Source organism: Mustela erminea, chromosome 15, assembly GCF_009829155.1.
Source record: "Mustela erminea isolate mMusErm1 chromosome 15, mMusErm1.Pri, whole genome shotgun sequence".
In the NCBI taxonomy this organism is placed as follows: Eukaryota; Metazoa; Chordata; class Mammalia; order Carnivora; family Mustelidae; genus Mustela; species Mustela erminea.
This window is the reverse complement of record NC_045628.1, coordinates 73,731,292-74,005,394: the sequence shown is the minus strand read 5'-3', so window position 1 is coordinate 74,005,394 and position 274,103 is coordinate 73,731,292. Positions and strand designations below refer to the sequence as shown.

The 274,103-nt window shown below is 40.5% G+C and overlaps 2 protein-coding genes across 4 annotated transcripts; one reads left to right on the top strand and one right to left on the bottom strand.

Moving 5' to 3' along the window:
* Positions 1 to 12,863: 12,863 nt before the first annotated feature.
* Positions 12,864 to 37,798, bottom strand: HSPH1 (heat shock protein family H (Hsp110) member 1). 2 transcript variants are annotated; one of them, XM_032314645.1, is made up of 18 exons: positions 37,335 to 37,798; positions 34,750 to 34,807; positions 32,731 to 32,871; positions 31,901 to 32,023; positions 29,436 to 29,535; positions 28,086 to 28,219; positions 27,406 to 27,650; positions 26,424 to 26,652; positions 24,866 to 24,972; positions 24,482 to 24,615; positions 22,379 to 22,587; positions 20,555 to 20,686; positions 17,954 to 18,091; positions 16,951 to 17,076; positions 15,627 to 15,734; positions 15,406 to 15,525; positions 14,856 to 15,017; positions 12,864 to 13,769 (listed from the first exon to the last, which is right to left on the bottom strand). In XM_032314645.1, exons 1-18 carry the CDS (start codon positions 37,439 to 37,441, stop codon positions 13,563 to 13,565), a joined length of 2,580 nt encoding a protein of 859 aa, XP_032170536.1. In that variant the 5' UTR covers positions 37,442 to 37,798; the 3' UTR covers positions 12,864 to 13,562. The 2 variants fall into 2 exon arrangements, with proteins under 2 accessions (XP_032170536.1, XP_032170535.1); XM_032314644.1 differs by lacking the exon at positions 20,555 to 20,686 and having other exon boundaries at positions 37,335 to 37,554.
* Positions 37,799 to 72,996: 35,198 nt separating this feature from the next.
* B3GLCT (beta 3-glucosyltransferase) lies at positions 72,997 to 189,270 on the top strand. Of its 2 annotated transcripts, XR_004279111.1 has the most exons (16): positions 73,107 to 73,341; positions 87,545 to 87,594; positions 97,172 to 97,211; positions 102,603 to 102,712; positions 117,528 to 117,604; positions 118,074 to 118,185; positions 125,522 to 125,658; positions 132,542 to 132,605; positions 138,434 to 138,553; positions 140,232 to 140,301; positions 147,086 to 147,199; positions 155,407 to 155,506; positions 166,458 to 166,577; positions 174,758 to 174,902; positions 187,184 to 187,472; positions 188,697 to 189,270. XR_004279111.1 is itself a non-coding variant. In XM_032314592.1 (15 exons), exons 1-15 carry the CDS (start codon positions 73,269 to 73,271, stop codon positions 187,349 to 187,351), a joined length of 1,500 nt encoding a protein of 499 aa, XP_032170483.1. In that variant the 5' UTR covers positions 72,997 to 73,268; the 3' UTR covers positions 187,352 to 189,270. The 2 variants fall into 2 exon arrangements, 1 of the variants encoding a protein (XP_032170483.1); XM_032314592.1 differs by having other exon boundaries at positions 72,997 to 73,341; positions 187,184 to 189,270.
* The last annotated feature ends 84,833 nt before the right edge of the window (positions 189,271 to 274,103 follow it).

The following is a 274,103-nucleotide window of genomic DNA, read 5'->3' as shown; positions in this document are numbered from 1 at the left end:
GAAAATGGTGACCGAGAACTTAACAACCCCGTCAGGACTGACCTTCTATCTTTGTCCCTGTGGTACTCTCCTCTTTTTCTCTGCAGACCAGCTCTGTCCCCCTTGCAGGAAACATGGCCACAGCAGTCTCTGGGTTTAATTAGTAGCTCTAATTCCACAGAGAGACTGACTTCAAGTTCTCTTGCATTCCAAGCCTCAAATCCCTAGCAAAGAGATTTGCTGCCATATCTTGGGTCAGCACTTACCTTGGCTCAAACCAAGTGAAGGCTGGGGACTGGTTCCTTTAAAAATGGCTGGTCCCTTAGATCCATGGTGATGCAAAGGCCCTGCTTCCCCTGGAGAAGAGAAGGGGGCTGGGTACACAAACATCCTATGCATGCCTCCGAAGGCTAGACAATGGATTCCCACTGCCTCAGACTGTCAAACTATGCCTCTCCGCCTGCTTTTTCCTTCCCCTTCCCTCCCTTCCTCCTTCCTTGCCTTCTTCCTGACATGGGTTTAAATCCTGGGTTTTCTCCAGGCCCCAGAGGCACAGAGAGGACCAGCTCGCTGCTATGTTACCAGCTTGCTGCTGGGCCAGAGCATATTATTACTTTATCCCGTAAGCCTTAATATCCTCAACTGCTGAAAAGGGAAGGGGGAACAATTTGCTCCCCACACAGGCTTTGCCCTTCTGTTTCTGAATCTTTGGGCCTCCTAAGTAACCAACCTACCTTGGCCAGACCACTGTTCCCACCCTGCTTTATGTAAACCTTTCTCCTTATTTTAATGAAGTACTCATTTTTAATCCTTTATTTTTGGACCATAACATTTAGAGTTTAATCCTCGGGGTTCTAGCCTGCCTACTTGGTACTATTTTAAATTGAGAGCTCTGCATTAATGCTGTTTTGCTGAGGGCAGTGTTCCTTCCATTAACTAATCCCTTGAGGAAATAATGCCATTATATGAAGTCAGCGACATTCAAAACAAATCCCATCTTATAAATCATGCCAAGCAGGGTTCCAGATACCTCCAGGTGCAACTTCCAATTGGTCTGGCCTTGTTGGAAGAAGATGGGGCAAAGCAGTGAAGAACATCAGACCTTTGTCTGACCCAGGTCTTCCCTCTGCCCCTTCCCACTCTTACCTCTGTAGCCAGAAGCCTGCTTTCTCAACTCCCTGCTGCCCACCACAGCAGGAGCAGAGCCAACCCCAGCATTACCCCCAGGGCCTTGCAGGAATGAGTTTGGGAAATGCTGGATTAAAGACAGTTGAGCGAGTTTGTTTACCTCTGACCCCATCTCAAGCTAATCACCTCCCAAAGGCATCGCCTCCTACCACCACTGCATGGCAATTAGAGCTTCAACATATGGATTTGGGGGTGTTACCAACACTCAGTCTATAACAGAGAGTAATTTGTTCAGGATCATAAGCAAGAAGGTGACAAGAGCCACGTCTGGGATGAAGTCTCCGGATTCCTCCATCTGTCCCGTTTCCCTTGTACATAAAGGACAGTGTGAGGCATCATGGACTCTAGGGCGTATGTGCTATGCTGGGCAGCTGGTGGGAAAGATGAGACTGGATAGAATTTGAGAGGCTTATGATGCCCGGCATCTGAACAGTGGCCCTGGGGAGTCCAAATCTGCCCCGCCAAATAACCCCTTCTTCTGGTGAGATCCCAGACAGAGACGCACAACAAGGAACAACGGAAGATGAAAGCAAGTGCCATTTTATTTCTAACTGAGATGCCCAGTAGTCCCTTGGATGGACTGCTCCGGGAAGCTGAGCTGGGGCTAGGACAGGCTCAGAGCTTGACCAGCTCTTTCCTTCTCCTATCCAAGTCTTACCACTGGACTTTGGTGAGCTGAGGACTCTGGTGTGAGTGACCCACCATGAGTGGTGAGCCCAGTCAGGCTCCCTATCTCTCACCAGTGGCATTAGACAGTGATGGCACTGTCTTCTCTCCTCTGTTGCGGACAACCTAACCTATACCACTTGGCTAAGCCTTGGAGCACAGTTTGTTTGCCTTTCAAGGTTGCTCTGTGGAAGGTAGGGGCCCAACAAAGAGGAACCACAGTTTATTCTCCACTCCACAAGCTTGAGGGAGGCTAGCTACAGCTCCTAGACGCTTGGTCAGCTGCCTCAGAGATTCGACACCGAGGCAGGATCACTCTTCTAGACCCTGAAAGCCGCTCTGTACTACCTGAATCCTCACTGCTCCCAGGCCCCTCTCTGAGGCCAGCCTCTACCCTCCATCCCTCCGACCACCCCATGTCCTATCTGATCAGGTTAAACCTGGCTCTGTCCTCCCGTCACCCTCCGTTCTAAGGTCCCAAAGAGAATATGCTATAGTTTAGAGGCTGGTCTGCAATAATTTGGCCAGTTGGATATATCATGCCCAACACCCCCATCCCAAGACACACTTTCCAGCCTCCCCTTTCACTTCTGCCTCCTGTTGTGGTGACTCTCATGAAGAAAGATGTCATTTGTGTGCTTCTTTATGACCATCAGAGCTATTACTAAAGGCTTACAAATTTTAATTATTCACTTAATATTCCTACACAACGACAAAGCAAGCACATTTTATGTGGGAGATTTCTCTCTGGTGAAACACAGACAGGAAAACATGGTGAGGAAGACATAGGCACTATTTCTTCTTGTCCACTGTGGGACCCGGTAGTGGGCTGAGGGATGGCTGCCCAGACCCAGCAAGTTCCTATCCCCAAAAACCTATGAATGTGACCTTACTGGGAAGTTCGGCAGTTTTGCAGCTCTGATTAACCTCGGTATCAGGAGAGGAGGAGATAACCCTGGATTATTTGGATGGGTCCTAAATGCCATCCCAAGTGTCCTTGTGAGAGAGGCAAAGGAGAGAACAGAAGAAAGGGGGACAAGGTGGGGGGGAGGTGACATGGAAAGAAGCATGAGGCCACACACCAATGGACACTTGGAGCCACCAGAAACTGGGAGAGGAAAGGAAGAATCCTCCTCACAGAGCCCTTAGAGAGAGGGAGAACCTGCCACCAACTGGATTTCAGACCTCTGGCCTCCAGACCCATGAAAGAGGATCGAGACATGGAGAGCCGTGAGCGCTACGGTGCCACCAGAGGAGATGAGGCCCAAAAGGTCTCCATACTTAGCCCCCCGAAGGTTCCCTGGTGATTTCTGAGAGCAGAGCAGTCGGAGTGAATGGGTCTAAGGAAACAGGGGACACGGTGTTTGCAGAGCACTCCCCCACATGTAGACTTAGGAGAGTGAGGAGTAAACCGGAACCCTAAGTTACTTCCAGGACCTGTATGTCCTTTGTCCCACTGAGCAAACAGGCCCTGGAAATCAGAAGCACTTGTTTCAGCCACCGGCATCAAACCCAGAAAGAACCCCCGGTCATCCTGGTCCTCCCTTCTGTCCATCTTGAGGCACCCGGTTCTCACCCCATTGCCTCCACCTATTTCCCCCCAGGACCCTCCCAAATCTCAGCTGCAGCCGAGAACTGACTTCGCATGCTATCCAGAGTTTTAGCCAAGAGTGGGCTTCAAACTCCACCCCTCACAGACACTGTAAAGTCCCACGACTCAAAGATTTCTTTGGAGTACCAGGACTGGACACAGAAATCCACATGTGGCCAGTCCTGCTTTAGCTTTGTCTCATGGGGGCAGGGGGCTGCCATCGTCCCTGGAAACAAATCTGCAGAGAGGTCTCACAGACCATTGGGACCAACTCTGGGCTGAAGTCTTCACAGACCATGTCCTTGACAGGGGGCATCATTTCTTACATTAGCTAATAAATCCTCATCTCCTTGTGTGGGAGAGGTCAGGATGTCCTAACCAGTTTGGGCGACCAGTGGGAGCAATCTGAGGCTAGTCTCTGGTAGCTGCCTGGGGAAGTCAGGGCTTGTCGAAGAAGGTCCTTAAGACCATGATCAGCCTCCCGTTGGAGAAGGGGAGGGCATGGGGATGTTGGAGCAGCACTGTGGCTTCCCCTGTGGCTTCCCAGGGGCCTGCGCACCCCCTACACTCTTTCACAGGACACAGTAGCCCTGCTCACCCCACCCTCCGACCACCCACCCTTCCCTCTGGCTCCATGCATGGTCCACTTGTTCATCTACACACAAAGCCTGAGGCATGGCCTCTGTGAGGACTGGCGGTTTGTTTCTGCTCAGCCCTCCCTCCTGAGTCCCGCAGCTGGGAGCCACCCCCTACCCCTCACTGGCTCTCGGCCCTGGTCTGGTCCTTGGCAAGTATTTCAAACTCACCATGCACAACGGTGAAGTCAGCCCTCCTCACCTCCTCCTCCATCCTGGTCTCCTCCTGTGGGCTCCATTTTGAGGAATGACACCGAAGTCAGAGACCTGGCAGTCAGCCTGTCCCTGTCCCTGCTGTTCACTGGGAGCCCGCAGCACAGCAGGTTGGAAAGGGGTGGAAGTGACAGATGAGAGCGCTGAGGTCTCAGGGGAGGCGAGCCTTCTTGGGCAAACCATCAGGGCTGAGTTCAGAGACAGGGATCCGTGAGCTGCTTAGGTTATTTGTGGTGACTCCCAGTGACAGGAAAGAAGGAAGAACTGCCTGCTTCCCTCTCAGCATGCCCATCCTTCCTGTGCACAACTTTGGGACAGTTGGGGACAAGTGGACGTCCTCAATGCCACCACACACTGAAGAATCACTTCCTGGCCACTTTCCTCCATGCCCCACAAGGGTGCTGTAGAGATGCGCTGAGCTGCTGGGGAGAGCCCAGGCAGCCCCCGGGGGGTTGGCAGACCCCGCGACTGGGTGTGTCAAGCATCCCTCATTCTTCCCAGAGCAGCTCCTGTCCTGAGAAGTGCTCCTCCTGCCACGCAGGGCTTGAATGCAAGTGGTCATGTTCTTACAGAGCTCAGCTGTGGGCAGTTTGGTCCCCAGGAGGGCGCCCATCCCAAGTCCCCCATCCCCCCAACTCCAGGATACAGGGAGGTGTGTATCAGCCCTGGCTGCTGGGGGACTTCCACTCTGCCCAGGGAGCAAGCATGTGTGCAGGAGACGGAGCAGACAAGAGCAAGGCCAGAAGAGAAGGGCGTCCGTACTCATGCCAGTCTCGCATTCTGGAAGATGAGTCACGCCAGGTTGCCCACACGCTGGTTATTCAGTGCTCTTTAATCACATGCCATCATTCTTCCTATAAATTCCCTCTTTGAACCAGCACACTTGAAGTTGGGTGTCTCACACTTGACAGCTGAAAAGCCTGATCAGTACCGCAAAGGCAGTGCCCCCTCCTGAGGGTGCAGCGCTCATGACCTCAACACATCAGCTGTGTGGGGGACATGTAGGGACCCGCAGTGCCCCTACCCGCAGGACACAAACCTCTGTCCCACTGAAACACAACATTTGTAAAGTGGAGCTCTGCTAGTCTAGATTTGATTTTTGTGGATGTTAAGCAGTAGGGCTGTTTGCTCTTGGATGTGTCTTACCTACTAACGGAAGAGTGTTTTGTCCCTAACCGTGAGCTCACCCCCAAAGCTTTTAAAAAGATGCAGTTGATCTAAGTGAATACAAGTACTGTCTAATTATTTCTAATTCTTCTAATTCCTCAATAAACCTCTCCTTTGGCCAAACACTTATGAACAGTATTGCTGCAAAATGTCCAACATTCTCGAACAAAACTTAATTTACATCATTTAAAGAGTTGGGTGGATTATGGGAACCAAAGGAAGTGTATAATCCTTGATCATATCCCAGATTCCAAAAAACAGCTGTAAAGGACATCGAAGGCACAAGTGGACCTGATAATGCTGATGTGCCAGTGAGAGGTACCCTGGGTGTGGCAATGGACTTGTGGTTTGGGAGGAGGAGGTCCCTGTTCTGGGAAGGTATGTGGAGAAGAGACAGGTGAGAGTTGCCATAATTGGCCAAGTGTTTGCTGCAATATTCTGTTAACGTTTCTTTCTTTCTTTCTTTTTTTAATTTATTTATTTGACAGACAGAGATCATATGCAGGCAGAGAGGCAGGCAGAGAGAAGAAGGGAAGCAGGCTTTCTACTGAGCAGAGAGCCTGATACAGGGCTCGATCCCAGGACCCTGAGATCAGGACCCGAGCTGAAGGCAGAGGCTTTGTTAATGTTTCTAAGTAAAAAGGTAGGGGCACTTAAAAAAAAAAAAAAAAAGAAAAGAAAAAAGAATGCTACTCTGGTATTTGTTGTTGTTTAAGAGAAAAGAACATTATTATTTTTAAAGATTTTATTTATTTATTTGACAGACAGAGATCACAAGTAGGCAGAGAGGCAGACAGAGAGAGAGAGGAGGAAGCAGGCTCCCTGCTGAGCAGAGAGCCCGATGCGGGGCTCAATCCCAGGACCCCGGGATCATGATCTGAGCAGAAGGCAGAGTCTTAACCCACTGAGCCACCCAGGCACCCCTGGGAAAAGGATATTATTAAGGCAACTCTTTCAGAGGTTTTTCTTTCGTTTTGTTTTGTTTTTAAGTAGGTCACATTCCTGGCAAGGACCCCAGTGTGAGCCCTGAACTCATGACCGTGAGATCCAGATTTGAAGTGAGATCAAGAGTCAGACATTTAACCGACTGAGCCACCCAGGCACCCTCCTCTTTTAGATTTTTTTTTTTTTTTTAATGCTAGTAAACAGGACAATTTACAAATCCCGACAATCATCACTTCTTTGCAGCTGGAAAAGTACTGTCCTCTGCTTATGAACTATAAAGTCATGGTTCCCAAGAGCCATTTTTGGGCACCATCTGGCTTTTAGAACATTCCCAAATCTGGAAGTGGTTAGCAAAGAGGTAGTCCTGGGCATCCAGCACTAATAAATAGGTTGAATTTCCACGAATCACACAGCAGCTGGTTTGTTCCCTGAGCAGGAAGACAGGCATGCTTTGACTGCCTATGTCTATTTAAAGAGCCACGTTTTTTACAAAAGACATGAAAGAGAGGAAATTTTAAAATATTGATGTGTTTGTGTGTGTGCAGTGATAGCAGCTGAGGAGTAAACAGTATATGCTGATATTGGAGAAGAAAACTAGCGAAAAGAGGAAACGACTTCCTCCTCTCCGTGTGGCAAGCCTTCCGGGTGCTCGGTGCTGGCTCTGTCCCCCAATTGCCAAGCCCTTCCTGCATATAAATTCCTTCAATCCTCACAATCACTTTGTGGAAGGAAAAGCTGAGCTTACAGAGGAAATTGGTTAGGGCAGGTCAATGCCAAAGCCATGCTGATTGTAAAAATCGGAGCCAGAATGGAACCTCCAGTATGTTTGACTTAAAAGCTATGCAAGCACTTAATTTATTATCCAGTACAATTCCCAGCTGAGCCGCAGCCAGGACTGGGTACATAGGGGATTGTTTCCTGATTCCCTCTGCTTGGTTTATTTGATTTTTAGTAATAAAAGACAAAAGCATGTAAAAGGAGCACATTTGTAGGAAATCTCTGGGCTGGATGGAGTAGGAGTAGGAGTAGAACAGGCAGACGATGCTGGGATGATGGGTGGTGGTGATGCAAGGAAGGGCCCCCCAAGAGGCACTGGTGCCAATAACCATGACCATTCATTCAGTTGGCTGCACAGGGGTTCATTCTCAGTATGACTGAAGCCTTAATGATGAAAACAGAAGCCATGAAAATGACATACACAGACCTATGGAAAGGCGCAGCCACCATCTCACATCCATCCCCAAATTCCTCTCCTGCGAAGTGAGAACTGAACATCCGTAGCCCATGAGAAAAGCTGCATGCAGAAAAAGGGAGATGGATGAGCGTCTTTGTCAGTTTGCAGAACAGAGTATCAATGCTCAGAAAATGAAACTTAGAAACTCTTAGGGCGGAAAGATGCCACATATCCAGTCAACAGTAGCTCAGTGGCTCTTGAGCCTGCACCTTAGCCTCATCTGGAAAGGCTTAAAAATCCTGATGCCCAGGTGCCATCCCAGACCAATTAAATCAGAACTTCTGAGGGCGAGTGGTTTTTCGTTCGTTTGTTTGTTTTTTAAGCCTCTGAGACAATGTAAGTTGGGCCAGTGTTGCAAATCACAGTTTCCAGGCTGGAGTTTAATGGAAGGGCAAACTTGGCTTTTGTTTTTTGTTTTGTTATGTTTTTTAATGAATAATTGCAATAGCCTAACAAAAGCATGAAAAACAACTGCAGTTGTCTAAAAGAACCAATACTCATCTTGACTTTTTTTAATACGTTGATATTTTGCTTAATCCCTGGCCCCCTCTCCATTTCTCTCTCTCTCTCTCTCTCTCTTTTTTTTTTTAAGATTTTTATTTATTTATTTGAGAGAGAGATTGAGAGAAGGAGTGGGAGGAGGGGCAGAGTCCTGGAATCGAGCCCTACATCGGGCTCCCTGCTCAGCAGAGAGTCGGCTTCTCCCTCCCCCTCTGCCTGCTGCTCTGCCTACTTGTGCTCTCTCTGTCAAATAAATAAATAGAAATCTTTAAAAAAAAAAAAAAAAAGAAAGAAAGAAAGAAAGGATAGAAAATACTGGATTAAGAGGCTGTGTTTGGTAAAGAAAAGCTTTGGTGTTTCATATAAGCATGAGTTTACAAAGTGATGTACAGCCTGGTGAAAAAAAGCAGCAAATTGTAATATGGTTGAATTCAACAGACAGTTTCAAAAAACAGGATTCTGAGTCCTCTCATGAAGCATTTGCAATGATGATAAAAGTGTATTTTGACAGTGCTGGCCAACTTTTACACCTGAGTAAATGCTCAGGTTATTCACTCTACTGCCATAGAACACAGGCTTTAGAGTCAGTCAGATCTAAGCTCTGATTAACATTGCAACCTGGTCAGATTGTCTTCCCGCTCCATTTCTTCACCTGTAAACTGGGCGATACACACCCCCTCGGAGGACGGTGAAGCCAGAGTAGGAGCACCTCGCAGAGTTCTGGGACACTCCGAGGCAACTAGGTGTCAATTTCCGACCTTCCCTTTATGTATGATTTTGAAGTTGTCACTTTTACTAGAGTGGATCTCAAGGGGCAGGGGTCAGTTTTGGTTGTCACAAAGGGGCATCTAGTGGCATCTAGTGGTTGAGGGATGCTGTTGAACATTACACAAGACACAGGTCAGACCCCCATGACACAGTATTATCCTGCCCCAAGTATCAGTGAGGCTGAGGTTCAGAAAACGTACCACTGAGGATGCACAACTTCAGAGACTCTGCCGAGGGTATGTGATGTCACTTTGGATGAGGAAATGGGAGATTCAGGAAAGTTGGGTGATCTGTCTAAAAACCATAGTGTACTTGGGGAGGGGGCTGAGGGAGGCACGGATTGGACACTTGGACGGGAAACCAAATCCTTTTTTACCCCAAAAGGTGCTCTTTCCACTATATCATAGTGCCACCTGTCCTTAAGTAGAATAAGAATTGTTAAGGGACCCACACCATGTGACAAATCTGAGAAAATAAAACCACTAGAGACTGGAACAGCTAATTATTCTAAAGCTTTCAAATATGTCACACATGTTCATATTATTTACAAAACACATGCAAATACAGACTCAAAAATAACTAATTTTGACATGTTGTCTTTTAGGAAGTAGCCAAGGCTAGACCCCTGAGAGAAAACCATTGCACATTTGCCAGAGCTAGCCACAATGGCAAAAGGGACATGTCCCCATCACCCTAGCCCCTACAAGAGCTTCCCCAAATCCAAGATCCTCAGTTCTTTGGGGAAGTGAATCTCTCTCTCCAAATATCACTGAATCAGGACTCAATCTCTCCAGCGAAGTATGACGTGGTTGTTTTGTGCTGATTACATATAGATAGTGAGTTATTTCCGCACAGCAAATACTACAGGCAAGACAACAGTCTGGGTAGAAGTTGACAAGTGATAATGTCAGAAATATGGAACACTCCTGATAAAGGTGAGTCATTGGCAACAGCTAAAGTTGATTTTTTGGTCTTTTTAAAAGTAACTCTTGATAGCCATTTCTAAAAGAGCTATATTGCGCTTTTTGATGAGAAATCAAGGACAACAAAAATCGAGTACATATTAGGGATTTTACCTATGGAAGTTAATCATTGCTCAGACTTAACCAATGTTCATGAAGAACTGGACTCCAGAAGTCCATTATTGATTGCTAAAGTTAGTAGATATTTTTATTTTTTCAAGTTTTTATTTAAATTTCAGTTGGTTAACATACAGTGTAATATTGGTTTCAGGTGAATTTAGTGATTCATCACTTACATACAACACCCAGTGCTCATCAGAATAAGTGCCCTCCCTAATGCCCATCCTCCACCTAGTCAGTCCCCTACCCACCTCCCCTCCAGCAACCCTCAGTTTGTTTCCTACAGTTAACTATCTCCTGGTTTGTGTCTGTTTTTCTTGTGTTCATCTGTTTTGTTTCTTAAATTCCACCTACAAGTGAAATCATATGGTATTTGTCTTTCTCTGACATATTTCATTTAGGACAATACCCTCTAGCTCCATACACATTGTTGGTAACAGCAAGATTTCATTTTTTTGATGGTTGAGTAATATCCATTATATATACCACATCTTCCTTACCCACTCATCAATGGACACTCGGGGTCTTTCCATAGATAGTTTGGCTATTGTTGCTGCTGCTGCTGTTAGTATCGAGTGCATGTATCTCTTCCAATCAGTACTTTTGTATTCTTTGGGCAAATAGCTAGGAGTGTGATTGCTGGTTTGCGGGGTAGTTCTTCTTTTACCTTTGAGGAAACTCCATACTATTTTCCAAAGTGGCTACACTAGTTTGCATTCCCACCAACAGTGCAAAAGGATTCCCCTTTCTCCACATTTTTACAACAGTGCAAGAGGGTTCCTCTTTCTCCACATCTTTATCAACACCTGTTGTTTTTTGTATTGCTATTTTTAGTTATTCTGACAGGTGTGAGTTTTGATTTATATTTCCCTCAAGATGAGTGATGTTGAGCATCTTTTCATGTGTCTATTGGCCATCTGTAAGTCTTCTTTGGGAAAATATCTGTTCATGTCTTCTGCCCATTTTTTAACCGATTGTTTCTGGAGTGTTCAGTCTTTTAAGTTATTTACATATTTTGTATACAAACCCCTCATTAGATGTCATTTGCAAATACCATCTTCCATTCCCCAGGGTGCCTGTTAGTTTTTTTTCCTTCACTGTGCAGCTTTTTATCTTGATGAAGTCCCAAGAGTTTATTTCTGCTTTTGTTTTTCTTGCCTCAGAAGACCCATCTTGTAAAGTTGCTACAGCCAGTGTCAGAGGTTACTGGTTATATTCTCCTGGTTAAAATAATGGTCATGAAAATTAAATATAAAAATCAATACTTTGTTAAACAGAGAAGCCAAACTAGTCCCTGTCCTGAGGATTCTAGGTGATTACTAGATATATCTATCAACTGTGTGCACCTATGATTAGATATATCATGAAGTAGTCAGTGTTGATAATGTTTTATGCTTTTCCCCACACCCAAAAATGCAACCTCAAGGCCTGCAAACTATAGCCAGTTGAGCCATTTTAAAAAACACTTCATCTTTGCAGAAAAGTGATACTACAGAAAATTTCCAATCTTTATTATAAAACAGACTTAGAGCAGACTGTTAGTTCCTCTATCATGATCATTGGGTACTATTTTGGGGTAGAAGAATAAAAGTTTTCCCATTCCTATTTTTAAAAACCATTAATTTTTTAAGAGATTCCCTTTTGTACACAGAACACTAACGTATCTTTACTTCTCAATGGGGGGCCATATCCTAGATGAGTATATATTCACATGCATTAAGAGAACATAAGAAGAGCCACAAGAGATGAACTCTGAACAGTTTAAAAAAATGAAAAGTAGGGCGCCTGGGTGGCTCAGTCAGTTAAGTGATTGCCTTCGGCTCCAGTCATGATCCCAGGGTCCTGGGATCGAGCCCCACATCGGGCTCTCTGCTCAGCAGGGAGCCTGCTTCCTTCCTCTCTGCCTGCCTCTCTGGTACTTGTGCTCTGTCAAATAAATAAATAAAATCTTAAAAAAAAAAGAAGTAAATATTTGAATGTTGGCAAATGGTTAAGATCCTTAATAACAACATTTTATTTAAAAAAAGCAACAAACACCACAAATATGAGTATTTAGGAAAGAGGAACAGGCAAACACAATGCTAACCACACACACACACAGACGAAGTTATTTAGTGCTTAATTGCTATTTGTAGTGTAGACTTTAAAACTTCAGTGACTGGGATGCCCAGGTTTTGAGGACTAGCCTCTGAAATACCTGGTACACAGTCTACAAACAGTAGCTATTATAATAGACATGCAACAGATAAACATGGATTGCGCTGCTTGGTGAGGGAAAGCTGGCCCTCGTTGAAGGACCATGAAACTGTGGCCCCTTAGATGGTAGTATGGTTATTTGCTATCTATTGTTACCCTGCAGGTCTTGCCCAGCATACCCCCAACACTTCTTGTCCTTAGGAAATAAGTAGATAGACAGGATTCACTGCAACATTAGATAGCAAAGCCCAGAGAAACCTCTTTCCACCAACACTGGGGCTGGTTAAAATTTTTTTTTTTTTTTTTTTTGCATGGCTTTATGTTGGAACTCAGGAGAGCAGTGCAGTTAAAACACCTGACTCTGTATTTCTTCCCTTGGTTACACAGTTTTAAAAAACAAGACTACACAACAGTATAACATGCATACCTATCCCAACAAAGCTCCATCATTAGGACAAGGCTTGAAGGATATGCAACAAGTTAATGCTTTTTTCTACAGTGTTGGAGTTACATTCAACTTAAAAAAAAAAAAAAGAAACATTATGTTTAATGTAATAAATATGCCATTTTTCTATCAGGAAAAAGCATATGTAAGGAGCAGCAAAAAAGGAAAACTGGATTTTCATAGAAAGTAACTTCATTTTTGCAACAATTTATATACCTTCCCCCTCAAGCTGCCTTTTTTAATGACAAAACCGTTTAGAAATGACACCATAAGATGAACTTTATTTTAAAGCTCATAAAAGGCTTCACAATATCAGTTACAAACAATCAACATTTCTTCCAATTTACACCTTCACATGACAATGTACTGTATAACAAGAGATATAGTTGAAAGTTTTTGTTCTGCATGCTGCTAACACATTTCACTAGCTTTTGCTTTACTCGTTGATTTTTATTATCAAAGCAAAAAGTCATATTCTATTGGACAGAATTAATATTAGAAAGCCCTTATGAAATCAGACTTAGTCTTGTTTATAAACATCCATACCCACACACATGCTGAAATGGAGAGCAAAATGCAAGAAAACTACCTTGGCAGGAACAATGCTTCAAGATTTTTAATCACAGCCCTCTTGAACAAGCAGTACAGTTTGTTTTATTTTCTCCAAAAGACAAAAGTCAATTTCATCCTCAGTGATGCAAATGGTAATACTGCACAGAAGCTTAGTATGAATTCACAATTCCACAGGAATCTGAAAGTTACCAAGGCAATTTTCCCTTTTAGGATCATAAAGACTACAGACTTAAGCTTTTTTTCTCTTTCCATATAATACACAAAATTTCTAAACATCCTTAAAAAAGAAAATATAAATAGTCTCAGTATGTTATGTAGAATCACATACTATGGCAAAAATATTTTATTCATTGAAGGACTAAGCCAATGTTAACAGTATCTAGTCCAAGTCCATATTAATGGAACTCTTCTCATTAGGGTAACATTCCCCATTCTGATGTGGAGGCTCAGCACCAAAATTTTCTTTGCCTTCTAAATCTTCTTCCTTTTTATCAGTATTTGGGCCATTTGGAGTTCTTTCCAGCTTAGGTGATTCAATTTTTGGCTTGGGTTGTGTTACGACGGGTTCACAAGTGTTATTCAACTCCTAAGCAAGGAAAACAAAATTGGTAATCAGGTTAACTCTGGTCCATCCAGTCATTTTCAATTATTTTCCTAAGACACCACCTGAGCTATTTATTTTTCTATCTCAAGGAATTCAATTTCCTCATGACACTTGCCCAAAACTATAGCTGAAGTCTGGTGAAAACAACAGTGAATAATGTTCTATGATGAGTCAGGAACCTGGAAAAGTCCTCACATACCTCATTTAATCCTCACAATAATATTAAAAGGTAGAAATTATGATCCCCACCTATGAAAGATGGTTCAGAGAGGATGGCTAACTTAACCTCAAGATTAGGAAACCTAGTAAGCAAAGAACTGGGATTCAAGATTATAGCCCCCTGACTTCAAAGGCTCACAATTCTTGGGGGTCCTGGCTGACTCGGTTGGGCTTCCAGTTCTTGACTTCTTTGCCACAGGTCATGATCTCAGGGTCCTGGGACTGAGACCCTCATCAGACTCCGCACCTTGGAGTCTGCTTGGGATGTTCTCTCCCTCAGTCCTTCTGCCCCTCCCCCTGCTCACATGCTTTCTCTCCAAAATAAATAAAATCTTAAAAAAAAAAAAAAAAATGCTCACGATTCTTTAACTTTGTGTTTCAACATTCTTCCAGAGGGAAAGCATCCCTTGGTTTTCTTCTCAACTTTCTTCAAAGCCTCACACACTCAGCAAGGCCTTCCTTGATAAAATACCTGGGTTCTTTTCCAGTGCCCAGTATCTCCTAACCCTTTGACTACTTAATTTTTGCCCTCAGCACCTGACCTCATCTGATACACTTCCTCTCCTCGTTTGCTGTCAAGTCTTCCTCGAACCAGCAGGTTAACTGCCATAATGGCAGTGACTCAACAAATGTATTTGTTGAACTGAATGAATAATGAAAAAATGGAAATTTAAGAGAAACACATACGATCTTCTATATTTTGTAGTATCAATAATGAACTAATAAATCCGGTCTCAATCAGGATGAGGTTAAAGAATGGTCAAAGAAAGAGTTATATTTAAGGTTCACAGGATTGCAGCTTGAGTCCCTAAGGAAACACAGCACCAAACATTAGACAATACTACTTACCTTTATTTTTGCTTTAATTTCTTGAGCACGTACAACTGGATCCTGATCAAGACTCTTTTTAGCCTGAGCATTCATGATATTGTTCATCCACTCCATCACTTCATTAACAGACTTCTCAACCTTTTTCATCTCAGATTCATCAATATGATTATATTTCTCATCCTGAATGGAAAAAGAGGCATGGTCATTCGGTAGACTTAAGTATTTAAAAGTGGGGCACCTGGGTGGCTCAGCTCATGATCCCAGGATCCTGGGGAAAAGCCCCACATCAGGCTCCCTGCTCAGTGGGGAGCCTGCCTCTCCCTCTCCCTCTGCCCTACCCTGGGGCTCATGCTCTCGCTCAAATAAATAAATAAGATCTTTTTTTAAAGAAAGTATTTAATAGTAACCTCTAACCTGACCCCATTTCCCATGAAGTTCAAATCTATCTCTATACCAAATACAAATACCAAAAACAAATTTCTCATGTGTTCACAGTGAAGGTTCCTCAACTTAGTATCAGTTTGCAAAAATCTAGGGTAACTTCCTTGCAACGCACAAAAAGACTTACGTTATTTCTGAAGTCTGCAGCTACCTTGGCATAGTGTTGCAGCCTCTGTCCCAGTTCTTCAAACATTTTTGGTCGTTCCTCAGCTTCTTGAAACCGAACTTTAACTGGAGTGCCAATTTTCTAAAACAAGATGTAATTAAATTAACACTTGTCTAACTGCATTTTGAAAGTTTGTAGTCTAAAACACAGGCACCACATCCTAGGGGGAGAGAAGGACCTACCATTAATTCTTCCAACTTGTCAACATATGCTTGTTTAGCTTGGTCCTCTCCTTCTTCATAGAGCCAGTTTTCAGTATCCGTGAGCAATCTCAAAAAATTCTGGTGATCCTGTATATGGAACATTAAGAATCCATACCAGTGGCAACTTTACTTTAAATTCACAACAAGATGAGTCATCCTCAGAAGTGCTAAACACTAAGTCACCAATCTTATTTCTAAGAAAGGCACTCTGATTAGCTGGACTCTCTTTACTGAAAAGTATCAAGGAACAATCTACTCGTAAAATCTACTAGTAGATTTTACATGAGAGATTAACAATAATTTCTTGGCTTCTCTTTTACACGGAGACATTGTTAAGTCCGGTAAACCGCTTACAGACTTAACAATACCGTATCCCAGAGTCTACTTTTGGACAATCTATACACTGAAATGGGGTTATGGAAGAGCAATTATCTTTCTGCTCTCCAAAGCAATTAGGTTTTGATGAATTAACTTTCTATTCACTCCCACAATTATCAAAGGGAAATAGGCAAGTTGACAATTCAATCACTGAACCTGAAAAGAAAATCATTCCTAACCAATTCCCATAATGTATTTCTACTCTAGTCTTGGGAGGTCTACACACCTTAGGTCATCTCTCCTTCAGAATTCCAACCACAAGAAATCCAGGAAATGTCAGGGCAGAGCCAAAAACTAATGCTTATTACAAGGTAGCCCAAGGAACTTAGAACTAAAATAGACCTCTAAGTCGAAATTCTTTTAACTTCAGAATTAATCCCGAAACCATCCCAGATTTGTATCTAGCCAATTGTTTTCTAAGCCTCATTTTCACAGTTGTGCTTCTGAGATTTACTCAGAGCCACACTGACTTTGGAAGCTTAGAAAAGGGCTAAAGGGAATAATTTGCCTGATAAATTTTGGAATGACTGGATAAACAAGTCTTCCGGGATAAAACACTGACCATAAGTAACCAAAGGAACGAGAGTCATAATAACAACAACAACAAAAAAACAAGAACAAAAATATAAGAATGGAAGTCTTTAAAACCAAGCATTTTCTCCTATTTACCTGCCTAGCCCCTAACCCTTTAATGTCATGGACTCTAAATAAATGTTTGATAGGTTCTTTCTTTTAGAAAACTAAAAAGTCATTGGACGAATTTGAATAAAACTACATATTACTACTGAGCCTCTTTCAGGACTATTTAAACAATTTCAAGTTTTCTGTTTTCAAAAAGCTCATTACATAATCTAGTAGAGATTTAAATGTCAAATTTTACATGAAGCACTTTTATTATCTGAATGAAACAGAGCTCTACACATACCTGTTCACATATAAATTTTTCATATGGTCCACACAGCTTGTCCCTGAACTCATACACATACTCCTCCACAGCATTTTTAGCATCATTTCTTTCCTTCTCCAGTTTATCCTGCATGATCATCTTGCCCTGCCAGAAAACAGGGAAAATTAATTCCGGCCTTAGTCTTCTGCTGTCTGTAACTAAACGTTAACTAGACTCTGCTTTTTAAAATCAACAATTATACAAAAAAAAAGTGTTTACAGTTCTAATTGATACCTCATAAGTTTATAACAGATCTTACGAAGTTCTTCATTTACTAAAATATACACAGTAGGTTGTGACTTTTTTTTTTTAATTACATGATAAATAACATAGCTTTTGCATCTCAGACTTAATACAAAGAAGAAAAAAATTCAATTCACTACAATTTTCTTTCCTTTTAGGTAGTTATATAGTTGTCTCCTATTGGGAGTAATATTGGCCAATATATAATGGTCACAGGATGCTGCAACTGTATTTGAAATCAAGGATTGTAAATTTATTTATCCACTTATTAATGAAATATTAATGAGGTGTAATTATTAAATTTCAAAACACAATGCTGCCATCTCAATAAAACAAAACTATACCTCAATTATTTCACATATTCTAGACTACAAAGAAGCACAGTGTATTTTAACAGAAAATTTAGTATGAAAAAAAAATATTTAGTGTGGCTTGAGGTACCAACTGTATTGCGCCCTGTCCTAGAACACAGTGGCATCCAATTTCTGTCAAGACCTTGAGCAATCAAGCAGAATGATCTAGAGTATAGATCTTTTCCATAAGGAGGCAAAAATATAAACACCCTTCTTAAAAAAAATTAAACTGAGAACCATTAGTTTTGGATTCCTCCTATTCTTAAAACTGTATACAACGTGGGGTATGGGAAAGAAGCACGGCTATTCCTCTATTAGGAGTATGGGTAACTGGGCCAACCAACTAAATAATTCCAGAATGGAAAATAATTACCTGAAGTACTTACCTCTGTCTCAATATACATGTTAAGAAGGTCTTTCCCTAATTGCCAGACCAAGTTGGCTTCAATAGGCAGCTCAACATTCACCACCTTTATTTTGGGCTTTTTGGCTTCTGGAGGCTGGTCAACTTTCTTTTCATTTGCCTTAGGAAGGGGTTAAAAAAAAAAAAAAAGGAAAAATTCCTAAATCTTCAGAACAACAAAAAAATCTCCCTATCATACTTTCTAAAAATAAACTCCCTAATATCCTGAACTGGAGGAGTGCACATCATCTAATTCCCACCCACCCATTTTAAACCAGGCTGCAGCTACAACTTAAACATGTCATACTTTCTCTCAAGAATTCACCAGGATATTTTTCTCTTTGCATATTGAACTTAATCTTTCCTGCTAAAACTTTTCTTCATACGTCTTTAATTTTTAAGCCTGTATGCAATGCCTAGGACTCCAAAAAAAAGTCTAAACTATTATTAAATTACCACATCTTTAAATACTGTCTAGAATCTAACTAACTAAAACAGACTGTGACCAAAGGTAAACACATTAGGATCACTTCTATTCCTCCTTTATACTTGAGTCCCTCCATCCCAACCAGGTATTATACCTGGTTCAATTGCAATTAGCACTATACCGATGAGTGCCTTTTAAAGTTTCCTAATGAATTTGGGGATTCTAGACACATACATATGTAAATGTATGTATACATATATAAATTATCTTTATTCCTACTATCTGCCTTGGAGTCATACTCCTTTTCTTAAGCAAACATAAGGTAAAAAAAGAGACAAAAGAACCTTAAAATAGAAAATGAAATGATGCAGCAAATGCTAACAGTTTGCTGCAGGTCTTTCAAAATATGTAAATACAGGGCTAAAGAAGTAAGTATCTCCCATGGCCTTTAATTTTCTAAGACTTTTCTATGCATTCCCCTTTCTACACGTTCCTACTAGCTGAGATAACAAAGAACACAACTTAGGAAACTCAGCTGTGGAACAGATTAGAAAATAACAAACGGAATAAACACACACCCTGAATGGCTGGGATAGTCAGATAGGAAGGCCTAGCCTATCAGTACAATAAGCACCGCCACAGGATAATTCTGAGAAGTTAAAAACTTCAGAACTCTAGGCACTTCACAGAGGAAACTGGAGGACTTGAAAAAGGTTCAGTGCCTTGCCTAAAATGACGAAGACAGAGATGGGACTAGAACTCATGTTTCCCAGACTGCTGGTTCAGTACTCCTAAAAGTCACAGGTCTCAGAAGTGTAGCCAGCTGTCTCACCAGCAAGGATCTAGTCAATCAGCCTGCAGTCCCAATCTCTAGCACACATGAGAACCCCCCCAATATACTGTGCATGCTCCAGGGCACACACCACAAGGAAAATGAACTAGAGGACAACCATCCCTCATACAACACAGGAGTACAACAGATATTTGGGAAACAAATGGATGACAGTACACACATAGCAGTTAAAGTCCGTGTAAGACTCTGACGGTACAACATTAAACCAACTACTGACTGAACCGATAGATCACAAAATGGCACTCAACAAGGAATGGATGAAGAACCCTCCAAAGGGGTGTGTGAGAATGTTCCAAAGGGCTTGACGCTGGCGTTCCCACCTACAACTATGAACATGAAATGGTACTCCATGTCATGTTCCAGACAGGCACTGAGACTACCAGCACAAGTCAGTTACTACTCAACACTAAGTGAGGGGAGGGACGGGACATTAAGGAGCTGTTGTGGCAAAGAAAGCAATGCTGCTCCACCATCATCATCACGGAACTCTTTACAAGGAGAAAAAAAAGCAGCTTTTAGAGTCAGGAACTAAAGCTCATATTAGGATTCCCACAGGACCAATCAGGGCAGGAGATTAAAAACGAAATGTTTACCAAGTATAAAAGAATTCTGTGATTCATCTTAAGGTAAGAGAAAACCAAACCACTAATGAAAGGTTAATAATTTACATGCAACGTGTACAAAGAGTGAAGTTCTGCAAAGCACAGAATGATCTGGAGGAACAATGTTGTCAACTTCCCAGTATCTACACGATTATGAATTTTAAAAGGTTTGATTAGAAGCTGTCATTTTTCAAGGGACAAGCACAAATATTTAATTTAGCTTCTAATACATACTGTGGAAGCATGGCAAAGAAAAATGACTTTGAAGTACAATCTGGTTATTAGCACACTATCATAATTAATTTAGTTTTGACAGGTGATTTGAGAGGAGAAAAAAGTTACTAGACTCCTATAGCCCGTGTATTTATCATTCAGACTAATTCAAGTGAAAACTCCTCACATTAGCAGATACCTCTGACATTAGAGAAAATAAGACATGTCATGCATTCGTCTCTTGTTGCTTGGAGTGGCAGTTAATCAAGAGAAGCTATCGTGTCTAAAACAAGATATTCAATTCCCTTAGGTGGGCTTGAGTACCTCTAACTCATTTTAATTGATAAACACATAAAAAACTAAAAAACCAAAACCCTATACAGAATAAAGTAAGTTGGTGCTGGCTCTTGAAACTGCAAATTTAATGATATCATTAATGATCACATGTTGCAACATTGTCTAAAGGAATGAACTAGAAGAGTCACTCACTTTGTCAGCATCTGGGATTTTGTTTTCTTCAGAGGTAAGTTCAGGTGAAGGGGGAGACTGTGAGGTTTGTTGACCATCAGTTTGTACCTGGGGCTGTGTTCCAGCTTCACTGTTGTCTTGCTGGATATTTTTCTGAAATGAAAGCCCAGGCACAAAGGATGTAGAAAGCAGGTGTACTTATATAAATTTAAAAGGTTACAGGGCACCAAAGACAGTACACTCAATTTCTGAAATCTTAATAGGTGGGTGAGAAAAGATACTGGATAAAAGCAAAATAAATACAAAATACTTGAAAACTCCTTACAACTCTTAAACCTGTAAGAAATTCTTTGAATGAGAGCAGTTAATATTGTTAAATAACCAAGCAGTAGGCATTTTGATTGATGTGATGACAACCAAGAACTCTCCTTTAGGAAACTTTGATCTAGCTTTGTAGGGTTATAACTCGCAAAAGCACAAGAAATAGATTTACTCCAGGCCTCTCTCCCAGAAACAAGATTCCAAAACTGAAATTCACCAGCAGCCATCAGCAACATATTGCCATTTCAATGAACTGAACATTTGCATAAAAAAGCCAACGATCAGTCATTCAGGGATTCCTCATTTCAGCTTACAGATACCCAAGGCTCCTCCTGTCCCCACCTTCTTTTTGTGATTTAGCTATTTCCACTTCAGAAGATCTCAGGATAAAGATATATGCTATGTGTTAGTAGACCTCAATCCCCAATAAATCAGTGCTTGCTCTAGTCCTTTCCCATCTTTGGGAGAAGCCTGAAACATTCTCATTTAACTACTTTCCATCCACCCTGAAGGCTCTCAAATTTTTCTTTCAGAGCTTCAAGAGTCTAAGGCAGACACTGAAATATTCAGAAACAAGGCACTCGTGATGTAAATATCCAAAAAGTACAAAGAGATTGATACAACAGGCATTAGAATAATGGTGTCCATAGCCAAATGGAAAAGTATACAGCACTGATCATTTAACGCATCATTCTGCAATTTTTAAAAGTGAGAACAAACCTTAGGCTCAGATACTAATGTTCCTTAAATGTTCCAGGAATAATAGGGATACGAGCTGTCTGACCACAGGATACCACACTTTCTCACATCTTAACTAAAACACTGTTCACTTGCCTCTCCATTTAAGCTATTTCTGATCATTATCCAGAAGTGAACTCTAACAGCTAATCCATTTTGAAGTTTCTTAAAATTTTTCTGTACTCCTACTAATCGGAAGAACGTGAACAGTAACAACTTTCTATCTTCCATGCAGATAGTTCTCTTCCTTCCCTCCCACAATTTAACAGATGACGCAAATAAAAGCAAACAAGTCCTGAAATACCAAAGCCAATTTTGCAGTATTTTTTTAAAAATCAGCTTTAATATTTGGTATATATTCCAAATTTTTTTTGTCTTTTTCTTTTTTTCTTAATCATCAGTCAAAACTGCCTTCTCATATGTGGTCAATGCCTTTAACAAACAAAATTAACATTTTAATTAAATTTGTTACATTTTGTTAATTAAATTTAACAAAACAAAATTATTACTTTGTAATAATTACACTCTTATTTTGTAATGTGCCAGTTCAAATTAGCTATACAGAATTTAACGATAATTCACCAAATTCTGGGCCATATATATCATCACCTAGCAATGCTGTCATCATTCCCCAAAATTCTAGTATATATGCTGCCGAAGCGAGCACGTCATTCCCCAAAATTCTAAATAAAATTAAGAAAAATGTGTTTGAACCCTTCCCTACTCTTTTCCTATAGAGTTAACTCAACTATATATCCCAACTCAAAGGCTTATCCACAAACTTACATCAGTGTCTGAGTTTTCTGCTGGTCTCTGATTAGGACATTCCATGTCTGCTTCAACAGAAGACCCTTCATTCTCCTCAGTTGGGATCTTCTCCACCATGGATGCTGTAGAGATGGTGAAAATGCCATGCGTATTGACTCGCACTTTGACTTTCACTCTCGATTTTTCTCCGTCTTTCTGGGCAGAAACATTCTGAACTATGAAACGGCCTAGAACAAAAAGAAATGGACAATTGTTGAAGTGAATCTAAATGTCTGTAAAGACGACAAAGCTTCAAAGTACTGCTATTCCCAAATCTTCCCATTTTCTCTACCAACTGAAATAAAACCTATCCTACTAACATAAAATAAACTTAGGTGTATGGTACTACTCCAATACTTGGAATTAGTGTTAATATCCTATAAAACCTTCAAAGGCATGGCACGTCTGTGATTGTTTTTATTTAATACAGATTCTGTAAGACAGATGACAAGAAGTCCCTGCCTCCTCCAATCCTATTTCAATAAACATAAGCGCAAACTAAACATGAAAATCTGTTAGCAAGTGTAAGGCAGAGATCTCAAGTGATACTAAGCATTTTAATCCTACAGAGTCTTCAGGGAAAACTGTTTTCCTGAGGGAATAATCAAAACATTTTTCTATGTGTTAAGTAGGAGAGAGTCTGATAAAACCTGATGTCAAAGCCTGAAATTATAATGCAAAATACAGTAGTTGTAGTGCATTTCTGAGTAGGAGGTAAGAGTATGGACTCTGACCCAGTCTCTGGGCTTGAATCCTGGCCGTGTAACCCACTGCAAGTTATTTAACCTACCTATGCTTCTATGGATTGAGGTGATAAGTGTTTACAGTGAGCACATAAAACCACAGAACCAAGTGGCATATGTTAGCTATCATATCCACTAATAGCCTTATTATTCCAGAGGCCACTAAACCAAAATTAAGTATTTTGAACCTAGTATGCGCAAAGCACTATATGGGATTTGACACCTTTATATTTAAGGTGCTGTTTACACAAACACAAGAAGTTACAGATTTAATTACCAGGTCAGTGAAAGATATTAGAATAGACATTCAATAATTACCAAATCACTGGGGCTCAGGAAATAATTACTGTAAGACTCATTTAAAGAAACAGCATTCACTATGGGGTATCCGAGATGAGTTAGAGGAGAAAGAGATGTAAGATTGTTCTTTAAGCATGTGCAAGCTTTTTAATTTTGGCAATAACACTGATTTAACGTCGTACTAAAAAGGCTTGGATTTTATCCTTTGCATGACGGGGAACTAATGCATAGAATCCAACCTATTAAATTTTTAGTCTCTATTTAACAATTTCTCAAGCTAATTTCCTAGCAATAAATTTGTAAAAACGGTTTAAGAACAAACCAAAAAACAAAAAACAAAAAAACAAAAAAGCCACACACACACACAACAACAAAAAATCTCTTCTGTGTTGAACATTTTTGGTGTTAAGTGCTAAGAAAGAAAACACACTGGTCAGGTTAGACCTCTACAAACAACTTTGTTATGAAAAGGTGTGGGGTAACAGTGAGTCCTGAACAGATCTTGCAATACTGGAAAATTTTTACCCTCAGCCTGGGAAAGACACATGGCCACTCAGGAAGGGATCCATAGCTCTCCCATAAATTTCCAGTTACTAAGAGTCAAAACAGATGGACAGCACCAAACCTCTCAAGGAAAAATGTACCAAAAAAGATGTACTTTTAAAAGAGATTACAATAGAAAGGTCCATTTGAGAAGTTGCTGCAATGGTGTCTGAGCCAGTTTTAAACTGGAAGTAACATTCCATCTAGAAGAAAGGTTAGTATTAAAAACAGGTGGCGATCCTTTAAGCAGAGACTGTATCAGGAGAAAAAAGACTGACATGTTTCAAGACACAAACACACATGGATGTGACAGCAGCGCTAAGCAAGTCATTTCATCTCTACAAGCCAATTCATTCATCAATAAAAGGAAGAGATTTCTTCATCACCATTATTCTAAATTGACAATGACTTTACATGGAATTATGTTCCACCCAACGTCACCGAGAAGAAAATTTTTTTACATTGGTACACTACGTCTTTCAAATTAATCGCTTACCTATTTTTGCTTCTGGATATGGAACTCCTTGAGGATCAGAATAGAAAGCTTCTAGCTCAAAAGGTCCCCTTCTCAAGAAAGTGAGAACTTTGGAGAAAGGAGCAGCATGGTTTCGACTAAATACTTCGTGGACCCTAGAGGAAAGGAAAAGGCATTCAGTATTCCAAGCGCTTAAGATTATAATGCTACACAAAATAGAATAAATGATCTGAAATCACCAATTCTACCTCACCATTTATTAACACCAAAATGAGAGAACTATTTTGATAGGTTTGGTTGTTCAAAGACTCCAATTGGACTCATCAGACCCTCAACTGTAAAAGTCATTTGTTAATTTTTTCTCCTTTATGTTAAAATAGTTATCTGAATAAACTTGCTACATACCCTTCAGTATCTTCTGAATCATGGTTCCACACCAGAGATATTGCAAAAGGAACAGCATCTGTGATGGAAAATTCTCTAACTTTAAATGCCGGGGAAAGAATTGCACACTTTAAAAGAAAAAGAAAGGATTATCATAATATCATGAATAATTGCACTCATCTTTTAATATAAAGCTCAATTCAAATTGGATGGTAAGTTTAAATTCAAATTCAAAATTGCTTACAGTGTATGTCATCGTAAGTACAAAGAACAGAACATCTAAATACTATGCCAGTCACTAAATATAGACCAGTAATACAATGGATCTCAGGATGACAACTGTTGACCAATAACAAGTTTCATAGGAGCTTAGGGAAAAAACCACTGGCCTTGCCAGGAATGCCCTGATAGCAATCTCAATTACAAGCTGTACCACTCTGGAGTCTGTGTGTGTTTCCACAAACAACTCTGTCCCTATCACCTTTCAAATGTCTAAAAAACTTTTGAAAAAGATAAAACCCAAAATGTTCGTATTTTCAGGTAATTTTATGAAGGAAACAATGGTAAATTCAAAGTTGAGGTGGAAAACACCCAAGTGACAGGTGGATTTAGAGAAGTCACATAAAACTGAACAAATACACAAGTAAAGTGAAAGTCAATCTCTGATTAGCACAGGATCCTTCAAAAGAAAGGCCAAAATAAGCTCTACTTCTAAAGAAATGATAAACTTCCAATGTTTTGGTGAATTAGAGCCTTAGTTAAGGAAGTACACTCCATTATCAAGGAAAAAACAGAAACAAAAACCCCAGATGCATCACGTGGATACAACGGACTACCAGCAGTAATGAGTACATATCCTTCCTTTTTAAAGGAAGGTATAGTCCGTCTAAAAACCTTTGTGTACAGAACCTCTTGCTATTTTGTATTAAAAGTAACTGTGCTAGCTAGATTAAAATTTAAGCATGGTTACCTTGAAACTTTGGTTAAAACTACTTGGTGACTATAATATTATCCTAAAAATAAATACTAATTTCCTTATCAGCAACTTCTAGTTTTGGTGCTTTCACTTTGCCAAATGAACTTAAGCTTCTGAGTGGCCTTCTTACTTGATATGTAAGTTACAATCAATCAGCTTGAAGGAGGAGGAAGAGCTATTTCCTAAGACCACTTGTTAACTAACACTCTCAGCAAATTCCCCCCACCCCGATCACTTCCTCCTTACACCACACTGCTGTTCCAAATGCCCTCTCTGTGCCTGGGAAGTACTGCTACCACCACATAGCTAATTCATGCTTGATTCTTTTGTTTCCTGGGTCCCCTCAGAGTCATGCCTGTTCCTGACCCACAGTTTAAGAAACAACAGCTGCAAATTTCCTTCCATCAAAAATTTCCTAGATGTTCCAGATCTGAAGATCCCTGTTTCCCCAGAGCCTTATGGCTGTTGTTTGTAAGTGCACTCCCTCAGGATAGCTAATTAGACACAGGGCTCTGCCTATTATACGACCTCATCACAGTGAAACAAAGCAGAAATGGTTAGAGGCATGAACACCAAGAGAAAAAAGGGCTGAGACAGCAGTACCTGTAGTGCACACCCTCTAGCCACGGCTTCATCTGCATTGAGTGTTGTGCTAATGTCTTTTCCAAAGAATCGAGCAATTTTTTCTTTCACAGCTGGAATTCGGGTAGTGCCTCCAACTATCTCCACAGCACTCACATCTTCAACTCGGAGCTGAGTCTGTTCCATCAGTGAGTAAAGGGGAACTTCTATCTTTTGCAGGAGGTCGGCACAGAGTTCTTCAAATTGTGCCCTTAGTAAAGAAGAGGAATGCTACTAATCTTTGGAAACATTATCTTAAAGCCAATATCCTGACCAATTTTTTAAAACAATATTAACCCAATGAATTTCTTTTTCCTTTGACAACCTCAATTCCACATGGGTCAAGTTAAACTGTACTATAATTTGTAACTTTTAACATACACATAAATATACAATACAGGAACAGAAAAGAGATGGGGGAGAAAATTAGTTATACTGGTATTCTTGGAAAAAAATCACTTTTATATTAAGACTGCCATTTTATTCCTTAAAACTTTTTTGGTGTGTAACCATTATTCACTAACTGGCCTAGAAATACTAAGAAATGATAAATACCAAAGACTCCACCATAAGGGCACCTAGCAAAGTACCTGTTTAAAAAAAAAAAAAAATCTTTGCATGGGGTGCCTGAGTGGCTCAGTTGGTTAAGCATCCAAATCTTGACCTTGGCTCAGGTCATGATCCCAGGATCGTGGACTGAGCCCTACGTTGGGATCCCCACAGGGTGTGGAACCTACCTTAGATTCTCTCTCTCCCTTTGCTGCTACCCCCACTTTAAAATAAATAAAAAAATCACCTCTCTGCCGAAGTGACCCTAGTTTCTAATGATGTGAATAGTCCTAGCGAGTAGCACACCGTCTTGAAAATGGAGGCCAAGACTCTCAACACCATAGCTAGACAGACATCTGAGCCACAGTTTCAGCAGGAAGTTTCTTCTATTAAATCAAGAGAATTCAAGACGCACCTGTTCATCTTTCCCGAAACATCTTTGTCATTCATAAAGCACTCGATATTCAGTGGTAGGTCTGTGCTGTTAGAACTCATTAACTTTTTCAATTTTTCACACTCTTGATACAGACGAAGGAGTGCTCGTATTTTGGATTTTGCATCCAACTTGTACTTAGTTTTAAATTCTGCACAAAAATGTTCCACTAACTTTTCATCGAAGTCTTTTCCTCCTAAGAAAGGATCGAAGGCTGTTCCCAGTACCTAATTTAGTTAAAACAACATATAATCTGGTTATTTTCAATCGTATTTTTAACTAGAATCTTAAATACTGCTACTCAAACAACTGAAGACTACAGATCAAGACTGCTACTTAAATTACAACATGAAATCCAAGTCAAGAGAAATGTTACTACCAAAGCCAAATGAAATGCTAAATCTCTGATTTACTTTTAATGATTACATAGGATAATCTTTAAAAAGCTGCTCTTTCTTAAGCCAGAATACTTAGAAGTATGCGAAGATAATTACATCATCTTTATAGAGAACAACTTTAGGAATAATTCTTTGTTAATATCGTTACCCCAAACTCTTCATTACCAAGAAGCAAAGTTAAGAAGCTCAGTTGATTGAAGTAAAATGATAAATACAACACATTTAAATATGCTTTGGTCACTGAGTTCTAATTTATGACTTCACCTTCAATTTTCCCTTGTTAAAGGCACAGGCAGACACTTGAAAAGCTGAGTGTCCCATATCAACAAAAACTACTATCCGAGGTTTCTCATCCAGGCCTGGAAGATCCTGCTTATAGATCCCGTAATTCAAAGCAACTACCAAAAAAATAAAATTAAATTAAATTAAAAAAAAAAATCAATCAATTCCTTGGTTCACATTTTCTTACCAATTTCATCATTACCAAAATAATTACACATGCAGGAAACCTGACTATACCTCAAACACTTAAAGGTGAACACATTTCTTTTATACCTGACTTCAAACTAATTTTCATGGCATCAGTAACTTGCTCCCTTTCTGATTTCAGAACAATGCTCTCTCTATTCACTTTGCAATGTATGAAGAGATACCACAGAGAAAATATACAAGGTGCAAATACAATGAAATGTAACCACAAACAATAGCAGTCTCGTCACATAATACTTACATTTGAACCGCAACCTTTGAGACTGCTTATCCAAAAAAATTAAGAATTTAATACACAACTACAGCAACTGCAGTTCCTACCAATTTCTTTTTAGATTCAACGCAAAAAGCTGATCTACCTTAAAGAGACTGTTAGCTTTTTCTGAACTTCTAAACCACTGTATTTCTAAATACATATAACCTTAAGAACACAACTTTATTGATACTTTTAGGAATTTTAAAACACATATTATATGTGAAAGACATACATGTATTAGATATAAAACACGTGTATATTAGATATACACTGGAAAAAAGTCTTACTTGCTTTGTCTGAATACACTACATTGTAATTGACCTTTTGTTCACCTGTAATCTTAAAAAACTAGTAAAGGCTCTAGGAAGAAGTCATTGCTTTGCTTACCACTATATCTGTAAATACAATGCCTTGCAAATGATACAGTTTAAATCAATATTTGCTAGAAGATAAATGATCAATGACTAACTGCATATATTCAGGAAATGTAGAAGGGAAAACTTTTTTTTTTTTAACTTAATCAATACTTATAGTCAAGGCAGTTGTAAAGCCCCAAATCTTTAGGTTTTGGGAAAACTTAAATATAAAAACCACATAAGGAAATAAAAAACTAAATTCAACACCCATAATTCAAAAGATTAAAATATATACATAGAATTTAATGAAAACAGAACCATAAATCTGACAAAGTGTCAATTTCTCATTAGATAGTAGCATCTGAAAAGTTGGAATTCTTTAATTTCAAATCTAACCCTTATTTTTTTACTAGGCTACGTTTCTACAAGTACATGAATTATATACCTGATACGTCTTAACTCGAGTTTTGATAGTATATTCACTACTACACAAAAATAGTTCTTTTCCCTTACCAGCTGTCATGTCATTCATAAGTCTCAGGCAGTTTAGGCCAACTATTTGTGCAGCATCTAATACAGATCGCCTTTCAGCATCTGTGAAGAAAGAGGGAACCTACCAACAAGAAAGGAAAGAATTTTAACTTGTCTAGAACACACACATCCAAATTCCTCACAACCACTTATGATTAAATAAAACAGTACAGCTAAATAGGTGCCTAGCAAAGTTACAGAACATAAAACAGAACTTCCAGACTTCATTTCCAGCAAGTTCCTTAACTTTCAGAAGAATAATTACTTTTTTAAAAAATGTCCCAAAATTGTATTATCAAAGTAATTTTTATTATAACCAAATTTTAACCCAAAATAAAAATCAGGAGTATTCACTAAGACATACTGACAATTACATTTTTTTTTTAAGATTTTTTATTTATTAATTTGACAGAGAGAAATCACAAGTAGATGGAGAGGCAGCCAGAGAGAGAGAGATAGGGAAGCAGGCTCTCTGCTGAGCAGAGAGCCTGATGCGGGACTCGATCCCAGGACCCTAAGATCATGACCTGAGCCGAAGGCAGCGGCTTAACCCACTGAGCCACCCAGGCGCCCCCTGACAATTACTTATATGTAATAAAAAGCTTCAGATGTAGGAAATACCATTTCGGAACCAGTCTTAAATTTCTGACAGCTGGAAATCACAGCATTAAGTCAACATCTAATGTTAAATATAACTGAACTACAGGTAAATACTGAGGGAACTTAAAGATAATATGGAACTAATACTAGCATATGCAACTGCTCTATAGTTTTGCTATTCAGTGCATTTAAGCATTAATAGATGATGGGGTACCTTCTAATTCTATAGAACTGTTAAGATTACAAAAACATTTTTAGGCAAAGCCTGTTGATATTCTTAAAAGAAGGAAGAGCAAAAAACAGCTCAAGGGATGGGATGAAGTTTCTTATGGTGCTGACTTGTGCTTCCAGCTAGGTTAATTCTTTTGATCGCTTTCTAGGACAACACTCTAACTAGGACACTCTTCAGGAGGTGTGTCTAACAATACAGTCATAGAATCACTTAACTAACAAAGTACCGAAGGGAAAACTTATTACAGTGGCTTTCATTTTTCCCCCAAAGTATTTGTAGCTGCTTCAGAAAGAGAGGCAAGAGCAAAAGTGGGTCTCTGCTCACCTTTCAAATCGGCACACTGCTTTCATCAGTTTTCCATATTGCTTATTTAAAAAAAAAAAAAAGGAAGAACCACTAACTTGTAACTTAATTCTTTAATTTTCCCAGAGATTAGATACTATTTTTCCAAGTGACAACCAGACAGTCTTTTTTTTTTTTTTTAAAGATTTTATTCATTTATTTGACAGAGAGAGATCACAAGTAGGCAGAGAGGCAGGCAGAGAGAGAGAGGCTCCCTGCTGAGCAGAGAGCCCGATGCGGGACTCGATCCCAGGACCCTGAGATCATGACCTGAGCCGAAGGCAGCGGCTTAACCCACTGAACCACCCAGGCGCCCAACAACCAGACAGTCTTATAGAACACCTTCTGTCTTTTCTGTCTTGCAAGGACAGTAGGAGAAATTTTAGGCCTCTGACTCTACTCTTCCATTTCCCAGGATATATTGCCATAAAAGCTTCTGAACCGTCTGGGCAGGCCAGGCTGCCCATGTTGTAATGCAAAGACCATGCAAGATGCAGGGAACTCCATCACAGACTGTCTTGGTCCAGGGCATAACCACAGAAGATCAAAAAGTGACCCTAGACATTTGGGAGAGAATTTCCAGCTGCCTTTTTGGTGTCCAAATAAAAGATGACTTTTGTCCATTTCAAATACACCTTGATAACCTACCAACTGCCCACTGAAGGTAGTGGGCTTGTCAGTGTTAAAAAATCTTCTAAGTTTTGTGATACCTAGGTGTCTCAGTCAGTTAAGTGTCTGCCTTCAGCTCAGCTCATGATCCCAGGATCCTGGGATGAAGCCCCATGTTGGGCTCCCTGCTCAGCAGTGAGTTTGCTTCTCCCTCTGCCTCTCTCCCCACTTGTGCCATCTCTGTCCCTCAGGTAAATAAATAAAATCTTTAAAATTCTTAAGTTTTATCACTACTAGGAGGTGACATTATAAAACTTCTAATGAACTGGTTGTCAGCTGATGGCAGAATTCTGAAAATGTCCCATTAAGTATACAAATAGAAAATCTGTTCACTGACTGTATTAGAACATTCCCCATTCAGCCAACCAGTCTCTTCCAAGGAGCCCTAGAGGAGACTCTGATTTGCACCTCCAATCAAGAACCTCTGTAACTTCGGCTAGAAATATCACTCAAACATACTCTGAAATGCTCCTGAGCGCTATGCTAATACAGTCCAGTAGGATTTTGATCTCTAGTAATAGAACAGTTTTCACACATTTAATACTTAAGAGTAGCAAAAAAGGCAATTAAAATAAAACACACTGCCTTGCTGAATTGTACTTACTGAAATCACACAATCTGTTACTGGTTTCTTGAGATTGTTTTCAGCAGTTTCCTTTAACTTAGTCAACAGCATAGCTGTTATCTGCTCCACACTAAAGAGATGTTCTTCATCCATGTACATAACCTACATTGAGGAAGAAAAGTGTTTTAAACATTGTAGTACTTAAAACTACATGCTAATACTAACTTCCAAATATTATTACACATTCTCTTCCAGAAAACCTTTATTGTTACAACTGTTAGAAAACAAGAAAACGAAGGAAAAAAAAAAAAAGAAAAAGAATTAAAGAAAAGAAAAGAAGAACTTTTCTCTAGAGGTGAAGGGAAGGAAAAAAGCTAGGACAGATTTTTTTTCCCTCTACCCAAAGTACTAGTCAAAACATTACAGAAAGTAGTAAATTTCCACTCTAACTGAAGAGATCAGTGTAGCCATTATTATTTTAATGGTGACCCTAAGATAAAAATGCTTCTGCTAATTTAAAAACAGATTTCTGGTTTTGTTATACTACTGCTCTCCAAACAACTACAACTGGGCTGTCAAGGAATAGACTTCTGTATGATAAAACAACACAATTGAGATTTTTTCTAACCAACACTAAGGAAACCTAAATTTTAACAATTATAAAGAACTTATGAGACATAAATTAAGTTATAGCAATATAATTTGAATAATTTTCAGGCATTAAGACATACCTACAGTTTACAAGAACTTGACAAAAATAACTCATCTAATTAAGAATTTTAAATATTTACTAAGAATTAAGTGGGTTTTTTTTTTTTTTTTTTTCCTATTTCCAACTAAGGACTCTAAGGTTGACCAGTCCATATTACCTTTATTCCAACTCCACCATTTTTCATTGAAACCAAATCATAACTTAAGTTTTCCTTCTCCTTCTGAATGAAGGGGTCACTGAATGCTCGGCCATGAAACCTTTTGAAGTTAGACACTGTATTGTTTGCATGAGTGATTTGCTGCAAAAGAAATTATAAATTTAATTTTTTTTCTAATTTGAACACCTATCAGCTATTACAATTTTACAGAAAGTCAAATGTACAACCCAAACCATTAAGAACATAAATAACCTTCTCTGCAACCCCCGGAAAATGCCAGAAGGTAGGCAGTGAGAGGGAACAGGAGGCAATACTGTCACCAGACTTTAATTTTAAAAAGATTTCAAAATCTGCAAGATAAAATAAAAGATGGTGAAACTATCACTAAAGCCCTGAACAAACCAAGAACTGCACCCCTTTATTTCATTTCTTTTTCCCCACTAAACTTGTAAGTTTTATACCCAATGAATAAATAAGATCTAGAAGCACTGCAAGTCAAATTACTTAAAAAAAAAAAAAGTGAAAAGTTGTTACAGCTAAGTGGTCAGGACAAACATTTTGTGTTACAAAATACATGGATTGGGACAATAATGGAACATTAATTATCTATACCAAAAAGAAAGAGGCAAGGATAATTCAAGAAATTTCTAAGTGACTTAATGCTTTCAACTGTGTATTTTTGATGATTAGGCTCTGGATTGAAAAGTCCCACACTTCAGTGTAATATACTCACAGAAGTCAGCAGTGGGAACTTTATTTAAAATACATAAATAATTCAAAGACTAAAAACTGAGGCTTCTGAAGTAACGAAAATCCCAAAACAGTTTACTGTTTTTCTCTGCTCCACTTCTTTTAAAGGGAGGAATACAAGTTGACAGCACTAGTTTTTCAAACAATACAGAACTGAAGTATGTTTACATACTAAAATACGTTTATATACTAAAATATGACTTAAAGTATATCCAGTAACTTATAGACTAGATCTGAGCCTCAACTGATTCTCCTCATATAACTACAAAAGACTGCCATAGTTTTAGGTCTGAAATTATCAATATTCTAAATGGCCATATTCAGGAAGATAGTTACTTCACTAACGTGTTTCTTTCGAGTATATTATTTTAAACATACATAGCTATTTTTCTCTCCCTTGTTTTCTTTTGTATCTTGTATCTCTTCCAACTAGCTTTACTGTAGCATTTCAGGGATTAGAATTTTGTTTCTCTTTCAGCAATGTTATTTTCTGTATTTAAATGAACTTTTCCAGTTTCTCTTTAAAAGCCTCTCAGAAGAGATTTGATATTTCATGTTCTTTTGCTTTAATTTTTCCTCCCCAACCCTACGGGCTCACCAGTTTTAACGTGAGGCCTACATGGGAGGGGCATACATAAATTTTCTATCACATTAATAACAGGCAAAATTAATTTCAGTAACTTATTTTAAAGCCTAATAGATCCAAAATACTATCATTTCAACATGTACTCAATATAAAATATTGAAGAGATACTTTATTTCCTTTCAAGACTTCAAAATCTCATGTGTATTTCATACTTACTCCACATTTGTACATTTCAAGCATATCTAATGGTTACCCTTCAGACAGCACAGGTCTATATAGAACATGCTCCCAGTCTTCATTATTAAATAACCTGAAAGTGCTTCTAAATACAGAACTTCTAGAAGGAATCTTTAACTCTTAAATATACAAGAAATTTCACATGAAAGAAAGAACTTCAAGTGTCTTATTTGTAATTTTTAAAAATTAGATAAATTACAAGGTGACAAAATTACTAAAAATTAAGGTTGGCAGATTAGACTGTTAAAGTGGTTCTTAGGAGAAGAGGCAAGCAACAGAAGGAAAAATCCCCATGTAAAGGTTCATAAAATATGAATACCTGCATTACATTTCTAAAACTCAAAAATATGTAGGCTTAGATATTTCATATTCTTTTATGCCCTTGAGATTTTACCTTGAAAGACTCTCCCTTTAAAAAAATGACCAGAATTCTCTAAAGAACATACCTGATTTTTGGCTGCAACTCCAATTGTTCTGTTTTTTGATCCAAATGATATGACTGATCTAGAAGATATACAAACCACATGTCTCAAAACTGTTAAAAGGCATAGGGGCAGACATCTTTAACTGACAAGAAAATATAAAATTTCTTACCCACAGCGGGTGGTGGGGTGGTTTGAGGACAGCATAACTATAGCACAAGTTTCGGTCAGATACTCAGTGGAAGTCTGCTTAATTGCTACTCTGAGAATCCAATCTAGGTAGCCATCTTACCCAAAAAGTCTGCTCATGGTTCAGGGGGCATTTTCCAATAGCTCAAATACCAATATAACTGTCCAGGTCCCCAATTATTAGGAAGTGCACATGAACTCTGAAAATACTTTGAATAAAAGGTAACATTAACTTGACCTTAGATACATGATTAACAAAATATATGGTGTTAATTTCACTTCTCGGTTAGCAACTCTGTACAAATCTAAGTTATCACTGTCATACCCACTGCTGTTCTGATACACCATCGGCCTCTTTAGGATCCAAAGGTTTATATATACCCAAACAAGAGGGCCTGGAGGTTTCTGGAGTTTCTGGAGTTTAAAAGCTCAAGAGAGGGTCTTATAGGGAAGACTATACTTGATGAAACCAAGTAAGAATGACACAGAGTAACTACCACAAAAGGAAGTAATAATTAGTTACATTAAGTCAGCCTTGAAGAGATGAAAAACGACTTCTGTGCGACAACCTTCTCGGCAGTAGAAATGGAATGGTAACACAGAGAGAAACTCAAAGTCTTGTCAGGAGGAGGTAAGCAAATTAGGTTTTCAATCAGAGTGCAAGTAGGAGTAATAGATGAACAAAATGGGAATATGCTGAGGGCATTAAACACCAGGCTAAATCAACTTTAAATTGGCTATTAAGGAGACCCCTAAACCTAAATTATCTGAGCAAGTACTAAACAGCATTCTAAAAGCCAGAGAAGTGTTCAAGCAAAGGCCAGAATCTTCCAAAAAAACAGTTCATCATTCTAGACTCAGAGTAACTATTCACTTGCAGAACGACTGAACTCATTTTCCACACTGAAATTAATACTGCCAACCCAGATGAATCAAACATCTATTCCATCAAAAGATTAAAGGGCATTCCAATGCTGCCCTCTGCTTACCCTTTATAAGGACATATCTGTTGTTTCTAGTTTCACAATGGTCACTACAACCACATACACATTTTGTTCCTACTCTCATTTGAACAGCTTTTCTTCCTTTTATTGGATCAAAGAGAACAAAGATGTAAACTGTACCTAAGCATGAAAGCCCAACACTCTGTCTTTCCTACTATACTCCAATTACAGAGCCTTTTTTACACAGCTGAAGAACAGACTGTAAATCTGCAAATATGTGAAATCATGGAGTAAGTATTTCCAAGGCTATTCACTGTCAAATATTTGCCTATTTTCTGATTTTCCATTCACTTTCAAAAATAGCCATCTGTACTCAAATTGTGACATATACAGTCATTCTACAGTCATTCGTTGTACATTCTACAGTCAGTCATTGGGCCTTAATGTCTCATTCTATGCTTTTTATCTTGGTTTTAAGGCACCTAAAAAATATCTACATTAATTTCCCCGAGAAGTAAGCAATTGTTTTCATTAACATGCATGCAGGCATGTTTCATGTATTATCTTCAGAAAATAAGCCCCTCGAAAAAGTTGCTTTAATAAAACGTTACCTTTGCCCACCTCGTGCCGCTATAGAATATGGTATTTAATTCAGTGACAACATTTATCCCCGAGTTCTAGCACAAAACCGTGCAATTCTCATTTTATCTCCTTTATTTAAACGGGGCAAAATTAATAAACTAAAACACGATTTAGGATTCCCCTCGAATGGCTCTCATAAAACGAGCAAAAGGACGTTTACATCCTCACAAATGATCCCAGGCACTAAGGCTGACAGCGTTAGCAACCACAAGTGCGCAAGAAGAGGTATCTGTGAAAGGAGTGATTCTCTGGTCGCTAACAACAGTCCACCCGCTCACTGGACAAGCAGCAGCGCACAGGCTCTGGAAGCTTCCAGTTCATTTCGAGATTCACGATGCGTTAGAAAAATGCTCAGAAGGCCCGCATCTGCGGTGCGCAAAGATCTGCTCGGAGGGAGGGGGACAAGCTGGGGGCGGCAGAGGCAGCTCAGAGAAGCCGCATGGGGAAACGGGGGCGGCCGCGGAAAGGGCGAACAGAGGCTTGCCAAGAAAACGAATAAAGTCGCGGGCCTGGCCGTAGGAAGCCCGACCCCGAAGCGATGACCCTGGGCCACTCCACTCTAGGACTTGACTTTGGCCCCGTGAATCGCCAACACCCCCACCCTCCCCGCTCCTGGCAAGCCCCCACCCCTACTCTTGGGCAAGCGCCCTGCCCGACGCGGCCGCCGGTACCCAGACCCTACGGAGGAGCGCAGCACTCCGCACGCCGCCCTCCGATCGGCCCGGCGCTCGGAAGCCGGCCCGCAAGCCCCGGGTCCCCACGCTCCCCAACCCCCGCCGGCTTTCCCTCCCCACTCCAGAACCCTTCCTAGCGCCCCCGCAGGCTCCCACTTACGGGGTGCACCGGTCGCTGAACTCGTTGGCGATGGTCTCGATGCCCCCGGCCCGGGCCACGGCAATGTAGCAGCTCTGCGAGCCCACATCCAGCCCCACCACCGACATGGCCGGCTCGCGGTCCGCCTCCGCCCGGGCTCTGGGTCTGGGTCTGGGTCTGCGTCCGCGTCCTCCGGCCGCCCGCCCGCCCGCTCCTTCCGCAGCCGCTTCCTGCCCCGGCCGCGCCCGGCTCCCGCGGAGTCCGACCGCTCCTCTGTGACTCGGACGGACACACGGACAGTCGGCCTGGCTGGCGCCTCCGGCTTCCCGGAGACAGTGGCAGCTCTCAGAGAACCAAGCACGGAGGAAGGCGGCCAACGGTCTCCGCAGGTCGCTCCGCAAGCTCGGGATGGCGGCCTCGATCCGCACCCACAGCTCACCGGCGCGGCGCTGAACTACCGGCCCAGAAGGGGAGGTCCCAGTTCCTCAGCCTTATGTATCGTACTGATCAGAACTTTCCAGAATCTGCGGCATTTACTCACCGGCGCCTCCACCGGCCCCTCCACGTGCCACTTCCGCTTCCTTCTTCTCGAGCCTTCTCGAAAGATTCTACCCAATGGGTGACTGGTCCCTTTGGGGACGGCCACGGTTGCCATAGTGGCAGAAAAGCCGCTCCGGCGCGATTGGCTCAAGCCCGCCAGGCTGACCCACCTACGTCCCCGCCCGCCCTAGCCAGGGACTCTTCGCTGTCCCAATAAAACAGACAATGAAGAACGGAAAAATGGAAAATCGTAATCCACAATTTACTAGTGGGTGATGGCGTCCGACCCTGGGGAGGCTGATCGGGCGGAGACAACCCCCACTTCTGCGGAGACCCTAGACCCCCTAGACCCTGAGGAGGCCGACCCGCGGTTCACAGAGCATGTCGGGAATCGTAGTCCAGCTTGGGAGATGGAGTGCGCCTTGCGTGCTGGGATGTGTAGTCCCGGCCGCAGTGCGTGTCGGGACCGGCTTTGTCTGGGGAGACTCGCGGGAGAGGCTGGGTGCTTCTAGTGCTTTTGCGCGCGTTCTCTAGCCGCGGCGTTTTGTTTGCTGTTTGTTTTGCGTTCGCTTCTGTTGTATAGGTTACGCCACAACTGGAGAATTATGAATTACAAGAGGGAACTTCCGCTTAAGGCGCTAATAGGCGCAGTGTGTGTGTTAAATATTCATGTATTCGTCAGCCCGCAGGGTAGTCTTCGGTGGAACAAAACGTGGAAGGTTTTTTGGTGGTGTTACTGATTTTTTTAAGGGAAGCATTTTTAGATGTGGCGTAATATGGAAGCTGTCTGTAATATCCCTTGGTGCTTATTTTTGATGTCTGTCTTCAGCGGCCCTTGTTCTACTCTGTCACTCCTAGCCATAAATTATTAAGTTTTGCTTCTCGGGTTGATCAGAAAAAAACTTGTTTCTTTTCCGGAACAGGGATGTTGCAATCAACTTATTTTCGGTAAAGAGACAACTATGAAAAAAGTTCGCACGCTGCTGCTATTGTCTAGTCTTTTAGACACTTAACGTGTCTTTCAAGTTTTCCTGATAGCTCTCTGCTCACTCACCCTAAGGCACAGAGAAATACGAGCACAGTCCAAAGGTGTGTAACTGGATAAGTTAAGAGTGTGACCCAAAGAAGAGTATGACAACTCTTAGAAGGTTGTATGAGAGACAAGTCTAGGAGGCCAGCTTTTGTTACACGTGAAGTAAATTATATGTGTTTTATGATGGCTGCCTGGCGCTTAGACAAGCTAATAAACCTTAAAATGCTTCATTAGCTAACTAAAGGTGATTGGATCCTTACCTTTGAAAATATTGGTAGCTTTGAGGATTTTTGTTTTGCCTTACAAAAACTTCCCTTGCCTCCACATTGTTTGCATAACAAAATTTTATATATTACCATCCATGGAATCGTAGCATTTTTGAACAGAAATAGAACTTTGAGATTTTTTTGGTCTTCTCACATTTTTGTATATGAGGAAACTTCTGCAGAAAGGAAAAAGGAACAGTTCTTGGTCTTTAAAACTAGACAGATTTGAGTCAGTTTCAAATCCTGGGCAAATACAAAGATAATTTATAGCAGGGCTTCTAAGATTTCATGGACTTTAATTCTGTCTTTAGACTTACTATTTTGCCAGCTGTGAGGCCTTGAGATAATTACTAAGCTTTCTTGAGCTCCTCCTCATAGGTTGTATATAATGACTGAAACTGTATATAAGCCACCAAACATACGTCACAATTATGTGATAGCTGTGTAATCTTCCAATTCTTACTTGGGCCTTGGTTTCCTCATATGCAAAAATGGAGATCATACTACCACTTGGAAGTTTGGAAGGATCACATATAAATAAAACATCTACATGGTAGCAGGCACTCAGATTGTAGTGACAATAATATTCAAGAAAACTCAGTATCAGAATTTATATCTCCGCTCACACTGCTGTGAATGCTGAGTTCTACATTTTTGTAACCCCCTTTTATTTAACCTTATCTAACATTTTATATAACCTTAACTAATTATTGGGACAGGTGAGTAAGGGCCATATGAACTACCACATTTATTACCTAATTAGATAATGCTGCATTTGTTATCTAATTAGAATCCTTATTTTTATTACTTTATCATATTTTATTTGTTACATTTTTAATACACATAATTTCTGACACTATGTGTCATAGTGTCAGAAATTTTAGGATGAAACTAAGAATAGACAAACGTAATCCCATCACATCATTGGTATGTAATTACGGAGCCGAAGGTAAACAAAAAATTAAGGTAACTTCATCTTAAATCTGCTAGCTGCTATCATTGCAGTTACTGGGGGTTTTTCCTCCATATTTGTCTTGGAGAACGAGAGAGTCCTCAAAATCAGAAGCAGAAACCGCTCCCAAAGTAGAATAAAACAAAAACGCAAAGATAAAAGAAAAGCCCAAACCAAAATGCCATTAAAAGAGAGAATGTGCAGTCAATTTAAAAAAAGTTGTGATGGGCTTCCTTATGAGGAAGGAAGAGATGGTCAAAACCGTGGATATGGGGGCGCCTGGGTGGCTCAGTGGGTTAAAGCCACTGCCTTCGGCTCAGGTCATGATCCCAGCGTCCTGGGATCGAGCCCCGCATCAGGCTGTCCGCTCCGCGGAGAGCCTGCTTCCTCCTCTCTCTCTCTCTGCCTACTTCTGATCTCTGTCTGTCAAATAAATAAATAAAATCTTTAAAAAAAAAAAAAAAAACCGTGGATATGTAGGTAGAGTAATGAACTTGGAAGTGCTCAGGATCTTCAGCTTTTGGTGTGAATCAGTATTATTGTGGCAGCCTCCGTTTTCAGCATGGTGTCAGGTGCTACAGAAGTAGATAAAACTTATTCTAAATCAAGATGAGTTTTGTATAGCTTCTCCAGTGTACCCATGCATCCAAACGCTCAAATATCTGACTGAAATCTCATCCATTCGAGTTTCTTTCAATATTTGCTTTCTAAAGGATTTTTCCCATATATTAACTTGAAAATTATTCTTTGAAAGCTTATTAGTAAAAAAAATAAAAATAAAAAAAGCTAATTAGTTTTGATAAAACCTATTTTGTCTTCATTTTAAGTGACATTAGAAAGAATGATTACCTGAAAGTAGGAATGCATGGAAAAATTCTTAAGGAAATACTGTTTTTTTTCCCAACCTAAATAGGATCACCTTATTTTATAACAAATGTAGTTCGCAAAAGCTCAAATTAGAAGATAACGTAACTATCTGCCCCTCCAAGCTTACTATGGACCACTTTCCCCTTGGCACACCATGGCCTCCTTTCCCCATCTCAAAGCTTTTGTGCCCCTTCCTGCCCCAATCGCCATACTCTTCCCTGGGCCCCTCACTAGGCCAGCTCCTTCTCATCCTCCAAGGCACAATTTGAATCTCATCTTCTACAGAGAAAGTTTCCGAAAGTCACCCAGTAAGTACCTCAATCTTACCACCATTTGTTTAATTGTTAAGGAAAAGCTGATGCCAGACCCTGTGTCAAGGGTAGGCACTGGTTGGCTTAAGCTAGTCGGCACATTCCATTCCCCTTGGCCACAGTCATTGGTTCAGGGGTGGGCACGTGACCTGCACAGTCCAATCAGGTGATTCTCAGTGCTATTGCTTAGAGCACTGGGATATGACTGTCTTTTTACCTGTGTGCCCCATTGCCTTCCTTGAAGTTCCATTGTGTGAGGTTATGAAACCTCATGATTAGAGCCAACCTTACTGCCATCCAAAAAAGAAAGCTGGATATAGAGACTTGGATAGAAATCGGAACCTAGGCATTAACCCAATTCTGAGACTCATCCTACCTCCGGATTTAAGTGAAACCACATTTTTCCCAAGTCACCTTGAATTGGGAGTTTCTTTTATTCAAAGCTAAAAACATCCTCACTTCCTCAGCAAGGTAGGTCTTCCTTGACTATATTATCAAAAGCATCTTCTAGTTATTCCCTATTGTTATCCATTTTTTTCCTTTACCACATGTACCAAACTCTGAAATTATGTTGTTTATCTATTTAGTTATTTGTTTATTCACCTATTTCCTCTCTAAATTGTATGGCTCAGGAAGGCAGTGATCTTGTTTTTCTTCTTCACAGTGCCATAATACATGCTCAATAAATTTTTGGTGAATGATTTGGATGATAGAAATATATCACAAACTTACTGGGGAAAAGGGACATTTGTCAGCTTTCCTCTAATACAGGGTTTCTCAGGCTTGGCACTGTTGACATATTAGGCCAGATCATTCTTTGTTGTGTTTGGGCTGTCCTAGAGTGTTTATTTAGCAGCACCCCAAGCTTTTACTAGTAGCAGGAAAAAAAGCAAAAGTGTCCTTGACTGAGAACCACTGCGCTATCTGTAAGATTTTATTTAAGCTTAACTGGCACAAATAGAGCATAGACATTTTTGAGAGAATATAGAGTGATGTTTGATTCTGAAACCAGAGGCTAAGAGATGGAAGAGCCATAACTTCACTAGGAATAAGACAGCCAGCTCCAACCCGTGTTCCATGTAGTAGGTGTGGAGGGATGGTGTGCCTCCCAGTTAGCTACAGACACGCTTGTGTTGTGAACACTTGCCCTGCCCATTCCAAGGAGTTGATTTTGACTGTGATTGAGAAGTACTTTTGTGACTATAAATTAATTCGGATGAATATATGTAACTCACCACTCTTCTTTGCCTTATTTTTCCCACCTACAAACTAATAGAATTCCTGCTCTGTTCCTGAAAATTACTAAGCAATTCTTATATCTATGGTTACCTTAACCATTCTGTGATAGTAGAAATAAGAGATTTCATATTTGGATTATAGTGATCATTTTTGCTCTACATAATATTCTGATTTTTCATCCTGAAAACTAAATTTGTAGGCCAGGAATAGGTTCTTCTTTTCTCTCTCTCTCTCTCTCTCTTTGTTTCTTCAGCACGTTTGAGAAAAAAGGAAAGGAAGAAGAATTAGTATCCTGTGTCTTCCCTTTTCCTGAGCTATAATGGGGTAAATCCAAAGTCCTCATACACAAAGATGAGTCAATTCACTACACAATATTTGGATTTGCCCTGTTGAAAGCAAGCACCTCCATTTCAGTGGGAAACTACCACCAAAGTGTTAATGTTTTTTGTTTTTTGTTTTTTTTTAAAGAAATCAGGTAGATTCTGAGACTAGCATGTGTCTGAATTCCAGGGATGTCAGTGTTTTTAATGGACGCTACTGCTAGATGACAGCTTAGGTTGATGGAACCCATGTATGTATATTCAGTTTCCCAAGTGAATTAATAACCCAGTAAGGAGGGTGGGAGTGCTGGGATAAATAACATATTCAGGATTTGTTTTCATGGGGCAAGTGGAACTGTTATTTCATCTGTGCAGCGTGAAATGAAATCCCTCTCTCTAGATCCTTCAGGAGAGTTGGCTCAGATCTCAGAAAAAAATGGATATAATCACAAAAGGTCAGTTGTCTAACGGTGGATAGCTAGAATAATTGGATAAGAGAAGGACATGAGAACTAACAGTCATGTAAATTAAAGTTGCTTTAATGCCCCAACAAAAAAGGAGAAATAGCAAAAAGGAAGCAGAAATTCTTGCCAATTCTGAGTAATGAGGTGCTCCACAATAATAGCACATACCTTCCAACTGCTTTCTACACCAACAAACATAAGGCTTAAGATATGTTATGAGTAAAGCATTGAAAAGGCTGTATCCTTCCAACCTCCCCAAGAGGGAAAAAAACAAAATTACTGTTAGGAACCTGATATTGCTAACAACCCTGAAACCAGATATTTGAATTGTGCTAGACTAAGCTTGTTTCCTGAGGAAGTTTGTGTGTTATTTTTCATTTAAAAAAGTACACTCCACAAATATGTTATTGTACTTTATTCTGTATTTGCAAAGTTTCCCTTCTGAGAAGCTGTTTTTAACTTTTTGACAACGTAAATTTCTTCTCCTTTGTCTCCACTGGAAGGAACAGGGTCACCCCAAAACAAAGGGTCCGGAATGTCTATAGTTCCTAACCCCTGCCTTTTTATACCTGCCTCCCGCCTCCTCATTTTCTACTGGTTGTGTCTTATGTGGCCCAAAATGCAAATCCCTGACCTGCCTCTGCTAAGGTTCTACACATATGTATGTTTTGCTCTTATCTGTTTTCTCTTTGACCTTCCAAGGCCTGAGAGGCCTACCTGCAAAAAACAGCCTGGGTCCTGTTTTATATCGAGTGCAAAGCAGTGAAAAAAGGGCCTCTTTCTCCTAGACCAAACCACTACAGAACTTTTTTTCCTCTCGTCCTGCACTGGCCTTGCTTGATCTCCAGTGTTAAGATCATTGGATCTCCTCCTATGGAAGAGGAAGTACCAACTATGCTTATTACCCTTGGGGGACAGAGATGAAAGAAGAGGGCATTTTTGCTCCTTTGGAGTACAGGAAGCCCCACCCTTATGACTGTGACCTATGACCTGCCCTTGAGGATCACATTTGTCCTTGAACAGAACGCTTCCCTGGGACAGAATTTATACATAAGAGAATGTGGGGATACTTGGGGCAGGATGGTAGGAGGAAGACTGTAATATTGAGGAGCACTCGAATCCTTTCAAGAGGGAGTCCAAGGACCTTGTTGACTTTTTTCAATAGCAGTGGATGTCTAGGAAATTAACCGCAATAAAATAAAACCAATATGGCCCAAACTTGGTGCTTTAAATATGTCCTATAGTTTACATAATTAAAATGCCTATTAGCCCTCAGCCTGATCTGCTTTTTTTCTAATAAGTCAACTTTGCACCTTGCTTAGTACAGAGTGGCAGTTGTTATTCCCTACAGGGGATGAGCACCTTCAGCAGGCAAGACCTTCGCTTTGTACTGAAGACATGCTGGTGATCACCCCACGTCTTGAGCAAACTGAAGGGGATGCAACTCTTAGAACCCAGCATGGTAAGGTTCACGGCGTGGACAGCAAGGTTGTGAATTTGCCTTTACAGTGAGAGTCAATCCACCAGCCTCCAAGTCTGGAATCGGATGGATCTAGGTGTAAATCCTTGCATCTGTAACATCCCTTGGGCAAACTACACCTGAGCTCTCTGAAATCTTACGTGTGAAATGTGGATAAGAAATCCTCCTGCATCCTGGTATTGTGGGACCAGGTAATTCAATCATGCATAAGCAAAGGGCCTGCCACAGAAAGGGAACAAGATAGACAATGGTTAAGACTATTACTGCTTTGATCACTTAATCACCCACCACACCTCCAATTAGCTTTGTTCCCTGCCTAATCCTCTCCCAGTAAGATAACCTGAAACTCTTTCCTTATCCTCGCCTTTCATAGTGCACTACTCATACTGCTTAACTGCTTAGGCAACCAACCATCCAGATTTCAAAACATTAGATGAATCTGTGTTAATACCCTTGCAGATAATTCAAAATCAGAGAATCGGATTGTAGCTGGGAGGTTAAAGTGCATCCTCTCTGTTTTGAGAGATTCTTAAAAATATTCTGAATACCACAGATCTTAACTTTGTCCTTGTCCTGGAAAGATTAATTTTTTTTTTGAAAGATTTTTTAATTTGACAGATCACGAGTGATCAGAGAGGCAGGCAGAGAGAGAGAGAGGGAAGCAGGCTCCCTGCTGAACAGAGAGCCCGATGTAGGGCTCCATCCCAGGAACCTAGGATCAGGACCTGAGCCGAAGGCAGAGGCTTTAACCCACTGAGCCACTCAGGCACCCCTAACCTTATTTTCTTTACCTTTACTTCTGTTATATTGTTCTTAAATCCCTTTACTGTTATTTTATCATGCATTATGCTTCTGTTTAATGGATTGCTACAGAGATATTGTACATTTTCTAAAGGACTAATCTAATACCATGCACATAATGGACTAGACAGCCACCTGTGTTTGTTCGGCTCTGTAAGTTTCCCCCAGTCTAGGCATTCACCTATTCATCCAACAAATATTTGTGGGATTCTTTCCATGGGAAGTCATATGTAAAAGTGTTACAGTTGATTCAAAGATTATGATCAACAGAAAAAAATTTGCCTACCTGCTGGGGTGAGGGATATGGTGAGGAGGAGGTAGAAGGCTACAGGGAGGTGTAGGTGAGGTCTGGGCCTGGGGGCCAGAGAGAGCTATATTCAAATCTTAGCTCTCTCACTATAACTGGGTGGCTTTGGGAGTAGCTTAAGTGCTCTGAGCCTCAGCTTTCCTCTTCAGAATGTGGATCTACCATAATTCACTCAACATGCAGGACCAAGCAGTGCTAGGTATGCCTCCAGGTCATTTACTTACGCTGTCTTGTGAAATTCTTACCATAGTGCTATAGTCCTCAACAAATGTTATTTTATCTTCTCCTGTCCTCCTAATTCATATATTCATTTAATAAACTTTGGGCCACGCCCTGTGCCAGGAAGCACCTTTTTGCCGCTTCCAGCCAGCGATGGGAAAAGAATTAGGCACAAACAAGTCAGCTGCAAGAGACTGGGAGCAGGGGACAATAGTGGAAAAGGACTGCTGCCACGAGCAACTCCACAGTCTCACTTTTATTAGATAGAAACAACAGCCAACAGAAGGACCAATGAAGGTCAAACGTTAGTCTCATCTTGCAGACAAGCAAGGAAAAAAATAAAGTTTATAGTTAAACAAGCACATTCAAAGGACTCATCTAACTAATAACGGGCACTTTTGGGAAATGAAAGGAACAATAACGGAAAAGGGAAGCAGGCGGTTTTCGTTTCACCCTGAGCTGACGGGGCCGTTCCTGGGTGCTTGGCTTCCCTGAAGCAGGCGGCGTTCCTCCCTGGGCGGGCCTGGCGTTCCCCGCTGCCCAGCTTCTGTGAAGGGGCGGCCTTCCGCCCTGAACGAGCCGGGCATCCTCAGCTGCCCAGCTTCACGGTTGTACATCGTCCTTTTCCCCAAAGACCTGTTGCCAGTATATGTATTTCTTAAGGCCATATCTAAATGTGCTTGGCAACTAGTAAAATCCTCCAGGGGTTACAGTTTAAGTAACAAATTGTTCTGAGGGGCAGCAGCATCTCCCCCCCACCTTTGTTTGTGAAGAAGTAGAAAAGTTGATTTTGCAGCTTCTTGATTTTTCAGTCGTTGGAGGGATTTTTGCGTGCTTCTGAGGACTAAGCATAACAAGATTATAGCAATAAGAAGAATCATTCCACCTATTAACACCGAGACCAGTTGCATGATCCAAATAGAAGGGTTTAAATCAGACAGAATTATCATTTATTCTTTGAGTAAAACTCACTCCTGGAATGGATTGTAATGATGAGTGAGTAGAATCGTATCTTGAAGTTGTTTAATATCTATCGTTAGATTATCACCATAATGGTTAGTAATATGTCGGCAAATTTTGCTCCAAGATACTTCTGCTTCATTATAGGCATGGGGAGTAACACAGAAAAGAAGAAACATTCCAATCACATAAAATATGAAGTCTAAGCTTTATATTCTGAAGATCATCTCCTATGTATATCATGGCTGTTTCTAAATCAGAGACACGTTCATCTAATTTTTGATCTATGAACGTTTGTTGATTCCAGGCCTTGCTAGCATTCTCGTGCCACTTCTGTACAAATTGTGTAGTTTGTACAGTTTGATGCAAGGCCATTCCTGCGGTGGTTGCTGTAGCAGTAATGGCTATAATTCCTAGAATAGCTGTTATAAGCAACCCAACAAATCTTTTTGTTCTATGGACCCAGTTCTTCAAAACTGTTAAAAGTATATGTACATCTGGAGAACTTTCCCAAACACGGTGGTGCTTCACCAGTAGCCAAATGCCTATTCTTCTTCTAGCTATGAGAATGATAGAATTGTCTTTATAAACATCTTATCTACACAGGTGAACATCTTACAGTTTAGACAGTCTATTTTTCTATTACTGTGAATAAAAGTCATTTTTCCAATAACAAAAACATAAGGATCTCTAACACAAGCTTTTACCCATTCTTCATCCATAAGGGAAAAAAAATGCATAGTTATTAGACTGATGAATGTAAGAGCCATTCCAAACTCTTACGTGACTTAAAGCAGTAGTGACCTTCCATAAATTCTTTTGTCTTTTATGATAATCAACAAAAGGAGACGGCATAGGAAATCCGTGCCCAAGCCACACCAGAGGTGCATCTCCTAAAGCTAAGGTTTGCGGTAAAATGGGATCATCAAAAACTTGCCATTTTAACTTTCGATGAGCGGAGCAGGGTTCCCCAATGCAATTGGTGACTGCCATCCCCTTAGGGGATCAGTCCCATACAATTCCATAGAAATCATTAATAACAATACTGGGGTGAGAAGCTCGACAATCCTTCCATAAAGGGTGAATTCCCTCATCAGACCACATTTGTGTTGGTTTGCATTTGGGAATAGGGGGTGCTGCGTTATAGCTAGGACCCCGATATTTGTAGGCTTGGAATCCTTTAATGGAGAGTAAATGTAACTGAGCTTTAGTCAAATAATTGTTAGTAGGAAGGTCCACCAACCATCTCTGATTACCAGGGACAAGGCAACTGGAATGATTGCCGATACATATTGACCTATTTTGATATCCAAAAGTAAGATTAATATTTGTGCCCTGCTTGCCCACAGTTGAAACTCTGTCCTTTAAATTTTCCTGTGGTCAGAGCAGCCATTGCTTGAGCTAACAAATCAGCTTTATAGGTCTCTCTTCCTACTCCTTGACATAGCTTAAGATAATCTGTCAATGTTCCCTTGCCTTTAAAGGGTGCTAGCAACTTCTTACAATCAATTAGCATTCTAATAAGCCAACAGTTGCATAATAGTATCCACAGCCTCAAAATTATTTATCTGTCTTCTGACGGCCTCTTCTAATCTTGCAATAAAATCAGTATAGGGCTCCCTTGGACCCTGTACCACCTTTTGAAAAGAAGAGCACTTATCTCCCTGAGATTCTATTTTCTTCATGCTCTCAAACAGGAATGCCGGAGCTGCTCAACAGCTTGATCATTAATGCCTGGTCTTGAACCTGGGCCCACGGTCCAAGACCCATGAGCTGTTCCATGAAAATAGGAATATTATGAGCTCTATTATGGGCAGCAGCTATTTTGGCATGATCTTGCCACCATGTTTTGAATCACAAGAACTCACTTGGAGATAGAACTGTTCTCGCTAGCAATGATCAATCCGTCGGAATAAGTCGATTGCCTTCTGCGATGCCTTGAATAATTCCCGTTGTAAATGGAGAATTAGCTCCATAGTTTTGTACTGCCTGTTTTAGTTCCTTCAATAATTTGAAGGGAAATTGCTCATGCTTGGCCTCATAGACACCATTAGGGTTGTTAAGATCATGTCCACGAGTGACATGTTCTATAATAATAACCGGGAAATTAAAATGCAAGGCATCTAGGTCTCCTGCTTGCTGTGCTTCTAGGAGGCCTTTCTGAACAGCCGATAGCATGTACTTTTCATCTTTTTCATTAAATGGTGTCTTCTTATAGAACGGCAGAGCCAATGGCGACTGTGGCATGGCCACCTTTTGTTCTGTTGCTGGAGGAGGAGGAGGAGGAGTTTCCTCCTTTCTATATTCCTTTCTGGTGGCTTTAGTAGTTTCTTTCTCCCCCTGGATGGCATGTTCAGGTTCTTCTTTTTTAGTTTCTCCTGAACATTCATTATCGCTCTCCAAATCAGGAGTTTGTAAAGGCTCTAAAACGGAGCAAATAAGGGTCCAAGTAGGCCATATAGTAACTGGAATTGGCTTTCCTTTAGTATACAAAAAGTTTTCATTTGTGACCTACTTTTTCCCTAGTTTGTAAATCTAAAGTCCCTAATATAGGGAACCAGGAGCAATGTTCTTTAATTACCTTTAAAAGCTCCGTAAGTTGGCCCTCGCTGACTTTTGCTCCTCCCGCCTTCAGGAGCCTTCTCAATAAACAAACGTAAGGGCGATTGATAATCATTTGTGCTCTCTAGATTACCCATACCCTGCGATAATGGCCCACAACTCACCAGTGGGGAAAAGGCACAGCCGTGCAAAACTCACGTTGGGGCTTCTCCTGTTTTATTTCTGATCAGATCGGGTCTGGTCAGGTCCCTATTCGGGTGCCACTTGCCGCTTCCAGCTGGCGATGGGAAAAGAATTAGGCACAAACAAGTCAGCTGCAAGAGACTGGGAGCAGGGGACAACAGTCAAAAAAGACTCCTGTCACAAGCAACTCCACAGTCTCACTTTTATTAGATAGGAACAACAGCCAACAGAAGGACCAATGAAGGTCAAACGTTAGTCTCATCTTGCAGACAAGCAAGGAGGAAGATAAAGTTTATAGTTAAACAAGCACATTCAAAGGACTCATCTAACTAATAACGGGCGCTTCTGGGAAATGAAAGGAGTGACAAAAGAAAAGGGAAGCAGGCGGGTTTTCGTTTCACCCTGAGCTGACGGGGCCGTTCCCGGGTGCTCGGCTTCCCTGAAGCAGGCGGCATTCCGCCCTGGGTGGGCCTGGCGTTCCCGGCTGCCCAGCTTCTGTGAAGGGGCCCCCTTCTGCCCTGAGCGAGCCGGGCATCCCCAGCTGCCCAGCTTCACAGTTGTATATCGTCCTTCTCCCCAAAGACCTGTTGCCAGTATATGTTATTTCTTTTTTTTAAAATTAATTTATTTATTTACTTATTTTAAATTTATTTTTTATTTATTTTCAGCAAAACAATATTCATTAGTTTTTCACCACACCCAGTGCTCCATGCAATCCGTGCCCTCTATAATACCCACCACCTGGTACCCCGACCTCCCACCCCAGTATATGTTATTTCTTAAGGCCATATCTAAATGTGCTTGGCAACTAGTAAAATCCTCCCGGGGTTACAGTTGAAGTAACATATTGTTCTGAGGGGCAGCAGCACCTTTTAATGAAAAAAAGAGATAAAAGACCACATCTCAAGCTTCACAATCTAGTTGAGGACACAATTCATTAGCAGTTAATTATCCAATGTAACCGCTGTAATGACAGTACTGTGCATTACTGGAAATAGAAGTGGGACACCCAGTCCAACTTGGGTCAAGGGTGCAGAATGAGGGGTTAAGGTAGATACACCTGAGCTGAGGTGAGGAGGGCGGGGGAAGGGTACTACATTTCTCTGGGGGAGTATGCAGATACACAGGAGGTGAATGATGGCCTGTAAGGACAGCAGGTTAATGTTTCTGACTTCAGAAACATTAGTGTCAAGTAAGGAATGCGCAACAGTTATGTAAAAAACGTAAGCACAACAGAGTAGCATGTACTTAAAGACCTGTTTCCAGATGGTCTCAGAGTACTAAAAGGTTAGTAAGGGTTCCAAGAACCTTGTTGACATTGCGATAGCAATGGTCCTCCAGAAAACTGATCATGGTAAAATAAAACCAATATGACCAAAACTTTGTGTTTTTAAACATGTCTTTACAAATCACATGATGAAAATGACTGTCAGCTTGAACATTTTTCTTCAATTCTGCACCCTCCTTGTTCAGAGAAATTTGCACGAGGCCAACTCACATGAGTAGGGCTTTTATTTATTTATTTATTTATTTATTTTTAAAGATTTTATTTATTTATTTGACAGGGAGAAAGAGATCACAAGTAGGCAGAGAGGCAGGCAGAGAGAGAAGGGGAAGCAGGTTCCCCTTTGAGCAGAGAGCCCGATGTGGGTCTGAACCCACTGAACCACCCAGGCACCCCTGGGTAGGGCTTTTAAAAGCATGCTAGAATCTCGGCTGGTTCACATAGTTGGTTGGGGAAACCTGTAATAATACCAAAACAGTGCTTTGTGTCCTGACTGCTACTGGAGGTGGGTGACCTTCTGCTCCCCTGACTTGGGCCATTCACTATGCAACTGCCCCAAACCCAGTAGCCAACCCAAATAGGACCAGTGAAAGGATCAGACTGGCTCACTGCAGACACAACCCCACCACAGTGGTGGGGGTGGTGGATGGGGTTGGCTCATGAAAAAGAGACCTCTGTCAAAGCACCTGTGGGCTAAGAGTAAACCCAAATATGTCTGAGCCTAGAGGCACCAAAGTGTGAATAAATTGCAGAAATGAAAATGCTTATGTAGAGAGTAGGAATCCTAGAAAGGTGAATTTATTCTCTTTGCCACCCAGGGGAGCCAGAGACTCATGAAAATCTTATGCGAAGCTGCCAAAGTTAAGAGCCAGGGCCTCAAAAAGCAGTAGAAAAGCAGTATTTTAATTGGAGCTTTTGCAGTTACAGGCAACAAAACAACCAATGAGCCAAACAACAAAATAAAACTAGAAATGGGAAATTGTTGATTCACCCAACTTGAAAGTTTTGGGGTACATCTGATTTAGGCTCACCCATATCCAGGGGCTCCACTGAGCTTATCAGGACCTGTTCTGTCTTTATCACTCTCAGCTAAGCTCTGCTCTGAGCTCCTTTCCCTTCTGTCATGAGGATGAAGTCAGGCCCTGAAGCTCCATGTGGATAGGGTACTAAATGGGCTCAGAAGAGGAGAGCATGCCGTGTCACATGTGCTTTCCAGAAAGCTCCCATGGCCCCTCAGAGATGGGTACCTTCTATTTCATCCTCATTTTACAAATGAAGAGTACAGCCCTGCTGGATCAAGTGATTTCCCGTAGGACAGCTGGTAAGTGGTGGAACCAGGTGTTACTTACAGAAGTCCTTGCTTGATGGAAAGGGGCGGGAAAGTGCAGGGGAAGGTGGGGGAGGGCACTGGCTGGCAGGGTTGGATGGTAGAAGCAGAGGGTGTGGTTGCAGGCAAGGAGAGGAAACAGAGCAAAGTGCTTCTAGGTAATTCCTTCCCTTTGCTTCAAGCACAGCCTAAACCACAAAATCCCTCCCAGGTGAGCTTCAGAGAATAGAACAATATGCATCCCATTAAAGTCACAGGTTACTATATCTGGTGCTGGGCAATGTGTGGGGATGGAATGGGGTGAGGCTTCCGGAGTGTAGGCGGGGATTATACTCCCATATCTTAACCCTCCCCTGGGAAAGGGGCATAGAGCGTCTGGAGCAGCTCTCAGATGGTGAGGCTGAGTTCCAAGGGGCTCTTCTACCATCTGGGGCCTTTGACCTCCAAGTACTCCGTTTCCTTGCTAATTGAGACCAAGCTGCTAAATCTTGTCAGAAAGGCTCCCTTGAGTCCGGTAGGTGTGAGAAGGGTCCAGAGAAGTGAATGTCCAAGCCGGTCAGCGAGGGCAGGGGAGGAGGCTGACTGGAAGAACCGGGTGGTGATTAACGGCGTTTGGAGAAACCGTCAACTACGAACTGAGGTCTCTAGCAAGCAAGGGTTTGTGGCTAGAAAAACTGGCATTCCAGTTTCTCCTTGAACTAACGGCAATGTTCAGGAGCATACTAGGTAATCGGAAATGAGGTAACGCCCAGAGCACATATGAGCTGGAGACAGATGAAAGCTGAAGCTGGAGGAAGCCAGGCCTTGCCCTTGAAAATTTAATCAATCTGTGACTTGACTCTAGTTATTGTAGGATCATAGCCCAAGTCCTAAGTAATTGGTTTTATACTATTGGATTTCTTAGCTTTCTTTTCATTTTACCTAAGAATTTTAAAGCACTGTATTCTGTTTTAGTTGTGTTTAAGGAAAAGGAAAGAAAAAAAAGAAAAAGGACACACGGGTGACAGAGATTTTTGTGAGCTATGTTAGAGTTGATAATATTTGGATGGCATCTGGCATTCCCAGGTCCTGTCCTGTCCTTGAGTTTCTACGGAGAACAAAGTCAGGCAAAGGGGACCCCAATACTGAAAGACCTTTACTGCAAACCCCAGTGTACAAATCTCTTGGAAGTGAAGGAGATCCTTTTACTTAGGCTACGGGCAAACCTGAGGGTCGTCCCAGGCTTTTCCCCTCTGGATCCACATACATTTACTGCTGTGATATTCATTCATTCATTCAACATTCAATAAGTGTCTACAACATGCCAGGGCACTGTTCTAGGCATTTGGTCTTCAGCAGTAAACAACATACAAACAGCCTTGCCCTCGTGGAGCTTACTTTCTAACAGAAAAAAAAAAAAGAAAAGAAAAAAGGAAAACAGATGGCTAGGGTAAATACTAAGGAAAAGTAAAACAGAATAAGGAGGGAACAGGTGACTCGGGATTGTGCATGCGTGTGCGTAAGATACAGACACTTGTACTTGAAATAGGGTGGTAACAAAAGAGTAGAGAACTGAAGGAAGTGATGGAGTGGCAACCCAACATCTGGGGAAAGGGATTCTGAGCCGAGGGAAAAACAGTTGCAAAGGCCCTGGGGTAAGAGCATGGCTGGCATGTTTACCAAGGAAGCCAGTGTGCCCTGAATGGAGTGACAGAGGCAAATGTAATAAGAAAGGGGATCAGGGAGATAGCTGGGCTCACCTATGATCACCTAAGACCTTACACACGACAGTAGGATCTGTTACTTGCCTCTGAGTGAAATGAAAAGCTTTTAGAGAGTTTTGAATAGAGGGGAAACATGAAATTCATGATTCCCAAAGGATGACTCTAGGTGTTGCATGAAGTGTAGAGCAGCGTTGTCTGATAGACTATAATGTAGGCCACAAAAATGAGTCATACATAATTTTAAAAAATTTTCAAGCAGCAAATAGAAACAGCTTTTTTGCTTTAGAAAGCAAAAAGAGATGAAAATAATTTTAGCATATTTAACTTAATCTAATGTCCAAATTATTAATAATATAACATCAATATAAAATTATTATTAAGATTATATATATATCTTTTTAAAAATATTAAATCTTTGAAATCTGGTATATATTTCACTCTGAATTCAGCAGAGTCACATTTCAAAAGGTTTAATAGCCCTAGGTGGCTTGGGGTTACCATAATGTATAACATGGGTCTAAACTGTAGACGACAAGGGCAAAAACAAGGTCACCAGTTGGGACATTCTTGCAACAGTACAGGTAGGAGAGAATGGTGAGGAAAGATGACGGTAAGGATGAAAATGCACCAAGGATGAGCAATCCTGAGAAACAATTGCTTCTTCTTAAGGCATAGGCTAGAACTTGCAGAATCTTGCACCCCTACCCCTTCTAGGGAAAGGAAGAATCATACCAAGTCCATGATGTGATAGAAGAGAAGAATCCAGCTGTCTACTCTGGCTTAGCTTTGTAATCCCTTCCTCATCACACTCTTATCACCCTTCAAAGCTCCACCCTCTCTTGATTCCCAAATTATTATGTAGACTTTGAACATCCTCTTTAGCACTCTTCTGTACGGTATGGCCTGGGGTGGGGATCAAGGGAAGGCCCTATTTTCCCCTTGAGGCCAGAATTTCCTCATTTGTGTTCTTGGCTTATTAATCCCAATGTATTCAATGGTTGAGTTCACTTAACCATATTTCTATTGTTCTCCAGAGAGGTTAGGGGAACATTCTGGGTACCCTTTCCAGCATCACATTATGACTTTCATGGGTCTTAGCCACCTTTGTCTTCATGAACCTCTTCCCTCATGATAAAATAAAAATCATTTTACTAAAACATTGGTAAAAAGAAGGATATTAATATTATATGTAAAGACATTTTCTTCAGCATTAAAGATCTTTTTCTTCTGATTTTTAAAGAACTTTCTGAAAGAAGTGGGGGCCCCAGACACTATGCCTGCTGTGCCTGATGGAGAACTGTACCCTGGCCCCTTCTCAGGATTATCCTATCTTCCCTGCACATCCCCCAAAGTCTGTAAAGTGAGAATTTGAGCCCCCTCAGGCCTTTATGAGGTGGCTGCAGCCATCTCTAAACTGGATCAAGATGAGCTGTTGTTATACCCAGGGTCATACTCTACTACCATAGGCTGAGAAGTCACCCACAGTTTCTTTCCATGGCTAGCTAAGTTTGTCTGGCAGGTTTATACGATGAGCTCAGATAGGAACCCAGCCCAGATCATAACAGGGCTAGTATATAAAATAACTCAAAATTGGCATCAACACATGAAATTTTAACCCTTTTATTTTTTTCCCAAAGAAAAGTTAAAGTTGAGGAGACATACAAGAGATGTACTTTTTGTTTCATTGTCCCCTATGCGTCATCTGGCAGAGGAGTCACAGGTGGTCGGTAGGTTCTGGATTCTTCTTCCATTGCTCAGCCTCGGCCACCTTCAGCACCTTCCATGATAATCATTGGGTGGTTCAGCTGAGGTTTTGTTCTCCTCCTTCTAAGCACATTGTGGGATAGTGCTTTCCCTTTAAATTTGGGCATGGCCATGTGATCTACTTTGGTCAACAGAATGGGAGTACAAGTGTCAGGTGTTGTCTCTTGGTGAAAGTCTTTAAGACAGAATGTGCAAATTCTTATCCTCTCTTTCCCTGCCATGGATCTACCACATTGCAGTTGAAAGGGTGGAGGCCCCTGTCTCTGAGTGAGGACATCAGAGATCAGAGCTTCTTGAGAAGGACATGTATTATGAGTAAAAATAAGCCTTTTTTCTTTCTTTGAAAGAGTATCCCTGGGGCTAGAATACATCCATAGTTGTATTTCTCCATTTCCAGACCGCGTTTGAGTCTTTTCTAAAGTTCTCTGGGGTCAACATAAAACATAAGAATGTAACAGCATGTGTTAGATTGTAATATAGTTTGATCATATTCAATGACCTGTTTATGGCGACCTCTCCTACAAAGGGTAACACATCCTGTCCCTCACATGTGTCTGTGCAAATTCCTTTGCCCAGTGAAATGTGAACAAAAGTGATATGTAGTTTGCTGCATTTTCCCCCTCCTGCTAAAGCACCTGCTAATGTGCCAGGAAGAAACTGCCTGTCACCTTGAGTCCTACAGTCAAAATGACATAGAGTAGAGGTACAGCTGACCCTTGATAGAATAATGTGTGAGAGAAATAAATCTGTATCATGTAAGCCTCAGAGAGTTTGGGGGTCATTTCTTACTGCAGCATAACATGACCTAACCCATGACATTTAGAAAACACCAACAAATTTGGGAACTGAATATTACTATTTTTGGAGAAGAAGAATTTTCAGATCTTCTCATCCTATTAGGCCTCCTTCCCCAGAGTGGATGGGGAAATAACCCTTATTTATCCTTATACTCAACTCTACTTTATTAGTACTTCTCCAGAAAGAGGACTTGCTGATCTGGTGGAGCTTTCTTTCGTTCTTTTTTTTTTTTTTTTTAAATGGAAGTATTTAGAGGGGGAGGGGTTATCGGAAGGATTTTGGAAAATGAAGCTATGGAACTTTAGGTGGAGTCAATGTGTTCTTACTGTGCTACCTTCCCACCAGGCAGGTGTACGCTGGTTTTCCTTATAAAACTCACTTTAATATTAACACATTTATATGTTGCATACATAGCTCGGCCACTGACACATAATTTAAACAAGTAGGATGAACATTGGAGAGGACCACAGCATAATAGTATTTTTTAAAGATTCTATTTTTAAACAAGTATTTCACAGTCAGATAATTCTCATAAGAAAAAGCACTGAGCCTTGAATGCCCAAAATGAATAGAATGTTCAGAAGTGGGAATTGTGACTATTTAAAGTAGATTCCTATTGTTTTTTTTTCTTTGATTCAAGTCTTGCATGAATATAACTGGGCCTTTGGCCTGTTTGAGATGACTTTCACATATGCAAATTAATGACCCAGTCCTAGGGGGGATGGTAATGTCCAAATACTTGATTTCGAAAACAAAGCCAGATTCTGGAATTTTTTAATAGCTCCGATCCAGGATTGGATTGTCATTTATTTGTGCTCATTGTGTCTCTCTGTGTCAAGTGAATAAATAAAATCTTTAAAAAAATAAAGCATAAATCCAGAACTGACAGAAAGAAAACCTAACCGAGCACAAGATCAGGGTAGTTTGAATGAAGGAAAGCGATTCACTTGAATTTAAACTGCAGTGGTTCCAATAACTCAGTCAATACACCAATTTCTTCAGTCTGTCATCGCTGAGAAACTATGGGAACTTGAAATTTATAAAAAATGATTTCTTATGATGTTACTAGGGTAATTGAACAGATATATATAAGCATCTAGTTTATGTGCAGATACAAAGGCAAATTCAATAGGGTATTGAAACAGAATTATAATAGGATTCAATAGATGCTATGAACGTGATATAATTATGTACAAAGGAAAAGAAGAATTATGTACAAAGGATGTGACTGGGCTGGGGTGGGGGGCTAAGGACAAGGAAAAATACTAGAATTCATTTTGTATTTTTTATCTCCTATTTTAAATTTTTCCGGTTTTGTGTGCTTTTAGATATATATAATTGGTAGAGTGACACCCATGTAATTCATAAGTAGATATAGGTAGATGTGTTGCATAACCAATTGTTCAGAGAGCAGTACGAAAGGAGAACAGAAACAGGCATCACTTGATCTGAAGTATGGAACTCGGGACGACTTCTCCATATAAGCAATATTCTATCTGAGTCATACAGGAAGCCTGTGAGTTTGCCAGGCAGAAAAGTGGGGGAACCATCTTAGTCAGAAGGAAAATATAGCAGTGTTTTCTCCTATGTGTGAAAGAACATGTCACTTTTGTGAATGGGATGTGCTCTGAGAGAGTCCTGCATCCATGGTGGGACATGTGAGGGAAGGGAGAGGTAGAGCCCATGGTGGAAAGGCTGAGATTAGAGTGTGAAGAACTGAGGATGCCAAGTTCATGAACTTGGAGGGAAAGGAGGGGAGGAAAGAAAAGGATAATGAGACCTTTCTACTGCCCCATTGGACCAATCTGTAGGATTCTCTTCTTGGCTATGATCCTAGGATCCTATTTCTCCTTGACTGTGAAGCTAGGAGTGGGTCTCTCTCTGTTGGAGGAAGAAGCAATGAGACTCAGACACTCTCTAGCCTCACCTAACACATAAAATGTAGCTCTAACCAAAAGAAAGTCTCAGACTTTTAACTATTAAGACTGTGATGAGTCCTCCAGAACTCTATAACCTATTTGATATTATCGGTTAGCACAATTTCCATCTCAGACATGTGGCTGGATGAGGATTATCTTTGGACTCACTACTTCTTCCACTGTTAATAATATTTTATTCCTATTGCTAGATACCTGTCTGAAAGTCATAAATAACGAAATCATGAAATTGAAAGCAATAATGCACAGTACTTGACATTGTTGGCAACTTCTTGTATTCACCACAGGTCCTAGTTGCAAGCAATAGAAGTCACTCTGGCTGACTTAAGAAGAAAAGGGACACAAAGGTATTGGCTAGCTCAAATAATCTAGGAGTTTGGGGATGGACATGAGGTGAATGCTTGGAGCCAGGCTCGGAGGCCAGGAAGCCAAGAATGAGTTCCCTGAGTCGTGCTGGAAATTGATCCATTGATTCTGCTGCTGGCCCTGGATGTTGCTGCTTCTACTATTGGAGGCACCCACACTGGAGGAGCCTGTTGCTGCTGCCACCGTGCACTGCAGAGTATACCTGGAAGCACTCCTAGCTTCTCATTCTGAGCTTGGGGCACGAGTGTCTGGTTGGCAGAGTCTAGTTTTTGCCCCTGCTTCCTAGCTGCAGTGCAGGGTGGGAAAGTGATCAGGCTCTGCCTGTAGTAAGATGCGGAATTTCACGAATGTAGCAAAGGGACTCAGATGCTGGGAAGTCAAAAGGAAAGCTAAATGTCCACTTTCCAACTCTTTTGGAAGTGCCTCAGCTTATCTTCATGGCACTGCCAAGTCTGGCTCCTGTCCTGCATGTCAGATTGCTTTGTCACTAGCTTCTCTTCCTGCCGTGACCCTTCAATGAGGACAGCCCCTGTGGTATTATATAAATCAGCCCTTATGGTTTTCCTTGCTTCCTGGCACAGAGCTCCTAAACCCTTGGAATTTCCTAAATGATAAGGGTGACAGGAGTTTCTTTTGTCGAAGTGTTTCTTAGGGATCCCCTAGATAGCTTCAGGATGCAGACTCGTTGCCAGAAAGATCAAGCCTTGATTAGAAGTTGGAACTTTCAATCTCAAACAACACTGCTGCACCCCCACATCCACCTCCTGGGAGAAAAGAGATTGGGGCTAGAGGCTAGAGATTGAGTATATCACCAAAGGCCAGTTATTTAATCCATCATGGTTATGGAATGAGACCTCCATAAAAACCCCTAAATGATGGTATTTGGAGAGCTTCCCAGTCAGTGAATACATCTGTGTGCTGGAGGGTGGTTCTCCCCAGCTCCATGAGGACAGACGCTCCTGTGTTTGGGATCCTTCTGGACTCACCTCTGTACCTCTTCACCTGGTTTTTCATTTGTACCCTTTCTAATAAACTGGTCAACCTAAGCGAAGCATCTTTCTGGGTTGTGTGAGTTGTTCTAGCAAATTATTGAAACTGAAGAGGAGATTTTGGAACCCCAGATTTATAACATATCAGTCGGAAATATAGGTGACCCTGGACTTGCAATTGGTATCTGAAGTGGGGGCAGTCTGTGGGAGCCTTTTCCCCTACAGGATCTGACACCTACTCCAGGAGGAGGATGCCACTCAACTATTGTCAGAGGCTAGAGATATCGTGTTGTAAAAGACACCAAATATTTGGTACCAAGATGGAAAAAACCTAACAGCTGCCAGCATGATGTCCCTGACTTGGTGTCCTGCCATTTGCCACTCTCTTTATTGACACCTGTGAATTTTTTTCCAAGTATTCTGTGGTTCCTTCCAAATCTGTATTTCAGCCACCGACCCTTCTTGAAGTTCCAGTCCTCCCATCTATCTGCTTATGGAAAGTTTCTATTTAGATGGCCCACTCTCACCTCAAATACACTTTGTCAGAAACCCAAAATCTTTTAAATCCTTGTGTTCTTTTTCCTTGCTTACGTCACTATGGTACTTAGTGACTAGGATTCCAAACTTCAGAATCATGGTTAATTCCTTCCAGCTAATCCTAAATCTTTCTGATTTACCCTTCATGGTAACTCTTGCATTCGTGTTCCTTTCTAATTCTGCAGCCCGGGCTTGAGTTCAGCTCCTTTTTGGGTTATGTCTGGACTGTTGCAACAGTCTTCAACTCGCCTCACTGCCATCTGCCCGTACTCTCTCCAGTGCATCCTGGACTCTGCCACCAGAGTCTTCTTAATGGGCTGCCTCCATGAGTGTCAGCCTCTCAACGATGCAATGGTTTCCTCCTGACTCTCAGAGAAAGAACACCTTTGCAAGCCTGCTGTTCAAGACCTCGCCATCTTGTTTCAACTCCTTCACTCTGTTCTAGCATCATAGAGTCTCAATTCAACCTCAAACATTTAAGCAAACTAAGAAATGTTATCATGCATTTCTTCACAATAGAAGATGTTGATTTCACAGAAAGAAGATGTTGATTTCAGTCTTTCAGAGGTCATTTAAATTCAATGTCTGCAATGTGTCTCCTTGCAATCTCTTCTCTTCCATGACTACTGCTCCCATTTGAATTTGCCCCCACTCTCAGCCAACCCGAGTGCTTTAGTGAGTCCCGCAGCCTCCCTGAGCAGAGACACAGTCCGCAACTCAAGATTTGAAGTTTCCTTCTTTCTTCTATTTTATATCCCTCCAAAAGTAGATGTCAGTAGATGTCACAAGGCAGGAAAACACAAAAAACAGAGGACTTGCCTACTCTTGAAAGCCATCCACAATTTAAGCCAAATATTCCAACATCCACTTGACTTAAAGTTACAGAAATGCTATTTCTGAAAATCGTATTTTCATTTGCGTAAGACATTGTCGTGCGAAGCTATTTTACTGTTTTCAAAGTTGGGGAATTACAAAGGAAGTACGTTTTTAGAAATAAAGAGACAAAAATTTGCTTCTATTTTGGCTCTACCTTTTCCTATTAAAACAAATGATATCTGTATCTCTAAGCCAAATATTTCTCTTGCTGATTAATGAGGAGTCCTCAGGGCCCTGTAGCCTCCTTTTGTGGGGGTCTGGTCAGCTGTACCCTCTCTTCCCAGAGACTTGAGGCCTCACCAGGGCAGGGCTCTTCTCTAGGGCTTGCTACTCTCCTCTCCAGACAGCTTCCGATCTGTTCCCCCTGAGACCATCTTTGTGTGCTACCAGTACAGTTTCTGACATAATCATCTGTAGCCACATTAGTCTACTAGGCCTCTTGCAAATATTTCTCTCACTTCACTGACTTTGTGTCTTTTTCTCCCCCACCCCTTTTCCATTTCTTCCAGTTTGGATCCTTCCCTCATTTCATGGTCTCTATTCAAATCCTACCTTCTTCCTGCAACCATCCTTGATTATCCAACCCAGACGTTTTTTCCCAAGGACACTCAAAACTGTTCGATTCTTCTGGACTGCTCCTCTAGCCGCCTTGTTCAACAATTATTTTCACAGTTACTTGATAAAGAGTAAAGAGCTGTACAAAGGTCAGCTACAGAGACTTTTTGCGATCTTTTCATTCTAGATAAATGGTAAGTTTCTGAAGGGCAGAGGCTGAGTTCTGAGAACTGAACCTTGCCCATACCCCGTAGCATCTAGCATAGCATCTCTTCAGAGCAGACACTGGGGTGGTGGAAGATGGGGGCTCAGAGGGAGTGGACGCTGGACAGTGCCCAGCAGTATGCAGCTCCCCTCTAACTGAGGACTGTACCCCATACCCTGCAGGGAAACCTGAGCAGAGATGACTGTTCCCTGTTGCTGGAGGCCTTTGACTGCTGGTGCATGGCTCTCCAGCAGGCACCTCTACTACAATAATGACTGTGAAGGAGAACTTGAGACAGCAGGCAGCCTGAGATCATGGACAATGAAGCACAGCTGACCTGGAGGGTCGCCTGGGCCAGCAGCAGACTTGGTAGGAGCAAGAAGGCCTTGGTAATTGTAAGCCACTGAAATTTTTGAGTTGTGTGTTACCACAATAGAACTTGGCCCATCTAACATGCTTACTTTAAATTCCTGATGATTAAGGATTTAATTAGGTAACTGGAAACCGAAGTGGAATCCTTGGAAATCTGGGGCTTCCAATGCAACAAATCTAAAACTAAACAGGGCAAGAGAAAGGATTTTGGAATCAGACCAGGGTTTGAGTCCTGGCACCCATGCTTTACAAGTTACATGTCCCGAATGGGTGGTTTTTAAACCTTTTGGTCGCGGACCCCTGTATACTCTTAAAAATTATTGAGGACCCTGAAGAACTTTTGTTTATGTGGGCCGTATCTATGAATATTTGCTATAATAGATATGAGACCCAAGAAATGTAAACATATTAATAGATAAAAAGTAACAATACTTAACCCATCACCTGTTGATATATCTTTAGATAAATAACTATATTTTCCAAAAGAAAAAACCAGGGAGAAGAGTGTTGTTATTTCACATTTTTGTAGATTCTTTAATGCTTATTTTAATAGAAAATGCATGGATTTTTTTCATACTTTTTTTAAAATTTTGTCTGGTGGGATATATTGTTTTGGATGAGTTAAGCAAGGAAAATCCAGCTTCACAGAGACACAGTTGAAAAATGGAGGGATCTTAAATAATCTTTTCAAGAGTGCAGACACTCTTTGGTACTACACCAAAACTTGAGATTTTTGGGAGTTTCTTAAACATTCATTGTAAGGGGTGCCTGGGTGGCTCAGTGGGTTAAAGCCTCTGCCTTCAGCTCAGGTCATGATCTCAGGGTCCTGGGATTGAGCCCCACATTGGGCTCTCTGCTCAGCGGGGAGCCTGCTTCCTCCTCTGCCTGCCTCTCTGCCTACTTGTGATCTCTGTCTGTCAAAGAAAAAAAAAATCTTAAAAAAAAAAGACATTCATCATTACATGGAATCTGAAGCCATTATCAGTGAACTTTTGTATTGTGTTACATTAAACCCCATTGATAGATGGCCTATCTTTCACTTTGAATAGAACTTTCTAAAGCCCATTCATGATTTTGTAACATCGCACATAGGTCATTGGGAGAATACTGTTTCATGGAAATATGCAGGTCTTTCAAATATTTTCACATGTCAGTGTGTGATATAAAAAAAAATTATATTTTTTATCACCACTTTTGATTTCATGGAAACGTTTTTAAGGATTGGGAAGCTATTAAGCTCATGGCTGCAGATACAAGTTTTCCAAAATTCAAGTTTCATGTCGAAGCTTGAGTTTTACTGTTGGCAACAAATACTATCAATTGGGGGGCCTGGGTGGCTCAGTGGATTAAGGCCTCTGCCTTGGGCTCAGGTCATGACCTCAGGGTCTTAGGATCTAGCCCTGCATCTGGCTCTCTACTCAGCAGGGAGCCTGCTTCCCACCCCCCTTCTCTGCCTGCCTCTCTGCCTACTTGTGATCTCTGTCAAATAAATAAATAAAATTCATTTAAAAAAATACCATCGGGGCGCCTGGGTGGCTCGGTGGGTTAAAGCCTCTGCCTTCGGCTCAGGTCATGATCCCAGGGTCCTGGGATCGAGCCCCGAGTCGGGCTCTCTGCTCAGCAGGGAGCCTGCTTCCTCCTCTCTCTCTGCCTGCCTCTCCGCCTACTTGTGATTTTGCCTGTCAAATAAATAAATAAAATCTTAAAAAAAAAAAAATACCATCAATTGTTTTTCTTGAAGTGCCAGGCTCACTTGGTTTATTTTTGAGAAACATTGGCCCAGTCCCTAAGGTTGAATAGCCACAGTTTGTCAGTCTATCAACAAAAAATGGTGTTCTGTAAGAGCAGCTAGTTCAGCTTGCAACTCAAGCAATCACACACATGCTTTTTCTTGAGAGATGTTCTAGTTTGATATACAGGAGAAGTACTTTCAGGTCACGCCTCAGTTTCGCCACACAAAATATCAAAAAGATAGGTACTCAGGGTATAATTTCAGAAAATGAGTAATTTGCTTCATTAAGCAGTAACTTGGCTTTTATGTCGTTGCTGCCACTGCCTTGATGAGTGCTTAGGCAATAACCCTTTTACCCACCCTGCTTTTTGCACCAGTGGTGGAAACAAAGAGAAAAAGGCAAATAGTATTTCAGGATCGTTCCAAAAATTTTGAGAATTGAATGAAATATTGCCTTGAGAATTGAATAAAATTTTACAAGAAATAATGCATGTAAAGCTCTTAGTAGAGTGCCTCATATACACGTGTTTATTACACATTAGCTATGATTATTCATCTATTGATTTTATTAGGGTATAGCTGTCATTAATAATGGTAGTACTGATAATCTGTTTTTCCCTGCCAACTCCCTCCTTGGCAGATCTCCATTTTAGTTCATTGCTCCTTCTGTGGCCTCTTTGTTCCAGCGGATATCTGTTCACCCACAAGAACTGTACTATTGATCTGACCTCTGTTGTGCCTTCACAGATATCCCTTCTCTTCCCGCTGCTACCATCTTGGTTAAAGAGCATGATTTCCTGGAAAGAAACTGCCACTAAAGGCAATTCTGTCTGTTGGTGTTTGACCTGCTTAAGACTCAGTCTATATTCTGTAAAGTGGGAATGAGAATAGTCCTTTTACATACATTTTTTTGGAGGGTTAAATGAAGTAACATATTTGAAACTTAACATATTTGAAACTGGCCGAGGGCTCAGCTAGGATGTGTGGTCTACACATCTTAGTTTCCCTTTCTTCATCATATTCTCATGACTTTGTTTTGTTTTGTTTTTTAAGTTTTTATTTTACTTCCAGTTAGTTAACATACAGCATTAATATTAGTTTCAGGCGTACTGTTTTGTAACCATTCTTGCCTCTTTTCCTTCCCCTCTCCAATTAATCCAAAATGCTACCATCGAATTACTTTTTTCCCAGCAGAGCTCTTTTGGGATATCAGTACACAGCACACATGAACTGGGGTTATTATATACTGGGTTTTCTGATAGTGGTTGCAGACTTAGGACAAAAGATACGCCTTGAGAGCTTCAGTCTCACAGTGGAGGGTTTTGTCATCACTGCCAAAGCATCTTTCCTATCTCTCCACTGTCCTCCCTGAGAGACTTACGTGGCATTTAAAGTCCTTCTCAAGGCGGCCCAAACTGGGTTCTCCTTCATATTTCTTATGTGCTCGTCAAACTGAACTCAACAGTCTTTGAAGCTCCCAGGTTCCATGTGACCGTGCCCCCTGTTAACTCTGTTGGAATGCCCTTCTCCCCTTCTCTAGCTGCGGATAGCCCGTCTGTTCCCTAACCCCCAGATCACTCCCCACTGTGTGGGAGACCTTTTCTGGTCCCCCAGGGGGATGAGCTGTCCTTCTCCCCACACTTCTGTCATACTTTGTTCAAATGCTTCTTAGTTAGGGTATTTGCCGTATTCTACATGAGCTCATGGCATTAATGCATGTCTTGGTCCTCTCAGTGGGACTGTGATCTCTCCAGGAAATATATTTCTCTTCCCAACTTCAGTAAGTCATGTGAGGACCTCATACCTGCAGTCACTCTCGACATATTTATTGATGGAGAAATGAAAACCAATTTTTATTCATTATGTCAATTTTATTAACCAGGATCCTACACCTGAAAGCAGCTATGGTAAAATAAAGAACTGCTTACTACCAACAGCACCAAAAACACCAATACATTTCGTGTAAGCTGCTAGGCAGTCATGGCCCAGATCTTGTGCTCTTTAAGAATAGTCTTAGTAAAAGCACACTATAACTTTCTATTTATGTATGTATGCATGTATATATGTATGCCTTCTTCATTTTCTTTCATTACTTTCTGGTAGTTTCCAACATACAGGTCTTTCCTCTCCTTGGTTAAATTTATCCCTAGGTATTTTATTGTTTTTAATGCAATTGTAGATGGGATTGTTTCTTTATCTTTCTGATAGTTGATTATTAGTGTACAGAAACAACAGATTTTTGTGTACTTATTTTGTATCATGCAACTTTACTGAATTTGTTAGTTCTAAGTTGTCTGATGGAGCTTTTAGGGTTTTCTATTTTTAATATCATGTCATATGGAAATAGTGCAGATCCCAGTGTTGGTGGGAATATAAACTGATGCAGCCACTATGGGAAACAGTATGGAGGTTTCTCAAAAAAAATTGAAAATGGATGAAAGACCCAAATGTGAGACAGGAATCCACCAAAATCTTAGTGAACACAGGCAGCAGTCTCTTTGACCTTGGCTGCAGCAACTTCTTGCTAGGCACATCTCCAGAAACAAGGGAAACAAAAGTAAAAATGAACTGTTGGGGCTTCATCGGAATGAAAAGCTTTTGCACAGCAAAGGAAACAATAAAACTAAAAGGCAACCTATAGAATGGGAGAAGATATTAGCAAATTACATATCAGATAAAGGGCTAGTATCCAAAATCTATAAAGAACTCATTAAACTTAATACCCCCAAAACAAAAAATCCAATCAAGATATGTGCCAAAGACATGAACGGACATTTCTCCAAAGAAGACACACAAATGGGGACGCCTGGGTGGCTCAGTGCGTTGGGGCCTCTGCCTTCAGCTCGGGTCATGATCCCAGGGTCCTGGGATCGAGCCCCGCATCCGGCTTTCTGCTCAGCAGAGAGTCTGCTTCCTCCTCTCTCTCTGCCTGCCTCTCTGCCTACTTGTGATCTGTCTGTCAAATAAATAAATAAATAAATCTTTAAAAAAAAAAAGAAAAAGACAAATGGCCAAAAGACACATGAAAAAATGCTCAACATCGCTCACCATCAGGGAAATACAAATCAAAACCACAATGGGAAACCACCTCACACTTGTCAGAATGGCTAAAATTAACCACTCAGAAAACAACAGATATTGGTGAGGATTTAGAGAAAGGGGAGTCCACTTGCTCTGTTGGTGGGAATGCAAACTGGTGTAGTGACTGTCTAAAACAGTATGGGGTTTCCTCAAAAAGTAAAAAAATAGAACTACCCTACAACCCTGCAATAGCAATACTAGGTATTTATCCAAAGGACACCAAAGTAGTGATTCAAAGGGGCACCTCCACCCCAGTGTTCATAGCAGCAATGTCCACAATAGCCAAACTATGGAAAGAGCCCAGATGTCCATTAACAGATCAATGGATAAAGAAAATGTGGTATATACATACAATGGAATATTACTCAACCATCAAAAAGAATGAAATCTTGCCATTTGCAACGACATGGATGAACTGGAGAGTATTATCCTAAGTGAAATAAGTGAGTCAGAGAAAGACAATCACCATATGATTTCACTCATATGTGTAATTTAAGAAACAAAACAGATGAACATAGGGGAAGGGAAGGAAAAATAAGATAAAATAAGAGCGGGAAGCAAACCATAAGTCTCTTAACTATAGGGAACAAACTGAAGATTGGTGGAAGGGAAGTATGTGTGGGATGGGGTACCTGGATGATGGGCATTAAGGAGGGCACTTGATGTATGAGTACAGGGTGTTATATGCAACTGATGAATCACTAAATTCTACCCCAGAAACTAATAGTACACTATATGTTAACTAACTTGAATTAAAATAACAAAAAAAAGTAAAAATAGAACTACAATATGATCCAGCAACTCTACTTCTGGATATTTATTTGAAGGAAATGAAAACCAGTTTGAAAAGATATCTGCATCATTTACAAGCCAAGATACGGAAAAAACCCAAGGGTCTGTCGATGAATGAATGGATAAAGGGAAAAAAAAAAAGAATATTATTCAGCCATGAAAAAGAACAATCTTACCATTGGCAACAACATGTACGGACCTTGAAGGCATTATGCTAAGTAAATAAGTCAGAGAAAAACAAATGTTAAATGGCCTTTCCTATATGCAGAAACTAAAATATATATATAAGCAAACTCATAGACGCAGAAAATAGATTGGTTTCCACAGACAGGGAGATAGGGGATAGGAGAAATGGGGGAATTATGTGTTTGTTTTTGATTTAAATAAATTGAGTAGTAATAAAAGGGAATGGCTTATGGAGGGGAGATCAAATATACTTAAATTGCATTAAAAAAAGTGAAATACAGATACTTCCTATTGCTCCTCTTGATTCACCTATTAGGAGCAATTCCTGAATTTTACTGAGAGCAGGAGGATATGTGATTCTGGAAAAGAGAACAAAACAGTCAAGTGGATGATCTATTTCTGATCAGAAGTTTCTAGGAGATAGCTTCCCTCCGCCCCAGAGAAGTTTTTATACCATACAGTATCTTCAAAAGAACAGAAAACCAAAAAAAAACCATAGCTTTGGATTTCTGGGCTTGTCCTTGGGCCTGCCAAGATGGTACCTTTTATTTTATTTCCTGGATCTTGGTTCAGAGCTGTTAGTTTGTGAGAATCCTGTGGTTAAGCCTCTTTGGGTAAACATCTTGATGGAAAGTCTGGCTTAATGGGTTTTACCTATGGCTTTTGAATAGCTTTGGAAGAAAAGTGAGAGCAGCTCCTCTAGGGTGTTGGAGAGACTACCTTATTTGTGTTAGCAGAGCCTTCCTCCTGGGCCCTCCTGAGCACTGGCTGCAGAGCCAAGCTGTGACCCCTGGATCTACCTTGAGCCATGAAGGTTCCTGCTGTGTGTCTTGTCCTTTCTTTCTCTCCCTCCTTTCTTCCTTCATTTCTCTTTCTTTTCTTTCTCTCTTTCTTTCTTCTTTCTTTATCCTTTTAAGATTTTATTTATTTGAGAGAGAGAAGCATGCATGAGCAGGGGGGAAGGGAAGAGGGAGGAGAAGCAGATGCTCCGCTGAGCAGGGAGCCTGACATGGGGCTCCTTCCCAGGACCCTGAGATCATGACCCGAGCCAAAGGCAGTCACTCAACCAGCCAAGCCACCCAGGTGCCTCGCTATATGTCTTTTCTTCCTGTCTCACTCTTCTCCCAAAGGGAATGAAGATTCTCATGCTTCTCTAAAGTTTAAAGCTTCAGGTGAAGTGATCGGGTGCTCTCCCGTTACCAGGTGAGCACTGATTCTGGGGACATGGAACATGGCTGGCAGACGGTTAAATCATAGGTCTGATGATTATAATGATCTTATGTCCTGGAGACCCAGTTTTAGACATTCCAGTTCGCTGTCAGACCCTAGGCCTGATTTCAGGATTTTGAAAATAATCCTGAAGGTCGCTTCTGTGTGTGCAAAGAGAACTGCTCTCCTGAGCCCTGTGAGGGGCCTTCTAGAGTGGAGAGTTGGAATCTGTCCTTTGGTCTTTGCTGGTACAGAACTTCCAGGTCATAGGAGAGAGGGAGCAGGCTGCGAGGAGGCTGAGTCAGAAGGCTGTGCCACCCAATGGCCACTTCCCAGAACACCACACTTCTTCGGGCTGATCTGCTTTGTGTGTATTGCGCCTCTATCTGGGATGCCTTTCCTCTTTTTCTCAGCCCAGGAGCCTATTTCTCCTTTAAGACCCTGCACAATTCACTTACTGATGGATTCCATGGCCACCATTTTGTTTTTCCCTCTGTATGTTCCAAAGTGTTTCCTTCCACTTGTCCTGTAACATTTATCACAGAGCAGTAAAATTACTTATGAACATTAAAAAAAATATATTTGATAGAGAGAGTGCATGCACGCATACAGGGAGAATGTTTGCACACAGAGGGAGAGGGAGAAGCAGGCTCCATGCTGAGCAGGGAACCCAAAGCAGGGCTCCATCCCAGGACCCTGAGATCATGACCAGAACTCAAGGCAGATGCTTAGCTGACTGAGCCACCCAGGAGTCCCAGGAACATTTTTTTTTTTTTTTTTTTTTTAAAGATTTATTTATTTGAGAGAGAGAGAGTGTACATGCTTGCAGGGGGAGGGGCGGAGGGAGAAAATCTTCAAGCCGACTCCCTGCTGAGCGTGGAACCCAGCCTAGCCCAACAGAGCCTAACACGGGGCTTGATCCTACAACCCATGAGACCATGACCTGAGCTGAAACCAAGACGTAACAGGCCCTCCTTCCTCAAAAAAGGGGACTCCTCCCTCCACCCCTGCACATGGGTATAGGAGTGGCCTCTGAAATCAAGATGAGAGAACCCCAGGAAGAGAGAGCGAAGGCCTGGTCTTTTTTTTCAGATCCTAATCTTAGAGTTTAAGAGATTTATTTTTCCCCATTGAAAGCTGTCCCCTTACAGTTGGTGTTTCAGATGGCACGCGGTGCCTCACCATGAATCTGTTAGCGTCCGCACGGGCACATTTTGTTCCAGGAAGCTCTCAACTTGTTTTTGGGAGAGGAACTCCCAAGAAGTCCATTTATCATATGACTAGAGTAAGTGAAAGGTAATCCTTTCTAAAATGTGAGTTATGGAGCTTCGAAATGTGCCATTTATCTATGTCTGCTGTGGAACAGGGGAACATCAGGGCAGGTTTATTCCTTAAACAGAGTGTGCTCTCCATTGTCTTTAGGGCTCCGTACCCCACACCCTGTTCCAGCGCACAAAATACTCTCCTATGGTGAATTCTGCTGAAAACACTGATGCACCTGGAGTTCCTTGTTACCAAACATTAAGTATGTCTTTGAACACATGCATGGTAAGCAAGCTGCTTAATTACTAGGCTTCCACATCTATGTAAACACGCTTTTGTTTAATAGTCGATATCAAATATATTTGAGGAATATTTTTTTGGGAAGAAAGCAAAACAGCTTTGGAAACTGGAAAACTTCTAGAACTCTTAACCAGGCAGGTACATTTTAGAAGATGAAAGGGATCAATGCGGTCAACCATAAATTGGAAGAGCATCACTAAAAAAAAAATGAAAGAATTCTTAGATTTCTCTTCCCTTTGTATAGAAATAGTGTGACATGTAGCCACAAACCCTGGCTGAATGGAACAAGATGGCACTATTTGCATTCACACAAAATGGGTAACACACAAGTTATTTAGTTCCCAGTTTTAAGAAATCTGTGTAAACCAGAGAGAGAAAACCCATAGCCTCTGAGCTTCCTTTTAAAACCCTTGCTGCAGATGTTGGACAAATGACAATATCCTAACATATTCAAGGTTAAGCCCCTGAATGGTCTTTACATTTAATTATTTATTTTTAAGATTTTTTATTTTGCAGAAAGAGAGAGAGAGAGAGAGAGAGAGAATAAACAGGGGGAGGGGCGAAGGGAGAGGGAGAAGCAGGCTCCTTGCTCAGTCCCAGGACGTGGAGATCATTACCTGAGCCAAAGGCAGACGCTTAATGACTAAGCCACTGAGGTGCCCCTGGTCTTCTCATTTATAAGGCTCAAGACAATAAACATTTTTTTTTTTTAAGATTTTATTTATTTACTTGACAGAGATCACAAGTAGGCAGAGAGGCAGGCAGAGAGGGGGGGGGGGGGAAGCAGGCTCCCTGCTGAGCAGAGAGCCAGATGCAGCCGGGCCCTGAGATCATGACCTGAGCCAAAGACAGCGGCTTAACCCACTGAGCCACCCAGGCGCCCAAGACAATAAACATTTATTCAGCACCTGCTTTGCTATTAGCCCAACATCTTACTTGTATTCCTACCACCTGACACTGGCCTTCGTTTCACATTTAGCAAGTCAGTGAACATTGCACATCCACGTGGAAGACACTGGTGTTGGTACGTGCTTAGCACAATCCCAGGCACAGAGTAGGCACCCAGAAAACATGAAGTATGAATGAGAACAAGGACACAGCCTTCACGAGGTCATGGTCTAATCTCAGGTAAGTGATGGGCACTTGGTCCCATTTACCTTCTAAGAGAGAGACATGAGTCAAGGCTTTGGCGGAGGCAGGAAGCACTGAAGAACCATTAGAAGGTACTGCTTTTCCCTTCTGCCCACCACATAATATAGTGGAGCCAGCCCTCTGCCAGGGCTACCACATCTCCTGGCTGGGAAGGGAGCCCCTGGGCAGTCCCATGGGGACAAAAGGGACTCTCCACATGAGGTCACTCGACTTCTCTGTATTCCAATTTAATTAATTTTTATGGGACGTTTTGAATAAAACACAACCCCCCTCTTCCATTATGGTGAACACTTAAAATCACATTTATACGAAATTACATTTACGCTAACTTCTATTGAAAGCCAAATTCCAGGCTTAAGCTATTGGCCAAATCCCATTAAAAAAAGAGGATATTAAGTAAATTAGTTGAGCTGATTAAAAACACCTTCATCAACGTAGAACACGGGTGCCAACAATATTAAGAGTTGAATTATTGATTTCTTTTTAAATAGCAGATGGTACATTAGGAGGGAGGAAAAGCGACTCGGCTTCCTGTCTCCTCCCCCCCCCCATCCCTTTCTTTGGGAGTAAGGAGGGGACCCACTGATCGACTCCAGGAGAGCCGGGAAAGGGAGGTGAAGGAGTAAGGTGGGAGGACAGGAAGGTAGAAGATGGGGCCTAGGTAAGGGAGAAGGAAAAACAGGAATGGAGAATAATGACCGCAGGGAGCGGGGAGCCACAAGCCTGGAAGAGGGTCGCTGTCCTAGTGAAGGTGCAGTCATCCCTACCCTCGCCCGGCGGCGGGACCCCAAGGCACGGCTGCGAGCCAGGCGGGCGCTGGAACTGGCACGAGGACGCTCCCGAAGTCGGCCGCCAGAGGGCGCGGCCGGAGCCGGCGCGGCGGAGCCGGAGGAGGGAGGAGGGGAGCCGGCGGAGAAGGGTCAGCCGCGGCGGCACGGGCGACAGCGGCAGCCGCGCAGCTCGGCTCCCCGCGCGTCTCCCGTCCCCGCGCCCCGCTAGGGCGCGCAGCTCCCGCCGCCGGGATGCTGCCGCCCGCTCGCCGCGGCCGCCGCCTCGCGCTCCCGGCACTGCTCTCGCTCCTCACCTGCTCACTGGGTAAGTAGAGGGCGGCCCGGGCGCGCACGGGAGAGGCGTGGGCTTCTCGGGCGCTGCCGCCCGCGTCCCGCGTCCGCGCGCCGAAGGGGGTGCCGGGCGGCCCAGCCCTGCCCCGCGGGCGCCCGTGTCCCGCCGTCCCGTCCCCGCCGCGCCGGCGGCAGCGCCCTCTCGCGGCGTCCGGGTGGGGACCCGGCTCTCCCGGACCCCGGGACGCAGCGCGCCCGGCCCCTTTCGGCTCGCCGGGTCCCGCCGCCGCCCCGGCCCCGCTCGCGTCTGCCCGCCTCCTTCCGCCAGGAGCTGGCGGCCGGCCGAGCCGGGAGGGCGAGGCGCTCACCCCCACAGGAAGCGCTGAGTAAATGTGCAACTGCAAGAAACTTTGAGAGCGGGGAAGCGGCGGCCGCGGTCCCGCCCCCTTGCCTTCCGCCCGCGTCCCGCCTGCCCCGCAAGCCCCACACGCCCCGCGCGGGCGCCACCGACTGGAGGCGGGCGGGCCCGGCGGCCCTCTCGCCCGGCCGGGGCGGCCCTCTCGCCCTGCACCTCCGCGCGGGGCAGCCGGGGGCTAGGGACGGCCCTCCCCGCCCCCCGACCCAGATCCGCGCGCCCTGCAGGGGCTCTCTGCGGGGGTCTTCCGGCCGTGCCCGGGTCTCCAGGGCTGACAAGCCAACTTGGCACCAGCCCTTCTAATCATTCCTAGGTTAGGAAGGGAGGGTCGGGGTGCCCGGCTGGGCCTTCAGTGGGTGCGGTGGTGGCGTGGCAGAGGCGGTGGGGACATTCCCCAGTCTTGGGTCTTTAAGGGGGAAAATTAGAGAACACTTCTGGGAGCAGTGCTTGTCGGGGTTAATGCTGCCTTAATGCCCCTTTCCTTTTTTCTTCCGTTCTCCTCACAGGAGCATTTTCTCCCCTTTATCGTAAAATGATGTGGCAAAGTTAAAAAAAAAAAAAATCGTCCTGATTGACATATATGGTGAGATTTGTTCAAATTTGAAAGGTTGGGGGAAAATGACTCCCTTTTCAGTGTTCTCGGGGTTATTGTCCTCTAACCCGGATTTTGTGCTTGCAGTCTGTTAAAAGGCAGTAATTTCAGATTTTTAGAAATGGCAGAATAGTGCAATTTAGGAAGAGACGTAGCGTTATTGCATATTGCTTTTTGGTAGCCCACTGGAACCTGTACAGCTCGTTTTTATTTGGATTTAAACTCTCCGAATGAGGACGTTATTTGTGTACCCTTCGCTTTTCTATAGGTGCTTAGTAAGTGTGGGAAAATCGAGGGAGATTAATTGTTAATTAATTGTTCACATGCATGATTAAGTAAGCAACAATGTAATTAAAAATGTTGGGACACCTTGGGCACAGAGAGCTATAATTGACGGTGGGGAGCAACCGAACGTGGAGATCGGCTTTAGTGGAAGAAAGAATGCATGGCCGGGAGGGGGGCAGCCCAGGGAGAAGGGGAGGTTGGAGGGGTGGGAATTTGACTAGGTGACTCTTGGCTACATCAGTTGGCTTGCTGCCTGGAAGTTTTGCACCTAACCAAATAGGGTGGGTGGTAGCTGAAATTGGCATTCTATTTATAGCACTGCACTTTATAATGGTGTACTGGGGATATAATATTTGTACATAATATATTCAATGTAGGGGCTGGAATACATTTGTATTGCTGTGTGTCTATTTTTTACTGCACTTAAGGGAATATCTGTACTGTCCAAACTTGATAACACATTAAAGGACAGTCAGAATGAAGCAAAATGTCAACACATTTTTAGAGATGTCTATTAACATTGTGAAATTGTCAGATAAGCACAATAAATAAGACCTAAAACCTATTAAAAGGTCCCTGTGAGACATTTGGCTTTGTGAACTGGCTTTCATGGGTTGGTACAGACAAGAAGCCGTATTCTTCGAGGTCTGAAGTAAATCATGAGCTTGGTTTCTTGAGCTCTGCTTTGGTGGTGTTGGGGGAGCACCCAGATGCAGAAAGATGTGGTACCCAACCTATAGATCTCTAAACCAGGGCTCTTGGATCTTGCTAAAACGGAGATTATGTTAGGAATTTTGAGGCATGTGAACAATCCTGATTGCTTAAAAATACTCTAAATATTCCCTCGTTAGTTTGGCCTGGGTATATATATAGTTTAGTTTTCCCACAAACTATAGCATATTCTCTCGAGTTGTTAGAGAAAAGTCAATATAGAAAATTTATTTTAAACCCATATGATTATACAGACCAAATTCACTGCAACTTCAGTTCTAGAGTCCAGTGCCAGTTCTAGAATCAGATTTATTCACACCTCTATGTCAGCTCCTAGTGGGTCTGAGCTCAGTTTTCTCATATAAAACAGGAGACATAGACTAGATAAAATACCAGAACTTTGCCATTTCTTACAGTTTTAATGTAATGAGTCTGTTGTGGCAGAGACTGCTATCTGCTACTCAGTTACCCTTCCTCAGTAGTTCCTTCCTTTCCTGACTAAAAAACCTCTTAGATAATCAGGAATGAGGGCACCTGGGTGGCTCAGTCCTTAAGCATCTGCCTTCTGCTCAGGTCATGATCCCGGGGTCCTGAGAGCAGGCCCTGCACTGGGCCCCTGCTTAGTGGGAAGCCTGCTTTTCCTCCTCTCACTCCCCTTGCTTGTGTTCCTTCTCTCACTGTGTCTCTCTCTGTCAAACAAATAAATAAAATCTTAAAAAAAAAAAAAAAGATAATCAGAAATGTTGGGTGACTGTATTTGGAGATAGGACCTCCAAGGAGATAATGCAGGGTAAATGAGGTTGTAAGGGTGGGGCCGTAGTCCAGCGGGACTGTGTCCTTGTCCTTCTCTGAGGGGGAAGAGACACCAGGGATGCACTCAAACAGAGAAAAGGCCATTGGAAGACACAGTGAGAAGACTTTTCTACTTGCAAGCTAACGAGAGAGGTCTTAGCAGAAACCAACCCTGTTGGCACCTTAATCTTGGACTTCTAGTTTCCAGAGTTGTGAGGAATAAATTTCCATTTGTCTACGGTTGTTGTTAAGGCGGCCCTAGCTGACTAATAATACAGGGAGCGAGGGGAAGGATGGAGGAATCTCATGGTGGTAGTGGCAGCAGCGGTGTGTCCAGGGAAAAGAAGTTTCTCAGTGGCCCTTGCAAGCAGGGACAGCCACTGAATTACCTGTAGTGATTTTTGGGTGGGTCTCTTTGTGAAGCTTGTTAAAGGTAGCTGACCCAGTTGGGATGCATGCTTTTTGTTATTCTTTGTTTGTTTGCTTGTCTTTGTTTCATCTTCCTTCCCATTGTGTAAATCTGATGGATGGAGACATGGTGGTCATCTTGTGACCATGAGGTGACCTTGAAGACAGAAGCCAGTAGTAAGGATCGTGGGGCAGAAAGTGCCTGCCTGGGTGCCTGAAGGATGTGGAGCACCACGCCAGCCCTGGGTCCCTTTTTCCACACTTGTATTGCAGGAGATTAAAAATAAACCTCAGTCTTGTTTAAACCTCAGTTGAGTTTTCTGTTACGTGCAGCAGCCAACCTAATCCTAACTGATACATCTGTGAAGAAGCTCATTTAAACCAATGGTAAAATAATAAGATGCTAACTTTTATCTTTCTTTCTTTCTTTCTTTTTTTTAATTCCTGAAATAGGAATTTCTGATAAATACAGCTTTTTTAAAATATAGATTTTATTTATTTATTTGACAGACAGAGATCACAGGTAGGCAGAGAGGCAGGCAGAGAGGAAATAGGCTCCCCACTGAGCAGAGAGCCCAATGCGGCGGGGCTCAATCCCAGGACCCTGGGATCATGACCTGAGCCAAAGGCAGAGGCTTTAACCCACTGAGCCACCCAGGTGCCCCTAACTTTTATCTTTCTTATCCCTGTTTCTACTCTGTATGTGTCAGGATTGAATTTGTTAGCATCCACCAAAATTAGGCTTGATTTTTTTTTATTCTGGTCCAGTTCTCGCTCAGATTCTTTTTACTGCAGTGAGTTAGACTTTTTAGGACACAAAGAGTCAGACCTGATCCCAGGTTATTGTGTGTGTGTGTGTGTTGTGTGTGTGTGTGTTTTAATTCTCGATTTTTAAACCCTCCTTTTATTTCTTAAGCAGCTATGACTGATAGAGAGTTTACCTGTCTGGATGAGTTCTTGTCCAGGTAGTCTGGGGTTTCCAAGTAGACGTGGTTTTCTTGGTTATGGATTTGACTCAAAGGAGTTTGTCTGTAGCCAAGAGTCAAGCTGTTTACCGGGGGCAGGTAAGGAGAGGGGGAAAAGAGCATCTGTTTCAGGTGGGATGGTGGGTGGTGGGCGTCGGGGAGGGAGGAACTATCCTGACCCTTTTGTTAGCTTGTTCTGAGGCAAGCATTGTGGGCCTAGTAGTTGAGTAAGTCCTAATACTGACTTCATTTGGACCACTAAGAGGCAGGTTTTTTTATTTTGTTTTTTGCTTTTCATTAGAAACATAAATCAGGGTGTTTCTAGGCACAAAGGGATTATGGGCGATTCGCAAATGTTATTATGTGTTGCCTCTTGTAGCATTATGGACAATCCATCTTTGGCGTTGCCAGATTCTTGGTAAAGAATAGTATATAGGAGTGTTAATTCTATCTTTTCCAACACAAAGGAAAGTTTAGCGAGTGTTGGGGGTTCATCAGATCTATTATTGATTGAGAGTCTCCCTTAATTCCATGTTTCAAAGCTTTATTCACTAAGCCACTCCCTAGAGGAACCCAATTCAGTGTAGGCGCTGATTTGCACTCCTAGAAAATGTTAACAGTTCAAAAATAGTATTAAAAGAAAGAACTGTACTTGGAATTTTTTTTTCATTTATTCTGACTGTTGAGTATCTACATGTATCAGGCACTGGGGATCTTGCAGGAAGACGACAGATCGAATCTGGCTTTCCCCTGGTGGAGCAGGCAGTCTCCAAGGGGAAGGTGACATTAAACACTAAACAAAACAAATCGCATTGTGCTCAGTGCCCTGGCAGGGGAGTCCGGGTGCTGGGAGAATGCCAGGCAGGGAAATGGAGGGCTTTAGCCTGGAGTCTGGAGTAGTGGTTCTCAATAGGGGGCGTTCTTGCCCCTCATGGAGAATTTGTCAATGGCTAGGGACTTTTTGTTTGTGGTGGGGAGGGCTACTGGCATCCAGAGCTGGGGCTCTGAGGGACATCCTACCACGTGCAGGACAATCTCACTCTCCAAAGAATCTGTGATCTGATCTATTGTTGATAGTGCTGGGTGCCGGGTTAAGAAACCTTGGAATAGGGAGTCAAGGAAGACTTCTTGGAGGAGGAGACATCAGAACTCAGACCCGAAGGGCAGTTAAGTGGAAGAAGGGGACATGCCCAGGAGGGGAAAGAGCTTGGTGCTGGAGGAACACAACCGAGAAAGGACAGGACTGGAGAGATTCAGAGAGGGGCTGGGAAGTTCAGTGGGGGTCAGGCAATGCAGGTCTTAGGGAGGAAGGTGAGGATTTTGGGCTTTGTTCTTAGAGCAGTGGGAAGTAGCTGAGGGGCTGCAGTGGGAGAGTGACATGGTTTAACCTCCCATTGTAAGGAACTCGCTGATGTTGTCCCGTGGAACAGAGATTAGAGGTGACTGGTGAGGACTTGTGGGACCAGCGAGGAGGCTGCCGGAATCAACTACGTGAGAGATGATGAAGGCAGCTGATGGGAGCAGTGGGCTGAGAGGAAGGAGGGGGTCAAAGATGAGTCAGGTTTCTGTCATAAGCTGTGGGTGGGTACCAGAGCTGTTTACTGATACAGGCACTAATGGAGAAGGACCAGATTTTAACTTTTTTTTTTTTTATTGTAGTTAAATAATATAAAGTTTCTTTTAACCATTCTGTGGCATTAAGTACCCAGACATTTTTCTAAAATTTACTTTTAATTTTAGAGCGAGGTGAAGATGAGGAGTTCACTTTGGACAAATTGAGTTTGGGGAACGTGAGATGTTCAGGTGGGTGTCATGTGGGCAGTTGGATTTGTGGGTCTGGAACTCAGAGGAGAGATTGCAGAGAGATTTGGAGGGCAATTTGAGTAGATTTTTTTCTTTCTTTTTTTAAAGAGGAGAGAGTCTTAATTGGCAAAATAAATCCATTTAAACTTTCATTCAAAATATATGGGTATCCAAGATTTGGTAGAAGCTGGGACAGAAAATCATCTTTATCTGTGTGATGTAAAGCTGTAGGCTTATACCAAAAAATGAGAAAAGGTATCCTCAAATAAGATTAGAATGTATCTCAGTTGTAACAATGCCATCTTCACCTAGGGATATGACTTATTTTCACTACTGAAAGAATATTTTATGGTCTGAAAAGGTGATATGCTTTAGTTTACATCATTGCTTGCTGAAAGAAGCTGTAGGAAGCCGAAGGCTCTTTCCATATCGTGCTGAATTTATCTTTTCTGGATCCTTGAGGGTGGATATACTGGAGCTTGTTCTTCGTTTATGAGGTGAATGAAGTAAAGGAAGGTAAATGGCCAAGGCCTTTTGGAAAAATCATCCCATTCCTTTCCCTTGAGAGTGTGTTTAGCTGTGCACCCCAGTGTGTCAGACTTCAGCACACAGGGGAATCCCCTCAGTGTCTTGAAGAGTTTCCTTTGTTATGGGGCCCCTTGTTAAAAGGTATATTATGGGTTCCCAGCTTCATATTTTTCTTACAAAAAAAATCTGAGATGAGGCCTCAAGATTTGCATTTTTAGCAGGCCCCAGGTGGGTCATATGTGCTCGCAGGTGCAGGAACCCTGCCTAAGGCCCAGGTAGAAACTGGGACTCTTGCCAGCTGATTTTCTTGCATATCTGTAGAATGTAAAGATGATTGCTGGCTGCTTTGTTTTTAAAATGAAATAAGGAGCTGTTTCTGAGACAGCAAAGCGTGGACTTGAGGCTTGATTTGTCTTGCTCAGATATTTCATCACCTCGGGAAAGGAACCAGAAACTCCAGAATTCAAACAAAGCAGTCTTTCTCTGGTTCCAGCATCCTTTGGAAACAGGCAGGTTTTCAAATGCTGCTGGAGGGGCTGTAGGAGGAGGACCATGAGTCTCAGAAACTGAAGAGTGGGTTGTTTGAGCAAAGGTGTTTGGACAGTTGACAAGTTCCTAACAGCATTAGAACATCTCAGCCTGTGGCTACTGTGGATTCAGTGGTGCTGATGGGGTGGGGAGGGTCTTCTAAAATGACTTTTTATATTGTAGAAATAAGATACCCCCAATTTAAGCAGAGACTGTATAAGTTAACTTGATAGTTAACTGTTCAGTGCTGCTCGTACAATGCAAAGGGATTATATGAAGCGCTGATTTTTTTGGTGGTGAGTTTGTTCTGGAGTGGGCTGTGCAACGGGGGTTTCTTCTGCCCCTTACCTATGACTCAACCTAGGAAACCTGCTTGTGAGGGTGGTGTTTTGAATCTCTCCCCCAAAACTCTGTTTCCCTTGGCATATGGGCTTTCCTATTATTTGTTTAAATGATATAGGAATCAAAGAAGCAAATGATCTTTGTCTTTCTAAAATATAGTTATTTCCCATTTCTTTCTATTTTCTTTCTATTTACTGTCCTTTCTATAAGTAGTTTTACCCTCTGGCACAGAGACTGTATTGGTCCTGGCCAACTCTGTTGCCAAGGGAAGAAAAATCTATATTCCAAACTCCCTTGCCCATTGACTTCTTTGGTAAAACCGAAAAAGTGTTTGAGATGGAGTAAGACCAAACAGGGGTAGGTAGTGAGCGGCTCAAAAGAGGACCGTCATGTCAGTGTGCTCACTGCCACACTTGAGGGGAGGCCAGCTCCCCCCTCCCCAATCTCTATTCCTTCTCTCAGCCGGCTGGTCACCTTGTAAGTGGTGTGGAACCCACGGAGTGGGGCACAGCGGTTCCCTGACCTTAATGTGTCCAGCTTCCTCCCCAGGGCAGCATCTCTTTTCCTGAGTTTGCTCTTTGGCACCTGAGCAAAAGGTTCCAATCATTCCTTTCACAGGCCAGGTACTGTCCTGCTCCTGTATATGCACCAACGTAGCTCATTCTTGTTTAGTTTCCCCCCTTTTACAGGGATGGAGGCAGAGGCTCTGAGAGCCAAAGTCACTGGCCCAGTGTTGCTGAGCTACTAAGTGGCAGAGCCTGGATTTGAAGCCACAAGGTGGGAGTCTAGATTCTGTGCATCCGACCAGCGTGCTGTGCTGGTCCTCCTCGTGGAGCAGGCCGTGGAGGCCAGCTCTCCTGGGCCACACCTCTTTCCGTCGCACTTTGAAGCTTTACAGAGAGAATGCCTTGGAAGAACACCTTATAAACTCCTTAAACAATTGCCTTCTCCCTAGCTTCTCTCTACCTGGAGAGCCCTTCCCTGCTGCTGGATATGTTCCCTTGAATGGCCTCAGCACCTCAGGATGTTGGGACGCAGACCGAGTTTTTCCATGCATTTGCTCCCGCTGGCTTTATTCTCGGGCTTGTGAATGGCACCTCAGTGTGCTCGGCGGCTCCCTCTGCATCCCGGACTCACCTGCGCTCCTTTCCTCTCACCAACCCCTACGGACCCTCCCTTCCCTGCCGTCTCCTGGTAGCACCGGACTCCTGGACTGCAGATTCTGCTGCGTAAATACCTCCAACAGCCCGCTTTTGCTCACCACTCACCACGCTCAGGCACTGCCTCATCCGAATTCTGTCCCTTCTCTCCCATTACCTGGCTCCATTAGCTTCCTAGCTGGCATGTTTGTGCCTTTTGTTTTGTCCCCCCACAGCCCCACCCAACACTACTCTGGAAACCTGTCAAAGGTTTCAACATGGTGCTTGCTTTGATAGAAGCTTTTCATGGCCTTTACAATAAAAGCAGACCTCCTAACACTGAGTCCTTTCATGACATGGCCCTGCTGTCTCCAGTTCCATCTCTAGCCTCAGTCTCTCTCCTCCCCGACACGTGTCCATGTCCCAGACATTCCGTCCCCACAGGTGTCCACGTCACATTCTCTTCCCTCCCCACAGGCATGCAGCTCTAGTTCCTCCCCTCAGGTGTCCGTGCTCTGGGTACACTAAACTATTCAAACTTTGACACAGAAACCTGTTTCCAGGCGTCCTTGCTCTTGTAACTTGAAGTCTCTGCTGCTTGGAATTTGCTTGCTCAAGCACCATGTTGAGTTTAGTCCGAGCAGTGCTTTGCTCTCTGGGAGCCTCCCTTCCCTCTGCTGCCCTGCCTTGGGTGAGAGGGCCTCTGTCTCCACCCCAGGTGCTCCCTCAGGGACTCCCATTAGAGTGACAGCCAGCACAGTGGATGCTTGTGCACTTGGTTGTTGACTGAGGGACTTGTGTCTCACATCAGCTCCTCGGGCAGCTGCTTACTCATGTTCCCCAGCCCCTAGCAGAACTGGTGATGCTGGTGCATATAGCCACTCTGGTTTTCTCCTGCACAAATGAAAATGTAAACTAATACTAATGACAGTAACTGCTACGGCCTAAAGCACATAGCATGTGTCAGGCCCTGTTCTAGAAACATAACACCTGAGAAACCATTTGACCATTGGCCACATGCCAGGGCTGGTTCTGTGCTCTGCCCATGTGGAGTGCCAGGGGCCCTCCATCCCCACTTTGGACGGGGATGCCTCAGGGCGGGCGGCTGGAGCAGCTACCCCATGTGTGCACAGCCCCAGGGACAGTAGATCTGAGGAGGCGGAAGGGAAGGCAGGCTCTGCCCTCTGTCGCTGCGTGGGGGTGCATGCGTTTCTGGTCGCTCTGCCTGCCTGGATGATCTTCAAAGCAGGTAATTGGAACTAAGTCAGTCAGCTGTGGGCTGCACATCCTGGAGTTGAAGGCCTCCTCTGGAGGACTTAGAATTCAACCTGGAAAGCTCCGGGGAGCTGGAGCCACTTGGGGAGGAGCTGTGCTGGGTGAAACGTTTCTCGTAAGTAGGTCACAGGAAAGAAAGGGAAGCCCCACAGGCTCCCTCCCACAGTGTGTCAGAAGAGAAAGTGGGGCAGAGCCTGTGTGAGACCCTGAGAGGTGCCGGGGGCTCAGCTGCAAGCTTTGTCCTGGATCCAGAGCTAGGGACACACGGTTCCATTCCCTGCCTCCCTCCAAGCTCCAGGGTAGGGCCCACGACCACCTAGACACCGCCTAGACCCAGCAAACCATTGCCCCACGAGTGGCTTATGGCAGCATCAGTTGAGCTATGAACACACAGAGCTCCACGCTAAATGCTGTGTCTTATCTCACTTAATCCTGGCAGCACTCCTCTGAGTGGAGTTATTGAGCGTCTCAATGGTTTCTGTTTTTTTTTCTGTGTGTGTGTGTTTAATCTGGTTTCTATGATAGATGTTCCTGGGATAGTCTGGGAGGACAAACCAGGAAAGAGGAGCAAAACAGCACGAGGAACTAGGAGGGACAATCATCTTTCCTGTGGGGGCCCCCGGGGTCCCTTGCTCACTCCCGTGGAACAAGAAAAGATGGTTGATTAGGGTTGCTTAAATGTGTTGCAATTAATTCCTCTCCAGTTTTCTGGCACTCTAGGGCTTAGGCTGGCCTATAAATCTTAGTCCCAGGTTAGTTGTAAAATCTTGATTTATCTCTTAGAATAGGTGTGCTAACACATTAGTTGGCTTGAATTATTTAAATTTATCTCGGAAAGGTCTTATTTCTATTGCCCATCCTGATTTGCACTTTAAATATAGTTCCCTGTAGCAATTCACAGGAATTCATGTTGAAAATAGAAAAGGGAAAATTACTTTTAAACAGCAGTTTGGCATATAAGAGCATGATTTACCTTGGAATAGTTCTCCAACTGCACATTAAGGCCAAGCTTTCAAGAATATTTTTTCCCCACTGAATTTGGAAATTAATATGAAGCCAAACAATAAATAACCAGCCCCAGGTGGCCACTCCCTTTGGCAGAGTTGGGGGACCCTTTCCTCCTTCCTTCTTCCCTCCACCCTGGGCCACGTAGTGGTAAAGTCCCACTGTGTGACAGGTAATTTCTTACCTCACTTGCTGATTTTTCTTACTTTCTCCTCTAATTTTACCATTTCTCCTTCATTTGCACCAACTGTGAAAGCCAGGATCTTGTGGGTAGGAATTTTGTTAAGGGTTCATTATTTTAAGATTGGGTTTATTAGTGGTATAGCATATTCTGTGCCTTCAAAATGCATTTGGTTCCTTGGTGATTTGTTTTATTTAGATTACGGAAACACAAAGGAAAAACCAACTAGTATATTTTTATGTTTAATGAGGATTATCTTGCCATGTGATTTGCTCTTATACCTGAAAGTAACTGATGCATTTCTTCCCTTATTGCTTTATTTGTTTATTTATTTAGTAAGGTTTATGCCCAACGTGGGACTTGAACTCATGACTCCAAGATCAAGAGTCACACGCTGTACTGACTGAGCCAACCAGGCACCTCTTTGTTACTGCTTTAAACATCAGACACTTTATTTCTATCATGGGGGAAAGGAGTTCTTAATTTCACAGCAGAGTGTGATAGGGACAAATGACAGTTTTCTTTCTCTCTGTGTGTGTGTGTGTGTGTGTGTGTGTGTGTGTGTTTTAAAGGGTATTTTAAATCTAGGCCTTTGTGGTTTTGGAGGAAACTAAAATCTAGTTTACTCTCGCTTCAGTTAAGCTTTGCCTGAATAGAGGTATGCTGTCTTGATTATGACAAGAAGAGTTTGTGGAATTCACTTGATTTATTAGGAATGTCTTCCCTCCATGTGATTCCTACATGAAACATTATGAAATGACATTAGCTGCTTACTTATGAAAGGTGACATGTTAGTAACTTGCAGAACCCATGCCAAATAAAGACCTGTTTTCTTTAGTATTGAGTCTGCCTTTGAAAGGGCTTTTGTATTGACATACTCTTCCTTTTACATAGCCATCTGGCCTGCCAAAAAAGTGAGGGAAGACTAAATCCTGGTTATTAGATGATGAGTCACTGAACGTGTTAAACTGAGAAGGTTTTGTTTTTTTTTTTTAAATCTTGACAAAAGAGGGAATTTTAGCCCAGAAAGCTTTAATGGTCTGTGTTTGGAATTAAGAATTGATGGAGTCAGCAGAGACGGATTTTGGACTCAGAGTCATGTCTTAGATTGACCACAGTTGTCATATCCTGCAAGTTGTTTGAATGTTCTGTTTTGTGGAATTCTGTGGTGCTGAGTGATACTAACGTGTTGTGACTTCCCTACTAATGCTCATTAGTAATTCTATTTTTGGTATCTTCTTGAGGGTTTTAAAAAGTGTGCCTGCTAGTTTGGAGGTAAATCAAATATGACAAAACCAAAGAATCAAATACCCAGAAGCAGAATTTAAAATGCTGTTTGGGGTTAAATCTTTCCTCTCTTCTTAGAATTTAATGAATGATTTGGGCTTTGTGGTTGCCTTCTTTTGTGTGTGTGTGTGTGTGTGTGTGTGTGTGTGTGTAAAATGAGAAAGTAGAGCAGATCTTACTGAGAATAAATTGTTGTTGGGAGGACACACTAAATTTCTTCAATTTGCTTGGTGGATTGTACCTTGTGGAAGGAGCAGACAGCCTGTAAATGATGGGATCCCAGTGCCATTGTAAAGACTTATATTGATTGAATAATTGATTTATGAATATTTATTGACCTTATTCTGTGTGCTGGCTGTGTTCTAGGTGTGGGGCAGGCAGTCAAAACCACATTCCTGGGCGCCTGGGTGGCTCAGTGGTTGAGCCTTCGGCTCAAGTCATGATCTCAGGGTCCTGGGATCGAGCCCCACATGAGGCTCTCTGCTCAGCAGGGAGCCTGTCTCCCCCTCTCTCTCTGCCTGCCTCTCTGCCTACTTGTGATCCCTGTCTCTGTCAAATAAACAAATAAAATCTTAAAAAAAAAAAACACATTTCTGCCTTCATGGAGCTTGTAATAAACTAATATTTAAGACAAGCAATAAAGAAATATAAATATGTATTATGGTGGTGAGTGCTCTGGAGAAAAAGAGTGAAGAAGGTAAGGAGGGGTGGAGTTGGGGATCATGATTTCCAGGAGGTGGTCTCAGGGAGGCCTCCTGTAACATCTGCTGCTGTCCACATTCCACACATAGAGGTTCATTTAGGTCACGTTTTCTATTTCCCCCTGCCTTTTGAAATGTCATCCTGGAAATGGAAATGATTAAAGGACGTCAGTCATTTGCATCTTCGTGTGAATGTTTTCCATCATTTCCTTTGAGCACATGTTAATGGAGAGAGAACTGGAGGCAGTGGATGTCTGGGGGTGGGGGTGGGTCTGGGGGTGGAGGTGCGTTTGGAGGGGTCCGAATGGAGGAAGCTGTGTGCTGCTTCTCAGGAGGGTCTCCTCCGTTTTCCCGGGAGACCTACCACTTGTGCTACAATATTACTCCGCCCAGTCGGCGTCCAACACTTTTCATGCGTGACTGGTCTATGCCGTTGCCCATTTTCTCCTGGGGACGTTAACTAGAGAAAGCAAACTCGATGAGGTGCTTTTCTCTTAGCTCCTCAGGAGAAATGCACCATCAAGTTAAAGTACATTATTTTTTCGTCTGGTTAACCTTCCTGACTGTGGTGTTTATTATTTTGCTTTGTATTTTCAAAGTCTTCCTGTCATGTTCTTGTTAGTGTTATTATTATTATTTTAAATGTAGAGACTAGGTGTGTCTGGAGGGATATCTTTATCCATTTCTGGGCTCCAACTCAAAACCTGAAATCCTTCTAAATAGGGAGTGATTTGAATTCCCTTCCCCCTCCCGGCCCCATTGCATGAGTGGGCTCTGTGCAGTCACCCATTGTCTGCACCACACTTCTAACCTGGCAGCCCCTGAGAATGAAAGCTTGCCCCAGATTCAGCTCCGGTGCCTGCCAGGCTCTGCAGTGATTGTGTGAGTAGGAATCTGTACCGCTTCCCCTAGATTCTTAGAAATTCCCCTTCGCTTTAGAAGGCACCAGAATCAAGCTTGCTGAGAAGGTGTATTTTGTACGCATCTCTTTTTTGTAGTTTATATCCAGAGACACAAATGGTATACAGATTCTAATTTCTTTGATGTAATATTCCTTTCACTTGGTAGGCTAAGCACATTAGCTTCCCACCGATGAATAATTTCAGGTCCGGAGATGAAGGTGGCCCGCAGGGTGGGCTTGTAGCAGTGCAGCTGCTTTTAAAAATGAGCAAAATATGCTTTATTAAAGAACCCTATTTTTCTCATTTTAAGCACAACTGTTGAATGTGAGAATGAATCTTAATTGATAATTTAATGGAAAAATGTTTTCTTTTTTCCAGCTTTTGCTTTGGTTTCTGAAGATATAAAGAAAGAGGTCAAGCAATCTAAGGTACTATTCTCGTGATCAAATCTATTCTTCCTGTCTGAGGGTCATTTGTATTTTCTTTAATGGGAGCTGTAATGATTTTGTCTTTCAACAGTTATCAGTTTTTTTTTTTTTAAATGGATTAATGAAATGTTGGTCAACATAGATTTTTAATCCCTAGTGGCAAGCTACACATAAGCTTAAAGTCCTTTAATAATGGTTTAAGCAGACCAAGTAGGTTTCAAATTTCATTTTAAGAAAAAGTATTTTGAAATGGAGTTATTCATTTTAGAAGTCTTGCTTGGAGACCGTAGTTTTGTCTAGTCTGACCACATCTAAACTTGGGCTTCATTTTCCCAGTCTGAGAACAGAGTCTTATGCTATGTCCCTGGGGTCACAAGAGCCTGACTATCCCTCTCCCTGAAGGTGGCACTATGTGAGTCCCCAAGGGTGACTGCCAGGCTCTTTGCATGGTCGGACCCAGGAACCGAGACCTGGGGGACCAATGAATACAGGACAACTCTTATCCAAATCACAGAGCTGCTGCTTTTTTTCATCATCAATTGCATTCAGGAACTTTGCTTAAAGTTTACCATATAGGCTTTGCATTAGATGAATTTAGCAGATGAGAAAGAGAAACATTTTTTTTTTAAAAGAGAAACCATATCTTAAAAATATAAATTGTCTTTATCATATTAGTTAAGGCTCAGTTGACTTGATTTTTTATCCCACAATTAGTGTAAAAGCATTTTTAAAAAGGTTGTTTCTTTTGTCAACAGAGTATTATCTGTTCTAACTGTGCTATGCGTTTCCTATACAGGAATAATAATGATTTCCTTTGGTTTTAAGATCCTTTATGGTTATGGTTAATAAAATATTTTCAGACATTTAATTAACTTGATCTTCTCAATGATCCTGTTATTACTAAGCAAAACAGATATTCCCATGTATAAGCATACCTTGGGGATAGTGTGGTTTTGATTCCAGACTGCGGCAATTAAGTGAAAACCATAAGAAGGTGAATACTGCATTAAAGCGAGTCAAATGAATTTTTTTTTTTTTTGGTTTTTAGTGCATAACCAAAGTTGTGTTTACACTGTATTGTTGTCTGTTAAGTGTGTAATAGCATTATGTTTAAAACATATACCTGAATTTAAAAGTACTTTACTGCTAAAAAAAAAAAAATGCTGCCCATCACTTGTGCTTTTAGCAAGTTGTAGTCTTTTTGCTGGTAGAGGGTCTTGCCTCACTGACTGATCAGGGTGGTGGTTGCTGAATGCTGGGGTGGCTGTGGCAATTTCTTAAAATAAGATAACAATAAAGTTTGCCCCATTGGTTGACTCTTCCTTTCATGAATGATTTCTCTGTAGTGGCTGATGCTGTTTGATAGCATTTTACCCAGAGTAGAACTTCTTTCAAAACTGGAGTCAGTCTTCTCAAACCCTGCTGTTGCTTTATCTACCAAGTTGATGTAATATTCTAAGTCCATTGTAGTCATTTCAACAATCTTCACAGTATCTCCACCAGGAGTAGTTTCCATCTCAAGAAACTACTTTCTTTACTTATCTATGAGGAGCAGCTCCTTATCTGTTCAAGTTTGATCATGAGGTGGACCCATATTCAGGCTCCATTTCTTTCTTTCTTTTTTTTTTTTTTTAAATTGAAGTAGAGTTGACATACAATGATACATTAGTTTTAAGCGTACAACATTGTGATTAGGCAAGTCTATAATTCTGCTATGTTCCCCACAAATGTAGCTCCCCTCTGTCACCATACAACACTATTACAACACCATTGACTGTACTCCTTGTGTGGGACATTTCATCCCCATGACTTATTCATTCCATAGCTGGAAACCTATACCTCTCTACCCCCTTCATCTGTTTTGCCCATACCACCATCCCCGTACCCCCAGTTCTATTTCTAGTTCTAGTCCTCTTGCTGTTTCCACCACAAATGCAGTTAGTCACTGCCACTGCTGAAGTCTTAAATCTTTCAAAGTAATCCATGAGGGTTGGAATCAACTTCTTTCAAACTCCTGTGAATGTGGATATTTTGACCTCTTCCCATGAGTCATGAATGTTCTCAATGGTATAGTAGAATAGTGAATCCTTTCCAGAAGGTTTTCAACTTTCTTTGCCTGGATCCATCAGAGAATCACCATGAGATCATTCATCTCATGAAACATGTTTCTTTTTCTTTATTTATTTTGAGTTTTCAAGAATTTTAATTCCAGTGTAGTTAATATATAGTATTACATTGTTTCAGGTATACAATGTAGCAGTTCAGCAATTCCATATATTACTCAGTGCTCAGTGTACTTTTTTCTTTCTTTCTTTCTTTCTTTTTTAATATTTTATTTGAGAGGGAGAGAGAGCATGAGCTGGGGAGAAGCAGAGGGAGAAGCAGACTCCCTACTGAGCAGGGAGCCTGATGCAGGACTCGATCCCAGGACCCTGGGGTTATGACCTGAGCTGAAGGCTGACTCTTAACCGACTGAGCCACCCAGGCACTCAGTTTAGCATAATTCTTAAGGGCCCTAGGATTTTTGGAACGGTCTAGTTAGCATTGGTCACCAGCTGTGTTATCCCCCTAACGTGAGAGTCAGCCTGTCCTCTGAAGCTGTGAAGCCAGGTATTGACTTCTCCTCTCTAGCTCTGAAAGTCCTCGATGGCATCTTCCAGTAGAAGGCTGTCTTGTCTACACGAGAAACCTGCTGTGGTGTGTAGCCGCCTTTCATCATTATCGTAGCTGGACCTTCTGGGAGAACTTGCCGCAGCTTCTCCCCCAGCCCTTGCTGCTGCACCTTGTACTTTCTGTTACGGAGCTGGTTCTTTCCTTCAACCTCATGGACCAGCCTCTGCAGCTTCAGACTTTTCTCTGCAGCTTCCTCACCTCTCTCAGCCCTCCCAGAATCACAGAGACCTAGGGCCTTGCTCAGGCTCGGGCTTTGGCTTAAAGGAATGCTGGGGCTGGTTTGATCTCCCCAGACCACTTGAACTTTTTCCGTATCAGCAGAAAGGCTGTTTCGCTTTCTTATTTTTGTGTTCACTGAAGCGGCACTTTTAATTTCCTCTAAAAACTTTTTCTTCACATTCACAACTTGGCTAATGTTTGGTGCAAGAGACCTAACTTTCAGCCTATCTAAGCTTTCAACATGCCTTCCTCGCTAAGCTTAACCGTTTTTAGTTTTTGATTTAAAGTGAGAGATGTGCAACTCTTGCTTTTACTTGAACACTTAGAGGCCACTGTAGGGTTACTAATTGACCTAATTTCAGTATTGTTGTGTCTTGGAATAGGGAGCCCAGAGAAGAGGGAGAGAGATGGGGGAACAGCCTGTTAGTGGAACAGTCAGAACACAGACACCTTTGTCATTGAAGTTTACCATCTTTTATGGGTGCAGCTCGTGGCACCCCAGAGCAATTACAATAGTGACATCAAAGATCACTGATTACAGATCATCATAACAAATGTAATCATAATGAAAAAATTTGAAATATTGTGAGAATCACCAAAATGTGACACAGAGACACAAAGTGAGCAAATGCTGTTGGAGGAAAAGGCACGGATAGACTTGCTGAATGCAGGGTTGTCACAGACCTTCGATAAGTAAAAAACACGGTATCTGCAAAGCATGATAAAGCAAAGCACAATAAAACGAGGCATGCCTGTACAGCAGAGAAAACTTAGCTGCTAAGAAGTAACGTGATTTGACTGGTTACTGGCAGTTAAAAGGCACCTGCGTGGCTCATTTGGTTAAGCAACTGCCTTTGGCTTGGGTCATGATCTGGGGAGTCCTGGAATGGAGCCAGGTATGGGGTTGGGGGCCTCCCTGCTCCACAGGGAATCTGCTTCTCCCTCTCCCTCTGCCCATTCCCCCGCTCCTGTGCTCTCTCTCATTCTGTGCTCTCTCTCTCAAATAAATAAATAAAATCTTAAAAAAAAAAAGAAAGTGAAGTCAGAATCTCAATTTCCTGAATCCTTGAATTTTTCATACTGTAATTTTATATAGCTGTGTGCATTGTAATATGTGTGTGTATGTGTATGTGTGTTTGACAATAATAAAGCTCATTTGTAATGAATTTGAAGTGCTACCTAAGGGATAGTAATAGGGAATTAATTTGAATACAAATGAATTGAATTAATACAATTCATTTTGTATAATGAATTGAAAATTATGGCCTATACTTTCAAGCATACGTTCTAACTCACATTCTCGAATAGGGTAATATATATGTATCTGTCTTCTGAAATATATATATAAATATAAATAGAAACAAAGTGAGTCTTACATCTTCATGTCATTTTTCATACAAAGGTATTAAAGTCCTTGAAAAATACCCCATTTGTGCTTAGGCCACAGAGCCAAAAAAGCCATTGATCCCTTGAGGAGAGGCAGTAATAAAATGTCTACTGTGGACCATACCCGAGACTGGGAGCTGGAGAAGAATTCATTTGCAAGGTCACCCAAAGTCTGTAGATGAACCTGGACATGGGAGTTAAGGCTCTTACCAACAACCACGTTAACTTTGGATTATCATTAGTTTATCACCCTTGGCAGAACTGATCAGGACCTGCCCCACCAGCTTGCTCAGAAGCAGCTGCCTTCCTTCCCCCTCAGCTCACTGCTTGCTTTATTCAGGGGTGGCGGGGTTGGGGGGCGCTTTCTGGAATGCAGGCGGCCCTGCTTAGGGCTGGGGGCCTGCCCCACACATCAGGGCATCTGGTGGCTTCACGTCTGAATTCTGGGTGCTGGGCCCTATTGTATCTCCTGGGGCCTGACCTCTGGGCCTAGGCTCCTCTTCTAGGTTCCTGGACTAGAACCGGGTTTCTGATCTACTGCAGCTTTCAGGGGAGCCTGCCCACCTAGCCTCGTGCTCCAGTCCACAGCACCCCTTCAGCCCTGGTGCCCCCCTCAGCCGTGGCCACATACCTGCCTCAACCTGTAGTCTTGCCCAGATTTACACCCTGTGGTAACTTATGATATTGTATCCTGTGTGATGTAGGGGTAGAGTTGGACTCTGTGGTTCATGTCCCTCCTCCAACACTGATAGGCTGTGGGACTTACTGACCCTTTCTGCTTCAGCTTCCTCATGTAGGAGATGGGGTAATAGGACCTATATCAAAAAGCTGTTTTGAAGATTGTGTGTGTGTGTGTGTCCACCACTTAAAAGAGTGACGGACCCTATTTATTTATTATGTTAGTCACCATACGGTACATCATTAGTTTTTGGTGTAGTGTTCCATGATTCATTGTTTGCATATAACACCCAGTGCTCTTGTAATACGTGCCCTCCTTAATAGCCATCATTGGGCTCAACCATTTCCCCCAACCCCCTCCCCTCTAAAACCGTGTTTCTCAGGGTCCACTGTCTCTCACAAATAGTCTCCCCCTCTGGTTTCCGCCCTTCATTTTTCCTTTCCTTCTTCTAATGTCTTCCATGCTATTCCTTATGTTCCACACATAAGTGAAACTGTGTGATAATGGACTTTATCTGCTTGACTTATTTCACTTAGCATAATCTCCTCCAGTCCCATCGATGTTGATGCCAAAGTTGGGTGTTTATCTTTTCCACTGGCTCAGTAATATTCCATTGTATATACAGACCACATCTTTTTTTTTTTTTTTTTAATAAGATTTTATTTGACAGAAATCACAAGTAGGCAGAGAGGCAGGCAGAGAGAAAGGAAGGGAAGCAGGCTCTCTGTTGAGCAGAGAGCCTGACTCTGGGCTCGATCCCAGGACCCTGGGATCATGACCTGAGCTAAAGACAGAGGCTTTAACTCACTGAGCCACCCAGGCACCCTGGACCACATCTTCTTCATCCTTTCGTCTGTTGAAGGGCATCTCGGCTCTTTCTACAGTTTGGCTATTTGTGGATATTACTGCTATGAACATTGGGGTGCACATGGCCCTTCTTTTCACTACATCTGTATCTTTGGAATAAGTACTCCATAGTGCAGTTGCATGGTCATAGGGTAGCTCTATTTTTAATTTTTTGAGGAAACTCCACGCTGTTTTCCAAAGTAGCTGCACCAACTTGCATTCCCACCAACAGTGTAAGAGTGTTCCCCTTTCTCCACATCCTCTCCAACACATGTTGTCTCTTGTCTTGTTAATTTTGGCCATTCTAACTGGTGTAAGGTGGTATCTCAGTGTGGTTTTGATTTGAATTTCCCTGATGGCTAATGATGATGAAAATTTTTTTCATGTGTCTGTTAGCCATTTGTATGTCTTCTTTGGAGAAGTGTCTGTTCATGTCCTCTGCCCATTTTTTGACTTGATTCTTTGTTTTTTGGGTGTTGAGTTTAAGAAGTTCTTTATGGATCTTGGGCATCAACCCTTTTTCTGTAGAGTCATTTGCTAGTATCTTCTCCCATTCCATGGGTTGCCTTTCTGTTTTGTTGACTGTTTCCTTTGCTGTCCAGACCCTATTTAAATGTATACCTGATATGACAGCAAGAGATACCTTATACAGCCTTTCAGATGGAACGTTAAGTCAAAATAAAAACAGGAACCATCGACCTTACCACTTTTGTCCGTTAAATTTCTTTTATGGTGTTAGTTGACTTCATATGAAGTAGATGTTCATGATGATAAAGATTAATAGTTAACAACTAGTGAGCATTTTCTTTGGGCAGATGATATGCTCAACGTTGTATTACCTAATGAAGTTCCCACAATGACCCTGTAACGTAGGTCTTGTAATTATTCTTCCTGTTTACAGATGAGAAACTGAGGCCTGAACTAGTAAGTGGTAGGGGCAAAATTAAAACAAAGGACCAGCTTTTAGCTGAGTCCACTGATGAACACATTCTGACCAATTCACTTCATTCAACATCTAGGGGATGGCAGTTGTTTGCAACTGGGTACAAGATGCCATTTTACTTCTCTTCTTAGAAGATTTCCTATCAGATTCTTTGGAGGATGTTTTATCTTTTCATGAAGGCTTTGTAAATGAGGCAGTACACATGTGGATTGCAAATGTTCATATCTATCGGGTCTTCACAAATAAAACCTACACCAAAGAGTGACTTGGATTTGTCTCTTCCCAGCCAGGGTAGGAGCTGCCTGTGGGGTAGATACATTAGTAAGAAACTGCTTTCCTATCTGAATAGCAATTCAGTTGACTTACAAAACTTTAACAGTGAGCTCATTTTGACTGATACTGATAGTCAGTGTAAGAAACATGTGGCAGCAGAGATAATAAAACGAACCACGTGTTTCTTCTTAGGAAGAGCTAAGCCTTTTCACGAGGAAAGCTGGAGACAGAATTTTAAATGTCCTGTCAATTCGTTCATTTAGTCTAATTTTCTTTCTCAAAGGGGAAATTGCTCAAGACCGTTTTGGTTCCATTCAGTTCATTTAATGCGGTCGTTCTGGGATGTTTTATTTTTACAGTTTACAAATCGAGCCATTCGAAATGGTTAATCATTTCCGAGCTATTGTTTTCAGCCAGTTGGAACCGCAAAGCTTAATAACAAATGGAAAGATGTGTAATTTTGGTTGATTTTCTTTGGTTTCACAAAGACGTGTGGTAGGACGTCCAGTTGGTTTCCAGCTTAAGTTAGTCAGGAAACACTGAGTTCAGGGTTTTTTTTTTTTGGTTTTGGTTTTGTTTTGTTTTAAATATTTCAGCTTATGGCTACAGGTGATTTTTGTTGTGGGTGTCACTTGGAGCTCACTCTTAAGCGTGCTTTCTTCTGGTACATGTTTTCCGGAGAATATGCCTCTGGAAGACAGGGCAAAAAAGGGTGGAAAAAAAGGAACATGGGGAAGAACTCAGAAGACCTGGATTTTCATCCTGGTTCTGTGGCTAGAATGACTGTTGGACTTCCAGCAAATCCTTTACCTGTTCTGAGCCTCCATTTTCTCATTTGTAAAGTGGAGTGTTGGGTTGGATCATCTCTCTCTCTCTCTCTCTTTTAAAATTATGATAAAATACACATAACATAAAATTTACCATCGTAAACATTTCTAAGTGTACAGATCAGCAGTAGTAAGGATATTCCTACTCTCCTGCAGACAATCTCCAGGACTCTTTCCATCTCACAAAACTAAAAATGTCCCCAGTAAACAGCTCTCTGTTCCCTGTCCCTGGCCCCTGGTAACCACCCTTCTACTTTCCATTTCTATGAATCAGACAACACTGTCAGTGGAATTGTACAGTATTTGCCTTTTTGTGTCTGGCTGATTGCATTTAGCATAATGTCCTCAAGGTACCTTGGCGTAGCATGTGCCAGAATGTCCTTCCTTATTAAAGCTGAATAGTATTCCACTGTGTGTATACACAGTATTTTCTTTACCCACGCCAATGCTGTTTGTAAATCTAAACTTGCAAATTTTCCACCATCCTCATCTACTGGCCAAAGCTGTGGCCTTGAAAGGAGCAGGCAGCTTGATCAAGGGATGGGCAGCAGGTTAGGGGTGAATGCTGATCGGCATTTCTGGTTCTGAGGCCAGCACTGCTTCCCCGAGGGCAGGCTGTGCTCCTGACCGGCGGTGGCATTCAGAGCATGGGAGATGCAGTGATTCCATATGTGCTAACTTACAATGATGACCCAGCTTTGGTTTAGCACAGTTAGAGAAGCAGCGCAGCGTCCCAGTATTTTTTAGTGGGCTTTTCCGAAAAGTCCGTGTTTTATCAGGACTAAGTCAAGTGTCACTTGGTCCCGAGGCATAACAAAGTGGTACCCAACCATGGGGTTCTCCTCAACTCAGTGGTATTTCTATTCTTGAGACAAAGATAATTGCAGGAAATGCTGCAGAAGATAGACACTGTCCTGTGTTTCCCTCTCCGCCCTCCCTCTCTTTTGTCACGGCCCCTTTGGCATTCCGAGACTCCTTCTCTGGCTGTATCTTGGCTTTTAAGCTGTTCCCAGTTTTGTTGGTAAAGGCTCACAAGTGCATTTCTCCTTGCAGTCTGTGAAGAAAATTGAAGGATATTTGCCACTATCCAATTGTTATAATTATAGTGAATGGCAGTTGAAAGCAGAAAAGGGCAATTAGAGAGAAAATTCCTTCCTTGTCTGCCAGAGAAGACTGTGAACATGGCAGAGGTAGCTGCTGACACTTTGCTCTTTGTCAGAAAAATTGTTTACGAGCCCCTCCCCCGATCCACCTAGGCTCAGGATCAGGATTAGGACCAGGTGTTTCTGTGCACACGTCTGGATTTCTGTGTCCAGAGCTCTAAAGCTCTGAAAGGCCCCTTCTGTGCTCACGAACTGCTGGCTGATTGCCTTCTTGGGTCCCGCTGAGGCCCCCTGTGCTGCTCCTCGGGTGGAAGAGAATGTGGTGGTGATGTTCTAGATGCTGGTATGTCCGAGCCCACAAGGTGATAAATCCCGTAGTTAGTGGGGCTCATCGTCATGAACCACGCGCTGGCAGCGTTGAGACTGCCTCTGTTTTGTGGGCCGTGCTATGGGATTCGCGGGGTTTTTAAATGAACTCTCCCAAGAACATTATGAACCAGTTAAGCCTTAGCAGTCCTCTTTGCCGTCTTCCCCCAAATGTTACTGTGTACCGTGCTTATTTTTTTGGTGTTTTGCTAGCCTTGTGATGTGGGGAGATTTACCTTTTTCTCTTTTATCCAAAATACAGAATTTGGAGAAAAGTGGTGTCTCAAGGAAAAGTGACATAGGTAAGTAATGTTTTTTTTTTTTTTTTTTAACTTATGAGTATGTACCCAGGTATATTTCTTGTAAATTATATTTCAGTGAAATGAATTCTCTTCCTGATTTTCTTTATAAGGTCAGTACTGCTGTGCAAATGTTCTGTCTTGGGCCTGGGCCCACATCTACCCTCACGCAGACCCGAGGAGAACACTTTTCGCATCAACAGAGTGACATGTGATTTGTATTGGGAACAACAGCCATTATGTTAGATTGAATTCCCTTGATCCTTGTTAACTGAGTTTCCAGTAAGGGTGGAGGATTGGGCCAGGTGAACACTGAGGGGGCGATGTGGGACAGTAAGACACAGTCTCTGTCATCAGAGGCCAACACTTAGTGGAAGAGAAGGACTCCCCTCTGCCTGGGGCCCGACTTTCTACTTGCTGACTTGCAGACACTGCTTTCCCCATGGGTCAGCTTACCCACCACACGCCAAACCGTCCTGAGAACGCTGGTGCAGAAGCAGCTACTCACATTGTTATAGACACCCCCTGCCCCCGTCCCGGCCCCTATGTACCCTTACTTGTCCCCCACTTCAGTGTATTGTGAGCATCTTCAAAAATGTGACCATGACGTCACAGTTGTCGTTGCTGCTTTCTGGTATTGTGAGAAATAGGTCCCAGTATGGTGACAAGAGGACAGATAAGACCGACATCTATGTGAACTTTGTCGATGTTGGTGGTCCCAGGGTAGGCCGTGGGGGCCGAGGTAGACCCTGGACAGGAGAGAAAGGGCACACTTTCCTTTCTAGGCCTTTCTTTCACAGGCCTGGGTTCTGCAGAGTCTGGAAGGCAGGAGAGGAGCCCTGGGTGGCCTGTGCTGGGGTCCCGGGCATGCATGCCTTCATCTCTGAGACTGGCATATTGAAGGAGCCTCGTTAGTTCAGTGCTTTCTCTTCTTTATGTTATGACACCCTGGATGACTAGCCACTTCTCCCTTTGTGGAGATGTTCTCCCTGCTGCCAACACTTGTGGGTTTGGGCATTTGTTTTTGTATTTACTTTATGAAATTTGATGAGGCTCCTGGGGCTCCTTATAGAAAATGATTATTATTTTTTATTTTTAGGGTTGGGAGAGCAGGGGGGAAGGGAGAGAGAGAATCTTAAGCAGGCTCATGTCAGCACGGAGCCTGATGTGGGGCTCGATCTCATGACTCTGAGGGATCATGACCTGAGTGAAAATCAAGAGTGGGACGCTTAACTGACTGAGCCACCCAGGTGCCCTGAAAATCTGAAGATGGTTGTTAAATGAACTAATGTCACTAGTCTAGGATATGGGCTTGAAAGAACCAAGGGGAAGTTACCTGGGTAAGTAAATCAGCACTCCTGCGATTACAAATGGCAAATCTAGTGATATGTGCTTTGGTATCGGCGTATCCAAAAAGACCTCGGGGCCTTATTTGCCACAGTGTCAACCTGAGTCTGCAGGCTTGGGGGCGTTGGGAGGTGGACTGCAAAAGCAGCCTCCCAGGAGAATCAGAGTCTCTCCACACTCAGGGTGAGGTGGGCTTTTTCCTGTTTCGGCTCACTGCCTGGTCAGGAGATGCATGGGTGACAGTTACTCTCACCAAGTAGAATACAACTGGAGTGGCTCTTCACGCACGTGTGTGCGCGCGTATTTATCCCTCAGCCTAAACTCCTGAGTCCGCTTGCTGTTCGGCTTTTATCAGGAGAGCTGCACGCTGATCGCTCATCAGAGAGACAGCGGCAGGATGGAGTCTGTGTTTCTACATTACCTCTGTCCCCGAGGGATTAGTGCTTAGTAGACTAATTTCTTATCAGAGAAATAGACTAATTTCTATTAGTCTATTTAGTCTATTAGTCTAAATAGAGAACCTTTGATTTCTTTTTCCTTCAAAGAATTACTATTTCTCCTTCAGGGGTCTTTTCTAGGGACCTTCTTGGTTCCATCACCTTTCCTTAAGGCTCTGCAGCTTACCATTGGCCTCAGACCCACACAGGTTCTTTCCCGGTCTTGAGTGATTTATCTTCCTCTTGTGGCCCATCGCGCCCTTCATTGTCGTCAGGCACTCGGTGTACGACCCCTTTATTCCTCTTTCGCCTCATCACCAGTAACTGCCCGATTTGCACCCTATTTCTCAGCCATTCCCAGCTGTTACCGTTTTCAGGGCCCTAATTCCACATGCTCTCCCAGGCCGTCACCGCCCTCTCTGTTGAGAAGCTTCTCCCACCTCTTCTGTGGCATCCCCAGGACACAGGATCCTCATCGCTTTCTGGGGAGGCCCCACTCTGTGGGGTCCCGGATGGCTCCATGGCCCTTCCCCTGTTTGAAAGCTATTACTCTAAAGATGCACTCTTAGTGTGCACTTAAATCCTTCATGGTCTGATCTGGCTGAGCTAGCCTCCTCCTCTAGCTTCATCGCTGACTGTTCCCTTCATCTTTTTCTCTCAAGTACCTGACAGACTCCCGGTCACCAACTCCTGATGCTGCAGAGAGAAGGCAGGCTGTGGGCTCTGTGATAACCCTGCTTCCTTCTCCGCCTCTGATCTGCCACCCTCTCTGCCTGGGTCTGCAGAAAATTGCAGCATTTTAAAGGAAAGGCAGGAAATGCCCCTTTCCAGAAGGTCTGCTTGCACTTGCTCCCCCGCCCCCCCGTGCTCCCATAGTTCCCCACTTGGCTCTGTACTGTAATGGCTGTCTTCTTACCTTGGCTCGGGCTCGCTATTGCTGGGACTGTGCTTCCCTCTCTCAGCACGCCAGAACCTTGCCCTCAGTACAGACTTAGGCACATTTGCTGGATGAGTGCCCAGAGCACGTGTGATCAAGGATAAGAAGGAAGATGGTGGTTTCCTAGTAGCAGAAAAAACAGACACAACCCATAGCATGTGACTCAGGTGCAAGCAAAGGAGAAGGATTCACTTTTTTCTTCTTGCAAACCCTCTTTCCCATGTGAAAGGACTGTTGTCTTTGTGGGAGCAGTGGGAATTTTGCTGATCTGGTAGAAGAAAAGGCAGGAGTTGATTACTGCAGTATTAACCTTTTGACAGATGGATTTGCTCTTTTAAAAATCCTCTTATGAATTATTTTGAACATAGGGGAAGCCACAAAGAGTGATACAATGAACATCCATGTATCTACCAACTAGTTTAAGAAATAAAACATTCCTGATGTAGCGGGAGCCTTATAATGTGGTCTTGATTTGGTGTTCTCATGTAATCTTTTATATTTTCTGATCACATGTGATATATCCATCTTATATATATTTGTGCATATCTTTTCACAAACCTTTGATTTATATGGTTATTCCTTTGAAGCTTGCTTTTGTTTTTCAGTCTGTAGGATTCACCTATAATGTCCATCTGGGATGATGCCTCAAGTACCTGTTAATTTTCATTGCTGCATAGTATTCTAGTTGGTTTATCTTATTAGTGGGTATTGGAGTTGCTTCAAATTTTTTCCTTTTACACAATCCTGCTGTGAGCACTCTTATTCTATATCCTTGTTGATGCATATGCAAGTTTCTCAAGGATGATTAGTAGGAGTGGAGTTTCTGGGTTGTTGGGAATGTGCATCTTCAGCTTTTTTTTTGCAAAATTTTGCAAAAATTTTTCTCTGAAGTTTATCTCATTTTTAACAAAAGTAAGTCTTTATAACTCCTCTTTTGATATATCACTTACATTAATGTTTCAATACAGTAGAACAAATACTACATTTCAGTTGAAACATGAGCTACTTGTACAAGTCTTATCTGTATGTCCTATTTATAAAGCCAAGAAGTTGATTTGAAATAGAGGTAGGTATGTGGAATGTTCATATTTATATAAACCCCCAAAGGAAAAGAATTAGGTCATATTCAATAGCTTGTTGAACATTTCCCTTTAAATTTTTTATTGAGTTTTAACCAAAGAGCATTTGGGGTTATTTTTAAGATCTAGATGGCTCACTGTGGAGCTATTTGCTGTATGAATATTTGAGTGATTGAATAAATGAATGGAACTATAGAACTGAACATGAAAACAATAAAATATATGGGATAAAATTAAAACCAAATTATGTCTCTGAGTCGAGGTGTTAAAAGGAAAGGCACATGGTGGGGGGGTTGGTCCCCATATTTATTGCTATAAGGTGACTGGAGGCTACAGTTTATGTGAGGTCTGCCTTTTGCCAACGCCCCTTTCTGGGCACAGGGCAGCGACCCTAGGGCTGTTTCTGTCCGTTGCCTTATTGCAAACTCAGAACCTAATGTGCTTCTCCGTTGTGGGGACCAAGCAACCATCTTTGCTGGCAAGACCTCCAATTGTCTTCCCTGGTCAGGTGGGCCTAACATTCAAGGGTTTGCTCTGTGCTCGTCATTGCAAGAAAACTGGCCACCCTGAAGCCAGAGTCTAGGGGGCTGGCAAACACTGCCAGTGTTGTTGTAGATTGGCTTGTATGCCACACTTCTTGTGAGGCCTGCTCCTGTGGAATAGTGGCTGTTTTCCTGGAGATAACACGTAATTCTGGCCAGGTGCCCTGTGAAGTAGAGTAGAGATTATGGAGTTATTTATTTGCAAGCTCTCGTGACCTGATGGGACGGAAGTCGTCACTGTTGATTGTCACCTTAAAGACCCATCCAAAACATTCTTGAAGTGGTGTTATTAGTTTGCTAGGTTTGCTGAAACAAAATGCCACAAATTGTGTGGCTTAAAAATGGAAATGCATCTCACAGTTCTGAAGCGGGATGTCTGAGCCCAAGGTGTGGGCAGGGTTGGTTTCTTCTGAGGCCTTTCTCTGTGACTTGTAGAAGGCTGTCTTCTCGCAGGGGCTTCACATCATCTTCCCTCTGTGTATCTGCGTCCAGATTTCCTCTTTGTGTAAGGACACCAAATATACTGGCTTAGGTCCCCTACCAACAACCACACTTTAACTTGAGTGCCTCTTTGTAAAGACTTGGTTCCAAGTAAGGTCACATTCGGAGGTCCTGGAGGGTTGGACTTGAACCTGTGGTGTTTGAGGGATGCCCTTCAACCCATAACAAGCCACGGTGCAAGGTAGGGTTATGTGTGACTCATTAGAAGGCTAGTGGCAAACAAGATTTTCAGCTACCGGGGAGGCTAGTGTTGTAGACGTTTTCCTACTTTCTCACATTTACCAGTTGTGCTTTCGACAGACGCAGGAGCAGGTGCACATTTGTTACTGCAGATTTGATGGAGTACAGTGAGCTTATTTGCTAACTTCTAGGAAGGATGTTTCAGAGATCAGTTCAAAAAGAGATTTTTGTCGCTATGATTACATTTAAATGGATTTTTTTTATGGCCCGAAGGCTTGCCTTGCAGCTTTTCTTTTTTAAACTTGCTTTTAAGTTTATTTCAGTTGTTGAAAAATAAATACCTGAAATCTTTTTTTTTTTTTTGGTTCTAGATTTAAAAGGAATTGTATTTGTCATCCAGAGTCAAAGTAATTCTTTTCATGCAAAGAGAGCAGAACAGTTAAAAAAAAGCATCTTAAAACAAGCGGCAAATCTTACACAGGTATGTAGTGATGGCTGGGATGTCTGCTAGTTACTGGTTTGTTGTTGCTTTCATTTTTTCCAGAGTACTCCATATGTAGAGAATCCATTTTATTTAGATAGGAGTAACTCTTCTGACTTGTTTTGTTTATTTAATATCAACTTGTTTAAAATGTTCTTATTAATTCCAGATGCTCAAAGTCTCACTCTCTAAGTTCTTATTTTTTTAAATTTAAGAGACTTGCATAATTGTGTAGGACTATTGTGGTTTTGTCATAAAGTGTGATAAAAAGAAGTGGAAGGAATAACACTATAAAAGCAGGGCTTAAAATAGCAGGGATAATTAATATTCAAAATTTTAGTACCAGGTTCTTAGGCAATTTTCATGTTGAAATAACATTTTCATTAACCTTAGTGTTTCCTCCATTAGTCTCTTGATCTGTTTTTTAATTGGATATCATTAATTGAACTTTTGGGTTGATTTGTAATGCAATATCCAAGAAGGATTATGGAGAGAAAGATCGACACATGCAGGTACATATTTTAATAATGTTTAAAATAGGCATGAACTGAATCTAAAGCTGCTATGAATAATGCTGGAGGTTTGGGTAAAGGAAGATCTACCTTCTTGTCTTGCTATAGAGATGCTTTCTTTAGCGGAGCAAAAAACATTCCGCCAACCCTGCTCACTACACTGCCTTGCTGTGGCCTTCAAGACACACATGCTTGTCTATAGATGAAGGCCATCCCGCAGCTCTGTTGGCAAGAACTCTTTTTACAGGAGATGTGTGTCTCTGATGGATTGCTTTCTTTCTGTTGGTGGGTGCTGGGAAATAAAGGATTGTAAATAGCCATGGACAAATTAGCCTTAATGGTATTCAAGGCTGAGATAGTGCTGAGCATAAGGTTTAGTTGTGCTTAACCTTTAAATGCTTTACCTATAAAATTCATCCAACCTCCCAGCATCCTTATAAGGACAGGTCCTTGCCTCCCCTCTTTGGAGCGTCACAGCTTCTCAAGGGAAAGGAAAGGCTAGCATGCTAGAGACAGATTGTTTTTTGGTAATTGGAGATAGATGCTGGTGATGAGTTTAAAATACTTCTTTGTTTGGTTATGCTGAGTGAAATAAGTCAAGCAGAGAGAGTCAATTATCATATGGTTTCACTTATTTGTGGAGCATAACAAATAGCATGGAGGACAAGGGGAGATGGAGAGGAGAAGGGAGTTGGGGGAAATTGGAGGGGGAGATGAACCATGAGAGACTATGGACTCTGAAAAACAACCTGAGGGGTTTGAAGTGGCAGGGGGGTGGGAGGTTGGGGGAACCAGGTGGTGGGTATTAGAGAGGGCACGGATTGCATGGAGCACTGGGTGTGGTGCAAAAACAAGGAATACTGTTATGCTGAAAATTTTTTTAAAAAAAGAATAGAGACATTATAATATTTTTCTGATATTAAAGTCATTGAAAGAATTAAAAAAAAAATACTTCTTTGTTTGGAGACCCAACTTTGGAGATTTCCTTCTACTAAACCTTGTCTGATTTCGTCAGAGAGACAGACATGAAGCAACCTTGATTGGATGGCTTTGTTCCATTTGCTCTCGTAAAGCACTAGTGGAGTGGCCAAATGAAGGCCAAGGCAGAGAGGATGGGGAATGTGTAGCCTGAATAATCCCTCAGTTGGGTTCAGGCAGGCATTAATGGAATTTAGTTCAATTAGGCCTTGGCAGTTGCCTTGGATTGCATAATCAGTAATGACACCGGGACAGACTTACGCATCACTTACTCATATGAGTTAAGAGCTTGTGTATCTTTATGTAATCATGTGTCCTTGTTCTCAGAAATACCTTCCCTCTCACAGAGGGAATCATGTCTTTTAGATTATGTATCTTCCCCATTTAATCCAGCTTGTTATGCTTTTTCTTCCTCCTGAGCACCAGAATGGGTATTCAGCCTATGGCAGTGGAATTGAATCAAGAGGAAACTGAACAAATTAAAATGAAAATTTGGTTTAAGTAAATTATTTTCTCTATTTAAAATTTTGTGGTTAATTCTTAAATTGATAATGGTGGACCCCTCTCATACCTCTCTCATAAAATAGCTATTTTACTTCTCCCAGTGAAACAACAGAATGTGGAGAAAAGAGTTGTATAAAAAGATTGAGTATGAGTTGGTGCTAGGAAAATAGGATCTCTTGAATAAGTGAATCTTCGAGAGACAATTTGGAGAAGAAGAAGAAAATTCACTTGACTACATTAACGCAGACAACATAGCAAATGAGTTAAGGAAGGTGGGGGTTTACTTCCACTCACAAATAGTCCCATGGGTGTGTGGCCGGAGATTGGCAGCTCTGTGCCAGAATCCTTCTGTTTTGTTACTTTACCATCGGCTAGAGTGTCTTGTCCTCATTGGCATGGTTGGAACTACCACAACATTGGCATTCTTGTGTATGCAGGACAACCACTTTCCTTTTAAGGTTTTGTCCCTGAAGTGGTATATGTCTTTTCTTTCATTTCTCCCTACATCCCACTGTCATGTGGGCACATGTAGGCTGCGAAAGGTAATCTTTAGTTGGGTGGTCTTTGGATCCAGTCAAAATGCAAGGAGTTCTAATCTCTGGAAGGAGGAAGGTGATTATAATCACTAAAAGGAAGAAGAGACAAATTGACATCACTGCTAAAGTCAGGACATTGTTTACACACCGAGGACTCCCCTAGTCAATAGAAGAATTTATCTATGAACCTCCCATTCATTCACTCATTCATTCAGTATTTACAGAGCAAAGCACTGGCCATGCAGGCATCAGCAAAACGTAGTCCTTGTGCTTGAAGAGCCCACAGTCCAGGAGAGGAGACAGGCCCATACATGGGCAATTTTAAAGCAAGGCTAAAGTGTAGAAAGACAAATACTGCATGATTTCATGTACATGAGATATCTAAAAATAGTCAGATTCATAGAATCAAAGGCCAGGGCGGTAGTAACCAGGAGAGGGGAAAATGAGGAGTTAGCAACAGGCCGAAAGTTTCAATTAAGTAAGATGACTGAGCTCTGGGATTGGCACTCCAGCATTGTACTCTGTTGTACATTAGAAAGTTTTTGCCTTGTTGCAAGGGCAGAGCTCATGTTAAGTTGTTCTTGCCACAGTACAATAAAAATAAATAAAAAATAAGGCACTAGTGAGGTTAAAGAGGAGGGTGGGAGCAGGGAGGCTTCTCTAGACAACCGGGGGAAGGCAGCCAGGGTAGAAGCACGAGTGTGTTGCCCAGGATGTGGGGCGGTGTAGGTGCTACAGCCCAGAAGGTTAGGTAGGGACTGACTGCAGATGAGCTGTAGGTCTTCTTAAGGGTCCAGGCCTTTCTCAGGGCCTCTCAGGGGATGCTCTGGGCATTTGAGAACTATTTCTTTGAGATCCAAGACATTTAGCATCTCTGGCCCCTGGCAGTACATGCAGGAGGAACCCATAGTCCCTGTTACTACAAGCACTGCCTGTTGAAAATGACTGGCTAGGGGAGAGCCATTAGGGCCTCCTTGTGTCAGCTCTGTATTTTAAAACCATCACTCCAGTGGCTGTGAGGAGGGCAGCTGAACAGATAATGGGCCTGGGGTAAGGAGCCTCATCTCAAGTCACTGGGAATTGTCCAGGGTGATGCTGCTGAAAGTGTGGGTGCAGACAGACCTCTATGGTGTGAGAGGCACGGGGCCAGGGGCGAGGGGTGGAGCTGGCGGGGTGGTGGTGGTAGGGGATGTGAGGCCAGAATGGGGGCAGTTGGGGTGAAGGGTGGAGAAGTCAGGACCAGTGTCCAGGTCGGGCTGAGGTGGGGTGGAGCGGGGCCGCCGTCTGAGGCAGAGGCTGGGATTCGTGGGTTTGCAGGGTGCGAGAGGACTGCAGGTTTTTGCCCATGACATCTGAGGTGGAGGTGTCGCATGCTGGAGGCTGGATGTTTGTTTGCTTGAAACTCAGGAGGACAGTTTGACCAGAAGGTGGGATTTGGAATCAGGAACATATGTAGGCAGTGGCAGAAAGCTTGAAGGTACTTCTTCCGGGGGAAAGTGGGACTGTGGGGGAAAACCAGGGTTTGGGGACTGGGCAGAGCGTGAGCAGCCCTCTGGGGATGTAGGAGGAGTGCGTGAGACACACAGAAGGAGCATGGTCGGATGTCAGGGACGCTGAAGGAATAGCCTCTCGAAGTGATCGCTGCTGTCTTGTTACCCCAACCGAACTCGTAAGACAGGGTCTCAAAAATGGCCATGCCGCTGGGTCGTCTTGCTGTGGGGACTCCTGCCCATGCACTTACTTCGGGAGGTGTCTCCACTCGGAGCACTTTGCTGTTACTGGTGCTCTTGTTATTGTTACTTTTCTTAATGATGGTTAAAAAAGAAAAAAGCAAAGCATGTAAAATCTGCCCTCAACCATTTTTAGGTGTAAATACCGTAAAGCACATTCGCACTACATAACCAGTTTCTGGAGCTTTTTGTCTTCTCCCCAGAAACTGGATGCATACCCATGACACAACTCTACCTTTCCCTTCCCTCCGCGCTTGATAACCCTTGGACGTTGTCTCTATGAATCCGACGGCTCTATGTACCCCTCGTAAGTGGGCTCATAGGGTATCTGTCTTTTTTCGAACAGGCTTATTTTACTTAATGTACCATCCTCAAGGTTCATCCGTGCTGTATGTAGCCTGTGATGGGGTTCCCTCCCTTTAAAGGGCTGAATGTTTGTTATTCTTACTTGACAGCCTTGGTCCGCCACAACAGACGGCAGGATGGACAGCACTTTCTGGGATGCTCCTCTGGTGTCTCCCACAGGCTCCCCTGCAGTGCCCTTTCTCCTCCAGGGCATCTGTCCTACCCTCAGACTCCAAAGGGAGGCGAGCCCTGCTCTGTACTTCTCTTTGTATCCCCCACAGCTCCTCATGTTCTGCTGCACGTGGACAATATTAGAAACTGCATTTTTCACTGATAGATTTTTCTCAGCTTTTAAAGCTTAGAAAGCAGTTCCATTTCACTTCCGTATTTACCTTTCCTAGCACTTTATTTTATGCTTCTGTTTTCAGTTTGCTTATCCTTAATTTTTATTGTCCTTTCCGTGTACACTTTGCACGTTCCACGTGTTGAGTAGCTGTCTCAGATTGCCACTAGGTGGCAATATTGGTTTTACGTTTAAAGACACGTAATTAAGCAACATCATTAAGCAAACCCTTCTTCTCCAGCGTTTAATTTCTGTGATAATAAATGGAGTCTAGACTAAAGCAATAAGGAAACTTCCCTTTAATTATAAGATAGTCTACTTTTCTTATTCTGAAATTCTTTCCTAGGATGGAAGCCAACTGTGAATACTGAGGTAGTTATGACAAAACTTTAATGCTTGGATTTAATTTGCTCACAAGATCCTGCCTTTTAGTAGTTGAAATGGCCAGGGACATTTTAGAGTCTGCAACTATACTGGATACTGGTTCATTTTTTTCTCTTTATAGGGGTGTTTTTTTTGTTTTGTTTTGTTTTGTTTTAATGGTATACATGTGATTTATTGAATTTTAAAGGTTGAATTTTAAAGAATTTAAAGTCAAATTTTAAAGATCCAGAGATAGTTGACAGCTAATACAGCGTTTGCGGACAATCCTGGTGGCAGTATTGGGATACCCTGACCTAGAACTACATGAAAATAGAGCAATGAGGTTAACTTCAGAGAATTAATTGCTGAGATCCACAAAACATGTAGGTGGGCCAAAGTCCCTTTAAGAGGTAGGTATGACTCCCTACTTAAAAATTTAACTAGAACTCGTTTTAAGAAATTGATGTATTTTTGAGAAAGAATTGACAGCTCATTCATCAGCCACAGAAGGAGAATCTAAGGCAGAAGTTGTCAGGGCATCCCTAGCTCTGTGGTGGGGAGCATGCTCGCCCCTTCGAGGATGGGTCAACCCTATGGTTTGGCAGATGTGTGCTGTACCTCAGTTGAACAGGATGCCTGGGGCTCTCATGTCACTGGGGACCTGAATCAGGAAGTGTTCAGGTTGCAATCTGGGTTTTCCCCATAGATTTGCCCACCATGAGCATTCACAAAATTTTCTTGCTAAGGGTGGAATCAACAGTAGTTTTATCTTTGAATATTTATCTGATAGCCCAAAATATCTATTCCTCCCACACTGCCAGATGTCTAGAACTGCTGTTTGTTTATTCATTACCCTTGTCAGGTTGCACTTGACTACAAAATCTGCCAAAAATTAAGGTGCAAAAATTTAATGGTTTCTGTGATTATGCATCTGCTTCTAGCTGTTCTCTTTTCTTTGGCAAGTTGTTACCTAGGCCTGTTTTGCCTCAAAGTGCTAAAATGTGGTCTTATTAAGAACACAAACATTTTTCATCATTCTAAATGAGAATATAAAAACAGGAGCCTAAACTAACTTTCCGTCTGAAACTTAGTACTGTACTGGGAGTTGTTGCTAGAGTGGTGAAACTCCCTTATTTCTAAAATACTTTGGGTCATTTTGAGTTGTTCTGTCCATCTCCAGTTTTGAAGCTTATAAGACAGCTTATAATGGCTCTGTGGTTTACAGTTGGATGTTTCTTCCAATCAGTCAGCTAACAGACTTTACCAAGTGCTCTTCTATGTGCAGAGTACCGTTCTTGATTGCTGGGGAGTGACAGGTTAGAAAGATCCTTGAGCTCTTTGACTTCCTTATGAGTAGGAGGTAACTGCTTCATAATAGAAATGACTATATCATTAGGTAGATGCTAGACGTCAAGATAAGCATCTTCAAAAATTTATCCAACAAATATTAATTGGTCATCTGTGATTGTATTAGGTACTTACAAATGTGAAAAGACATCTTCAGGCAATACAGAGGGACCGTTAGAACAGTGGTGCCTATTTGAAACCAGTGAGGAAGTAGGACAGTATGTAAGAAGCATACGTTTATTAACGTCGTGTCCATTGTGCATGTGAAGCCTGAGAGGGTAAGGAAACAAGACATGTCAAATCAGGTAAGAAAGACAAGAAAAATGAGCTGGAGGGCCGTCAGCTGAGAACTTAGAAACTGAAACTGGAAGACAAAGGCAAATTGTCAAGAAAGCTTACTGTTAGGACGCCAGGTGGAAACTGGGATTTTGGGAACGGTTTGGACGATGGGTAAGGATGTGTTCACAGTGCACATGTACTGGTCTTTTTAGACTGGAATGGATGGAAAGGAAAGTCAGTGAGCTGGGGGATGTGGTTGGTGAGCACAGGGTTCCTAAATGCATATCTGTGGATACGAGAATTCAGATTTTGAGGAGGTGCTATTTTTCCCCCCTCAGGTTTTTTTCTCCCCACATTACAGATGGAGGAGTAGCGTGAAGTTACAAAGATTAGCTATTTAAAGAGGTGCACAAACAAAAGGCCGCGTGCAGGTGAGGCTGGCAGAAACCCACAAGGCGAGTTTGTGCCACATCTCTTAATTAATCAGGCACTTGAGTGTGTGTTCTTTGAGACACGTACTATGTGCATACTATATGTGCATCAGTTATGATTTGACTTCTGTTTCTCGAACCTAAGAAAATTCCTTCTTGAATGGACATTTGTGTGAAAATACTTGCACATATATGTATTTTTTGTTGCCTGGAGTGGGAGCAAAGAGCTTGGATTCTGGTAATGACACTGTCGGAGTATCTTGTTCTTGTATTGTTGATGGAGAGGCGATCCTCTGAATGTCGTCTTCTCCCTCATGGGACCTGGGATCCAGTAATCAAGGGGAACTGAGACTATGATCATCTGTACTATAGCTTCAGACGTCTTAGGTCTTAATACTTGCCTAAAGGTATGGAAACCAGTATTGTTCTCCAAAGGAATTTCAGATAGGATTAAGTTGGAGACAATAAAGGAAAGAATATAAAAGCATCCTGGTGGTTTTTTTAGTCGGTTCTAGTAAAACAAAAATTGTTGAAGACTCTAAAGTGTGAGCTTCAACGAGAGTACAGGGCAAGGGTCATGCTTGATTGGGGAACCACTTTGAGTGAGGAAATCAGCCCCTGTAGTAGTGAGAGCAGGGGGAAGGGGAGGCCTGAGTTCGCAGTGGAGGCAGGACCCGAGACAAATGTGGGCAGAAGCACAGAGAAATTATGGTTCTGTTATTTATTTATTTATTTATTTATTTATTTATTTATTTATTTATTTTCAGTGTTCCAAAATTCATTGTTTATTCACCACACCCTATGGTTCTGTTTTTAAGGCAACCTGCAAATACAGAAAAGCAAGTTCAGAGGTGGGATATTTTTAGAAGAGTTTTGGGGGGACAGGTGGGGGGACTTTGTAGCTGTATGCATTGCAATTGGCAGTCTTGGGATTACATTTTCTGCTTTGGGCCAAATGGAGCCAAACTACCTGCTCAGAAACTCGCCCCCCCCCCCACCCCCTGAACTAAATAGCTTTTGAAAAGAACAGACACTTAAAATTTTATTGTCTTCTTTTGTGGTATGAACTTTATTTAAAACCTGGAAGAATCTCAACCTTAACAGATACATGATAATTTTTTCCCTGTTCACAGAAAGTTTTGTAAATCACTATTTGCTAGAGGAGAGTTAGTCTACAGACTTTGGTTCATTAGTTTAAAAAAACAACAACAACTTTATTTCCATAAGATAAGCCAGAACAGAAACCTTTCAGTGTGAAGAAGCTGGAGAAAGAAAAAAAAAAGATGGTTTTTTGTTTCCTGTTTTTAGAAAAATTTTTTTATTGTCAAGGAGACAGCATGAGGCACTTCACTGAAAGGTTAGCTTTGACTGTGTGTGTCTCGATATCACTACAGTTCTCTTTTTAGGTGAGAGCAGTTGGATGCTTACTGAAGATTCGATTCATTTTTTTTGTAGTAACTGATGGGTGTTGAGTATCACATTAGTTGTTTATTAAACTGGGGACTTATTACATCACATTTACATTTTACATATTACGTATGTATGCGTATATATACACATTACATATTTACATTATATTACATTTATTGCTGTTGAGTAAGAATTTATTCATCCATCCATTCACTTAATAAGTCTTTATTGAGTATTTACGTTAAGCAAGGACCTGGGCAAGATGCCCCAGGAGAGAATAGGACATTGAGATCCATGTTGTTTCAGAGGTGGTAACTCTGCGATGGTGAGTTCATCCTACTATGGAGAAGGCCATGCTGTGAGCATTTGTTCTTTTTAGCTGCCTAGCATTTGAACCCCTTCCCTGTCCTGGAGAACTCTATCCTGGATGAGTCTGGAAGAAGCTGGGGCTTGGCCCAGTAAGAACATCAGACAGACATTGGATCTCTCCAGGGTCGGGGTGCAGCTTATGTTGCAGTGTGGACAGTCAAGACTTTGCCACACAGGACTGTGCCTGGAGCTGGAGGCCTGCGGAAGCCATCGCTTTAGAGCTCCTTCGTTTGGTAGTTACACCTGTACCCAGTGGCTAGAGGTGACATTGGGGACCAGCACATGCAGGTGTGCAGAGGACATTAAGTGCTCCTTGGGGATGAGGTGCCAGTGGTGGGGGATGCCCACCCAGCAGGCTGGCCCCTTCCAGCTGAGTGGTGGTGTCGCCCTCCACCAAGCTCATTCTGATAGACAGCACACTGCACGTTGCTGCGTGAAGCCACAGCAACCTCACTCTCTAAGGACACAGGCAAGGAAGCACCCAGCCCTGCCTGGAAGGTCAGTGAAGGCTTTGTGATGGCATTTGAACTGAGCCTTGAACAAATAGTAGACTTTGCTAGGGTGCCTGGGTGGCTCAGTGGGTTAAGCCTCTGCCTTTGGCTCAGGTCATGATTTCAGGGTCCTGGGATTGAGCCCCGCATCGGGCTCTCTGCTCAGCAGGGAGCCTGCTTCCCCCTCTCTCTCTGCCTGCCTCTCTGCCTACTTGTGATCTCTCTCTCCCTCTCAAATAGATAAATAAAATATTTTTTAGAAAATAGTAGACTTTGCCAGACTCCTGCCTGGGGCAACTGTGGGGACGCCTGATGGAAGCAGTCATCGTGAGTCTTGCTGGTTATTAGGGAAAGGGGTGAATACAAAGAAAGGGAGCTGTTTGCAAGCCAGCTGGTGAGCTTATGTGGAGAAAGGTGTGGTTGCAGAAACTAGTGAGGCATCTGTCTATGGGGCCAGGGTCTGGAGCAGAGACAGAGAGCTGGAAACTGGGGCAGTATCACAGCTGCCTTTTTTTTTTTTTTTTTTTTTTTTTTTTTTTAAGATTTTATTTATTGTTGGTTGGGGGAGGATCAAGGGGAGGCACAGAGGGAGAGGGACAAGCAGACTCCACGCTGAGTACCAAGCCTGACATAGGGCTTGATCTCAGGATCTGAGATCATGACCTGAGGCGAAATCAAGAGCTGGTTACTTAACTGACTGAGCCGCCCAGGTGCCCCTAGAGTGAGGATTCTGATGCAAGTACTTTGGCTCCAGAAATCAGATTCTTAAACAATGAGCTGTGCTGCCTTTCATGAATAAATGAATGATTAGTTATAGCAGGTTTATATGAGCTATAAAAATGTACTTAGTAATGCATTTCAAAGTAAATAGTTAATAAAAATAAATTTTATAAATAATGAGGTAATAGCTTTCTCTGATTAGGAGAAGATAGGGGTAAGACAAGTATTTGGAAAATATAAATATATCTATATATTTTTTAAATAGAGGCCCAGGTTCTTGGAATATATGTCATTACAGAATCACATGAAATCTGGTTCATAAATGAATACTGAATTTTTAAAGACTAGTAAATCTGTCTGATATGTGTTCCAAACAGCATATCAGACATCTTTATCATCATCCTTATAAGATATACCTCCTTCTTATGGGAGAAGTTATAACAATAAACAGATGATAATTTCCATCATAATTCATGTTTTGGTCTAAAAGCTCAGTTCAGTGGCTAAGACATATATAACAGTTGGAATTTGGAAATGCAGTTGAACTGGAGACTTTCTTAAAAGAGGATTCAGTCTTTCAGAGCCACTGCCTCATCCTGAACAAATGTCTTGGCTTTTGCTTTTAAATTTAGTACTTGGTCTGAATGGTGAGACTGAATTAGACCATTAACTCCTGTACCACTATGCTTTGAAGTAAGGTAATGGGCAAGTTACAAATATTGGGAAACAGTCCGTCAAGAAGGGAAAAGGCAGCAGCATGAAGTTAAATTAGTTGAATTCTTTCCAGACAGAGGTACAAAGAGTCAAGTGATCCAAAACCAAATTTGCCTAATAATTAAAGTTATTTTTGGTATTAAAATATTAATCTGTTGCCATCCATGTTCAACTGCTGACTCTCTCATTTGTACTATTAATATTTCTAGATATAAAACTTTCATGATTTTACTTCCATATCAATAATGATGGGTTCTCGGGGCACCTGGGTGGCTCAGTGGGTTAAGCCTCTGCCTTCAGCTCAGGTCATGACCTCAGGGTCCTGGGATCCAGCTCTGCATCAGGCTCTCTGCTCAGCAGGGAGCCTGCTTCCCCCTTCCTCTCTGCCTGCCTCTCTGCCTACTTGTGATCTCTGTCTGTCAAATAAATAAATAAAATTTAAAAATAATAATGATAGGCTCTCTCCATTCGCATGCAGAGAGCGTCGTTAGAATGCTCAGCTGTGGAATCAAACCCCTTGGACAAGTACGGGTGATGGATTTGTGTCAGAACCAGGGAGCCAATTAGAGTGTTAATTTTGAAGGTGATTGTTCAGAATTGTTAGGGGCTTTAAGTGTGAACGTATGCTTGATATATGTTCAAAGGAAGTACTGACTGCATGTCCAGTAGGCTTTCTGACCTCAAAGTGCTTGTTAGGGGACCAGTAGATGCTGATGACGGAAGTGAAGATAGACTGGTTCAATGAAATAAATAGAGTTGACATAAAAGTCAACTGTTGCTGTTCAACTTGTTCATTTTCTTTCCTTTTTCTGTCATTTGCCCACAGTAGGCCCTTTTTTATTTTTAGCCCGCTTATGCTTGCCTCTGTTATGGCATTATCTCATTATTGAGAAAGCCTTACTTTTTAGGTTTGAGATGGTAGTATTGTCGCACGAATAGGCATCATTTAGATTGACAATAGACAGTTCTATACGCATGGGTGCCTTTACTATAGCTTTTATTCCAAATGGCACTGTTGATACAACATTTTCTTATTTTCTTTCCCTTTCATATTTCATTTGAAAATTCTCTCAGTCATTCGTCCAATTACATATTAAAAAAATTGCATTGCATGTAAAAGTGCTGTAAGCTGGTTATGGCAGCTGAAAGGAAGTCTACATCTCGTGGTGTTATTTATAATACACAAGTAGAAAGAGCATTAATTATTACAATTCTGAGTAGTAAAAACTGAGATAAGATCATTTGATAGACAATTTTATTGTGACCCTTTAAGTTATCGTATCTTAGAGGTGCTGATACATAGGAGCATGTGTGCCTGTGTGTTCACACAGAGTATACATATGTACACATGTGCATCAATTCACACACATATATAGCATATACATAAAAACAAGAATAAAAGCTCTTGGGCCTTTTTGAGGATTAATGAATGAAAATTTATTTATAATTGAAAGGACCTTGGGTTAATCAAGAGTTAAGATCAGGTTTCTGAAAGTCAAGGTGGGCATATTTTTGGGACCAAGGTAATCACACACCTTGGGAGGCAGTTATCAACACAGCCCACTAGTTTTTGAAATGTTTTTATTTGGAGATAAGTAGGTACAGAAAACTTGATTGCCAGTTTTATGTTCACTGACTGAAGCAGATATGACACCCAGGCATATGATTTAGTAAACAAAAAGGAATGGGGATAGGGACGATTATAATTTACTAGTAATCCATAGAGTTTATTTTAGACTAGAATTTCACTCCTTTGTGCTAAGACTTTGCCTTTTTGCTTTTATTGTCATGACAGATTATTTGTAGGCCTGTCTGTATCCTTGCCAGGATGCTGCCCTCACAGCCTTCCTGTGATAACAGTTGATATCCCTTATATACTTCCCGCAACCAGGAGGACAGGACTAGTACATAAGAAGAATTCTGAAGTGTATTCATTTTTCCTCAAGAAACTTTTAAAACTAAACTATGTTTTAACTACATTAAAGGATTTTTAAAACATAGTTGTAATACTTTGGTCATCTTGACACAAATATTTTCGTTTTCCTGGTTCCTTTCCAGTCTCTATTCATATATGAATTTGTTTTACATATTTGGAATCCTGTCTGTTTTTCCATTTAACATAAAGACAGTTCCATGGTTTCAAAGTCTTCATTATTACACTTTTGATTGCTGCACAATAGGTCTTTTTTTCTTTTTCTTTCTTTTCTTTTCTTTTTTTTTTTTTTTTAAAGTAGTCTCCATGCCTAGCATCCAGCATGGACCCCATTATAGGGCCTGAACTCACAACCCTAAGATCAAGACCTGAGCTGAGATCCAAGAGTCAGACGCTCAACAGACTGAGCCACCCAGAAGCCCCTACCTATTTTCTTACAAAACCTTTTAAAGTATTTGCTCTTTCTTTTCTAGCTAGCCATATTAGCATACCATAATTATCTGAAAGTTTTATTCAACTATTAATATTACTAGTTTTCTTCACACATGATTTTTATTCTTATATAATTCCTCATGAATATACATGTATCTATGTATATATATAGCATATGTATATAGCCATTTCTTAAAAGTCAATGGATATTACTGCATAATTCATAATCAACAGTGGGAAAGCCCAGAATTACATTGAGTGTACTGAGTAACTAACTGTTAATTCAGCCTTCCATCTGTTTTTTTCTCTGACATGTCGTATTGCTCATCTGATTTAACCTTTGATTCCTGTCCTTGCCTTTCATATTTGTACATGAAAGTTAAAATAAATACTACATAAAATAAAGAAATGAGACGTTATTTGATAGTGAGTTCCAAAGATTTACATTGAAAACCATTCTCCTGAAATAGTGAACTTATATGAACTTAAAGGCAGGTGTGGAATCTACATTAGTTTAGAAATAGTTTGAATATTGACACACTTATTCTTAATGTGTTTTGTCTGCAACAGTTACCAAGGAAGCAAATAAAACACAGAATATACTAAAGTTTGTTGAGAGGGTGGTATTCAAGCATATTATTATATATCTGACTTAGGGCTTGTAATAACGTGAAATATATGGAATAGTGCTTTACTTCAAAGCTAACATTCATAGCCTTAAATGTATTAATCTCTCTCTTTCTCTGTGTATATGTATTGATATTTATTTAACCATAGGTGTATCTTGTTTCTGAATCTTAGTTCCTCCTATGCTTGTAAATTTTCAGAGTCTGTTATTACTGTCCTTGTCTGAGTACCTAAGTGTTACAGTTCTAGTATTTAGACCCCAAACTCTTCATTGTTATGGTGCTTTAGTTTTTTAAGGGCACTCAAATTTTTTTTTTTTACAGGAGATAAATTGGATATCATACACATCCTCTTGTTTAGCTGACATGTTTTATTTTCCTTCTGCTACCCGTGGATGTATAGTGAAAGCTATTTCTATGCCTTTGTGTTATCCCTGACTGCTTCTGTGCTCTCCCCTTCTGGTCACCTTTGCAAATCTGCAAATTTCAGGTCAGTTCCTTGGATCACTGAGGACCCTTCTTGGAGTCCTCAGCACTCTTCTATGCGTAGGTGATAAAGAGGTTATGTGGATTCAGCCAATATCTCTCATTTCTAGTAACTCCTGAGGAGAAGAAAAAGGAGAGTACGTAGGAGAGTAAAATGTCAGGTTTCTGAAAATACCTGCATTTAAAAATTGAGTCTTTTTTTTTTTTTTTGAATTGGATCATATTGTGTTTTTATTTATTTCTCCTCTTTAATAATGTTTCTTTAGGATCTCCCCAGAGTCCTTCTTCTTCATCAGCTGTCTAAGCAGGAAGGTGCATGGACCATACTTCCATTGTTACCACAGTATGTTTAGTTTGAAATGTGTAGATTTTGACATTTCTACCCGACCACTCCTATGCTCCCTACTTTTCTAAGAGTCAATAAGAAAAGTAAATTTGAACTCTATTTCTTATGACTACTATATTACCCAAATTTCTTGATTCTTTTAATCATGAATGGCTTCTGTTTTTAAATATGTTGCTTTCTTAAAAGCTAAAATGTCAATATATTTGATACTTATCTTTGGAAATTATCTACCTTCTGGACTGGTGGTGTTACAGAGAGAAGTAACTTTAAGAACTCTAGCTGTCTTGTAAACCATTAGTATCTGGCTTTCCCATAAGCTAAAATTATACATTGAAGAAAAATGTAGGGGAAAAATCTAGATTTCTAGCCATTTTATATGTCTTTCATCCATTTCTTGCTTATTAGTTTTAAACCTTATAAACTCATTTTATAGAAGTGTTTACTATAACCTGTTTCTCTTTGTCAGCTTTTCTGTAACATATAGCAGAAATTCATCATGGATTTTCTTCTGTGAAGAGGAGACAAGAATACAAATTCCAGAACTCTTAGAAACACTCAGAAGATACGACCCATCAAAGGTGAGTACAAATTTAACCATAGGTGTATCTTGTTTCTGAATCTTAGTTCCTCCTATGCTTGTAAATTTTCAGAGTCTGTTATTACTGAATTTATCTAACTGGGGGAAATGCTTAAAAGAAGATTTAATTTTAATTGAGAGGTTTTCCAAACTAATAAGAACACTTAATTTAAAATTAAAAGGAATGAAATAATAGTTGAATAGTTAGAAGTAATGTTCAAATAATTCTTTTTGAAGTTTTTGTAGCTTTTGGAGGGATAGAACTTTCAGTGAACCATTTTTAAATGACAAAATCTATTTATATGTGTTACAGTTTCAGAGAGTTAAAAAGCTATAACTCTGAGTTAAGAAATAAGTTTAAATTGCTTATTTCTCTTTGTCAGCAATGACCACATATTATTTTAGATGAGTAGTACTTCTTGGTTGCCAGCTGTGCATCAAGGACTGTGAAAGCAGGGGCTAGGACAGACAGACGAGGATCTTGAAGACATGGATGATAAAGAATGGCAGGAGAAAACAGAACATTTGGGAAGCAATGCAAAGTGAGAGGTCTTACAGTAAGGGAAATATAGGGTACTGTCAGAAGCCTAGAGCAGGGCATCAAACCTAATCTCCAAGAGTCAGGACAGGAGGTGACCTTTAATCTGAGTCCTGTAGGATGAGTAAGAGTTAATAGGAGAGAGTATTTTAAGCCGAAGGAACAAAATCTGAGAAGGTCTGGAGATAAGAAGGGGTGCTTCTCATGTTAGAAGTCTAATGCTTAAAAAAAAAAAAAAGTCCACTGCTACTTTCTGTATCCTTATCTTTCATATTTTTAGATTTTATTTTGGGCAGATATGATGTAGCAATTGGATCTTGTTTATTTCTAAGTCCCTAGCACTGAGCAGAGTGTTGAACACTTAATATGTGGTCAATGAGTATCTGTGATTGACGGGTTAACTCTGCAATGTCAGCTTTCCTGCTGGGCTACGTCCTGTCTCAGGAGAATGCCTTAGAGATAAGTTGAGAGTAATTAACCTATTCATTTCTCTTGGAGAAGCCCAGGTTATACCCAGATCACCATATGGAATCCTTTAAACTTAGAATAAGGAAAATTGGGGGCTTTCAGGTACCACTAGACACCTGTCGCACCCCTATTCTGGTCCCACTCCAGAACTAAATCATATTTAATGAAAACGTGGAGAACGAAAGGTGGGTCCTGGGTGCCTGCTTCATTTACTGATGTAGGAATAATGTTGGGCAACAGTGATCATTCTCAAACAATGGAAAGTCTGTTACCTTAACAAAGCCATGGGTTTCAATGTTCTTTAAAAACTGCAAGGGTCCATTATGATTTCTCTTTATGCCTTTGCTTTCTGGAAAGATACAGATATAATTGAATGAGAAGGTTGTTAGGTTGAAAAGAAAAATCCTTCAAAGGAGAGAAGAATTATAAATGTGTCTTATCCAGTCTTTTCAGATGATGCTAACCAGCATCTATGTACTTTGGCCATGTTTTGTGTAAAACATCTGTTAGGCTGTTAAGTTTCCTTTTGACTTGAGAAAAACTCCCCAATCCTTTTTAGAATGTAGGAGTTTTAATCTCCTCCTAGTGTTCATTTCACCTGGAGATTATTTTTCCATTATCCGTGGCTCTAATTCTTTGCAGAAGATGGTGACTCACTGTGCTTTTTAATGAAAATTGGAATGATAAATTTAAAAGTTCAAAGCAAGTTCATGAAAAGCAAGTACAGAATAGAGGTAAAATGAGAGGTTTTCCCCCTCTTTCCTGAACTCAGCCTTTTAAAAAAAATCTAGGATGCTTTATTTCTTTTGAAACTAGCATTAGGAAATAAAGATTATGTAATGTTTAAGTTAGCTCAAACCAGTGTGCTTTTTACCCCTACCATTTGGAATTTTAGAAAAAAGCAAAACTGGCTTTGATAGTGTTACTAATAAACTATATTAAAGTAATAATTATGTAGTATGTTAGAGCATCAGTAGTTTTTTTTATTCTGATGTTTTTTCCTTCAGTATCTTTCTGTCATTCTTATGTAAATTTACACTGTTATACAATATTTTAAATGGAAAACTTAAATTTTATTAAAATAATTAATCTTTTTAAAATTGCCTTTCTAGGTGAGTTCTAGAAGTTTCCATATCTTGCTGGAGTCTTTTTTTCCTACTGTATGCTTTTAATATGAGTTTGCATTTGCCGAAATGTCTTGTTGTTGTTGTGTTTTTTTTTTTTTTTTAATAGATGTGAAGCGCCGGTTCTGGTAAAGAGTAATTCTAAGATACTAATGGAACATTGTCTGAATTGTTATTTTACAGCTTATCTTGATTATAATTGTCTTTACTGTGAAACTATTAAGAAAATTGTTAAGAAGGTGGGGGGAGTGCCTCTTTCCACAGATTCTGTGTAAATTTCTCCCTTAGTTTATATGGTAACAATCTTATACACTTGATCATAGCCAGACACTGCCATTAGAAGTTAAAACACAGAAACATGTTTTGCATAAAATTGTGTTTGCAGCAGGAAATTCTAACAGTGAAAGATTAGTGAGAAAGGTACTGAAAATCTCCTGAAGTATTTTATTTTCTTTAAACAAGCTGTATTGATGTGGTATGTTACGTGTGATGATTTTCATATCGAGTAATGTGTAACAGTTTGAGAAAGTCCTATGTCATTGATTTTTTTTTTTTTTATAAGATCTTGAATTTCGGGGCGCCTGGGTGGCTCAGTGGGTTAAGCCGCTGCCTTCGGCTCAGGTCATGATCTCAGGGTCCTGGGATCGAGTCCCGCATCAGGCTCTCTGCTCAGTGGGGAGCCTGCTTCCTTCTCTCTCTCTCTCTGCCTGCCTCTCAGTGTACTTGTGATTTCTCTCTGTCAAATAAATAAATAAAATCTTTAAAAAAAAAAAAAAAAAAGATCTTGAATTTCTATCTTAAGCCAAAACCATATACCCTATAGTTATCCCTCTTGCCTGGTGATGATTTATAATAACCATAAAATGTCAAGAAAATCGTGACTCAGCTTCAAAGGCCAAGCACACAGTTATGTTAATGGGTTCCACACATGTTCAGTTAAGATCTGTTGCTGAATTGAGCAAAACCAAGGGTTTGGGAGGTATTTGGGACACAGCCACAAGCAGAAGAGATAATATGGTGTCCCTCTCGGTTTTGTTTTCTGGAGCAGGGAGTGAGGTGGGGATGGCTGGATAACAAGAAAATATGCAAAACATTTAGAATTTAGGGTGCTTGATTTAAATTAGTTTCTCTAACAGGGTGGTTTCCATTTGAAGCTCTCTTGGGCTTGCTCCATTCATTTAACAAAAGTAGTAAGCACTTATTCCATGTTAAGTCTTCTGGTGGGGATAGAGCAGTGAGCGAAATGGACGGTTTCCCTGCCGAGGGGGCGGGGTGTTCTTGTGGCAGGAGAGATAGGCAAGGAGCAAAAATGCAAACAATGTGGCCGATGGTAGTAAGAGCTATGGAGAACAAGAAAGCAGAATGAGAGGGATAAGGGATAGATTGGGGGTGGGCTTACTCTTGTATATAGGGTATCAGGTCACTTTTGAGCAGAGTATGAAGGAACCAAGGGAATGAGCCATGTGCTCCCTGCTCCTGTAACTCCCTACTGCATACCCCTTCTTGAGGTTCTAATTGGAACCTCAAATTCAACATATGCAAAACTGAACTCTTAATGCCCTTTTTAAAAAAAAGATTTTACTTATTTATTTGACAGAGATCACAAGTGGACAGAGAGGCAGGCGGGGGGGGGGGGCAAAGAAGGCTCCCCACGGAGCAGAGAGCCCGATGCGGGGCTCGATCCCAGGACCCTAGGATCATGACCTGAGCTGAAGGCAGAGGCCTTAACCCACTGAGCCACCCAGGCGCCCCACTTAATGCCCCTTTTAAACCTCTCCCATCTTCAGTCTTCCTCATCCAGAAATGGCATTATGGTCTATCCAGTGACTCATATAAGAAAATTTAGAACTCATAAAGGATTCTTCCTTTTCCCTCAGCCTTGTGTTGGCATATCCCACTGAGACTACTTCCAAAATATATCATCTTCCATCCTCTCTCCATGTTTAAAACTGCTACTCTGGTCCAGACTACCATCATATCTTGTCTTGACAATTACTAGAGTCTCCTTGCTGGTCTCTTGTTTTCTACTCTTGCCATCCTAATAATCTAGCCTCTTGGTAATTCAGATCATATCACTTACCTGTTCAGAAATTTCCACTGATTTCCGACTGCAGCTCAGATAGTTTCACTAGATTCAGCATTTTAGGTGGGCAGTGATTTTCTTATGTCATGGTAAAGATGTTGTTCCATTGTCTTTTACATCCTGTTGTTTCCATTGAAAATTCAACTGTATGTTTTAGTTCCTCACCCTAACCCATCTCCCCTCAAGCTACTCTTAAGGTTTTCTATAACTTTGGTCTTTTCAATCAACATATGCCTCTGTGTGGTTTCCTTAGTACTCTACCGGTGTTTATAGGGCTTCTTGAATCTATGGCTTGATGACTTCTGTTAGTTTCAGAAGATTCTAAGACTCTGTTTCTTCAAATATTGGTTCAGTTCCATTCTCTTTCTCCTCCTATTCTGGCCTTCCAATTTCATGTGTTTTAGATTTGCTCACTGTTTCTCATATTGCTTTTATTCTCTTTTCTGTATTTTCTTCCTTTTGTTTTCTCTTTTGTGCATCAAACTAACTATTTTTTATTCACTTACTACCTTCCAGGTCACTGATCCTTCCTTTTCTTGTGTCTAATATCCTCTTGGATTCCTGACTTCAATTATTGCCTTGGTCAGTTTTAGAATTTCCATCTGACTTCTGTTTATATTCTAGCTTTTTGGTAAAATTCTTCATCTTTTCATCTGTTTCCTTAAATATATGAACAATACTTTTTTTTTTTTGATAACTGCGGTATTTGACTTATCTATGCTTCTTTATTTCTCATTTTTCTCTTTGTTTTTGTTCTGGTGCTGTTTCTTGGCGTGCCTGGTAATTTTTCACTAAATTCCAGATATTTTGTGTGAAAAATCAAAGAGGCTATGGATGATATCCCTATGTACAGGAGGATTTATTATTCTTCTGGGTTGTACACCTGGTTTGGGTAGGTCTATTTACAGACTGCCCTCCCTTCTAGACCCTTTCTTCCAGCAGACCCTGCACCTGGGCTTTGGGCTCCCCAGCACCACTGCTGGAGCCTTTGGTCGGCAGTTAGCCTCTTCACTGCTGCTTTACACTTGGCTCTTGGTTCTTTTTTTGTTTTCTCTTTCTTTCTTTCTTTCTTTCTTTCTTTCTTTCTTTCTTCTTTCTTTCTTTCTTTCTTTCTTTCTTTCTTTCTTTCTTTCTTTCCTTCTTTCTTTTTTTCAACATAGGAGTTGAAGGGAAATCACATGCAGAATTTGGGGCTCACTTTTCTGGATCTGCTTAAATCTCTACCTTCTTGTCAGCCTCCAGCTCCAACCCCTTTCTTAGTCCAGCAAGGCTGCAGGGTCCCAGCTGCTGCTTTCTGTTGTGTGCCATTCTCTGTTATGGGCAAAAGGCTTGAGGGGTAAAAGGAGGTGACTACAGGGTTCCTGTGAATATGCTTCCCTTCTCTCTTGGATGTTCGCCCTCATCTACTATCTGTCTTTGTTTTCTGAGGCCCTCAATTATTTGGTTTAAGTATTTTCTCCAGCATTCACATCTGTTCTCAGTGGGAGATGTGTTGTGGCTGGAAGTGGAAGCCTTAGACTACACTTGGACTAAGTCTGCATTGCTTCCTGCTGTCATCTGAAATCCACCCTGAGCTGTCTCCTGCCTGTCTCTTTCATACCGTTTCCCCCTACCCGGTGTATTCTAGCACACTGGACTTCCTTTTTCATCAAATGCATCAAGCTTGTTCTCACCATGGGACTTGGTAGTAACTGCCTTCATTGTTCTTCCCCAGATTTGTGCATAGCTGGCCCTTTGGTATTACTTACTCTTAATTCAGTTGTTAGCTCATGAGAGGTTTTTCTCTCTTTCCAGGGAAGTCCCCAGGAGCTCTGTTTTATTTTCATCCTACTACAGTGCAGTCACCATCTGACCCTATTTTACTTATTTTCTGTTTCCCCACTATTATGTAAGCTGTGTTCCCACCTGGTATGGAATAAATGACAAATGTTAATTGATAATAATAAATTTAAATTGAGTGAATGAATAAATGAATAAATGAATAAAATAGGCACTAATTCTGGAAGGAATTTTTCAGATTCTTCTTTGAAAACCCCAGAAGGGCAGAAAGGAACACTGCTTTCTCATCTTTATATTTATTTATTTATTTATTTAAAGATTTTATTTATTTATTTGACAAGTAGGCAGAGAGGCAAGCAGAGGGGAAGTAGGCTCCTGGCTGAACAGAGAGCCCAATGTGGGGCTCCATCCCAGGACCCTGAGACCATGACCTGAGCTGAAGGCAGAGGCTTAACCCACTGAGCCACCCAGGTGTCCCGGAACACTGTTTTCTTTACCTTAATAGTATTTTGATACAGAATTTTCTGTAAAATACCACTTTTATATGTTTATGGCATAATGACTAACATTTTGTTCATCCTGTTGATATACTAAATTACTGTCTTTGTGAAGATTATGCCATGTTCATTATCATAGAGCATTAATTATGTTTTTGTTAAAATTCTTTAGAAAGTAATAATCTATGCTAATTCTGTATCACCCAGAATACTTAATTAACTAGAATTAGTGATATGACTTTGTTTTTGGCCTTATAACGAGATGGGTTTTTAAGAAAAGGACATTTTATTTATTTATTAGTAGTACCTTGTCTTAATTTTTTATTTTTTGGATGTACATTTGAAATACATTTTACTTTATTTTATTTAAATTCAATTAATTAATTATAGTGTGTTATTAGTTTCAGAGGTAGTGTTGAGTGATTCATTAGTATTCTAAAACACCCAGAATAACACATCACGTGCCCTCCTTAATGCCCATCACTCATTTACTCTCTCCCCCAACCCCTCCCCTCCAGCAACCCTCAGTTCGTTTCCTATAATTAAGTCACTTATGGTTTGTTTCCCTCTCTGGTTTTGTTGTATTTTATTTTTTTCTTCCTTCCCCTTTGATCCAAATTCTACATATGAGTGAGATCATATGATAATTGTCTTTCTTTGACTTATTTTGCTTAGCATAATATCCTCTAGTTCCATCTGTATCGTAGAAAATGGTAAGATTTCATTCTTTTTTGATGGCTGTGTAATATTTCATTGTATGTATGTATGTATATATACACATACACATATGTATATATACACTACATCTTCTTTATAAGAAAATGATGTTTTATATCTTTATTTAACAGGAATGGTTTTTAGGAAAAGCCTTACATGACGAAGAATCTACAATAATTCACCATTATGCCTTTTCTGAAAATCCTACGATTTTTAAATATCCAGACTTTGCTGCTGGCTGGGCCCTTAGTATTCCACTTGTAAACAAGTAAGAATTTATTAGACTTTGTGTGTGTATGCATGTGTGTGTGTGTGTGCTCGGATCACCATTTAGTTCACTGAGTACCGCAGCTGATCTCAGGTGAGTTTGGCACCGGAGGCAGTGTGTGATGGTATGGGAAGACTGGAACAGAGCCAGTACCTGGGGGGCTTGCTTCTGTTCTGTCACGTACTTGTTCTCTCAGACTAATTACTCATCTGTTCTCTATTTCCTCTTCCTTGCCTGCAAAATAAGGTGAGTAACAAATTGTGAGCCTAAGGGAGGGTACACAAGTGCTCCGAGAATTCTGCATCCACAAGAGTTATTACTGTTTTCATGGATCTGGTTAACTATAGGTGTGACTTAGATTGTCAGTAAGAAATCAGGTCTGTGACATGCCCAGGGAGTGGGAGTTGATGACAAATTATGTACATGGGTACACACGTTCCCATGGGCCAGGCAGCAGGGACAGTTACTAGAGCTGTACACGTCTGTACCTATCTATTTGTGTGTGCCATTGCAGTAATGCTTTTTTCAATGTGGAAAGTAAAGATAATTAAGTTGTAACCCAGGAGAAATAGGATTGTTGACAGGCTCTTAATTCAAGTGCCTCAGATTAATTATGATGTGTTTTTCTTCTTTAGGGAATGGAAAGTTGATAAAGCCGTTGTGGCCTTTGTATCTTCAAAGATGGAAGGGTGTCTGTTTTTTCTCACATCAGGTGTGCTGTTTCTACGGTTTTGAGTCTTAGGGTTTTGAGTCTTGGAAAGCTTTTTAGACAGATAGTAGTACCTTGTCTTTCGTGGCTGGCCAACACTTTTTGACATTTGAAAATTTTTACAGTGTAAGACCGTCCTTTCCGATGGAGAATCCAGGAAAGATCAACAATACCATCTCCATGTTGTATCGCCTTCCTTCCTACTAGACAGCAGCTCCGTGAGGAGGGCTCCATTAGGTTGATGCGCTGTATAAAATCTTTTGGGAATGGAGTTCTATGGAGATGGAGACAGTGAGATTGTGGTCCATTTGGCTTGGGAGGTCATGATAGAGGAGGGGTCATTTGAAGGCTGGCAGCTGAGACAGTAGCTTCCTGACATGGCAGCTTCCTGATGGTGATGGAGGCCATAGCTCCTCGGCTACCCATCTCTGTAGTGTCAGTTGGAGGTTGGTCTTGGAATCTCAGCCTGTAGTCTCTTTATTCAGAATTTCTAGTAATTCTGTGAGCCATCCGTATGCACTAATAAGTGTCCTTTGTGCTTAAACTGGCCAGAGTGGATTCTATTATCTCCAACTAAAATGTGTGACCCATGGACCCGTCCTGAGAATACCAGGCAAAGATACCCTGTCCCCAGCCTGTGCCAGACATGCCTAGGAGGGCCCACACATGTTCCCCGCTCTGTTCTCAGAAAGGGATGGGCAGGAGGGGAAGGGGAATGAGAAAAGAAGGTTGTCATTCCCTTCTTACCCTGCACTGTCTGGCTCTGCTTTCAGCAGGATGCGGGGAAGATAATTCTGTTTCAGCTGTCCTGGGTCATCTTTACTCTCAAACGAACTAAGTTTGGGTTTGCTGTAGCTTGGTGCCTGTGAACCCCCAGGACACTCTCTTCCCGCTGTGTCCAGCAGCCTGGTGTTTGGGTCCTGCTTGGCTCCCTGTGTTCAGTCTGGACCCTCCAGAGCTGTGGATGGCACATCCCAGCCCCAGAGCTCTTCCCTGCGCCTTGCAGATTCTTCACCTGGCGGTAGCCTTCCTCCCCTCTGTCCTCACTCTCTGTACTTAGCTTCATAGCCTGGAATTATGTGGACTGACTCTACACAAGTTCCGGTGGCTATGGCTTCTCTGACTTGGGAGTTAGAAGCTTTTCCTAAGTCTGTTTGTCTTCTGTTTCCTGGAGACCCAGGTCCCTTGACAGAGGGACAAGCACAGCTGTAACTTGTCCTGGGCAGTACTCTTGAGCACAGATGCCACCTTCTTCCCCCAAGGCTAAAGAGAAACCCACTACCCTGCAAAGACCCTGTACAGCAAGCCTGGAATATAACCATCTCTCTGAAGCCAGTAGAACTCCCTTTTCCATCCTTCCCTCCCAATCCAGGAGGCCACTCATCCAGGAGATGAGTCCTGTAGTTTAGAGAGTTTCACTTCTTTCCATCCCCCATCTAGCAAGGACCTTGGAGGCCCCTGGATGCTGGAGGCAATTCACCTTTTACTGAGTTTGGTGTAATAAGAACTTAATTATTGCTTTCCTTTCGACTTACTTTTTTTTTTTTTAATTTAAAAATTTTTTAAAATACATGTAATGTATTTTTATCCCCAGGTGTACAGGTCTGTGAATCGCCAGGTTTACACACTTCACAGCACTCACCATAGCACATACCCTCCCCAATGTCCATAACCCCACCCCCCTTCTCCCAACCTCCCTCCCCCCAGCAACCCTCAGTTTGTTTTGTGAGATTAAGAGTCACTTATGGTTTGTTTCCCTCCCAATCCCATCTTGTTTCATTGATTCTTCTCCTGCCCCCCGGCAGGTTGTGATGGCTCTGGTTTGTGCTCATCTTCTAACTCCCGCATGCTCACCATGCAAGTAACTGCCGGGGGCTTTGTGAACTGGGGCTGCAGGCTCCGCGCTAGCCAAGAGACTCATCTTAAGGGGGTGCTGTGTGAGGGATAATTTGGCCTTCTGTGATGGCCGTCATACTGGTGCCTGCTTCTCTTCTGTCGTCTTTACGAAGTCACTGGAAACACCTATTGACAGGTGCCGTTTACTCCCTCTCTGGTCGAGCAATGTTTTCTGCCGAGATGTGGGAGATGACCGAGGGCCTCATGTCCCTGCAGTAGGGTATATAAGGGACTACATAAGGGAATTGGGGCCAAAAGACTAATCTTTTGTACACATTCCAAAAATTTCCAACAGTTGCCCCATAAATAGAGGGATAAGGCACCAGTTGACCTTTTGCATTCAGTTGTCCTTTGCTTCCATAACACTGAATGGTTGCCAACAAGCTGCACGATGTTTGTAGTTGATTAATATCTGTGGTCTTCTCTGTGCCTCTCCTACTTTTCCCTGCCAGAAAAAACAAAACAGAATGAAAATGGAGGCTCTACCAGAGTACCAAAATCAAAATTCTGGTGACCTGATACCGTAAGCCACTTAAAAATTCCAGTGCGCATCCTTTTTCTTGTGATGAACACAAGTAATCAAAATAATGTAACCCATTTAGCATAGCAATTCTGTTATGGCCAAGAGCTATTTAAAAATGGCTTTCTCATAGGAGATTCTATATATTCTTCAAGAAACTGGTATTACCACCAGCACAAAGTATCAGTTAGCCCTACTGGCTGCAAAATTTGATCTTCCCAGTTGGTTTTTCCCAGTTACAAAGCTAATGTGCTATTTCCTCCTGTTATTAGAGACTATATGAGTTAGCATATCAGATTAAGGAAATATTATAACTGTAATTGGAAGGTGAGGCCTGTGTTGGTGAATGTAGAAGTTCAGCCCTGTTACTGAGGATGCTGGTTCTCCTTCTCTCTCATGCGCAGTACACAGCCACCTGAAACCACATACAGCAGCAGCTCATCTTAAATCTGGTTCCTCTTGTGATTCAAGGCCAAAAGCGCTACTTGTTTTTGTTTGTTTATGTTCAGCAGTGGAGAACCTCTCCAACCATTGGAATATAGTGCTTATCTTCACTCTGCAGTTGGATGGATATCATCTGATTGAAGTAGATTGGGTCATCTTCAGACCATTAACAATGCAGGGAATTTCAGTGCTTTGGTTGGGATTAAACTAATTCTGACCCTGCAGCCCATTTATTGGGCTCAGTAATTAGAAGTCTCTGAGGAAGAAGGAATGGGAAGCTCTTTATTGAGTAGGAGGTCTACAGCGCCCACTACAGAAGTGATGATTCCCTTTGCCTCCCTTCCTTGATTTTATGGCCCACCCAGTAGGTAGGGCAACTGTTTACAGTTACTTAAGTATTTCTCCTGCTCAGGTCATCAGAAAAACTGGTTACTTAAAAACATTTCACAACACACACTTTTAAAGACCATGTCCTACCAAAAACACTATTTGCCCTAGCAATCAGTGAGTTTTGAATTAACATCACCTAACATTTCCTGGCGATCCATCTTTGTGATCTAACAATAGTGTCAATAAGAGAACATACTTGCATTTTTGGAGAAATTTCCAATAACACGATCTCTTCAAATAGGTTGATGTTACCAGTTTATTCTTTTGTTTTTCCACAGTAAAACTTACCTAGATTTCCTCCAAATTTTAATCCTCTGACTAGCTCACAAATGGGACTGTTAAAGTCAGCTAGGAACTCCTCCTAACATAGAGGTGATGGGGTCCTCTTCTGTTGCAAGTTTCCAGTCTCACTGGTTGTGTCTTTAGAGCTGTGTTATTGGGACATGACTTGGCATTCTAAAAATAGGTAAGCTGAATATCAAATGTCATATTTGCCAGAAACTGAATATTTAATGAGGAAATATTTTATCTAAGTAATTGGAATTTCTGAACTTAATTGGTTTTTGTGGTTTGTTTGTGTGTTTGTTTTTGGCATTGTTGGTTACTGAAATTCACATTTGGAAAACTCTTGTGCTGTCTTGTTGTATAGAAAAGTGAAACCTAGTTTCCACTTTCAGAACTTGCCTTTTGAATTAGGTGAAATGTCCTGCACACTTTTAGAACTAGAAACACATTTGCGAGGTGACTGGGTTAGGCTCTGGGTGTCAGTGAGCCTGATTTATTATGACCTTCGTGATGCCTAGGAAACCATCACTTAAGGTTATGGTAGACAGCATGGGCTGCTAGAAATAACCACTTAAAAATTCTAGGGTATATCTGTATGTCCTCAGATTAGTCATTGTCCACCTTAAATTCAGTGTTCTTCTGTTTTGTCCATCTGAGTTTTCCCCCAAATATAAATTTTTAGGAGTTGAATGGGAAAGAAACTTAAAAAGTTGAAAACGCAGAGAGCATGTTTAGGGCAACAGGTCAGAGATATTTTTATTGTCTAGGAAGAAGGGACCTGTGGTACATAGCCATCTATCAATGGCTGTCACTTGCGATTAGGTTACCATCCCAACTGTGTGTCCCTTGCCTATGGCAGGAAGCCCAGGTATGACTTTTTCTGTCTTCAGAGTCTGAATGTGGTCTGACTGGATTTTGAAGGCCCTTGGCTTGAGTCCAGATTCCAAAGTTACCTCGATAATTCTTTATTTGTAAAAACTAGCTCTAACTGAGCAGACTGCAACCTGGAAGAGAATTCATGCCAGGGCAGGATTTTTTCTGTTAATCTGTATTGGCAGTGTGTCCGAGAACATGTATGTATCTCTGTGTATCCTCACCCACTCCTACTGACAAATCTGAGGGCAGGTATTGAGCAGGAATGTGACCGAGATTACATTAGATTATGTGACCTGTTTGGAGTTATCTGCCACCAAGCCATACTAATATCTACCCCAAGACAAATGCTTTAATACTACACATAAATTATAACCTGTGTCCTTCTTTCTTTCCTCTAATTAAAGGTAAATTTTTAAGGAAATCTTGGGGCACCTGGGTGGTGTAGTCAGTTAAGCATCTGAATCTTGGTTTCAGCTCAGGTCATGATCTCATGGTCCTGGGATCGTGCCCCACTTTGGGCTCCGTGCTCAGAGTGGAGTCTGCCTGAGATTCTCTCTCTCTCTTTCTTCCCCTCCTGCTTGTGCCGTCTCTCCCTAAAATAAATAAATATAATTAAAAAAAAGAAACCTTTGTGGTTCAACTAAGCCAAAATCTCAGTAAAGAGTTTTGAACCTTTTTACTTTTCCTTTTGTAATCACTATTGTATCTTTGTAGTTAAAATACACATTAGGGGGTTTGTAATTGAAACCGATGTTCTAGTCTCTAGCCCTGAGACAGAGAACCATATGGTATTTCAGCAGTCTGGGTAAATATGTAATTCTACCTCACGCAGCTTGGAACCCAAGAATATCTTGCTCTCATTCATTCAGGCAGCTCCCTGAGTGCTCCTGGTGGCCAGGCACAGTGGGCCATGCTGGTGATACAAAGAAGCTGTAGCACAGAGAGGGACGGATGTACAACAGGATGGGACATGTGTGATAAGGTTAAGAGAGCTTGCTTCCTATTCCGGGAGCAAAGGATTTCCATCTATGCTGATGGGCAAGTCTGGGAAAGTTCCACAGAAAAGGTGCCCTTGAGTTGGACCTTGAAGAAAGGTTTGCCAGGTGAAGGTTGGGTGTGGGCAGAGGTAGAGCTAGAGAAAACAGCTGGCAGGTGTATGCTGTGGGTGTCGTGGGCAAGTGTGGAGAAGCTAGGGGGCAGTAGAAGGGAATGATGGGGCTCTCCTCTGCCCTGAAAGGAACCACTAAAGATTTCCTTAAGAGAAGGACTTGAATTTTTTTTTTTTCTTTCCGGAAACCATATGCTCTCTTCCCCTAAAAACTCCACAAGCTGGAGTTCATTGGGATTATTAAAAGCAGGAGACTGAAAAGTAGCAACTTTTGTTTCTTTATCATGCAAGCTTTTTTTTCTTTTCTTTTCTCTCTTTCTGTATCAGGAGTCAATACACTTACCGGGAGTCAACAAGCTTTGTGGCTTTGTTTTACACAAGACATTTAATTTTCTCTATTGTATTTTATCGTGTTTGCCAGATGTTTAAACAATGAATGCCGCATTTGCAAAAAGGCTTGCATTCATTTCTTACTCAATAAGTAATTCCAGTTTCACAGTGCTTTGCCTCAAGGAAATGTGGAACTCTTAATTTTATCTTAAAATGTGTGCTCATAATCTGTTTTCAAACATGAGAAAGTCTCAATGTGTTATTCTTGTTCGATGCTTCCTCTGATTAATAAAAAAGAAACCCTCAAATTGTTTCTATTTTCTAGGCTTACCAAGAGGTTAAAGAGTGAATCCCTGAAGTCCGACTTTACGATAGATTTAAAACATGAGGTACGTCATTGTTTCTTTGCTAAAAGTCTCAGTAATCAAGGCTTCATGTGTTTTAATGTAAAAGGTGTTTTTTATTCCCTGACAGCATACCCCTCCCCACCCAATGCTTCTATGTCTTTTCTCCCCACCAAGGTAATTCTTCTCCAGTAAATTAGGTCTTTCTCTGTAAAGCTCATTTTTATCATGTAGGTGGAGAATGAGCAGTGAAAAAGATTCTCGATTCTCCTCTGTGATTCTTGATTTTTTTTTTTTAAGCTAGGTGGATGGGTGCAAAGGTGGATTTCTAAAAACACGCAAAACTGCCCTCAAAGCACCTTTGCTCTTATTTGGTACTTTGGCTGTACAATGCCGTGGTCACGTCTCTGTCCTTGGCCCTCTAGAGCAGAACTGAGCCAGTTGGTCCTAAGCAGGCAGCTGTGCATGGCATGCTAGTTGGAACCCCAGCATCCCTGGGCATTTAGTGGACATTTAGTGACCAATCATCCTGGAGGCTTTAATCATTCCTGGATCTTTGTTTTTTTTTTTTTTTTTTAAATTAACATATAATGTATTATTTGCCTCAGGTGTACAGGTCTGTGAATCTTCAGGCTTACACACTTCACAGCACTCACCATAGCACATACCCTCCCCAATGTCCATAACCCCACCATTCTCTCCATACCGTCCCCCCACCCCTGGCAACCCTCAGTTTGTTTTGTGAGAGTAAGAGACTCTAAGTTTGTCTCCTTCCCGATCCCGTCTTGTTTCATTTTTTCCTTCCCTACCCTCTAAACCCCCCACTTTTCCTCTCAAATTCCTCATGTCAGGGAGATCTTATGATAATTATCTTATCAATTTCCCTCAACCTAATACTCTCTAGTTCCATCCATGTTGTCGCAAATGGCAAGATTTCATTTCTTTTGATGGCTGCATAGTATTCCATTGTGTATATATACCACATCTTCTTTATCCATTCATCTGTTGATGGACATCTAGGTTCTTTCCATAGTTTGGCTATTGTGGACATTGCTGCTATAAACATTCGGGTGCACGTGCCCCTTCGTATCGCTACATTTGTATCTTTAGTGGATCGTTGTTAAGAAGGTTTCTTCGTGGGTTTCATTCACAGGCATATCGGACTGCCTGGAACATTGTCACCTTTCACTCTTGGGGAACCTGAATCTTAGGGCAGTGGGGTCAATCTTGACATGTCACTCAGGCCAGGAGTGCTGGCAGCATACCAGTAGCAAAAAGGGTACGCTCAAGGCTTTACCTTCCTGGCTGATGGCATGTGATGAAAAAGCTTGTTGGGGGAGAAATATACATGTAAAAAACTGTTCTTCTGTTCTATAGAAAGGAAAGAAGGACTAATTGAAAGCACAGGTCTACTTAGATAGTTTTAACGAAGAGTTAACTTTGGTATAGATACTCAGGCTCAGGAATCTATTAAACACTAAATACCTACAAAAACTAATTCTAAGGTATGTGGAAAGTATGAGGATAGGTCAAGATATCTGTGTAATCACCATCTGGTTTAAAGAGCTAGAACATCACCCGTCACTTGGAAGCTCCTGACTGACATTCCTGCGTTCCTTTCATTCTTTCTAGTAAACACTTTCTTGAATTCTCTCTTCCTCTTCTTCCTCTTCCACAGCATATGACTGTGCCTCTGAATAAGACAGTTTGCAGTTTTTTACCCTTTGGGGACTTCGGATAAACGAAAGTGTGCCGCGGGTATTGTTCTGACTTGAAACTCATCCACGTGGTTATGTGCGGCAGTTCTGATGAACTTTTTTCCACTCCAGGCAGGAGTCTCTCCGGAGACCAGAGCAGTTAGCTTACCTGTTCTCCAGTGGCGGGCTTCTGCACCGCTCTGCATTTTTTGCTATTACACTCATTACTTCTCTGTGTTTTGTGGACGTGTGTCATGATGATCCCTGGGCAGGGATTTCTCTAGGGCAGAGGCTTTTAAACTATTTTTTCTTTTTTTTTTACTGTGACCCAGTTTAAAAAATACATTTTTCATTGCGAGCCAGTATATTTGTGTGTGTTATAGTGTTGTATTACTGATTTCTAGCTTAGCATTAGTGTGGTCTATATAACAATTGTTAGAAATGTTTTTAGGCTTATTTTGTGGCCTGGTTCATGTTTACTCTTCATAAATGGAGGAAAAGATGTATATGCTATAATTTGGGGAGTATAGTATTCTCTTTATGAGATTAAGGAAGAAATAGATTTAATATAATAAATTAATCTTCCTTCCTCCCTTCTTTCTTTCCTTCCCTCCTCCTCCCATCCTTCTTTTGTCTGCTTGATCTATCATTTATTAAGAGAGAAATGGGAAAATCTTCCATAATAATGGTGCATTTGATAATATCTCCTCTTGTAACTGCCAACTCTTGCTTTTTTCCCTCTGAGACTATGTTATTTAATTGCATGCAAGTTTAGAATCCGTAAGTCTTCTTAGAATTCATCTTTATTTCTTGTCATGCTCTTTGCCCTAACATGTATTTTGTTGCTGTGACTGTTTTTATACCGGCTTTCCTTTCAGGTTTGCTTTTTAATTGTCTCTCATCTTTTTCTTACAGCCCCTTTGTGTCCTCTTTTAGATGTGCTTCTCTTGGAGAGGACATATCTTCTTTTCCTCCCAGGTTGCCAGTCTTTGTCTTTAAACCAGGTAGCAAATTTACACTTATATCGAACTTGATTACCTTTATATTTGAATTGATTTCTAACACTTTATTTTATCCTTCTCCTCATTTTCTCTCTGGCTCCTTTAAACACTTCCTTACTTTCTATATAGATTGTTTTTTGTTCTTTCTTTTTCCATTTTTTTCCTCTTCTGCTGTTTTAGAAATTTGGTCTTCATTTCTGTACCTTCCTGGTTATTTTAAAATATTTTAACATGCATTCTTTAACCCACTGAGCCACCCAGGTGCTTTAACATGCATTCTTAACCTAACAAAGGCTAAGTAATTCATGGCCTAAATCCAAGGGACTTAGAATAATTGAACTCTGAATATTCCCTCCCCAATTTTTTTTAAAGATTTTATTTATTTATTTGAAAGAGCGAGTGAGAGAGAGATACCACAAAAAGTGTGTGTGGGGGGGTCAGAGGGAGAAGAACTCCCCGCTGAGTGGGGATTCCCCATGTGGGACTTGATCCTGGGACTCCATTCAGGGTCGCTGGGATCATGACCTGAGCTGAAGATAGATGCTCAATTGCTGAGCCACCCAGGCGCCCCTCCCCTTACCAATTTAAATGCTCTTTGTCATTTAGTACTTTTGTTCTTTTCCTAAACCCTGCAACTTAAATATTATCTTTATTTTATGCAATTCATATTTGTAATAGCTTCACCGTGTATTTGCCAGTGCCTTTGCGCTCAGTATCCCATCTTACTTCAAAAGACCTGCCAGGTGGGATCATTTTTTTTTTTTTTGACATTTTAAAAATTTAAATTCAATTAATTAATATATAGTGTATTATTAGTTTCAGAGGTAATGTTCAGTGATTCATCAATTGCATATCACACCCAGTGCTCATTCCATCAAGTGCCCTCCTTAATGCCTATTACCCAGTTACCCATCCCCCCCCACCTCCCCTCCAGCAACCCTCAGTTTGTTTCCTAGAGTTCAGAGTGTCTTATGGTTTCTCTCCCTCTCTGATTTAGTCTTATTTTATTTTTTCTTCCCTTCCCCTGTGCTCATGTTTTATTTCTTAAATTCCACATTTGAGTGAAATCATATGATATTTGTCTTTCTCTGATTGACGTATTTCCTCTTAGCATAATGCTCTCTAGTTCCATCCACATCACTGCAAATTGTGAGAGTTCATTCTTTTTGATGGCTGAGTAGCATTCCATTGTGTATATATACCACATCATCTTTATCCATTCATCTTTCGATGGACATCTGGGCTCTTTCCAGAGTTTGGCTATTGTGGACATTGCTGCTATAAACCTTGGGGTGCAGGTGCCCCTTTGAATCACTATATTTGTATCCTTTGGATAAATACCTAGTATTGCTATTGCTGGGTTGTAGGGTAGCTCTGTTTTTAACTTTTTGAGGGTCCTTCATACTGTTTTCCAGGGCGGCTGCACCCTGGTGGGATCATTTTTATTCTTCTAAGGCACATCCTTTAGCGTTTCCTTCAGTGGGGTGGTACATTCTCAATTTTTTTCCCTTTAAAAAATTTGTATTGACTTTGTTCTTTAAACATAGTTACCTTGTGTTTACAATTCAGGGTTGTCCATCATTTTCTGTCATCACTCTGGCTTTACTACACTGTTCTGGTTTCTGTTATTGCTGTGGTGTTGGGAAATCAGCATCAGTCTCATGTGGCTTCTTTGTAGGTAATCTTTCTCTCTGCCTGCCTTTAAGACTATTTGTCTTTGATATTCTGCAGTTTCACTATGAGATATCTAGGTGCTGACTTTTTTTTTTTTTTTACATCCTACATGGGATTCATTGACCCTTTCTATAATAGGATTGTTATGTAATTTTTGGAAATTCTCAGCCATTCTTTTTTCAAGCATGTTCTCACCCCCATTCTTTCTGTTGTCTCCTCCTGGATGTGTAGATGTGTGCCAGCACTCTGAATTTTTCTTTTACTTTTCCCATCTCTGTTTCTGCTGTGCTGCATTTTAGATAATTGGGGGACTTTCATCTTTTAATTCCCTGATTTTTTATTCACCGGTGTCTAATACTCTGCTTATCCTAATCATTAAATTTTTCTTTACTGATTTTTATATTTAGAAGTTTAGCTCCTTGTTTTCAAATTTGCTTATTTTATATAATTTTTAAAAATTTGCTTATGTTTGAATGTTTTCTCTTTATGAAAATGTATTAAACATAGTAATTTTATAACTGTGTTTGATCATTCCAAGACCTGCAGACTTTTGGATCTCATGATATAGTGTCTACTGGTTTTTGGTGATCAGCTCATGTCCCTGTGCTTTTTTTTTCTCTGAGTTTTCTCTGAGTAGTCTTGTTTCAAACTGTATCTGTGCTAATCTTCTGAGTCCTACATTAAGGTGGAAGGATTTTCATTTGTTTTTCCTACTGCTACAGGATTATACTAACTTGGTGCCATTTTAAATAACTGTTTGAAGTGTTTTGGACCACATTAGTGGCACACATTAGGGAGGCCCGGGTTTTGATTACAAAATCTCAGAGGAGATTTGTAGATGATATTTCCCCCCTCCATCTAGCTCCAACGTCCTAGATTTATGTGGGGTTTGCTCTTAAACACTCTCCGCCTTGGGTGAGTCTTGGGCTTTATTTTCTTAACTCCGCATCACCACAGTTCACCATCTACCTACTGAGGATACTACCCTTGATGCCATTTTCCCCAGGCTCTTCCTTTTGCAGTTTTGTCCTCACAAGTTCCATACTATTATGGAAATTTAGCAATCCATTTAAAATTATTTTAAAGATATTTTATCCAACAGTTTTAGATGTTTCCAGCAAGGCTGTTAGTCAAGGTGTGTAATTACCATACCGCAGAAAACCAGCCTCATGGTAATAATTTCTTTCATCTTCTACTGCGATGTTTTAGAAACCCTAAAATCATGTCCCTGAAATTGCTTATGACAGCTTTGGAATTATTTGGTGTTCAGAATATGAACAAGAATATGGATTCTTGTTAATAAAAGATTATATTGATCCACATGAAATTACTATTTTTATATGTAAAAACAAAAATCTGTTGAGTATTGTCAAATTGATTCGGTTCAATCTTAGTGCTCTGTAGAAGACATGGTCTGCTTTTCCTTGACATATTTTGTACCTTCTTACACTTGCGGTGTTGGCCAAGTTCTTTCATTTGTTGCCGGCTCCTGTCCTGACAGATTGCCCTCTACATCTGGGACAAAGGCAATGGGCCTCCCCTTACTCCAGTGCCTGAGTTTTGTACAGAGGCTGCGGACTCCTACTGTGCTACCACCTTCCATTCTTTTCTACCACTTTGCGTAAGTATAGAAGAAAGGCTTCCTTACATAACAAAGGAAAATCTACATGCTGTGCATAATATTGTCCTAGGACTTTAAGTTTCTACTTATGTGCCAGGTAAGAAGTAGATACCATACTTCTTACTAGTAACTGCCCTATCAGGTGAGCAATGTTGTATCCTAGTTGACACATGAGAAGAGAAAGGACTAAGAAGTACTTGTTCAGGGTCACACAGTGAGTCCAGGAGAGGGGCAGTGAGGACCCTGAGGGCACCGACTCACTCCCAAGGCTCCATGCAGAACTGCCTGCCACAGGTCTTCCGAGTCAGTGTGCCTGGAGTCATTTCCCTTGTTGATGATTCAGCATGTGTCTCCTGGAAGATCTATTGCATTTCCTAGAAGGGTGATTTCAGACATTTCCTGCTACACCTAAGCCTTCTCCCCAAGCCCATCTCCTCTCAGCTGGAGATGTTAATTTGATCTCATCTGCCACTGTCCAGCAGAACTTTCAGAATGATCTTACTTGTTTCATTGTACCCTAGGTCCAGTTCCCAGGATGAGCCTGAAGACCCCTGAAACTCACTAGGTTAACAGTTCTTTATCAGAAGAGAAAACATATTCATCACCCTCAAATGTTGTCTGTTCTTCTGAAGGCAGTCACACAGGAGTCTGTGTGTGGCATATTAAAAAATGAATATATGTATACACACACACGTGTGTGCACACACACACACACACACCCACACATTGCAGTAATGGGAGAGAATCTGTAATGTTTGCTCAGTTCCTGAGGGGGAAATCCTGTCTTTCTAGACATGATGCTTGCTTGTTCTTTAGTGCTCTTTTGGGTGGTCTGGTGGGGTCAGCCTCCTAGTGTCTTGAGTAATATGACAAAGCTGTGTTTAAATGTCACCATAAACTGGCCCCAGATGATATTTGAGTCATGGTTGAATATTATTAAAGGCCTAAGACATTTGATAAAGGGGTCAGAACACCCCATGAAGCCATCCGTGGCCTTGAGTGTAGGCTGTCCACAGTCTCCCCATGTGTCCCTTTCATCTGAGTGGCCAGCTGGGGCTGGGCTGGCTCAGGGCCCCATAATTGCCCCTCCTTCCTTGCACCCAAGTGTTTACGTAATTGTCCCTTTGGCAGAATCAGAATGTTGCTGTAGCTTAGACTTGGGTAGACAATAAAGGGGCCATAAAAATACTTTCAACATCAAAGTGAGACTGGTCCCCCAAGAGGGAGTCAACTCCTATTGTACAGGAACACAGCCCACTGGTTCTCTCCCTTTGTCAAAATCTTCACCAGCTGGAAAAAGGAAAGGGAAGATGACTAACATTTACTGGGCAGTTAGAATGTGCTGAATAAATGTAGCAAAGAAAGCGGCTTCACTGGTGGCTATTCTGATCATCTTCTAAATGAGCAGACTGAAGTTGAGAGCTGAGGAATATTGTCTGGGTGACACAGTGAGTACAGGACAGGGCTGGGATTCAGGCCCAGGTCTGGCTGTCATCAGAGGTCTTGTCAGCTGAACTATAGTTCCTGTTTCCCCAGAAACTTAATCCTGGAAACAGGATTAATGTCCTTGACGTTGGTGAAGGTCACCTCTGTGGCATGCGAGATCTAATAAGGGTGTGAATGTGGGTGTTGATATGACACGGACTCATATATACACATATGTTTTCTTGTTTTCTAGGGAAATCCAGTGAAGAAAGAGGATATATTTTTCGCAGTAAAAACATGCAAGAAATTTCACAGCGATAGAAGTATGTTTTGTGTTACTCATTTTTCCTGAACTTATAAAATCCCAACTGCCTTTAAAAAAAAAAAAAAAGTACAAGCCAGCTAGAAACTCAAGGAAGAGATAACGACACATACATTGTTGGAATGAAAACAGTTATTTAGCTTGTGTTCCTCATCGTACCACTTCAATAACTAAGATCAATTAGAAGGGACCGTTTTGTATCAAAACATGAGTGGCCCTAGCCCTTATGAATACCGTTCAGAGCAGTGTTTTAAATTGGAAATGGGAAAGCACAGCTGCGGCAATCTTGGACACGATGCATGAATAACAATCCATTTTGCAGAACAATGTCCTATTTATGTCCATGCACCGGCTCTGAACTGTATGAGGAATGTTAGAGGGGATTTCAAGGTGGGAGAATACCAAAAAAAGGATGTTTTCTCCAAGACTAATCCTTCTTTTTACATTATGGTGGATGCACACAGTGGAACTTTTAAAGATACGTATTTGCTCATGAGTGGATTGTATTGCAGAAAAGGCAATAGGTGGCTTATACATAGTGGTCCCTTCTTAAGAAGATCTTGGCATGCAGATGAATGTTGTTTTTATTCAACTTTTTGGTGTTATTACAGAATTCTACTAAGTTATGGTGATAATGTAAAAGAAAAAGCACGTCCTAAATATAAGTAGACATAATTTCTTTCTTTTTTTTTGCCTTATTTCAAGCTGCACTTTTCTGAAATTGAAAATTAGACAGTCTTTTGCATTTTCTAATTTTAGCATATATTTTAATTTTTTTCCATGAAAAGACAGTCGATTTCATCAAGAGTGTGATATTTATGTAGAAGAGATTTCTAAGCCAGCTGTCGTTTTCAGGGGATTAGAGCTATGGGGGAATTTCATTTAGATAATTTATTTGATAATATGGTACTTATAAATTATACTTTAAAGGGGAACATTTTCCAAATAAAAAATAATATAATTTGGGATTGAAATATTAAGATAGTAGCATCAATTAGAATCTGGTTATGATGTACAGTATCATATAAGTATGTAACTATAAACCTTCATATTTACCTAAAATAGTCACATAAGGTGCCAAGTTCTATTCAATCAGTCTAATATAGGCACTCATTATATAAGAGAGTCCTAAAGACTATTAAAAATCAATATAGAAGTTAAAATTTTCATCATTCACAAAAATTAACATAGATTTAATATCCTTTTGCTTTTTTTAAAATCTGGAAGGGCATTTGGGGATAATTTTTGATATATCTTATAAAGTATCAAAGGAAATGAATGAAGGGACTGCCTTTTTTTTTTTTTTTTAAAAACAGCCAACAGAAGTGTTCACATTGATTTATTTGATCCTGAAGCCGCACTTGGGAGTAGTGACTATTTTCATAATATTGATGTTAAGAACAGTGGTGGTAGTGATATTTTCTCTTTTGAGACATTTTTCAAGTGACTATAAAGCCGTAAAATAGGGACCATCCCTGGTTGTATTTTTCATATTTTACAGAAATGAAAAAGAAGTTTGCTGATTTTAATTTAGTAATTTTGAATGATCTAGTTTATTGCTTTCTTATTTGCATCAGGGTCAGATAATCTTTTCAGGTATGCATCAAATGCTTTTATATTTGAATTTCAAGTCAAAGGTCTTTAAAAATTACAAATCTAAAAAGCCTGTTAGGAGCATTAAAACCAAACCCTCCAAAGCTGGATACATCGATTCATTGCTATGAATCTGAATCTGGGGTCATTGAAGCCTGAGACTTAATTAAAAGATATTATGAGGCTTTCACAGTTGGGTTTCTGTAGCAAGGCATCTTTAAACTAGAATGAAAAGATGTTGAGGCAGCAGGATTTTAGCGACTTTGATGTCCATATCGCTGGATGGAAGTGAGCCTTCGATGCCACTGGGCTCCTCTCCTTCTTTTGGAAGGCTAGTCTAACCACTGGTTGGCCCAGAGAATTATCCAGTAACCCTATTAGTTACAAGGACAATACTATATTAATTGCGTCTGCTCATCTTCTTTACATTTTCTGGTTTGTTTGTTTGTTTGTTTGTTTACATACATTGTATCATCTGCCTTCATGTTGACAATTCCTGATGATGTGATAATTAATGTTATTCCTTTGATCATGTAGAGAAAGCTGAGTGACACAGCTGGCCTCTGTTCTTATAGGCTGTTGAGTAGGAGAGCTGGGATTCAGGGTTTCTGGCTCTAAATCCCCAATTCTCTCTGCCACAGCACAGCTGTACTGTCATCTCCTTGGATGTATTACAATCTTAACATTTGACAAATGATATTGGATATTCATGTTGACGTTCTGCTAGGCTCAAGGTCATTTTTGACTTGGCCAGAAGGTGGGAAAGTAGGCTTTTTATTTTCAGTAACAAGGGGGGAGAGCCAGAAGTTGAAATCCACAGAGGATCTAAAATATAAAGCAAGCTGGGCATTCAGGCTGCTACTCCTGTCCAAGCATTTGACTGCTCTAGTCAAGCCCAGTACATGGAGTGGGGTGGGTTTTTTCTTCATTCTTTCCCCATGAACTTTGTGATAGAAACCCTTGAAGTTACAAAGGCCAAATGACAAGGAAAAAAAAAACCCACCCATAGATAAGACTGTATATTTATCTTGGGGAAAAACTGAGAGTTGGCTATACTGTTGGTGATGGATCTGGTGGCAGGTTCTCACTTGTGGGTGCACCGCCCCTGGGGACAGCAGAAGACCCCTTGTGATGTCCCCCATTCCTGGCTCCTTACAATGCTGGCCATGTCCAGGGTAAGGGTGAAGGATGGCACGTTCTGTTAAAGGCTCCCGTTAGTTTGGCAAGGGAAAATAAAATACACACAACTCATTTTTTATATTCTTAATGAAGAACGGTAATAAGGCAAGTTCCGAAATTTATTTATTTATTTATTTTTAAAAAAGATTTTACTTATTTGACAGAGAGAGATCACAAGTAGGCAGAGAAAGAGAGAGAGGAGGAGGAGGAGGAAGCAGGCTTCCTGCTGAGCAGAAAGCCCAATGCGGGACTCTATCTCAGGAGTCTGGGATCACGACCTGAGCCGAAGGCAGAGGCTTAACCCACTGAGCCACCCAGGTGCCCCAAGTTCCGAAATTTTAAAAAACAATTACTTAACATCTTGTACCTTTTTCGCTTGATGGTGAAACAAGCATTTATGTAACTGCTTTGTGTCCGGATTCTGATTCAAATGTAATAAAGCATTCTTAGGACACAGCAAAAATATATTCTATCTTTTGGCTTAAGAAAGAAATACATATTGACACCATCGAAATAGCAACACGCTCTTGAGATGCAAGCAGTTACTAGGGTTTTAAAGAAACTTTAAATGTCTTATATAAAGCAAATTAGGCATAGCATGTAAAATTATATTTAAGCAATGAGAAGGTCTCTGGAGTTTTAATATTCAGCTTGTTCACTTCCTCTTGGGTTATGTGTTTTTCTACTGTGTGACGTGAGCTGTCAGAAAATGTTAAGAATTCTCTCTGCACCAGTTTGCCACGCTGTTCCTGTGCGTGTCTTAAGTATCTGGTGGCAGTCACCGCTTTGTTCTTCAAGTGCTGGGTCGTGAGAGGCTCTCCTGCTGCAGTCCCCCTGATTAATGAGGTAAAATTGCTATTTGCTCAGCCTTTCGTTCCTTTTCACAGCTTCCTGAGCACCTAAAAATAAACACTTTATTCCTTTCAGATTGAAAAAACAAAAAACACCCTGTTACCTTTACCGCAGTCATCTTGTCTGGAAGAGGCCCCATCTGAGCAGACTTATGGAAAGATGTGTGTGGTTAGAGAGGATGACAGGTCCTGGGCTGCAGTCTGCTTATTTCAGACATGAGGTGTGGATTACAGTGCAGCTCAAATGTCATTAGATTATTGAAGAGAGGGAGGGAGTCGGGGGCTGCCCTGCTCAGATTGCCCCCTGGCTGTTGAACAGATAGAAAGGTTCCAAGGTTGCCCCAACATGTTTTAGATCAGCCCCGAGGGGTGCCTTTTAGGCTTAGGTACACCTCATCTCTAAAATCAGGGTGTGTGTCTCTAACCCTTTTTGGAGGAGAGAGGAGCAAGCAGGATTTTGTCACTGATGTGTATATGGAGACAGGAAGTCTATTTGTCGAGTGAAAATAGCAGATTTCTTAACATCAAAAGTCATTCACATTTGATTGTGTGGTAGTCTTTGTACAGTGCCTAAGGGTCTAGTGCATTTTCATTTGTAATCAGTTTTGCAAGTAAATTCACCAGGGGTAAAAATGTGTGTTCTGTGCCTCCTAGCGAGACACATTTCCTGCTTCGAGTCTGTAAAGCCATGTGGAAGATTTACGCCATCTGTGCAGCGGGATTGTTTTTTCTTTAATAGCACAAGTTTTACTTCGCTCCAATTGCAAGTTATCCTGTGGTAAGCCTTCTTGAAAGAGGCTAGTGTTTTATTAGGGGGTACAAAGTGTGCTTCTCTGTATTGAAAATGAGATAATAGATCATGTAACTATATTGAAATATTTTCTCACAGTTTAATATACTTGGGAACGCAGTGCCTCAGTTTAAAATATTTTATAACTAGAATGAATTCAGTTTAGAATTCAAACATTGCTAATGAAGTCGACCAATACTCTAAAAGTTTTAGGTAATTTAGAATCAACCCTAACTAAAGGTAAAGGTTTTACCTGCTGTTATAGAAGACTTAGCCTTAGCTTTGAATTCTTTATAGCTGGCAGATATGACAAACACTTCAGGAGCTATAGTGATGAGGCAACAGATGATAAAAATTGTTGAATGCTTTTGGGATTATAGAATCATAGCATCCTACTATATTAAAATGGCTGGTGTGTTTTTATAAAATTGGTAATGGTGGCAATAGTCTTGTACCAAATGATGAATTGCCTTTATGAATAAAACCTTCCTTTAAACCAGTTCCAGAGATAGCCCTAAGCCTTTTGTGGGAACTTCTACAAAATTCCATTATTTATTGAGCATCTACTACATCCTGGGCACTTGCCTGCTATGGGGAACGATTCGTATAGGAATTCTTACCTTAAGTGAAATTTCTGTTTCCGTTGTTTCAAACAAGAACAAGTAGTTAGGTACAGCAAAGAACTCACTCACAATTGATTTTAATGTCACTTAAATCAGCCGAGAAGAAACATTTCTGCTGTTTAATAAAGTCATTAGAGCAAAAGGGAACTGGAGGCTAATGACTGAGGACAGCGAAAGCAGACTTTTGCACAGCTGAGGGCTGTGGACTGAGGAAAATCTTGACCTTTCCTCACAGCTTCTTCCAGCATCACGCAAGGGAGGACATTTTACCCAGGAGTGAATTAGCGGCAGCAGGCTGCCGGGAGCACTTTTCTGGGTAAGTCCTCCTGCGTGTGATACCCATGGCAGACTGCCACTGTGGTGACAAGGTGAAGTCTTTCATTGTGTTGGGATGTGAAAGTAGGAGAGGATTTGTTTTCTTCCACCTCCCTACTCACTCAGGCAGCCTTATCTGTTATTTATGCATCTTTGTCCATTTTGACATGAAGAAATCTCTGCCTTTTCAGGATTGCAGAAAAATTGTATTTTAAGCCCTAAAAGTTATTTAGTGGGTTAAAATAGGTAACTTAGAGATTGTAACAAATGTCCAGAATTCATAGTTCTGTCTTTCTTAAAAGCTGGTGAGTAATGGATAAAATGGTGCCCTTTTGTGTTTTATATACAAAGGGCTCTCTGTCTTTGACTCCAAGTTTATTGACTTGCATAGCTAAACATTTAAGGTTGACATTGCATTGGTTGTGTTTGCATATATTTTTATTTGTGCTGGGAAAAAGGGAAAGATAAATGACCTGATAAAATCTCAAAATACTGACTTGAAGATTTAGTTCACTGGAGTGGAGGTTCTTAAATTGCCAGGGTTTATAATCGAGATATGACCTTTTTTTTTTTCCTCTATTGAAACAACAGAAACCTCTTCTCAAAATTTAGAGATGCACAGACAGTAGCTAAAAAAAAGTATATAAGAAAATAATTATGCAGCTGTTTGGTCAGGTGAATTAATATCAGTGATCAGGAAGAATTCTGTCAAATGTGGAAAGAGGTGAAGCTTAAAAGTAGCTCTAAATTAGAGAAAACTAGGAAAGTTTTCTGTTGTTTGTGTTTCTTTAATTAAAACAATTTATCTGTTAGTGGTTGAGGTCAGAAATCTGCAGTGGTTCTCAACCTTTTTTCTTCCACGTTTCCCAGAAGTGTAGCATAAAGAATATCAGCTCTCCCAGGCAGTGGTTCTCAGTGGTAAGGTCATGCCCTGAGTAGGATTGCATGGTTCTTTTGCAGTCGTTGGGTGGGGACGTGTGTCATTTGAGAAGCCCCCATCCCCATCCTAAGGGAGACCTATCTGCATCTCAGCCAGAAACACAGACTATTTCCCACCCCTCTAAGAAGCATTTGAAAAATCCAGTTGTGAATTTTAAATGAAATAGCGTATGGGGAAAGAGGAAAATGAAAATACTTCAGTGTAGTCAGACTAGGAAATGGATCACTACATGGGCTCAAAGAATGAGGAATCATCAGAAATGGGAAGTGTTGGGCTCTAACATACACTGAAAACATCTCAAAAAGAGGGTTCCATGCAGGTGCTGTCATCGACGGACAACCGGACATTTCTTGGAGTAGGAAAAGCAAGCAGGTTGGGATACCCGAAGAACAAATAATGGTTCTCTTCCTTAATAAGTGATTATGCTGCCCTTCATGATGCTAAGCTTTCCTTCAGAACTGTACCGGTGACTGTCACTTCTCTCATTTTTTCAGTCCCCATTGTAAAGCAGACCTGGGCGGGCCAGGCAAGTGTCATTGAATACTACAGTGATCACACAGAAAGTTCCATTCCTACAGTAGATCTGGGGATTCCCAATACAGATAGAGGTGAGTCCTTAATTTGTACTACTCTTATTCAGAGTGCCCATCATTATCCTAAATTAGGATAATAATGAAATATCTTATAAATATTATATTTGCCTTATGTGATTTCACTTTCTCCCCTCCCGGCATCTTTACCCATGGATAGGGACCAATTCTCTTGGATTAAGAGCTGCTTTATAAGTATCAAGAAAGGTCGTAAGTTGCTAGACCTGAATGATATGACTGAACACATGACAATTAGGATTATTTAACAGATTTTTTTTATACCTTCATAATTCACTGTGGCCCTAATGGAGTGTCCAAAGTTAATTTATCATCTTGCCACACAAAGTTTCTCCTCAGTGGTTTAACCCCGCCAGGATTGTTCTGTGGCTACTATTTTCCAGCTGCCAAAGCCCCAGAAGAAGAGAAAGCAGGAACGAAGCCTATGGTTTCTCTCCTCATGGAGCTTAGGCTCTCACACTTTATATATCCCTCTCCAGTAGTGCTTAACCACATCCTACCCTGGTTATGTGGGGCATAAGCTCCACAAGAGTCATGCATTTTGTTAATATTTTAATGAGTAATTATTGGCAGTACACCTGTTTTTCTCTTCAGCGTGCAGACTTTATAATTAAAAATTTTTTTATTTCAGAAAAATAGAGGTAGGCATTTGGCCACTTTACCTTCAGATGCTCTTTATCTTAATTTTTATCTAGTGTTCCTGCCACACGTTTTTCTTTAGTTTTCTACTTTCCCATACCCTTTTATGAATAGAAAAAGCAATAAGTTCATTGTCTGTTTTATTGAGTAATTTACCTGGATTATTTCATAGTCATCTCTTTTATAATGTCTTGATTAATAGTGTACAATGTAGAATCAGATATACCATTCTTCTGACAAGATTAAATATATTACTGAGTCTATCTATTGCTTTGTTCTGGAGACATGATTTTATTTTAAATCATATTTTATTCAATTAATTATCATATAGTATATTATTAGCTTCAGACGTAGAATTCAGGGATTCATTAGTTGCATAATACCCAGTGCCCATTACATCAAGTGCCCTCCTTAATGCCCATCACCCAGTTACCCCATCCCCCCACCTACCTCCCCTCTAGCAACTGACAGTTACCTATAGTTAAGAGTCTTTCATGGTTTGTCTCCCTCTCTGACTCTGTGTTGTTTTATTTTTCCCTCCCTTTCTCTATGTTCTCTGTTTTGTTTCCCTCTTATGACTGAAATTATATAATCATTTTTCTCTGATTAATTTATTTTCCTTAGCATGATACTCTCTAGTTCCATCCATGTCATTGCAAATGGCACGATTTCATTCTTTTTGATGACTGAGTACTATTCCATTGTGTACATACCTCATCTTTTTTTTTTTAATTTTCACAGCACTCACCATAGCACATACCCTCCCCAATGTCCATAACCTCACTACCCTCTCCCTACTCCCCTCCCTCCAGCCCCCCTCAGTTTGTTTTGTGAGATTAAGAGTCACTTATGGTTTGTCTCCCTCCCAATCCCATCTTGTTTCATTTATTCTTCTTCTACCTCCCAAACCCCCCATGTTGCATCTCCACTTCCTCGTATCAGGGAGATCACATGATAGTTGTCTTTCTCCGATTGACTTATTTCGCTAAGCATGATACCCTCTAGCTTCATCCATGTCATCGCAAATGGCAAGATTTCCTTTCTTTTGATGGCTGCATAGTATTCCATTGTGTATATATACCACATCTTCTTGATCCATTCATCTGTTGATGGACATCTAGGTTCTTTTCCATAGTTTCTACTGCATACCACATCATCTTTATCTATTCATCTGTCGATGGACATCTGGGCTTTTTCCATAGTTTGGCTATTGTGGACATTGCTACTATGAACATTGGGGTGTAAGTGCCTTTTCATTTCACTACACATGCATCTTTGGGGTAAATACCCTGTAGTGCTGGGTTGTAAAGTAGCTATAATTTTTAACTTTTTGAAGAAACTCCCTACTTTTTCAGAGTGGCTGTACCACTTTGCATTCCCACTAGCAGTGTAAGAGGGTTCCCCTTTCTCTGCATTCTCACCAATATTTGTTGTTTCCTGATTTGTTGATTTTAGCCATTCTGTCTGGTGTGAGGTGGTATCACATTATGGTTTTGATTTACATTTCCCTGATGCTGAGTGATGTTGAACATTTTTTCATAAGTCTGTTGGCCATTTGTATGTCTTCTTTGGAGAAATGTCTGTTCATGTCTTCTGCCCATACCTTAACTGGATTATATGTTCTTTGGGTTTGAGTTTGATAAGTTCTTTATCGATTATGTATGTTACCCTTTATCAGATATGTCATTTGCAAATATTTTCTCCTATTCTGTTGGTTGTCTTTGGTTTTGTTGGCTGTTTCCTTTGCTGTGCAAAAGCTTTTTGTCTTGTTGAAGTCCCAATAGCTCATTTTGCCTTTGTTTCTCTTGCCTTTGAAGACCTGTCAAGCCAGAAGTTGCTGTGGCTGAGGTCAAAGAGGTTGATGCCCATGTTCCCTTCTAGGCTTTTGATGGATTTCTATCTCAAATTTAGGTCTTTCATCCATTTTGAGTTTATTTTTGTGTATGGTGTAGGAAAATGGTCCAGTTTCATTCTTCTGCATGTGACTGTCCAATATTCCCAACACCATTTGTTGAAGAGACTATCTTTTTTTCACTGGACATTCTTTCCTGCTTTGTTGAAGATTAGTTGACCGTAGAGTTGACAGTCTATTTCTGGCCTCTCTATTCTGTTCCATTGATCTATGTGTCTGTTTTTTTGACAACACCATACTGCCTTAATGATTACAGCTTAATAATGGTGAATGGTGATGTTACCAGCTTTGGTTTTCTTTTTCAACTTTCCTTTGGCTTCGGGATCTTTTCTGGTTCCATACAAATTTTAGGATTATTTCTTCCAGCTCTGTGAAAAATGTTGATGGTACTTTGATAGGAATTGCATTGAATGTATAGATTGCTTTGGGTAGCATAGATATTTTAACAATATTTGTTCTTCCAATCCATGACCATGGAACATTTTTCCATTTATTTGTCTCCTACAGTTTCTTCTATGAGTGTTCTACAGTTTATGGAGTATGGATCCTTTGCATCTTTGGTTAGGTTTATTCCTAGGTATCTTGATGCAATTGTAAGTGGAATCGATTCCTTAATTTCCCTTTATTCTGTCTCATTGTTAGTGTATAGAAATGAATCTGAATTCTGTGCACTATAAGTTCTAGCAATTTTAGGGTGGAGTCTTGGGTTTTCCACACAGAGAGTATCATGTCATCGGTGAAGAGTGAGAGTTTGACTTTTTCTTTGCCCATTCAGATGCCTTTTATTTTTTTTGTCGTCCAGTTGCTCAGGCTAGGACTTCTAGTACTCTGCTGAACAACAGAGAATGTTGTGAGAATGGGCATACTTGTCGTGTTCCTGGCCATTGGGGGAAAAACTCTCACTTTTTCCCCATTAAGAATGATATTTGCTGTGGGCTTTTTGTAGATGGCTTTTATGATATTGAGCTGTGTTCCCTCTATCCCTACATTTGGAGATTTTTAATCAAGAAAGGATGCTGTATTTTGTCAAATGCTTTTTCTGCATCTGTTGAGAGGATCATATGGTTCTTGTCCTTTCTTTTATTAATGTAGTGTGTCCCATTGATTTGTGGATGTTGAACCACACTTGTAGCCCAGGAATAGATCTCACTTGGTGGTGGTGAGTAATCCTTTTAATGTACTGTTGGAACCTACTGGATAGTATTTTTGTGAGAATTTTGGCATCCATGTTTATCAGGGATAATGGTCCGTAATTCTCCTTTTGATTGGAGTCTTTGTCTGGTTTTGGGATCAAGGTAATGGTGGCCTCATAGAATGAGTTTATTAGTTTTCCTTCCTTTTCTATTTTCTTAAAACAGCTTCAGAAGAATAGGTATTAATTCTTCTCTAAATGTTTGGTAGAATTCCCCCGGGCTCTTTCGTTGGGAGATTTGTGGTTATTGCTTCAATTTCCTTGCTGGTTATGGGTCTGCTCAGGTTTTCTATTTCTTCCTGTTTGAGTTTTGGTAGTTTATACATCTCTCAGAATGCATCCATTTCTTAATTTGCTGGCATATAGTTGCTCATAATATGTTTTTATAATTGTATTTCTTTGGTGTTTGGTTGTGATCTTTCCTCTTTCATTCATGATATTATTAATTGGGTCCTTTCTCTTTTCTTTTTGATAAGTCTGGCCAGGGATTTATCAATTTTATTAATTCTTTCAAAGAACCAGCTCATAGTTTTGTTGATATGTTCTAGTCTTCTTTAGGTTTCTGTTTCATGGATTTCTGCTCTAATCTTTTTCATTTTCTTCTCCTGGTTGGCTTAGGCTTTATTTGTTTTCTTTCTCTAGCTCCTTTAGATGTAAGGTCAGGCTCTGTATTTGAAACTTTTGTTTTTTTGAGAAAGGCTTGTATTGCTATATAATCCCCTCTTAGGATCACCTTTGCTGCATCCCAAAGATTTTGAGCAGTTGTGTTTTCATTTTCATTTGTTTCCATGAATTTTTTAAATTCTTCTTTGATTTCCTGGTTGACCCATTCATTCTTTAATAGGATGCTCTTTAACCTCTATGTGCTTGTTCTCCTTCTTAATTTCCTCTAGTGATTGAGTTCAAGTTTTAAAGCATTATGGTCTGAAAATAGGGAATAATTCCAATCGTTTGGTACTGGTTGAGATCTGATTTGTCACTCAGTATGTGATCGATTCTGAAGAATGTTCCATTTGCACTTGAGAAGAATGTATATTCAGTTGCTTTAGGATGGGATGCTCAGTATATACCTGTGAAGTTCATCTGGTCCAACGTGCCTTGTTTCCTTGTTGATCTTCTGCATCGATGATCTGTCCATTGCCATGCGTGGGGTGTTAAAGTCCCTTACTATTATTGTATTATCAATGTGTTTCTTTAATTTTGTTATTAATTGGTTTATATAATTGGCTGCTCCCAAGTTAGGGGCATAAATATTTACAATTGTTAGATCTTCTTGTTGGATAGACCCTTTATGATATAGTGAACTTCTTCATCTGTTAATAGTCTTTGGTTTAAAATCTCTTTTGTCTGCTAAAAGGATTGCCACCCCAGCTTTCTTTTGTTTTGTTTTTTTCTTTTAACGAACAAAATTATTTTATTCAAAGTAGTTAAATATCTCAATTTTTCTTTTATGATTTATATGGGTTTAAAAAAATTTTTTTTTAATTTTTTTATAAACATAGAATGTATTATTAGCCCCAGGGGTACAGGTCTGTGAAACGCCAGGTTTACACACTTCACAGCACTCACCATAGCACATACCCTCTCCAATGTCCATAACCCCACCACCCTCTTCCCATCCCCCTCCCCCCAACAACCCTCAGTTTGTTTTGTGAGATTTAGAGTCTCTTACGGTTTATCTTCCTCCAGATCCCAGCTTTCTTTTGATGTCCATTAGCATGATAAATGGATGTATTTTTATAACCGTTATTCTGAATTCTGGCTCTGATATCTCTCTTGTATCCATATTGATTAAGTGTCTGGCAGTTAGTACTGCCTCTTGTTCACTTTTCTGTGGTGAATTTTTCCATCTTGTCATTTTGTCCAGAGAAGAACAGATGAACAAGGGAACAAAATACAAAGATATCAACCATGACCCCAGGAAAATATGTACTAATCAAATCAGAGGAGATCAGAAACCAAAAAGGAAAAAAGAATATAATCAAACAGGTAGACTGAACAGAGTAATACACTAGGTCCTGGGAATATTTTGGTCTATTTGTTAGAAAATAAATCCTAAAATTGTAAAGAAAGAAAAACTTACATTATACAAAAATAAAATTGAATATGATGAAATGAGGCCAAAAATGAAGAATATATATGTAAAAGGTAAAAATGAAAATTAAAAAAGACTTAAAAGGTTTGATAAAATAAGAAACTAGTTGAAAAGGAAAAAAAATTGAACTGAAAGCCTGATGAATGAGAGAAAAACCTCAAATTCTATATTCTATTTTCCTCTGGTGCTGGAGTTTTGTCGACACAAAAGTGTCAACTTTTGTCGTTCACAAGTTTGTGGTGTGTAAACTTGGTATTGGCCTGATGTTCCAGCAGGTATTCTGGGGGAGGGGCCTGCTGCACTGATACTCTAGTGTCTTTGTCTTGGCGGAGTTGCCCCACCCCTTGCTAGGGGGCCAGACAGAGCGTAAGCTGCTTCAGATTGCTGTGTGTGGCTTTTGTTCCCTAAAGGCTTTACACACTGTTTTAGAGGATGAGAACGGTTGTGCCCCAGTCTTCAGCCCCGGAGCTGACAATTCGCACCCCACATTCTTCAGTAAGCCCTCACAGAAAAGCAGTCAGTCACTCTCCTCTCCCTGGTTTCCCTCTGCTCTCTGTGTTCACCCAGCCTATAACTGAGCATTTTAATCTTAGGCACAGGACCCTGTGGAGTCTCCAAACTTTACAGACTCCTGCAGCGCACACATATGCCACTGCCCGGGAGCAAGGAGGGGACTCTCACCCCTGCTCAGACAGCAGTCTACTGACCGTGCTGTGGTTTACAGTTTATAGCAACACAGAACTGAGAGCCCACTCCTGAGCTCCCTGATTGCAGCTGACTTCCCTACTCCAATGCTTGGGAACTCTGCCGCACTCAGGCACCCCTATTCTTCTGGGGATCCTGAGAGCATGCTGTCCCCACCTGGTATTCTGCCTGCTTCACCACCTGAGCACCTTTTAGACACATGGAAACAGATTTTTTAAGTTCTGATTTTGTGCCCTACTGCTATAGCACTTTCCGATATCTGGCTTATGGAGGCTCCTTCCCCCCCCAGGGTTTATCCTCTGATACATCGCCTCGGTTCACTTCTCTGCACCTCCTACCATGCAAAAAGTGATCGCTTTTCTATTTGTAGAATTGCAGCAATTCTTTTCTTAGATCTCCGGTTGAGTTCACAGGTGTTCAGAATGATTTGATAGCTATCTAGCTGAATTCCTGGGACCAGATGAAACTAGAGTCCCCCACTCCTCTGCCATATTCCCTTGGCTCTGGAAAAACAATTTTAGATTGAGGTTTTTTTGGTTAAGCTGGCTTTTTAGATTTCAATTTAAGTTGCTTTTTCATAATCATTTATTCATACATTCCTTGTTTGAGTTCTTAATTTGTTTAGTCTGACATTATTATTGCTCTTTATACTCTATCTTGTTCCTATAGGAGTTTGAGATGGCTTTCAAATAATGGTTAAAAATACATAAAGAGATTAAGAAAATGAAAATAAAGGTCACATTGAGTGGTTTAATATTGTTAATATTAGCTTGTTCTCTATTGGGTCACCAAATATTTTGTTGAAATCAGGGGTATATTGTTATTTATTGATTTGAGTTCTCTCTCCAAGCATTTTATTCTTATCTTGGGACCCAGCATTTTCCCTTAAAGCACTGACCTTTATTTGTTGGCATCTGAAGAGCTATAACTCTTAGTCTATACTATGCTTTTAGAGAAGAACCTGACACAGTATCTGGCATACTGGAAACTTAATAGCAAGTATTTAAAAAGTAAATCAATGGAAATGTAATATCCTACTTTTGTACCATTGTTTCCCAAGGTTTAATGCTTAGGGTTCTAACCGTTCCTTTCGAATATACCTAAAGAAAGGTGCCAGACTCTGTAGTTTCTATGAGGCTTACAACTTTGGAGCAAGGATACTATCTTAGCTCTGCCTCAGATTAGCTAAGTGACCTCCTGTCTCTGGGTCTCCCATTTCCCAATGTGTGAAATAAACGGCTTAGACTTCATGATCTCTGAAGTTCTCACTGGTTCACTATGTCTATGAAAACAAGAAAAGGCTAATTTTAAAAATTTCTATTTGTGTATGTGTCAGGATCTAAGCTTTTAAAACTTTAAAACTAAATAATGTAAAATGAATTATATATGTATTTTATTTTTAAATTTTTTAAAAAGTTTTACTTAGAGAAAAGGAGAGTGTGGGGGGTGGGGAGGGGCAGAGGGAAAGAAAGAAACTCAGACTCCCTGCTGAGTGCAGAGCCCAGTGTGGGGCTCCATCTCTCATGATCCTGAGATCATGGCCTGAGCTGAAACCAAGAGTTGGATGGTTAACCAGCTATACCACCCAGGCTTCCCCTAAAATGAATTATATGTGCATTTTAAAGAAAATATTACACTGTAAATTTTCTTCTTGCCTTTCCTAGGTCATTGTGGAAAGACATTTGCTATTTTGGAAAAATTTCTGAATCATAGCCATGACAAAATTGCATGGTTGGTCATTGTGGATGATGATACATTAATAAGGTAAGGAGTGTTTCTCATCCTAGGATGGCTTTAAATCCTACATATATTCATATGCAGAAGCTATGATGGGTACTTTTCTTCTGGCCAAGATGGAGTAACAGGGATTAGATTTACCCTTATATCTAAAACAACTCCCCCAAAAGGACAAAATATAAGAAATGAGGGTTTTTAAGACACTGGACATTAGGCAACAAAGGACAGTGACCCCTGAGACATGTGAAACATAGGAGGTGAGTTCTATGGCAGCCCCAGCTAATTGCCTTATGGAAGTGTAAATAGCTGCTGAGCATTCCTCTGTGGGGTGGGGAGGTATTGGGGACCTAGGTAGAATCTGGCCAACTCTTGAGTTGAAGAGATGATGCTGAGACCCTGGGGTGACTGAGGCCATTAGTTTATAGGACATCGCACTGGAGAGGGAGAGATGCACTGAATAACACCAGAGATCTGTACTGAACCAGAGTTCAGTACAAATGTGTGTGAGGAAACTACTGGAGGCTGGCGAGAGAACTAGCCAAAATGATGAGAGGGGATGGTGGCCAACACACAGGGCTCAGTAGAGTACCTGTTCCCACCAGCCAGACTGGGAATTCTGGATCCACAGGGTATTGGGTAAAGTATATAGAAATGTCTTGTTTTAATAGCAGGAAACAAACAGTTAAGGTTGGATTAAGTACTGCTCCATCCAGTCCTGCCCAAGAGACCTTAAAAGGCCCCCCAAAAATAGCAAACTATTTCCAAGTAACTATCTGGATCCACTTTAAATATTTAAAAAAATATTTTCCGTGCTCACTTTGGCAGCACATATACTAAAAAAATATTTTCCAAATTTGATGAAAACTATAAACCAGCTGATCCAGATACTGATTCTAGATCAGTGTACCCTAAACTGTGAGCATCCAAGCAGAGTACAGTCTCTCCAAGAATGGGGTCTTTTTTCAGGACATCTTATATAGCATTTATTATATCTGTAACCACTTCACTTAAGTTATCAACCTTCAGTATAATCTACAATTAAAAGTTTTGCCACATTTTCTTATTTGCCAGCAATAATGTCTAATTGCCCAGTGTGGTCTTAAATGTGTTTTTTATTTTGAGCTTGGCACTTTTACCTTGCAAGACTCTGACATCATTTTTTATTGCATGAACTTTGACTTCTCCTAAGACATAAGCCTGAATAGTTGCAAGATTTAGAGTCAGGTCAGAAATTAAAAAACTGAGGGGCACCTACAAGGTTCAGTTGGTTAAGCATCCAATTCTTGATCTCAGCTCAGGTCTTGATATCAGGGTCATGAGTTTAAGCCCCACTTTGGGCTCCATGCAGTCATATAGCCTAGTTAAGAAAAAAAAAATTCAAAACCTAAAAAAAGGAAAAAATTAAAGGTAGAATTTTAGACTCAAGAAAGAAAGAAGGCAAATTTATATCTGGAGTTATATACTAAAATATCCCAAAGTAAATAAATTCAAATGAAAATTTAATAAGGGACATGGATGAAAATTAGGAAAGTAATACAGAAAATGGGGTCAAGTACTTAAAAAGGTTAGAAAAAAGTGGTTCAAATTGAAGAGGCAATGAAGTCCAATACATGTATAATTGGAATTCCTGACTGAAGAAAAAATAAAAAGAACAGAAATAACATTTAAATACTAGAAATAAAAGAGGACATTAAGGTATATATTGAAAAGGCCTACCTAGTAGGTGCCTTGGAAAATTGACTTCAGCTTCTGATCTTCAGCTTCTTCACATCACTGGGTAAAACTACTAGGCTTCGATAACTTCCTCTGAGTCTTGAGGCAAAATTACAAAATAACCTGTAGAGCAAGAAAGTAGGACCAGCATCAGACTTCTCAGAATGACTTAAGTATGGAAACAAATGGTAGAGGAACATGTTAAACTAAAAAAATTGAGAGTCACAAATTTTATGTGCAGCTAAGATTCTCTTAAGTATGAAGTCTATAGGAAAGTAATATCCATGAACCAAGGGAGCAGTATGCACATGCATCCTTCCTGGGGAATATATTAGAGAACTTCATGCAAATGAGAGAGGAAATTTGGGCAAGAGGACTGATGGTGGACATTTCATATATTTAACTGTAAAACAGGGTTGGAGATGTGGGTAGGAGAATAGTATATAAATGTAATATGTTTGACAAAGCAGAATCTTGAAACTTTTAAAAAATGGAAAGAAAAGGGAAAGTAGAATAAGATCATGGCTTACTGTATAGCTAGGAGATGAGATTCAAACGGTATCATATAAAACTGACAGATCTAATAACAAAATGTTAAATAAAACATAATAAGACATAAAAAGTTAATTATAAGATCATGGGAAAAACTTTTCCAACACAAATTTTTTTCTTAAAAGAAACAGTAAATAGTATATGTATAATTAAAACCCAAAATAATTTCATGTTGAAACCAAATATTACCAGTTTTTCACTAAATTTGAATGGGTTTAACTTACCAAAGAACTTTTCAAATTGGCTCATAAAGCAAACCCCAACTCTGTACTATAAGAGACCTACATAAACATAGTTCTTCAAAAAGCCTAAAAATAAAGGGATGGATAAAGACCTGGCAAATCAATGAGAATAAAAAAGTTCAATTCCCAGTTCTAAAAACTGGGAAAAAAAAATCATAAAGCCAACCCCCAAAAAACACAAGGAAGGAGATAATAAAGATACATGCAGAAATTATGAGGTAGAGAAAAAGTTCAAATTTAGCAGAATTTTGTTTCCTTGAAAAATTGGTACTGAATGCTTTTCTCATTTAATAGTATCTCCTGGAAATCAAAACTCACAATGTATTTAGTATGCTAGTCTCTGTGTAAGAATGAAAAGGAAATAAAGCATACCTATATCTCCTTTTCTTTACAAAATCAAGTGAGGGACAGTTGAACCAATAAACCATGAAGTTGGTTTCTTTCTTTTTTTTTTTCTTTTTAAGATTTTATTTATTTATTTGACAGAGATCACAAGTAGGCAGAGAGGCAGGCAGAGACAGAGAGAGGAGGAAGCAGGCTCCCTGCAGAGCAGAGAGCCCGACATGGGGCTCGATCCCAGGACCCCGGGATCATGACCTGAGCCGAAGGCAGAGGCTTTAACCCACTAAGCCACCCAGGCGCCCCTGAAGTTGGTTTCTAAAAGGGTTGGGTGGGAGAAGAGGATAGACGGAGTAGGAGAGGATGTGCTACTTCTGAATTTATCTTTTAATTCAGTTGAGTTGTGGAAGCATGCTCATATTTTACATATTTGAAAAATCAATAATGACAGGAGAAAAGTTAATAAAGATAAAGAAAAAAAGATGAACTCAACTGTGTTTCAAATGAGAACATCACAGTGAAGGAAAACTGGTTTCCTGTTGGTCACATCTTAGACAAGCATCATGTAATTAAGGACGACAATGAATTATGACCATTAAAATTAAGGATCAAGGAGTTCATGCTTATAAGAAGTAGAAAATAGGTATGTTCATCAGGAATAGTGACCTGTAGTTCTCCTTTTATGTAGTGTCTTTCTTTGGTTTTGGTATCAGGGGAATGCTGACCTCCTAGAATGAAGTTGGAAGAAAAGCTTTTTTTCCTCTTCTGCTTTTATGAAATAGTTTGAAAGAAGAGGTATTAACTTTTCTTTAAATATTTGATAGAATTCACCTGTGAAGTCATCTGGTTCTAGACTTTTGTTTGTTGGGATTCAGTTTCCTTGCTGGTAATCAGTCTGCTCAGATTTTCTGTTTTTTCCTGATTCAATTCTGGGAGGCTATAGGTTTCTAGGAGTTTATCTATTTCTTCTAGGTTACCTGAAACTAATATAACATTGTACGTTAATTACACTGGAATTTAAAAAATAGCAATGGAAAAATAGTAAAACTGTCCAGTGGAGATACCAGACAACTTGACTAGGTGAACAGAATAGGCATCACTGTGAAGATCAGAAGGACATCGTGGGTCAGATACAGCATCACATATCCAATACTGTGACTGGGAATGCATATGCTGGGCTTTGTCATGAGGAAGCACCAGACTAACCCAACAGGAGGATCATTCCATTAAAAATAGGGGAGGTGCTTTTATTATTAAAAATACCAGTGTCACAAAAGACAAAGAGAAGCTGAATAATTTTCAGATTAAGAGAGAATAAGGTGATATGATAAATAAATGCAATAAGATATCCTGAGCTGCAGGGTAGGATAGGAGCTGCATCCTATACCGAAGGGGAGATGTGCTAGAACAGACATTGGGTCAATTGATAAAATTGGAATAAGGGTGGTAAATTAGATAGAAGCATTTGTTTTCGGTTTTGGAATCCTAATTAAGGCTGTTAGAAACTTTTGTGTATATATCTTTGTGTATGTATTTGTCTTGGCTAAATACCTATGAGTAGAATGGCTGAAACATGTAGGTGTATATTTGACTTTTTAAGAAAATTACTATATTAATGTCAAAGTTTTTGAAATTCTTTACTTTTCCTGTTCTTAGGAGATACACATTGATGTATTTAGGAGAAATAGGCATAACATATGAGGCTTACTCCCAAATATTTTAGAAAAGAGAAAATATATGTGTATAACACACACACACGTGCACATTTACACACACACATATATACACACAGATACATGAATATATGAATATGAATATCTATCTAGAGAGATTGAGAGAGAATGATTAAGCAAATAGGGTAAAGTTAACAACTGACAAATATGGGTAAAGGATATAGGAGAGTACTTCCCATTGTACTACTCTTGGAATTTTTCTATAACCTTGAAACTATTTCCAAATAAAATGTTAAAAAACTAAAGCCATAAAAAAAAAAATCAAGTCATATACCAAAAAAAAAAAAAAAAAAAAAAAATTAAAGCCATAGGTTGGAGTAGGATTTCATCTGGATTTTAAAAACAATCAGTATTCTGACAAAATGAAGGATAAAAAAATCATATAACCATCTCAATAGATGTATAAAAAGCATTTGACAAGATTCCATTCATGATAAAAACTCTCAACAAAAGAGGTATGTTTCTTCTAAACCCAAACATAATAAAGGCCATATGTTAAAAACCCACAACTAAGATCATCCTCAATGGGAAAAATTGAGAGCTTTTCCCCTAAGATCAGAAATAAGAAAAAGATGTCCACTCTCACTATTTTTATTCAACATAGTACTAGAAGTCCTAGCCATAGCAGTCAGACAAGAAATAAGAGACATTCACATTGGTAAAGAAGTTCAACTCTCAGTCTTTTATATGACATGATAGAGATAGAGAACCTTAAAGATTCCACCAAAAAACTAATAAAAGTAATAAATGAATTCACTAAAGTTGCAAGATTCAAAAGTAATACCCCGAAATCAGTAGTGTTTCTGTACACTCACAAAAAAAGTCACAGAAAGAGAAATTAAAAACACCCTATTTACAATTTTCCCAAAGAGGTGAAAGACTTGTACTCTGAAAACTATAAAACACTGTTGAAAGAAATTGAAGGTGACACAAACAAATGGAAAGATACTCCATCCTCTTGGGTTGGAAGAATATTGTCGAAATGTCCTATTACCCAAAGAAGTCTACAGATTCAGTACAATCCATATCAAAATATCAATAGCATTTTTCTTAAAATTAGAATAATCCTAAAAGTTGTAGGGAACAACAGAAGACCCCAAATAGCCAAGACATTGCTGATAAAAAAGAATAAATCTGGAGGTATTACAATCCCAGATTTCAAGATACACTACAAAACTGTAGTAATCGAAACCATATGGTATTGGCAATAAAGACAGATGCATAGATCAGTGGAACAGGGTAGAGACCCCAGAAATAAGCCCACATTATTATAGTCAGTCTATGAAAAAGGAGGAGAGAATATCCAGTGGGCAAAAGTCACTGTTTTCAATAAATGGTGCTGGGAAAACTAGACAGCAACATGTAAAACAAGGAAAGTGGACTATTTTCTAACACCATGCACACAAATTCAAAATGTATTAAAGACCCAAATATGATACCTGAAATATAAAAATCCGAGCAGAGAGCTTGAGCAATAATTTCTCTGACATCGGCCATAGCGATACTTTTCTAGGTATGTCTCCTAAGATGAAAGCAAAAGCAGAAATTACCTATTGGGACTGCATCAAAACATGCACAGCCAAGGAAACCCTCAATGAAGCAAAAAAACAACCCACTGAATGGGAGAAGATATTTGCAAATGATCTGTCCAATAAGGGGTTAATATCCAAAATATGTAATGAAGTCCTACTACACCAAAAAACAATCCAATTAAAAAATAGAGCACCAGATTAAAAAAAAAAAAAATAGAGCACCTGGATAGACATTTCTCCGAAGAAGACAAACAGATGGCCAACGGACACATAAAAAATGTTCCCGATTAGTAATTTTGGGGGAAGTGCAAAAATCAAAACCACAGGAGGTATCACCTCCTACCTGTCCAAATGGCAAAAGTCAAATTCAAGAAAGAACAAGTGTTGGCAAGGATATAGAGAAAAAGGAACCCTTTTGCGCTGCTAGTGCTAACACAAACTGGTGCAACCACTGTGGAAAACAGTATGAAGGTGCCTCAAAAAGTCAAAAATAGAGATACCATATGATCCAATAATTCCATTATTGAGTGATTACACAGGGAAAAGGAAAGCACCAATTTGAAAAGATCTGTGCACCCCTATGTTTACTGCAGCATTGTCTGCAGTAGCCAAGACATGGAGCCCAAGTGTGCATTGATAGATAAATGGATAAGATGTGATAGATATTTATCACATCTTTATACACACACACACACAAACACACACAGACACACACACACGGTGGACTATTACTTAGCTATAAAAGAAAGAGCTTGCCATTTGTGACAACATGGATGGACCTGGAAGGTATTAAATGAAATAAGGTATTTGTCTTTCTTAGTCTGACTTATGATTCCACTAATAAACAGAATGTAAAATAAATAAAAGAATCAGACCTATAAATACAGAGAACTAATGATCGCCAGACAGAAGGGGAATGGGAAGTTGGGTAAAATATGTGAAGGGTAGAGGAGATACAGACCTCCAGTTATGGAACTAGTGAGCCATGGGAGTAAAAAACAGAAGGCATACCATCCATGATACTGTAATAGCAATGTAATAGGACAGATAGTAGCAATACTTGTGGTGAGCATAACATTACATATAAACTTGTCAAATCACTATGTTGTACAGCTGAAACATAGGTAACATGTGTCCATTACACATACACAAATCAGTATTATGCTGTTAGAAAATCTATATGCAACACTAAGCTGTGTTATTATGATTTTGATAGCATGTAGTCTTACCTGTTGCCATACTGTTTTTTTTGTTTGTTTGTTTTTTCTGTGCCTTAAAATTGCCCTAAATGGTAGCATATTGTTAAAAGTTCCTTTCCCAGATGGATGGTCAATCCGCTTGGATAGAACTGGAGATTCATCTGCTTTATCCACATTTCTAGTTTTTAGCAAAATGAAACATATGATGGCTGTCAGACTCAGTTTGATTCTTCAGCTTTAAAATGATACTGGGTAGGGAAATGGTTGATGTTAAAAGGAAAAGAAAACCAGATGAGATGTTAAATCCCAGTTATTTTAACCTCAGAAATTAGAAGTTGAGGGTTGAATTGACATCTTTACAATATGCAGGAGGAAGATAAATACTTTTCTTCTCAGGTCAAGGAGTAGACTTAAATTGGCTCCAGAGGTCTTCAAGGTTTTTTTGTTTGTTTGTTTTTGTTTTTCTTAAAGACACACAGACTTTTACCAGCTGAAGGCCACAGTTGCCTTAGAGATCTTCTCTAAGATCTTTATGGAGTATATTCTCCATAAATGAATGGTGTCTTACTGGGTATCTGCATACCTCCTCACCTTCCCCCGCAGAGTTATCAGCTGACCTGAAGACGATTCCAAACTAGGTGCCTAGAATATTCACCTTGTGAGCCCCAAACAGGACAGTTTCAAAGATAACGTTTTCTGGCCACTGAGAAACTGTCAACTTTGTCAGAGGCCTTGACCTCCAGGCAGGTAGAAACATCATTAACAAACCTGTAAACTCTTTGCACCATATTTTTACGTGATGTTTTCATCCATTAAATTTACTCATTTTCAGCTTTAGACTTATTAGCTGGGCTATTTGTGTAAGATGCAGCAGTGCGGATTGGAAAGGGGTCCTTCTCTTCACCCCACTTTGACTTCTTAATATCCTACCTATCCCCCAAAAGAGGAAAAATGAAATTCTAGAGCACCAGTCTTCTCGGTGTTAATACTTCTCTATAAGAATTTGTGATTAATAAGTTAGAGAAAAACTGGATATATCCACGTCTTGGACATGCATGATGCTCACCAGGCTTGAGAAACATTGAAATTTATTTAGCCAATTAAAAAAAATTAATCCAGGGGCGCCTGGGTGGCTCAGTTGGTTGGGCAACTGCCTTTGGCTCAGGTCATGATCCTGGAGTCCTGGGATCGAGTTCCACATCGGGCTCTCTGCTTGCCAGGGAGTCTGTTTCTCCCACTGACCTCTCTCCTCTCATACTCTCTCTCTCTCTCTCTCTCTCAAATAAATGAATAAAATATTAAAAAAAAAATTAATCCAAAATTGACCACGAAACAACTCTTTTCAGGAAATGCTGATTAATGTCATGAGAGAACTGGGGATTTGGTGGAGTTGGACCTGGTCAGCTCTAGTTTAGAACACAGTGGAAGGACTTTATAAGATATCTGTAAGTGGTGTGACTTCTTCAGACCAGGAAAAGCTAGCCCTTCTCAACATCAACCTTGGTCTCACCTTCCAGTCACAGCCTTGGTAATATAACCATTGTTTCCAATGTCCTGTTAAAAGAACATTTTCTTCCAGTGGTGTCCTGCTACAAGACCACATTCTTATTGAACTTATACAAATAACTATAATTGATTTCCCATTTTGTTGTTGCCACAAGCCCCAGCCAAACCCTTCTGGATGTGAAGTTACATTCAATTCACAACTCACATTTGGCATTAATATCCCTAAAGCCTGTACTCATCTTACTTCTCTTTTTGTCATTATTTCTCCCCCAAATTTTGAAGTGTTTCCATAGACAATTGTGCATTCAGCCAGTGACTATTAGAGCTTGCTGTGTCTGTTGGTTGGTACAAGACCAATAAATGGTTAACTCCACCTGGGGCCTCTGGTTGCCCCCTATTGCACGCATGAGAGGGCAACACTGGCCTACCTCCTAGTCTCTGAGGGTAGTCTCTGGTCTACCTCCCTAGTCTCAGGGGTGGTATCCACCCCTGAAATTCTGCCATTAGCAGAGGGGCACTTGCAACACCCCTGGGTTTTAGAGCCTTCCTTCAAGGAAGTAAACTGCTTTCTCTTAGGCAGTGCCTTCTAGAGGCTTAGCAAGACTGAAATGGGTTGTTTGTATTTTCTCTCGGGGTCCCAGATAATACTAGATCTTGCTACTGTTGTTTACAAGCTCTTGATAGGCCCCCTTCCCACCATTTTATCATTGGGAGGATCCTTTATTTTTCCCTGTTTTTCAGCTGATCTCCCTTTCGGTTTCATGTAAGTCTGCCATTATATAGGGGCTATTATAGCAGTCGGATGTTTAACCCCAGGGACAAGAAGGGATACTGAAGTCCCATACCTAGTCTGTGGGACTGACCGTGAGATATGGAAATTCATACAAGAGGAAAGTAATTTTTCATTTGGGCCACCAAAATGCTGGGTGGAAATGGCATGTTTCATCCTCGGTTCTTCCATAGAGGTCAGGTGCAGCGGAGGGAACGGCCTCCTTGTTAAGCCAGGTTTTCTTAATGCTAGCATTTACCCAATCAGATTAGTTAAGTGCCTGCAGCTCTCACTATGCCTGCAGTGTATAATCTTTGTCACAAGGCAGGCTGAGCAGCGGCTTAGGCCATTTCTGATGTCTCAAATCCATTTACCACTGTATGATGTTCTCCAGTATCCTACAGTCCGAACACCTACTGTTTCAGATAGGTGTTTTTAGGGCATCCCTGTCCTCACAGGGATGAGGGATGACATCTGAATGGTCTGAAACGCGCAGAAGTCCAGGCCAAGTCTGCCCACAGGGTGGTAGCTAAACCGCTTGGGGTTTCCTTCACAGACAATGGGCTTCCCCTGGCATAGCCCCTTCAGCCATGGCTTGTTTGATTTTCAGTATCCTTCCCACAACACCAAGTGTTAGAAGGTGTAGGAGGGTCAGTCATGTATCCTCCAGACTGAGAAGGCACTTTAATACTGAAAATGGAAGAAGCCACTCCATCCTGTTCACACGGTTTTACTCAGGACAGCTTACCGTGGGTTGGTTGGCTGGTCGGTGGGTGGGTGAGTGGTTGGGTCGTTCAGTCGGGACAGCAATATGCAGCAATTCTCTGCTAATATCCAGACCATAATCCCCAGCTTTTATGGCGAGAGAGGCGTGGTCCCATCACGGGGTAGTTATCTAAAGTGGTGCCACCTGCGCCCTACAGGTGAGACCAAGATGGAGGCCGAAGATGGAGTCAGTGTTGTCAGCACTCTCACACCAAGTACACCTGAAAAGATGTTAGAGTTGGTTCAGACTTACTGAGAAGCAGGACTGGTAGAAGTGAGCGAAGCGGTCCATCGGCAACCTTTACTTCATTAACTTGCTGCCCCCTCACTCAAACTAGGCAGCCATGTTCTGGCAGTGGCTTATTAAAACTGGGGATCCCCTTGTTTTTTAGTTTCTCTCCTGTTGCCAGGCATAAACAGAGTCCATCGATTTTTTTTCTCTTTTTGAAAAAATGTGTTTCTTCTGTAAATCACTGAATTTCATGTCTAAATGATTTCATAGTATTATTATAATTATACATATATACATATAATTCTATAGTGTGACCAGTGGGATGTAAGAATCATAAACTCTTTACCATGAGCACACTTTGGAGTTAAGTCATTATTGTTCCCTTTGGAATTTCAGCATCTCCAGGCTCCGACACTTGCTTAGCTGTTACGACTCAAGTGAACCGGTGTTTCTGGGAGAGCGGTATGGTTATGGCCTGGGCACTGGCGGCTACAGCTACATCACGGGAGGAGGAGGGTAACTATGAGCATAGCTTTCTACACGTACTTTCAGCATGAACTTCTCTTTCCACCATACAGGGCTTGGTCTGTGGCGGTGGTCCTGATACCAGCATGCTCTGTATATGTTTCTGTTATAGGACAGTGAATATTAAATTTGTGAACTATGAAAAGAACCCATGCTAAAGACTATTTTACTCCACGAAGAAATATAAATGGTTGTCAAGGTTCTTGGTAGAGACCAAGGTACTTGGTTCCTATAGGAATGATTATTTCTAGGTAGCCAATTAGTTTTGATTGTTTAAATGAAAAAAGAAATTTGGATATAGATTTTATGGTCAGAAAAATAAGTCATTAGACTTTTAAATTACCTGGTGCTAATAAATCACATTTCAGAAAAGAGTTTGACCTTAAGCAATTAAGTGCTATTTGTGTAGGATTGATAGGTTTTAAATAACAGTGAAAAGTCAATATTTTTAAATGAGCATTTGCCTAATCTCTTGTGGGGAAGATTTTGATTTGATTTATATGGGTAAATCAATTGAGCAATTAGTCTTTCTATTATTTCTGTAGTCTTTGCTATTGGGGTATGTAGGGAGGATCTCAGTATCAACTATAGTGATTTAAAGTCATTCAACAGGTATTTGCTGAATATCCACCATGTGCTGAGCCACATTCTTGGCACTGGTTTCTAAACCTCTGAAGGGTCAGGACTTTATATTCTTACTTTGCAATCCCTTAGATCAGAATGGTTCCTACTGTGGGACCTCCAGAATCACATTCCAGGGGTTCTGGTGTGGTCTAGCTGATTCAGTGGTTAATGGAACATGGCTATGACTCTGGAAAACAATATGAAGTTTCCTCAAAAAGTTGAAAATAGAGCTACCCTACGACACAGCAATCACACTACTGAGTATTTACCCTAAAGATACAAATGTAGTGATCCAAAGGGGCACATCACCCGAATGTTTATAGGAGCAATGTCCACAATAGCCAAACTATGGACAGAGCCCAGCTGTCCATCAACAGATGAATGGATAAAGAAGATATATGCAATGGAATACTATGTAGCCATCAAAAATACTATGCAGACATCAAAAAATGGCAAAAGAAATCTTGCCATTTGCAACAACATTGGTGGAACTAGACGATATCATGCTAGTGAAATAAGTCAATCAGAGAAAGACAGTTACCATATGATCTCACTGATGTGAGGAATTTGAGAAAAAGACAGAGGATCATAAGGGAAGGGAGGGAAAAAATGAAACAAGATGAAACCAGAGAGGGAGACAAACCGTAAGAGACTCTTAATCTTGGGAAACAAACTGAGTTGCTGGAGAGGAGGAGGGGTGGGAGGAATGGGGTGGCTGGGTGATGGATGTTGGGGAGAATATGTGCTATGGTGAAAAAATAATAATAAAAAAATAGAACATGGCTATGGACGTGGCTCTTTCATAGAGATACCCAAGCCTGGACAGGCGTACTGATCTTTGTTGAGCAGTGACGTGCCTCTACCTGAGGTCATTAGCATCAGGAGATGAGGGTGCAGGTAGGCTTTCGAAAAGACACTAAAGGGAAGGCTAAGGAGTATTGATCTCTTCTTAAAAAAAAAAAAAAAAGAAAAAAAGCTCAAGCTATGTGCAGCCTTATGGTAATGCATTTAGTTTTTAGTGGGTGAGGTACTGGGGCTGGATAAGGATCAGGGCATGGTATCTGCTGAGTAAGAACTTCCTACCTTTGAAAGGGTCCTGTTATTTGAATATAGCTACATAGGTGTTAATATACTTTTAACACAAAAGTGACTTCTTGTCAAGAAAACTATCTTCTTGTCTTCCTTGCTTGTTGGATTTCACTGTTGTTTCTGAGACAGACTGGCCCTTGAAGCCTGAAATGGCACTTGACCTCACCCAACCAGCATTGCCTTTCATCACTCCAGGTGGTTGCTCATTCACTCCATGAGCCTAGTGGGTGTGGGCATGGTGGGGCAGGGGGGATGCAAACAAAAGCCACAGTTCCTTTCTTATGGGAGCTCACAGGCTAGTGCCAGATCGGCAGATGCATTGCATGAGTGTCACTGCTCCCATTCCCAGGCCCATGGTGGTCACTGTAAGCACTGAGATAGCGCCTTTAACCTCTTATATGTTCAACTTCTACCTTGCTCCTATGGACTTCCCACCACCTCCAGTTTTCCCATCTTAATACTCCTTCCTGCTACCCTCCCTCATCTCCTCTTCCATTCATCTTCAGAATCCATGATTCATGATCTCTTCTTCCCCAGCCCCCACTTCCATCTGACCCCCATGCTTGGCCTTCAACCTAGACCATCTTCCCGAGGAGGTCTGTGGCTGTGTCTATACAGCCATGTCCAGTGGCTAATTCCAACCTTTCTCTTGTTTAACCTCTTGGTTCCTTTGACAAAGGTGACTAGTCACTCCTTAAAGTGCTCCTTTCTCTTGCTTTCCAGAACAGTGTCCTATCCTTGTGTGTTCCTGCCTTTCTGATCATTCCTTCTTGGGTCCTTTTTCCTCTCCTTTAAATGACTATGTTTTCCCGGCATCTTTTCTGGTATTCTGTTCTCACTCTGCATTCTCCTCGGTGATCTTATCCACCCCTATGACTGTGCTGAAGGCACCCAAACCTCTATCCCCTGCTACACCTCCCTCCTGACTCAGATTCCTACCTCTACCTGCCAGAGGCCCTGTCCACTGGTGTGATTCACAGGAGCTGAGACCCAGCGCTGCCACCCCGACCTCATCCTCTGACTCTAGCCCCTGCTTTAGTGTTTTTCCAGTAGTCTTGCCTCAGGTAACACATGGAATCTCGAGTTCTACCCGAGACTTGTGAGTCTGTTTTACCCTTTCTTCCTCATTCCCCAGGACCTTTCAGTCAACCCAGTCAGTTTTGTCTCCTAAGTACCACTTATGTCTCCACCTCCCCAGGACTAGTTGAGGTCACCCCACCTCTTACATGTGTGCTCCTGCCACAGCTCATCTTCTCTGCTCCTTGCAATCGACCATACTGCAGCCAGAGAGGTCTTTCTACACTCACGTCTGATCCTGTGGCCCTCCTGCTCAGAGACCTTCCCTCACTTCCATTGCTTTTGTTCTTCCCCAAGACTATGAACTCTTTCCTACTGTTGGCATCTAAGATAGCCTTCTGGATTCCTATAGAAATCATCCTGGCCTGGGATTAGGCCTCATTTTAATCACTGCTGGTTTGCCGGGTCCACGGCCTTGGGGCTCTATCTGGTCTTTTCTCCTCCTTCCTGCCCTCTGACCCAGCTTGTCCCTGAAAACTGCCATAGCTTGCTACCCACCTGGGAAGGATTCCTCTCTCTAGAAATCAGTTCATCTGGGTTTCATATCATTGATTTCTTTAACAATTTCATTGGTTAATGTGATTTAAACTTTTTTTTTTTTTTTTGCATTGCCATGGGAAGTAAAAATCTTTTGCATTCCTTTATAACCTCCTGTTACCTTTAGAATAAAGTCCAAATTCCTCATCAGGACTTACCAGGCCTTACACTGTTGGTGGGAATGTAAGCTGCTACAGCCACTCTGGAAAACAGTATGGGGGTTCCTCAAAAAGTTGAAAATAGAACTACCCTACAACCCAGCAATCACACTACTGGGTATTTACCCCAAAGATACAAAAGTAGTGATCTGAAGGGGCATGTGCACCCAAATGTTTACAGCAGCTGTGTCCACAATAGCCAAACTATGGAAAGAACCTAGATGCCCATCAACAGATGAATGGATAAAGAAGATGTGGTATATATATATATATATAAAATGGAATATATGCAGCCATCAAAAGAAATGAAATCTTGCCATTTGCAACAACATGGATGGAACTAGAAGGTATCATGCTGAGTGAAATAAGTCAGTCAGAAAAAGACAATTATTGTATGATTTCTCTGATATGAGGAATTTGAGAGGCAGGTCAGAGGGTCGTGGGGGAAGGGAGGGGAAAAATGAAACAAGATGGGATGGGGGAGGGAGACAAACTATAAGACAATCTTAATCTCAGGAAACAAACTGAGGGTTTCTGGGGAGTGGGGGGAGAGGGATAGGGTGTCTGGGTTATGGACATTGGGGAGGATATATGCTATGGTAGTGCTGTGAATTGTGTAAGCCTGATGATTCATAGGCCTGGGGCCTGGGGCAAATAATACATTATATGTTTAAAAAACAAAAAAAGACTTACCGGGCCTCTGATGACCTTGGCAGATGCTCTTTTATTTTTCTAGCCTCGTTCACCTGCACCCTCATCTTATTTCAGTTCCTCGGAGGCATTTCTTCTGTCCTCTTCCCTAAGATTGGCATCTGCCGGTCTCTGTATAGCACTGTGTCCCCTCCCCAATTTTCTTTGTCACCCAGTTCATCCTTCTCATTTTTTTGGACACAATATAGCTATTATTTATTCCTGAAAGCTTTTGGCCTAGTCTGGCCTTTCAAGTCTGGGTTTGATGCCTTTCAAATGTACTTTTGTAGCATATTATGCAAACCATTATCATTTAATTGCCTATTTACCTTTCTGTTTTCTACCTAAATTATGAATTATTTGAAGGCAACATCTGTGTCTCATTTCCCATTATATCCTCACTTGCTAGCATAGGGACTCTTTTTTTTTTTTTTTTACCAGGTACAATGAGTAAATGAATAAACAAATGCATGAACACTGAGCATTGGTCTTTGTATAACTAATGACTGGTGTAATATTCTGTTTTTAATAGCACTTTTACAAATATGCAGAAACATTTATCACAAGATTGTCTCATATCAACCTTTGAAGAAAGCTGCAGACATCATGTTAAATGATTTCTCAGTAGACTTTTCTGATGATCTAGCTTAAGAACCAGCATGACTTTTTTTGTAAACAGCAAGTCAGGATCAATTAATGGCTTATAAAACCAATGAATGGATCATGACCATCATTTAAAAATAATGAACTATAAAATGGAATAGAATAAAATAGAAATATCATAGTGTATCACATGTAGTAGGGGTGTATGTTTCATGAAATTTTCAGTTTTATATACACACAACACATACAAATGGTTGTAGTATGAAATGTGTTTCTTATGTTCTTGCTGTGGTTTATAGTCAAGTTACATTTTTGTAAAGTCTTGCCTTCAACCATCTCCCTTCTGCCCCACAAAGCAGAGCTGAATCGGGAGTGTAGACTCCACAGTGATTTATGTGTAGGTGTTCTGTATTGTTTGGAAAATGAGACCTTTGTAGGATTTGAATGCAGGTACCTGGCGTTCGTTTCATTGCTTACTCCTTGAATGTTCAGGTATCTGCAGACAGCTTATTCAATAACCGCTGTCCTTTTTGAAATACTTACCTATGTCTGAGTAGGAAGCTATGATCAGGATGTCCTCATATTCTTTGGCAGCCTCCTCGAAAGGGCTGAGGACAGTGTTACCTGGAGACAGTCCTGACCTGTTCATCTGCTGGAAGACCGGGAGAGGCAGGCACGTCTCTGATGCCCTTCACCTTCTGTATGTGCTCTTCCTCTGCACGTGCGGACTGGGGCAAGCCCCTGCTTCCCATTTCAGTTTTTCTTCTGCTTAAAATTAGAGTGTGTATATTAAAAGAAATCACATTATTGGGCTTATAGCCTCTCAACATCTTTTAAATATTTAAAAGTTGGGCAGAGCAGACATACCATGATATGTCTGGTACTTTTCCATTTTGGGGGACAACTTCATTTTTAAATAACCCATCGGCATACTAATAAGCACATCTTATTAAAGGCTCGTGTGTACTTAGTTTGTGTGAATAATTAATGTACGACTGTTCTGTGTGAGTAGGGAAAAAATAGGAAAAAAATTACTAATAAAGATTTTATGCTTACCTTTTATCTTCCTGTAAAGTTAACTTTTCAGAGAGGGGGCCAGGATAAAACTGGGCCTTCCCTTTCTTTCTTATTCTTTTAGATGCTGATGAAAGAAAAAAGTAAAGTGTTTTACTAAAATCAGGCTTAAGATAAAGATGATGAGAGCTCTGATTGGAATCCAAGTACAGTTGGCTCTTGAACAACATGGGTTTGAATTGGGCAGTTTCACTTATATGCAGATTTTTTTTCATAAATACAGTATAGTACTGTAAATGTATTTTCTCTTCCTTATAATTTTCTTCATAACATTTTCTTTTCCATAGCTTACTTTATTGTAAGAATACAGTTTATAATATATATAACATACAATGTATTAATCGACTATTTGTCTTACCTAAGTAAGGACAATAGTAGACTATCAGTAGGTAACTTCTAGGGGATTCAAAAGCCGGATCAGATTTTAAACTGCACATGGGGCTGGCCCCTCAACGCAGCATTGTTCAAAGTCAACTGCATTATACTTACTTGGGAAATTCCCCTTAATGTGGCCTTGGATAGATGTTTAAGGGTCTGTCTCTGGCAGGTGCATATCACCTTACGTAGGCTCTCTTCCTGGGATCAGGTAGATGAATGGGGCTTTGACCCATACGAAGGTGCTATCCCAGTCCCTTATGGGCCCTAGACTCAGAGAGAAAGAGAATTTCTGGTGCGTTTTCAAACATGGAGTTTTCCTTTTGGTAGAGTTCACAAGAACTCTGCTTCTTCCTCAGGTACGGTCCTATTTTCTTGTATCAACTTAAACAGCTGCTTTCCCCTCTTGTCTGTTCTTGTTTCACCGTGTCCTCCGACATGTTGGCCAGGGCAGGGAGAGGCCCTCCCTGTGTGGTTGCGTCACCAGCGTGTGGTCACTGAACCCAGTTAAAGCGAGTTAAACCCCCAGCTGAGTATGCAATCAACATTTCGCATGAGGGATTGTCTTCAAGGTCTTTATCCTTTTTTCCTTCCCACTAGACTGATTCATAGAACTCCTTCCCCTCCCCCTGGAAGAACATCTTGGTAAGGGCAGCTTTATTCTCACTTCTTTGATGCATCAAATTCTGCTGAGTACTTACTGTGCACAATTCCCTGCATTTGGCTGTGGGAATACGTGGACAGATTATAGACATTTTGCCTTCAAGGAAATTGTCGCTTACTGGGAATGGATTTGTGAACCATATTAATCCCTTCAGCCCTGTCAGCTACTGGATTATTCATACTATGAGAAGAGCCATTACTACCGTAGGGCCAGAATAGTCCTGTATTTTAGGGCCAATCTGTATTTCAAAAAGAACTTGGTGCCAAAGTGTTGGGAAGGGCCAGGGGAATAAAACGGTGCCAGGGGTTCTACTGAGAACTCAGTAATTATAGAAAGCTGCTACAGCCCTGAAGGCTGGAAGAGCAGAGCAAAGGCTGTGTTCTGGAGCCTGTTCATGTGGATTGCTCTAGCTGCTTCTGCTTTTGGGTCTCAACATTGTGTCTGAGCCAGTCCTCGCACTGGCTCCCCACGGCCACTGTGGTTCTGTTGCCAACATTCTGCTGCCCCAGAGTTGTCCCCCATCACCTGCCTCACCACGGAGACTGCCGGAGCCAGAAGTGAATGGCCTCCCCCAGTATTATGCCCCTCATTGTCAGAATGAAGCTGGGTATTAGCTGGCAAGGGAGTCTGGAAAATATTATTTTATAGTTTCCAGCCTCTTGCAGATCCAAGGAGGGCACAGAATGGCAAGATTGGGCATGAGTCCCACCAGAAAGTACCCAGCATACTGGGTCAAGTAGTATCATAGCTCTATTTGAGGCAACTCAGTCTCTCTCTCTCACTGTCCCTCTCTCTCGTTTCTCTTTCTCAAAATCACCTCAAGGCAACTTTCATAGCCTGGAGTCACTTGGACAATGCCTGGTTGTTTCATTTAAATTTGATCTCACTGTCAGTCATCACTTGTATTAATGGGCCCATCTACTTTCTGGCAATGTTGGTGGATTTTGTTATTGACCTCATTAAGAGTGCTAAAACTGAAGAACTATTCTAATTTTCCATTGACACATTAGGAAAAGGATATTGTAGAATATTCATTTGTGAAAAATATATAAGGAAATAAAATTGCCTGTTAGATATGTACAGGTGTCTTCAAAGCAAATTTTCCTTTCATCAAAAGCACAAAACATTTCCCCCACAATAACTATTAAACATAAAACACTGCTGATGTCAACATCTTTATCAAGAGTGTGGCCTCTGAACTCTATTTCTTTATTGAGATTAAAGGTCTGGAGGACCTGCTGCTCTAACCCTTTTCTCTGTCTGCTCTGGCTTCCCACTAGAATGGTCTTCAGCAGAGAAGCAATCAGGAGACTTCTCGCCAGTAAATGTCGCTGCTACAGCCATGATGCCCCCGACGATATGGTCCTAGGAATGTGCTTTAGTGGGTTGGGAATCCCTGTGACACACAGCCCTCTCTTCCATCAGGTGAGAACAATGTTTCTATACTTACCTCAGAGGGAGAGAGGGGGATTTTCTTCTCACTTAAAGATCCTACTTCATTCCCTTCATATGTTCTTCTGGAAACCATATTAAGAACTATGTGGACAGGCCCCAGAGGGGCATCCTTAACAGACTTCTTTGTCCAGAGGGTTGATGCTGTACCATACCCAGCAGGAAGAGAGAAGGCAGAAACCTCTGGAAAACAAAATGGTGTTTGGTCATTGTCCTTCAATATAGGACCAGGAAAAATCTGCTCTCCACCCCCCTCCCTATTTTTGAGTTGAAAAATAGATCGCATTTTGAAATTATTAAATGCTATCTAGAAGTATATAGGAATGACCTAATATTTCCTGCTGTATATATGCCAAGTGTATGTAATTCTGTACTGTCCTAGGTTTTTACACTGTCCACTGGTTACCTTTTTATTGGGCTTACTCCTCTTTGGTTGCTATTAAACTTAAGTGGCTAAACACTTTTAAGCTTCAGTTTAGTATCTCAATAAGCATATAATCTGGAGGTTGTTGTTGTCTCAGATGATGTTTACCAGGGATGGTTGGTGCTCCAGACCATCATACTGTGGTCTGGAGAAGGGAATCCTCCGCACTCTTTTTGGTAGTTTTTTAGAATTAGGTCAGTGAATGTTCTGATGTTGTAAGAATAAATATGTTGTCAAATTTAGTAACCAGTAGCAAATGCTATCATAGCAATAAAGAAAATTGAACATGACAGAAATAGCACTGTAGGAAATAACTTGAACAAGGCAAAGAAAGTGTTTGCATTATCAAGAAAGGCAGAATCCATTTCTGCATCTTAAGGACCATAAGGGAGAATAAAAACAGATTTTCATAATAAGAAATGTATGAGAAACCTCTTTCTTGGTACCAGTCAGGAGTACTTAACCATCTTTTAAAACCTTAGGAGGTCCCACTCATCTTAAGCCTATGTGTTGTGTTACAGGATGACTTAGAGAAGCAAGTTATTTTCTCTTGCTCTCTTTCTTGCTCTATCTCATAGAGTTTCACTTCTAGGAAAGGAAGGGTAATTAAAACTGTTGGTGTATAAGGGGAATGATTTATTATTATTAATAATGCAGCATTAGATTTTTATAGCAGCCTTTTTCACTAAGGCAAGAATATGCTAGTAATGAAAATGATAAAAAAAGAAGGAAAATATACTTTAAGCAAAAATCCTTTGAAGAGAATTTAAAAATGAAAAAAACCCATAATTTCATAGACTTTAAAGCTCTTGATTTCCCTAATTCACATAATAAATTTTAAATCTTTCCAAAATTGTAAAATATGCTTAAAGCATATCCTCCCTTATAGATACCACTATATATCTTGTAATTCTTAAGCCTCTTTTAGAGAGTTTATGATGCTTTACAAATTATTTCCCATTTATAATGCTTGAACAGTGCTCCAAACAGTGTATTTGTTCATACTGAGAAACACATATAAGGCAAAGAGATAAAAATCCAAGATCCCTGAAGAGTTAGAGAAAGAGTAGGCTTTTGGAAACGGTCTCAGATACAAAATTGCCTGGGCCATTTTTCTTCTTTTTAGTCAGGGGAGGTAATTGTGAAATCACAGGCTTAGAAGGGGGCTTCAGGGAATGTCTAGTATATATTTTTATTAAAAACAAACGATCTGGAGCATATGGTTTCCTGTTCTTTCAAAATTATATGCTACCAGTGGGTATGGCAGCATGCAATGGCCAATGAATCCTCTGCATAAAATTGTTAAAATACTTATTTCAGGACTCTGGAAATAAACCAAAAGCACTAAGAAACATTTATTCCTGAAAAACTGCTAATTGAGAAGAGTATGAGGTCTTCTGAGGCCTTTCTGCCTGAAGTCTCTCCCCACCCGCCCCACCCAAGCTCCACCTCTCCAACCACCCCAGCTTGGCTGGAAAGAGCAACAACAGTTTAATCTGTATGGGCCTGGCTGGAGAAAATGGCACCTTTGCTGTCGGGGTGTGGGGGGGCACTTGGTTTGAGTACAGAGAGATAAAAATCCTAAAATAGTCAAACTTGGTAAGAAACAAGTAAGAAAAACCTGCACATTTTTGGGCCTGAGGTGGCAGTCTCAGATATGGTAAAGGGTATCTTAGCCAGAAGTTTAATACTTTGTACCCTGGAAATAAGAGAAATAACAGGGCTAGAAAAGCTCTCCACAATTCTCTGGCCTACTGGGAAACCATGCACATGGACACTGGATGAGCCTAGAAGAAAGTAAAATCCAAGGCATATTTGAGAATCTATTGAGTCTTTGAATGTGCTTTCCAGCCTATACATAGGTAGAAGCCTTAGGGGCTTGAGGTTTGAGCATCACCTCTGCCCATATGATAAGTTAACCACTAAGCTATTCAAGCACATTCAAACTAGGGATGACCCCTAGCAATCCAAGCTAAAAGTTAGAACTAAAAATTAAGTGGAGATATCAATAGCCATACACTGCAGTGAGAAAGATTCTACAATGTAAATCCAGGCAAGTTACTTCTTAAAAAAGTAGTAAAATTGGGGTGCCTGGGTGCTCAGTCGTTAGGCCTTTGCCTTCAGCTCGGGTTGTGATTCCAGGGTCCTGGGATCGAGTCCCGCATCGGGGTCCCTGCTCAGCAGAGAGCCTGCTTCCCTCTCTTCCCATCTCCCTAACACTCTGCTTACTTGTGCTCTATCTCTAGCTCTCTGTAAAATAAATAAATAAAAATTTTTTAAAAGTAGTAAAATTAAACAGATTTGTTGTTACAATACATCTTCAAAATAATCAACTTTCAACAAATTATCATGACAAGGCAAAGAGATGTACTGAGGGAAAAATGTGGGAACAGAAACCAACTCTGAGTGGAACCACATATTGGAGTTGATAGACAAAGACTTCAACAAGCTAATAAAATCATAGCTACAGAATTAAAGGATACCATGTTCATAGAACCAGAAGAAAATATGATTACAATGATTCAACAAATAGCAAATCTTAATAAAAAATAGAAACTACAATAAAAAACAAATGAAAATTCTATAGTTGTAAAACCAAATAATTCAAATGAGCGATTATGTGGGTGGGCTTAATAGTAGATTTGAAATGGCAGAAGAAACAGTGAATTTGAAGGCAGATCAATAGAAATTACCCAGTCCAAAGAAGAGAGAGAAAAATGACTAAAGTATAATGAACAGAACTTTAAAATTCTTTCAGCCATAAAGTAAACCAATATACATTTAATGGGAGTCCTAAAAAGTGAGTGGAGAGAGAACAGGATAGAAAATGTTTTTCAAAGAAATAGGGTTGAAACCTCCCAAATGTGATGAAAAACAATGTATAGCTCTAAAAGGTTCGACAGCTCAAGTAGGGTAATCATGAAAAGAACCACATAGAGACATGTTATAGTCAAACTGCTGAATGACAATGAAAAAGTGAAAGTCTTAAAAGCAACCTAATGAAAAGAGAAACAAAAAATATAGTTACTAGCTGATTTCTCATTATAAATAATAGAAGCCTGAAGGCAGAAGCAAAAAACAAAACAAAAAAAACCAATCAACTAATGATTCTGTATCTAATAAAGCTATCCTTCCAAAACAAAAGTGGAATAAAGATATCCGTAAGTAAACAAAAAGTGAGAGAGATCTTTGCTAGTGGACCTCCCCTACAGGAAAACTAAAGGAAATCCTTTGGGATGAGTGAAAATGGCACATGGTAATTAGAATATATATAGGAAGGAATGGAAGAATACTGGATAGGGTTAATATGGAGGAAAATATAAAAGACTGTGTATACATATATGTATATATGTGCATATATATAAATTAAAAGCATGTATATAAACATACATATTTTCTCTCAATTTCTTTAGCAAATATAAGATTTTTAAAAAAGAGTTTTTAAATTTATTTGACAGAGTGAAACAGTGAGAGAGGGAACACAAGCAGGGGGAGTGGGAGAAGGAGAAAAAGGCTTCCCCCCAAGCAGGGAGCCTGATGCACGGCTTGATTCCAGGACCATGGGATCATGACATGAGCCAAAGGCTGATGCTTAATGACTGAGCCACCCAGGTGCCCCTAAATATAAGATTGTTTAAAGCAATATTTATAATCCTATTATTGGATTTATAACATAGGTAAATGCCATATATATGATGATAATAGTGCAAAGATAAGGAGAAGGAGATGAAGCTATATTGTAGCAATTGATTTTATTGGAATTAAGTCAGTATTAACCTAAGTTAAAGATTCATACTGCGATCCTTGGAAAAATCTCTGAGAAAATGATTTAAAATATATAGTTTAAAATATCAATAGAGGGATTAAATAAATATACACAAAAAGATTCTTTAACCAAAGAAGTCAATAAAGGAGAAACAGAGGACAAAAACCATACATGCAGAAAATAAATGGCAAAATGATAAAAATACAGGTGTATCAATTATTACATTAAATATGAATGGACTAAACTCCTGAGTCAAAAGGCAGATATTATGGGTACCAGGGTGGCTCAGTTGGTTAAGCAACTGCCTTTGGCTCAGGTCATGATCCCAGAGTACCAGGATTGAGTCCTGCATCAGGCTCCCAGCTCCATGGGGAGTCTGCTTCTCCCTCTGACCTTCTCCTCTCTCATGCTCTCTTTCACTGTCTCTCTCTCAAATAAATAGATAAAATCTTAAAAAAAAAAGGCAGATATTGTCAAATTGCATAAAAATCAAGATTTGACTACATTGTAACAGTCAAGTACACTTTAGATTCATAGACACAAATAGGTTGAATGTAGAAGTACAGGAAAAGATGTACCCTGCAAACAGTTGATCATACAGAGTTTGAGTGGCTATGTTAAACACAATACACTTTAAGGAGAGGAATATTACTGGAGAGAAAGAGGAACATTTCATAACCAAAAGTCAATATAATAAGAAGATACAATAATTATAAATGTATATGTACACCTAACAGATTGTAAAAATACATGAAACATAAATGGACAGAATTGGAATGAGAAATGGACAAATACTAACTACTTAACTGACATGGAATGTTTCATCTGACAACAGCAAAAGGCACATTCTTTTCAAGTGTGCATGCAGTATTCTAAAGGATAGATCACATGCTGGGGCAGAAAAACAAGTCTAAATAAATTTTAAAGGTTTGAAAACATACAAAATATGTCCTCTTAGCAATGGAATGAAATTAGATATCAGTGGAAGAAAAATGAGAGAATTTCCAAATATTTGGAAATTATACAACACATTTAAAAATATTCCTGGGTTAAAGAGGAAAACATAAGGAAGATTAGAATATATCTTGAATAAAAATGAAAACAAAATATAACAAAATTTTTAGCATAGATATGTAGGGATTGGAGGGAAATGTATAGTTTTAAACATACTAGAAATGGACAAGGATATTAAATCTCTAAACATCTGCACTGAAAGCAAAAGAATATTATCATTCAAATCTGAACCTTTAAATGGAATAAAAGAAATATTAAAGTGTAGAGCACTAGTCAATATAGAAAACAGAAAAACAGCATAGAAAATCAAGTTAAGCCAAAAATGATTTATTTTGGAAAGAGCAGCAAATTTGGTAAATTTAGCTAGACTGCCCAAGAGAAAAAGAAGGAAGACACAGATTACCAAAGTTAGGAATGAAAGAGGGGACATCATTGCAAATCCTACCAAAATTGTGCTAACCAGTTAGACAATTTAAAAGAAATGGGAGAAATTTCTTAAATCACACTCATTAGCAAAACTGTCTTAAAAAGAAATAGAAAAAGTATTTGAAACTACATATACCGATGGAATGGAATTAAAGGAGTGAGAATACTTCCCAATTCATTTTATGAGGCCAATATTAGCTTAATATGCCAAAGATGCATATTGTTGGGGTGTCTGGGTAGTGCAGTCGGTTAAGCATCTGACTCTTAGTTTAGGCTCAGGTCATGATCTCAGACTCCCAAGATGGAACCCCACATCAGGCTCCACACTCAGCAGGGTGTCTGCTTGGATTCTCTCTCTCTCTCCCCTTGCTCCTCCCACACCTCCACCCACATGCTCTCTCTCTCTCTTGAATTAAAAAAAAAAATAAAAATAAAAAAGGTGCATATTATTATCCCTAGAACAAGAGTTTAGAAAATCACTCCAAAAATATAGCTAAAAAAGTAATAGGAATTAAAATTGTATATGACAAAAGTAAACTACAAGCCAATATTACTCTTGAACACAGATGGAAAAATCCTTAACAAAATACTAGCAAACTGAATTCAGCGATATATAAAAGGGGTTATATGCCACGACGAGCTGGCATTTATCACAAGAATGCAAACTTGGTTTAATATCCAAAATCAATTATTGTTATATACCATATGAGTAGAATAATAAATAAAAGCCACATGAGTCTCTCAATAGACACAGAAAAAATGTTTGACAAAATCTAACATCACTTCATGATTTAAAAAAAAGAAAAATAAAAATAGAAGAAATACCTCTCAACAAAATGATGAAATGAATATACAAAATAACAAAATTGGAAACAAGGTAGAGATGTCTGTCTTACCACTTTTATGCATTGGTTCTAACCAGTGCAATAAGATGAAAATATGTATATATTTACACATACACACACACACACACACACATATATGTATACATATATGTATAGTAAGGATACAAGTTGGAAGATAGGAAGTAAAACTGTCTTTATCCACAGACCACATTATCTTGTATGTAGAAAATCCTACGGATCTACCGAAGGAAAAAAAAAAAAAACTACCAGACCTAATAGATGAGTTTAACAAGGTTATAGGCTACAAGATCAATATATAAAAGCAACTGTGTTGTTTTGACCAAAAAAAAAAAAAAAAACCTGAAGATGAAGAAAACAGTGTCATTCAAAATAGCAGGCAAATGAATAAAATACATCAGGAATAAATTAAAATGGAGTTACACTGTATACTGTATAATACTGCTGAGAGAAATTAAGATCTAATTAAATGAAGAGATCTATACCATATTTATGGATTGGAAGACTCAATATTGCTATTGCAATTTTCTTCATTGATTTTGTAATACCATTTAAAATACTGGGATGCCTGGGTTGGTTAACACGCAGTTGGTTAAGCGTCTGCTTTTAGCTCAAGTCATGATCCCAGTGTCCTGGGCTTGAGTCCCACACTGGGCTCCTTGCTTGGCAGAAGCCTGCTTCTCCCTCTGCCCGCTGCTCCCACTGCTTGTGCTCTCTTTCTCTCTCTCTCAAATAAATAAATAAAATCTATTTTTAAAAAAGAATTTTATTATTTCATCTTATTCACTTAAAATTAACTTATTCTGAATGCCTAAAGGAAGTGTTCTGGATCAGAGATAGATTTTTACATTAAGTACCTCAAAATAAATAATAAGCAAATCTCGCCCCCACTCCCACTCCCACTGCCCCTTTGACCTAGTTTTTACCTCCAGAGCAGTAGGATGAGGGCCAATTCAATTGGCCTCTGCGAGTGGTGAGATATCCCAACAGCAAGGGACAAAGAAAAACTGTTTGCTCTGTTTCTAAAGGGAAATGCTTTCTTACTTCAGCATTTTGGTATGCAAATAAACACCTTATTCTTCCTTGAAATGTAAATGTATCCCAGGGTGGAAAGTGTTCAGGTTTTCCTGGCACCTTGGGGCTTACCCTCTGGACCTAGTTCAGGGATATAACCCTTGGCCTCTCCAAGAGATAAGGGAAGTTTTACTCTCCTTTGGGATATGAGCAGTTAACTAGACAAATGGAATGTGAAGTGTTTCTTGTGGGCTTTAGGGCTTTTTTACAGGAAATTTTATTTCCCCACATCCCCCAAATTCATTAATAGATTCAGTACAATCCATACCCAAAGTCATAGCAGGCTTCTCTGTCAAAATCAACAAGCTGATTCTTAAAATTTATATGGAAATACACAGTAATTCTTAAAAAGGAGGAAAAAAATTGGAGGATTTACAGTTCTATGATTTCAAAACTTACTCTAAAGCTAAGATAATCAAGATGATGCAAGTAGTAGAAGGATAAACACACACACATCCATGCAAATGCAACAGGATAGAGAGTCTAGAAATAAACCCTGTCATTTGTGGTATACTCTTTTTTGACAAAGATGCCAAAGCAATCCAGGGGAGAAGTGGCACAGGTCAGCTGGTGCTAGAGCAATTATGTATTTCCACATACAAAAAGTGAACTTGGAACTTAACCTTACATCACACACAAATACTAACTCAAAATGAATCATCGTACAAAATATAGGAGATAAAATTATAAACTGCCGAAAAAAACATAGGGATAATTCTTTTTGACCTTAGTGAAGGCAAAGTTTTATGGCATCAAAAGCAAGATCCATAGAAGGAAAAATTTATAAATTGAAATCATGAAACTTAAAATAAGACTTTGCTCTTCAAAAGATATCCTTCAGAGAATGAAAAAAAAAAAACCCATAAATTGGGAGAAATACTTGTAAATCATGTATGTGGTAAAGGACTTGAATTCAGGATATATAACAATCTTTTACAACTCAGTTAAGAGAATCAGCTGCTGAGTTTAAGCTGGGTAAAAGATTGAACAGACATTTCTCTAAAGAAGATGCATAAACAGCTACTAAGCACATGGAAAGATGCTCAACATGATTAGTCATTAGGGAGATGAAAACTAAATTCAAATGTATAGAATGCCTATAAGCAAACAGACCTGGGCCTCTAGTGGGAATATAAAATATAGTTACTTTGGAAATGTTTTGGCAGTTTAAAAAAAAATTAAACATATATGTGGCAGGCAATTTATGACATAGATCTCATTGGTCCCCTCCTGTTGATAATTCATACCTTGTGTTTTTCCCTCTTTGGCGTATAAGCCAATAGCATATGGCAAAGGTGATAGGATGTCTCTTCTGTCATTATGCTGCAAGGGATTGTGACTTCCATCTTCCTTGTAGACGCTCCCTACTTCCTTCCGGGCTTGCAGGTTTTGCTGAAGCAAGCTGCAAGGGGGCAGGGTATGAAAGTGAAGCCCTCAGCTCAGTAGCCCACAAGGAACTGAGTGTTGCCAGTACCTACTGACTGGGCTTGGAAGGGCATCTTTTCCTACTTGAGACTTCAGATGAGATTATAGAGCCTGGGCTGACATCCTGATTACGATCTGGTGAGAGACCGTGAAGCAGAGGTCCCAGCTATGTGTTGCCAAATTTCCTGGTCCATGGAAGCTGTGTGATAATAACTGTGTGTTGTTTGTATGGTGTTTCCACTCAGTGTGATATATTGCTCAGCAATAAAAGTAATGAACTACTGATACATGCAGCAATGCTAAGTGAAGGAAGCCAGGCTCAAAACATTCATAATGTATGATTCCACTGATAAGAAATTTCTAGAAAAGGCAATACTGTAGAGAAAAAGCAAATCAGTGGTCTCCGGGGGCTGCCACTGGGGTAGGGATCGGCTGAAAATGCATGGCAGGGAGTTCTGGGGGAATGACTGTAGATAGTCTTCTAACACTGGATCGATATGGAAATCTACTAAAAGTTTTCAAACTACCATGTCTGTGTGTGAATTGTATGTAAATTATGTCAGTACAGCTATAAAAATTGTATTTGTCTAAGGAAATACAAATTTAATCTTTTTTTTTTTTTTGCACTGTTCAGTGTGGTCTAATACTTAACAGATTAAGTTCTGATTTGACCCAATGTATGCCCTTCCGTGCATTTTACGCCATCTCTCTCCTCCTGCGCACAGCTTCGCATCATTCTCCATGTCTGTTCCTCAGGCCTTCTCCCTCCACCCACCCTGCCTGTTTGCCACTTCCTTTTGGCATTTTGGGCACAGAAATGTGATTATCAGAGTCCGTCTAGACTTCCTGGTGTTACAGATGCCTCTGTGGACACATTCCACTTCTCTAGGCTTGTCTTGTTCTTTTCCAAAACCGCATTTGCCAGAAATGATTAGCACATTCTAATACTTTGTAAACCAGCTCTTCACTCATGTGCTAACATGCAACTGCAGTCCCTTCTGGAATCCGCATTAATAGAGGGAAAGATAGCATGGGTTTCTTTTTTTCCTGTGAGATGCATTTGTGTCTCTGAGAGTTCATTTTTACATGTGAAAAACGAGCCAAGATTTGTTTCCATGATTTTTCTTTCTTTCTTCTGGGAGCCTTGTGGAATTGTCTGAGAACAAAATTGAGCGTTTGTTTTCCCTCAGGTTTCTTCCAGGCCAGTAAACTCCCAGAGGGCCATGCAAGCGGATATCACGGTTGAATCTCCTCAGCTGATACTCAGAAGTTGCTCAAGTCTGTTAGACATTATTCTAGTGTGTATTGTTGGTCTTTGGTTCACCTTCTTCCTTTATTTTATTATTTTTTTAAAGATTTTATTTATTTATTTGACAGAGAGAGATCACAAGTAGGCAGAGAGACAGGCAGAGAGAGAAGGGGAAACAGGCTCCCCACTGAGCAGAGAGCCCGATGTGGGGCTCGATCCCAGGACCCTGAGATCACGACCTGAGCTGAAGGCAGAGGCTTAACCCACTGAGCCACCCAGGCGCCCCCACCTTCTTCCTTTAAAATTGCCTTCTTAGATTTTTGACTCCACGGGCACTTAGAATCTTTAAAGGACAATGCATGGTTAGTATGGAAGTTCTTCGCCCAACCCACACCGTCATTTTGAACTTCCATGCAGAAGTATCAACACCCATTGGAGCAGGATATTTGTGCCGTCTCAGGATAAAGTCCCCCAAGGAGATCAGGGCAGCTGAGGCACCGTTGGTGGACCAGGCTTGTGGCCACGGAATAAGGACCAGTTGCAGGCATCCTGCTTGAACTAGGAGCTGGGCTGGTCACCTGCTCTTGTCCACAGTGCAATAGGTGTTAGACCTGTTGCCCTAAGAAACTTATAAATTCTGTGAGCTCCAGTTTCCTCATCTATGAACTGAAGATCAATCAGGATACTCTGATCACCTTGCAAGGTTGCTTCAAGGGTTGAATGAGATAAAATTTAATGAAGGTATTTTATAAACCACTTAACAGGGTTTACAGAAGTATTCACTGCAAGCATTTAAGTAGAATGTAATAAAATACTAGCCTAGAGAAGACTTGTTTTCAAAATGTTTCCTATCTAGATTTAATAAAGCCAAGACTGTTTTAGTATTGATAAGTCAGTGAGTTACTAGAGAACACAGATGGGCTATATAAATCTGTAAACAAGATAAGCATTGAGAGAAAGGTGGATGCTTTGTTTAGAGAAAAAAAAAATAGTGTCTGGTTTCTCTTTCCTTCCATACTCTGAAGGTTACTTCAATCTCAGCCATCCTAGACTATGTCTAATTCTGCTTAAACTTCATTTTGTAAGTTCTAGAGAATCCTGAAGTGATGACGATGCAAAAACTTTTTAGGCCCTCTTGCAAACTGCTGAGTCACAGCTTTGCTTCTCTATAATTACACGTTTTATCACCTCATCTGACATAGATGGGGTGTTGGTTGGAAATGAAATACACATTAGGAATAAGCTCTTTAGAAATAGAAGAAAAAAAAAAGTGAAAAAACCTGGCTTTCACAATGTGAAGGCTTTTCCCCAGTAGCTAAGGTCATGAAGAGACAGAGCAGTCATTTCCCTTTCTTACCCATACAGTCAGGAAAATGAAAGCCTCACAAAAAAAAAAAAAAAAAAAAAAAAAAAAAATTAATGTTTCCCTCGCCATTTCTGGAATCAGACTAGGTATCTGGTTGGGAAGTGAGTGCTGAGTTACTTCATGCTTCTCCTGGATTCCTGATGAGCTCTGCATTTTCCTGCTCTGAGAGATACACCTAATTAGACGTCAGGGCCGTGGACAGGCAAGGGGAGTCCCTGAGAACTCTTCACCACCCCCACCACACACACACATTCCAGGTATGGCCAGTTTCTTTAGAGAGGCCTGAGAAATAGCAATTTTTCTGCCTTTTGCAGAAGTTATAATAGTCACTTAAATGACTGACCAAGGAAGGCTTTTTATATCTATTACCATGGTTGAGAAATCTCCCAGAGGCATGACTACGGAACACAGAAGCAAAAAGTGGTATATCTGGGATATTAAAGTCCTCGGAGATACAAAAGCAAAGAGCCTTGCATCAGAGAGAGAGAGGGTAGTAGAAAAGATCTTCTTTTTTGCTTTTACATTCTCATAAGCAATATCAAATATTGGCGAAAAGCAGTCACTTCATAAATTTAGATAATGCTGTGCTGAAGCAAAATTGTTTTCAGCAAATAGAGGAACGTGATTCTCTTTTCTTCTTCCCGCAGGCTCGGCCCGTGGATTATCCCAGGGACTACCTTTCTCACCAAGTTCCCATATCCTTTCACAAACACTGGAACATTGATCCAATAAAAGTGTATTTCACATGGTTGGCACCCAGGGAGGAAGACAAAGCCAGGCAAGAGACACAGAAAGGCTTGAAGGAAGAGTTGTAAAACGAGCCGGCCTGGGAGCGCAGTTTGCGTCAGAGACAGAAGTGGAGACAGGCATCCTCCTGCTGAGCTGTGACCATGCTGCTTCCACCGGCCATGGGCATGGGAAGCCTTCTGACTTTAGGTGGAAATTATGTATACAGTATTTTTGAGGGGGGAGGAAGCAGAGTCATAGGGAAAACATTTTTTTTTTTCTGGGAAAAAAATCATTTGCTTTTGCATTATACAGTTACTGTAATATACAATGATTACTATGTATTTTCCAAGCTGTGATACAGCAGCTTTATGACTGTCACAGAAAAATAAATGGTACCAGAAGTCTCCTTCCTGTTTTCTCTCTTCATTGTAAAGTGTCAGATGGGCTTGAGACTGGGAAGACATGACTGTGTTTGTATATATGCTCTAGGCATATATATTCTCTGTGTACTATATACACACACACGCTTTATGTAGAAGAGGTAACATTGGTTGACATGGATATTACCATGGAGTGAACTTTTTAACCGTATTATTGATGATGCAAATTTTCTGGTTATTCAGCAGGAATAATGCTGTATTAAATATCATTCATAAAACATAAAAGTCGAGATATGAAGTCCCCCGCAGTCTATCATCAGTGTTGTTATGTTTTATCTATTTTTCTGTTTGTGCCTCATAAAAAGAGAATAAGAAGTCTTCTGCTCGAGCTTTCTCTTTCTTTAGAGGTTCATCTGTGTTTCTATTTCTCCCTGAAGCCCTATCTTTATGACCTACTTGTAACACAAAAGTATACTGGATGCTGCCAGAAAATAGTGTTCTTGATATTTTAAAAACAGTGTTGTCATGCTTTATTTAAGTCAGTGAGCTCTGTGTAAGTCTCAGGAAGTGAATTAAATTAATTTGTACCTGATGTTTTACTTTTATTTTTCTTTGAATGTTACTTAGTGACTCTCTCCTGGCTCATAATAGACCCTCCGGTGTACCATGAAACCCTACTGGAAGGACAGCGGGGTGGTTTGACAACTTCCCTGGGTTCTTACAGAATGAGATTTGAACATAGTATTTTGAAACAGCTCTAACTTTCAAATCATATCTTTAATACACAGTAATTTAACACATTTGTTATTAATTTGTGGAAAGGACTGTTAATTATATAATTCAGTTTTTCTAAGGGTGTTTGCATAAGATTTGATTTTCATATGTCTTAAACTAATTTGGTCTAGTAAAATACTTTCCATTTTTTTAAAAATAAAAATTGCTGTTCACTAACTTTATTGTAAGGCTTTTATAGACAAGTGCTGGGTTTTAAAGCCATACCACCAAAAGTACCCATGTGTGTTTTTTAACAATACATTTTCTTGTACCTTAGGTTGGACTTATTTCCAAAATGATGCAATCGTATTTTAACTGTGGTGCCAGATTAGCAAACACCAGGACTGGTGTGTTTTCAGTGGTCACTGAATGTGCTGGATTCATTTTTGTGAAAGTGGACTCTGTGGCCTGTCCAAGGAACGGATCTGAGATGATCAACTGGATGAGAAGCACCCTAAAGATTTCTAGATCCTGTCAAACTGTTGGTGATGACATCAGCATCGTTGCTGTAGCTGGGATCGTTGTCATAGCTACCACAGCAGACACGTTCATGTCATCAGGGAGACCACCCCTGGAGGGCCTGGCTGCCTAACCCAGTGGAGAAGAGGCTTGGGCTCTTCCTACTCCTGCCTCCCAACTGTCACACTCAGAATACAGCACATTCATTCAACAGGAGTAAAGCTGCATCTCTCTATGTGGTGACCCACATCAAGCTTTCTTAGGATCAGTGCCTTCTACTGAGACCGGAGCACTTTCTCTGGTACTTGTGGGTGTTTTGTTAATTACGTTTACTTTTTGGAACTATGTGAGCCTAACCACGAATAAAAAGGTCTTTGCCTAAGTTACTCATTTCTCCAGTGTGTTCATTGAGTCCAACCTAGAGTGGGAAGGGCAAGGAGAAAAAGAATGAATAAAGTCAGGGGGGAAAGTTGGTGGCTCTGTGAACACAGTTTTCAGAGAGAAAAATTAGTAATATATCCTTTTAAGAGAAAACCATCAGACATGAAGATATATTTATACAAAGTCTGTGAAACCATTATCTAATTATATAACAAGTGGAGATGTTATTTTGGAATGGATTCCCATGCAGTTCCTATCTTAAGAAACACGTTTTGAATCTGAACTTCCCAGGACAGATAGTGTCCTATTCACATTTCTTTTGTCTTTTTAATAGGAACTCACTTGTTTACTTATTTTTTTGTTTTATTTTTATCCTAGAAATGTCAACATCAAGGAATAACTGGAATGCTATTTTTGCTTTTAAGTCACTTCTGATATAACTGAAGCCAAGTTGTCTATGTAGGATTTTTACATCTTACAGCTAAATCAGAAATTCAGACACAAACACCGCCTTTATGGAATGTTCAGGAACATAAAACAATAGCACAAAGTGATGATAAGCTCAAGTATGTAAGTGTCAGTGTTCTCTGAATTTCCAGATTATTGAATACCTTTAGTGCTTCCACATCCATATTCATTAAAAATTGTTTGTGTTTTTCTTCAAAAGTAGATAATAGAAGAATGCTAGAAGAATTTTAAGAATGTTTCTATTGTTCATAATCAGAGATGTAATTTCAGGGCTCCTGGGTCACTCAGTCAGTTAAACGTCTGCCTTCAGCTCAAATCATGATCCCAGGGTCTTGGGATCGAGCCCCAGGTCGGGCTCTCTGTTCAGTGGGTAGCCTGCTCCTCCCTCTGCCTTACCCATTGCCCTGCTCATGCTCTTTCTCTCTCTCTCACAGATAAATAAATCTTTTAAAAAAATCAGAGATGTAATTTCTGTGAACTAAAATGAATCAACTAATAGATCATTTGGCAGCTGTTTATTAAACGACTACTATGTGCCAGACGTTCCAGGATGTCCCCTTATCTGTCCTTGTCATCACTCTACCCCTGGCATTTTTGAATGCCTGGCACATAGTAGGTGCTTCTGTTTTATGTTCCCAAGAATTCTATAAACACGTCCTGAAAAATGAGTTTTCCTCCTATCTGTAGGAAGCAAAGCTTTTGTATCTCATGTTGTCTTCTAGGGCATGTTTTCCCTTAAGAGGCACTTACATCCCTTGTGGGAGCAGGGGTAGGTGCAAGGAGAAGGAATGTAAAGCAGTGAGCAAATGAAGGAACAAGGTGATTTCTAATAGTGATAAATCTTATCATAGATGTCAAGACGGAAGAGTGTAGGGAATGTCCACATGTGACGAGAACAATCACATAGAAAGCAAGGTTGGTGCAATGACTACATGGGCAGTCCTGGTGAAGCAGGATGGAAACCAGAACTCAGTGGACGGATCCACTTTGATAGGAGGCTCCACTGTCAAATGGGAATAAAGTGTAGACAGACAGAGTTTTAGATTTGCTGATGTGAAAATGGGAGTGTTTGATCACTTCTATTGTGGGATAGTAACCTGCTGAGAGTATTTGACTTTTTACATTCGTTTGTTCTTTTTTTCTTTTTAAAGTTATTTATTTATTTATTTGACAGACAGAGACAGTGAGAAGGGGAATACAAACAGGGGGAGTGGCAGAGGGAGAAGCAGACTCCCCGCTGATCAGGGAGCCTGAGGAGGAGCTCGATCCCAGGACTCTGGGATCATGATCTGAGCCAGAGGGAGACAATTAACTGGCTGAGCCACCCAGGCATGGCTTATTTAATCTTCACAATAACTTTTTAAAGTAAGTACTCTAAGCACTAAAATAAGGGTTATGTTTTCCCCCAACTTATGCTAGGGACAACTGAGGCACAGAGAGATTAAGTAACCAGCTCAAAGTCACCCAGCTGGTAAATGGCACAACTGGGTTTCCAGCCTAGACCTTTTGGCTTCCGAGTCTATTCACTGAATACCTGTGCTCGTTTGCCTTGGCCAAGCGGAGCAAGTAACACCAGCATTCATAAAGATGACCAAGAATCCAGGAGTGAATCATAAATAACCCTACAACAGAGAGATTAAAGCCAAATATGATTAAATATCAGATAAATTATAGAAGCAACATATGTTGGGAGGTTAAAAAAATGAAGAAACTGGCTACTTGAGATTGAACTTTAAATTTCTGTATGAGTACTTGGAACAACAATACACGTAGTAAGGGTGAAAGTACTCAGGCACTGGGATTCAGCAGTTCTACTCCAAGGCACATACCCTAGTAAAAGTCTTACACCAATGCACCAAGAAGCATGCACAACAATGTTCATAGCAGCATACACAGTTCAGGAGAGCCAAAAGCTGGAACTGATCTACATGTCGATTGCTGGAAGAATTGATAAGTTGTTGTATGTCCTTTTACTATCATGTTATGCAGCAGTTAATATGAACGTACTCCTACCACATGAGACAAATCCATGTTAAGCAAATAAAAAAGTCACAGAACAAAACACAGAACAGAACAAAACTTAGGATTTCCTGTGAATCATTAAAAACCATGCAAAACGAAAAAGTAAATACAGAGATACACATATACCAAAAAAAGAAGAAAAAAAAAGAAAGAAGAAGAAGAATGAGAGAATGATAAACACAGAATTCAAGAGAGTAATTACCTCGGGGGGAAAGCAAGGAAGATATGCTCTCAGACATTTGGAGGACTCAAAGGTAACTTGAATTTCTATTTTTTTTAAAACTATTTTTTTCAAAGATTTATTTATTTATTTATTTATTTGACGGAGATCACAAGTAGGCAGAGAGTTCAGGCAGAGAGAGAGATAGAGAGGAGGAAGCAGGCTCCCTGCTGAGCAGAGAGCCTGATGCAGGGCTCTATCCTAGGACCCTGGGATCATGACCTGAGCTGAAGACAGAGGCTTTAACCCACTGAGCCACCCAGGTACCCCTTGAATTTCTATTTCTTAAACAGGTTTGTGGGTACATAGGTATCTATTTCATAAGTAGTCTTTATGCCTGATACATATGTTATAAATACCCTGTTCAACATTTAATTTTGATGTAATTAATATTTAACTTGATTTAATTAAAAAACCCAAGAGTGTCTTGTTGACCACTTAATGTGTGAGTATTAATTTCCTGTGGCAGCTGCAACAATTTATCACACACTAGGTGGCTTAACAAAAGCAAAAATTACTATCTTTTGTCCTGCCTGTGGAATTTTGGGAGTCTAGCAGCCTTTTTTCATTTTGTCCTGGTTCTGTCCCTTTGGATCAAATGAGTATCATTTCTGCATGTGTTAAAATCCCATAAACCCCATGGGTCTCCTATGTATGTCAAAGGGATTCATGCTGTTGGACATGGTGCTCCTCTACAGATCCTTCCTAACGATCTCATCTCTACCCCCGGTTTCTGCTCTGATGACCGAGAGGATCCACATGTCATACACTTAACATCTTCACGGGACCCTTTGTGCCAGGGAATACTCTGACCTTCCCATCTCCCCATGGCACTAGCCAAAGACTGTTCCTGCTATGCCCCTGATTTTCTCTTCAGAGCATTCTTTCCTCAGCCTCAATCTCCTAATTTAGGTATCCTTTACAGTCTGGATTGGTTAAAAATCTCCTAAACCGTCAAGTTTAGTTTTCTTTCTGCTTAGCAGTTTCTCTATTTCCCTCTTTCCTTTCAAATGTGATTACAGGCTACAAGAAGAAGCCAGTGCACATTCAATACTTTGCTTGGAAATCTCAGCAAAATACCCAAGTTCATTGCTTAGCAATGTTAAGTAGTTAGTTCTACTTTCCAGTGTAACTAACTGCAGGACATAATTCAGCTAGACTTTCTGCTATTACCAGACCAAGGGTTCATGTTCTTCTACTTCCCAAAAATATTTCCCTCATTTCCTTCTGAGTCCTCACCAACAGGGCCTCTAAAGCTCAAATTTCTACCAACATTCTATTTATAATAATATATATGTTCTCTAACACAGCATAGGTTTTCTTCCCCATGCCCCTTACTTCCTGTGACTATTCTCTGGCAGCACCTTTAACGTCCATTTCTACCAACAGTCTATTTAGAGCAATGAAGGCTTTTTCATTCTGCACGACAAAATTCCTAGAGTTTCTTGCAAGTACCCATGCCAAAGCCACTTCCACATTTCTTAGCTATGTATTAGACCAGCATCTCACATCCCAGGGCCGAAATTTGTACTTGCAGTTGCTACAATAAATTACCACGGACTTAGAGGCTTAGAACAACTGAAATTTAGACACTTACAGTTCTGGAGTCCAGAGAGCTGAAACCAGTATCACTGGGTGAAAATCAGGGTGCTGGCAGGGCACCCCTTCCTTCAGAGGGGAGAAATCCATTCCCTGCCTCTTCCAGCTTTTGGTGGCCTCTGTATTTCTCAGTTTGTGGCACGTCGCTCCAGTTTCTGCCTCTGTGGTCTCACTGACTTCCGTCTGTCTGTATGTCAAATATCCATGTCTCTACCTCCCTTGTATAAGGATACATGTGATTGCATTTACGACCCATCCAGATAATCCAGGATAATCTTCCCATCTCTAATCAGACCTGCAAAATCCCTTTCTTGCCATGTCAGGTAACACGCACAGGTTCTAGGAATTAGGACATGGATATCTTTTTGAGGGAGAGCAGCATTCAGCCTGAGGCAGTGTGCTGCCATTCATTGATAAGCTCTTTTCAGACATAAGCAAGCAAGTGGGCGAACTGGGGGAGTCTAAGGATGACATGCCCACTCATTCATTCATTCCACAAATACACTGAGCAACTCTATTGTGCCAGGCATTGTTGCTACTTATCAGAAGGCACTGGGTTCTCAATGGCCTTAGATCATCTCACATCAGGAAACACACACACATACACACACTCATACCAGTCTACTGGACCTTTTCAGACATTCCTATACCTAGAATTTCTTTTCACTATTTTTACCTTCCTGTTTTATTCCTCCTTTGACTTTCTTCTGATGCCATATCTGGAACTGGGAGTTATTCTGCTCCTTTATGTTTAGGTAGAATAAGCACAGGATTGAAAGGTCCTAGCTCTATTCACTATGCAATCTTGGATGCTTCCCTGGGTGTCTCTGGGCTTCAGCTCTGTAATGAAACGAAGAGGTTTGAATTTGAAAGTGTTATGATACTACTGTCTAAATATAGGGCCCGTATTACTAAGTATTCCATTACTAAATATTCCCAGTGGGTGCTATTTCCACATTTTTATACTCCATTATGAAAAGAACTTAATTTTAAGACCTCAAGGCTTTCTAATTAAAATGAATTATCTGCTCTAGCAATCTGGAAAATTGTGTCATATTGAATCTAATCAATTTGAAATATGCTTGGCTTTCATTCATGGATTCAGAATACGGAATTACAGGATAACTGTAATAAGATCCTTTTAAGGTAACATCTTTTTTTCTGGATATGAAAATTAACTTTGGCTCACTCAAAAAATATGTATTATGTTTCTATTATGTTACAGATACAGGACATGCAATGGTAAGCCAAGGCAAACAAACTTTCTGTCCTTGTAGACTTTATGATCAGGCCACAGATTACGACGACTACTACTAAAACAATATTCAAAAGCTTTAGTAAATGCTGAGAGGGAGATGGTCTTTGATTTGAGATATAAAAATTGAAAAAAAAGGGACGCCTGGGTGGCTCAGTTGGTTTGGCGGCTGCCTTCGGCTCAGGTCATGATCCCGGCGTCCTGGGATCGAGTCCCACATCGGGCTCCTTGCTCAGCAGGGAGCCTGCTTCTCCCTCTGCCTCTGCCTGCCTGTGCTTGCTCGCTCTCTCTCCCTCTATCACTGGCAAATAAATAAAAATAAAAAATCTTAAAAAAAATAATAAAAAAAAACAGTTTACCAGGTGAAGGGTTCAAAAGGAGAACATTTTAGGAAGAAGAAACTGCATATGCATATGCAGGGGCCCTGTGGTAGAGGCATTATGGCTTCTTTAAAAAACTGGAAAAAGCTGGAATGCTCTAGGATCACAATGGAGAATTCTTTGTAACTTGCTTTCTTCATGTACTATATCATGGACATTTACATACTATTAAATGTTCTGTAACAAAATCCCCACATAATATTTCACTGCATATTTACACTATAATTTATCTTAAAAACTCTCTTGGTTATTTTGGTTACCTGCTGTTTTCACACTTTTTTAAAGATTTATTTATTTGAAAGACAGAAAGCGTGAGCATGTGAGTGGGCGGGGGTGGGGGTGAGGGGGAAGAGGTAAAGGGTGAGAGACAATCTCAAGCAGGCTTCCTGCTGAGGTGGGGGCTCCATCCCACGACCCTGAGAGCGTGACCTGAGCTGAAACCAACAGTGGATGCTCAAATGACTGAGCCACCCAGGTGCCCCTGCTGTTTTCACACTTTTGGTTAAGTTTTAGAAGAGATTAAATGAAGTAAGAGAAGTAAGATGACTTGGCTAAGATTAGACATTAAGGCGATAATTCTGAGATATGTTGGTCAAAGTGGGTAGGTGGGGAGTGAGACTTTAACTTTTTTTTTTTAAGATTATATTAATTAATTTGACAGACAGAGATCACAAGTAGGCAGAGAGGCAGGCAGAGAGAGAGGGCAGGCTCCCTGCTGAGCAGAGAGCTCGATGTGGGGCTCGATCCCAGGACCCTGAGATCGTGACCTAAGCCGAAGGCAGAGGCTTAACCCACTGATCCACCCAAGCGCCCCAGACTTTAACTTTTTCAATGAAAAGTGTTATTTTGAGGAAAGCAAAAGAAAAATAATAACCATCTCCAGAGCAATTCCCAACTCTTCCTCTCCGTCCATCCGTCCATCCTTCCCTCCTTCGTCCCTCCATCCTCCTTTCTGTTTCTTTAGTTGTATATACATCTGTATCCCCCCCTTTTTTCTAAAGATTTTATTTATTTGAAAGAGAGAGAGTAGGCAGAGAGGCAGGCAGAGAGAGAGGAGGAAGCAGGCTCCCCGCTGAGCAGAGAGCCCCATGCGGGACTCGATCCCAGGACCCTGAGATCATGACCGGAGCCAAAGGCAGAGGCTTAACCCACTGAGCCACCCAGGCGCCCCTGTATCCCCCATTTTATAAACAATACTGTGATGACCTAATAGCTAAACTCTGGTACACATTTAAGGGCTCAATACTACTTCTTCAGGCTAAATTTCTACTTGTGACACCTTTGATACAATGAGATAAACATTTGAATGCATTTTCTAAGTATTATCAAAGAACACTCTAACGATGTACCAAGCCATACTTCCACCAGTCCCCCAGAACTTTTCATTTAATATTTTTATTGTTTATGGGAGCCTTGTATTTTTTTGAATGTTTCCTTTTTATCTTGATTCAAATCTACTTATTAGTCTATAACACTGAAGGATTCTCTGATAAATGGACTCCAGTTTACTCATCCCTGGTCCTTTACAGAGCCCAGCACAGAGTTCAATAAATACTTGTTGAATAGCATTAAACTGTGGTCAAGATTGGTTAACAGAGGATTGACTATCTTGATTCTTCTGCTCAGAGGGTGCTCTTCTCACTCCGCGCTTTAACTGTAATTGATGTAAGGTGCTTTGTTTTGTTTTACAGATTTCTGCAATATATGATCTAAAGACTTCCTGATTCTCAGATCCCAAAGGCATTTTGAATCCACTAGAATGTAAAAAGGCAATTTATAAGAGTACTTTCTCTAAAAGCAAGTAGAGAAGAATTTTTTCATTGTCCTTTGTAACCAAAGGACCTTGTCCCAGCACCCGATAGGCATGACTCACAGGCCAGGGCCCAGCGGGAAGGTGGGCATGAGAGGATCCTGTTCTCTTCATCTCGGCTGTCACTACCTACTCCAGGCAGGCCAGCTGCTCCCTGTCTTTCATCAACTGTTGAGTTCCTTTCAGGTTTTTAATAACCTGTGGTGTGGTGAGATAAGCAAAGAGGGCAGAGGACATGGCTTGTTGTCCACCGATCACCTTCAAGGCTGCTGCCCACTGTGACAGCTTTGGTCTTCTTTTGTCGGTCAGCCCTGTCCTTTTCCTTTTTGTGACTCTTCAGGGCTGCTGGAGAATTTACATACAGCTTTTTCCCTTTGGTCTTTACCCACTGTGGATGGTTGGATTACCAGGGGATGGAGTATCTGTTTTAATCTAGAAAGAATTCTGCCTGTAATCTCCTGGCCATATTATTTGCTTGGATTAGATAAAATTTGAACCTTTCATTATTACTGTGTATTGTGATATTCCAGCTCAGAGAACACAGCCCGATCCACAATCTGGGCTCAGTAAATATGTTTAAAGAGGGTATAAAATTAGGGACTGAGTATTTGGGGCTCTTACTTCACATTTCAGCTCAGCAAAAAGACAGACAAAGAGAGCCCTGAGTTCTGTTCTGTCAAATTCAAATCCGCTTTTGACTCCCCACAGACCAAGAGTCACAACCCAGGTGGAAGGGGCAAAGAAGCTTCCTGTGGGCTGCAGGTTTGACCCACGAGAGAACATATCTGTCACCTCCCAAAACATGCCCATAGAGAGCTCCTTGCTAAGCTGATTTTTCTTCATGGACTTTCACTTTTCTGAGTATCTTTAATGCCTATAGATGCCAGGAATCTTCTGCAAGCTTCCACGTCCTGGTGTACAGATTCCTAGACACAGTTTTGGGAGTCTGAGAGTTCCCTATGATAATTCTGAGTTTTCTTTTAGATATATGATGGAAATAATCTCAGAATTTTTATAACCAACTATCATCTTTGTGTCTTTGTGTTGGCACCAAGCAGTCACCAATGTCAAAAAGACAACCCTATCAGTAAAACCTATCAGTAAAACTTCCTTTTCAGAAAAGTAACCAATGAAAGTCATTTTTACAAGAATCTATTTACTATATTAAGGGTTTTATTTGATGTGAAAACAGCAATTTGGGGCAAATAATGTGCTACTTCATCATTAAGTCAGAAAAGAGAGGAGACAGACCTGGTTCACAGATGGTGTTTTTATGCATAGCCAAGGCCAAATGATGTCACGGCACTCTAGGGAAAGACACTTTGCATGTGTTTATATAACCTTCGTTAAAGGCAAAGTGGAAGCAATAACAACAAACTTTGATTTACTATTTGAAATGGAGTGAATAAGCCATTTATTTACTGTTTTCCTTCCAGAGTCTGAATTTTTTTCATTATTTCCAAGACTGCAAATGAATTTCAGATATTTTCAGGTTCTAATTCCAGCAAAAATTGGATTGGATATCCATTTAAAGTAGATTTCAATAGTGCCCTAATACTAACCTTGTTTTCAAAAGACTACATACGTAATAGTATTACCATATTCTATTATTAACATTGTTTCAGTTACTTACTTCACCTAATTATTGTAAACCAGCAGAGTGTTTGTGGATATACAAATGGGATTATCAGCAAAATGACCTCAGAGGCTCTGACCATGTACGCTGGATATTTTCTGTTTACCCCTCAGATCTACTCTCCACCCTTCTTTGTGACATGGGAGGCTCACTGGCTTCTAGTCTGGGTTAGCCAATGGGAGACACCTGCCGGAGACAGAAGTGGAGGAGTCTGAACTCTTTTACTTCTGCCTGCCTTCTCGCTGGGCCACCTTGGCTTGGGATGCCCCTGCTGGAGAGCCTTTCCCATGCAGCTCCTCTGTGTGTGGTCCCAGAACAGTTCCCTCACCTTATCCCTTCAGGCACAGGGCTGGTGATAGCACCTTACAATTGCTAGTGTTGATGTACTACAGCAAGATTTCTTTTGGTTTCCCTAAACCCTACCAACTCCTTTGCTTTTTAAACTCTTCTCAATGACCCAGTTTGAATGTGGGATCCGAGACCTGTCAGAGCTCTGACACCCCTGGCAGAGTTGGCAGTGGGTTATTTGGAACCAGGTGCTCCCACCCCTCAGGAAGAGAGGTTTCAGGGGAGGGTAGTCTCCTTCTCTTAGAGCACAGCCCCATGATGTTGAAGCATCCACTTGTGTCCCATTCAAGCCAATGTCCCATGTGGGAGTAAACAGGGAGAGAAGTATGGATCTGCCTGTGATTTCCAGCCAGCGCCATGGGGCAGTCCTTGGTGTCTACCTGAGTCCTTTTGATCAACGTCTTGAGGTCATTAATAACATCTTGTACAATATACTTATGTGAGCAAGAATTTTAGGCAATAGGCTTATTGAAGTCAAAATGCAGATAGAGTCAAAATAGAGCCAGACCTCAGGTTCCACTTTTCTAGTATCAAACTTGTTGGCACCTAGATCACGGACATCCGGCCTCCAGAACTGTGAGAAAAAAAAATTGTTGTCTTAGCCACCAAGTCTGTGGTATTTTGTTGTGGTAACCCACCCAGAGTAATAGAGAAACGTGTAATCAGTTTTATGTTTGTATATGTTTAAGTAACATTACAGTGAAAATAATTTAAACTGATGGCCAGAGTCCAAGAGCAATGTTACCTGGGAAAGGGCTTTATGTTTTTCAGATTTAATGAACAGGGTTTTGGAGTGAAAATCTGAGAGTGCTGGAGACAGGATACCTGGATTTTAATGCTGGCTCTATAATTCACGATGTGATGCTGGACAAGCTGACTTCATTATGTCTCATTTTTCTCTTCTGTAAAATGGGTGTATTAATATTTCCAACCTTTTATGATTGTTGTGAGGAATAAATGAGATAATATAATGCATCCAAATACCTAACACAGTATACACAAACATACATACATTAAATTTGTGTCTTGTGTTTTAAAATTATTCATGCCATTTTGCTCCCAATTTTCCTAATTCTGACAAAATTTCCTACTCAAAAAAGTACTGATAGAGCCATGTATCTAACTGATAATCCTTTTCTGCTATTAGTAAATAGCTCTTATTGTTGAAAAAAAAATTAAGCAGAAACAAAGGGTGTAGGTCATTCTAAAATTCCTAGGCAAAGGGGATTTAGTAACATTGCCACTAAATAAGAAGTCCTGGAAAAAAAAAGAAAAAAGAGAGTGGGGGATATTCTGGGCAAAAAGCAGCTTGGGCTGCTGGATCTAACAAAGGTATAAATTATTTGCTTACACAGTTGCATGCTCCATTAGTATAGAAGAGGTACACTGGGTATTATTTAACTGATGATTTTCCAAGAACCCAAAGGATTAATTAAAAATTTAGATTTCTTTCCATATTAGGCAACAGAATCATGAAACTCTCTGAAAGCACAACATTTAAAGATGCATGCTTAGACTTTTTTGGGCACTTGGTATCTCTAAGGTATATACCCAAAGTTTCAATTTCCAATAGGGAAGAACATGAGACAGAACATGGAAACCATCCATCTAGGCAGGGATTTCTATATGCCTTCTGTAGTAGTTTCCTTTCATTGCTATTACAAATTACCACAATCTAGTGGTTACACAACCTAAATTTATTATCTTGTAGTCCTATAAGTCAGAAATCTGCAATAGACCTCAGCAGGTTAGTTGCCAAGGTGTCAATAAGGCTGCTTTTCTTCTGGAGTTTCTAGGAAAGAATCTATTTTTTTGTAGCTTCTGGAGGCTACCTGCATTCCTTGGGTCCTGGCTCCTTCTTCCATCTTTAGATTTTATTTATTTGACAGACAGAGATCACAAGTAGGCAGAGAGGCAGGCAGAGAGAGCGGAAGGGAAGCAGTCTCCCTGACGAGGAGAGAGCCAGATGTGGGGCTGCATCCTAGGACCCTGAGATCATGACCTGAGCTGAAGGCAGAGGTTTATTTTTTTTATTTTTTTATTTTTTTATTTTTTATAAACATATATTTTTATCCCCAGGGGTACAGGTCTGTGAATCACCAGGTTTACACACTTCACAGCACTCACCAAACCACATACCCTCCCCAATGTCCATAATCCCACCCCCTTCTCCCAAACCCCCTCCCCCCAGCAACCCTCAGTTTGTTTTGTGAGATTAAGAGTCACTTATAGTTTGTCTCCCTCCCAATCCCATCTTGTTTCATTGATTCTTCTCCTACCCACTTAAGCCCCCATGTTGCATCACCACTTCCTCATATCAGGGAGATCATATGATAGTTGTCTTTCTCAAGGCAGAGGTTTTAACCCACTGAACCACCCAGGTGTCCCCCTTCTTCCATCTTCAAAGACTGCAGCACATGATCTTTAAATCTCACTCTAACTCTGACCTTCCTGCTTCCCTCTATTTATAAGGACTTTTATGATTTCATTGGAATAACCTGAACAACCCAGGATATTGGGAAGCTATTCCCAATCTCAAAATCTTAAATTTGATCATACCTGCGTCCCTTTTCCCATGTAAGATAACATATTCACAGGTACCAAGGATTAGGGCATAGACATCTCTGGGGGGGCCATTACTCTGCCTACCACACCACCCTAGGCTCTGCTTTACCAAACTCGTCTGGGTGTGCTTCTCTTGAGTACTACTTTAGGCCACATGTATTTCACTAAACATGTGACCAGTGCTTTCTCTGCCAAATCAATTCCACAGGCATTTATGGACACCTAGAATGTAACTGGTACTGTTCTTAAATGTTTTTGGTGACAGCTGTATACATTTCTCCCTGTCATCACACAGAGGATTTGAAATCAACAGACTAGAGGCCCATTGACCGATCTGCAACACCTCCCCACCAGGGCTGTTTACACATGATCATCACTTCTGGGGGTTCTCACACTCTGTCACGGAAAGCAGAGCAACTTGGGAAAATGAACGACTCGAAGAAATGTTGGGCAACAATTTGAAGTAAGAACTGCTTGATGACAAAGCTGGAAGCCAGTCTCTCTCATCATGCCAGTGCTTCTTACCACTTTCAAATGATAAGATCTCTGCGTTGACACTTAAAATGCTCAGCATCTGCCAATTTTTGAGAATTTCCACAGTGGGTCCTTTAGAACCAAAGGCAAGGAAAACTAACCTAAGGAAGTCACAGCAAAATTTAAGTGACATTCTGACAAACAGTTTTAGGAGCCTGTGGAAAACTGAGTTCGTTGCTGCTTTTGAGAGGACTGTATTCCAAGAGTTGAATCCAATGGCATTTCCCCTAGATGGATTAGGATTTCAACAGGAATGTTCTGGATTTGGATTAGGATTAGGATTTGAACAGGATTAGAATTGGAACAGGAATGGATTAGGATTTGAACAGGAATGTTCTGCAAAGCATATGTGAATACAACTCTGCTTTTATAGCGTGTGTCATTCATGTCACACACCTTTAGTTCAAGACCAATGAATACATTTCCTTGGAAGGAAAACCTGGGGCCTCTGAAGAGGAAGATATGTAACTATTTTCAAATGATCCTATGTTAAGCTCTGCTATTTGCACTTTGGGAGAGCAGAGAACCAAATACGTTTTTGAAGAAACTGACAAGCTTACATGGGCAGTATGGCACCCCACTTCAGATCAAACAAGCCTGCAGAGAGGTAGAAAGGTCTAGTCCTTAGCAGTAGACAGGCAGACGGGGGAAGGACAGGGTATAAAACATGGCAACAACTCAAGAATCATTCCCTTGAGCTACCAGCTCTGGGTAAAATGAAGAAGCTGGAATCTCACAATGACTATGAGGAAAGAAGGGAGGGGACAGGATGGTGAACTGTGGTGGAACACAGAATCACCCCGAAAGAGAGTCTCGAGGGGGAAACACTAAGAATAGGCCCAAGGCCTGGTGTATCAGTACTGACTGCTGGGGAACCAAAGCTTTATTGGTTTACCGAGATCATGTTAAGTGTTTTCCAATTCTACTCTGTGCCAACATATGAGATAGGCAGTGTTCCTTCCAGTCCTTGGGGTAGAGTGGGGTTTCTACTTCACACTACACTGAGGGTATGGCTCTTTGTGGCCCCATCTTTATTTGGGGAGGTCTCTTATTAGATCTCCCAGACTGGGCCCTGGCCATGTGCCTTCTGTGCCCTTCACCCAGGATGCGCCATGACAGCTCACTTCAAGCTAATACCTTCAACAAGAAACAAGCCTTCCCCATTCTACCTACTTCTTTGGTTCCCATCTCAGTTTTGTTGTTCCCTTGTGTATCCTTATTTCCAGTTAAGCTTTTTAAGAAGATTTCTAAATATTGTATCCCTTCTTTTTTGTTTTCAGCAGTAGGTTTGATATTGGTCTACCACATTTTTGAAAACAGAAGACCTCATTTTACTAAATACTTAAAAAGACCTTAAATAAACACAAATAGATTTATATTATTCTAAAATGTAAAAAGTATACTGTTGCTGTAACTCACTTTGTAGTTTTATAATTGTTAGTCTTTCTTGTGTGACAACAGCATTGACAGAACCAGAGGAGGCAGACGGCCATCATGGGCTTGCTGAACTTACATGGTGTCAGAAATTCAGGACTGAGAGAGCTGATTACTTATCTCTCACAGATTCAAGATTGAGGCACAAGGATTCTGTGAGATGCGGGTAACATTCTGAGAATGCACTTAGTCATGCCTCCTGTGTCAATGATGAACCCCAAATAAGACAGATATACTGCTCAGATAAGTTTCACCCCCAGTGTAACTTGTGTTTGTTTAAGCCTCATTCAATTTTACTATAACCTTTCATCTTTCTTTCTTTCTTTTTTTTTTAAAAGATTTTATTTATTTATTTGACAGAGAGAGATCACAAGTAGGCAGAGAGGCAGGCAGAGAGGGAGGAGGAAGCAGGCTCCCTGCTGAGCAGAGAGCCCGATGCGGGACTCGATCCCAGGACCCTGAGATCATGACCTGAGCTGAAGGCAGCAGCTTAACACACTGAGCCACCCAGGCGCCCCCCTTTCATCTTTCTTATCTCTTGATTTGGCTAGACAAAATTCTGTAATCTGCACTCAGATTTCAACTACTCTTTTTGACATGTAATTAGAAGAAATGATTTCTGTATATCCTATTGAGTATTAGCCCTCTTCATATTTTATGTCATTACATTTCCAAGCCAGATGAAGGGAAAATATTCACAAAACATGTATCTGACAAATTACTTATATCCACAATATATGAAAACTACTATAAATCAATAAGAGAAACAATTCAATTTATAAGTGGGCAAAAGGCATGCACAAACACGTCCTAAAGAATATATATGAATAGCTAATAAGCACATAAAAAGACACTCAATGTAATTAGTAATCAGTGTTAAACTCTCAAGTCAGAGACTGTGAAAACTCTGCGATTTTATTCTCTTTGCAAACTAAGAAGTAAGCTTGTCACAGTTCCATGGATACTGGCAGAAAAACATGAGGCATCTGGGTCAGAAAAATGATTACTTTTAGCAGTAGTTGTAGCCAGAGTAACACTTTGTCTCTGTTCCCTGAGCCTCAGCTCTCCCAGGACCATGTGCTCAAAGTCACATGTTTCCTACATGTAGAGTGGGAGGCATTCCTGGAGTAGAACTCAGAGAAAAGGAAGCTTCTTGTCGTCTTATTCAAGGGCTACTAGAAAACTTGCTCATCTCTCTTCCATGGAGAGCCATTCTCTTATTACCCTGGATTATAAGCAAATCTGCTCTTGGGAGAGGAGGGAGACCTCTGTTGACTCTACTGTAATAGTAATGTAATAAAAGGAATCTAAATGAATCTGCTCCAGGAGAAGTTACTGTATCTCTGCCACGCTCTTTGTTTGTACAAATATTCTTGCAAGGATTGCTCAGAGCAAACTGGCTATTAGTGCCTACACATTTAACAATGTAAGATTCAAAAGGAATTGGCTCACAAAAAAATTTGGGGTCACTGATCAAATAGGTTGGAGCAGCACATCAAGTGCACCTATTTTGGGTCCCAGGAGAAGCCAGATGCAACAATTTATTCCTTACCTTAGAAGGCATATCTTGACATGCTTCCATATCACTAGACCCTTAGAAACATCACTGAGGTGGGAGGCCCTTGAAAATGTCTAAGATTTACTTTCCACCTTCTGACATGCAAAGGTTTTACCAATATATCCAGGATAGTTGATATCGCCAGGCACAATCAACATAATGTCATGAATGTAATGGGCCAGCATGATGTCTTGTGGAGGGGAAAGGTGATCAAAGTCTCTGCGGTGCCACTCTGACCTAGAGATGGAGAGTTGATATAACCCTGAGAGAGGACAGTGCAGGTAAACTGCTGGCCTTGACAGATAAAAACAAACTTCTTGTTCTTCTAACGAAAGCATTTGCTAGATGAATAGTTGCATACTAGGTACCAGGGTGTATGTTAATCTGCTCAAGCAATAAAATCACATGTGGAATAGCAGTTAGAATTAGAGTGACCACCTGTTAATCCATGGTCATCCTTCAAGATCTATCTGTCTACAATACAGGCCAAATAGGCAAGCTGATATGGAGGTGGTGGAAATCTGAATCTTTTGAGTATAATGGTATTAATCCCGGCAGACCCTTCAGAAGCGCAGTATTATCAGTATTGTTTTTGATCTAGTCTTTTCATAGGTAGAGGCAATTTGAGTGACTTCCATTCGGTCTTTCCTATCTTAATAATGCCCACTCTGTGGACCAGGTAACCAATGGTTGATTTTTCTAGTTCCTAAGTAGGTCTATTCCAATGATGCAGTCTGGAACTGGGAGGGGTTGAAGACCTACTGAGTCCAGTGTGAGACTGATCTGAACTAAATCTATTGATCACCTGCCCTCCAAAAGCCCCTGTTCTGATTGATGGATGGTAATAGCATTTTGGGTCTCTAGGAATTAGCATCAGTTCAAGGCAAGTGTCAAGTAATCCCTGAGAAATCTCATTTCCCTTTCCCCAGCTCACAGTCGCCATAGGTCTCTTTGGGGGAAGACTGAAAAAAAGGACAGATTATCGGCAGTTCGGTGGGTTGCTTCCTTAAGGGCGGTCATCCTTCCGCCTTCATCCAAGGTCTGGGTTGGAAGACTGGAAATTAACTTAATAACTATTTTAGTGATTCAAGTCAGACTTCTATTTACTAGACCTAAAATTATTTTACTTACACAAATCAGGTAAGAATTTAGTAGGCTGCCCATCTTTTTCTTTTCTAGAGACACTGAGATCAACTAGAAAATGCCGTAGGTCTTGGCCAATTAGACTATTTTGATTATTGTTGTGGCCCCCTATTACACTAACCATGATCCTATGGCCCCTGCCACTGAGATCCCAAAATTTACATCACATTTAGATATCTCAGTTTAGTGGTAGCAGTTTCCCCTGTAATTGCTGACTTACAGAGAAGGGCAACCATAGAGATAGTCAAGGATGCTGGGGCTCCCCTCCCAAATCTTTTTCTCAAAATCATGGTAAAAACTGTGTTCTCTTGTCTCTCCCAACTCTCCCAAGGTGGGTGAACAGGATTTATACCCACATTAACAATTTAATGTCCTTAAATCTTTGAATATCTCCTTCTATAACATACCAAGGTGGTTCTGGCATTTGGCTACTTTGGTTCCATATTTCAGTCAACCAACCAAACGGAACTCTTCCTAACCCCACAAGCTGAAACACTAAATTCAGAATTCTGCTTTGTGAGCCACTTCTTAATAATTTTAGACTCATCCAACTTTATATTCCTTCGAACTTCATCTCACATTCTCAAGATCCATTCCCACACATATTCCCATTTCCTATCTATGTAAATTAGGAAGATCACACAGTTCTCTTGGACTATATTATACCTCCTCACATTTTGGACTCCAGGTAGGAAAAAAGTAGGTATAAGGGACTCCACTGGGACAACTGATGAAATGTGAATGTGAATAGTGGATTAGGTACTAGAGGTCTGTTATATTTTTGGAGTTTGACCTTTGTGCTGCAATTATTTGTGTTCCTGTTCCTAGGAAATACATATTTGGGCAAAAATAACCCATCAATTCTTTAAAACACAGCTAACAGCAAATTTCCCTTCCATGCTTTAATCATACCATAATTATGTAGCTCCTGAATTTTTTTCCAAAAAATTTTTTTCCAAAAAATTATGTTCCTTTTATTAACCTTTTAAAGATAACATTTAAAATGTTTCATCAGAAGCTTTACCAAGGAGAACTATCCAAAGCTGTTAAATAAGATGAAAAGATGACTATTTGAACTTTTCATGTCTTGCTAAGAGCATTTTCTAATAATCCAGTTGCAAGGTAACCTGACTCAGGGAATAGAAGTCTGACTTAGTTTTGTGCTTGATCAGGGCCCAGTCATTTTATAATTCTATCATGTTTCAAGTTAGCTGGTAGAAAAACGATAAGGTATGAGGATTTTTCTAGGCTGTCTGCTAGAGCAGATAACCTTAAGGGTTATGATCTTACTGCCCCATAGCACGTTAGCTGATTTTGGTTCTAAATCACCTGTACTGTTTGTTACTTCTTTCACTGGCTCATTTTCTCATTTTCTGTTTTCAAACAGTCTTTGTTTTATGCTAGTTCCTTCTGTAATGGGTTAACCAAAACTTTGACTCATCTATTTATGATTTTTAACTTCTATTTATATAATAATTACCTTTTTAATGTTATGTTTTGACAGTTAAAGTAGCCATAAATTAGGTAATTATAATACACTGTAAAAAAACTGAAGTATTTTCTGTGAGTTTTTCATAAACTTTATGAAGTTGAGGAATGAAATAAAAGGTATTCAAATTGGCCATTCAAATGAAGAAGTCATTCAAATTCAAATGAAGAAGTCAAACTCTCTCTCTTCATAGATGACATGATACTTTATATGGAAAACCCAAAAGACTCCACCCCCAAACTACTAGAACTCATACAGCAATTCAGTCATGTGGCAGGATACAAAATCAATGTGCAGAAATCAGTTGTTTCCTTATACACTAACAAGGAAAATATAGAAATGTAAATTAAGAGAATCAATTCCATTTACTATAGCACCAAGAACCACAAGATACCTGGGAATAAACCTAACCAAAGAGGTAAAGGATCTATATTCAAGGAACTACAGAACACTCATGAAAGAAATTGAAGAAGACACAAAAAGATGGAAGAGCATTCCATGCTCATGGATCAAAAGAATAAATATTGTTAAAATGTCTATACTGTCTAGAGCAATCTATACTTTCAATGCCATCCTGATTAAAATTTCACTGATATTTTTCAAAGAGCTGGAACAAACAATCCTAAAATTTGTATGGAACCAGAAGAGACCCAGAATTGCTAAGGAAATGTTGAAAAAGAAAATCAAAACTGGGGCATCACGTTGCCTGATTTCAGGCTTTACTACAAAGCTGTGATCACCAAGACAGCATGGTACTGGCACAAAAACATGCTAGTGGAACAAAATAGAGAGCCCAGATATGGACCCTCAACTCCATGGTCAAATAATTGTCAACAAAGCATGAAAAAATATACAGTGGAAAAAAGACAGTCTCTTCAATAAATGGTCCTGGGAAAATTGGTCAGCTATGTATAGAAGAATGAAACTTGACCATTCTCTTACACCATACACAAAAGTAAACTCAAAATGGATAGAAGACCTCAACATGTGGCAGGAAGCTATCAAAATCCTAGAGGAGAACATAGGCAACAGCAACTTTTCTGAAGACATGTCCCCAAAGGCAAAGGAAACAAAAGCAAAAACAAACTTTTGGGACTTCATCAAGATCAAAAGTTTCTTGCACAACAAAGGAAATAGTCAACAAAACAAAGAGACAACCCACAGAATGGGAGAAGATATTTGCAAAGGACACCACAGATAAAGGGCAGATATCTAAGATCTATAAAGTACTTCTCAAACTCAACATACACAAAACAGATAATCACGTGAAAAAAAATGGGCAGAAGACATGAACAGACCCTTCTCCAAAGAAGACACACAATTGGCTAACAGACACATGAAAAAAATTTCTTAATTATTAGCCATCAGGGAGATGAATATCAAAACTACATTGAGATACCACCTTACATCAGTCAGAATGGCCAAAATCAGCAAGACAGTAAACAAGTATTGGAGAGCGTGAAGAAAGGGGATCCCTCTTACACTGTTGGTGGGATTGCAAGCTGGTGCAGTCACTTTGGAAAACAGTGTGGAGATTCCTTAAGAAATTAAAAATTGAACTACTCTATGACCCTGCAATTGCATTACTAGGTATTTACCCCAAAGATACAGATGTACTGAAAAGAAGGGCCATCTGTACCCCAGTGTTCATAGGAGCAATGACCACAGTCGCCAAACTGGAAAGAGCCAAGGTGCCCTTCAATGGACGAATGGATAAAGAAGATATGGTCCATATATACAATGGAGTATTATGCCTCCATCAGAAAGGATGAATACCCAACTTTTGTATCAACATGGATGGGACTGGAAGGATTATACTGAGTGAAATAAGTCAAGCAGAGAGAGTCAAGTATCATATGGTTTCACTTACTTGTGGAGCATAACAAATAACATGGAGGATGTGGGGAGATGGAAAGGAGAAGTGAGTTGGGGGAAATTGGAGGGGGAGACAAACCATGAGAGACTGTGGACCTGAGAAACAAACTGAGGTAGGGGGTTGGGTGAGCCTGGTGGTGGGTATTAAGGAGGGCACCTGTTGCATGGAGCACAGGGTGTGGCACATAAACAATGAATTTTGGAACACATACACACAAATTAATTTAAAAAAAGAAAAAAATTAAAATAAAACTGCTAAATCACTCTTTTGATCTATTTAGATGAATACAAATACCATGGCAATTTAATACCTACCATCATTTTAAAAATACAGGAACAATCTATTCTTTAACAATCAGAAGTTTTAAATCATTCTCTTTTCTCCTTAAATTCATGCCCAGAATTCTCCAAAGCCATTTCTTAATAATTCACCATACCTCTTGGCAAAAGTTGTGTGTGTGCATATCTATATATATATTATATATATATATATATAATGTAATGTATATATGAAAGTATATATATGCAAAAATATATTTTTAAATTTACATACATATAAAGTTATTGTTTTAAATTTTTTTCCCTGACTGAGGCTTTAAATTTTAAAAAACCACCGTCAATTTATCATTATAATCATTATAAAAACAGTAGCTATGTATTAGATTTTTAAGGTAATTATTAAATAGAAGAAACTTTCATGGGAATGCAACTCAGTAAGATTGGTGGAGTAGGTTTATGTGATTTTATATATTCATGGATGAACATTATTGCTATTTTAATTTTTATTGATCAGCAAGTAGATGGAAATAGAGGGGATGTTATAGTATTATCATTTAATTCTTTGAAGAGACTGTCTTTTTTCCACTGTGTATTTTTTCCTATTTTGTCGAAGATTATTTGCCCATAGAGTTGAGGGTTCATATCTGGGCTCTCTACTCTGTTCCACTGGTCTATGTGTCTGTTTTTAATGCCAGTACCATGCTGTCTTGGTGATCACAGCTTTGTAGTAAAGCTTGAAATCAGGTAACGTGATGCCCCCAGTTTTATTTTTGTTTTTCAACATTTCCTTAGCAATTCGGGGTCTCTTCTGATTCCATACAAATTTTAGGATTGTTTGCTCCAGCACTTTGAAAAATACCAGTGGAATTTAGATTGGAATGGCATTAAAAGTATAGATTGCTCTAGGTAGTAGAGACATTTTAACAATGTTTATTCTTCCCATCCAAGAGCATGGAATGGTCTTTCATCTTTTTTTGTCTTCTTCAATTTCTTTCATGAGTGTTCGTAGTTCTTCGAGTACAGATCCTTTACCTCTTTGGTTAGGTTTATTCCCAGGTATCTTAAGGTTCTTGGTGCTATAGTAAATGGAATCAATTCTCTAATTTCCCTTTCTGTATTTTCATTGTTAATGTATAAGAAAGCCACTGATTTCTGTACATTGACTTTGTATCCTGCCACATGACTAAATTGCTGTATATTGCTAGTAGTTTGGGGGTGGAGTCTTTTGGGTTTTCCATATAAAGAATCATGTAATCTGCGAAGAGAGAGAGTTTGACTTCTTCATTGTCAGTTTGGATACCTTTTATTTCTCTTTGTTGTCGGATTGCTGTTGCTAGGACTTCTAATACTATGTTGAACAAGAGTGGTGAGAGTGGATTTAATTCGTTGAAATCCTGAGTTGCATTCCAAAAATTACATAGTAATTTATTTTTCCAAGATGTTTAGTGACCCACCAGCTAATAATAATTCCATTATGTCATCTTTCAATTTTGCTGACAGCAAAGAGCTAGAAACCACCTCACCCATATAAGACTTTTACTTAGTCATTTCCTAATGCTGACACCAAGATTTTGAGTGGATTCTTTGTTTTGTACATGGAGGTTTACCTACCCAGAGCAACATATAGTGAAATTGAGAGATGGGCCTTCCTTTCTTAGCATGAAAGGGGTGATGGGGAAGGAGAACTGGCAGTGTCAAGTTCAAGGTACACAGGCAAGTGAAGATCTGGAACCTGATTCAGTTAAACATCATAACCACTTAAAGAGTTTGAAGGCTACTCTAGATAATTTAGCTCATGACTTTGTGATGCTACAAAGTAGACTCCCTTAGGCACCAATGCCAACCCTTCGATGGGTTTAAATGACTTCCCAGTACAGGTGCACAAACATACCTGCTAATATAGTTCAAAAGAGAAATTCACAACCTGAAGAAAATACAACCTAGAAATGTATTTCAAAATTTGACAATTTTTTTTTTGAGGGGAAAAGCAATTTAAGAAAGATGAAAAATATCACCCATCATCATAAGCTAATGGTGATATTTTATTCTGACATATTAATGCAGAAAGTTGCACTCACTGATGCACTTGCTTGGAATTGAGTTGCAGATATATCCTCTCATGTCCCTAGTGATATGAAGAAAGGCAGTCAACCAAAGAAAGTTAGCAGAATACACCAGTGTTTGAATAATCTAATCAGAGATATTATTTGCAAGATGATCAGTTCAAACAACACAAGGGCGGAAAATAAGCTTTTAAGGAATTAATACTTCAATTTCAGTAAGTTACCAGTCTGTAACCCCCTTCTTCAAAAATATAAAAGATACAGGCTTTTATATTCTCCTGTCACAATCCATTTCCAAATCTACCACCTCACTTAAAAGTCAAGGTTAATTTAATTGGTAAAAAGCAACTATATTTAAAAAACACACACACAACATATAAAGCTCCCTAAATTCATCCTAAAGCATGCTAAGTTAATTTGTAGACCTGCCCTTGCTAATTGAGGTAATATGTATATTCCAATATTTCAGATTATAAGGTTTACCTGCCCACTGATTTTATCAAGTGTATTTTAATACAAGAAGATTAATAGCTTTCTCAGTCTGGAATAGGATTTATTGCCAACCAGATACAGCAGCCTTCATTCATGAGGAGTTAATGGTCCATATACTCTCACTTACTTCCTTCTCTTATCGTGATCCCTGGTCATATCAGTCCAGCCAAGAGAGAAAAATGAGGCAATCACCCCCCCGTGGCTTCTGTGTTTGGGACAGATGAGCAGTGAAAATGCAGGGAGCCTCGTGATGGCTTCCCATGCCTTTGGCAGTGGTGACACAGAGCCATAACCATGGCTGGAAGTCCATATTGGAACACGCCACTCATCCTTACCTCTGACCTAGGGAGCAAGTAAGGAGGGAGGTGAGGTTTAACTTTTCACGTCTGTAGAAATGGGTTCATAGGGAGAGGAACACAGGTTGTTCTCATAATTCTTGTCTTTTGCCACTTCCAGAAGGGACTAGCAAGAGAAATGGTCCATTATATACAACCTTGTATTCTCCTAGTTAAGTAAATGGCTTGGCCTAGGACAAGGATGGAGGATAAGAAAAGAAAACCACAACCAATTTGCCCCCCAACATTTTTCCAAATGCTTTTGAAATTCAATGTTTAAAAGAAGGGCTCAAGCGAGGAAAGGGAAGGTTTCTTTTTTCCCTCAAATACTTTTTTTTTTGTTTCATTTAGCACTCTGAATCTGACTCAGAAGGACAGAAGAAGTAATGTGAGAAGAGCAGAAGCAGCTGAGTATACAACTTCAACTTGAAGAATGCCTTCCTCTATATAGTTCACAGATTCTTATTTTCATCCTTCTTCAATTGAGAGCCTTAGGTCCCCAACTCTCAATGATCACAAGGATTTCCTGAGTGGCTCTGAAATTATACAGATCCCTGAGCTCTGTCCCTGGAGACTCTATGACAATAATTGTGAGATGGGGTTTGGGCCACTACTGTAAAAAAAGATTCTCCTTAGCATTGCAAGGGCTGAACTCTAGAAATATAAGTCCCCTTGGTACTCTCCCAGATAGGGCTTGGATGAGAGGTACAAGCCCCTCCAGTCCCCTCCTGGAAAAGTGGGTCAGTGGCATGACATCATGTGGGCTGATTTGTTTTGGGGATCTTGTCAAACTTATAGTAGGAACACCTTTCTCCTCTTCTTCAGGACTAGTTTCCAGTTAGGTTAACAATAGCAATTATTGCTTCTATTAATTTGTGATTAATAACATCTCTCTGTACATTCTGGATATAACTTCATTTGGTTTGTGATCTATGTTGTATTTTTTTCTTTACTAGTTTAATGTTTAACTGGATTTATGGGATCTATTTGGTTTTATTTTGTCAGGAAGAAATTTTAATTTGTTTATAGTTGGACTTAACAATTTTTCCTGTTGTTCCACCTTTGATTTTTGGAGAGGCTATACTTATCCTAAAATATAAAAGTGTTTAGTTCTTTCCTTATATTATCCTCTTTCCCACCTGTTTTATTAGTTCATGTATTTAGCCAGGCAGGCAGGCCGGCCGGCCTCTCTTAGCTTTTCATTCTCAGATCTCTCTTCCACCCCTCCTCCGCATCCTTCTGCTACTTTCAGTCTCTCATGTTTCAGTCGTTCTGATGGATGTGTGGTCATACCTCAGTGTGTTTTAAATTTGCATTTCCATCAAGATTAATGAGGTTGAATACATTTACTGGCCATTTGGATATTCTCTTCTGTGAAATGCCTGATTAAATCTTTCACCCGTTTTTGAAAAATTGACTTGCCTGTTTTGTTTTGTTTTGTTTTGTTTTCTTACTGGTTTATAGGAATGTGAAATATATCCTGGGTATGAGTCTTTGTTGAGTCATTATAAACCTTAGATCTCTCCACCTTGTTGAATTCACATATTAACTCTAAAATTACCAAAGATTTTTGTTTTAAGTAGGCTCCATGTCCAGTACGAGCCCAACGAGGGGCTTGAACTCATTACCCTGAGACTGAGACCTGAGCTGAGATCAACAGTTCAATGCTTAACTGACTGAGCCACCCAGGGACCCCACCACTTTTTTTTATTTGCTACATCTATAATCATGTCATTTTTATTTATATATTTATTTTTTAAAAAATTTTATTTATTTATTTGACAGAGATCATAGGTAGGCAGAGAGGCAGGCAGAGAGAGAAGAAGAAGCAAGCACCCTGCTGAGCAGAGAGCCCCATGTGGGGCTCGATCCCAGGACCCTGGGATCATGACCTGAGCTGAAGGCAGAGGCTTTAACCCACTGAGCCACCCAGGCACCCAATCATGTCATTTTTAACTGGGTTTTATTTATTCAGTCCCTTTTCCTTTTGTTGCCTTACTGTAAAGACTAGACCTCTGATGAAATGTTGAACAGAAGTAATAACAGTGCATACAGTTGCCTCTCTTCTGATCTCAGAGGCAAAAAAAATCTCTTGCGGTTTTATATGTATGACGTTTGCCACAGTTTGTGTGTGTGTTGGGAGGGGGGCCTCCATTAGATTCAGAAACTTCCCTTCTATTCATAGCTAGCTAGGAGTTATTTTTATTAGTATAAACTAGTGTTGAATATCAAATAAGTTTTCTGCATCTTTTGAGATCATTGCTTTTTTCTTTTCTTTTTTTTTGAATAATAGATAAATCAAATTGACTATTATTGAATGTAATACAGTCTTGAATTTTTTAAATAAACCCAAGTGGTTAAAATGTATTATCATTTCTTTCTATCACTGTATTCAATGTATCAGTATTTTATTTAGCATCTTTCTATTTATGTTCTTGAGAGATTAATTTATAATTTTCCTTTTGTAGAACGTTCTTGTCAAGTTTTGGTGTTAAGGTTATGCAGGTTTTATAAAACACCTTGAGATGTGTTCCCAAATTTCCTATTTTAGAAAGAGTTTGTTTAAAATTGGCATTATTCCTTTCTTTTTTTTAATTATAATTTTTTAAAATTTATTTCTTTTCAGCGTAACAGAATTCATTGTTTTTGCACCACTCCCAGTGCTCCACGCAATCCGTGCCTTCTATAATACCCACCACCTGGTACCCCAACCTCCCACCCCCTCGCCCCTTCAAAACCCTCAGGTTGTTTTTCAGAGTCCATAGTCTCTCATGGTTCATCCCCCCTTCCAATTTCCCTCAACTCCCTCCTCCTCTCCATCTCCCCATGTCCTCCATGCTATTTGTTATGCTCCACAAATAAGTGAAACCATATGATAATTGACTCTCTCTGCTTGACTTATTTCATTCAGCATAATCTCTTAAAGTCCCATCCATGTTGATACAAAAGTTGGGTATTCATCCTTTCTGATGGAGGCATAATATTCCATAGTGTATATGGACCACATCTTCCTTATCCATTCTTCCGTTGAAGGGCATCTTGGCTTTCCACAGTTTGGTGACCATGGGGTATAAACATTGCTGCTATAAACATTGGGGTACAGATGGACCTTCTTTTCACTACATCTGTATCTTTGGGGTAAATACCCAGTAGTGCAGTTTCAGGGTCATAGGGAAGCTCTATTTTTAATTTCTTAAGGAATCTCCACACTGTTCTCCAAAGTGACTGCACCAACTTGCACTCCCACCAACAGTGTAAGAGGGTTCCCCTTTCTCCACATCCTCTCCAACGCACATTGTTTCCTGTCTTGTTAATTTTGGCCATTCTAACTGGTGTAAGTTGGTATCTCAATGTGTTTTTAATTTGAATCTCCCTGATGGCTAGTGATGATGAACATTTTTTCATGTGTCTGATAGCCATTTGTATGTCTTCATTGGAGAAGTATCTGTTCATTCCTTTCTGAAATGTTTGGAAGAAGTCACTGGTGAAGTAACCTGGCCTGGATTTCTTTCTATGAGGTGATTTTAAATTATAGATCCACTTTATTTAATATATTCAGATCTTTCTATTCTTGTATCAAGTTTTGGTAAACTGTACTTTTTCAAGAGAGTTCCTCACTTCATTCCCAAATTTAAATTTATTGGCATAGCACTGTGCTTATATTTTCAGTGTCTCATCCTTTCAATGGATGTGGAATCTGTAGTTATATCACTTTCTCAGTCTTGACACTGGTTGATTATGTCTTTTCTTCTTTTCCTATGATTAGTCCTGCCTTGACTTTTCAAAGAATCAGCTTTGAGTTATTGCTTTTCTCTATTATCCCTTTATTTTGTACATAATTATTTTTTTCCCTGTTCTTAATGATTTCCTTCTCTTATTTTCTTGGGATTTATTTTGCTTTTATCTCAAAAATGATTTTTTTCTCAAAAGTGGATGCTTAGATCATATCATTGATTTTTAGCCTTTCTTATTTTTCTAATCTATACCTCTAATAAATACATTTTAATTTCTCCTTAGAGCACAATTTTAATTGTATCCTGTAAGCTTTACTATATAGTATTATTACTTAGTTCAAAATATTTAAAAACTTCCATTGCAATTTATTCCTTTATGTATGGGTTATTTAGAAATTACTGTTAAATTTTCAAAATTTCAAAGCTCTCTATTCCTTTCTACATTGCTGTGATTCTACTGGGATAATTTCTTTTTATCTTTTCCACTTACCATCTATATAATTTTGCTGTTTTTTAGCATGGGTTATCTGGTGATAAATTCTACTCCTTTCCTTTTTTTTTTTTTTTTGAGATATAATTGACACATAATGTTAGTTTTAGGTATATAATATAATGATTCAATAGATGTATATATATTATGAAAATTGTTATCATAATATGTCAAGTTAACATCTGTCATCACAAACAGTTATACATTTTTTCTTGGGATGAGAACTTTTAAGATCTATTACTCTCTTAACAACTATCAAATGTATAATATAATATTAGTAACTATAATCACCATGCTGTACATTATGTCCCCATGACTTGAACTGGAAGTTTTTACCTTTTGTCTCCTTTCACTCATTTTGCTCACTCCATCCCCCAACTCTGGCAACCACTCGTTTGTTCTTTGTATCTGTGAGGTGCTTGTTTGTTTTTTAATTTCTGCATATCAGTCAGATCATATTGTATTTGGTTTTCTCTGACTTATTTCACTTAGCATAATGCCCTCAAGGTCCATCCATGTTGTTGGAAATGACAATATTTTCTTTTTTTTTTAATAGCTGAATAATAGTCCATTGTACATATACCACAATTTCTTTATCCATTTATCCATTAATGAATACTTAGGTCATGTCCATGTCTTGGCTATTGTAAATAAGGATGTAATGAACACAGAGATGCAGATATCTTTGCAAATTACTGTTTTCATTTCCTTTAGATAAATACCAAGAGATGGAATTGCTGAATCAGATGGTGGTTCTACTTAATTTTTTGAGGAAACTTCATACCATTTTCCTAAGTGGATATATCTCCACCAGCAGTGCACAAGGGCTCCCTTTTCTTCATATCTTCACCAATATGTTATCGCTTATTTTTTAAATAACTGCCATTCTAACAGATGTGAGGTGATACCTCATTGTAGTTTTGATTTACATTTCCCTGATAATGAGTAATGTTAGAGTACCTTTTCATGTGCCTTTTATCCATCTGTATATTTTATTGGGAAAATGCATATTCAGATATTCTGCCCATTTATTAATTGGTTTCTTTTTTTCTTTTTTTCTTTTTTGGTATTGAGTTGTATGAGCAACAATTAGCAAATATTTTCTCCCATTCAGTAGTTGCTTTTTCATTTTGTTGACGGTTTCTCTTGACAGATGCTTTTTAGTTTGACGCAGTCCCACCTGATTTTGATCTTGTTGCTTTTGCTTTTGGTGTCAGATTCCAAAAATCATCTCCAAGACCTACATCAAGGAGATGTGCCATCTATGTTTTCTTCTAGAAGTTTATGGGTTTCAGGTTTTACATTCAAGTCCTTAATCTATTCTGAATAAATTTTTGTGTATGGTGGAAAACCGTGTTCCAGTTTCATTCTCTTCTATGTGGTTGTCCAGTTTCCCCAATAATATTTACTGAAAAGATTGTCCTTTCCCTATTGTTGTGATTTCATTAGCCATACACGTGTGAGTTTATTTTTGGGTTCTATATTCTAATCCATTGATCTCTGTGTCTGTTTTTATGCCAGTGTCATACTGTTTTGATTACTTTATAATATAGTTTGAAATCAAGGAGTCTGAGGTCTCCAGTTTTGCTTTTCTTTTTCAAGACTTCTTTGGCTTTTCAGGGTCTTTTATGGTTCCATACAAATTTTAGGATTGTACTATTTCTGTGAAAAATGCCACTCGGATTTTGATAAGGGTTACACTGTAACTATAGATTGCTTTGGGCAGTGTATTACATAAAAATATTTATTCTTTGAATCTATGAACATGGAATAGCTTCCCATTTTTTTGTGTCATCTTCAATCTCTTTCATTAATGCCTTGTAGTTTTCAGAGTACAGTTCTTTTACCTTCTAGATTAAATTTATTCCAGGTATTTTATTTGTTTTGATGCCACTGTAAATGGAATTGTTTTATTAATTTCTCTTTCTGATAGTTTATTATTAGTGTATATAAATAGTACATTTTTGTGTACTTATTTTGTATTTTGCAACTTTACTAAATTCTTCTATTAGTCCTAATAATTTTTTGGTGGAGCTTTAGGGTTTTCTATATATAATATTGTGTCTTCTATAAATAGTAACAGTTTTTCTTCTTCTTTTTCAGTTTGGATGGCTTTTCTTCTTCTTGACTAACTGGTCTGGCTAGGTATTCCAATACTGTGTTGATTAAGACTTCCATGATGGGTATCCTTGTCTTATTCCTGAGCTTACAGGAAAGCTTTTAGCTTTTCACAATTGGGTATAATGTTAGGTATGAGCTTATCATTTGTTATGTTGAGGTGCATTCCATCTATACCCACTTCGTTGAGTTTTTTTTTTTTTTAAGATTTTATTTATTTGACAGAGAGAGAAAGAGGTCACAAGCAGGCAGGCAGAAAGAGGCGGGGAAGCAGGCTTCCTGCAGAGCAGAGAGCTTGATGTGGGGCTAGATCCCAGGACCCCGAGGATCATGTTTGAGAGTTTTTATCACAGTGGATGTTTCTTTACTTTTAAAATTAGAAATGGTCTATATTTCACCTCTCCCTTTGACAGAATTTGATTTTTTATCGAGTAATTTCATCATTTCCTAAGATGTCATCTCATTCTCTTCTGGCTTCATAATTTCTGTTGGTAAGTCAGTATTTCTGTTTCTGCCTGGAAATTAATACTTATTTTTTCTGTTTTTAAAATTTACTCTCATCCTTCTTTTTCAGCAATGTTATTGTATGTCTAGTTGTGGTTTAACTAATTTTTTAAGATCTTGTGTTCATAGAGATTCTTGAGTCTGTGGCTAATATCTTTCATCAGTTTTAGGAAATTATCAGTCATTTGTCCCTTCAAATATATTTTTATGCCATCATCTCTTTTCTTTCCTTCTAAGACTCCAGTTATATATATGTTACAGCACCCATCCTCCCAATTGCAGTTTTTTTTTCTGTTTTCCATCCTTTTTTTTTTTAAATATTTTATTTATTTGACAGAAAGAGAGATCACAAGTAGGCAGGGAGGCAGGCAGAGAGAGGGGACAAAGCAGGCTCCCCGCTGAGCAGCAAGCCTGATGTGGGGTTTGATCCCAGGATTCTGAGATTATGACCTGAGCTGAGGGCAGAGGCTTAACCCACTGAGCCACCCAGGTGCCCCTCTCCTCTTTTTCCTTTTGTTGGTTTGTCTAAATTGTTTCAAATGACTTGATGTTCCAGTTCACTCTTTTTTTCTACTGTGTTTTTTTTTTTCTTACTTGTTCTTAAAATCAGTAACAGGAATTTTAAGATCTAAACTTTCCATTTGACTTTAAAAAGACTCCCAATATTATGGCAAAATTCTCCACTTTTTCATTGTCTTCTGGATTATCTGTTTTGATTGCTTGTTTTATCTTTCGAAAATCAGTTTTCCTGTCTTTTGCCATGCCTGGTATTTTTTGATTGAATGCTAGACATTTTGTATGAAATATATAGGCTGTGGGTTATTTTCTCTCTCCCAAAGATGATTTAATTTCCCTTTAGGAAATAAACTAGAAGCAAAAAAAAAAAAAAAAGGTTAAATCAAGGTCTGAAATGATTTGAGTGGGATTCCAAGCTGTCTGAGGGCTGATCATTCTACTTTGTCCCTTCATCACTATAGTGGTTAGCACTTTAGGAGTCTCAGATGAAAACCTGATATATTTACCAGGGTTCCTCTTCCTTGTCTTATCCTGATCTGCAATTTTACTTCCCCCAGCTCTATTAGAGTATATGAACTCTGTTTCATCCTGTGGCCATTTAGTAACTATTCTCTGTTGAATTCTTTGACCTCTTGACCCAGAGTAGTTTATCATGTAAACTATTCTGGCAAAGTCTTTGAGGATATATGCAGTATAGAATGATACAGAATGTTGGAGCCACTTTTCTGTGGTTTCCTTTACTTTAGGATCTTACTACTTCAAGTCTGGCTGCCTTATTAATCTTGCATTCATTTATGACTCTCAACTGGAAAAATCTCTAGGCAGCTATATTCTGCTCAGCCTCAATCTTTTGCACTAAAAACAAGCAGTACTCTGAGGGAAAGGGAGAAAAAGATAGTCCAGCAACCACTATATTGTCCTTCACTCTGTGCTCTCAGCTCTTTATATTATTTATTGCTGTGTAATAAATTATCATAAACTTAGAGACTTAAAACAACACAAATTATTATTTCACAGTTCTCAGGGTCAGGAATCCAGACATGGCTTAGCTCAGTCCTCTGCTTTCAGCTCTCTCATGAAGCTGCAACTGAGGTGTCAGCTAGGGCTAGGATCTCATCTCAAGGTTAGACCAGGAAAGAATCTACTTCCAGATCACTCAGTGGTTGTTAGCAGGTTTCAGTTTCTCACAGGCTATTAGAAGGAAGTCTTCACTTCCTGGCTAGTTTTTAGTCTTAGGCTATCCTCTGTTCCTTTGCCATATGGGCTATTCCAACACTTTCTTCATCAAAGCATACAAGCTGAGAGCACAACAGACTCAGCTAGCAAGGTGGAAGTTACAATCCTATGTAATGGAATCACAGAAGTGACAGCCCATTGCCTTTGCTATATGCTGGTTAGAGGCAAAACACAAGTCACACCTAAAACCAGGGGCATGAATACCAGGAGACAAGGATTACTGGGGTCTGTCTGAAAGTCTATCATACATACCTTCCCTCATGTTCTGCCTGCCTTGACCAATTTCTTGGCCAGATTCAAAAGCTTTTGTTCCCCCTAAAGTACAAGTGTACTGCTTTTAGAGTTTTTCTTGGTGGAAATTTTGGTCTAATATAAGTTATCCCATCAGTGCTGCAAGTGGAAAAACAGTGTACATGTACTTATTTTTATTGTGGGAAAATACAGGTAACACAAAATTTAGTGTTTTTTTATTTTTATTTTTTAAAAGATTTTATTTATTTGACAGATAGAAATCACAAGTAGGCAGAGGCAGGCAGAGAGAGAGAGAAAGGGAAACCAGCCCGCCACTGAGTAGAGAGCCTGATGCGGGAATCGATCCCAGGATCCTGGGATCATGACCTGAGCCAAAGGCAGAGGCTTTAACCCACTGAGCCACTCAGGCACATCACAAAATATAGCATTTTAACCATGGTTCCTGTTATATGCAATTCAGTAGCTTTTAGTGCATTCAGTGTTGTGCAGTCATCATTACTACCTAAATCTACAACACTTTCATCACTGCAAACCAGAAACTCTATATCCATTAACCAGTCATTCTGATTCCCTCTCCTCCAGGCCCTGGAAATGGCAAATCGTCTTTCTGTTTCTATGAACTTGTCTATTCTGAATATTTCATATAAATTGAATCATATAATATGTGGCTTTGTGTCAGGCTATTTTCACTTTGCATGATAGAAAACAAGGTTCATCTATGTCATAGCATGGGTCAGTACTTCTTTTCTATTTATGGCTGAATGACAGTTTATGAGTGTGCTGTATTTACTTTTAATTTACACGATGATATCATGCTATAGATCTCATTAAGCTTCTTACTGTTTTGACTCCGTTCCTTTTTAAAAGGCTTTTTTTCTGGAGGTAAAATGTACCTCAAAATTTCCGAATATTAAGTATACAATTAGATGAACTTTCACAAACATGCATTTATGTTATTATATAAAACATTTTCATCTCTCAACATGTTCCCTCATATCCTGTTGTTGTCAACCCTATCTGCCTACCAGGGACCCTGTGTGGCCACTGATCTGCATTTTGTCATGGTAGTTCTGTTTTTTTCTAGAACCTCATATAAATGAAATCACAAGTACAACATCCAAGAATGGGGTATCCATAGATAATACAGAAATCAGAGAGCAGAAATTATCAAGGAAATATTTTCTCCAATCTTCTAATTAAAATGTTCTATTCCATGTCTAGTATAATAAAAAAAAAAACTGTAACAAACAAAAGATAAAAACCTCTCACACTTACACACAATGTGAAATTTAATAGAAGATAAAGGGACAATCTAAAAGATCTTTTAGGAAAACCATAGGATTCTTACATGAAAGGAAGAATAAGATGGGCATTTTCAGGTGGGTCAATGCCTTATGTATGCTGAGGGAAAGTTATATGGAATGCTAGCCACACTATCAGTCAAGTGTGAAGAGCCAGTAAATATGTTACTAAATGTGCTGAGGTACAGAAATTTTATTTCTCATGCACTGTGTATTACTTCTTAGGAAGTTACTTATGTTCCAGCCAAATGAGACACTAAACAAAGGAAAGGATCCAGAATACAAAGGCTCCTACTCAGTTGAACAGTAAGAGTCCCAGAGTGACAGAATGGAGCAGGCCTAGAGACCAATCAGTCCAGATGGCAGCAGGAATATGGACAGCCCAGGAGGGAGATCTTATGCAGGAAAAAGAGAATCCATAGACCACATAGCACCGTTGAGATGCTTGATGAACTTAAGAATATGATAAAGGGAGGAAACCCTAGCAAGGCAATTAGTATTTCAGAACATAAAAGCTATAAAAGAAAGAAACATCATAAAACAAGAGCTCTGCAGTGAACAATATTTATAGGGACATGATAATGTAAGTATGTCATTGATGGCTAAAACTTGAAAAATCCACTTACAGAAAAAGAACAGAAAAACTAATCATTGTTACAGAATAGCATATGCAGATTATGAAAGTAAAAACACATTTGATAAAATTTAGGAAGGGGTGTAGAGAGAAAAGGTGAAAGAAAGTGTAGGAAGACTGTTATCCTAATGTTACAATCTGAAGTAGAAAGAAAGGCAGTATCTAGAATTGATGTTATAAGAAATAGAAGTTTCTATTATTTTACGTCTAAAAAGGTAGAGAAATATATTGGTGATGTAATTGTATTGGGAGGAGGTGGGGAGTGCAGGTAATGGGATCTCTAAGGTTGCTAAGCAAAAAATGATAGTGAAAATATATTTTCTAAACATACACCGGTGAATACCAGAAGAATTAGAAACAAGTGCTGGAAAGTGCTTGTCCTGGGGCTCTGGACTGGGGGAGGACAAGATCGGGAAAAGAACATTTGCTTTTAATTATAGACCTTCCGCACTACTTGATTTTTAAAACTATATAGATATATGTGTGTGTGTGTGTGTGTGTGTGTTATTTTGATAAAATGTGAAAGTACTAACATTTCAAAAACCATGCAATCAATAAGATGGTGCTGATTTGAGAACTAAGGTGCAGATTTATCAAGAATTTGGTGGATTACAAATAGAAGTTAGATTTTGTCCTAGGTGATGGTAAGATCTTGAAGAACTTTTATCAAGGGAAAAGCTTACAGTAATTTGCATACTAGAGAATGACTTTGAGGGACTGATTAATGTTGTGTAAGACTAGAGACAGGGAATAATAAGGATGCCATTGCACTAGATCAAGTAAGAGGTGACAAGGGTGTAAGCCAGAGCCATGGGAATAGGAGGTGAGGAAGATGGTTGGCTTAGACAATAGGAGTTTGGTGGAACCATTCCAGGAGGCAAATGAAAAAGGGAGGCAAGCTGATTTAGGGAAGGGGAAGATAAAGAGTTTAGATTTGGTCATATTGTATTTGAAGTGCCCAAAGTAGCCTCTTGGTAGGCCATTGTGCCAGTTAGGAACAAAGTAGGCTATTGGGCCAGTTAGGAACATGGGTGTATAGCTCTGGAGGGATGACACAAACCCGCCTACTATCCACAGAAGCCATGATTGTGGGTTGAAGCCCTCAAAGAATATAGGAGGAACAGCCATGGGCTGGGAGAGCATCATAAAAAAACATCAAGATTAATGTAGTAGGCAGAGGAACAGAAGCATCTGGGAATTGGGTGCTTCAGAGGATTATCTGGCCCTTCAGATCAGGACATACCTCTCTTAACCTAACCACCACTTTCAAGGTTAAGATTTACCCTTTATTTTTCTATACCCTTGGTATAGACACCACACAAAATCCACTTTATTTTCACATTCTCTGTCACAATTGTCTTGTAATGTGGCAAATAATTGGCAGCTATTTAGTGACAAACATAATGCTCAAGGATAGAAAATAACCAGAAAACTGAATGAACTTTTCATCTCTCAACTGTTATGTAGTATACAATTTTAGTTGGATGAGTAAGAGTAGTTGGCTCTCAGTCAGTATATTTACTGGTACTTATTTTTCACATAGTGCTAGGCTATATTGTCTTGGTTATCTATTTCAATACAGGCAAGCTAACCTCCTTTCCTCTTAGAACATTACAAGCAACTAGGTATTTAGAAAAAGTAACAACACTCTGGATCTGAAATTCACCTGGGAAAAGATAATTTGAACAATTTATTGATGCATTTCAACATGAAAACAAGTAGAATTAAAGTGTTCAGCTGCACTATAACATGCAAAGAGTGATAACATCTCCATGGAAACCAATTAAGCTTCACTTTCTCACGGCCATCAAGATTGGGAGAACTGTGGAACATAAAAACCAAAGTAAACTCTGAGTTGACAGATGGGTCATAAATATCAAGTGTGTGCTCTCAGTGGAGGCATGAAGTCTCCTGCAAGATGATCTATACCACAAACACTTGAGCACACGGCTTCCATATGTCGCATATGTTATAAGATGGCTCTATTCCTCTTAACCCAAGCTCAGTATCCAGCCTTATTACTGCAGACTGTGATGAATGATGTTTCTTCTATTATTTCATAGCCCTTGATTTATATGCTTTCATCTTAAATGGGTCCACAGAGATAGGAGTTTAAATCATCTTGTTGACCTGAGGTTGAATGATAGGTCATTCAGTCAACACACACACACACACACACACACACACACAGGGGCGGGGGCAGAGACTGATAAGAATAATGGGTAATATGGAAAGCCATCCACAGTCATCCCAACCATCAATAAAGAAAGAACCATAGTAGATGGTCATTGGCATTAACTAAGCTAAGTTTTCCTAGAATGGCCATTTTTTCAAATCAATATGCACATAAACACAAACATTCTGACTCTGCAGTTTTAAGTGGAAACCAGATCATGGAAGAGACAGTAGAAAGAAGAAGTAGAAGAAGTCCATGGAAGAGACAGTAGGAGATACAATCTTGTTTTAGAATTTGGACTTGTTTAGCATTCATTTAGGAGTCTGCTTTGGGCTGACCAGGTTAGACTATAAATTTTGAAGAATGTAGAACAGGTAGTATGAGGGTTCTCTAAGACTGAATTTTAAACACTTCTTAATTTTATTATTTTGAGAGAACTGATCTGTGTCATGGTCTAGAATACAGAGTGACAATTTTGTTTATATAGTAGAACAATTAGAAATCAAAGAATTCGTTTTAGAGATCCACAAATATTTAGCTTATTTCCTCATGAAGCCAGGAACCAGTTCAGAAGTGTGAAGTGATTTATTTGGAAAAACAATGCAAGAGATTTAGCAAAATAATGAGATTTTGAATTTTTTAAATTTTTTTTAATTTTTTGTTTCTTTTCAGCATAACAGTATTCATTGTTTTTGCACCACACCCAGGGCTCCATGCACTCTGTGCCCTCACCCCCGCCCCTTCAAAACCCTCAGATTGTTCACTTATTTGTGGAGCATAACTAATAGCATGGAGGACAAGGGGAGATGGAGAGGAGAAGGGAGTTGAGGGAAATTGGAAGGGGAGGTGAACCATGAGAGACTATGGACTCTGAAAAACAATCTGAGATTCTGAATTTAATGTAAGTATCTGTTTGCTATTGATTCATTAAGAGTGGTCATCTGGGGGTGCCTGGGTGGCTCAGTGGGTTAAAGCTTCTGCCTTCAGCTCAGGTCATGATCCCAGGTCCGCATCTGGCTCTCTGCTCAGCAGGGAGCCTGCTTCCCTTCCTTTCTCTCTGCCTGCCTCTCTGCCTACCTCTCTGCCTACTTGTGATCTCTGTCTGCCAAATAAATAAAATCTTTAAAAAAAGTGGTCATCTGCTGACTTTTGTTAACAGATAAGCAGCAGCAGCTTCCACATGCATGAACACTATTTATGGAGAAAAACTTAAATTCAAGAAAATAGTTCAGTCCATCTATTTTTTTCCCCAGGTAATAGGGAAAATACTATTGTTAAAATTTGAGCACTAGAACACATTAGCCCATTTCATTGGGAAACTATTCTCTAAGAGTACCTTTTTGAGAATCACTGTTTTAGCCAACACAAAAAGCAATTCCAGGGTACCATAATTGTGTAACTCACATTTGTCCTTCATTACTGAAGTAAACATTTGCTTAGCTCACTTTAAAAAAAGAAATCAAGTCTTCCTTTTGTCATGTTGACTCAAAAGCTAGCAAATTCTTCTCTCTGTATTAAATAGTTGAATTAATAAAACAATACATCACTTTACTCTATAGAAACTCAAAACCTTTTGAACTATTGCTGCAATTTAAAGTAAATAAGTAAAAATTGCTGTCACTCTTCCCAAGCTGGTTTGCAAGATCTAAAATTCAGGTAAGAAAAGAGATATTGAAAATGTCAGCAGCCAGAGTAATGCTGTGGATTTCAGATGAAATCCCGAAGAAAGCTGATAATGTGAAAAGCAAAAGGAGAAAAGGATGGGAAAACCACAATGAGAACAGAAGAGAACAAAAATAAACAGGAGACTCTGAGTTTTTGAAAGAAATATAATGGTAAGTAGGAAAAAAAATGTATTTTTACAAGAATGCCCTTTTTTTTGTATCCCTACCAAATTTGGCAAGGCAAGGAAAGGTTGGTGAAATTTTTATCTAAAAATTATTAAGTGTCCCTAGATTGGAAATCAAATCCACAGAAGTGCAGACTGGGGAAACCTTACAAGATCCATGTAAACAGACAAATGCAAATAAAAGATAAACTGTCCGCCCCCATCCTCCTAACCAAACACCACCACAAAACTGATATCTCGGCCTTTTCCTTGTATGGTCAGGGTTGGCTTTGCAGGCAGGCTGAGGGGTTCCAGCAAAGGACCTGCCAAGATCTATACCCATCTGTCTATTCAAGGGAGAAAATTTTAGCTCCCTCCATTCAGGGATATGGTTTGGCATAGAAATAGGCCCAGTGTTCTTGTTCCAATGGAAAAAGATTTCTAAATCTAGATTGACTTTCAGTGGCTAACCTTTCCTGAAGGCTTAGTTGTCCCTTTGGCCAACCTGTCTAAATGCATTTCAACTCTGGAGCTCGAGAGAAGCATTCAGACCTGTTGTGGATCAGGGACATGACACCCACATTAATTTTCTTCCTTTCTTTCATCTGCGCTTCCTTCACCATAGCTGTTGTGCCAGACCACTGTTCTTGGCACTGAAGATGGTGATGTCAACTTTTAAGGAGCTTACATTCAAGAGAAGGGAAATGGAAAATTAAGACAGAATTTATGTTTTAAAATTATAGTATCTTTGAAGTAAATAGGATGATGTGGTAGAGAATAACTTGTAGGGAAGTTCAGGAAAGACCTTTATGATAAAGTGACAAGAATGAAAGTGGCCCCACTCATTTTTTTAAGAAGCATGAGGATGAGGATCTTCTTTGTCTTCTGACTTAGCCTGCTATGGTTTCATAGGTGCTGTCAGAAAGCACAGGTGCTGGGTCAGAGACAAAGCACTTTATTTTGCATGACACAGAAAACCAGAGGAACTTCATGTTCACTTGGTTTCACCTGTCCTCAAATCCAGTGGGGGTGATATGTAGATGATGCATACACTATGGGCTTGTATCATAGGTGAGGAGCTCATAGCTCAGGGAATCCCAATCTTTTTAATGGGTTCCAAGCAAACTAGCCCATCTGTTGCCTCAGAAACACATTATTATATTGAACAGTAAACAAACTATGCTCCAGAATGAGGCACAACTTCTATCTTTCATGGCTTTTTGCTATACAAAAAGACATCCTTGCAAAGGTGGTCTGGAACAAAAGCTGTCAGTACCTCTGTTTTTAAGACGTGCAGAAACAGGAGAGACCACTGGGGGAACTGCCTTCTAAGAATAGGATTCTGATTAGTGATGTTCATCAGTGGGGCTAAATTTCAGGACTCTCTTATGATTGGGTGGGCCATGCCACTACTTTTAGCCAAAGAGTTGTGAACCACCATTGCTGGTGTTTTTAACATTCCAGAACCCTCATTTCACTTACTCTGGTACAGTAACTGTCATGTTTAAAATGAGCAGAACACTCAGCTGACCCATGATAAAAATGGAACATAAGCAAGAATTAAACCTTTGTTGTTAAAGTCTGGGATTGGCAAACTATAATGCATAGGCCAAATCTGGTCTGTAGTTTTGTTTTTGTGTTGCCCATAAACTAAGAATGATTTTTTTTTTTATAATTTTTAAAGTGTTGTTAAAAAAAACCCCCAAATATACAGAAAAGGATATGGGAGAGTCCTATGTGGCCTGCAAAGCTTAAAATATTACTATTTGGAACCTAGAAAATGTCTCCCAATCCAAGGTCTTTGTAGCCAGTCTGGCTGATATGAAGGAAAACCAAGAAAATATTCTATCAGGGAAGGTAAAACAGGAAAAGTATTTGAAAAGTAAGCAATGTTAAAGGTCACCAAGTTAAATGAATAAGGTCAGTTTCTGAGACTAAGCCACTGGATTTGAAAATGTGGAAGTTGCTGGGGTCTTGACTGGTTCAGTTTCATTTGGAGCATTAAGGACAAAAGTCAACTAGACTGGATAAGCATGTCAAGTGACAAAATGAATGCAATTAAAAAAAATTAAATTCAATTGGCCAACACATAGTACATCATTAGTTTTAGATATAGTGTTCAACAACCTATCAGTTTCATATAACACCCAGTGCTTATCACATCCCGTGCCTTTCTTAATGCGATCATATCACCCAATTACCTCATACCCCCCACCCCCTACCCCTTCAGCAACCCTTAGTTTGTTTTCCATAGTTAAGAGTCTCTTATAGTTTATCTCCCTCTCTGATTTCTTCCCATCCAGTTTTCCCTTCCTTCCCTTATGGTCCTCTGTACTGTTTCTTATAATCCACATATAAGTAAAACCATAAAATTATCTTTTCCCGACTGACTTATTTCATTTAGCATAATCCCCTCCAGTTTCATCGACAGTGATGTAAATGATAAGTATTCATCATCTCTGATGGCAGAGTAATATTCCATTGTGTATATATATATATACCACAAAAATGAATACATCCTTTTTCAGAAGGTTTGTTGTGGAGGAGAACAGAGCAATGGTATGGGCTGTAGGGTCAAAAAAGAATCTCCTTATTAAGATGTGAGATATAGAGCATATGAATATATTAATGGGATCAATCACAGAGAGAGAGCATTGCTACAGGAGTGCAGAAAAGAGGGAAGGTTGAAGGGATGAACACCTGACATAGCAGAGAGTGGAAATGACCTGAGTACAGTGGAAGAACACTCCATGGTTAGAATGAAGGCCTTTCTCACATTGCGATAGAAAGAAAGTGTGTCTGCAAATACAGGAGGGCCTGTGGATTCCACTGTGGGAAGATAAGGCTCTTATCTGAGGACTTCTACATTTCAGTTAAAAATGAGGCAAGGTAGGAGGAAGAGGGAGGGAGAAGTTTGAGGGATGAAGAGAAAGTTGAAATGCCTCAGTGTAGGAACATGAGCTTATGAAGAGGGAACCAGGAGAATCAGTGGGGAGGGTTCTGTGTCCCTTTGAGATTAATGATCATTAGTTTAAATTCTGTATGACAGTCTGTCTTTGTGATATCTCCAGCAACTTTCAGTGAAAGTTTCTTTCAAGTGAAGAAGGTGGATATTTGGGTTCAGACAGATTTGGGTTGTAGCGTAATGTAAAACAGGATAGTTAAGCTACTTATGGGGTGTGTTTTGTTTTGTTTTGTTTTGTTTTGTTTTAAGGGCTGTCTTGAGAGATTCCCTCCAAAGACACTCCAAGCTTGACTGCCAAGTACGTTACTTTAGCACAGTGGTTAAGAGTGTATGTTCTGCAGCCAGAATGTCCTGATTGAAATCCAAGCTCTGCCACTCACAGACCTCAACCAAATTACTCAACCTCATTTAGAAAAGGCTGGTAGTTGGGCTGTCCCCGTACAGTGGTAGTGAGAATTAAATGATTATTCTAGTAATCTTTAAAACAGTGTCTAATTCATAAAAATTGTTCCTCACTGATCTTGGCACCTAGATTAATGCCAGAAGTTTCAAGCATCCTAAGAGCCAGATTAATAATCAATTTGCTAAGCTCTACCTTGACAGCATGCACAACCTTGCCTTAATTTCCCCCAGTCTTTCTGCCTCTGGGGAATAAAAACGGTGCAAACGTGTTGAGAAATATAAGTGTTCCTTAAGGCTCATTTCTGTTTTTCCCTTCTTAAGCCATTTGCAGAATCTCTGCAGGATGACAATGTTCACACAATGAGTGCTATATGTTTAGCTTTAGAAAACAAGTATTTGCTAACATTTTATTGGAAAGTGAACTCTGAATGTACAAAGGAGGAGCCTGTAGTAGCAAGGACCCCCACCAGAGGCGTTCTGCTGCACAGCTTTCTGAGGTAGGTTGTAGGGGAAGATGCTTACTGGAAGGTGATATGTGTTGCCAGCCCACTGGGCACAGCAGAAAAGGCCAGGCACGTGCAGTTGTCTAATGAGGTGAACACACTGGCACCAGGGAGAAGACCATTCCTCCTGCAATGTCCCTCTGCAGCACTTCACTGACAAAGCTTAACAACATTCCTTGCTACAAAGGAGAAATGCTTAAATGGTCTTGCTCCAATATGGCAGAGCAGGTAACAAAGGGTAGATTGGAGCTAAAATGTAATTGACTGATAATTGGCACTGTAATCAAAGGCTTTGGGCACCAAAAACATAGATGGGACAAGTTCAATTAAGGCCTAGAAATGACCCATTAAGAACTGCCTAGTTGCTTTTTCCAATTGCATCTGCATTCTAAGAGGAGAGGCAGAAAACCAGACATCATCAGCCTGCTCCACAGTTCAAATGTCAAGATCAGGTTTAAGGTTCTGTTTATAGAGCACTGAATAAGTACCCAGACACCTGACATGTAATTAGTGAAGAGCTCAACGCTCAGTAATTAATTTTAAGCCTGAGATTCAATTTAATTTATTGTCCTTAGTGTTATTTAAAAGAAACAAAGATATCTAAAGGTTCTGAATTGCTCTTCTTCTTCTTCTTTTTTTTTTTTCAAAGACTGAGTAATATTCTAGCTGTCAGGATTTCCTCTTCTGGAAACCTTCTCACTATTAATTCTTACCTACTTTGACTCCTCTAATCTCTTAACCAGATATAGTTTCAGACAAAATGTAAAGGAGTATGCCCTTTTCTAGAGCTACCCCGGGACACATGGGTTATGGGAACATCTTTTTTTTTTTTTTTTTTTGGGAACATCTTTTTATAGGTTGCCTGTCTATAAAAGCAGCTCAATTAGAAATTCTATTACAAAATTCATGGACCCATGTTGAATTATAGGGATTTACTGATAAAGACTTAAAATGATAGATAGAGAAGAGATACTTATTTATCTTCCAATCAGTGCATGTGAAGATTCTTTGTCCTGTGTTCTATGTGAGTGAGAGTCGGCTCAAATTTAGTGTCTCAGCTCTGTTTTGGTGGCCACTACAGCAGTCAGTGGCAGTAACCTGTTCTTCAAGCTGCTTCCTGGACTATCTCTATGAGGCCCTAGGATGACTCTGTATATATGAGTTCCAGAGCTCTATGGGCTTCTAGTCTACCCTACATGTGAGGTAGAACGTCAGAAAGTCCTCCTAGGAAAGAAATGACCATCATCTGGGCTTGGCACACAAAGTGCAGATGGCATGGCTAGTCCCAACGAGTGCCAGGCTTTAGAGGGGGACTTCCTTGAAGGAATACACTCCAGAGCACTGAGTCCTGAGGATGGGGCCGGTGTCAGAGATCTGCTTCCCTGATCTAAGAGTCATACTGCCTCTTTCCACATCCACCCTGTTGTATGCTTGACTGTAGCAATCTCCCTTTTGCTGTTTTCATTTTAACTAAAGATACACAAAGTGGTTGAACCATGTAACCCATAACCACATAACAAGTTGGTGTAAGGCCTGAACTAGAACCCTGGGCTCCAACCCAGTGACCACGCCTTCATGTCATATGGCCTCTCTATGATTTTCTCTTGCTCCTTCCCTTCAACATTCAGCACTTCATTCTGTTTCCTGGTGTTATGGACCAAATGTTTGTGTCCCCCTACCCAATACTCATATGTTGAAGCCCTAACACCCAGGTGATTATGGTTGAAGATGGGGTCTCTAAGGAAGTAATTAAGGTTAAATGAGGTCATTAAGGTGGTGCCCTGATCCAAGAGGATTAGTGTGCTTATAAGAAGAGATCCCAAAGAGCCTGCTTTCTGTCTCCCCCAACACACAGGCACCAAGGAAAGACCATGAGAGGACATAGTGACACGGTGGCCATCTACAAGCCAGGAAGAGAGGTCTCACCAGAAATTGAATTTACTGGTACCTTGATGATGAACTGCCAGCCTCCACAACTGTGAGCAAATAAATTTCTGTCATTTAAGCCACCTAGTCTGTGGTATTTTGTTATGGCAGCCTGAGTAGACAAATATACTTGGCTTCCTAGGGAATGTCCTAAACCTTCCAAAACTCCCTTCCAAACCTCTCTTTGCAAACCTTCAAATTCTACCTCTTTATCACCTCAATCTTTCAGAGGTTCAGTGAGCACCATGGTACAAAATCTACTACGAGGATTATTAATATTACGCCCTCTGGCTAAGATATTTATTTTAATCAGGAACACTTTGGAATAATTCCCTAAATCCAAAGAAGTGTTTTAACAATGGGCTTTTTAAAACGTGAGTACATGCAGGCTAAGAAATTGAACTTTGCTTACACAAACTTTAGGAGCTCTTCAATTTCTCCACGAAAGCAACTGCCTCTCACTTGTGAATGGCATTAAACTCAATCATTAGACTGAAGCACTCCTTTCCCTTTCAATATCGAGGCAGGGAACATTTATTTTCCCACAGTGTATAGGGAGAATAATTTTAGAAATACCAATTGGTAATTATCATTTATTTGAAATGGGACGGTTACATATCATGTGTTATACTAGAATTCTTCAAGTGAAAGTCATGTTGTGAACTCCTTTTAATACTCAGTGAAACAAAAGAATAACAGAATCACAGTGTATACAACAGGTATTCAACAAATCTCTTGTTAGTTTATTGAATAGCTGAAGCTGAATTAAAATATCTGTTAGCAATGCACTGAGTTATAAATAACAAAAAATTAAATTCAAAGAATCTTAATACAGATTTACTTTTTTCACATATAAAATATTTTTGAAGTAGGTAGTTTATGGTTTTGGTTTAGCTGCTCAAAAATGCCATCAGAGACTCATTTTCTTTATATGTTTTTCCCCTGTCATCCTTGGTATGTTGCCTTCATTCTCATGCTTGTGCCTGATGATCAAAAATAACTGTCACAAACATAGATATCGGGACAGTGTCCAGAGGCAACGACAAGCTTCTAAGGCGGCTTGGAAAATGGGTATTGTCTGTGGCAGAGTTGACTGGTTATGGTAGAATGTATGGCTTACAAGGCCTAAAATACTATCTTATTCTTTACAGAAAAATTTTGCTGACCACTGGTCTACACATCTAAGCAATTCCTCCCCTAAGGGCATGGTTCCACAAAGAGAGTTCATAGAAATTTTGTTATAATAACTCCAAACTGGAAAAACAATTCTCACCAAGAAGAGAGTAGATAGTGATATATTCAAACAATGGAATACTTCACAGCACTTAAAAGGAATAAACGGTCGGTAGATATGATTTTCACCCATATATTGAGCAAAAGATGACAGATACAAAAGAGAACATAATTGTGTCATTCCATTTATATGAAATTTAAGAACTGGTAAAGATAGTTGACAAATTGGAATAATGGAAACTTCTGGTGATGAGATATGAACAGGGAAGCCACTTAGAGGAACATTATATCATGCTGGAAATGTTCACTGTCTCACACAGTGTGCAAACACAAGCAAAAAATCAAGTGGGTATACTTTATGTATTTTATTATAATGCCTCTCAACTAAAAAATGCATGTTTATTATTGAATACCTGGAAAGTATAGCAAATTTTAACAAAACATTTTAGAAACCAGGCATAATCTTGGTATTCAGGGGGAAACTACTCTTCCTATTTTGCTTTATTTTCTTCTAATCTTCATTCTGTTTTTTAATTGCAAGAACAAAACAAAGAACTTTCTCATTTCTCAAACCCAGATTTCCCCTTACCACTAGATATTCTGGGATATACTTCTCCTAAACAAGAATATTCCCTTACATTGCCACTGTGCAAACCTCTGAAAATGAGGAAATCAGCACTGGTTCAACAGAAGCATCCCATCCACATACCCCATTAAAATTTTACCAACTGTCCCACCGAAATAGACACCAAATGTCTATTTTCCTTTCTGGCCCAGCATCCTACCTAGGAACGTGTGTTTTATTTAGTGAACATGTTGCATCAATTTCCATCAGTCTGGAACAGTCTTTCTTACTCTCATGTCTTTGTAAAGCTTAAAGAATACAGTGGTCTATAGCACGAGTACCAATTGGGGTTGGTTTTATGTTTTCTCCTGACCAGATGTGAGCCACATATTTTTGGCGGAAATAGTGCAGAAATGATGCTGGACTCTTCTCAGTGCATCATGTCAGTGGTCACATGACGTTTACTGGTCCCATTAAGACATTGATTGTGATCAATGGGACAAGTTAAGTGTCTGCCAGCTTTCCTCACATATAGCTGCTGTTTCCCCTTTTGTATTTGATCCATCTTTTGCAAAAAGATGTTCTGAAATTATCCTACCCCCAAACCTCCATCCACCCAACCTCACATCCACTGACAACTCCTGCTGGTCCAAGTACTCCTGTGATGGTTTGACTTTCAGCTAATGATTATTTCCCCCATTCTATCTACACATGTTGGCTGGTATTCTACTTTAAGAATGAGCTTTCTCTTTTCTCCCCTTTGTATTTATTAACTTTAGGTTAATATGAACTCCGTGATTATGATTTTATGTAATGGGTTGCAATTCTATATTGTGTGCATATTTCTAAACAGTGAGTAATTAAGAGCTGAATCTGTTTGGGTTATTTCAAAAGGGGCAATACTTTTCTCCATCAGTGAAAGAGGTCAGAAAACAACGTCAAGAACAGCACGTGGCAGAAAAATTTCCTTGACAGTCATAGTCACATTTATAGTACAGCAAAGTCCCACCCATTTTTATAAGTCATAATTTCATAAAATACTGGGCCCACTCAAGGAGAAAAAAGGCAACTTTCAAAAAGCATCATGTGTCATTAAATATATATGTATATGTATATATATTTAATATATATTACTTTCTCATAGCAGTACATGGACAGTATGTTTTTCAAATTAGGTCTAGGAAGCAGAATAAGCAATCAATCCATACTCCTCTGGTCAGGGCTGCCCACTGGTTAATTAAAAACAAGACCAAAGAAAAATTGCTCCATACAACCCCTCAAAGGAAAAAGAAGAGAAAACAAAAACCAAAAAAAGTTCTCTAAGATGTACCAAATTACTCTCCAGAGCATAACTGTGAAGCAGTTTCAACATTTTGAGCCAAGAATTTTTCAGTCATTACAAGCACGCCTTCTTTTTAAATGAAATAAAAAGAAAAAGAGGGAAAAAAACGGTGATCACTTTTCTTATAATGCACAGCACTTAACATGAATTTATTTAAATTGAGTTAAATAGACCATACCTATGGGCCCTGTCTCACAAAAGTACATGTGGGTGGATGCAGAGCACTTGTCATTATTACAGCAGCATATTTTAATTTTTAATCTTTAGTTCAACTTAAACACCGCTCTTAGTAACATTGGACACCACTGGCGCAGGAAGGGCTCTAAAGGGATGTCTGGAGCCGCACACACCTGTGGCCCTTCTGTTCTGGAGGCTTAGGACAGCTAATAAACAAGTGTTTTGTCAATGCACTCTTTGGCCTTTCCATTTGAGTGCAAAACACCCCATACTTTTGCAAGCCTTCAGGCCATGGGCTTGCTTTTCAGCAGTCTTCAGAGTGATTGGCTTTTGCTCTTAACACATGTGTCAGCAGTAGAGGGATCATTTGAGGTCAGTGTTGGTCCCAACATGCAAGATAGGAGCCTGTGGACAGTGGCGTCGGAAGTGCCCACTTTTCTTTCATATTCTCAAATGAAGACAGAGAGAGCGAGCGAGAGAGCACTGAAAAACAGACTAGGGGTGCATCTGTTGTGGACTGGTGAAAGTCTTATTTTATTATAATCATCTTGCACTGTAGTATCAAAAAGTTCAAGAGCATAAGACGCTCTCTACCGTAACTGTGCCTGCACAGCTGTCAGGCATAGCTGGAATATATTCAGATGGGAAATTGGATAGGTTGTCGGGTGACACGTGTGTGTGTGTATTGTTTTTTTTTTAAACTGATGACTCTTTCACTGACAATAAATTGTTTATGTTGCTAAAGTATTTCAGTACCTGCCCATTTGAAATACTTGAAATATTTCAAATTTAATGCTGGCCTCAAATTCTCTATCAGGGCATTGGCAGAACCATGTGGGGTCTCCACGGCTGCTAGAGAGTGGTACGCCCGCTATATATTCAGATGCTCAAATTTTTCTGGATTTGGCCAGTGGGGGCCTCTTCAAGCTGACTCTTACTCTTTTGTTCCAGTAATTCTTTTGGGTATTTTTGCATTTTCTGGTATTAAAAAAATGGTAATAAAAAGTCTGTTCTTCCTCACCCAGTGATAGAAAGTGCTATTCCACTGAGGAGTTTTAGTTCCTTTTAGTGAAAAATGACATTTAGATGCCAAGTTTGATTTGAACACTCAATATCCTCATTTCTACTGGGCTATCATTGCTCCCAGACCCCTTCAGGAGATGAAGTTGAAAAAATACATATATATACTCATGTACATATATATATATTAATATACACACATATATAACACCTGTAACTATTCCAATGTTTGTGTTTATATGTATGAGAAATTCCCACAGTAATACCAATGCATCTAATTCTAATTCAATACTAGAATTTTTCTAGCCTTTCCATCTTCCATTTTGGTGAATCCTTTCTCAGACCTAATCAGAGGTTTTTTTTCAACTAGGATTTAAGTTCGAAGAAGGAAAGTGAAGATTGCAAGCCTGGATGTCATAGAAGCAGTAAATATCACATGGTAATAAAACATTATTGGCTTTCTGCGACTTTTTCATGTACAGGTCACCGTCTCTAAGTACTTGGTGAGATCATAACGGCTGAGCTGCATTATTGCACAGAATAAAGTATAGAGTATGCTAGAACCTAGATGTGAGACAGAGTTTGTCAACAGCATGACAGGATCTAAGAGGTAATGAGCAGTAGAGGTCCCCCTGAGGCAGCGATTCTTCATCCCCAATCTCTAGCCTAAACTTGGAATGTTCTAGGCTGCATACACATAGAAGGGGCATCCTCTTTCTGGCACTTTGGGCATTATTGGCATACCAGCCTCTGGTAGCTTGTTTCAAAGTCAGGTTTATCAGAGGGGCTTCATCTGAACACATTCCCCCTGTTCCTGCCCCAGTTCCCTCCCCTTCTTATGATACAGTTTATTCAAGAGTGCCAGAGGCTTAGCTCTTCTGATTGCTCTATGAGCAGCATAATGGTGAGGTTAGAGTCCCTGGTGTCACATTGCAGAATCCAGAGAGAAAATGGTTAGCCTGTTGGTTGAATCTGGCCCACAGGTATTTTATTTGACCAATTTTTTTAAAAAAAAAAAAAAGATTTTTCAAATAAAAATCTAGATTTCTGACTTTTCTTGAAAAAATGTGAAGATCTGGCAACAAGGGGCCCATATTCCTAAGCACTGACACTCAGCTAGAATTTTAGGAGGGGTAAGTATTCTCTAGGGGACCCACTATTCCCTGCCTGCCCTACTCATTCACATTTACTATGTGATAGTCTTCCCTGGAATTATCAGTACAGTGCAGAGGATTTTCTTTGCTCTGTACTTTCTTTGATCCCACAATCACCTCTCTTAATTCAGAGCCAGCTTAGGGCCACCAGACTCCTTGGAAGTAGAAGTCCAGCCCTGCAGGATGAGGCCAGCTCTGGGCCAGTCAGGAAAGGATGGCGGCCTATACCAAGACTAGACTTCAGGTTCATTTTTGAGATGAAAGTGGAAAAGAAACTAGGGTCTCTAAGTATCTGTACCTCTTCACTCTACCATGTAGCTAGTAAGCAGAGGAAGAAGAGAGTTGTATCAGAGGAGCCCAGAGAGAGAGGCTAAAGGTAAGCTGCTTGCTTTTCTTCCTGGGCACATATCTATAGCACATTTCCCAGAAAGCCCTCCGGTCAGAGTGGGGTCATGTGAACATGTGATAGCTAGACACATGTGGATATAAATGATGTACATAACTTCTAAGTCTAGCCATTACTTATCTCTCCATCTCCCCATCTTTCATTCATAAGGTCTTTCCTGGTCTAAAGAGTCACAGATTGAGTTAGAGGATTCTGAGGTCTCAAAGGATGATGCACATGCTAGGAGCGTAGGTCCCTGAGTGACTATGTGGAACAGAGAGCTCCTCCTCCACAAACCTCACTGGACTCTGAAAAGAGCAAGAAATAAACTTCTATGGTTTTAAGCCACTGAGGTTTTAGGGTTGTTAAAGCAACTAAGTACCCTGAATAGTTACTGACCCTAATAGGATTAAGGGCTTACTAAGGTGCCTCCACTAAGTTCAGTTTCCTTTGAGGTCAAATTTCTCAAATAAATGCTACATATCCAACTACTTCTAATTTCAGTGCATCCAATCCTTACCTTATTACCAATAATCTGGTATGTTTCTGTGACTCTCTTCTTTTGGAAAGTGTACTTTCCAAAATTTAGAACTGCCAAATCCAAAATCCTTCCCAGTTCTTCGTTCACTTGTTTCCTTGTGCTATTTGGCACTGTTACCCATATTCTTCTTTCTAAAGCTCTTCCTCCACCTTACAGGGTTGGGGGGAACTTCCCCATTTTCACATATGGGCTCTAGGAGTAGATTGTTTCATGTTCCTACTCTACCACTACTTACTAGCTGTGTGATTTTGGGCAATTCCTTAACTTCAGGAAGTTCACTGGGGCTCTTGTGAGGATTCAGTAATAAAATGCCAAGTTCACTGAATGAATGCAATGACTAAATCCAACAGCTCACTAAATGTTAGCCACTGTTACTACTATTAATAATGCAGTATCCTGATTTCCTTCTTTCTTCTCCAGCTTCCCTGCTGTAATATTTTTTGTTCTTCTTTTTCTCCCTGCTCATTGATTGTTTCCAAAGGTTATTGTCCTGGAACTGTTCACATCTCATTTTTCCTCTGTGGCTGACAAACTTTTCTGCCAGTTGCTGACTATTCTATCAAGCTTTATTTCCAGTTTGTGTCCTCTCTACCTCTTCCCTCACCCATCATCAAAACAATTGTATATATGTAAGAATAGACTGAGTGAGCTCTTTCCTCTGAGCTCAGTTTTGTGGCAGATCCAGTCAGGCTTCATCAAAAAGGAAGAAATCCTCAAAGACATGATTGTGTCAAGTGTTCTGCTCATTAGAACTAAGTGACTAACCCAGTGACTTAATAGAGATTACTTGAAGGAATCATAACTGCCGACAAACTTCTGAGGTCTTATAAAGACCTTTAAGAGTCAAGAAGTATATTCCTTCACTCAAGGTCCTTCTAGTCTTCCATCCTACATACATCCCAATATAGAGTTATTTCAGTTGGCTTACTTTACTTTAGAATGGGCTCTCCAGGATTTGACCCACAGAATATTTGACCTTTGGAATACCTCTCAGGAGACTTTCAGAGTAAGTAATTTTTAAAAACTTAGAAATTTTTAGAGTACACTAGTATACTAAAAACATGAGGAAACACTACAGTAAAGAAAGATGAAACCTAAACCAGCCTAGCATCTTTCAAGCTTATTTGGACCCAGAACCCTACTGACATTGCTCTTTGGGTTGAGTCCAGTCTGTAGGGGTCCTTCAGCTGTACAGGGCAGTGTAGCAGGGACACAGGAAGAAGAGCCTCAATTGCCTAACAGCTACCTGAGGGGTAACTAAGAGCAAATAGGCCAGAGAGGGAAGAGCCAACACTGTGAGAAGCAAGGAGATATGTGTTGTGTTCCAGAAATCAAGGCATCCTATAGATTAAAAAGTATGGTACATGGGTTGCCTCTTTGTTTTGTTAACTGTTTCCTTTGCTGTGCAGAAGCTTTTGATCTTGATGAAGTCCCAAAAGTTCATTTCTGCTTTTGTTTCCTTTGCCTTTGGAGACATATCTTGAAAGAAGTTGCTGTGGCTGATATCGAAGAGGTATTGCTTATGTTCTCCTCTAGGATTCTGATGGATTCCTGCCTTAGGTTGAGGTCTTTTATCCATTTTGAGTTTAACTTTGTGTATGGTATAAGAGAATGGTCGAGTTTCATTCTTCTACATGTAGCTGTCCAATTTTTCCAGCACTGTTCATCGAAGAGACTGTCTTTTTTCTAATATATATTTTTTCCTGCTTTGTCAAAGATTAGTTGACCATAGAGTTGAGGGTCCATATCTGGGCTCTCTACTCTGTTCCACTGGTCTATGTGTCCGTTTTTATGCCAGTACCATGCTGTCTTGGTGATCACAGCTTTGTAGAGGCAACCCACGGAATGGGAGAAGATATTCGCAAATGACACTACATACAAAGGGCTGATGTCCAAGATCTATAAAGAACCCCTCAAACTCAACAAACACAAAACAGATAATCACATCAAAAAGTGGGCAGAAGTCATGAACAGACACTTCTCCAAAGAAGACATACAACTGGCTAACAGACACATGAAAAAAGGTTCATCATTAGCCATTAGGGAGATTCAAATCAAACCCACATTGAGATACCACCTTACACCAGTCAGAATGTCCAAAATTAACAAAACAATAAACAACATGTGTTGCAGAGGATGTGGAGAAAGGAGAACCCTCTTATACTGTTGGTGGAAATGCAAGTTGGTGCAGTCGCCTTGGAAAACAGTGTGGAGATTCCTTAAGAAATTAAAAATAGAGCTACCCTATGACCCTGCAAAGGTACAGATTTAGTAAAAAGAAGGGCCATCTGTACCCCAATGTTCATAGCAGCAATGACTACAGTTGCCAAACTGTGGAAAGAACCAAGACACCCTTCAACAGACAAATGGATAAAGAAGATGTGGTCCATATATACAATGGAGTGTTACGCCTCCATCAGAAAGGATGAATACCCAACTTTTGTATCAACATGGATGGGACTGGAAGAGATTATGCTGAGTGAAATAAGCAGAGAAAGTCAAGTATAATATGGTTTCAATTACTTGTGGAGCATAAGGAATAACGTGGAGGACATTGAGAGATGGAGTAGAGAATTGAGTTGGGGGAAATTGAAGGGGGAGACAAACCATGAGAGACCGTGGACTCTGAGAAACAAACTGAGGGTTTTGGAGGGGAAAGGGTGGGGCGTTGGGGTAGGCCTGGCGGTGAATAGTATGGAGGGCATGTATTGCATGGAGCACTGGGTGTGATGCATAAACAATGAATGCTGGAACACTGAAAAGAAATAAAATAAATTGGAAACAAATAAGAATCTTTTAAAAAAAAAAGGATGGTACAGTCAACTATATATAAAATGACAAAATCTCAAAGGATTTGTTTGCTCTTACATCAAATCATTCTAAAATAATTTTTCAGATTACCAGCACCCCACCTAGGGATCTGCGTGGGATACCTGGCCAGTGTTAGTTTAGTAGCAGTGACAAGACAGACATGTTCCAGCTCTTGTGATAGAGGGGACTGGTGGGATAGCCAAGACTTATGTGAGCCACTGAGCCGAGCAGTCCTTCGGAGTTTCAGGAATGGAGGAGCACCATGGAGCAGAAGCTAGCATGAAATTAAGTTGTTCTGAATCTTTTATGACAGCTTCCCAAATAGAAGAAGAAAGTCAGAGAAATTGGTGGAGACAAAGAACTAGGCATGTTGGGTACACTTGAGCTAATTAGAGAAACTTCAGAGCAATCTTGCCTTTTGATTACTGGTTCAAGGGAGTGACCAGGAAACAATTGTGCTATGTACTGTTTATTTCTTCTTGCTCGGCTCCACAGGAATAAGTAAGGCTGGCACTTTTAAAGAAGCCCTTTCAAAATGTTTTGAAAGTAGTCCCAGAGAGGAAAAAAGAAAGCTCTATGCCAAATGCAGCTCAGCAGAAGAAGCATGACGTGCACATAAGTTGGAGCCCTTGATAGGATTTTCATTTTCTTACAAGGACATTTCCCATGTGGCCATGGCACAAAGGCCATGGAGCAGATATTGCACAATGGATACCCACGATGAAGGAGAGAGTAACAGACTTGCTTTGTTAACCTACATAGTGTTATAAAAAATTGAATTAGTTGTAAACATTTAAAAATAGGGAGATTTAGCAAAAAAATATGGATTTCTAGCTTCTCTTGAAAAAAAATGGATAGTCTGAGCAAATGGGCTAGATATGACAAGCTATTTCCCCTTCTATATGGGGCAGATACTATTTCTACACCAGAGTACATTCATTCACTTACATCACCTGCCTGGTCCTTGCAGGGGATCTGACTTGGTGACTTCTGGCTAGAAAGTATTGTTAGAATTGGTACTAAGATATTGCTTTTAATCATGTTTTCAGGCAAAATTATGAAATCTGGGTTTCTTAAATCCCTGGGACCAATAAAATAAATGAATAGGCTAAGCTAGCTCTTTAAAAGTCTCCCCAAATATACTTGGGATACCTTTGGAGGTGTGTCTCATGGTTGTATGGCTTACTGTATTCACTTTCCCCTCATTTTTGTTCCAACTTAAAGGGTAGAGGGCTATAGTAGCCTTTAATAATCAATGAAATGAGTATTATGGGCAGTATAAAATGAATCAAAATCCCCATCTGAAGTGGGGATAAAGATAGTATTTACTTCACAGAGTCATTATGGCAGTTTAAATATTTATAAAGTGTCTCAAAACAGGACCTGGCAAATAGTAACTACTACAGGTATATTTAATAAAAAAATTTAAATGCTGTCAATATTTAATTTGGTTGCCAACTCCTATTTACTTTTTCCTATTATTCTCTCTCTAGTCTGGGTTCATGCAGAAAAATGACTTATTCCTCAGGTCCATATGTCTGTTCTTGGTACTAATGAGAAAAGGAAGGGCCTGCCACCCTTGCATATTTTCTTTTATTCTCTGTATTCATAAGCTACACAAGACTACACCCCCGAGTCCTCAAAGCCTTACAGAGATTTTTAGCGAAAGAGATCTTTCCTCTTGATTGTGCCCTCTCCTTCTGCCCTGCATACCCCAGATACAAGGACACGGTGGATGGAAAGAAACTAAATCACAGAGATTGAGTACCATTCAAATTTATATCTGTCCTCCCAATGTGTAAGCTTTATTTCCACCTTTCTCTTCCTGTAGGAAGGGTTTTATGACTTTGCAGCTAGATCCTGTACCCCAGGGTGCTTCAGAGATCCCAGCTCCTCAGAATCCGGTGACAGGCACAATTTAGGGCCCAGCATAGCTCGAGGACACAGCACCCTTGGTTCAAACAATGAGTCATCCTCCAGTGTCTTCTGTGCCCTAGTCATCTTCACAGCCACAGCTGTAGCTATTTCTGATTTTCAGGTGGTAATTTCTCTGAGCTTAGTGGTCATCTCTACCTTTGAGTTCCAGTCACTAAAGTTGGAAGAATCTTCAGCAAGGAAATTAGTAAAATCTCTATTTTCTGTCAACCCCTCCTTGCCATCCTGAATCATGACCAACTAATGACCAAATACAAAAATAAAATTTCAACAGTACTCATCAAACATTGTGAAGAAGTGATACTACTGCTATTCTGAATAAGTCACACAAAATATTAACTAGTCAACTGTTTTCTACTTTCAGGCACTAAATAGTTTTTCTCTTCCTTCCTTCATTCCCTCCCTCCCCCCTCTCTCTTTCCTTCCTTCCTCTTTCTTTTTTCTCTTGGTCTCTCCTTTGAAAATTTTGCTTTTTTAAAAGTATTATTTTTATTACTTTAGAGATCACCACAATAAAAGGTTATGTATGTACTACTTTTGGGTCCGTTACCAAAGGAATGAGACTGAGAAAGTTACGCAAAGCCTTATTCTATGCCAAGCATTAGAAGTCAGACTGACTGGCCAGGGCCGCCTCCGAAGAGAGCGACGCCCCTTGGTCTTACAGGCTAGTTTTTATAGGGCACAATCGCAGACATCTACATATGTGGCTTTGGCTGATTGGATGTCTCCTACCTGTGTGTTTTAATAACAGTTACCTGGAACCGATACTAGTAACTGTTGAGGCGTTTATCAAACAACAAAATGGCCTTGTTTTAGGTATGTGTTTTAGTAATAGTTACCTGGAACCGATATATACAAAATGGCCTTGTTTTAGGTGTGTGTTTTAGCAACAGTTACCTGGAACTGATATCAATATAACTGTTGAGGCATTTATTAAACTACAAAATGTCTACCTAGGCAACATGGAGTCACTATGGCTAAGTAAGCCCAGGCAGGCCCTAGGGGTTTAACATGTTTTAACATGTGCTCGCTTCGGCAGCACATATACTAATAACATGTTTTAACGTGGAATTGACCCCAACACTACATAATAAAACTTATTAATATGTAACTGTTTTTATATAACAGTATGTATATGTAATGCTTTTAAAGCAATGGTATCTGTAACCTCACACACATACACAGGTGACACTATGTCAATACCAGTCATTGTCAACACCGCTATGATGAAATAAGTGCCCACTAGGAATCTTATTTAATTGGGATACTCCCCCAGGAGATAGATAACAACGTTTCCATTTTACAGATGAAGCTTCTTCAGCAAACTTAGTAACTTGCTCAAGGTCACACTATTGTGTTGGTTAAGGACAGAGTGTAGATCTAGCCTCTGGTCTGTCAGGTCCCAAGCCCTTGCACTCCAATTCTTCTGCTCTCGATCCTGAAGGGACAAAAGGCTCTGAGACAGATGACAGTGTTTACAAAACACACTTGGGCCTAGTCTTCGTAAAACCCAGAGGTTTTTTTGGGCTGGGTCTCTGCTTTCCTTCCAGACAACTACAGGGAAACCACATTGATACAGGAAGGGTCTGCTAACAGTTATGCAATACAGCAGTTAATATCAGAGGGAGAAAAAGATAAATTTTCTAGTTCTTTTGGGATTAGAGAAGTGGATTTTTGTAGAATTTGACATAAATGAAAGCATTTTCTGAGAGGACTGGAAACCTAGATTAGTAATATTCTTTTAAACAAGCATAAACAATGATCTCACCATAGGAGGGCACAGCTGAAGATGTGGACAGAAATATACTCCTTAGCCAGGGTTCCAAAAACCAGCTTTTACCAAATTCTATGTCTACCAGATCAGGAACTTCTGGAGTGGGGTACAGGGAATTTGTATTTTTACTTAAAATTCTTTCAAATGGTCCTTATGTACAGCTAAATTAAGAATTGTTGCCTTCTGCCATATATTGAATGTCAGTACTCTGAGTGAAGCGTTTGATGGTGATGGATAGCAAATAGTAATATCTTCCTATATAAGGATCTGGTGTGTAGGCTACTCCATATGGCTAAATATGTATTTGTGTGTTAAGCTAGAAGAGGCAAGGATAGGGTTGACATTCTATTATAAAAGTTAAGAAATGTTCTTATTCACTATTTGTAGCCATAGGGAGACACCTCCATCTGTAAGAGAACATGAGCAGGGGTATTATAGTCAAATAAAAACACGTGTTTTGGGGTCAGGACTAGAAAGTCAGTGTGGCTGCAGTTCATGGACTGCAGGACAGCCCGGCCAGAGATGGATGCAGGCTCCACATTTGCCTGATTATCCCCTGGGGCAGATGGGTTGAAGTGTCCTTTCCACTGTGGGTCAGGCTGCCCTGAGCTGCCCTGGCTAGAGTTTGAGATTTGAGGAGTTTCAGTTCACCGAGGAAACAAAGACAGGCAAAAGCATAATTATGATGGAGATTGTCCAATAAGAAATTAAAGCCTGACTAGAGCAATGTTCTGTGCTTGGTTCCGGTGGCAGCGTTCTTGATGGACATGACAATGTAAGGGCTGCATGTACTGTGACCTTTCTCATTTGGCATGAGAGACCTTGGTGAAACAATGCACGGGGTAACTGGAGAGTTGCCATGGGAGGCTGTCCAGAGGTAGGTGCAAGACACTGAAGACAGAGTAATTGATGAAGATGAAGAAGTTGAAGCTGACAGAAATATTAATAACTGCAGTCTTGTCCTAAAACAGATTTGAGGAGGGATATGATGAAGTCTTTACAAAGAAAATGATTCAACCTGTGGACTATTCTCCCATGGTAGTTTGTGTTCTGGAAACTTTTCCCCAAATTTCTTTCTGATAAGCCACAGCTGTCACCTAGTGATAAAGAAAAACAAAGCAAAACAAAACAAAAACAAAAAACCAAAAACAAAAAGCAACACTCTACAGGAGAGACTCCAGTGAACACATAGCTGCTGGAACCTCAGCAAGGAAGGATGCCTTCACATAGTATGGAGAGAACTGCTCACACAGAAGAGACAGAACTCAAGAAACTAGTTTCCAAACTAAGGGTGTCAGATTTTAGAAGGTTCCTGCGGCCATGAGCCTACCAGCTAGATGGAGGGGCTTGATAGTTTTATGAAATGTGTGTAATAATAATTTTGCCCATGATTTGGGATGGGAATCTCATTTTAGGTAGCCAATTTATTGAATTTAATGTCTTGCCAAGAAAGCTTGTCTCAGGAGCAAAGCCATTTTTTAGGGGTCTTACTAAAAAAACATTAGATTATTGCAAACATAATTTGCAATAACAACTGTAGAATCTGTGTGTAAGGACAGCTTCAGTCATTTGTCACACTCTCTAAACCATTAAGGTTCATTCAGAATGTCCTCTTTGTGATGAAAGAGATGCTTTCAGAAAGAAGGCATGCTCTGCTCTAACAGTCTCCTGGCAGCTGAATCACAGCGTGGTTCATAGTCAAGGACTCTTGTTTATAGCAGTGATTATCTATATAGTTGGTGAAGTGGTGAGATGAAGTCAAGAGCTTAATTCTAGTGCTAAGAAATAAAATGGAGACCCTGGAGCTTTTATATTAATTGTCAATTAATAACAGCTCTGTTGATTCAAGAGCCAGTAGAATCATGGCTCACCTGTCTCTGAATGTCTGGTAAAAAAACAGAGAAAGTCTCCCTCCTTCCCACTGCAATGTTTATTTACTTTATGCTAGTGCTGTCCCTTAGTTTTCCTTCATATTGACAAACCAAGCTATTCAGCATGTTTGCAAGTTTACGTTGAGTGATGGTACAGAGATTGGGAGGCAAATCAGGTAGAGTTTAGCTGTAGAACAGCCCAACTGACTCTGAGGAAGTGCTAAGTCAGGCAAATACAGCATTAACTTCTGTAGTTAACAAAAGTTACAGCTCTATTAGCAAGTTGAGTTTTATCAAGAGTTAATTGAAAAAATGACGAATTCTTCACTGAGGATGTCTTGGTAAATGGCAGTGTGAGATTTAGATGGAGATTCATAGTCCCATTTGCCTGGTGCTTAAAATATTGTGCAGTAATCCTAAATATTAGTGGAGAATAGTTTCCTGCTAGCCGGGATTCATCATGGGGCACCGAAACCAGTTTTTAAGGCATCCTTGGAGGACACACAGGATTGAAGTTTTTCATTTCTCAGGAAAAGCTCTTCTGTGTGGAAAGAACTGTAGCAAAAGTGAAATGACAATCCCTTAACTGCTGTAACGTACCAGTGCGACTCTGAAAATAATGCATAGATGGCTCTTGTATCACACAACAGAAGACAATCCCAACCTCTTCTTGTTCCATTTCTTCCCCTCAGTGAGAGTCGAATATTTGTGCAGGAAAAGAAAAGGGTTCATGCCAAGCAGAGATGAATTTTTAGAAAGCATCTTCCAGGCCTTTTTGAAACCCATGTTGAATTCTTTTTTTCAGAGAAGGTGTAGATGAGAAACAAGTCTATTCTACCACGTTTGTGCCTTGCCCGATGCCCCTGCTCTACCTCTATCTGCAGCCAGGAAAACTTCTAGTGTCTAATATTGGAATATAATATTTGATGTCTGTGCCATAAAACCAGTCAAACATTAAACCAGTATTGAAATGAGGTACAAACCACCTAATGGTTTCTTAATCTCAAACTTGGAGACTTTTCTGAAGTGTATTTGAAAAAAAATCCTGCCTCAAAATTGTGGTTCATGGGATCAATTTTCAAAGTTGTTTCTAAGCTAAAATATTTATTTTAGTACAAAACCAAAGAGACAGAAAGAGAGAGAGAGAGAAACATTGATCCAGAGGAATTAGAGAAGAAAGTGTGATGGTGATTTTCTAAAACATGACTAAAATTGAATAGGAATGGCTGGGCAGGCCTTTGAACAAACATTTGTACAAGGAAAAGGAGGCAAGAAGGGTCCAAAACGAGTCTTTCAAATTGTTAATAAACATAGGGGAGAATTAAGATTCTATGAAGAACCAGACAGAACCTGTTTGAGAAGTCTGACACCAAACCCATTTTCTGCATAAAAGATACTGAATGTTCCTTTCTGAACTTTATCTTCTTGCATATATTTTTTACAAAGATTGTTTCCTTCATCCTTGTGAAGTTTTACTATTTGTTTCACTTAGTATGACTTTTGCAGTATGGATTAGATGTTAGTTTACTATGTTAATGCATGAGGAGAAAAAATTATCTAAAGCTGGTGGACTTTAAGGAACAAATGTATATTTTCTTTTAAGTTCTGAAATAGAATTTTGTTTGGTGTTTTTTGACTTGTTAACATGAAGGAAAGGAGGCCAGTTCTCATAAATATTAGAGAAAAAACTGCTTTTTATTCTTACGGAACAGATGTAAACTTTAGAAAAATGATTAGGATGGGACCAGAGCCACAAGAAGAATATTTACTAGCAAGGCATATTTACTCATTGGGATCAGAAACTTTGTTGTTATTGCTGGTTTTTAGTACTGACAATTTGTGCAGTACTAAGGAAGTTCTGAAACATGCTGTCAATTTTACTTTAAAATGAGAATGTGACGTTTGCGATACAGTCTTTTTCGATAAGACCTAAGTAATTTTGGGGAAGAAAATCTAGTTTCAGTTCCCATCACCTTTACCAATTATTCCAGGAACACATAAAAGACAGCTGGGGTCATGATCCAATTTAAGTGAAAGCTGGAGTGTTCTATTTTTTTTTTTCTAAGATTTTATTTATTTATTTGAGAGAGAATAAGAGAGACAGAGAGCGCGAGGGAGAGAGTATGACCCGTGGGGAAGAGCAGAGGGAGAGGGAGACGACTCCCTCTGAGCAGGGAGCTTGATGCGAGACTCGACCCCAGGACCCCGAGGAGGCTGACGGCAGATGCATAACCGACTGAACCACCCAGGTGCCCCATGTCCGGGGCATTCTAGACTCAAGACACAGAGGCATGGATCAGAGGAAGATACAAAGCAGAGAAACTGTCTCAGCAGTGTGTGAACTACTCCTGAATGTTCAAGTGACCCTGAATTGTTTTATTCTTTTGTATTATGATCATTCTTTAAAGATTTTATTTATTTGGCAGAGAGAGAGAGAGAGATAGATCACAAGTAGGCAGAGAGGCAGGCAGAGAGAGAAGAGGAAATAGGCTCCCTACTGAGCAGAGAGCCCAATGCAGGGCTTGATCCCAGGACCCTGAGACCATGATCTGAGCTGAAGACAGAAGCTTACTAATCCACTGAGCTACCAAGTTGCCCTGTGAATATTATGATTATTATAAAGATTTATACATTTACTATGTTTTGATCAATTGCAGTCATTTATTTATTTATTTATTGGATGCTTAAAGTATCCCAAATTCAACCAGTGGGGCCCCTTAAATTGGCTATTTTGTTCTTCTGACATGACTGATTAGTATCTGGGTACTCCTGTGCTTCCCAGAATAGGGCTCACCATTTTCGTTCCCCCATCCCAAACCTGGAATCAGTCAAGTTTTGTTTAGAAGCATGATTAGGATGGTATTCTGAAACCAAAATCTTGACACTGATGGAATGAGATACAACAGATATGGCATCATTAATGACGGATGCTCGTCAAAATGTTAACCTCAAATCTGGTTGGGCTTTTTCAACATTCTTCCAGTTTGCTAGAACTGCACGGAGTAGAAGAACAAATTTAAACATATGATGATGAAACCAGCAGACAAGTCCAGACTATGAGGCACCCTTCAGACACCTGGCTTAGTTTCATAAACAAGTCAATGTCCTAAAAAATGTGGGGGATTAGTACAGATTTGAAGAGACTTAGAAGACATAGCAATAGCAATAGGGGACCATTACTTCGATCTTCTTTGGAAAAAAAAAACAACAACTATAAAGCAATTCCAGAAATTACCGGGGAAATTTTAATGTAGATTCATTATGAGATGATATTACATAATTTTTTGAGGTGTGACAATGGTATTGTGATTATTTAAGTATTTTTTGGTGATAGAGGCTAAAGTGTTAAAGAGTAAATGTAATGATGTATTTAGTTTATTTAAAATGATTTGACAACAATAAAAAGCAAGCGAAATAAAAGAGTAACTATAAAAATATCATGTACATATGAAGCAGATGTGGCAAACGCCACAATTTGTTAAGAACTGGTGCATCCAGGTGGTGGGAATTTAGTGTAACTCCTCCTTTCCTATATGTTTCAAGTTTGTCATTATCATTATAAAAGAAAGTTTTAAAAGAGGCAAAGGGGAACGCCCAGACTCTGAGACACAGGAAACTTCTTGCTTCTGAGATCTTTACATCAATACTTCTGTGTTCCCTGCCCAAAGACACCACCACTGTCCTCCCAGCTTCCAAGTCTTAAAATCGTCATCTCCTCGCTCTCCTTCAGCCTTTTCGCGCAACAAGCACAATGTTTTTCCAATGATACCTTCTAAATAGGTCATCAAACGGTCCCCACCTTCGTCCACTATCCTAGGGACCCCCTATAGCAGCCTCTGACCGATCTCCCTTCTCTGCGGTCGCGTTTCTCACAGGCATTTGGCCCCAGAGCAATCTTTCTACAGTGCAATTCCCATCACACTGCTTCTCTGTGACTCCCCATTGCTTAGAGGATAAAGTCCAAGCCCCTAGCATGGTGTGCAGTGCAGCGGGAGCCTCACCCCCAGCCCTGCCCTGGCAGCACAGCGCTCTACGTGCTGCAGCCACACTATCACCTTACTGGCTGCGAGTCCCCCATAAAAGCAGGGGCGCATCACAGCTATGCGTTTGCTCAGACTTGTGTGAGGCAAGAGACTGAAGCGATGGGAGCCAAAGTGCCCGAGTTTGAATCCCAGCTCTGCTCCCCACTCACTCCTTGTATAACCCCCGGCAAGTTACTTAATCCTTTCATGCCTGTAGCTCTCATCTATGGAGTCAGGGTAATAATAACAGGACTTAACTCCCCAAGGGCTGAGGATGAACTGAGTGTTTAGAATGGGGCCAGGCACAGTATAAGCACTCAGTAAGTGTTAACTATTAATATTATCTGAACAGTGTTCTTATTTTCTCACTAGATGGTGGGCTTCTTGAAACGAGGGGCTGTAATTACAGAAACCACCATGTGCCAGGCACGCTGTTAAGTGCTGGTATTTCCTTTAATACTCACAAATGAGGGGAGTGCCAATTCTTCCTCCCTTCTCCCACATTCCCCTCTCGCTCCCCTCCCCCTTCTCTTTCTCCCTTTGCCTTTCCCTCCTTCTGCCCATATTTTAGTGCCAAACCTATGCCACCACCACTATTTTACAGATGAGGACATGGAGAGACAGCAAGGGTAAGGTGTTTGTCGATACTCATATAGTTCCGTGGAAGCCCCGAGCCTAGGTTGGAGTTCCCAATGCCTGACTCTGAAGTTGGTGCAGCCCGCACTCTACTGTGCATTCTTCTTTGCAATGACAGCGTGTTAACATCTAGACTGCCATTTAGTGCTCACTAAGTATTTGTGAAATGAATGAATGAATGTGAGTAAATTACAACGAGAGAAAGAGGGACGTTATGGGTGGGAGCATGAGGAACTCCGGTTTGGCTGTGGGCATAAAATGCTCTGAACATTCAGGCGAATAAAATCCGGGAGCTATTTGGGAAATGCAAGCTCAGTGTCAAGCCATGGGTGTGCTGAGTGGATGGAATGGGGGTGGGGATCCTCAAGGACACAGGCATCAGTTCTTTGAAAGTCTGTCTTCCATTTTGCTGAGAATTTACATTAAACTGAGCAATCTGGGTCAAAATTTGCATTTTTCTTTCCTTCTGTAAATAATAAGCATTTTGTTGTTGTTGTTGTTTGTTTGTTTCCCCTCTTATTCTCTATTAAGTCCTCAAAGACTACTCTGTTTCCAGGATTGTATATAAACTTCCTCATGTTTTTAGCTCTTCCGAGAAGGGATTTAACATAATTAGCTGCTAGGAGTTTTCTTATTACTTCTACAGTTAGATGTCTTCTTTCTACTTTCTTGGGGATTTTTTCAGTTTGAAAGTCATTCTCCTTGAAGGTACTGATTGAGGAAAGGCCAATTTCCATCCTGGGAGTGGGCAGAAAGCCAGTGTCTCTTCATCAGAGAAGCCTTCCTTGACAATCCTACATGAATCAGTCCTCCAATTCCCATCACTCCCATATTATCCTATGTTATGGCCTTAACAGCATTTGTTGTCTTCGAAATTATCTTAAGTGCTACGCACTGTCTATTTCCACTCTGTCTACTGGAATGTAAACTCTCTGAGGGCAGAACCCGGCATATCCTGCTCACTACTGGGTGTGGGTTACAGGTGCCCAAAGGATACTTGTTGAATGAATGAAATGAGGATACAGGTGGGGTGAGAAAAAAGGAAAACACAGAAAAGGGTAAATGCAGGCAAGAGCCCCGACGTGCCTCCAGCATGTTGTACCTACTGCTACCAAAACACTTTCCTTCGGTGCTTTATTTTCTATTTAAAATTTTTATTCTGTTTTTCTATTGTTTTCTTGCTCTTCTGTCTCCACTGCCAGCCCGTGGGCTCTTGAGAACTTGGTAATGCTCGTTAACTTTTCCATTAATTTTGTTCAATTCATCCCTTGCATTCACTCATATAAGATTTACTGAGTATGGCTACAGGCTAGGTAGTGTTCTGGGGGCTGGAGTCCTCTATGTGATTGAAAAAAGGAAGAGAGACCAGATGTTGCCTCTTTTGACTTGATAATTTTGCCTGTGGCTAAGCCAGCAGCATCTAAGAAATGTTTCCCTTCTCTTGTTGCCCAGGGAGGATTTATTTAGAAGCCGTTAGCTACAGGGGAGTAATCTGCTTCCTGTAACCTGACCTCAGTTCCCCAGGAGACCTTAACAAACGCTTTTATAGATTGGGAGGATTAGGACTTTTTATTTAACCACTTTTTAAAAATATTGCACCTATCACGCTGACTTTTTATTTTCAATGAGGCTAGTAGTTTGTATTTCTTTGCATTAGAAGGGGAGCAGGTATGTTTGTTTCAAACATACATTCAAACTGAATATAGGTCACAGCCTACATTCAACATACTTTCCATTTTTCATGTTTGTTGGTGATATATATTTTATTTAAAAGATGTTTTTGTTTAAAAAAAAAATATATATATATATATATAGGCTTAAAAAGACCTGCCATGCTCAGGATGTGAAGCATGGGGGAAAATGTTGTTCTCCTAAAAGAACAACTTCTAGTATAAAACAATACTCTCACCTATTAACCAGAGTCAAGAATATCAAGTGCTTACTTTAAAAATGACATGCATGCATGTTATTTGGGATATTATGCCTGAGGAGTCTATCAAGAATAAGCATGTTATGAAACTCTTTAAAAAAATTATCTTATATATCCACCATCACTGCCATCTCTTCCATATGTGGCCCTTTCTAATCTTCCCTTCTGCCATGGCTTCCTCTACTCTCAGCTCTCCTTCTGCTACACCCTTTCCTCATCCTTGCAAATCCCATCCTTTCCTATCACTCCCCTCCCTGCCCCCCCACTCCTAAGCCCCCCCCCCCCCCCCCCCCCCCCCCCCCCCCCCCCGCCGACGGCACCATCACCATCCAGCCGGAGGGCATTCCCTTAAGTGGGGACTTGGTGCCATCCAGACTTCCTACCTACCCTGTTGGGTATGCTTCTTACTGACTTTGCTATTGGTGTGTGAAATCTGCTGGCCGTGCTGCTACATGTTCTGGGGACTGTCCTGAGGAGCGCACAGATGGGCAAGCAGAATAGGGCTCTCAGTTGTTGTAAAGCTCAGGCCCGTCAATTTTCCCTGCGTCATTTGTTCTTACCTTTGCTCTCGTCCAAAAGACTATGCTGTCTCATCTAATTGCTTCGTTAGTATCTGAAAATGGTGTTCATTTTCATTTTAGAAAAGAGAATTGATTTCTTTCCACTTGTTTCATCTATTTTGGATTTAGATTAAAAAAAATTTTTTTATTTTCAAGTGTTTTCCCAGTAGCGTTCCTGGACTTTTGAGAGATAGATTTATAATTGATTCTATATGGTTCAGCATGAGGAGAATGTCAGAAATGAGTGATTTTGGTATGCCAAAGGGATCCCCAAAGGCTAAAATACTTTGTTGCATTTCATTATTTTTATGAAATTCATTATTTTGTTTCTTATTCCACATTGTCTGCAAGGGTTAAGGCTTTGTTCTTAAAAACAACATAAGTTTAAAGCATCTTTTAAAAAAGATGGACTCTAATATCTTCTGATACGAGATCAGACGACGGACATGCCATCTCTTTTCAAAAACCACTTGAGCTTGAGCTTGGAGCTTTCTGTATTATCTCCTCCAGCTAAAGCGATCCTTTCTTCCACCTCATGCCATAGTTTATTTGGGAGACTACTCAAATGTGTGTTTTAACATGCAGGGGACAGCCGCCCTCTGCTGCCCTGACAAGTGTTATGCTTTAACAGTGGCCCCTTGCATGTTGACATCCATGTAACATGACTCCATGTGTCACAGCTTCCGCACTGCGCTCTGCCATACTGTGGGGAGACATTTTTCACAGAAAAGGATGTGGTATGGATGACTCAGGGAGGCATAAAGGTTCAATTACCACAAACATCCTCACATCCTACTATCAATGTGCAAATCTGGACTTCCAAATTGCATTGAAGTTTCTGATATTCTTTTCCTGGGCACTGCCTCTGCAGTGGTGTAAAATGAATGCCCACTGATTAAAAGCAAGTCAGGACCTTCCAAAGATCTAAACTATAACCTCATCCTGTTATTCCACTGACTAAACTCTTTTCCACAGTTCTTCCTTGTCTACTTCCTTTTTCCCCCACAGGCCCAGGCTTTCACCATCTGCCCCTGATCTCTGCTCCAACCCCAGGATACATTACATGGCCTAGAAGCTATTCTTCTCATGGATCATGCTGACTTCCTTGACCTGATGTCTATTAATTTTGGAAGGCCATTCCCTGCTTCCTCTCCCCCTTCAACCTTACAATTCTTCACTCTTCAGTGTAGACATCCTTCAAGAAAAACCTTCTTGACTTCTAGTGCCAGGCTGCGTATCCTTACCACCACAGCCTAGCACTTATGATGGCATTGTCATATTTATTTTCTTGTCTGACTACATTGGGAGTCCATGGGGGCAAGGACTGAGTTTTAATTTGTTTTATCCTAGTACCCGACACGAAAATATTTGTTGAATGGATAAACCACTAGATGATATATAGGAGAGGCATGCTGGGCTTATACCTCTTCTAAGTCTCTTGGGAATAAAAGGGAGGTGCCTATGAATAGGTGAAGCTATGGGACAAGGGCAGTACAAGTTTGGTTGATACAACTTCCCATCCTAGTGTGGTGAATTGTTCCACACTCAGGAAAACAGGACTCAGACAAGTTACCATGCTGGGATTAAAGAAAGACTCAGTGGACCAATGGGTATCCCAGAATGCACTGGACACACATCAAATACCATTCTTAGGGTGGTAAGTGATCAGGAATGACATGGAGCTCAACTCTCTGCTTGGGGAGTTTCTCCTGTCTTTGCATCTGAGTAGGGCTAGAGGAGACCAGAGGGAGGATGAAAATCTCGGAAACCTTTCCAAACACATCTGCTTGGAGGAGTGTTTCATTAATCCATTTCGTTTGTGATTTGGCATACTCTTGAGTGGCCCATATAGTAGGATAAAAAGGATAGAGAGATTTATTCAGGTCTAGAAACCAGAGTTAGGCTAGCACTAAGTACTACCCAACTCCTAAGGAGAGGAATGGCCATGGAGAACATTTGAAAACAATCTAAAGTGTGTGGATCTATCCTGTTTGGGGGCCACTATAAGCAAAGGGTACACTGTAGCCCTGGAAAAATTCTCAGGCTACTTAGTTTGTACATTGGCCATATTTCTCTAAAGTATACTCTTGGAGATTCCAACACTTGGGAGTTCAAAGGGGACACTAAAAAAGTGAAAGCCTCACAGGAACAGCAGGGCTGGGGTCTGTCCAGAAGGCTGCAGTTGCTCCCCCACCACAACATAGTTCTTGCCATTCTAGAGTCACTGTCAGGGTAATTTATTTGTTCTTATTGAAATCAGGGGAGCAGTAGGGGATAAACAAAAAAAAAAATCCCATCTTGGGTGGAGGTTCAGTAAGACAGTCTACAGCAACCCTGAGCTCATCTAGAATCATGCAACCACAGAAGAGAGGGGAAATGCAGAAAACATTATAACTCAGAGCCTTTGACTCTATACAGTTGCCAGCTTACCAGGCTCCTCCGGGAATCTGACCCAATCACCCACTCCCTCTTGAAACTTTCCATTCATTTCCCTGAACTTATGCTCTCTTGACTCATATCACTTATATCTCTTGACTCATATCACCCAATCTTCTGGCTGCTCATGGCCAGAGCTCACTATAGGTTCTTCTTACTCTGCCTAATATCCATCCTCCTAATCTTTGCCCTGGGATCTCCTCCTCTTTTCACTCTATGCTGGGCCAGTGGACAGTGTCACACATGGTGTGACTTCAGCTACCACCTGTAGGTTAGTGACTCCCAGATACTTTGTCCTTTCTAGATCTCTGGAGATAGTGTTTCGCTAGCAGAACTTGCCAAACAAATGTTTCACAGGTGCTTCAAGTTCAGCATCTCCCTTATTTCTTCTCACCACCCAAACTGCTATCCCCTCAGCCTTTGCCTTCCCTGGTAAAACTAGTAAATGCCATGCTCACGCACACAGTTGTCCGAAGGAGCTGGCTCTAACCTACCCTGGATCTTTTACCCACCCCCCACCCTTTGCCCTCTCCTTAGTCAAGCATCAAACAGCAAGTTCTCTTTTTACTTCCTAAATCTGAGATTCATCCCTTCTTCTCAACCTTGTCACTTCTCTTAGACTGGTAAACATCAGCTTCCCTTCTGGCTTTCTACCTCTAACATCACACTCCCTGCTCTCTCTGTATTACTATCTCCGTGAACTTTCTAATGTGAAATTAAACTTAATAAGTGGCTTTCTAAGCTTAATGCAATGTCTCCTGGCTGTAACCATCTCCTTGCAGGGGGACTGCCAAGACTATAACTGCCTGCTGTCTTCCCACCCTTTCCCCCCACCCCAGAACACTCCTATAATACCACTTTGCTTGTATTTTCCTGGGTATGTAATTCAAGTCCACATCAGACCATTTTGAATTTGAATGTGAGCAAATGTGACATTTTTGAACACTGAATTCAACTTTGCTCTTGAGAGCAAAGATGAAAACAAGTAACTCATTTGTTCCCATTTTGGCATATTCATCTAATCCAGGGATTTTTTACAGATACAAAGTTTTTTCTCAACCACTGTTAAGTTCAGACCTTACTATGGTGAGGTGAATGTTCTGCTTCCTAGGTTTTTTTTTTTTTTTTTCTCTCTCCACTTTTGCCTGCCTTTCTTTTTGGAGGTGACATTAAATGCCTGCGGGATAGGGGACTAATGGACTTTCTAGCATTTGGAAAGGGTATCTTGTCCCCAGTGAGCATGGCTAGCTATCCCTGCAGTATCTGTTGAACGTGTCAGTGACCTGGGCATCAGATGTCTGGTCCTGGGATCCATCAGCTTATGGTTTTCTCACCACCTCCTGTAACTTCTAGACCTCAGACCTCTTCTCTTCTTGGTCACTTTTCCTCTCAGAATTCCCCAAACTCCTAAGATCTGGGAACATTAGTTGACTTTCTCACTAACCCCCACAGGGAACCAGTGGCCCTAAGAGGTTCTTCTTGGCTTGGCTATAGTTATGGCTCCTTACCATTGTCCTACCTCAGTATGCACAGTGTTGTACCAAACATGGGATAAATCCCCAGAATAATTAATCCTCTACGAATTGTACTTATAGTCTACAAGGTTTACAAAGACTTCATTTGAAGAGATGTCTTCAGCAGTGATAAGGCAGGCTCAAAAAATTACACACTATTTTGTAGTATGTGTATCTAAATGGCCAGACATCTCAGAAAATATCTTTGAAATTGTCAGTCTGATAGGGCAATGGAAAAATAATCCTAGTCAAATCAAGGATTCTCGTGCTTTTGGCCATGGATCTTGGCTAAATTCCAGGGCTTTACAAAAGCCCTGTCTACACAGTGTCCACTGTGATGTCCACTGTTGCATTGGGCCCGCAGCTGTTGGACCACACAGGGTGCTATAGGGATGTTCCCATCTTCTGATTGATACACCATGTCTTTTAGCACAAAGGAACCAGCTTCAGGTTTTCAGCTACTCTATTACTTGGAAGTTTCTGGAAGCCATGTAAGCCCCATCTTTGTAGACCCCTTTCTACCTTTATTCATCTAATTTTTTGGAGTCTGGCCATTTCTCTAGCGATTTCCATGGGAACTCTGGCACAGGCTCTCTATTCATATGGGCCCCACAGGTCCCTTACAGCTTCACCTGGAGAGCAGGATCTCTTCAAGAGACCCTCTAACATCAACCCTTGTATCCTTCCTCTCTTGTCCACCCCAGTGGGAGAAGTCTTTTATCATTGGCTATGGAAGAGCATGAGGAGTCCTGCTGCTACCCATCTGGCTTTCTCCCAAATCTTTTAAATTCAAAAGCTTTTTTTTTTTTTTTTTTTTAAATTTCTTTTAGTCCCATAAAGGTCTAGACTTTTGAAACTCAAAAGGCAGGAAGACATCCTTTTCCCCTCAGCTCTTTGTGCCTCTTTTCTTTGCTGAGTGCTTTGGGTCGCACCCAGCCTCACTGACCCAGGCAAGGGAGCAAACCCGGAGTCGGAGAGGGCCAGTGTTGTCTTGCACCCTGGTCCTTTTCATCAATGCTTAATTACACTGTTGAACCAGAACAGTGTAGCCTCTGTCCAGCATCTAAGGGCAATGTTTAAGGAACCAGTCAAAACGTGGAGTTTGTTCTCTCTCTCCCTCCCTCTCTCTGTCCCTCTCTTCTGTTTACTAGTGAAAAGCCTCTGAGGTGTAACTCGGGATGAACGGGAACATAATGGAAAAATGAGATCAAGTGGCATCCGGAGGCCAGGTGTTCCCCTTGCAGCTCGACATTCGCTCTGTGCCCCGGGGAACAAAGAACATGGAAATCACGTGCTTCTGTTAGGAGAAAGGAGAAGTAGCAATACAGCAACATATGGCCCAGGGGAGTGTTTCTCTCAAGAACTCCCTGTAATTGCTCATTGCTTCATTGCTTTAAAAACTTGGGCAATAATGCTACAAACCACTGACGGCAAACAGAGGACAGACGACAGAGGAGAACTTTGGACGAGAGAAACCGGCTTCTCTGACAACCAGGCTGAGATCTCCGCTGGGGAGGGCTGCTTTTCCTCAGGGACAGTCGTCCTCCTCCTCCGACTACTCGCTCCTATGCCTCCTGCCACTGCTGCTAGCTAACATGTACTGAGCGCTTACTCTCTGCCAGACACTCTAAGAGCCTCACACAAATTAACCCATTTAATCTTCACAACAACTCTATGAGGTAGGTCCTAGATCACCAACTTCGGAGGAAAATGAGAAGCCTGGGTGTAATCTGCTGGAGACAGCACAGGAGCTGGCGGTCCTGGGACACAACCCCAGGCAGAAGTTCCTGGTCTGAACTCTATGACAACAGGGCCCACAACTTTTATTCATGTGTGGCGCTGCAGACGACAGAGAGCCTGTCGCGCTCCTTTATTCCCTAGAGGTAGCGGTCAGCCTGGACTTGGGGAATCTGCTTTGCAAGCCCCGTGTTCCTACGGGCAGAGGAGAATGAATTTATATTATCCCTCCTCCCTTGGTAGCAGCCACACCCTCCCAAATCTTTTTCTAGGCCGGCCCAAAGCTTCCCCAAAGTATCGATTCTGTTTTTGAAATCTTGCATTTTGTCGGAAAATGCAGGCAATTTTGTACTTGTACAGAAATAAACATAGTCATATACTTCTGTACTCCTCCTTCCCCAATATTGACAAATGGCAAAAATAGGTTCCTATTGATAGACTGGGCGTAGGTCTATCAAGATCTGCTTCTCTAAAGGATAAAGTCTGGGCAAATAGGGTGGGCTGCAGAGAGAAGAGCTATATCCCCCAGTGACGGATGGAGGTCTGAGCTTCCACTGCCCCAGAGTGGGCTCATGGAAGCAGATACACAGCACCTGAACATTGCTGCCCTCAGACCAGGCCTTGCAGACTAGGAGCATGTGCTGGAGACCACGCCATGGCTCTTATTTTGCTCCAGGTACATATGAGGGGCCACCGCAGCCCATTCAGGCATGCACATTCTCCTGACTTATCTCCCTCAACCTCTTTAGGCCAGCACAGCCTGAACCTTTCCTGATCTTGGAGCTGTGAACTTGAACAAGGCTCAGATACCAAGGGGTCTCTTAGAATTAGGCTACAAGGACAATCCTGCAAACTTAATAATATTTAATTAAATACTTAGAAAATGTACACATTTTATTGAGTGGCTTATTTACTCCTCAACCTTCTGCCACTTATATCCAGACCTAAGCACCCCTCTTTTTTGGGGAGCATGGGGATGGCATTATAGTACCAGGGTTATGAGCATAGCGGCTTGGGGAACCAGATGGGACACTGTGGAGTAACAATTTCCACAGGACCCATGGACTTGGCTCAAGCACAGAGTCAGTGACAGTCACCCACGTCCCCATTGTCCTGGACCTCAACCCCATACCTGGCTGGACTGGCCTTGACTGTGCGATGAGAGCCAGTGATTGGAGAAATGGTTCAATGGTCCTTGGTCCCCATGTGCTCAGTCATTTTTCCAGGTGGGGAGGGGCCAGTTATGTCTCTTCAGGGTCACCAGAACCCAGTGACTATCTAAATTACTTCTCCTGAGAGGCAGAAGGACTATTGTACAGGGACCTGAGGGGTTGACTAGTGCATCACTTGGAGCCAGAGGCCAAAACAGGGACTACAGAGAAAGCCAATCGTGTACCCATATTTTGGTATGCCATTTAACAAAAGTAAAAACCGCTTAAGTATTTAAGCTCCTTCAGGCCATTTTTCTTTATACAATCCAGCAGAAACATGTTGTCAAAACACAGTCTTATGAGCAATTTAAAACATCACATTAGGTGTATCTTGGCCACACATTCTTTAAAGTATGCTGTCAAGACCACATCTTCGGATTACAACCTCAAAAATCGCCCTACAGTCCGGGAACAACATGGCATCATGGTTTTGTTTGAGTGGCTATACCAGCAGCAAGCTGGCCTTGGAGGAAATCTTCCTATGTCCTGGCAGGACAGCGGGCTCTGGGTAGACCTATTAAGGTTTAGACCTTGTGTCTAAACCTGGCCCTGCCTCTCAAGGGGTGTATGATTTTGAGCAGAATCCTTCACCTTGCTAAGGTAGTTTCATCTGTAGAATGGGCACAGTAATAATCAACAAAGAGACGGCTGCATCATGCAAGTTTAGTACAAGGACACAACCAATAGTTTTTATTCTTAATAGTTAATAGCACCTTATAGCTTAATAGCACCTAATAGTTTTTATTCTTATTTTTACTGCCCAAAGTCCTACAGTTACTAAGGTGCCAGGAAGAGGCCTGCTTTTTTATATCCTTGTGCTCTGTTCTTTTTCATTTTAACATTTTTAATGTTGTAAAATAAAACTACAGAAAAGTGCATAAATCCATGCAGTTTAACAAATATTTGTAAACTCAGCAGTAACGTAAGCAGTGCTGAAGTTAAGGGAAAGCTGTTAATGATGCCCAGGAGCATCTTGTAGGGTCTCTCCCTTCCTGGGCCTCTCCTTCTTCCTAGAGGTCAACCTCTTGTCACTTGGTTCCCAAACAGAACTGGTGTGGCTTCCTGAGAGTAAAACCTCCTCTGTCAGTGCTCAGAGCTCTCCTTGCACCTGAAGGACGCAGCAGACAACCTCCCTACTTCCGTCCCCACATCCCATAAAGTAGACTGGTGAACTGGCTCTCATAGGCAGCTTCTCCTTCCCAGGACGGAGGGAAGGCTGCCCACCTTGATGGTAACGAGGACACCTAAGAAGTCCTACTCCAATTATCTTTTATTTCCAGGTCTTCTGCCCATCTTTCCTAATCAGAGGCCAAATTCTTGTGATTTTCTTTTCATGTCTCCAGACTCTCCTGTGGGTCCCCAGCACCATACTTGTAGAGAGGCACTGGGGACTTTTGGCAGATTGCCTATGTTTTCGATATTATGGACAGGAAGGGTTTTATTTTCTGCCAAATCTTAACACTCTCATTTGTTCTTATTCCTTAAATGTATTAATTCTGGGGTTTGGTTTAATCTTGTTTTTTATTTCATTCTCAAGCACTAAAAAAGACTGGTTTCATTAGGATAAACTTGTCCATTTTGAAGAGCTTCATACTTTATTCTCTGATTCACTGTTAAGTGCTTCCTTAAACACCAGGGCAGGGTGAAAGGCACAGGCTCATTCCCTGCCACTTGGATATAAGATTTGCTTGGAGCGTAGGGGACAGGGGGAGTGGATGACCCATCAAGGCCACCCCAGCCCCAGGCCCAGCCCCAGCCCCAGCCCCATAAACAGCTCCATTATTCACTTATATGAAGACTTGCTGAATTCATTATAGGAGCTTTTGGGCTGCTGGAAATGGGGATTCTGGGTAAACTCTGACTGGATAAAGACCCTGGTTATACAAGTCTTGATTTAGGGAATTCTTCAAGAATTTAATATCACAAATCCCTCATTTTCCAGACTCATCCTAGTAGTATTCTGTAATACCACTGTACAATAGATGATGTCACCTATCTGCATACAAGCTTGTAACCTTTGAAGGGCAAGCAGCAGGAAACGGTGCCAGCATTACACAAAGCATCAAGAGGCTTGGGGAAGGCCTATACCCTACCCTGTAGAGAATCTCGTCACTTAGGGAGGTCCTAGAGTCAATGTCAGTGTTTGAACATCCGCTCCTCTTTATACCAGACACAATCACTCAGGTAAACTGGTGTAAAATAAGGGCTTTTTCAAGGAGAAAAGCCTGAAATTAGTAAGCCTTAGGAAAAGATTCCTGGATTAAAGTTATATAAAGTTATGGTTTCTTGGCATTAAAACAACTTAAAATTGAAGAATTCAGATCATTAGCCAGATATTTTGATGGTAACCAGCAATGAGCAAAAATGAAGAATGCTTACTTTATATGATCCTGAACTTCACTTCAATAGAAGAAAGTAACAGCTTACAGGCAGAGAGAGGTAATGTTTCCAAATGCATTATTTTCCTATGGAACGGCAAAGTACTATGATACTTTTTCTAAGGATCTCTAAGAACTGTAAAATCTAGTAAAAATTGGGCAGGTGAACTGTATTTCATCATTCCCCTAGATTATCTATCACACTTCTAATTTAGCAAATGAGAAAATTAAATACCTCTTTGGCGAATTAAATATCTTATTGTTACTGTATACTCTTCTACGCAGTCAAGACCAAGCCAAATCAAACAATAGACAGCCAGAGTGATTATATCAAATCTCATTAGAGTACAACTACAGGCATCAAGAGAGATGGCCGGAACCCTCCACATATTAGAGTTGCCTTTTTTTTTTTTTTTGAAATTTTATTTTTTATTTTTTTATAAACATATAATGTATTTTTATCTCCAGGGGTACAGGTCTGTGAATCGCCAGGTTTACACACTGGCAAAAGCAGCATAGAGTTGCTTTTAATTCGAAACAGAACTTATTTCATAATACATCAAACATTTAAACTGACTTGGTGTGGTGGGAGAGGTAATTAAGAGAAAAATATAGGAGTGCACTTAAAATGGTAAGTTACATGCTGGCCTATAAAATCATTATAGAATCTGTTGTATGTAACATTTAAGAATTAAATCCTACTCTTCACACCACCAGGGCATTTGTTCTTACATGTGTTTGTGCAAACATGTGCATGTAAAGTCAAGTCTAAATTAAAGGGAGTGTGGAAGGCAGGAGCAGGCATAGAAGGGAACAAAATGCTGAAGACATGGCGACAACAGAACACAGAGAATTAAGGGATTTTCTATATAGTTGGGAAGCAAAGATGTGTGGTGATAGCAGGGGTGATAGATGGAAAGAGAGAGAAGTGGATAGGCCAGGGCTGACCCCAGGGTCTGTAAGCCAAGATAAGGAATTTGGACTTCATCCTAAGAGCAATGGAGAACTTTTGAGGGATTTTTAAATAGGAAAATGACATGATCATGTTTGCATCTTAGTGATACTTTGGACTATGTGTGGAGAACTGATTAGAAGGCAAGAGGAATGGAGTTATTAGAGAGGTTAGTTTTACATGTAAAAATAAAGTGCATGCTATCCTTCAATGTCTACATTTTTGAAAATCATATGCCCATAAGATTGAAAAATCATAGATTTGGAAATTCTCTTGCAATTTAAATTTTATCCAGTGGAACTTGACTTCAGGATTAAAACCCCTCCCTTTAGGGACTATATCTACAATGCTGTCCAGAACAAAAGACATTAAGGATGTGGTATCATGTGCATGACTACCTCTCAAAGTGATTTTGAATCAAAATGGTTTTACTTATGTTAAGGATAGTGAAAACTGATTTTTTTTTTTTTTTTCTGGGAAACAAGTGATAGCCCAAGAGCCAGGAATTCTCATAATCCCCAGATCTTGATGAATGGTTGAATTCATGGCTTTTTGTTTTGGAAAAGTTTGTATTTCCCAGCAGGATAAACTTATTCTATTTAGAACAGGTTTTTTTTTTTTTTTTTTTTAAATCCTATCTTTAAAGTTTGAAGAATGCCAGGAAAGAATATGAGTAAAGGTCACCCCAGGATAGTGCTGATGAGCTGATGATTTTGTAGAATGTTGTGGTTTGGGCTTGAAGGTTTTCTTCAGTCAAGAAAGTGTAACATTCATTTCAAGTCTATTTTTTTTTTTTTTTCAATTTGAGCACATATACTGTGTATTTACGTTCTGGTATACACTATTACCTATGTTATGTAAATATTTGTAACATGTTCTGGAAATAGTTGGTAAGAAGATCTAAAGTGCTATGAATAGCTTTCTCAGTACTTTAAAAATCATTCTGCTTTCAATTCTTCAGTAACCCATATAAATCTTTCTCATCTCTTATTTCTGAGGGAAATTACTGGAGGGTAACTCAGTTGGCATTTCTTTTGAGAAGGTAGATAAACCAAGACTCCTAAGACATAATTTGTCACTTAAAAGACATTCAGGAGAAAAAAATAAAAGCTTTATTGAGTTATCTACTTTGTTTTCTCAAAAACTCCATTTTAAACTTTGACTAATAGAGCTTCCCTCTCTAAAATATGATTAAGTAGATTCTAACTCTTGACCTCTTCCTCTGTAGGCGTAGCTTCAGGGCACTCATTGTATTTTTCCTTTCATGACATTTAAGTCTAACCTCAATGTGACAGATCCAGACATCTTAAAAGCAGTGTTGGGAAGATTTCTTCTCTCCTTGGCTTATGCCTGGAAACCTGGCTTCTGCCTATGAGTTGGACATGCACTAGTGTCGCCAATATTGATCAACGGACTTAAACACTAAAGGCAATGAGTACATGCAAGCATAGAAAAGTGCTCAGCCAAGAGACTAAAGTGGTAGGTTTAGAAGGAAAGCTTAAGGTTGGGCCATCTTCAAAGGGTTTTGGTTGGTATGCTTTATTTCCTATATTTTAGTTCAATATTTATTGAAGAGCTGTATGTGTATACTATATGTCGGGCAACGTGGGGAGTATACAAGAAATGCAAGAGCCATCTATATTGCCCTAAAACTTCGAACAGTTGGGAAGATGAGGCACAAATACAAGTTAAAGCATAAGAGAATAAATGAAGTAGCCTTTGGGAGGAGGGAGCAGGGAGGACAGGTGTCTTTCAAGGAGGAAAGAGGTAGTAGTAAGGTAATGTTGAAAAGAACATGGTAGAGGCATCCTCAAGAGGTAGAGGAGATGCAAGGACCAGCAACAAGCAGAATTAGAGAGGCATGCGACTATTTATTTAGCATGTTCTAGGCTCTCTGAAGGAGCCAGAGCAATTAGGGTGGGAGAAAGTGACAGGAGATTACATTGGAAAGGAAAGTTTGGGCCAGACTCTGAAGAATTATGAATTTCATTCCAAGGAGTTGGATTTGGCTTGACAATGGGGCAAAATCTTAAAGGTTTAAGTGGGATAGTGTTATTCACCTCATAAAATATACATTTTTAAAATTAAAAATAAAAATCAAAACAGAGAAAAAGATAACAAAATCTCGCATCAGACCTTAATGTCTTTTTACAGCTGGGACGTCTCTACTCAATGCTGTTCAACAGGCTAGGGGATATCAGGATCAAGGAAACATATGGAGAAAGTAGAGGAATCTCAGGGTTCTTTTACGGGTCCTGAGAGTCTTCGAAGCAGGCCTCGTAACGAGCTACAGAAGTCAGGAGACACAGAAAAACATCTGCTTCAAGGGGGTTCCCAGACCACATAGCTGGGGCAGGTATTAAAAAACAGAGCAGAGCTAATACCCTCAGCCTGAGCCATCTCAGCATCTCCTGCTGGTCTCAGTCTCTCCTGCCTTCACTTCTGGATCTGCAGATCCACAGGGTTCCTGGTAGTTGCCCTCCCTAGCTTTTCCCCATCCTCCCTGAAATCTGGATAAAGAACCAACGTTACAAAGTTACAAATTCACCCAACCAACCCAGCGGAGTAAATAGAAGCTGTGTGTTTTTATCATGGGACCTTTGCCAAAGGTGTCAACTTCTACCTCAGCAGGGCTCAATAGCTCCAGAAACCTGGATTTCCAAACTCCTGATATCGCTATAGTAATAGATGTATGGTGTCTACTTTTCCCTTAAGTTCAACTGACTTCTACTATAGTTCAACATCTTGACTACACTTTCCAGAGCCTTCTTCCTGTGAAGCCAGACTCTAGCTACCTGGGTCCTACTGGCCCTCTGAAGGAGACAACAGGGAGGGCAGCAGAGTATAGATCAGGAAGGTAACCTGGTTACCTATACGTTAGGTATCAGGGTACTGGGTGGCAAGATAAGAAACAAAGAAGCAAAATGACCAGAGGTGGGCAGCAAAGTCTGAGAACCTGCTTTATGGAGGTTTTCATTAATAACTGGCACAAAATTGGCAAAATATACTTGCCATCAGATACCGAAGAGGATGGGATAGGAGGCTAGAGGGAGAAGTTTACTGCCTACTTCATAATCAATAGATTTTTATCCATGTTTAGGACTAGTGGGGAACTCTTTTCATCTCTAATTTCAAGCAGGATCTGACCTTTTATGTTAAAATTGTAACTTAGCCACATTTTTTTTTTTTTTTTTTTTGGTCTAATGGAGATACTTTTGAGCTAATATTCAGCTGCTGAGCTGGATTTCAAATGCCTGTCTGATTACCATAGCATGTAGGAAGAAGCTGAGCCCCAAAGAGAGAATGCAATTGCCAAAGAGAACACAGAAACAGGCACAGCAGACGGGCTAGAGAATGCCGCAGCAAAACTCACATAGTTCGGGGAAGCAGAGCCTGCCATGAAATAAATGGCAAGGACAGTGTAATTGAAGGCTATTCTGTGAGCAACTTCCTAAACAAAAAGTCCTGGTTTCAGGAATAAGGGCACCAAAGCAAGAAGGGGATACTCAATGAAGACATGTTCTGTGGAACATGGGACACCTGGGACGTGAGGAAGAGGACCCAGACTGGGCCAGGATGGTTCCCTAATCCATCCCGGTGCTAAGGCTTATCATTGATCCCTTTAGTGAAAAAGAATTCCAGATTCATATCCCCCACTGTATACTCATTGAGATTATGGCCAGTTTCATCTGCCACGGAGTACACACAGTCCTCATTTGTCGTGCTCCTGCCATTCTCCCTGCCTGGATTCCCGCGTCTCTTCCCAGCCAAAATCCCATTTCTCCCCCCCCTTTCAAGGTATCTCTTCCAAAACATATCTCGGGATTTCTAAGTGTGTCTTCATTGTTAATCTGAATATCCCTACTCCTAGGAAGGTTAAATTCACTTTTCTTCTTGAAGCACCTTGAAGGAGGCACAGCAACGCACATCCTAAAAACAAAGCCCACATGCTTTCCAATTGCTCTGGTCTCATCTCCGTGCTCTGGTCTCCTCCCACACAGACCACTCCCCACATGGCTGCCCATCTCCTCTGGATCTCTACTCCCTCAGTGTTAGGTTTTGTGCCTTTGGAGCACTCCTTTCTGGAGCATACTCCTCCCCTGGGGAAGGGGAGCAGTTGTGGGTAGGTGGGCAGAAAAGCTGGCTCAGGCACACGTACAATGTCTGCCCTGTATGGTACATCTGCTTCACCACGCCCTGTCAGATCCAACTGGCTAATCTTCTTTATTCACAGGGATTCTTCTCTCACGACTCTACTTCTTCCCTTCTGACTGGTTTCCTCTGGGGACACTCAGTCCAGCAGAAACACCTAAATATACATTAGTTTCAAATGTCCCTACAGGGCTCCTGCTCCATCAAGGGCATCAAGAGATATGTCTGGACATTGCTGTCCATGGCAGTTAAGAACTTTCCCAATGTTCTATGACAGTTAAGAAGCGGTTTGCCTGGAGCATCACAGTTGACTTCTGGGTCAGAGGTCAAGAGTTCTAAGGTTCCTCAGGTTTGATCTGGATAAAAACACCATTTTACACACATATAAAAAACTTTATACTTTTCATTTTGAAGTATGTGTTCCAGTCATATTCAGTACATTGTTTTGCTATTTTCATATAAAATCCTAACTTAAAGGGTTCTGGGTATTTCTCAGTGCCCATACATGGACTGGGTAGACCTAAAGGCTAGGCCCCCAGAGTTTAGGAGCCCACCGGGCAGCACACTTGTGCTAATTAGGATGATATTGCAAGGTGTGGAGTACTAACACAGGATTGGGTGGGAACAAAGAAGGAAGTTGATTGAAGTTCCTTCAAGCATCAGGATCAGGAAACTAGGCAGAAATTGGGGTTATGAAATGGTCAAAGTTCTGTCATGACCTGCTAACAGATATAGGCAAGAATAATTACTAAAAATCCTAAAAGTTAGCCATTTTCTTCATCATAGAACTGGTTATTTTTACTTTTTTTGAAATATAAAGCAGAAGGATACATAAAATTATTTAAGGAATAATTATTAAGCAAACACTGATGTAACCTAAATACATGTTTTTTTTTTTAAAGGCAGAATCTAGTCCTTGAACTTGACTAATGTGGGAGCTTGTAGGGTAAATAGTGGAAAAAGGTTGGTAGAACATTGTAAAAGCATAGAGGTGAGGATTTGAGGTGCACAGAAAGGAGGTAGAGATGAAGATGTGTGATTGCTTTGGGGTACAAATACACAAAGACTGAGAAGATATTGACCAGCAACGTATGAAGCCAAGAGCAGTGAACCAGGAGCCCCAGATCTGGGCTCTTGACCCCACATCTTACCTGACATGTGACTGAGAAAACGCTTAATACCACTGAGCCCTGCTTTCTTCACCTGTTAAACAGAGTAACTGTACCATCTCTTCCTGTTCCATGGGATGGTTGTGAAAACAACCACAAAAAATTAAGCCCTTTGACGACCGAAATAGTGTAAATTTAAATTCTATTGCTTATTCTTATTTTCTCCTTAAATGATGCACTGTTGTTTAATAGTGTATGAAGGTGAATTTTAGAATCTGATTATAGGTCTTAATTGTTTTGGGGAACTGGGCTAGGTTTTGGGAAATGCTCTCAATCTCTCAAAACATCTGGAGAGAATTAGCAGAGGAGTAGCCGTGGTGACAATCTGTGAGAATCCTGTCAAGATGGAAGTCTGGCTTTGAACTAGCCAGCCTACTACACACATACCTCCTACTTCCCCTAGAAAAGATTCTGCTTGCCCTTGGACATCGAGGTTTGTTTTGTTTTTTTCTTTCTTTAAACACAATTTTGAGAACTTATTGGTTGGTTTTGCTATTGTAAGAGCGGTTTGTTCTTATTCTACCAGGGGTATTGGATTTCTTGGTCTTTGCCTTTGACTAAGGGAGAGTGATCCCAGCTTACCCCTTTGGCAGACATTTTGTTAAGAAGCCCCTTAGTCACAGTCCCAGTTTTATAATTGTGTGTACCTATATAAGACAAGACTCTGCAACTCCGACTTTTTTTTTTTACATTCCAGGAATAAGTTAGCAAAATATGTATAGTTTTAGTGCGGCTTTCTGGGCCAAGATTACAGAAACTTTCATGGGCTTCCATTGCAGTCTAGTTGAGAAAAATAAGATGCACACCTGAGAGTTTAGTAGAGTAGCTAAGACCCTCGGTTTGGATGTAGGCAAACCAGGAATAAAATATTGGTGTATATCCTTCCAATTATTTTTCAGAGTACAAACCAACATAGGCAAAATGAATTCATTTTTTCTTTTTACAAAAGCAGGATAATATTTTATAATTTGTTTAATTTGTGCTTTTAACTTAATTTGTAGGAAAGAATACCCTATGTTACTTATTATCAATCTGTAGCTTATAATGTCTATGTAGTATTTTACTCTACGTACTTAACCAGCCCTCTACTATTTATTTAGATTGCTTTCAATTCTCTGTTTTTTTCTTTCTAAGTATAGTTGACACACAATGTTATATTTCAGGTACGACATAGTGGTTCCACAAGTTTGTATGTTATGCTATGCTCACCACAAGTGTAGCTATCATTTGTCACCATACAACACTATTATAAGACCATTGACTAAAATACTCACACAGTACCTTTTGTTCCTATAACTTATTTGTTCCATAACTGCAAGCCTGTGTCTCCCACTCCCCTTCACTCATTTTTTCTATCCCCCCCCCATGCAACTACCAGTTTCTTCTCTGTATTTATGTGTCTCTCTGCTTTTTTATTTTTTTTTTTTTAGATTTTTATATATAAGTGAAATCATATGGTATTTGTTTTTGTCTGTCTGACTCTTTTCACTTGGCATAATACCCTCCAGATCCACCCATGTTGTCCCAAATTTAATTATTTGCTTTTATGAATATTGCTGCAATTAATAGCCTCATAGAAACTACTCATTTCTGATCATTTCATAAATATTAAGGAGAGACAGGAATCTTTGGCAAATTGTATGACTATTTCAAAAAGCTTTTGTAATTCTGCAAAATAGCTTCCAGAACAATTATCAAGAAAGAAGAGAGAACAAAATTTTTGCACTGACAGAAATGACCTAAGAGAGAGAAAAACTACTGCTTGGTAGTAAGGGCAGAATAGCCGGAACAATGTCCTTGAGGAGGTGAGAGGGTATGAGATCCTAGTGCCTAGCTGGGGTGGGGGTTGATTTTAAATAGGAACAAGAAGAAAACAGGAAGTTATAGTATGAGGGAGAAGATGCTAGAAATTTGACTGTGTGGTGGTGGGAGCAGAAGATCTGGTTGTTTCATACACCTTGGAGAAGGAAAAAACAAGGTCATGAGTTAGAGGGAGGGCGGAGGAGAAGATGAAGGTTTGAGAAGAGAAGACAGTGAAATATTATAGTTGATTCTCATTATTTGTGGACTTCATACTTGCAATCTTAACCCAAACTTAACCCATTTGTTAAAATTAACTTGTCACCCCCAGATCTGTACTCTCCGTGTTTTCATTTGCAGATACACACACACTCTGATCTGTGAAATATTGTCGTCACCCAATGTGTATGTTCCCAGCTGAGACTGAACGGGGTGACACTCTGCTTTCTTGTATCAGCTCTCAGAGTATAAGAAAGTGTCTTCTTCATGGTCTAGTTTAGCATTTTGTGCTTTTTAATTGGTGATTTTGCTGTTTATAGTGCCCCTTCCAGGTATAGTGCTGAAGTGCTGTCTAGTGTTCCTGAGAGCAAGGAGGCTGTGTGTTGTCCTATGGAGCAAATATGTGTATTAGATAAGCTTTATTTAGGCACAAGTTACAATGCTATTGTCTTGTAAGTTCAGTGTAAATCAATAATATCTATTAAATAAGATGTTTTAAAATGAAAACACACATGGGCGCCTGGGTGGCTCAGTGGGTTAAGCCGCTGCCTTCAGCTCAGGTCATGATCTCAGGGTCCTGGGATCGAGCCCTGCATCGGGCTCTCTGCTCGGCGGAGAGCCTGCTTCCTCCTCTCTCTCTGCCTGCCTCTCTGCCTGCTTGTCATCTCTCTCTGTCGAATAAATAAATAAAATCTTTAAAAAAAAAATGAAAACACACAAAAAACAAGGTTATACAGGATCAGCTGATGAAAATGTGGCTGGAAGTTTTAGCAGCCTTACTCTGTAGTCTCCTAGGAGCACTGGTTCAGGCTGCATTAGCTCACTGTTGCTGCTTCAAAGGATGTAACTGCAGCAAACAACAAGAAGTGATTATACGTCTCTAGAAGAATAGAAGAGTGAATGAAATAGGGGACTACAGCATGATTGTTGGACATCATAAAATAAGGGCCCACTTGACTTAAAATTTTAAATCTGAAGTAGGATCAATCAGTGTGATTGTGTGTTTTCTTCCAGCCATAATAGCTGTACAGATACAGGTATGAAATATGCAGACAGATGGTTTTAACTAGGATTGTGATTTTGCCATGGTGAGGTCAGGCAGAAGTTGGAAGGTTGAGAGTGTATGCAAGGTAGTGGTTATAATGGTGCCCTTTACAGCTACTGTCTTTGGGTGTGTGTGCATTTTATTTATTATTAATTTTTTCAGTGTAGAGGGAGTCAAGCATATTT

Coding starts and splice junctions, on each gene's coding strand:
- HSPH1 (XM_032314645.1), bottom strand. CDS start 37,441: ATGTCGGTGGTGGGGCTGGATGTGGGCTCGCAGAGCTGCTACATTGCC. Junction 29,536..31,900: donor TAACAGATTGTGTGATTTCA/GTAAGTACAATT, acceptor TCTTGTTGGTAG/GTTCCCTCTTTCTTCACAGA. Junction 27,651..28,085: donor TTAACAAGGGAAAATTGAAG/GTGAAGTCATAA, acceptor TAACTAAATTAG/GTACTGGGAACAGCCTTCGA.
- B3GLCT (XM_032314592.1), top strand. CDS start 73,269: ATGCTGCCGCCCGCTCGCCGCGGCCGCCGCCTCGCGCTCCCGGCACTG. Junction 155,507..166,457: donor GATGATGATACATTAATAAG/GTAAGGAGTGTT, acceptor TTGGAATTTCAG/CATCTCCAGGCTCCGACACT. Junction 166,578..174,757: donor TACATCACGGGAGGAGGAGG/GTAACTATGAGC, acceptor GCTTCCCACTAG/AATGGTCTTCAGCAGAGAAG.